This window comes from Solea senegalensis, linkage group LG4 (genome assembly GCF_019176455.1).
Source record: "Solea senegalensis isolate Sse05_10M linkage group LG4, IFAPA_SoseM_1, whole genome shotgun sequence".
In the NCBI taxonomy this organism is placed as follows: Eukaryota; Metazoa; Chordata; class Actinopteri; order Pleuronectiformes; family Soleidae; genus Solea; species Solea senegalensis.
In genome coordinates, this window is record NC_058024.1 from 21477910 (window position 1) to 21707130 (window position 229221).

A 229221-nucleotide genomic window follows, 5' to 3' on the forward strand; every position below is an offset into this window, starting at 1 on the left:
TATTTCTCGGTGTATGGTGCTATTTCTACGGTTTGTTCGACAGTTAGCTCATGTTAAATAGCTGATATTACTCACGTCAACGTCAAAGGTGCACCTTTAACGTGCATTAAATCAACCATAACCACTGTATAAAAGTTGCTTTTATCCATTCCAAAAAGCATCCAAGCTTCTAAAAATAATAATACTGATCCAGGATCAGAAGTCAGGTTACATTAATTACTCAAGGCTGAAACACAAAGGTACAGTACAGACATAAAAAGATGCCACCCCCATCTATATTACGACTATAATCTGACAAAGAAATGGTTTGAATTGACTTGGATGATGCCACTCGAACCTCACAATCTCAAAAATAAATGCTCCAGTTTTGTGGATCAATCAAAAAAAGTGCCATTGTTTTGTCAACTAATATGAAAGCATACTTTACCTTGTACACAAACACTAACTTCAAGTCAAGAGATAAGAGAATGAAAGTTTATTTAAAAGGCACACAACAATTTTGGTGTGTAAAGGTTGAAGACAAAACAGGATATAAAGGGAGATAAGAACACACAAATCCTTCAGACTGCAGTAATTCCATCTCGGCCTTCTGCACTGACCCTGTACAAAAATACAATTTGTTACCATAAGTTAGTTTAAACTATACAGCTGGGAATTAGCTTGACATTGCTTAAATGAAAACAAATCCCATGAGAACACAAAACCAACAATTTGTCACTGTGCAAATTCTTTAGGCTTTGGCTCAACATTTCTGTGATGAGGATAAATTAATTGTGTGTTTTGTTGACAGAAAGACAAAGACATAAATTACTAGTTTGGACATAATAGTCTTATAATAGAAAAAATAAATCAATAAAACCAGGTGGAAAATTTCAATTTATCGGTTTTCCAATGATCCTCCATATCTTATTAAAAATTCATGTGTTGGTGCAGCCACATAAAGGACAGTGTGGGCTATTCCGATGAATTAGTGGTATGTAGTGACACTGTGTGTACTACCAATGATACAGTATGTGTGTTACAATGAAAACAGCATTTGTGTCATCATGTGACAGCCTGTACAGACGAAAAAACAAAAGTCTCTTACATAGATCTACACTTTTTTAGAGACAGCCATTGTATGCAAACATGCGCGCACACACACATATACACACAAACACACGGTGACTAGCAGCAGCAAGTCCTGTGTCAGCAGAAAAAGGGACTGCTCTCTCAGCACTGTTGCAGAGGAGCAACTTTTTTATTATTCACCTCCCTCAAATCTTATAACACGGTGTAAATTAACCATGCCCAGTAAATCTGCAGAAAGACTCGGTGCATTTCAAGTTCAGGCAGGAAAACTTTTCAGATTAAGTCCTTGCTCCTTATCTGAATCTGCAGCCTTGTATGTTTAATATCTCAGATTCTACTGTGACAACAATGTTGGTTTCCGTTTCTGGGGCTGAAACTGTGACTCCAGCTCAACAGCTCAACCTCTCTGTGATGTTGCCATCTTTAGACGTCCTGCTCTCGAGATCCTTTTAGATGTAGACCGATCTCCATCTGATTCTCTAGACACTCCTTGAGCTTGTCCTCGGTCAGTGTCAGCCGCTGCTCCAAGATTGAAATGGTCTGGACGAGAAAAGGAGAGAGAGAGGACGGATGAGAAGTGAAACAAGACAAAGACAAGGGGGAAGGAAGAAGATTGGTGAGAGAGACAGGGCACGTTATTGAGGGCTGTACAGCATCAGCCTGACAGTAATGGCCATATAATGGCTGTGTTTGTGTGAGTGAAAGAGGGCATTACTGTGTGTTGCAGACAAACGTTGTGTGTGCAAGACAATCCGGCTGATTATCGCAGAGAAAGATCTGCTGCCACAAACAGCAGACTCTCTGTGTCTGGCAGGCACTCTCACTAACATAGATGCATAAAAAAAACAAAGAAAACTTACACACACACAAAGAATCATGAAAGACAATTTCTGAAACAGGACATGCATGTGTGGGTAGTGAGATCACAGTGCAACTCTTTAGCAGCCTCTGACAGTGATGGCATTTGCTATCATTTTTGCTTATACATTAAAACACTGAGTCATCTCAGCCTGTTTACCAGAGGAGCCTCCAGGTGTAGTTTTTAATGATGTGACTGTCTGAATGAACAGATTTGTAAGAACAGATCCGTCTTCTCTGGCTTTTATTCATTCATTCAGCTGCCACATTGAGTGAATCACTAAATGAGCCGTTTATAAATGAAAACTGTTTTAAAGCAGTGAAGGATTCAAATTCATACAAACATATTCATGCCTACAGCAACCAGGAGGATTGAACAAACTAAAGAAAATAATTCTAGCTTCCAGTAATAGCCATAAAAAAACTGCTCATTTAAAAATCTTTTAATGGCCCTGGCAAAAACAGACTCCTATGCTTAATGTGCAATGAAAAGCAAATAAAGAGTTTTGAAAACTAGTAGTTGAGAACATGGACATTCTAATTGGAGTAAGGAATTATGAAGTAAAGACTAAAAACAGTTGCTCTCCAGTGTTCTGTTCAAAATTCTAACATTAGGCTGTGCCACATCATACAATAATACAGTATAGATTTACTTAGTTAATTAAGTAAGATTGTGGCTATTAATCATGTCAGAGGAGTGCTGAGTTTTTGTTATTTTTACACCATCCTAACACAGAGAGGAACCAGAAAAGCAGACCGAGTATATGTAACTAAATTGGAGGTACTGTATGTTAAGGAGGAGTTTACAAGCATTGTGTGCCACAAGCAGAACCCGGTTTGCTTCACTGTAATCAACATTTATTTGAAAGGTCTCTTCAGCCCCTGGTTGTCTGGTCCAGTGTGTAAGTAAGTGTGTCGGCCTAAAGCAGAATCACATAAAAGATAGTTCTTTTTAAGTAGTTTTGAAAAAAAATAAAGGGTTTTTGTTCTGAACAGTTTGAGTGGGAGGAAGAGTAAAAGTATATACAGTATATGCTGTTCAACTGATGCTCACCTGAGTGAGAATATCCATTTGACCTATTATGTGCTCCAGAGTGCTGGCTAGACCAGCAGGGACCCCTCCATCAGAGGCCGCAGTCTGTGCTTGGTCATGGGATGGAGGCTGCAGTGTGCTGCGAGTGTGCGTCTGATGGGTGGAGGAGGAGGAGGAACCGAGATTTCTGCGGGTGTGGGCCTGAGTCGTTCTGCTGTGGCTGCCATTGTGATTGGCACTCTGAGCGTGGACAGCGGTTTGATAATCCTGTCCCTTAAAATCTTCCGATGGGTCAGAGGTCTGCAGACAGAGAGAAGACAGAGTGAAGAGCTGTTAAAAAAAAAACCCATCTATCTTGACATATTTTGTGTTTCATGTACAATACAATCATGATATAAGAGCATCTCAATTATAGAGGGTTGTGTCAATAACAGACATCTTATTGTCACACAGTTGTCGGTACTGTTTTGTCTTTGAAAAGTGTAGTGTGTGTAGTGTGCGGAGCAAAACAAGAATTCATTTTCTCTCATGTTATTATGATAACTTTTCTGCGATTTTTGCTGTTTCTGCCAATTTCCGCAGTCTTTGGTGTAACAAGAATGAACGGGTGTCTGTTAATGGGTTTTATATTACTCTTTCCAGTGTTTCGCCTACATTTGTTCAAGAGCACCATGCCCCCGCTGCTACTATATTTAGCACAGCTGCTAAAAATTCTCCAGCAAACACAGGGGAGCAGCTGCCTGCACGTTGAGCCCTGCACTCCACCCTCTCCTGCCAGCAGCAGGTAGGAGCATAGACCAAAATGTGCACCGTAAAAACCAGGAATATGAATGGAAGTGTATGGAAAAATGAGCAGACTTCTCACTTTATTTATTTACGTCGATAAATATTTTCCTGAGGAGTTAATGGTAAATTATGTTCTCTAAAGACTAAAGAAGAAACATGATGGGGGAATAATATTATATTTTTTTCTTATGGTAAATGGGTGTGTGTCATGTCCTCAAGCAGGAACACCCCCCTCTGATGACTTGCTAGAAGAGTGTTTTCTACCTCAGCCAAAGCCACTTGTTTGTTTTCAGATATTTGTCCTCTAATTTTACATGTTCTCTCTTTACATGACTGCATATTTTCTTAATATTCTGTAGAAGTAGGCATTTAAACCTTGTCCCCTTTAAAGTTTCTCAATTCTTTATGTTTGCTAAGGAACACATTCTAACATCTAAAAGAAAATTACATGATTATGTGCATGTACACAGAGACATCTCACTCACTTTGTTACATGCCACCAATGTTGAAGTGGTGAAATTATTGCCTTCATTAAATACTTGTGAAATCACAAAATCACACATCATCTGGGAGAAAATGTGTTCCATATGAAATGCAATTAGATAATGCAGTTTTTAATGTATGCTTTTGTGAGACGGGTAAAAATCAGTGACATAAAAATACAGCAAAAGCATATTTTTATAAAGCCAACAGCACTTCAGTATTTCTATATCGAGCAGGTGAAAGTGCTGTTTTTCCAATTGTACCAACGCTTCAGACAGATCTTCCCAGAGAAAGGGTTCAGAAGGGGTTTACAAGAATATTAATTCTCAAAAAGAGGAGAATACATTTCATACTTTGCAGTAATCATCTCTCTCCGTGCGCTTAAGCTGCCCATTTCATAATCACCTTTTGTGGCAAGTCTGTAATAATGAACGTCAAGTGCAGGAGTGCTAATATAATCCATTTACAATCCCTTTTCACAGCAGTGAAAGAATAAGACAGAGATGGGGAGAGCACAAAAAAAAAACAAAACCCAGAGGGGTCTGCAGATGTCATTGAGTAAACAAGTTCATTTTAAGAAAATGTTAGAAATGAACAGAGCAGATGCAGCTTTAACACGTACTTCAATAAAACATTCTTTCAATGGGTGATTGCTCTTGTTTTTCTTGTTAAATCTGCTTTCTTTCAACTCTAGCACCTCAGCCAAGGCAGATACTGCAAGAGTAATGTTCTTATTAATTTGTATTATTACAAATTATACATTTTGTTCTCACAAACTTGTTAAATGTTGCACAATAATTGTACTAACTACTTTGTTATCATTAAACAGTTATATTTTATCAGATAGAGGAAAAAAGAAAATCTGGGTTCCTACACAGTGGTTGACCTTAAATTCAAGGACTTTTCAGGGACTTCCCTAAAATTCAAGGACCGAATGTGCCAACGCAGCTTTTGGGAGGGAAACTCGTTAGAGCCTCTTCGCTCATGTCGTCCACTTTCATTGATTTGCAGCGCGCTCTGCATCTGGACAAGTGACTGTCCTTGGGATCTTGGACGAGTCAGTCTTTGTAATTTTCTTTGGTGAGCCAGAGATGTTGGAATTTGCATTTCCCTGGCATCACATAATTTGCTCTCTCTTGCTTAACATTAACTCACTCACTATTTTTTCTGCATGTAATCTCAGGTCAACGGAGGAGACATTTACCTTAATATCAACTTAACTTGTTTCTTGAAGCAATTTCAATGACTTATGTCTACTTTGTGTGATTTTCACAAACTTTCAATGATTTCAAGGACCCATGGGAACCCTGTATATGGGCCAAAAGAAATCAGCATCAATTATCGCTGATTTACCATCAGCTGCCTCTGCATCAGCCATAGACAATCCCATATCGGTTGACCTCGACATACATATGTATCTCTATAGTATAAAAAAGTAACGTATGGAAAAAAAACAAAAAAAAAAACACAGCTTCCGCACATTAACATAGCAGTCAGAAAAGGAATCACTGTACTTAAAGGCTCCTTCTGAGAAACCAGAGAATGATGTCTGATCAAATTACTGCCATGAAAATGGCAGAGATGCTGTCACTAAATGGGCTTCCAAGTCTGGATGGTTTGATTTCCATCTGAATATTCTTAACGGGCTTGTTTTTTATCCACATAATGACATCCAAACCTCTTAGTTGTCAAATTAGATTAAAAAAAAACAAAAAAACTCCAGCATGGATTATGGCCAGTAACACATGTACTACAATGACATTTGGAATAATAATGCATGACATTATTTAGAGCAATAAACAAATACACTTTACTGCAATCCATTTTAGAAGGTTGGAGGAAAATGAAAAAGCATGGTTATTAACATTTGCTTCATCAGAGCTTCATCTCAGCAGGCAAGCTAACTCATTAGCGAAGAAGAATCTCACTAAGTTTTTAATAACCGTAATATTGGTTTGTAATCAATCATGTGGCCCAATTAACTAACATTATCATGAAAAGCAGGCTGAAATAACAGCACTTGTAAACGCACCGCCACTCATCATGCTGCCACATGTTTTTTTTTCTGCATCTGCATCATGGTACAGTTCAGAATGGTAGAGCCCTGGGTCAGGATTGTGTTTTGACTGAGAGTAGTACATTTACTTAGTAGACGGGGTGCAGGCTGTGCCCAAAGGCCACGTCAGCGTGACGTCATACCGGTGCAATTACAAACAACAAACAACAACACCACAGAGAACAATGGAGGACATCCAGCAGCTCTTTTTTCCCTGCTTGGTTTGTGGCTATCATGGACATCAAGCTTTGTATGAGAATAGACTGCGGGTGTTTGCCTCCTATAGAGCCCCACTTGGAGCACCACTCTAAAACGGAACATCAAAACAGATTTGCTCTCAGTTCATGGTGTTTGTCTCCATCAGTCTGACCTTAACCTGACATCTGTGCAAAGGTGGATGCAATTTTAAGGGGAGGTGAATTGTGGTGCTGACTGATGTTACCTGACTCCTGGAGGTAGTTTGATGTCGTAGCCCGTCGCCACCTTCACTACAGTCAAAGTTGCTCTTCCACAACATTACCTGTTGGTGAAATTTCAACTGTTATTATAATCTAATACTAATACTAATAAATGGCCAAACAATGTAATGAAATGAAATGAAGGGATGAAATGAAAAATGCAGTCCATTATTAATTCTAGTCTTGCTTCAGGCAAGTCAATCGTTATGGTTTCATCTATTTATCAATGTTTTTGGATCAATTAGAAGAAAATCAGTGATTACCTGTTCATCAGCGCCCCCAGAGGCAAAGTATTCTCCTGTCCTGGAGAAAGCAACACAGTTCACTGAGCCCTGAAATAAGAGAAGGAGAAACCATTTAAAAACACAATAAACCAATCTTAATCCCTAAAAATTCAAGTAATCAGCACGATGATGCTGGTTTGAACAAGAGAGGTTTTGGGCAGTTAGTCAGATAAAACAGGCAACAAGTTTTAGAAATGGTGATGGTGATGGTTTTTTAAAAAAAGTGATTTTAGATCTTTAATGTGAAAGTGCTGCTGTCGATGTGCAGAATTAGGTCCATTGTTTGATTTTTGAAAACAACACAGTACTTTTGAATGACATGAATAACTAAATATTTTCTTACTAGTAAATCTGTTATGAGAGGCAATATACTGTAGCAGCAGCTTAAGTGAAGGTGATAATGTAAAACACACAGAAAGTAAACACTTCATAAGAGGCGATGTGATAGATACCCAGTGAAATCTCTTCAATCAATTGATTGGATGCAGTTCTTTTGTGGTATTAATCAAGTTGTTATTTTTCTGCATAGACCCCGACCGAGATGCAAAGACAAAAGCATTGTGATGTCAGGAGTTAGTCATGCTGTGTGCCTGTGCTTGAAAGTGCACACTCCAGCCTGCAGCACAGACAGAATTCACACTCTCTCTTTTCTCTACTGTAGCGCAGAACAGGGTCAACCGTTACAGCCTGAGCTCTCACACGGCTTTCAAGAAGAGATGAAGGAGAGAGCAAACCAAAGAAAGGAAAAGAATAAGAGAGGGACTGTGCTGTGAACAAAACAGAAGCTGTGTCCTGTGGCTAGCACCCAGGCAGGCTGGTTTGGATGAGGAATAGTTTCCCAGAAGCACCTGAGAGTAGCAGACAGTGTCACTATGGCAACACGACGGCCTGACAGACAGCGTGTTCTGTCTGCACTATGACTAATGACTGCTGCCAGGCTGGCACTTGCCATGGCCAGAGACAGACAGATACACACACACACACACACACACACAGTCTGACAGGGCTATGAACATAACTGGAACATTACAGAAAAGGTCCTGACAAATGAAATAGCGCAAACCTCTTCATAAACTAACTGTTATTAACAAAAACAATTAAATGCTTGTCGTGTTGTTCTTTCTGTCCTCGCTTATTTCTCTATAATATGCCCACCAGCAGATGAACCTGAGATACTGTTTATTAGTCCATGTTGCAGTAAGCTGAAAAGGTGCAGTCTTGGTTGGTGGTGGTGTTTTACGGCAGGTGGCATCCATAATGTTGTATTTCTGCCTTCCCCTGGATAAAATGAATCATCTATTACTTCCTCTCTTTCCTTTAAAATAATGATGAAGAAAGTCACAGTTACAGTTCAAAAATGGGTTTTTAGAAAAGATCAGAGAGGCACAGACGTGTTACATTGCTACCTTTTATCGGTCAATAATTTAGAGTATACTGTATACAGTATGAAAAATTAAATGTTAGAATTTGTATTGTAAATGACTAATGTTTTTTTTTAGTTAATCAATAAGTCAATCAAGAGAAGAATTCTCACACTTGGAAAATATCCAATATATATTACTTCCACAACTGAATGCCTCTTTGTGAAGCATTGTACATTTAACATGTGCTCTTCTTCTTAATGAATGAAGGCCATCTCAAAACAATGTATTCGGTTTCCCCACACCTTTTCCACACTCCTCTTCACAGCACAACACAAGTAACAAGTATTTTTCTTTGAATTAAAATTGTATTTATCCACATTCATGTCTTATTCTACCCTCCCTTTATTTGTAGAGTGCGGTATATTACCACCACCTGCTAATAATGTATTGTATATATAGTATGTGGGTATGTGATGTTTCTATGCGGTCCACAAACAGGCACATTCACTGCATAAACTATAAGAAAGACTCTCAATGTCTGTTTTATTTTGTCATGTTAAAATTTGCATTTTTATCCTTATCCTCCGCCCTACCATTTTAAAGCAGGTGCACACCTTATTGCATCTCATTTACTTAATTTTAAAGCCAAAGTGTACTTAGTTTAGTTTAAGACACATCTGAATCATAGTGAAAAGTTATTTCTCAGACAGAGGAACAGAGAGACAACTGCACCTAGAGTGAATCAACACTATTCTGCCCAGCCAGGAATGGTTCTCATGAGACTTGGTAAACAATACATCTAACAGCAAAAATCTTTTTCAGCCTTGCTGTGTTACCATATACATTGCACAAACACACAGGCCTCCACAAATACACAGTAGAATGTATACAAGCAGGCAAATACATACACATCAACACCGAACAGATGGAGGTGTCTTCCATCTCTAACTATGTGATTCGGGAGACAATTAACACCCTGTGCACCAACAGATTGGCAGAGTCACCACTTGGCCAAAAACAGAAACGGAGACACAGCAAAAGAGATGACAAATTTGGAGGTGTGAAGAAAAAAACTGACACACTGAACAAGATAGAAAGAAGTGCCTTCAAACAAACTGATACAGTCAGAGAGACATCCAGACAATTAGTGGGATGGACCAAAATCTACAAAGGATGTAGCACATGGGTGGAGGTCAGAAAAAAGGGAAAGGGAAAAAAGATGGAGACAAGAATAAGAATAAGTTAGAGGAAAAGGACGGGATGGACAACAGAGAGTAGAATAAAGAGAGGAAGAGGAGGAGTCAGAAACACAGTTTTGCTTCCTTCCAACAACCCGGAGATTAGTCATCATGAGTGGGTTGTCTATTGGCCTGGCAAGTACTAAAATACACCACATACCAAAAAATGCATCATACACACCCAGTAGCACCCATATACACAAAGATGTCAAACACAATCATATCAGACATAAACGTCTACACAAACACACACACTCTGGAACAACAGCACAGACCTCAATGATTGGGTAGACGGCACCATCTGACCTGTAGGTTATCTAAACGGTGAAAGAGTGTGTGTTTGTACCTGGTGTCCGTGCAGTGTATACAGCAGCTTGCCCTCGACAAGGTCCAGTATCTTCATGGTGGAATCACTGGATGCAGTGATGAGGAAATTACCGGCGGCGTGAAACGACAAGCTGTTCACGACACCACTGTGGACTGAAAAACCCACATACAGTTTACAGCATACACAAAGACACACTACCGTGTTTAGCAGTTTTACACATTCAAAATGATAAAGATTATCACTTTGGATTTCTTTCAGTGAATGAATGTCTATCAAATAACAGTCTTGCAAAAGTGGGCAACATGAAATCATTTTGTAAATATCAATATAAACAATCAGAGACATATAATCAACTATTTAAAGATAAAAATCGACCAAAAAGCTGACCAGAACAAAGTATTGGTTCAAGGACACTTCAGTGGACGAGATGTTTGCCATATGGTTTCCTTGATCCCACTGCTGCACATACTGCAGCATTTTTGTACAAAAGTTTGTAGGCTTACATATTAAGTACAGCAGCCAATAGCAAAAACAATCTAACTTTCCCCAGACTTGAGATTATTCTGACAAGCAGGGAGTGATGGGAAAAAAAAGAGAACAATATCAGATATTGGACAGGCAACGTGGTCCTTCTGCTGGCTGCAAGATGCTATGACACAGTACACAGTAACAGGCATAACAGTAAATCTAGTTACAAAAAGATGTCGAAAAGCAGTAGTATACTAAGCTAAAAAAGAATATATATATATATATATTAAAAAACAGCCCCAAAAAACAAAACTAAATGAATTAATAACCCAACAGCAATGTAAGAAGGCTCAAGGACAAGTAATAACAGTATACCATAAAAACTATTCACACATGGCTCCTTAAGAGTTGTAATTAAAGGCTTTTCAAATCAATTTGTAATTATAGAAAAGTCCCATGGGTATCTAATGTCAACCACAACACAATTTAACACTTCAGGCTGGGTAAATGGGTAATTAACAGCAGAGGAAAGCAGCTATCTCCAAGCTCACTCTTCTCAATCCATTAAACTGCAATACGATCACAGAAAACACATTTTATTGTCAGGTGTAAAGGGGGCCAATATGTGATTATCCACCATTACATCCCTCAACCTAAAGAAATCAGACTGTGTAGCAGACTAACAAAAAGGCAATGCTGCTTAATCAGGGTACTTAATCAAATATGCAAGAAAAACAAATCGATCGATTGCCACTTTCAATTTCAAGATTTATAACTTGGTGCTATTTCAATAATTAGTTGTAAACTAATGGGAAGAGATTAAGTCAGTTTTCCACATCAGCCCTTCAAGGGAGATTTAAAAAAGAAGCATGTGGCCAAGACCCACTCCTCATTTGCCGTGGTAATGAGCAACTGTGACCTTGCTATAGCAAACAAAATAATACTTATTTCTAAGGTGTCTTTACCTTGGTAGTGTTGCAGCATCTTATGGGATCTGATGTCCCAAACCTTGACAGAGTTGTCAGTACTGGCAGCAGCAATGCAAGTGCCACTTGGGTGGAAATCCACCTGGTTTGCATAACTTGGAAGGAAAAAAAAAAACAAGATAAACACAGTGAAGTAAGCTTTTATAGCACCGACACTTAGTAGTTGTTCTAAAGTAAAGTCAGCCCTGCAACAAATGCAGCTATCAACAATGATAGTATTGCTCACCACCTCACCAAAAATATTAAACATTACCTGCAACACAAAGTACTATAAACAAAAAAATGACAAACGTGGGATATGGTCTCTCAGTCAGACATGAACATACTTATTGTGCTGGTCTATTCTCAAGGGCTCACCAAGAATGTTCATAGAAGGTATGAATACACTCTCTGCTGTTCTTGTCCCAAAGCTTTATGGTCTTATCGTCACTGGATGACACAATCAAACGATCGTCTGGAGAAAACCTGCAAGAAACAGGTTTACTTGTTAGACACATAAGAAAAATGTGTCATAATCCAAAGCTCATGCTTGTATGTATTTATTTAAAATGACACGTATAGAATCCTCAAATGCAAATGAGACAAATGCAGTGCGTATGCTTCATACTTAGCACAGCGGACCCAGTTGATGTGCTGGTTAAGAGAGAACAGAAACTTTTGCCTGTGGACCGTCCACACTTTAATGGTCTTGTCATCAGAGGCGGTGACCATAGTCTGTCCATCACTGGAGAAGTTTACACTGCGCACGGAACCAGTGTGAGCCCTGAAAACTGTGGACTCTGCCTTCCTGTATATGTACACACACACACACACACACGGTGCAAAACAACAGAAAGTTCAAGACAACATTCTAAAACAGTGAGTGTCCTGCAATGTGTGCCTTCCTTGCTTACTGAAGCAGGAGGTGGGCTGTTTTTAGAAAAAATATCTCTAGCTGCTTCTATAAGCCAGAGTCATTGTTCTTTGTGCAAGCTTTTTTCCAGTGACAGAAACTATTTCAAATTTAAAAAAATTAAATAAAAGAACCTGCTGGGCACCCAGAGACGAACAGTCTTGTCTCTGGAGGCGGAGGCCACCAGGTGGCCAGAAGGAGAAAACTGAACCGAAAGGACGCCATCTTTGTGTCCGTCAAAGCGATATGCTCGCATCTGAGGTTTCACATTCCAGATCATCACACAGGAGTCCATGGCGCCTGTGGCTGGAGGAGGAGGAGACTCGGGTGAGGGAACACACTGGATATAACCCCAAAAAGCACACCATTGTAGAAAATAAAAAGACAACAGTGATACAGGTGCCATAGTCCAAACAAAACACAAAGAAGTGGCTGTTACCAATCTGTTTCATGTTGCAGCTGAAGTCCACACTTGTCACAGTGTCCCGATGACCCTCGAAGTGCCTCTCTAGAGTTGGATCAGACTATATAGACAAAGAAACAGCATATAAAAGCAGGGAAACTTTTTTTTTGATAAAAAAAAAAACAAAAAACATAATCTACAGTGGTCAATACTAAATAAGGCAATTACACATCAGAATATTTGCAAAATCACAATTTTGGGAGATAATTTGTCACCATGCCACTGAGGCAGTTTTGGCATTTCCTCATGCAACTTTTCTATTGAAGAATATGAATCTACAGAAACCTTTAAAAACAAGGGCTTTGAAGTGTGTTGAAGGACAGTACATCTCTTAGTGTTCACAGCCTGCAGGAAAATAATAGAAGAAGATCCCTGTGAGCACACTGCTCACTTCTGTAGTCTCTACTGTTTGGAATCACACGCTCAGCAGCCACGTAGTGGCGCTATTTCACACTCTACTTCCTCTTAAACAAAAACACAGAGAAGACCAAATAAATAGCACAAACTTTAAATTAGCGTTGAAGCAGACTTATTATTCATTTATTAACATGCTGTGATGCCTTATTATTTTGTTGCTGCTCAAACTAGGGACTCCGTATTACTCGGTGCCCTGCATTTAGACTGTCAGGCACAATTTTCTATGCCCCAGAACACGTCAGCAATATAAGTTGAGAGTGTATTACAATTTTCTGGACGAAAAAAACAAAGTCACTGTGGTAAAAGTTGAACCGGATGTGTTTTAAAATGTATTTTAACCTGGCGGTAAGTGCTGCCTGACGGAACAAACTCAGGGTAAACGTCACACAGCAGTTACCAAGGAGACGTTAGTCCCTGCCGTGGTGCTAGTGGGTGCTACTTATCATAGCTAGCCGTTAAAGTCAAAAAGGAGTGCTCTGGTGCCGCACGTTCAAGAATACGCGCACTGATGCAACATGGCTGAGCTACATGTTATCGGCCAGATCGTCGGGGCGAGTGGTTTCCCTCAAAACAGCCTATTTTGCAAGTGGGGAGTTCATACGGGAGGGGCATGGCGTCTCCTGTCCGGGCTGAAGGAGGGTCAGACCCAGGTGGATAGCCCTCAAATCGGAAACATGGCGTACTGGAGTCACCCCATTGATATGCACTACGCGAGCAAAGGGATTCAAGGTTGGCCGAAGCTTCACCTCCAAGTGTGGCACCAGGACTCTTTCGGACGCTGCCAGTTATATGGATACGGCTACTGCCACATCCCTTCAAGCCCCGGGCAACACAGAATAAGCTGTGCGACCTGGAGGCCGCTCGGTTCCTGGCAAGAGCAGTTCGCGCAAATGTTTGTCGGCGGAGGACCGCAGCTCCGCAACCCGGACCTCATATACAGTGGGGCGGATAGATACAGACTGCACACCGAGGCCATGGGGACCGTCGAGCTGGAGCTGGGCGTTATCATGAGACACTTTGACAAATATGGCGTCGAAAGTTAACACTCGATGAACTTAATGTTGTGCAGGCAGTGGACTAGCTTGTTTGTTTTTTAACATGGCGTTGTACTATTTTTTTTAAGATTTATGTTTGTACTGTATTTGTAAATAAAATAAAAATGTCTTAACGAAGTTGGTTCCACGTTCATGTCATTTCTAGTTTAGAGGGGAGAATAATCTCAATAATCTTTCCACATCCTTCATGTCGAGAAAATTGGAAATAATATTTGACCACAAAACAACCAAACTGGGCAGTTCTACCCAGTTGATTAATTATAAAATGAGAAATGTAGTCAGTTTCAATGTAAAATGTATAAGATAGATGGATGTATAAGTGCTAAAATGCAAAGGTATTTCTAACTTATCGGCTGTGGGAATATCATGGCTTTCTTGGTAACACAGAAGACTTGTATTATATCTTTGGATTCTCACCATTGATGAGAACAATTATGACATCTGAAAGAGTTGTGTGGGATATTAACTGGTATTTGCATTTTATAATCAAAGTATTTACTGATAATTTTCCATTCTGGGAACTGGAATTTCTCACTTAAACTATACCAAATTTGCTTACTATACATTATGTCGATTGCAGTGAACACAGAAAAAGAACTCACTTTTTCAGTGTAGAGATTACTGAGGGCCCTACAGTTATGAACCAATGTACAGACTTGTAACTATAGGGCTGCAATTGACAATTATTTTCATAATAAAATACTTCCGTTAATTCATTTCCTAATTGAATACTTGCTATAAAATGTAGATTGATGTTTCCCAAAGCTCATAATTGCAACGTCCTCTATATTTTAGATTTTTTTTACCCCTCTTCAAATAAAAGCACCTACATGCTTTGAAAACTAAAGCACTTTGTGATGAATTCTACCTCGAACCCTCTGGTGTTTATTTGGTGTATGTTTACATGTTGGTATTCTGCTACGACATGGATTGTAAGAATTATTTACACTGTATGTACCCAAATTGGATAACCTGTATACCCTACACTGTTCATACATTGTATTGCTTAAACAAAATTGTGTTATTAAAAGAAAAAGCACTTTAATAAGGCAACAGTTGTGTAGACAGGTCCACGATATACTCAAGCTGTACTGTAGTTTCCTCGAACACTAACTGTGTGGAAAATACACATCAGAAGTTAACTTCAGCTCCCTGGCTGCAGTAACAAGTGCCGGGCAGCTCCACTCACCGCCGCAGAAGTCATTTTTCCTGGTATAGAAGACAAAACACGCCGTAAGAGCGACTTGCTGCTGTTCTAACCGTTACAGACGGTATATAACGGCGCTCCACTTCGTTACCGCGACGAATATAACGCCACTGCCCCGCTTGTTCACCGGTATAAATTAACGTTAGCTTTCAACTAGCTTGTAGCTGCTGACAACAACATTCAGTTTACGCGCCGCGATTGGGCGCTGAGCCGCTGGTTGTTCTTCTTAAAGGGGAAGGTGTACCCGATAACTTATATGTCGGCAAAACGATAACCTTCATCATGATAATAGTGTACATGAATGGCAACAAACAACTGAAAATGTGGATTTTACTAGTAACTAAACACTGAGCCATATAAAAAAAAATGCAATAGTTAGGAATACCGACTCTACATTCCCAACCATTAATAATAGTAATACTAATAATGAAGGAAACAGGCGCACTCGCTACTTTTAGTCGATAAAATTGGTCAAGTAATGGAATCTACCGAAATAATAGACTGAAAGTTTCCCAGCACAAGTAGTGACGCACAGTCACCGCCAGGTGTCAGGGTTGCACTAGTGTAAAATTATCTTATCGTGGCTGAGGCGGTTGCATCAAATGTTTGGGAAAGTTTTAAATGACTTCAGTGACAAATGAGTCAGTAACATGATTTAACACTGACAGTGCCATTCTTACATGTTATTAATACGTCCATGCTTTATTTATTTATTATCCATGCATGAAGTACTGGACTTAACACTTTATTTTAGTAAATGGTCTGCATACTTCTTCATTAGACCATGCTAAACTAAAAGTTTACATTCCAGCAAATTATCGAACAGTATTTAAAGTGGTTAGAGCTTTAGAATCTGCAACTACAACAACCCTAAACAGTAAGCGGACATAGGGCTTATTTTGAGTCAAAGCTCATCCTTGAGACCAGGATTTTATCAGTAAATATAGCAGCACTCACTTTAAAACATTTCACATGTCCATGGACATTTATGTTTAAACCAGTTGAAGGCATAAAAACCAAAGACCTTTTCCTTACAGCAGTAGTCAATATTACATAGTCATTGTATTGGTTACGCTGGTAAATATCAGTGTGCTTAAGTCATTTATGCCTCTTTTATGCTTAAAAAAAAAGATTTCTGGAGGTAAAATTATTTAATGATAACGTATTTTACAGTGTAAAATGATCGATTTAAGCATTCAAGTTTGATGTTTTCATTTATAAGACTGGGCTGTTTATTTAAGGAATGTCAATACAAACCCTTTCCCTAACTAAATCCCTTGAGGGCCTTTTCCGCTCTAAGGAAGACTGTTTTGTCACACAGCAAACAGTTCATACCACAAGTGAGTCATCTTTGTCTCCATATGACATACTTTTGGTTATGATGTACTTATTCTCACATTGTTCTCATTGACCTTTGACACTTCATGAGACTTTTGGTTTTTATTTATTTTATATATTTTAATTTGAATAGAATTTATTGGGTTTTTTATTGTATGGCTGCTAATTCTTATTGTGTTTTATGATTATATTTTATTTTAAGCTGTTTTATCTACTTTTGAACCTTTTATTTATTATGCCTTTTATTTATTCTGTACAGCACTTTGGTCCAATGTGGTTTGTTTAAAGTCCAAGTTGGATTGGATTGGATTGGATTGTTCATCTCTCTTGTTTTAGAATGCATCTGCAGAAACGGGTTTGCAAAAATCTAGAAAATACTTTCAGGATACATGAACAAACGCCATGTAAGTGAATTAACAGAACTTGTTCCAACTTTATGTCACTTCCTAATGTGACAGTTTCTACAATGTGTGAGTCAGATTTTACTTTGTTGTTGATTTTATAAATAAAAACAAATATATCCGTTTGTGGTTTATTGTTAAACACAGTAAGAATAAATAATAACACACACACAACAAACTTCAGTATTAAAATTATGTAATGAATAGGCTTTCACTCACGAGAGCTTGTCACTCATTTCCAGTACATGGTGACTAGGAGAAGGAAGAAGGAAGGACTAACCTAGTAATCACAATTGATTGACTCATATTTAGTGATCATATGTATATATAAACAAAATTCATTAACACACCTAGGTGCCTGCCATAACCCTGAAACTGCTTAATTACGTTTTTCTTCACAGAGAATGAGGCCTTTTTTAATCTTAATATGCAGATAAAGGCTACGATTGACTGTTATTATTTAAAAAATAATGTTTCATTAGTATCCTGTGACTAATGCTCCTGTTTGTCTCGTTTACTTTGTGCTAAAGACAACTGAAAATGCTGCATTCATAACTGATGAATATAATTGTTTGTGCATTCAGAACAGCAGCCATACCTCACTTTGTTAGCGTAAGTTAGCTAACTTAACTAAAAAAAAACAATGAGTCGATGTGTCATGTGAGCGTCGATGGATGGATGGATGGATGACAGCATGTCAGGTATACACACAGGGTTGTTTTGGAAAGCTATGGATGTTGTTCCTTTTCGTTTTTTGTTACCAACAATAGATAATGTACACGTTGGGTAAGAGAATCATTCCGACATCCATCTTCAAAAGGGCAAACCTTCACTCTGTCAGCTCCTTTAGAGCCAGAGTGGGAATTCTGTTGTTCCATTGTTCCACAGCACTAAAGACACACACAGCAGTGCTAGAGGGAAGGCTTATGTTCGGAGACAAAAGCGAAACAAGTCTTGAATCTCACGAATGAGGAAACATGAAGACTCACAGACACACCGTCTCATTCATTATTACATAAACACTTGCACCATTGCAGTGTTTCCTGTAACAATGTGGTTTGCCCAGGTGTTTGTCGAAAACCAAAGAATATAATTCTATTTTAAACAGGTGCATGTTCCCGTCAGACACACACAGTAGTTCACTGTTATGATCGATAGTTTCAAAAAAGTTGCATGACTACATGAGAGCCAGACAAATACAGACGGTGGAAATTAATTAGCCTGGAAAACAGAGGCGGACATGTGCAGGCCTTGTTTCATTGCTGTCTTCCAGGAACAATGTACTCTTATCTTTGTTAAGATTTCTGTGAAGAGTGGTGGACAAAAATGCTAGTAAATTCCTTGATTGCAAGGCCTGATCAACTGGTATTGCTCTGCCCAAATTGACTGTACAAGATATTGCACTCCCCCCATACACACACACACACATAACTATATCCATATAATCAAAGCAGTAAAAAATCAGTCATTATGTGAATGTGTGTGAATGTCATCTCACTTTTAGCCTAGTTGTTCCGTGAGAGCAAAGGTTCACTGCCTTGCTCAGTACCCTTTTACCTGCATAGTGTAGAAACATGTTCAAATACTGAGAATCACTCAGAAGAACAAAGTCACGATGCTGCTGCTGCCGTCATGCCTTCTTCTCACCCAGACAATTTGAAATCAAAGGATAGTTTTCATTACAACACTCCTACTGAAAGGACATTTGTGAGCCTGTTTGCTGACTATGAAATCTCATTTGCCTGAGCTGTAGATGTCGGTTGCGTGACAGATTCGTTTAATGAAACTGATTATTATCAGCAGGCCTGCAGTGGAAGAGGAAGGCCGCTGTGTTTCTTGGCCTGCAGAGAGGAAAAGGTAATCAGTGACTTCAGCCCTAGCCTCTGCCATTGTGGCTGACATCCTTCTGTCAGTCTGTAATGTCACGTACATCTATGTCCACTGTTAATTCAACCTTGCATGTGATCTTTATCTCATTGTGCTCACACAGACTCAAACTGTATTTAATATTTTACCACTTTACTGCTGTATGCAATACAGCAAATGTCTCAATTCTAGGAAAAACACCAAGCCCTGCAACTGGAAATGAACAATGGGAGACTGAGAAGGAAGATCAGTACCTGTGACGGAAGCAGTGGCTTCTGCCAGTTACTTTTACACATCCTTGTTCCTGGTGTGGGCTCAGTCAGAATCAGGTTTTATGAGGTGAAAGTCTGAACAGGAAAAGCAAGTTATGACAACAATAGGATAGAAATATAATAACAAGAACACTACAACGAGTATACGAGAAACAATAAGCCAAATAATATTCATGGTCACTCACACCTGTGACGAGCAAAATAGCAAAATCAGTTTGAAAGACATTTAAAAAAGTACAAGAAATTAAAGGTTTTCTTTTCTTTTCCTTTTTAGTGTTGCCCTGTCTTGCCCCCCAACTGTAACATTGACCTCTCTGTCTGTGGATTTGTTTCTAATCAAGGTCAGCAGCAGAGATGAAAGGCCACAGAGGGGGAGGAATGTCCAGCTGGTGAGCCTGGACACTGGCATGGACACCGGCCTGGACACCGGCCTGGACACCAGCCAGTCTACGCTCTCATCTGTGACCAAGTAACAATGTTGCCAACCTAACCTTTATACTCTGTAACCGTTTTTGTGTAATTGTCATAAAGGTCGGCAACAACCTTGACTTTGCATTAAAGTTTTTTTTGTTGTTGTTTTTTTAAAAAAAATAAAACTCATCAAAGCTTATCGGCCCGTGTAGCTGTGTGTTGCAACCACTAAAGACTGTAAGTAGTTAGATTTTGATTAAAGGGGCATCTGACCTCAGCTGTTTAATGAGTTAATAGTTAGCAGAAACAGCTGAGAAGTATCATAAAAGTATGAGAAATAAAAATAAATAATCTACAAATGAAAACAGGACCCTGATGGGTCAAGTGGTTTTGAATGCGAAGAAAATAAGATACGATAAGTTATGTCAAATGGGCTATACTATCTATATAACAGGTGGTTGGAAGAACACTGACGCCTGGAGAATAATAATGTAATAATAAATATAATAATAATAAATAATAAATAATAAATAATAAATATAACTGATAATAATAATCAACAAACATGCTGCTCAACTGTGCGTGAAACTGTGGGGCAATGTCCACAGAATGGTGTCTTGTCTCCTTTCCTGCCGTTTTGCAAGATTTTTTTTTCACCACAACAGTTGTAATTGGGCAACAGTTAGTGCAATAACCGCTTGTCCTTGATGCTAAATGTCAATACACATACACAGGGGCTCAGGGTTGCCTCTGCCTGTATGATCTAAAAGCTCATGCATCATTGAACAACTACAAAAGAAGAGAACAACAAAAGAACAGGATTGTAGGAAAGACTTTCAGCTGTATGTGAAAGAAGTAACATTCAGTCATTTCCACCAGGGCATGCAATTCATAACTGTGCATGTCAACACGATGAACTTTTGTCCTACGTGATCACAGTGCGTGACGTGTGTGAAACAATGGAACCTCAATAGACTCATTAACTGTACTGGTTCTCACACGCAACTAATGATCAGAATGTAAAGTTGATGCAGATGTGACAGACATTCATCATTTCATGATTTGCATTTCTGTTCTGTATATATACACAGTGAGGCTGACTGGATCGCTTCAGGTGCATCATAGACATTATTAGACATAGACATATATACCCACATTACCCTAACCCACATTTCCACGGACCTTGTCACACAATCTCAGCCCTTGTGTGTCCCTGAGACACCTCTTTGCATGTATTTGCATGCACTTGATGCAGGCGCGTCACATACCACTTATCATCCACCCCAGCTGAGTCGGTCACGTGGTCGCATTCCTGCAGGCCCCAAGGACTATACTTATCTGGACCCTGATGGCTGCACTAAAGCAGATAAAGAACGATGAGGTCAGTGCCAAAGACAAGCAAAACACGAGCCCGGATCAAATTACCAGCTACGAGTTATACGCGATATTAAACAGAGGAGAAAATCAAAAGCTCACCTGCAGCTGGACACAGACTCTGTCTCTCTTCCCTAAATCTTTGAAGGCAAGAATGATCATGTTACATTTCAAAGGAAACTCATTTTGGGAGATGACATTGCAGTCCTAATAGTGGATGTATTATTTTTTCAAGACCCAGCTGCAACGAGATTCAGTCACTAAAAAAAACCCCACTGAGGAATGCTTGATTGTAATCATCTTCACACTGTAACACGCAATGACAGGGATAGAGAGAGTGAGAGAGAGAAGTGTATGAGGGTTGTGAAAACCAGTTATTCTGTCTCTTTTCTTGCTTCAGGTGTAATGAGGAAGTGAAACAACAACAACGAACGAACAAACAAACAAACAGAAAAGGTTTATTTAGCCGAGAAAGATCCTGGATGGACGGATCTCATGGTTTCTCATTGTGCTGTTACCAGGCAGATTAGCTGAGACACTGAATGTTACAAGTGTCAGTCTCTCATTTGACTTCAGCACTGACACCATTCTTCCCTTTTGTCTGCACCCTCACAGTTTGGCATCCAGGCAGGAATTAGTTCACATGGAAATGGTGAATAAGAGTGAGGCACCAAGGTTATAGTAGTTCTGGATTTTTCATTAGTTTTAGTTTTTATTTTATTATTTGACTTTTTGTTTTTGAAACAAGTTAGTTTGAATTAGTTTAAAAAAAGAAAAAAGTTTTTCGTCAGTTTTCGTATAATAACCCAAGGAACTATATGTATTATACTGGTTTTATTCACTAAAAATTGTATTTTTAATCATATATTTGCAAAGTACTCAACCAATAGAGTAATGTTGAGTTCAGACAAGTCTAGTTGATAGGCCATATCTTTGTAATAGAAACACTCTTTACGGTCGCACCTCTCTCATCCAACTGTGCTCAAACGGCCTGTAGTGTTTTCTGTGTGAATGTTATGCAAATGATTTGTGTGCGTTCCAAGACAGGAAACATTATAACAGACACACCGGTGGCCCCTCTGGTCCCAGAGGCCTTACATAAAGTATATGTATGAATTACAATGATATTTTACTGTTATTCTATTCATATTGTATTATTTATTGCACACAATCCCAGGAAATGTTTGCATTTTACTCTCGAATCTTTATTAAGGAGTTTATTTTTGTGTATATCTACGTGTGTGACTGTGTGCACGTGCGTTGGGGCGGGGTGATGGGAGTCAAATAGTTGGGGGGGATATAAAAATAGCAAAAGGAGTCAATTAGCTGGAAGATACCGTTAGTGCCTCTCCACCCTACTCCCCCGCTGCTCTAATTTCACTTTACAACAGTAACATGTGTCAATTTTGCCTTCTTGTGTTTACAGGCTCTTGCATGTAATGTAATCATAAGTTAATGATTAAAAGTTTCTCTGAAACATATCTGCTTTTTGAGGCTTTGCTGAGGGTCCATATGTCTGCAAACTGTTAGTTTATCCATTTATTTGTATTTTTCACGTAAAAAAAAAAATTGGTGATGGGTTTATTAAGGGTACAGACTAACACTGTACTGTAGTAACAAATATTAAAATAAATGTCCTGCTTCCATGTTACTCTATTTTGACATGGAGAAACAGGAGGTAAACAGAGGCAAACTGCCATAAAACACCACGAACAAACATATTTTCCTCTCACAGAAGTAAGAATTCACAGAAAAACTGTTTTAAGAAAAATACTTATCAGCTGATCCAATTCACTGATGCGAAACACATTTTCTTTACCATTAACATCTCATTTGTAAATCTCTTAATACCCTCGATGATTTTAGTAAATAAATAAAAACATACTGTGTATATGTGAAGCTCATTTATAAATTAAAATGCTGCTATGTAACGAGCAGGTGAGACAAACAACCATTTACTAGATTCCCATAAATGTGGTGTTACAGACAGCTCACACACTCACACATATGAGTCAACTCAAAAGCAGAAGTTACTTTATACAAATTCTCAGTGACGATTGTAACTGTTGTGTCTCACTTCCATTTCCATGTTAGTTCTGCGCCTCATGAGGCAACTGTGGGTTCTTACAACATGTTCATGCTTGGGAAACTGACATCGATAATCTCCCAAACACGATGTGAACCCTCAAAATGATTCATCATGAGGTTTAAATTACAGAAACTATGAATCAGTCTGAACAGAACATCGAAACGATTACATCGTCTCGAGGCTCGAGAGCTTTGCACCGTGGTGACCAGCGTGTCCTCTTATTTTGTGGATCTGGGTCATCTGAAGTATCATAGCAGCATTTATGTCATCTCTACCTGAATTCACAGGACAGTGGGTTAGTGGGTCTATCAGGCACAAACAGAGCTAGATTTCACCCCGATCACTGCAGGACGTGCAAATCCTCTATTTTGATTCAATCAATCCGTTGCATGTTGCATCATATTTCAACCATTTGCTAGGATTACACTCTATTAATTCATCTTCACTCATTCATCTTATACAAATAAGTATGTATAAGTAAGAATATTTATCAAAATAATAAGAAACTGGCATGATTCCTCGTGCTTAGGAGCACAAAACTGTTTTTGTGTGTGTCCTGGAAACACAAGTAGGCCAGTGGACCAAACATAATTGGGTGACTAACACCACCACTGCGACACAAAGATTTGTCCCTTCTTACACGTTGAGTCAGTTGTTCAGACCCAGTTTTTTTACCGTTACATAAAAAATATTTCAGGGGTCATCTGCCTCTCAGCATCGTCTGACTTCTAATCTGATTCATCCGCATGGTTGTCATGGCAGCGGTAACCCGGTTGAGAGAATGTAATTTAATTAGCAGTTCAACCGTCTGAATTTAATTTGTTTAATGCACATTGCCTTAGAAATCTATTTCCCATTTTTCAACAAGGCAAACCCCACAGTTGATGTTTTTTTAAAAAAAAACAAAAAACGAGACAATGGTTCTTTATTTCTCAAACTTTAATTGGCATATATAGAGCATCTGATCATAGAATATACTTTAAATAATTTGTGAAGAAGGACTTAGAAAGATAATTAATACATTCTATGACAGTGATAGAGGAATGGGTATTGTGAATATATGTGCCATATCGAGCCAGCAGCTGTGAGCAGTGTTACGCGCAGGCTGAGATTTGATGACTGAGGCCATTGAAGTAAGACTTTTCACGCTCGCTCATCACCTCAAAGTGAAGCGGCTGTTGACAGAATGTACACTCAGCCGTTGAGTGTGACTTCAGATCCAGGCCAACCTCCTTCCATGTGTGCACCAGCCTCTCTGAAGAGGGAAAACAGGAAAGAGGAGGTTGATTCAACGTTAACAAAGCTACAGTCGGTCACAGCAGCCATGATGTAAGCGAAAGTGTTTTAACAACTGGTTGGAGCTGCTTTAATCTACGCGAATCTCACTGAATGCATATTCATATTATCAGATCTTACCAACAAAATATTTCATCATCTCTGGAGTGTGATGAGGCGTTGGAGCGATACGCAGGAGCTCCTCTCCCCTGGCAACAGTGGGATAGTTGATTGCCTGCACGTAAATGTTGTGGCGGCTCATCATGAGGTCACACACCAGTGTGTTTTTCTCTGCATCCGATACCTAAAAAATAAAATAATAATAATAAAAACAAAATACAGTATATACGAGTGTGTGTGTGTGGGTTTTTTGTAAATATTGTAATGTGGTTGTATGTACAGTCCAGATTAAATCAAAATCATTACCCGGATTGGGATGATGTGGCTGGGACAGTGCACCACAGGAAGTCCCGAGTCCATCAGCATCTGTCTGAGCAGCTTGACGTTGCGCTGGTGTTTGCGTCTCAGTGCGCGGCCCTCTTCCCCTTTGAGAACCTGGATGGACTGCCTGGCTCCAGCCAACAGCATTGGGGGCAGAGAGGTGGTGAAGATAAACCCAGCTGCGTAGGAACGCACCATGTCCACCAGGGCAGTCGTACTCGCGATGTAGCCTCCCACGCAGCCAAAGGCCTTTCCTGGAAAAAGACATGACATGAAAGGGGCTGCATGAGTACGAGATGAGGAGCTCTCAGTTAGAAATAATTGTCCCCTCAGCTTGACAGCAACACACAGGGGAGGAGAGGAGAGTAATTCAATATGTGCAACAGGAGCCCACAGTCTCCTAGCAACAGCAGAGCTGCTCCAGCTTCTTTGAGCCCTCTGGCATATATTGTGTCAAATCTTATCCTGAGAAAAACAACAAATCAGAGATCTACCAGTGCTCTAATTACTGAGCGTTGGTTTCTTACATATACACTTTATATAAAGCAAATAAAGGAAATAAAGTCAATAATACAACTAATAAATGGTCTATTTTTGTATAGCAACGTTCTGGTCTTCATGACCACTTAAAGCTGCTTTACACTACAGTTTTACCATTCACTCACTTTCATACAGCACATCTACGTGCAGCACATTCCCTATTATTTCATCTGTCATACCCATTCACACGCTGCTGGCACAGCTGTCAGGAGCAACATTGTTGAGTGTCTTGTCTCTATAAAACTCACTCTACCACAGAGCTCGTGTCACATATATAACACAATAGAGCAGAGAATACATGCTCACCTAGTGTCCCTGAGATGATATCCATCTTGTGCATGACACCATCCCGGTCTCCAATGCCCCCTCCTCTGGCGCCATACAAGCCCACTGCATGAACCTCGTCTACGAAGGTGATGGCACCAAACTCGTGGGCCAAATCGCACATCTCCTCCAGTGGACACACAGCACCTGTGTCATTAAAAGATGACAAGGGAGAAAAGGTTTAGTCAATCAGGACAGGTCAGTTTAGATCAAAATTCTGGGTTTTGTTACATTTTGAATCATCAAATAGGGAGGTATTCATAACATAAGGGATGTATGACCATCACTAACCATCCATGGAATGGACGGTCTCAAAGGCTACTATCTTTGGTTTGTTTGGGTCTCCCTTCTGCAACATCTCCCGGAGATGGGCCGCGTCATTGTGGCGGAAAATAAATTTTTTCGCACCACTGTTTCTGATGCCCTGGATCATGGAGGCATGGTTGCCTGAATCAGAGTAGATCTCACAACCTAAAAGGTTCAGGATACACAGGAATAGAAATGTTAAAAAAAAAAAAGTGCATCATACATTGACTAGTTCACATTTGAATGACCCATGTTATCCAACACATTTCACATGTTAGAACAAATGTTAAGTACCAGGTAGCATCTTGGCGAGGGTGAAGAGGGTGGAGTCATTTGCCACAAAGCAGGAGGTGAAGAGCAGCGCAGCGTCCTTGTTGTGGAGGTCAGCCAGTTCTTGTTCCAGTTCCACGTGAAATTTACTGGTTCCAGAAATGTTCCTGGTGCCTCCTGCTCCTGACCCATGCTTTCGTAAAGTTTCCCTGAGGACAAAAATATAAAAAGTAAATGGCACAAACTTAAAACCACATGAGCGTTTGGGAAAATATAAGACTACTATTCATCGACCTTTTTACATAATTAAACACTAGAGAGTCTTTCGTGCTAAATTGTACCTTAAATAAAAGGGTGTCAGTGCAACACGGGAAACAAGATCTGGGCAGGCTCAAACAAGCTGAACATAACACCTTCACTGGAGCCCATGAGGGTTATTGTGAACTATGGCCAAATAACACTCTTCTAGACCCACACAAACAAAAGTCAGAGTCTCTGGTTGCATTCAATTATCACGTACTGTGTCTCATCTTTGTTGAGTGTTTTTCTCTCTGCATTCCCAGTGGAATGCAGAAATACAGACGAATCAGAGAAGACAAAGACGTAAGAAAGAAAATTGCTTCTTCACATGGTAACACAACTGAATATGAGAGACGGACAAAAGGTACATTTTTTTTCATTCATCAAACACACCAACAACCCCACCAATACTCACATTATAGACTGTGTGACTCGAGGGTGTCGACTCATGCCCAGGTAGTCGTTGCTGCACCACACAGACACCTCCCTCTTTTCAGCCAGAGAGCCAGTGAAGTCTTCCGCCATGGGGAACTCATAGGCCAGACGGTTCACAGTCTTAAAAACGCGGTAAGTGTGGTCACTCTTCTTCTCTTCTATCTTCTTCTCAAAGAATTCATCATACTGGAAGCGGGACACTGTCAGAACAGGAAGACACAGCTTGCTTGATGTGGCTCAATGGACGATGAAGACATTTCTAACATGGTGAAAGTCTCATTTCATTGTATTAAAAAACTAAAAAAAAACTAAAAAAAACATACTGCCAGTTTCACAAAAAAAGGAATTAAAGAATTTCATGTCACATTTACATTTGAATACAATGTCCGAGAAAAATAAAATATAAACATAAATGAAAATAAAACTTACTAGTGCCTGGCAAGTTGTCTTGCAGCAAATGGGAGATCATTTTCGGTCGCTGTTTCAGGAGAGTCTTCATCAGATCAGTTTGCTCCTCTCCACTTCCCTTGGTGGAACTGGCCAAGGAGGACTGCATCAACTGGGCAGAGGACACTTCTGAAAAAAGGAGGGAAAAACACAACAGTATTACATTATGAACTATATAATGACTAAAATTCAAGGATTAATTTGTCACATGTTTATGTTACACAGTGACACACAGTGAAATGTTCCGAGTCAATACCATAGCAATACCAATTTCAAAACAACTCTGACCTTTCTGAACAGTGCGAACTTCTTGAACATCCTCTTGGAACTCCAGTCCGACTTGGCGGACCACAGTGCTGGTCTTCTGACTCATCTCGGCAGACAGGAAAGGGCATTTGGAAGCCCCTGTCTGGCCAGAGGGAGGCACAGGGTGACCAGCAGGCAGGCTGGGCTCCACTTTGGGGCCTACAAGTGGACAAGGTTTATCATCAACAAAGAAAATAGCTATTTTGCCATTTCACATAACATTGCTACATAGTAAATCTTAGATATACAGCTTCAAAAGTTATACATTTCCTCTTCATCACCCTCACCTTCAACAGTTGACATGGTGCCCTCAGTCTTCTGGTGGTTAGAGGAGGATGAACAGAGGGCCCGTGCCATTGATGGGGCCATAGGTTTTGAGGCCAGCTCCATCATGACAGGGCATCGCTGGGCGTAAACCACCAGAGACGCTTTGGTCTGCTGGAGGAAGGCCTGGGGCACACGAGCCAGGAATGGGCAGCGACGCAAAATTACATCCATGATCAGCAGTTTTGAAGATGATTGTCCAGAGATCTAAATGGCAAAGTTAAAACTATATTGAAACATATGCTTAAAACCTATCACATATGTGCACAAGTAACCAACTAAGTGATGGTTAAAATCCAAGAACACAGAAGACAAAATGAAATATCACAGTTCTACCTCTCTACAGCCCAGTGTGGTAACATAGAAGGACTCATTTTTTCAGATCATGGCATATGACAAAGAAAAGTAGTTGACAAAACTTAAGCCTGAGGGAGAATCTACCAGCTGATGCTGAAACACCACAGCTCTACGTCAGTTAGAATAATCGTTTTTACGCTTGTGTTTCATATATCCACCAAGTTTCAATTATTTATTTATTTCACCGTATAAACTTCACAAAGAACAGGCGTGTGGCCGTTGCTCTGTAATTATTATGTAAAAAAATGTGATTGCGTAAAGATGAAAATTACGTATCATAACCAAGATATACCCTCCCCCAAGTTGGAGCCAACTCTACATTCCTAAACCGCGTAATCAGTCATACGTAATACTCCTTCCACGTTTCCGGGAAAAGTTCGACGACCCATGTACATAAAGTATTTACGCTTATATAGACTAAGGCTTGTAACGACCCAAAAACTTTGTTCTGGGGATAATCTTAACTGTCTTTGTGATTCTCTTTGCCTCGGTCTATCAATGTGTCCCCTCACTGCTGTTTACACTGTAAACATCTGCTGAGACATATTCTGGTCTGATCGAACAGAAATGTTACGACACATATAATGAATACAATTATATTGGAAAACACCGCCTTAAAAAGCACGTGGTGTTATTAGAAGCTAACATTGTACAAGGAGCTGGCATTAACGCAATTGAATGTTATTAACAATTTAGTCAGCATCATTATTACTCCGTTTCAAACAACGTGATTTTAATAATACTTGTATCAATAAATCACAAATTATATATATTTAATAATGTATAATTTTGCTTAAGAAAATAATAGAAACCGAGGTCCGATTTGCTACTCGTGACTCTTGTTTCACCTCACCTCGGATTTAACCTTAGCTAGTCTTCTAGCATTAGCCCAGAAGCAGTAACCAGAAGTGAAGGTGGTGCCGAGAAGAAGGCGAACTTACCTCTGAAAAACCCCACAGTTGAAGGCGTAATTCTCTCTATCAGTCGTGTAGTGGACACTGTAATAGCCGCGACGACAATGTGACGTCAAACTGATAACGCGCCTTGCTTTTCGTTGGTGACAGGAGGGCACAGTCGTTATCCTGCACTGAGGACGAACGAAGAGGACTTGGAGTTGCCGGAGCTTATAAAAGCAAGCGCCGAACGGAAGTCTCGCGAGAACATGTTCTAGTACGTCACAGACATGTTCGCACGTCATTCAGGCTTCAATTTCGTTGGTTTTACTTTGCAATTTTAAAAAAGCCACTATAATATGAGCCTTAATGTCAGATATTAGACTGATAAAGACACAATATATTTTTTTTTGCAAAGCGTTAGTCAATACTTTTACTAATGAAATGAAAATGAAAATGCATCACATCACTAAATCCATGGCCAATACGGAAATAAAAACACAACACTCCCTGGAAACTCAAAAAGTAAATTCCACACTGATGTCTTTGTTGACAAACACGAGGTGAAATGAAATGTCAGCTGAGGAAATGAAATAATACTAGTGCACTACAGTGTAAACTTACGACCCCAGGTGTTGAAACAGAGACAGTCCAGCGGAGCTGCCGGAAGTCTGTGTGTAAAATAGTACACACCACAGAGAGTGGAAGCTTCCAGAAATAACTACACGCTATAGAGGCTTATAAACGCATAAATGCACATTGTAATGGGTAAATAAACAGTCCTATTTGTACAATGGTTTGACTCAATGAACGCAGAATAATACACTACATCGATCCTGAATTGTTGTTATTATTAGCTGAATGAGGAAACAAATCTATCTGACTGAACGCAACGTGGATGGAAAGTGACAGCTATGGTGTTTTGCTGCCCTCTGCAGGTCTTTTAAGGCATTGTGTCGGTGAAGGTTCTCAGTCATCCAGGTCATGATCTTCTTCAGTAGTTGGCTGTGGGCGACTGGGTTTGCTTGAGTTGAGTTGAAGACATTCCCCCTCTCATCCAAGAGGCTTCTTCACCTATGAATAACTAGTGGGAAGAACCAGATATTTAACCTCTGAGGCTGATACCTAGAGAGTCGTTAAGTTGAACAAAGCAGATCTTCCACCTTTCCCAGTTTCAGTTTTGTGAGTCTGCTATTGTGGGTGTTGGACTTCACTGTTGTTGTTATTTTGTGTTTGCTTGTTAATACTTTTTGGAAGAGAGCTCAGGACACTATTGTAGGTGGCTGATATGTGTCAACCTCCTCTGTTGAGTAATGGTTTCTCCAGGTTAACATATTGTAGAGTTAGCATGTGAGCATCCTCATCCCCAAAAGGGTCCCCTGTTTTAAGATGTTGATGGACAGCTGAGTTTGGACATTAACATGCATTTATACAGAGGCTGTTTGGTTTCACCAATGTAGAGGTCAGGACACTCCTCACTACATTGTACTGTATAAATCACCAGTCTCTGTGTTAAAAGCAGATATGGCATGTAGCATGCTGGAATTTCTGATATTATCCTCCATATTTAGCTGTAGGCAACTGGACATGCTTGAGTTAGGTTAGAAGACATTTCACCTCTCATCCAAGATGCTTCTTCACTTCTGACTAAACCCCTTAAACCTGTCAATAGAGTTGTTAGACTAAATGCAGGTTGTTCACCCCCTGTGACCCAGGCATGGTTTCTCTAGGTTAATGTAGATGGCTTCTTTCACTTTAAGTAAACAATAAAAATATGTATGTTATGAAATTGTACACCCTTCTGCGAATCGTTGAACTATCATGCACTTACCTTTTGTTACACTTATAAACTCATGACTTATATGTTCATGATTTTAATTTTAGTATTGTCTAGTGTACAATAATCATGTGAGGGGAAAGTACAGAAGTACGTCTGGGAGAGGGGGATAAAAGAAGCACTTCTCTGTAGCATTCAAACTGTGTTGCACTGTAACGGCTCCATCTTGCAAGATTAAAACTTGTCCAAACGTGAGATTCCGTCTCTTGGTCATTGGCAACATGTTTACTTTACTAATGTCTTTTATGCCAGTCCTTTGGAGACGGTCATTACAAAGAATCTGCACATTAGGCACAGAAGCCCACAATATGACAGAAATGTGAGCATTATCATCACCACGATCTGACCTCAGATGCCACATCAATGAGTAGCAGCTCTATATTATGGGTGAAGTTAAAATAATATTGTGGGGCCTCAATTTCAAGGATGTTACATAGACAGAAAAGATCCTCGATATATGGGAAAACATTTGCAAAGTCAAGTAACGTTTGCTTATAAACACAAAAATGGGCACAACTAAATAAAGTGATCTTGTTACATCTCATCATTCATTTTAGAAGGTGACAGAATGTGAGAACCAGCCAAAATGTCCTGTGGTTTATACATTTAATGGTTCTCACAAGTAAAAGAACACACATTGTTTCCTGCTATGTTTGGGGGCCCCAAATCTGCATGTTCAGCTTCATCTGAGGAGAATTAAAATCACCTGTCTTTATCAGAACTAATTTTCTGATATCAAATGTACTTAAGTTTTAGAAGTAAAAGTATTAAAAAAGTGAGGAGTAAGGATTGAGCAATGGTGGCTCAGTGGTAGGGCAAGTCTTCTTTCAACTGGCAGGTCATGGGAGGTTATGAATACATGTCTACACGTGTCCTTGAGCAATAAAACTTAACCCCATGTTGGATATGAAAGATGTGTGAATGGCTGAATGGAAGACTATATGAAGACTATAAAAGCGCTATATAAATACAGACAATTACCAACCGATCTGATTTTATTTGGTAGTAACGAGTAACAAAGACAGTTAGAGGAAATGTAGTGGAGTAAAAGTAAAAGTTGCTAGAAATACAAATAAAGTAAAGTACAGATCTGTGAATTTTGTACAGTAACAAATTATTTGTACTTCGTTTCATTATAACACTGGTCTCATGTGGTTATTAAATCCCTTTTATGCTTAAAATATGAATAAATAAGCTGCAATAATAAACCGTGGCAGGTGTTTTTAACACCAACTATTATTTTTAAAGCTTTAAACTTTAAACTTAAAATTTATTGACGTATATATTATTGCTGTTTCCCCTTCAGTTTAACTTGCTCATGTTACCACTTACCCGAAACCTAATTCTAACCCTAACCCTAAAACCAGGTTCTTAATCCTCAAATAGCCTGTTAAAGTTGTATTTACCAGACAAAATGTCCTCACAAGGTCAACATGTCCTCAGAAAGATAGGTTTGTTTGACAATTGGTCTACACGGCCTCCTAAAGATGTACACACACGCACACACAGTGCACAGACGATCTTTGCGTCAGTGGTTAGGCTCCTCCCCCCAGCCGTCGTTGGAGATTCCCACTTCACTGCCTGAATCCGGGAATCTGTGTTCAGCCATGGCGTCGGGCCTGTGCAGTGTTGTTGTATGGCTGGTATTATGTGCGATTCTGGCTCCGTCGGTGTCCGGTAAGTTTGATTTTAAAACATTAAATAGGGTCTTGCTGGTCGTTTTTCGTTCTCGTTGCGTCGTGAACTGCGTGTGAACAGTCGACACGTATGATACAAGTACAAACCGGTGTCAAAAACCAGGGCGATGTCAGTTTGCCCACCGAGAGCTGGTCGTTTGTTGGTTTACCGTTCGTTATTGTCTTTATATGAGTTTGTCTCAACTAGCATTTGGAAAAAACAGCCGAATTCAGCTGCTCTTTTATGACTTAAAGGCCATTTTTGGTCGCAAGAATCGTTATATTACAAAGAGATGTACCGTCTCGGAAGTCTGTTAGCTGTTGATGATCGATGTTTTGGTAATACTATAAAAATGAAAAAATGTCGTCACTTTAAATAGAATATGTCTTAACATCATTAACAACATTTGTTGTCTTAAAAATCCCACGTTTATTACAGTCTATGCACTCCAACGTAAATTAACTTTTAAAAATACATAATCATTTCTTTTTTTCTGCATTGTTGATTCGACTGTGTGGTCCTTGGATACCTTTATTTGGACACTGACAGGCGCCAATTGTCTGCCTGTTGACCTTTATTTATTTGTACATGAGTCGCTGTGAGAATGTTCCATTCGTGATCCCGTTCACGTGTTACAGAGCATAGTCTGGTTATGACTCACATCCATTGCTGTGAAAACTCCCAATAGGATATACTAATCCGATTAAGACTAATTAAATGACTAATATGATCCGAATAATCCACATTATTTTAACCCAAACCGGATTATTGCTTCTTGTCAGTACATCATCAAAGCTTGTTCAGGTTAAGGTAATAAAAATGTCATTTGTATGGCAGTGGGTATTTAAACCACACTGTCTTCCTCAGCCTAATATCAGAACATTGATGTTCAAACATAGTGTGTATACAAGAGGTGTTACGTTTGTTTAATCTGGCTTCATTGAGACAGGTTGGATACAATGCTGAAGACATCTCTTAGTGAGTGCTACGCAACAGTCTTTAACCTGAACACTGTAATCTTCATGAAGGTAGGATTAGTTTTAGATTTTGTTTGTTGTGTCTACTAAATTGGCCAACAAGTGTAGAGAAGTGAATGTGAACAAAACCTGTAACAACACCACAGGCAGCAGTTGTTGATTCAACACTTCCCTAAAATACTGTTATGTGTTAGTCCATTGTTTTAGACCAGGGGTGATAATGTAAAGATTCTCGGATCTCAGATTCCCTTCAGACCTTTTTTTTAACAGTAAAAGTTACATACAAATGCACTGTGTTGTAATAATTTTATTTTCATTGTCACAATTATCATTTTCATATGGCAATGCAACCAAATCCAAGCCATGCAGGATTGAACAAATGCCTTTCGTTAACATCTGGAGTCCGATGACATAACAAGAGGGGAATACGCGTATTTGTCTGTCTGTCATGTCTGGTATGCAAACCCTGGACGCTGGTTTAAAAGCGCAACTCCTTACCAGCTGATCTAATGGTGACGACATGCGACCAGGCCCATTTTCTGTCCCAGGCCATCCCTGGCATAAATAATACATACAACTAATACATAAAATAGACTTTGAATATGCCTGTTTAAGACTGTACCCACACAGGTAAATTGCCTGCTATAATTTAGCAAAATCCAACATAGTAAAATTGCTTTTTTGTGATTTAAAACCTGAAGTAAAGAAGCAAATTCACAAATTTAAAAAAGGACCCATATTACATCTTTTTTTCAGGACCACGACTTAGAACAACAAAGATAATGGTCTAATCACCAAATTATTGCAATACATTTTTCACTGCAAGTTGAACTTTGTGAAGGCTCTTTTGTGTAAAAGTACAACATTTTTGTCTATTTTTTGCTTGTTTTAACTTTTTTGGATTCTCCTATAGAATCCGCAGAGCTAATATACTTCTAAAGTAAATGTGGGCACATTGAGGCTTGTGTGTGTCTCATTTATTATTCTAGTGTTATTATTCTAATACCATTCATACCTGGTATTAATACCCATCGTGAGTGTTCTGAGCACAAGTGGACAGCTGTAAGTACAGGTGTGAATGTTCTCAAGACGCATTGATGCATTAAGGACACACTTGGGCAATTCAGTTTCCACAGTTTCACCACTCCACACACAAACATTCACTCAAAAAAAAACACATCTAGAGTGCATGAGGAAACACTACATGGCATGTGGGAGAGAAAATACTCCGCACTACATTGAAAACACAATGCGTGGTGCAACAATGTAGAGCTGAAACGGGCTTGTGATAGATACATAAAACTACTACCATCGTCTACTTTCGATGGCAACACCATTTTAAACAGTGTGAACACCAATGCATCTGTGGCAACAGTGAAGGAGCCCCTACCCAGCTGATGTTTCTGAACCACTAATTTTTCACAATGAACACAAAGTATTCTTTCACTTCTCTTATTTTTCTTTTTCTGATGTGAACTATGTACAGTATGATGAACCTCCTTCTTAATACCAGGTTTGGACAGGACCATGGTCTTCAGTGGTCTTACCTCCTCTTTCCCATTCATTTTTCCAATGTTTTCTTTGTCCTTTTTGTGTTACAGCGGATGACTCTGACTGTCTGGCCTACGAAGATGCATTTCAAAAATACAACCGCTACCAGGAGTGCCGAAATGAATTTTGCTGCGGTAGCTGCCGTGAGAGATACTGTTGTCGTTTTACCTCCTTGCGAATCACTGAGGACAGACAACTAAAATGGTGAGCTATTTTCTTCTCTGCTTGATATGTGTGTTCTCCCTGTCCCTCAGAGTTAATGCAGTCATGGAACAGGAAGTAGTGTTTTTCTGTGTGCGACCACCAGTATGGCGTTTATGTGAACCAGGAAGAACAGCAATATTATGACTAACCCAGTCATCGAATGCCAGCTTGTACTTATCTTTTTGCCCATGATGTAGGATTCACTGTACATCACTCAGTCTCAGTAAAGTAATTGCATCATGAGAGTTGTTTTGATTGATCTTGTCTTGTGTTTCTTTTTTTAGTAACACATTGACTGGTTATGTGAATTCATCTTCGGCGATGTCCGTGAGCGTTGCTGTTTCTTCAGTAATTATTTTTCTGTTCATCATCATCACCTGCTGCATCTGCCCCTGCTGCTGCTTATACAAAATGTGCCGCAAACCACAACGTAAGTAACCCTTCAGGAATGTGTGTGATGTTTGCAGTAGCCATTGTTTCAGGGACTCAAAATGAATCTCTACTCATGCGTTCACACATATGGTAGGCTTTGACTTTATTTGGTTTGGCATTGTTCTTAAGTAGTCCCAATGTTTATTAGCCACATATTAAAGACCAAAACCTCTTCTGAGAAAAAAACTTCTGATGAGTAGAGCTGAAACAATTAATCAATGAATTGATTATTAATCGATTACTAAATTTATCGACAACTATTTTGATAATCGATTAATCGGTTTGAAGCTTTTTTCATGATTAAAACAAGATTTCTGATTTTTTAAGCTTCTTAAATATGAATATTTTCTTAATTTCTTTGCTCTGGATAACAAATTAATCATTAAAAGTCAATCATTTTGGTTTCTGGACAAAACAAGACATTTGAGAACATCATCATTTCCAGGTCTGACGAACACAGATCAACATTTTTTATGGTTATTTTATGGACCAAAGGATTCATCGATTAATCGAGAAAATAATCGACAGATTAATCGATTATGAAAATAATCGTTAGTTGCAGCTCTACTGATGAGTCATATTGCTCTTATGTAGAGGCATGTAAGAAGGGTGTTATTTTGTCATTTGACCTGTCAGTGTGTGGACAGTACAGTGCTACTGTTAAAGTAATTACAGGGATAATAAAGATCTTAAAGTGATAGTTCAGCTTTTTAGGAGCAGTGTTAAGTGTGGTATGATGATATACGTACCAGAAGATGACTTGTAGTTGACAGTATCAATCCTTTTAGTATTATTTGTCTGTATTGTTTACCAGTTTTTCAGCTTAATCCTAATTGGTGTATGTCGTAGAGCGCCCTGATCTGACAGTTATCAGAAAATGGAGCGAGGCTATTTCATCAATATGATTTGATAATTTTATTGTAATGTAATGTGCTGATTAGGGTTAGGGTTAATTAGACAAATTGCAATGGCTGCAGTTCTTTTGAATTGTTTTACATTTTATGCCAATAAAAAATTTAATAAGTTATTTCCATTAATATCTTTAGGCGCTTATCCTCCTCCATTAGTGTATCTTGTGTGATAATGTTCTTATTAATCTTGAAAATCTACAACATGGTAAGAATTGAAGTGGAGCTTGACCTAAAAAATTATATCGCAGATTTTACCTTGTTTGCAAAGTTTGGATCTGTATGAGATAGGAGCCGTAGAGGGATAACCTAATTTTGCTTTGCACTTCAAACAACAATGAGAGGATTTTGTTGAAATATATAAATATATCAATTGTTAAGAATTACAATTTAGCACCATCCGTCATTTACTCTTCACTCTGGTGGTGCCTATTGCATTAAATCCAATGCGTACTTTAACTTAAGATGCACAGAAACTGTTGAATCCCCCTTTTGACTTTTTACACACTACAGCAATCAGTCAGCTGTTGATAAAGCACATGAAGTAACTTCAAGCTTTTACCAAACAGGATGTAACTGAGGTTGGTAATAAATGGCATTTCCAGAAATTAGTTTGTAAAACTGAAACGATGTCAAGTTGGCAAGATGTCAACTTACCAAAAATTAGGTGTCAGCTGATCTGAATATATGCTGAAATACTTGGAGCCTTTTCCCCCCTCATTCATTTGAATAGCAAAGGTTTCTAAATACACACCACTTAAAAGGGAACATGACTGAAGCAATAAATCACATGTTCATATTAGTCAGGTCAGGTATTCTTTGTGCAAAAACTTGAGTTACAAATAACTTGCATGACTTGTAGAGGTTACAGTCTATAGCCATTTTGCTGCTGCTTCTGTGGCTTCATGTGCAGGTTTCCTGCACATTTGCAGGTTTCCAGTGCATCAGAGTGCAAGTAAGTTTCGTTTTCAAAGAAGAACCACGAGGGAACTCATTTTGAGGCTTGCTAGCTGCCCCACCCACCACATGACTTGTATTACTGCTGTGTTGCCTCGGTCTTTATAAGAACACAGATTTTGGAGCACACACATGCATACTGATTTAATATTCCCAAAATCCCAGTTGCAAATGTGTTTTTTAATTCACCAGGACTGTCAGTTTCTTCATTTCATTCATTTTGGTATACTGTTTGACAAGGCTGCTGCAGTTAACTGTATTTTACAGAGTTACAGAGTCTTTGTTTTCACCCTAATAATAAAACTTGATATACTGACGATCACACCAATTGTACCATACCATAGAGTGGTGCCTATAGAGAAGACAGTTGTTTATATTTTATTATGCTCATAGACCAAGCAATCTGGAACTGTTCCTTACATTTATTAGAGCATGCCTTGTTTTGCCTTACTGTCGACAGATACGAATACCAAAACCAGTGGTAAATTGACAGTAATTGTCTGTGTGTGAGATTCATGGCCTTATTTCACTACACAGTAAACTGAGTGACATGTTCCTTCAGTTCAATGAACATGAACCTTGTGCTGTATTTTTAGTGAATCCCGTACACATGGTTGTGTTATCATTCACTGTACAAACCACAGCTGAAAATATTTTCCCCAAAAATGTGTTATTTGCTCCTGTTTCTGTACAGTTTTCAACAGTAATCCTCATGCAGTTCATATAAGCTGCACTGACTTTCCCTGATATCCTTATCAGCGTATTCAGTCTGTTCAGTGTCACTGGGTCAAATGCTGCTCCCCCTTCGAAAATGTTATGAACAGCCATGCTGTTGCTCTTCCAGTAAAGAGGGAAGTATGCACACAATCAGGTTATGTGTCAAAAGGCCTTTCAAAATTAAAATGGTCCATTATTGATACAAGTAACAGAAATATGACTGTTTAAAATTATTGAATAGTATAGGTGGTGTCACACCAAGGATTATTGGAACACCTGTTCATTTATTACTTGTACATGGCAAGATAATTTGTAAAAATGACAAATCATCTTAGAACACATGTGTCTCTTGAGACAGAATGTGTTCATTTAACAGTTCTTGCATGTGATTCTCTATCAGTGGCGTGTACAGACATTTGGAAGGGCAGTGGTGAAAATTAAAAGGGCACGCACTGCGCACTGGTGGGGCAGGTGCCTTTTATATATTATTTCCCCACATTCGCACACACCTATAAATGGACATCCTACACAGCACAGAGTCTTATAGGGTGCTGTATAACTTTTCTCCACTAGGAAACAATATTTTTTTAAATGAATGGCAGGCAGTAGTACACTTCCTCATGATTTTACCACTTTACCCCCCTCTGCACGCCACTGTTCTCTGTGCTTAACTGAGATAAGCATAAAAGGCATACAGACATAATTATGAACTGGCCTCTTTAGTTAACATGATCTATAGTCTTGATGACCTGCACACACACAGTCAGTGAACCACGCCATGTCATTTATATGAGCTTTGTGCTATCAGTGACACACAGCTGTGATCCACTGCTCTGTGGGTGGGTGGCGTCTCTTGCTTTGAATTCATTATTCCTGCTGCCATATTCACCTATTCAGTAAAGTGGCTATCATTTACATTTACCCTCTTACCCACCTCTCAGATTGGGTGTCTTCCCGCTCGTGAGAAAAAGCAGCTGGATAGCGTGTGTGTTTGTCATGTCCACTGGACAGAGTTGTTAATGACACACACTTGATTTAAACAGATTTTCAGTGTGTGCCTTGCAGCAACTACACTCTCAGAGAGCATGAATAGGCACTGACACGAGCAAGGATGTGATTTTTCCCTAAATCGCGCTGCAGCATGTAAGGATCACATCTAGGAATGTGAGGGCTCCACCTCTTGTGACTCATTGTTTCCATGACAACCACAGTGGGGGAAAACTAACCACCTAATTTACAGGAAGTGGTCATGATGACGCCCACTAGTCTGATGAGAGAATAGAAGAGACATAGTGGGAGAATGACTGACGCACTCACGCACACTCGTGTTTGCACTTCATTCATAGTGAGGACCCTCGGACATTGTGCATCACAATTAAGTGCCTTACCCTAACCTAAACCTAATACCATTTCTAACTAAATAAAACCAGGTCTTAACCCCTTAAGCGGACTAAGAGGACTAGCCAAAATGTCCTCACTCCGTATGGTTTGTACGATTGTTTTGGTCCTCTCAAAGTACAAATACATGAAGACACACACACGTATACTGTATATCTTTCTATAGTTTTAAGGACACCCTTTGACATAATTGCGTTGCCCAAAACATTGTCTCTGCAGACATTCCACCCACGTGGTTTCCCGCATTGTCCTCGAGTGAAAATGACGCAGCAATGATTTTAGTGACACTAATGTATGGGAGTACAAGCTTGTTGTTTCCACCTCTGTTATCATCATTTCACCAATGTGGAAGAAGTCGGAACTAATTAGGCAACAGAGGCTAACTTCTCTGTGTGAAATCTGAACTTCTCATTGGTTTTAATATTGTCACACTTTGTAACTAACCGTTGTGTTTGTCAATTTCCTGACTGTGTTGAACATACTGGTCAAGTACGTAGAACCCTTGCCCATTAACCCAGTTGGGTATTTAGTGTGGTCCAAAGGATCATGACCTTTTGCCCAAATATTACAACTAATTCACCATTTTAACATCCGTTTCTGTGTATTGTTTTTTTTTTATACAGCTGTGATAGCCACTACCACTCACACAACAGTGGTCACTGCCAGTCCTCAGCATTACCCCCAGCAGCCAACGGGAATGCCTTCGCAGCCTCACTCCTACCAGTCGGCTCAGTATCCACCGTACCAGCCCATACCAGTGCAGCCAGGGTATGCAGCCCAGCCCATGCCTCCAGCACCTTACCAGGGACAATCATATACACCGGGGCCACCTCCAACATATCAGGAAGCCAGTGAGTATGGATTTTTCTGTCAGTCTGTATGGACTGTCATGGCAACCGATCATCAAGTCAAAGGCATGTTACTTGAGTGATAGTTGGTGACAGCTGTAGCTATAAAATAAAATAGTGTCACAATTAATTTCTCAATGCTTGTCGGCTTTTCTGATATTAAAATGATGGAAGAAGAATTATAAACCACTCATTATCTTCATTTCCTGACTTAGATGAACAATCCATTTATTTCTTGGAGTAGCTGCATGCTTGAAAGTGATTTTATTTTTTTAGAAAGCATCATCGCTGAAATGGAAGAATTGGCAGAAATGAAGCTCTTGACGTTTTTAGGGTTAACATTATACAAAGATGATTGTATGACTTTTTTCAAAAACACAGCATGCTATGGAAAAGTAGCTTTTTACGTAAGGACATGATGCATTACAGTGAACACATTGTGCAAATTTAGTGGCTCAAAATAGCTGCAGACAGAAGCGGGGGTGGAATAACTGCTGCTGGTGTATAGTTGGAGCTTGTGGTTACTGTCAATATGGTTTCAACCTTTTCATCTTCATGTTATGTTTTCTTTTTATGCGTAGTTGGTCCAAGCTACCCTCCCAACCCGATGCCTTACAGCCAGGCTGCGTTCTCCCCCAGCCAGCCACCTTACCCTCTACAGCCTCCTGCTCAGCCGGGCGCTAACGCTCCAACACCTACACACATAGACTTCCTTTCCCAGCCTGCATACAACCCGAATTACGTTACACCCTAGACTGGATGATGGACCACGACGCCATGCTCTCTCAGCCACTTGAAACATGCAGTGTTTAGGAACTTGGCAGAACTTTAAATGTGTGATCTGAGTCAAGATAATATCTGTTCCAGAGGGTCTACATTCATGTGTTTCAGTGATTTAAATGTGGTTAGTGACACATTTTAAGTGCTGTTGAAGATTTGCAAGATGAAAATGTTTGTTGGTATTGCATGGACTTACTATATACTAATAGTGAGGTTACTTTTGATTTCATCATAATCACCCTGGTGAATGAAACATAACACACAAATTTGTCTGATTTTCAAAAGTATATGTGAAGTGCATTGTTATTTTTCAACCTGCTGAACAGGCTTCAACATCCCCCCGTCCTTGTCCTTACTCGCACTTGTCACCGGCTAAACCTGCTCGGCCTCTTTCTATCCATGATCTGTGGCAACTGGCTTCAAATTGGTGATGGAGAAGGTTTCGTGTCTGTGGCCGTGATCAGATTTCTGACATAAAGTGCTATGACTTTTTTGATTTTCATGGAGTTACTCGTAATGTAGATGTGTAATGTTTGGTATGTGTTTAATATACATGATACTAACTACATGGAGTCCCAAAATGGGTAGTGTTTCTCACAAGATGGTTTAGGAAGGAGTCAAATCGTTGTCAGTTGCCAATATTCACAGGGTATTGGGTCTTCTTTCTTTAACCGTTCAGGAAAAGGGAACTTGTATCACATCAGTTTAATAGAATAAACCTTTCGCTCAGGGAAGGTTCACTTTACATTTACGTTTTATTTACATATGTTCAAGGGAGACATCTGATTTTTCTTTTTTATTATCATTTTTTTAATTTACTCATCTTACAGCTGTGCACAACAAGCAGCTAAAATGCATCGGCAGTTCTCACTCAGTTAACCAAAGAAAATGCTTTTCTCTTTTATTCAACAACAAATGTATACAGCCTGGTGTGCAATTAATGAAAAATGTTGAAAAACAGTTGTGCCTTCGTAGCTATCAAACAGCAGCGCGCATGTAAAATGTTTTATTTTTTCTATTAATGTTTGTTTGTTTTCGCGATAAAATTGGACACTCTAAATTGACTGTAGGTGTGAGTGTCAGAGTGGTTGGTTTTTTGTCTCTGTATGTGTCCCTGTGATGGACTGGTGACCTGTCCAGAGTGTGACACCACCTTTCGCCCTATGTCAGCTGAGATTGGCACAGCTCTCACAGCGACCCTCATGTGGAGAATAAAGTGGCAGAGGATGGATGGATGTTTGCGATAGTTGTGTTACATGTACTGAAAGCTCTATGTTCATGTTGAGCTGTGTAACCGTCAAACCTTTTATTGTTTTGTAACAACCCACACTTTTGAGTCGACTCATATTTGCTCATACATTTTTGTGTTGGTATTGAAATCATGGCTTTCTCTTGTAATCACCACTGCCTTTATTCAAGAGCCCTGCTGTAACAGTGACTTTTAGTTTTTTCTCCTAAGTTCTCCTAATAGGCCATACTTGCTTTGTCATTTGCATTTTTGTTGTTGTTTTCAAGCAAAGCCATCTCTTCTCCTCTCTGCTCACTGAAATTACTTGAAAATAGTATAGTTTAACTAAAGTGACCTTTTTCTTATCGTCAGAAACCAGATAGCAATTCTGTTTAAAATGCCTGACTTTTGAGATTTCCTTGCTCAGACTTTGGTTGTGTTGACAGAAAATAGTACCTTGTGTATGTATTTTATATATTAGTGTTTCAGAAGGTCGTTCAGTCACATTTATGCTGTGGCCAGGTAATGATGATGATGATGTCCTTATAGGTCTTAGTAATTTACATTTCTTTTTTTTAAGTTGTGAAGAACATGCATGTTACCTACATCAACCAATCAATTTGTCGGTATTTGACTGTAGCCTCACCTCTTGCCTCAAACGTTTTGTGCTTGTGTTCTGCCTGTGATTTCAGCCCCTTTGGCCAGTGATTCTTCAAGGTGGAGTGTTTGTATTTGTGAGTTGTAGCCATTGTCAGTTGATGTTACTTTGAGAAAACATGTATGTCTTTTATTTTGTTGAAACACACACACATGCACCTATCCTGCAGAGTTTAATAAAAAAATAAAATATACAGTATATATATATATATTTACTTTCCCAAGCGTTGGTTACTGATACTGCTGTCTGAAACCCGCGTTCAGACAGCAGTGCCATGAACAGACTTCTATTTTCAGCGCAAACAGACCCAGAACTGAGCTCATTTAAATGCTGAATTAGTCTAAAAGTTCTAGTTCTAGCATTTGTTTGAACATGTGGTTATTACGGTAATTTCACTTGCACTGTTTCAGGAAGCCGGTGAATCATCGTCTTTGTCACCAGAGAAGAAAGAGAGGAAAGAGTTGGAAACACCTGTACATAGTTTACGTTTTTTGGCCCGTTTTTGGACATTGAGACAAAAACTCAAACTATTATTATACTGTTCAAATTTTCAAGCTTTTTTTTCCCAGATAATTAAAGTTATTCTGGAAAAATGGGGAAGAAGCACACACACAGGACATTTTCTGGGCCTTTTGGTTAAAATAAGAAATAAAAAGTCCAGACACATTTTGAGGCTTAGGTGTTAAAGGATTAAGGGAGAATGCATAGCTAAATGGGACATGTTAATAAATTAAACATTGCTGTGTAAAAAGAAACAGCATTGCACTAAAAAGATAAGAAAATGTTGCATTAAAAAAGAATGGTAATGTTCAGTGTGTGGCTGACCAGTACTGTATGTCATCTGCTCTGATTTATTTGTTCCAAATAAACAATTGAAGATACAGTAAGACTACAACTCATACATGCTGTAGGTGTAAGTGCTCAGGGTTCAGAGGAGACTGGGTGGAGCTAGTTCAAAGTATTTAGGTGGAGTTACTTGACTATAATCCACATACAGTGCTGTAAAACTCAGTAGGAAAAGAAAGTGAGACTTAACAATTTATATCTACTTCTGGTGTGAGTTTCTGCTTTATAAATGGTATAATCTAACATACATACATCACATTGAGAATGAATTTTAAGGTTTCAGCAGTTCAATCAAAATGCAGCAACTGCTGTTGCCTTTAAAACAAATGTCTTTCACATGAAGTAAGGAATGTTGTTTGGTGACTTATGGCAGGGGTGGTACTGTCAAACAGACTGAGATGGTTGTATCAGTGAACTAGGAGCCACTTTCTTGTCATACCTCATTATGGCAGTTATGGTTTCAACTGTCTTGTCCAGTCTTGTGTGTATTTTGAGTGTGATCCTTCTCCTGCCTGTAAGGGGTGAGTTCTTTTTGTTGGTATTATTCCGCAGGTTTATACTGAATCTTGTTCCATGATTTGTCAGAAGTCACAAAATGAAACCTAACTAACCCAGTCAAGCTAAAATACATCCGGAAACAATCATGCTAAGACTGAGGTACACCTGTTTATCAATATTATACTGGGATTGCTTAAGTGTTTAATGTGTTTCAGCTGATCACTGTAGTAGCTATTTGGACAAAGACGGCGTTTACCGTGATATTGAAAAGTGTGATAGCTACTGCTGTGGAGACTGCAGCAAGAAATACTGCTGCAGTACAAAGGAAAAGCATCTTACCCAAGAGCAGCAAGAGGCCTGCCATGAAAGGTATGGTCCTGTTTTGATAATGTGATTTAATTCATGGTAAAGATGGTAAAAAACAACAACAATACACTGCTTTCCACAACAGTGTCACCAATTTATCAGCCAATTATCTCTGAGTATTGAGCAGCAACGTCATTATTATTCATTCACTCTTCTAAAATTTCTTTTCAGTGTTTTTTCTCCCAGGTCTGCCAAAGGAATCAATACGATTGGTATAATTGTGGTATCCATCATTTCGACCATTCTTCCCCTCCTCTGTGTCATTATCATCACCTGCTGTCTGTGTCCTTGCTGCTTGATATACCAGAAGTGTCGGAAAAGGCGCAACCAGCAGCAGCAAAGTAAGAGACTGTAATTAAAGCTTAGAGTTTTGTTTCTGACTACACTGTGTAGCTTTAACATGTGCTGAAATAAACTTGCTTTCTTGCTGAGTGAGATGAGAAGGTATGCTACACACATGCTTCCATCCATTCATGTCATATCATTAAAAACCATAATAACAAGAAGCCTGGTTTGATTTTACCCAGTGCATCAGTAGCACCAATACTTGAATCAGGAGAGAGCAGCTTCCGATGCATGCCTCCATCTTCCCTTTAACACATTATACTTTCTTAATTGTGTTATGCATTATGTGTCTGAATAGCTACAAGTCCAGGAACTCTTGTTAGACACATAACTAAAAATAGTGAGTTCTTAAAGGTGTCTGGTTCAAAAATGTTCAGTCTATCCTATTGTATATTGTATGCAGATTATTTCTACCCTATTTCCTAATTGAATCTATATGGTCTTCTACTGCAGTTGTGATCAACACCACCCATGTAAGCAATGTACCTGGTCAGCCAGTGTCTCCCCAGCACCCGTCCTACCCGGACTACCAGCCTGTGCCTGTCGTGCACGGATACGGAGGCCCACCCATGCCCACAGCACCACCACATTTATACATGGATTCGAGTGAGTCCCCTTACCGTCTGATTGCTGTTGAAAAACTAATGTTGTTTTTTTGCTCAGTGTGCATGAGGCCTGTTTTGGACTTTTGTCAACAACACACCCTGTGAAGAGAACAAACCAGATGAGAAATGAATTGCCCAACAGTAGCTTAACACCTCCAGTCTCCATTCATACTCAGTTAATATTTTTCTTGCACTGTGACATACTGTACATCACTATGATGAACTATTATTGTCAAGTCAATTTCACAACATAACAACATTTCGTCCCCCAGCTAATTCACTATTTACTGCAGATAGAGTAATATTTTCTAAAGACTCTTTTATAACCTAGTTTATACATTATTCACAGTATATTGTTATATTTTTTAAAGAAATATAAAATATAAAGATAACTTTAACATTTGCCTTGCTTATCTATCTATCTATCTATCTATCTATCTATCTATCTATCTATCTATCTTGCTAGTAATTGTGTTAGTGAGTTTGTGAGCTACCAAGCTAGAATCTATCAAGCTTGGTAGTTAGCTTGCAAGCTACCAAGCTAGAATCTATGTATCTATCTATGTATCTATCTATCTATCTTGCTAGTAATTGTGCTAGTTAGTTTGTGAGCTACCAAGCTAGAATCTATCTAGCTTGGTAGTTAGCTTGCAAGCTAGAATCTGTCTATCTATCTATCTATCTATCTATCTATCTATCTATCTATCTATCTATCTATCTATCTTGCTAGTAATTGTGCTAGTTAGTTTGTGAGCTACCAAGCTAGCATGCTAGTTAGCTTGCGAGCTACCAAGCTAGAATCTATCTATCTATCTATCTATCTATCTATCTATCTATCTATCTTGTAAAGTTGAAGTAATTTTTATAAATAACTGGGAAAAAGCAACACAATGAATTTTTCAGTGAGGATATTTGTATTTCACACACCCCACCCCTGTTTCTTCTTCTTCTCTCTTTTCCTGATCCAGCTCACCCACCTTCATTCCCACTGCATCCCCTCCAGCCTGCAGGACTATCTTATCCACCTCCACCACCATATTCAGACGATCTTGCACAGCCACCCTACAACCCATCCCATGTCCCAAACCCCTGAACCTTCAAGCTGACCAGATAAAACCACCTCATGATGATTGCGCCGCCATCATCGCAGGAAACAAATCTTCAGAAAGTGTTTGGTGATGTTTTAAAATATAACTTTTAAAGTCAAGCTTTGAACTTTTTGTTAAAAAAAATATTCAGTTTAAGAGGGAAACATATAACTAAAAACATTTCAAGTCTTTAGAGAGATAAAAAAAGGTACAGTATAAACAATTATTTCTGTCATGCCTTACCGTTTATTTTTTATATTAAGTCACTGCATTTATTTAATTAAAAGCCTAATTTTGACACTTTTGCATAAATGCAGACTCAGTTGACCTGCCATTCCTATTGAATAAACTCAAATTGCCACTAGAGGTCGCCTTCGTCCCACTTCTGTGTAGAAAATGGAAACTGAGGCCTTACTTCTTTTTCTTCCAAAGCTCTATAATTGAAATCAGGATTTATGGTTGTAATCTAACCATTTCCTCAAGTGTAGTCTCTGCATAACTTTCACTTTGGTGCTGACTGTGATGGAAACATGCTCTAGCACCTTTAATAGCTGTGTTATGAGATACTTTTTCAAACAGTTTAAACTATGCAGTGATTCTACATCACAACAAACATTTGACGACACTAACAACAGTGTGTGTTGTGTAGCCTGCACAGCCTACATCTCTGGAGAGAGTTAAGTGCAAACCTTTGTTACAAGTAGATAAAGTGTCTCTGGAATTATTAATACATTGTTTTATCATCATCCTGAGCCGATGTTGGGGTTGCAATTATGCTTTAGGAATTGTTGCAGTTATGATAATGTGAGGATGATAAGGTCCTTGGCAATAACAGGTCCTATGGTATTATTTGAAATAACTGCACCATAACAAAGTTTTCTAAAAGTGTTCTAATTAAATGAAAATAAAAAACAACTTTTATTAGTCTTTTTCACAGTTTAACTTTGTTTTTACTTGTAATAGCTGAAACAACGTTCTTTGAAAGTGACTCTGGCAGTGAGCTAACATGCACAATATCAGGATTATTAGATTTTAAATGATACAATCAAGTATTAGCAATATTTTCCTCATTCATTTCACACGTGAAAGTCTTCATTATGTATGAGCCGTATGTTGGTCATCTAACCCAAGTATCTGTGGCAAACTATAATAACCATTCATTTGTGAAGCTGCAATGCCTAAAATATTTTTTTGAAAAAGCAAGACAAAAGTTTGCCATTTATTCATTTTTAAAATAAAATTGCCTTTCTCCATTGACGTGACGAATTACTGCCATACTTTGAAGGAAACGCTGATTAAAACATTTGTATTGCAAATGTGGGTTTTGTTCTCATAGCCCTGAGTCATCCATTAGTAACAACATACCCAGTTTTCTGTATTCTACCTTTCTAAAAACTCAATTTGTTTCCAGCAGTTCATCGAAGCGATGTAGAAACAAAGACGCTTACAAGCCTACTTCATAAATCATCTTACAATCATATCAGTGTTTGTTATATAATCCATAATCTTGTACGCTAGAACCCACCCGCAGTATGTCAGAGCCACTCTGGGATCATGTGCACTCAAATTGCCAGTGTGGGCATGCTTACATTTAATTCCATAATAACCCCAGCCACTCCCACTTACTGCATCCCACACTATCCATTAATCAATACAGTGATAGTGCTGACGATGGCTATTTTAGTCATGGAAGTGACTGGGCTCTAAATGGAAAAAATGACCCTGCCCATACTGTATGTACTGCTCCCTGTTGCCCTGCCTGCCATCGAAAAGAAGCTTTCTCCTTGAAGCTTTCTCCTTGATAGTCTTTACAGCTGCCCGTCACTGTTTTCTGCCTCTCTTGCGCTCCTGCTTTCCGACAATCTTCTCCCTCCCTCTGTCTCTCTCCCTCTGAGTGTGCTTTCTTCTGTCTGAGGGCATTCTTGTTTGGCCTCCTGCCCGAGCTGCCATTAGGATATTTTCAGCATTTTCTCGACATCCCACACCATTCCTCTCGTCTAATTCTCTTCTGCCCTGTGGAAACCTCTGCTGCGTTCACAGTGTATCTCGCATCAGAGATGCCCAGAACATGGACAAGGAACACAGTGGTTTATGGTTTTCAGCTGGAGGAAAAAAAAACCCACAGCTTTCGATCTAGTTTTGAATAATTCTTGTCATGGTTGTGAGTTAGTTGTTTGAGGGAGTTACTGTGTACAAGGGGAAAACACTCTTGTTCTGGCTTTGATGCTCCACAAAGATACAGACTTGACAAACTCTCGTACATGTATGGAAACTTAAACATAGATGAAAACATTATTCATATTTGGACATGTAATAAACATACAAGAGATTTAAAATTCACTGAAAATAATACCAAAGTTGTTTTAATAAAAAACTAACTAAAATCATAGACAGCATTTTGAGCTATTAGCTTCTTCCTTTAAAAAAATAAAATAAAATAAAAAAATACCACACTAAATACAGCAGGGGGCGGAAAATGTATGATACCATAATGTTGGCCCGATCACATGAGAGGAAATCCTCCTCATCCTTTCTGGAATCTGGTGTAGAGAGTTAGGATAGCATGCACGGACACTAATCTTCAATCATTTCTAATCCTCCTTTATTTAAATGCTGACATCTTTAAAGGAAACTTTGCTGCATGCTTGTCTCAGGCTTTGAGGATCAAATGATCAGTAAAGTCATTTGTTTCTGAAAGTAGTAGCCATGCAGTAAACCAACCATCTCACACAATTAAATTAATCTTTGACTTTATTTACCTGAAAATCTCTACCTAATGAACTCATTTGTGTTGTCTCTGTAGATTATGGAAAGGTATATTTTCATATTTTAAGATAGCATGACCTCTGCACACTTGACCTAAATATATAAATCTTGGGGAAATGGGGCAATTTGTATTTATTTTGGCTGCTAAAAATCATTTTAGATCATAGATTGTGATATATATCCTCTCACCGGTTTGATTTAGATCTAATGGGGACTAAATTTGTTTGGCTCATCTTGACAAAAAAAAGAATCAAAGGATCAAAATCAAATCTCTCAAGTTCATTGGTTTTTTTTTAAATTGAAATATTGGATTAGCCAAAAGACTGCAGAGGAAAACATGCTGGTGTTTAAGCTCATTTTCAACAGGGCACAACAGACTCACTTTTTAAAGATCACAATATACATTGTGACAAGAGCACATTGTCCAGTATAGTAACTAATCAGTTGAACACTTAATATAATTTTGATAATTTTGGTAAAGGAATAAATTCCAAGATGTGTTTAGCAAATTTGTTTGTGGACCAAAAAAAGAAGAAAATATTCCTATAACAATGAGGCCTTCACTGGATTATTTATTATTATTGATTTGTCTGCTGATACTCTCAATTATTCAGAGTATCTTTGTTTGGCCAAGAAACCCAAAGATCTTTACTTTACAGTCGAATACTGTCCTCATTCAAACCTCTGACTGGTGTTTTTCTAGACTAATCCTTTCAACTCTTGCAGGTTCTTGACTTTTGCTGGGCTTGTTTTTGTCAGTCACATGTTACTCTGATCTCAAACTCCACCTACAGCAGCTCACTGGTTTATTGTAATCTCAAATTTCATCCTTTTTCACAACTAAAAATCACACTCATTCAATACGGTTGTAACAAAGAGTAACAAATGACAGGACACTAAAAACCTTCCGCTCTAAATAATTCACCTGTTTGTGTTGTGGACGTGCAACTGTTGTGCGTAAGGTTTATTGTATGGAACAGTTGCGGTGTTCCACTGACAGCTGCACACAGATTGACTCAAGAGAAAATAAAATCAGCTGGTAAACGCAGAGCAGCTGCTCGTCATGGAGACAATGCAGAGGAGAGGGCATGACGGAATATAGTGATGATTCACTGGTGTGGGCACCAATAAATCATATCAGATCAGATCGGAATCCAATTTGATACGCCTCATCTCACTCCTGCAATTTTCCTGATTATGTCTGTAGTGAAATTGTCTTTGTCACAGCTCATACACTTCTCCAACTCTTCGGAAGACAGAAAGGTCCTATAATAAAGTTTCCCGGGTCACTGTGCACATTTCTCACGTCTCTTTTGTCTCGAGAGGTTCTTTTCAGATCGCTGCCACCAGAAGTCACACATCAGGCCCTTTCAAGCTCAAAGTCCTGGACTGAAACAGCCAATCGACTGTTTATTATTCAGTAGCTTCTTGACAGTGTGTTCCAGTGGTCCTCTTTCATGCTCCTCAAATCTTTAGACACCTGCAGCAAAGAAGTGGCCACGGAAGCAGGAGCAGACTGGACCGTGTGAACTCAACAGATGAAAAGAAGTCTCCTGTCTTTTCGCCCTCTCTCTCTCTCTCTCTCTCTCTCTCTCTTCAATAGCCTCCAAGTATCTTGACAACCTTGCCTGGTATTTTGGCAGCAGTCCCTTGAGTGTTGATGTCAGCTGAGAGAGGGACGGGAGGGAGGAGGGTGGGGGGACTGAAAGAGAGAGGGGAGGGGTAGGAGGAGTGAGCGGGCTATTCAAGGCACTTGTCCTCTGTCTCCCTCTGAGCATAGAGGAGGGGGAGGCGCACATGCATTGATAGAAACGCACACACACACACTGACACACACATTCTAGTAGCAGCCACATTTTCACAGCCTGCTCTTCAGACTGACAGCAGCAAACGGAGTTGAGAGCCAGCACTGCAGAGCAACCGAGGATTGGAAACAAGGGAGGCATCTACAGGAAAGGGAAGGAGACTTTGACAGGATTTGCCCTTTTTTATTTTTTGCCTCTTTGCTCTCTGGGAGCCATTGAAGGAATCTTCTCTATACTCTTTTAAACTGAACTAAAGGACCTGCACCCAGTTATGGCAGTGGGACATGGGAACATGGCCTCCCTCTTATCTGGCTGGACTACCCTCCTCTGGGTGCTGTTGACCCTTTCAAACCAGGTCTGGGGCTTCAACCTGGATACGACCCACACTCTGCATAAGTTGGGAGACCATGGTACATTTTTTGGTTTCTCTCTAGCACTTCACCAACAGATTACCCCAGAGCCTCAGAGCTGGTGAGTGTCATTGAGTTTGTCCTGTGAGCCATGGGAGATTTTGACCTTTTGGTGCACCTTACATTTTCACTTTAAATGTGTGATGTCTTTTCTGCAGCTTCTCCTTCTCGTGCAATATAAAATGTTCCCTTTGCCTTGACTTTCCATTTCAAAAGATGTGATTTTAACCCGGGGGCTCTTACAGTCAGCATTTCTATGCTGCACCCATCCTCACTACAGCCATAACTCTCAAGTGGATGCAGGAGTTGTAGCATGTTTATGCGAGCCACACAGCTCCGTGTTAATAGACGGTGATTTACTGTAAGTGCCGAGTGGATGAGAGTGAGTTCCATGCTGAATCAGCTAACAGGTAGTGATTTCTGTAAAAGGTAGAAGATTTTAAAGTGATTTTTCCTGCAGCAGCTCAGGTCTGATGCTGAACAGCCTTTGATAGGACAAAGAAAGGAGACACTAAAGTGCCTTATATTGTGTATGGATGTGTGCATGTGTCTTTGCTTGTCCATGTCACTGTGTGCTTTCTGATCTGCTGTTTGCCAATATTTTGCATAACAGTTTTAGTCTAACTGGAACAGACAATCAAAAAATATATCAAAGAAATTACTTAAAAGCAAGAGGCAGTTTTAAGTTACCTCAGTGATTTGCAGTTAAGAGGGAGATAGAGACAAGCAGGGAACTACTCAGTAATAGGCCTACGGTACTATGTGAAAGTCTTGGGCCACCATTAGATTTGTTGTTTTATCAAAAACTATAATGACAATATAGTTTCATTATTTCTCAATCCCTTTATTGGAACAAAATAAACAAACAGCTTCTCCAGGTTAAAGTGTCAAGTATTTAGTGTAATCTTTAACCATTACACTTACAATAGTGTTACCCTGGCTCTCTCAAACAAGGAGTGGAACCTTAATTAGTGTTATTGGTAAAACCTGTGTATGTCTAATTAGTTCATGTCAAATATCTGCTGTGAAAAAGGTCTGTTACACCTGGTTTTTTTCTATAGGATATTACATACAGTATGTTGTATGAGTTCAACTCAGCTTGTTAATATATATATGTATATGCATATATATATATATGTATGTATACATATATATGTATATATATTAGCTTTCAAGTAAAGGCAATATAAACAGTAAAAATATAAAATAGTCAAATATAAATATTTATTGGCACTCAAGTCTATGGTTTACCGTATATTATTACTATATTTAATAAAATACAATTTTATAAAATAAAGAGATTCTTAAAGAGAAACTCCTGTACTCCTGTATTTATAAGTATATATATAAATATATATATAAATAAAATAAATGCTATCCCTGATTTGGAGCTCCATATTTAACAGTCAGTTCCTCAGTTTACCCAGGGCTGCAGTCATCGTGTCGCCTGGTAAGACTGGGGCAGTGACATCAGCGTCCACACAGACCGTCAGTGAGAGTCAGGTCACCACCCTGAAACCTGCTCACTGTCCAGCTGCATTCCTGGAACTTATTTTAAAAACGGACTATGAGCGTCTCTGCTGCAGACAGAGACAGAGGGACTGAGGCATGAAAACAGACAGCTACATCCACTGCATCAGCGGAGATGATTGTGCCAGGAGATGATCAATACACTTCGCTCTTCTGATGTGCTGAAAGTGATGCACCTATACTGGAAGCGAGTGGCATGAATAATCATACTTCCAGTTTGCTGTGATATCATCACCAGCTGCATGCACTTGTTAGCATTCATCTAGCCCAAGTAACTGTCCTTTTAAATACTTTGGCACAATCCACAAGCTGCATGTTTTTCTTAACTTATAAATACCCACTTAATAAGAAATAACTGAGGGTTTATTAACTTGACTGAAGTTATACCAATACTGTCTCTCCTTATAAAGTCGATATGGCAAATTTGTTATTATATGCATTTATTTATACCATTGTAATTCCTTTTGATGCTGATGTCAGGTAAGTTACGTCTCATACACTGCTGAAGGCAAAGTCAGGATCTTTAGCACCTTAATGTCTGACTGTGTTCACCAGCTGGTCTCTAACTTTGTCGACCTTGTGTTTGTTTCTGAGACGACAGCGTGCAATTGATTCATCATGCTAAAATAATTGAGGCAGACTCTAGCCAGTGCAGATAAGTAAAAGTGGAAATGAGTGGAAACGCAGATTCTTCTCTAATTCTTTGTAGAGTCATCACCACGATCAAACCAGCAAACCTTCCACTCTCAGCAGTTCATAAAAAACATATTGATCATTGTTCTGCTAAAACTAGAGAGAGTAATAAATAATGATAAAGTCACCCATGTGGAATGTAAATTTTGCAGGTTCCGTAAACCCCATAATTCCCAGAAACATACACAGATGAAGTTTTATGGCCCCAGCGACTTTATAGCGATTTTATCGGCACTAAGAAATGTAGACATTCATGTGATTACACTTTCAATTAGATGAATGTATTATTCAGGTAGTGACACAACCACCTTTCCTGTTTGAATAATACATTTCCATTAGCAGCATGACAGTGCCCTCTCTGTCTTACTGCAGATCAGGAACGTCCATTATTACTGTATCTCTGCGCGTAACTTTTCTGATGTACTGTCATGAAACACTTTGCCTGAAACCTGCTGTAATAAAATGCTATTGACTCATTTTCTCTTTTGTATGGTGGCGTCTTGGGTTACTGTTGCCTGTGGCCACTCATTGTGTTGTGCCGTCAGATTCAAGGGTGAAAATGATATTAGTGCTTTGATGCGTTGTCCTGTGCTTGCTCAGGATTGTATCATGCAGCCTTTATTGTTGTAGTGCTAATACGTATCAGCTTAGTCATGCTGTCAGCGTTTGGTTTGGTTTGCTGGAGGCTCAGAAAACAAAAATAAACCCAAAAAAATCACTTTGTTGTTATCATAAGAATTTCTTCAAAGACAAAACCTTGACGTGTCAGGGAGCAGATATTCACAGAGATGGCAGGTTTATGTGAGGAATGTTTTTGTTCATCTCAGTGCAGGATTGTGATGCTTCCAAGGCCTGCACTTCCTTTTCAATACAGTGCCAAAGGCCATGGCAGAGGTCACGCATGACACATGACCACATATTGATTGGCGTGTTGTAAGGAGATCTTGGTCAGTGACTTGTCAGGAGGAAGTAAAAGAAAGCATGTCACACATACACAAGGTTATTTAAGAATCCCGAACCTGGCATCCGTGTTATCAGGCTTGTTGTTCTGTAGCAGAGGCCCTGAGCTGATCTTAGGGGGGCTTCTTGTGCCACTGCTGATGCTAGACAGAGGATGAGATGAGAGGGTATTTCAGTCTGAGTTATGTGTAGGTCTGCTATTTGTACTGCTATGAAAAGTGCTTCCATGAATAGTCCGTTGCCTTGTGAAGACAGGAAGACCCCTGACCTTAATCCCTCCACTGCCAGCGTTCTTGAGACCAGCTACTGCGTGTTTTTTCCTGTACTGTAATTTAACTGTGTCCGTAAAATAGTGGCATCTATTCCAGAAAAACAAAATGGACATGGTGTGATCAATATTTGACCTTCTGCAAGAGCATCTTCTTTAATGTCACATCAACAAACATCTGCTCCAACATATAGACTCATGACACTGTGATATAGCAAAAATGATTGTGATAAATGTTACGGTAACTGCCACACGTATATAACACTGGGGCATGCAGTAGATTTCTGCTTCAAAATTGAATGTACAGGATTTCTTTGACAAAGTGCCTTGATAAAGATGAGGGGGCTGTTGTGCTTGCTGCTTTGATGTAGGCCACAAATCATCTGTTATTGTTTATTAGTTTCTTTTTGGCCTTGAAAAACACCTAATGTGGTACTTTGGTATCCTGACCCACTTGCTGACCTCCCTTTGTCTTACTTTTCAATTCACGGAAGCAATTTCCTTTTTAATTTTTCTCTTTTTTTCAGTGTGGCACTGACATTTCGCACAATGCTTTTTTCCCACTCTGGGCTCAGATCCTGTTAGTGTGACCTTGCAGCATGCCACACATCGCTGACAGCATTGTCAGTTTGTGATTTACCATACACCGTCATTAGAGCGACAGTACAATTGGCTGTGTTGCATCACGGGGAATGTGGAAATGTCTCAGGGTCCTACAAGGTTCATGTTTAGCGTGGACCTGGCTTTTTCTGGGTGAGATACTCAATCTCATTGGCAGTGGGGGCCACCAGGTATAGCAGATCTAATCCCAGATATCTAGTCTGGAGTTTGGTTTCAGAGCTTTGTGAAGCTGAACAAATCCTCTCATTGAACCAGCGGCTTGATTTACTAAGCTTCAAAAACAAGTCACCAACAGATGACCTTAAGGTGATTGGAAATGCAGTACTCTTAATGGCACTTCAAGACCTAGTAACATTTTTGATCTGACATTTTTGTCAAATATGCTTAAACTCTCTCTTCCTGGGAGATTGAAGGAAAGACATTTACCCAGCATCCTCCAGTGGCACATTTGTCCAGTTTTATGTTTGATAATCATATACTTAAATTGGACCCAGCATAACTGCACCACGGAGTCTCCACAATGAAGAATTTCACCTAATTTGCATTAAAATGGCAAAATAATAGCTGCTTTTTTAACACTGGCTTAACAGTTGAGAATGTGCCATACCCCCTTCTCCTCCCTGATTCAATTCTTTTCTACTGCTCTCTCTCTCTCTCTCTCTCTCTCTTGTGTGTCCCATAGTAACTCTTGCTAAATCTCTGAGGGGCCATTCATGTGAAAGCCTTGTAAATATATAGGAACTCAAACTGTTGCAGTGTTTATTTATACGAGAGATCAGTGAGAGGAAAGGTTTTATAGCATGGACTTTACAGTCCAGGGTGTATGCATGCACTCACACACACACACACAGAGCTATTCTACTTAGGACACTGCACTGACTTCCATTCATTTTGACAGCCGAAACAAAGCTTTATCCCTAACCTTAACCTTAACCGTGACAGTGAATGCCTAAAATAAGCACAATTCAAATTTGAACCCTACACATAACCAGTTCGGAAATGAGACTGGCCTACATTGGACCAGGTTTTGGTCTCCATGAGGACGACTAGTCTGGACAAGGTCAGTGTTTATGCTAGAAAAAGGGTCCTAGAGAGGTAACAAATACCCGTAGATACACACACACACACACACACACGCACACACACACGATTAATGCGCTTTACTGCCTCCCACTTACTCTCTGTCTATTTAACATTCTCCCATTCCTCCACTGCTCCAGTTTGGATAAAGGCTCAGTGGGAAGCAGCGCTGCCCGGCCGAGAGCTTTTAGGAATATTACTCTGTGTTACCACGTGTTCTCTGGGGACAGACGGACAATCTGCAGAGTCAGGGCGAAATGTGCAACTTAAATATGAAAGGGATGCATTTAAAAAAAATAAAAAAGCACAGTGGCAGCGGAAGACGAGCAGGACCTGATTCTGTGTCCACAGTTCAGAGGTAGTTGACACATAAACACAGTGGCGTCATCTGAGATTATGTATTTGTGATATTTTGTTGCGTGGTCAGAACAAATAATCATTATCTTAGGTGTGAATTACTGGTGTTTGACAAGGATCAGGCTCGCTCTCACTGTTATGCATTACCTTGGTTGACATGACTATGAATATCATATGATCGGTGTGTGGGGGGAGGGGAAGAAGGTCTGATGAGAATGGGAACTGTGGGGATGAATAAATCATGGCAGGCCTCTCCTTTGATTAAATGTGTGTGTGTGTGTGAGTGTGTACGAGTGTGTGTGTGTGTCTGTGTGTGTATTGAAGGCAACTGTGTTGCCTCTGCTAAAGATGTAGTTTAATCAATTAGCTGATAGCAGCTCCAGTGGGAGCTGATTGTGAACTGGGACCAGAAATGAGCCACGGAAAGCTGATGGGAACAGGGAATTGGGACAAATGTAGATACGGTTTGTTTATATTTATTTTAAAAAAGATTGGTTTGATTGTGCACGATGGTCTGAGAGGGTTTATCTGATGCCCTTTGCATTACTAATCTATCTAATCTAACCTTTCTTTTTTCTTTATGGCATTTTGCCTTTATTGGACATGAGATAGCCAGGGGGGCAAGGACCCTTGTTATGGCCTTTGCTCTGTTTGTTTTTGTTTTTTTCTAATTTCAGCATTGTAACTGATCCCACAGCTTTGAGAAAAAACAGGGAAATGACATATAAAAACATGCAGTTTATTTGGGAATATTGTGCAGAACCCTGTTACAGGGAATCTGACTGTCGACCTATTTATGAGGAGCTGTTTTAACATAATTTTTTCAGTTTTGAAGGAGGCAAACTGCAAGGTTCTTCCCTGACCCTCTTTTTGGGGTCCCTGTTCGAAAATGAAATGCCCAAACTAAATCGAATATATATCTGCAATTACAATCTCTATGTGAATTATCTTGGTCTCAAAATAAAGATAGGTGTAAGTGTCACTGTAGATACCACTGTGCCAGAGTCAATGCAGATGGGACCCACAATAAATGAAGGATTTTTCCCTCGCCCAAAGAAATATTGCATTTTAAAATAAATATCAGCTTTAAAAATGTGCATTAGGAGATTTAAAACTCATGGATGTCATGTAACAACATGTGCACATTAGCTGTGCAAAGTCTAATGACGCTGAAGTGAAGCAGAGTGAAATTACAGAGGTTTTAATGAAGCGATGCCTATGCCATTTATGATTACTATGGGTTAATTTTACTTACATGTCACTATTGGTCTAATAAAAACTTGTTCTGAATAAAAAAAATTAAAAAATGTTTAAAAAAAATCTATACATTTGGGGCATTTTTCTCTGGAGCGTCAGAGACAACTCTGAGCCTCAGCCTGTTCAGGGCCATAGCTCCGGCTGTGATTGGCCAATCTGGGTGATTGACAGTTCGTTTTAATCATCAAAGCCAATAGGACCAGGCTGCAGGACGCAAATGCATATGACGTAGTTTGACGGGCATTGGCCCTTGTCCAATCAAAACAAGCTAATGGCCGTCTGGAATGACCCATCAGACCAGGCAGGAAGAGGCCCCAAAGCATGCTGGGAAGTCTAGTTCACCGTTAGAAGCAGCTTTGTTCAAGTGAAAACAGCTTGTTTTGCTCACCGACAAAGGTAAGACAACATTTCTGGTTGTATTTCTTGAAAGTGAGTTGTTGTTTTGCTCTTATTTTGCGGCTGGATCCGTGAGTTTTGGTCGTAGAGTGATAGAAATGGTACTGTTGGAATCTGTGGTGACTCTACTGTCAAGCAGGCATGTTTTGTTTTTTTCAACATGACTAGCTGATTCTCCGGTGCCGCTTTTAAATGTTTACGCTGTTATGGTGTTTTTTCGGCTCGTGTTGGTTAGATTACTTGGCGTTTAATCTGTGTTTGGTGAACATAGGAATGGTTGGAGCTTTTAGAAGAGCTTTTTTGCCCCCGGTACCGGGGCTACTGGGGTCAATATGACTTGAACGCTGGAATACAGCAATTAGTTAATGCCCACTTTATTCTTAATTTGAGTTAGTTAGTTATCTATACTGTTTTTTTTCTGTGGATGTAAATTAAAGTGAAGTCAATTGTACAGTATTATAAATACCAGACTTTAGCGGAATACGATACTAAAAGGTCATAAAGAGCAACTGAAGGTGGAAGATGAGAACCAAGTATCTGCATAGACAAATCAATAGATGGATGAGTAGATAAGAGGGAAATGTGGGAGATGAAAAGGAACTGGGGAGGGACAGTGTCAGGGCTACATCCTCTTCTCACTTTGGACCTGAGGGCCAATCATTGCCCCATCTCTGTCTGGAAATAGCCGTTCCTTTATTGATCAGTTGTGTGGCAGGTGGTGAGCTCAGGGTTGTTAAAGATGTACATGAAGTCAGGATGAAGCTACCATTGTCTTTTACAACACACACAAAAAAATCATTATGACAGTGTGGCCGATGAAGTGGCTTATTTCACTTCTTTTTTTTTCTTTTTTTTTTTTAAATGAATGCCAAAGTGCCCATGTGATGCCCGTTGAACAAATCCTTAAAGCGGGAAGTTGAGTCACATCCGTAGGCAGTGAACCGTAATATCCCAGAGGGGTTCTGTAAGGATTGGCAGCTGTTTCTGTCTCTCCTTTTGCACTTAACTGTGCATTACCAAAACCCCCGGTCTCCACTGTGCAAAGTGGGAGACAGTTGAAATGTTAAAAACATAATGATTCAGAGCTCAGTCACCTCATTCTCAGCTGTCGTTGTCTCATCGGCCACACTGAAAGGAGAAACTGGAGTCAGGTGTGAAGCAGACTGGTTTTTACGAGACTGATCGTCACAGTGGACAGTTGGACAGGCTGCAGTCAGCGTGTTGATCCGAAGTTTACACAGTTGTTGCACAGCCTTTTGTTATCAGGTGTGAATCTGTGCATGTATGAACAAAAACTCGGGTTATTTCTACACTCTTAGCCATATTAAGGTCTGCATGCTTGCACACATTTGCCTTGTCTGTAAGTGTGTGTGTGTGTGTGTGTGTGTGTATGCAGGTCAGAGGTCACTGTCTTGCCTTAGGATAACAACAGAAGGCCTAAAGAGCCTCTGGCCCCCATGCCGATCCCATTGAGCCACTGTCTAACAGCCACACACTGCTCTGCGATGGACAGATGTTAAAGGGTGTGAGCAGAGAGATTTAGAGGCATCGGATAAAATAGTCAGCAAACTAATATTGGAAATGTGGTGGGGTGGAGTGTCTGATGCTGCATTTCATAAACTTCATTATCGTTCAAGTGCCCACGCCTTGAAAATTCCAACAAAGGGCTTGGTTTTGAAATGGTTTCTAGTTTCTGTTGCTCCTTAAAAGCATCTTCAGGCGAAAATATGAAGTATGAAAAAGCTCTTGTCCCTTTCAACATGCTGTTGAGGTGATGTGCATGTATTTATAAATGTGATCACCTGATTATCCTCTGATGTGAGCCTCTAATTCCCCTACTTGTGTGTCTCTCACACATCATTTCCCCCCGCTTTTTTGTCCTTTTTTAGTTCGAGTGCATGTGTCTCGCCTCCGTAAACAAACTGAATTCTCTCGGGATTACTCAATATGTTTTGCAGATGCTTGTGTGTATGGTTAGCCTCAGTTTGATGTCCATGAACTTCTCAGTGAGAATAAGCTGATCTTTTTAGTTGTGTAACCGTTTGCGTAACAACTCATTTTATTCATGCACAAGTAGCATAAATAATATTTAACACGCTGTAAGTGCAAGTGGATGAAAGTGCCACACTGAAAATGACAGGAGTTAATCATTATTTTTATGGTTGCCAGTTTTTCATTAAGATGAAATAGACCACCGCTATTAATTGTTTTTCTGGTCTGCCATTGTGATATGTATGCTGATCTATGGCCAATGATTTAGTAAAAAAATGTAGACCACAATGTAATTTTCTTCAATCTTTTAGATGTAATATTATTTATAAAAAGGTTCACTATGTTTATGCATTGTCTAAACACACTTTGAGACAAATCCCATGTAATAGTGTCAGATGTTTTACATCTGAGGTCAGGAAAGGTTAAGGATAAACACTTTTATTGAAATGTGATTTTTTTTTCATGCATTGTGGTGAAAAATATCACAATTATATGATTATCGTGAATTTCCTTTACAATTTTGAATGGGGGGCGGTGATTATTCATTTATCACGTGAGCAGCTTGAGAATACTGTGAAACTCAATAATATATACTCGTTTGATTTATTTTGAACTTCCCAAACTGGAATCCTGCAGTTTTCAAGTCATGCCAGAGCCTCACGATTTACAATGATCTTATTCAAAAGTGTGTTTCAATTGGATCCTGTTAAATCACATGACCAAACCTTGTATCTATAGTTTGATGGTAATAGTTCATGTTCATAATTCAAAACGCGATCGCAGTCAATGTCGTGTGTCGTTATGCTTAGTCTGATTCGTCTAATCTTTGAGTGAAATGTTCCCCAGTTTGTTATTTTTCTTTTACTTCAGAACCACAGGTAACTGTTTCTTCAACTTTTGCTTCAAAGCAATGAAGTAATAATCTGACATTTATTGCCATCATTATCAATATGAACTGATTTGAATTGAATTCAATCACATTGTGTTCCAGTCTTTTGGACACTTGCTGAGGCTGTATGTGGGGATGTGAGTCATAAGAGTTGGGGGAGGAGTGGAGGAAGATGGCATTGTGTGTTAGTGTGTCTCGGTCTTTGTGTAGGGGTTTGGTCGGGGGGGTGGACAGGATTGTGGAAAGTATATGTAGGGGTCACTGCACAAGTGCCCCTCCATGAAAAAAACACACGGGTGCGAGTGCAGCGTAATGAAGGGGCTGTGTGTTGTGTTTTTGTCTGTGATGATGAGTTGGGAAAACAAGTGTGATTACAAAGGGCAGGGCTGTACACCACTGTGAGGGAAACGCTGTGTGTTTTAAACAATGCTTTTAGAGATTCTTCAGTAACAGCATTCACTCATTCATTCATTCATTCATTACCACTTATACTTTCACGGTCATGGCGACTGGGTGGGGGTGTAGCCAATTGACTGACTAGCCAGCTTTGACTTTACTATCCAGCTGACACCAGTCTATCACAGGGCTTCCATTCACACCTCTTGTTGTGAGGTGATGGCGTTAACCCCTGCACAAACATGCAGCCCCTCAATCACCAAATACATTAGTTGTGGACCATGTCAAATTTAAGCTCTCACAGTACAAATGTAATGAATAGATAAACATCTGATTCTGATGATATATAAAATGATATAACACTATCACTATATTTCTTCTTTTCTTTTACTTACATTTTTTGAAGATATAATGTATATGTGTCCTGTATGCATATAATTCATCCTGCGTACTTTCAATGATATCCAGTGTTTCTCAAACAGGCCCAAAGTCATTCTTGCAAGAATCAGGCAAGTTACAAGTCAAGACATAAGATTTCCCAGATATTCCACATTTAAATATGCTAAAAAGACAGCCATATTGAATTGCTAGAATTTCAAATAAAAATAAACCCCCACAGAGCCTAAAATGTAAATATTGGAAATGCATTTCAAATATTAATCCAAAAAAAAACACATTTAGTGCAACTGTCCTTTGTGGGATTTGAAATGTCAAAATTTAATTTCACGTGGTCGTGTGGTGTCACTTGGTTGCCAGGTTTGCATGCAAGCAGACTCACAATGTTTTCCGTGTTTCAAAAGCAAATTGTAACGCTAACCCCACAATATTTGAGAAAATGTAAATATTCCATAAGTAAAGTAATGTTGTGTCATTTTACTCAAGTCTAAGTCAAGTCAAGACTTTTACGAATGTTAGTCAAGCAAGTCTCAAGTCCTCAAATTTGCAACTTAAGTTAGACTCGAGTCCCCCACCTGTGGTCTCATGTTTACTTTCTCTAGTTTAAAACTACTACACTATATGTGTCACTACATCTATTTATGAATAACACAAATACTCAAAGAGATGTTTGTTGATGGGCCTCACTGCTGTGATCAATCTGAATCAAGTTTGCATTTGTTCAACAGTTTAATTTGAGATAGAATACCTGCAACACTGCTGACATCCCTGTCAGCCTCAGTTGTACTTGAAGTTCAGAGCTAACCAGCAGATATTAGCATTCCAACATGCTAAAGTAAATGGACTAAGACGGTGATGTTAGAATTCATCTCAAAGCATCGTGGTGCCATGAGACGGGCTGCAGACCCTCAGTGTGATCAGTTAGTCAGATATGTCTGACACAGACTGGTTCCAGGTGCATTATCTAATCTGCACCTAATCTCTGTGAGCAACCTGGTTATGTAAAACACACACGCACACTCACAGGTTTGCACAGATACTCTTGTTAGGACTCTGCACTGACACCCTAAACCAGGGTTGTCAAACATACGGCCCTGGGGCCAGAACTGGCCCGCCAGAGGGTCCAATCCGGCCCACAGGATGAAATTGTTAACATTTCACACTAATCTAAACGTAATTTCAAATGCTCCAGATACCCGTGACTAAATGTTTGTGCCTTTATAGATCCAGTGTGCTGTGTAAATTGTAAATTTAGGCATGATATTGTTGAAATTGCACTTATATTTCTCAAGAAATGTCATGTTTTGTAAAATTATCCTTCATTAAATGTAAAACAAAGGAGAAAAAACAAAGGAGTTCTTGTTGTTCATAGGTTATTATTCTATTATTTTGCTATTTTTATTGGTCCGGCCCCCTTGAGATCAATAACCAGTTAACCTTAAAGTAGACACACCACACACAGATTCTGGTTTCCATGACTTCAGAGGACATTACATTGACTTAAATAAATTTTCTGGAGACTTACTTTATCCCCTAACCCTAACCTCATCCTAACAATAAAACATATCTTCACCTTAAAAATGTAACAATATTCAATGCTTTTTATCCCGGTAAGAAAGACAAGTCCCCATCATGTAACTGTGTAAACAGATTTAGGTCCCCACAACATGAGTAATACCTGGAACACACACACACACTGTGGTGTCTGGGCTCATGTGGGCATTTCTCTAGACACTGTCACACTCAACACCCCGTTATCTCCTCCGGGCTCAGTGTGCAGCAGTAAAAACATACCCTGTGCCCACACACACCTCTCACTCCTGGTCGAGCTGCGGGTTCACTGTAAGATGAGCTCGGTAGTGGAATTCATGATCACATTATCTGACGCATACTGTGAACAATGAAGGGAGCTGGGAAGTCGGTAAAGGGCGAGTAGGTGACAGCATTGCTCATTCATGACATGTTATCTGTGTCCAATCGGGGACATGTGTTCCTGTCTGTATCTCTGCATTGTCCAACTTTTACTGTATTTACTCCACACAAAAAACGTACAAAGGCCTGGGCTGTGAATGTTTATTTGTGGCCAGTAACATCATGGTTATTCTGTTTTATTCACGCAAATATGATATGTCATGAGCATATTTTTTAATTTAAGCTATAATCATTTACTTTTAAGGATGAACTGATTTGAACACCTGGCAACAATATCAGGACATCACTAAACATTGCCTTGGACTTTCCGTATACCCATGTGTTTTTGTTTGATACAACTAAAAACAAACGTTTACATACACATGTAGTGTGAGCAATAATTCATCATGTGCAGCCCCCCCAAAAAGCATTAATTAATAACAACACAGAAAGAACATTAGAACAGCTCACCTGTTTGACCCTGTACTGTCTCACACCTGATATGCTCTAATATGCACTGATTATAATACCTAGACCTGTCCTCATCTACTATAACATAAATGTGGCACTCAGAGGAATACACCTATTAACCTCTTGAGCAGACACATCCAGTTTTTCATGAAGTTATTATCTCTTAGAGGTTGATATCTCATTTAGCTCATATTAGGCTTGGAAGTCATCCAACTCTCTCCTCCAAATACTGGTGGTCTAGTCTAAGATCTTCACAGACCTCCCACCCTCACAGCCTGACACCTGCCTGTATGTGCACATTAGAGAGGGGTGGGAGGGGGTATTACTGGGCCTTCTAAACATAAACTAGAGCCTGCTGAAATGATAAGCTGTAAGAGCGGGTAGATCTTATCAGTTTCTAGTGATATGCTCTGACCAGATCACAGTTGTTTAACCTGTTTTCACTGGATTAACACTATATATCACTTGTAGAGCACCAGTGATGTAAAGTTATGTGTATGTCGTTGCTTTGATTCACTGTTTTCAGTTCCCAAACATTCAGTTAAGAGAGATAATTACAGATGCTCGCATGACTGCACCTTAGAAAATGTATTTTCAATAGGAAAGAATAAAAAACAAAGTCAGTATATTCTGTATGGCAGTCTGTGTTTTATCATCAGTGGTAGTGTGTGTGTGTGTGTGTGTGTGTCATATATGGCCTGAACGCAAAATTAGTACAATAGTGTATCATGTTTATTTCTCCACTTTCACATCACTTGTTGTGCTTTATATCACGTGAGCAACTTGAGAACACTGTCTCACTCACCAATATACAATATACAGTGTTTTGATGTTTTTTGAATTGCCCAAAGTAGAAGCCGGCATCGCTCCAGTCAGGCCAGAGCCTCATGATTTCTTATGACTTTATTCAATTACTTTTTTTTTCACTTTATGTTCCCAAAATATCTGGCTGTGATGCAAAAACACAAACAAACATTGCTATTTGCTAAAAAAGCAACACAGCAGCACATTTGATCCACTCACATACCAAGAACAGAATGAAGCCATTATTGTCAAATAAAGCGCTGTATATAACCCAGGAGGTGCTGTACACATGACTCTTACAGTGTGTTGTGACAGCACTCAGATGTCCCCTCTGTTTATACTGCATGTGCGGTCTCTGCAGTACTATCAGCTTGCACCACTGCATTTATCGGCACAAATACTTCCCAGCTACACAGAGTTCTAATTTAAGTGTGGACACAACAAGGCGCGTATGATGGGAGGGAGCTTTGTAGCTACTTTGTAGACACACAGCTGAGCCAAGTATTTATTTTAATCATTGTTATGTCATTGTTATAATTAAATCTAAGCAGTTTGAAACGTTTAAACTGCTCTTGTTGCACCATATTTGATCTTTGTTGTGTTGGATTTAATCCTTGTTAATCCTCTTTTTTAAAATTGCTTTATTTTTATTAAATGTATGATTTTCTGTTCAGCTCCGTCTTTTCCCCTCATCTCGCTTTCATCCGTGCAGCATATCGCGCCTGACAGTGTTTGGTGGAATGTGGCTCAACGTTCCGTTTTTAAATAGCATCTGAGTCTGAATGAGCAGCTCCTAATAAGGCAGAGAGGGCAGTGACACTGGCCCCAGAATATCAGCAACCACCTCACTGAGCGTAAAACTGCTCCTTCTCTTGATAGCTATATAAGATATAAAAGCCTCATGATTCACAGAGCTGTGTTCAGTCAATTTCAAGTCATGACAGCTCTTTAGGCGGTGCCAACAAGATTTCACTTTGCTTGAGCTGCAGATGTGTATAAGTCAGAGGCTTCTGTTACCTGAGGCTAACATGGTTTTATATGGTTTTATATGGAGCAAGAACACCACTCACTTTTCAGAATTAATATTGCGTCCATTGTGTATTTATTGTTTATGATTGACTTTTACACTTAACTTTGGTCCCTAATGCTACATATAGGCTACCCTACATTACGTGTGAAAATCTTCTTCATGAGTAGAATACACACTGACACCATTTGAGTACAGATGCGATCATTTGCTGCACCTGTATATTAAACAGACCTCCATTATACAGCAAATAGAGCTCTCAAGCATCAACTTTCTTTTATGGTGCCCAGTATTTAATAGTAATTCTGACATAGGAGATGTCCCTCCTGGAACATCAGCCGTGACATCATGTCATTTAATGTCCCTGGTCTTCCTTCAGGATCCTGGTGGGGGCGCCACAGGCAGCTGGACTAGGCTCCTTGCGTGGCAGTCGACCAGGAGCCCTGTTCAGGTGTCCAATCACACCAGAGGAGTACGACTGTGAGAGGGTGGATATAGATGGAGATGGTGAGTTTGTAGTCGTAGAAGTGAATTTATAAATCACCAAAAAGCTTATTAAAATTCAGTTGTGATGTGCATTTTAACTGAAAAGTACAAATACAAATGAAAAGTTTGATTCTGACTTTTTTATTTGTATACATATATACATATGTACATATATTTATATATATATATATATGTGTATATATATATATATATGTATATATATATATATATATATATTTATGTGTGTATATATATATATATATATATATATATATATATATATATATACACATACATATATATGTATATATTTAAATACACCCCTTGCCTTTAACTAGTCATATGCATTTCATAAAGTGAAAGTGTCTCATGACTTGAACTCCAGAACTCCATAATATAACAGAATGCTGTTTGCCTACTGTGGCCGTGTTCCTAATTGGTTTACAATACGGAAACCACCACTTCCTCCTGTGTTTCCTTTCAGTGAGCCTGGACAGAGAGAGCAAAGACAACCAGTGGTTGGGAGTTACTGTCAAAAGTCAGGGGATTGGAGGGAAGGTGGTGGTGAGTAACGAGCACATCATGTAAATTCATCAGCACAGGAAACCACACTTGGTCGAGAACGATGCTTTGTTGTTCTGCTGCTGATCCTGTCAGTCGTGGACAGACGCTCTCAGTTTTGCTTATTCTGGGTGGGTTTATTGGTAGAATTTGAATATTCTATCCATACACCTGACCTTGAAACAAACGTCTTGTGTCATAACTGTGAAAAAAAAAACAACTAAATAAATATGATGATAATGCAGTTATCGCTTCCTCACTAGACTTGTGCTCACCTGTATGAGCTCAGGCAACGTGTAAGTCAACCTTCAGAGACCCGGGACCCCATTGGACGCTGCTACGTCCTGAGTGAGGACCTGACAGAGAGAGATGACCTGGATGGAGGGGAGTGGAAGTTCTGCGAGGGTCGGCCACAGGGACACGAGCAGTTTGGTTTCTGCCAGCAGGGCCTGTCTGTCAGTTTCACCCCAGACAACAACTTCATTCTGTTTGGGGCTCCTGGGACATACAACTGGAAAGGTATGGTACTGTATTGGATCATAGAAACTAAGCTTGTTTAACTCAACATGTTTTATTTCTAATTATCAATTTTGGGGGCAGCTGATTACCAGTAAGCTTAGGTCATCATGAAGACTGAAAACAAGAGGAAACTGTCAATCTGGCTTTCTCCAACTTTGACAAAATTTGTCTTGGCAGCATCCCAGAAGTTTCCTATTCTACAAATACCCTTTTTTATCATTTTAAATTGGGAATTTCACCATGCACATCATGCAGCACTTTCTTCCTCTTTTGTAAACCAAACAAGTTACTGTTCATGGTTAAAAAAAAGGGTCAATATGTGCATTTTATTAAGCATTGAACTATTCCTATTAAAGCAGGTATAGTATGCTCAAAACACCACTATTATACTCGTTATATATTATACTATAAATGACAATAATTTATGAGCCAATCTAGTGCAGAGCTGCAGCATCTAGTTCATTGAAGAATGTACTGAGATTTATCTGGTTCAGTAATAAGTTACTGAATTGATTTATATTGTCATAGTCGTCGCTTGCCACACAAGATTAATGTCACATTTAACTGTGTAATTGTTTCTGACATGTGTAGAACTCATATTGTACTACTGTCTGATGAAATAGGATTCTGCTTTCTGTCTGTGGGATACGATCAGACATGATTGATGGTTCGGATGTGAAATGAAACAAGAAATCAGTTTAAAATATAATTTTGCTGTTACACCCACATTGTTTCGAAGAGCACAGTTATTGACTGTAGTGGCAGAGAATTATTGTACCATGTATTTTGTTATTACACAAGTCAAAGAGTCCAATTCCAGTGGCTCAGCGTGTTTGACGCTCTAATGGTGCGTTTCCACTAGCGCGACTCGTCTTGCCTTGGCACAGCACGGCGCGGTAATTTTGCTTTTCCATTAGCGATCTTTTTTTTTTTAGTACCTGCTCTGGCGAGGTTCCAAGCGAGCTGAGCTGACACTATGAGTGAAAAATGTGAGTTCATCTCCAACATTTAGCAAGGAAATGTCTCAAATCTCATCATTTAACAGGAGTCTGGTGTATTTAGCAAGCGAGCCGCATCACTACCCCTGCAGCTGTATTCACTGACTGTGTCAGACGGAGTCTGTGCTCCGGTCATGCAGAAAGTACTGAACAGTACTGAACAGATCTTTGAATTAACTGATTCTAATGATTCAGTACATAGAAAACAACTGCTTTACAAGTGACACTAGTGTCACGTGTGAAATGAAGTCACTGCAGTTTCATGCAGCCGTGCTGTGATGACTCCTCCCACGTTGAGGAGGTACCATATTGTAATTGTAAACCAAGCAAACCGTAGAGTAGAGTCGAGCTGAGGCGAGGTGAGGCGGTACTAAGTAGTGGAAAAACGCCATTAGTGATGCATTAAGCAAACTTTAGTCCTACATCATCTGCCAGTATTGTGTTGTTTTGCTTTGCTGTGCCCTCACCTGTTTCCATTCCAGGTGAGATGCGGGTCCAGCTCCTAAACCAGACTCTGCTTGACCTCGGTTTCTATGACGATGGACCATACGAGGTGGCAGATCAGAAACAACTTAATGCTCAGCTCATCCCTCTGCCTTACCACAGTTACCTGGGTAGGATTTGCCCTCCCTGCTCACTGCTGCCTATGCACAGGAGAGAAAGTGAGGGCTGCAGGAGGGTTTGAATCCAGGGCTTTTTTAGACTGTACCTTGACATGAGTCACATAACCACAAGGGCTAACAGCAGCAGCAGCAGCAACTGGCTCTGACCAGCTGAGAGAAAACTTGTTTATAATGTCCCTTTCATTCTCCGCACAGTATTTCTGGCCGAGTTGACTCAACTCCACTTCCACCCATTCTCTTCTTTCCCATGTGACTATGTGGGTGGACAAGTCACATGTGTCCAAGCTTTTTATGGGCTGGCTTACATTCTAATGATCTAATGATGCCAACACACGACAATGATGTTATCCTTATCCCTGTTATAGAAACGAGGCACAGGAAAACATGTGAGAACTCTTTAAGTGGGTAATGTTCAATGTTGGGATACAGTCTAAACCTTGGATGTCACCTCTCCTCTGGGTACACAGTGGCTCTGCAGGAAAGAAAAAAAAAAAGAAGCCACGGTACCACAAAGACAAAACACCAATCAATCACAGCTTGTCTCACCTGCACCTCCCTTTTCCCCTTTTTCTCTCTCTCTCTTTTTTTTTTCTTCTCCTCACCATTTCACCACCCCATCACTCCCCTCCCTGCACTCCTCCCTCTGTATCTCCTTCTCTTTCTATTCCTGTCTCGGGCCATAGGGCTCTTGTTCATGGCTAACCCTGTTGAAGATGCACTGCTGTACAAAACTCTGGAGCCCTCCAGCCGGCCCACGCCGTTTGAGGATGTAGCTCATAATAGCTACTTAGGTTTGTAGGAGTGAGGTGTTGCTGTTTTGGACCGGACTGGGCTTGTAGTGGGAGTAGTCCTCTGTCTCCGTCTTAGTGTCTCAGTCCTCTTTTGCTAATTCCGCCTCGTGTCTCCGTTTGTAGAATTTGACTATGTGCAACATAGTTTCACCTTCACTGTTGTAAAGAGACAGCATTCCAAATCTGAAATATACGATATTTTAAATGTATTTGCTGTTTTAACGTTTGGATGTTTGGAAAGAAGGCTGTCTCTTTGAGTAACAGCAGGGTGCTTGTCTGTTCTGTCTGTAGATCTCTATCGTCTGTCGCGTCAGTCTGCATGTGTGTGTGTGTGTCGGTACAAAGCTTTTGAGGTGGTGGTGGTTTTCTTGTGGCTTGTCTGCATTTTAGTGTTAGAGGGAGTTTAATTAACTAACCCGCTAACGTGTGATAAAGCAGTTGAGTCTAAACTGTCCGTCGTTGTGTGCTAACATTAGCGGAGAATGTTAAAATACAAATGCACCGTCATTAGGGATGGGAATCAGTATCGGTCTGTATCGGTCGGATACTGGTCGAAATCACTGGATGGGATATCGGACGGATAAAAGTGTGAAATCCGATACAATCCAAATGTAAATATGTAATTCCAAATCGTCAAAAGCATTTTAGCTAAGTCATGTTTGGAACGTTTATTTCTTTTATTTTGGCAGAACAATATTTGTTGTCAACAGCTTCATAGTTCATAAATCGTCTATAAAATGACTGTATCGGAATAATAACAGTATCAGTAGATACTCGAGGTTGCGATATATCGCTATATGCTATATTGTTCCATCCCTAATCATCAACCAGGAGTTGCAATATTACAGTTCATTCTGCAGTTGAAGAAATGTTTAAGTGGATAAATGAGGATGTTGAAATGTGTGGGACGCACAAAACCCAGTAGTCTTCATCCTCTGTGACACCATGAATGGTTAAACAACAAAGAAAAAGCACAATTATCAATCCCACTGCTGTCATGATTTCTCAGTCTGGACCAAAGAGGTGGATTATTGTGTTTTATTCTTTTCCGCCTTTTATTTGCAAAGAATCTCTTTAGTGTTAGTATTAGTGTCCGTATATATGCAGTGACTCATCGTCTCTTTAAAAGACATTTCTTATTTTTTCATGATCATGTCATTCCCTTTCACTAAGTGAGTGGATCTGCAGTAAATCTCTTTATTCACATACCTCCACGCCTGTTTACCCTCCCACTCACCATATTGAGCCTGTCTTCTTGGCAGCACTAATTCCCTCATGACCTTCTAGCCTTCATTTACAACTCACATGCTTCCATTGATCCTAACAAGCCACACCTACGCATGTTTACTAAATGGACAGAGACATACTCCAAAATGATGTCACACAATACAGAATTCCAGCTGTTTCCCTAAACATGTTTACATACTGTCATTAAACTAAATGAATCCCTCTGATGGTTGTTTTATGTGACATTGAAGTGGTGAGACCTATTGTGATGGTTTCCAGGTTTTCATTTTCTAAAAAAAAAGTCTGGACCCATACTATCTGAAGCAAAAAAAAATCCATTCTTTACATTTTGAGCAAGAAAATCATTTTCAATAATGTGCCAACCAAATATTACTAAATGAAATTGTAGGCCGATGAAATTAAATCAGATTATTTAAATGACCACTGTCTGCACCACCTTTTCTAGGCAGTTCACTCATTTATTTTTTGCAGCGTTTACTTTGCAGTAAGTCTGAGTGTTAAAAACCACCCCATGTGAAAAAAGTAGCGCCTTGGCTCTATCCGCTGGGTTCTTACAGGAGCTGAGATGCAGACTGTTGCATTCCACACCTGCAACCCTGGAGCTGCTCTCTGTTTGTCTCCATTTTGTCTCCCACTGCATGTTTACTCAGGACTAACAAATGTCCAGTGAGGTTATCCTCACTGTTCACACCATCTGCATGTTTTCTTTTTTAACCCAATGAAGCAAATGCATGTGGTTGCTTCTGTTGGAGTGAAATGTTTCATATGATGTGTTATTTTTCACAGCCTGATAAGAAACTTTTTTTACAAGCAAACACACACACACACACACATCCCCCTTTTCACTCATTAGCTCTAACTGATTTACATGCAAAGCATCATTAAGTTATTCACACACACGCATACGCATACCGATGTACACTTCCACAGCGCACACTCACAAAATGGGGGGTGACTCTTTAGGCCATAAATCTGATTAACATCCAGCCTTTATGTTTACATACTTCCTTCACCAGAGCTCACTGATACAAAACAGTCAGATCATGAATCTCATGAGACATTATGTGAAGACCAATACATCTCCCTCTGCCCTTTTGCTCGTGGACACACAACCATTCACTTACCTCTGACAGGCGTCCCCTAGCAACACACAGGACATTTATACCTATCATGAGTTTGGCGTAAAATCAATAGACACTTAAGCCGCACATTTCATTAGTAAGAAGATGAGCAGAGCATTCTGCACTCAGACATTAGCCTCAGAGGCCCTTGGTCAATATAAACTCCCAATCCTTTTTCCTTCCAGGGTTTTCTGTGGACTCTGCCTTAGGGATAATGGCTCTCGGAGAGCTGACCTTTGTGGCGGGTGCACCCCGGGCCAATCATACAGGGGCAGTGGTGCTTCTGAAGAAGGACAATGTCTACCGGCTGGTGCCTCAGCACATTTTCTGGGGGGAGGAGCTGGCGTCTTCATTTGGCTACTCTGTAACTACAACGGATCTAAACAGGGACGGGTGAGGACATGCTAATTTATTTTTGCAACTGGAAATGAACGTTATGTCACCTGCGACCAGGCACCTTTGGATGATACCAGCTGTCGATCGCACTGGTGTCCACCAATATGTGCATGTTCTTCTAAATGGGAACACAGTTTGCAATAATAACATCATGTGCTGTTAAAGAAGACCGATGTTATAAATCCCCCTGGTGGCCATTCAATATATTCTTATTTCCTGATCAGCTGCATCTGGCAAACAGGCAAAGAATAAACCTTTATTTATATGTGACTGATGGTTGATTCTCAGGACTGGCAAAAAAATAAATAAACATTCTCCCACTGCCAAAGTAAAGCAGGTAAACTTTGCAAATATAAGCATTTTTCAGTGGGAAAAGGATGTACTTAACTATTAACTATAACTATATATATTTATTTTGTTCAGTGTCTCCTCGGATATAATAAACAGATCATTTGACATCTGAAGAGCTCTGATCTCTTAACTCTCTGTTTCTCTTTCTGTCTTCAGCTGGACGGACATTATTGTTGGAGCTCCTAACTTTTTCGACCGTAAGGCAGAGATCGGTGGAGCTGTTTATGTTTACTTGAACCCTTTTGGTCACTGGGAAGATCACGCCCGCCCAATTCGCCTCAATGGGACGTACGACTCCATGTTTGGGATGACGGTCAGTAGTATTGGCGATCTGGACCAAGATGGATACGGAGGTGAGAATAAGCCCCATCAAAACCACAGAGGGTTTAAGTAATTCTTCAAACCCCGAGGACAGAATTTGTCAAAGAAATTCTGTAAATTATTGTTGCATACATGTGTTGTAACTGAGAGGAAATGAATTATTTACATCAAGAATTCAAATTTGTGTGAATCAATCCTGTACGTGCACAGATATTGCTGTTGGTGCACCATTTGATGGAGATGGCAAAGTTTTCATCTACAGAGGATCAGGTTCTGGAATTGAGACTAAACCTGCTCAGGTGATTGTATTTGTTGTAACAAATGAGCAGACATTAGGAGGAAAAGATTAATAAGAGCAATTGCAGATAAAGGACTGGATTAAGGGGATTAATTAATCCCGTTTTTTTCATCCTATCAGGTATTGGACGGTCGTGACTTTGATGTCAGACGCTTTGGATACTCCATCTCAGGCGGTCTGGATGTTGACAATAACCACTATCCAGACATAGCAGTAGGCTCTCTTAACGATTCCGTGGTTCTCTTCAGGTGAGAACTATGAGATTGTCAAGGGCCCAACTTTAGGCCTGTGGCTCAAAAGATCAAAAGAGCAAGTTTTATCTTAAAACTTTCATGTTCATAATCAGTTTAATCATGATTTGTTGTGTTTTGTTTGCCCCCAAAAGGTCTCGTCCTGTCATTCACGTGAACAGAGAAGTATCAATTGATCCATATCACATTGATCTGGAGCAGCACAACTGCAAGGGCAGACAGGGAGTGTGGTAAGAACTGACGTCCAAGCTAATAGCCCCCAATTTAAATGTGATACAATGTTACACCATCATCAGTGTGTCCAATTTAAGTGAATAAAGTGACCATGCAGGTGTCATGTTTATGTCACTGCAAAGATACAAATGGCTGCTGTAATGCTTCTGAAATCTCATCTATATCACATTTAAAAACACAATCTAGGAAACAATCTTCTGAAGAGTTTTCTGCTGAGACTGTATTTGTAATTTCCTTTCATTCTCCCTATCTGACTCTTTCAAGTGTGGAGGTCAAGGCCTGCTTCATCTTCACAGCTCACCCACAACACTACTCCCCACACATTAGTAAGTATTCTCCATTCTATCCTGGGACGCACAGTAACAGGAGACCTTTCTATTTACAGTGGAGCGTTACTATGTCTGTGGGATAACATTAGACTTTATTATGATTAAGTCACAGCTGTGTAATGCAGTATTCCCCCGAGATGAGGGGTTTAATAATATGCTCCGCCCCTGGTGGGCTCTTGAAGTGCTGACATTTGTGTACTCTTCTTCTCTCTTGATGCATCGCTTCCATTTTGCTCCCTTTCAGCCCTGGTGGTGCACTTTGAAGCCGACACAGAGCGCAGGAAGTTGGGCCTCCCGCACAGAGTTAATTTCCTGGGCCGCAGTTCACTAGAACCCGAGTATACTCAGACAGAAGAAGTGGAGCTTCATCGGCAGCTTCACCCCGCGTGCACCACTGCCGTCTTCCAGCTCCATGTCAGTAACTACTATTTAACTATTTAACTACTATTTAACTTCTTGATTCTAGGAATTCTGGGATTTTATCGATGATTAATCCTCATCTCTGTCCGTGCAGGAGAACATCAGGGACAAACTGCGTCCCATTTCATTGGCAGTAACCCATACTATCAAGTCTGTGCCACCACGCAGACACTCAGGTGCCAAACGTCTGGAGAAGCTGGCGCCTGTGCTGAATGTTTCACCTTCTAATACGCTGCACTCTGAGGTCTGTGACACAAAGGAAGCAGAAGTATTTCATTGACGGGACTAATTAGTTACCTGGTCCATTCTACCGTCTCTGCATTATTTAATTTAACTTTTATTAAAGTAAAAAGGTCTGGCCATGACAGCTGGAAACAACAAAAAACAACAGTTGGACGGGAGAGAAAAGAACCAGTCGCAATTTTGTATTTTCCTTTCAACTTAGAAAGGAGTAGAAAGACATTATGTGAAGCTTTCCATTGCTGTAAATCATGCTCTTCAAAGGACATAATCATGGATGTATTGTTTCAAATAGAAAGGTTGGTTGAACTCAACATTACTGCACATAAAACCCTCTTCATTTAGTAACCGAGGTGATTTTACGCCAGTGATCACACATTAACAGGATACATCAATGATTGGGTTCAAATAACTTAATAACATTAAGTTAAAAGAAAGGCAACTACTGTCATTATGTAAATCATCAGTGTTTTGTCAAGTGATTCACTCCGACCACTTCTGCGCGTGTAACTTATTAGTGTTTTTACATGACTGTTTACCCCCCCTGAAGGTGAACTTCCTGCGTCAAGGATGTGGCGTAGACAAAATCTGCCAGAGCAACCTGCAGCTGAGCTACCAATTTGGAACACGACCCCTGACCTCTGATCTCTTCACTCCTTTGCCAAAGTTAGTATCGACTGACCTCATTTCATGTTTCCCGGCGGATTTAATGGCGTAAACTGTTGCCTGAGAAACTGTAATAATTATTATTACAGTATTACATTATCATAATAATGTGTGTTGACACATCTTTTCATTTCTGCAGAGATGAGGACGACGTGCAGGTGTTTTCCCTGTCAGACCAGCGACTGGTGGTACTGGAGATTACTGTCACCAACATGCCCTCTGACCCTCTTCTCCCCGACGAGGACGGGGATGACGCTCACGCTGCTCAGTTGAATATTACCCTTCCAAACACGCTGTCATATGCTGGTTCCAGGGTCCCAGCGCAGGTATGGCTTACACCACAGAAACAGCAAGGTTTCAATAACAGAGCCCTGCTTAATTTATACGACTTCATAATGAGATTGTACTCACTAAAAAGCAACAATACTCTGTGATCTGTCACGACTGACTGTAGATGAGATGTCAAGCGAACCAGAATGGCTCCCAAGTTGAATGTGACCTCGGAAACCCCGTCAAGCGAAATACTAAGGTATGGTAGAAAAAGAAATCTGAATATTCATCTTACTTTTTACGATTGTTAGGACAGGAACTATAGAAAGTATTATTTTGTGACAAAGTATTAAATACTTGCTCGTGTAAATAAAGCTTGTAGATGTAGATTAGAGTAGAAATGTCTGTAAAGGTTATCTGTAGTGTAAATATATAACTGGAGAGTTTACTGCAGAAAATGTTAAATGTTAAAAGCAAACAAATGCCAACAAATGTGATTATTGTCCTCTGTTTCTCTTACATCATACTGATTCATTGACAAAATAAAAAGTAGCTTTATATGAATAAGATTTTGGCTGTATACATTAAACCCACTCAGACAAGATAATGTTATGGAAACAATAAATCAATACAATACAGGTTGACCAATTAAGTAATTGTTTTTGCTTGTAATTATAATATTAAATGCATAATTTAACAGGTGTGTGTTTGTCTTTTAGCTGAAATTCTCTATTAACTTGAGCACATCAAACATCACCATTGAGACCACAGAGTTGACGGCAGATCTCTTATTGACAACGTACGTCCTGTTTTATTTCATTTTTTGCATCATTTACCTGTAGATGTTTGAATTGGTCAGTCAAAATAAATATACTTCATTTGTTTGTCCACTTTCTCAGTATCAGTGAGCAGCCTGACCTGGTGCCGGTCACTGCGTTTGCTAAGGTTGTGATAGAGCTCCCTCTGTCTGTCAGTGGGTGAGTAACACTACAGTGATGCTAGAAATAACAGTTTTTAAAGATGACATTTTTGACATAATGGTCTAGGTTCCAGTTAAATTGATGACTACCGGATAAACAGCCATGTAAAGGTGCATGTGTGTGTATGCAGCTGACTGACACACTGAGGTGATGTGTTACTGTAGGCTCGCTCGGCCACACCAGCTGTTCTTCAGTGGGACAGTGAAGGGAGAGAGTGCCATGACTAGTCTGGAGGACATAGGCAGCCCTGTGGATTTTGAGTTTGTGGTGAGGAAAAGTAGTTTGTTTTTCATCTTAGAAGAAACAAGATTTTTAAAAAAAACAGAAAAGAGTCCCAGTTTCTCAAATAATCTGTCTTTCAGGTGGCTAATCCAGGACAAGCCCTGCAGACACTCGGCTCCGCCTTTCTGAACATCATGTGGCCTTACGAGCTGGCCAATGAGAAATGGCTCCTGTATCCCGCAAGCCTGAGGTTTGAGGGTCACCCTGACACACACTGCACTCCCACAGAGGCCTTGAATCCTTTAAAGCTACAGAGCTCATCGCAGTCTGGCGGGGTAAGTTCCATATAGAGGGAGGTTGTTTCTCACTCATTAAGGGTGTTATTTTGCCACACACATGACTCCGCATAGTTTTTAATGTATTTAAATTACACACAGTCTGCAAACATTTATGAAAGCGCTGTCCGTAAAAGTTTTTGGTCAAGTTAAATCAGTGACAATGTCAGATTATCCTCCCACAGAACACAACTCAAAGGTTGTGGGTTTGATTCCTGGCTCTGCTCATTATATAAATTCAGACAAACTGACTTCAACTATTTTTGGCTGTTTTTTTTCAACTATTTTTTTCCTCTTGCACAGAAAATAACTTCCTCTCTAGAGTTAATAATAATTAAATTTCCTCTTCCCCTGTGAATATTTGCTAATTTTATGTACTGGCAAAATGGCTCCTGGGTTTAGGGGACAGTGAATGATATTTTGCCTGTGCAATCTATCAGATAAAAAAGTAAAATATCTGTTGTTCAACCCTCCCAGTACTCTCCCAGTACTGCATGCTCATTGTACATTATACTGGATTTTGTCTCGAGCACTAGCATCTCACCAATGTGTGTGATGTTTGGGTATAAAAACATGTGCACTAACATGGTTGATAATTACCAAGATCATCATCATCATCATCCCCTCTCTGCCTTCATCAGATTGTGAGAACAAGGCGCTCACACTCAGAAGACGAAGGTCAAGTGATGACAAAAGGCAGCGTGGGACGAACCACTCCAGCTGTGGCAGCGTCAGAGAGACGCAAGTCGCTCAAACTGGTAAGAAAGAAACTATGGAAAACTCAGTTATTGATTTCCCACTAAAACATTCAGGTAAATGGATAATTCTACAATGCAGATGCACAAAATAAACGTGTGGATGTTTGATTCCAGTTCCTTTTAAAACTCTCCCCAGAGTGCTCAGAGTGCTCAGTTGTCCCTTTTTTTTCTTGCAGGATTGTCTCTTGGGATCAGCACGTTGTGTCCTCTTCCAGTGTCCCCTGCACAGCTTCTCTGGTCAGGCTGTCCTCAAGGTTCATGCCAGACTGTGGAACAGCAGTTTCATAGAGGTAAAAAAACATAGAAATCCTGTCATGCACATGCTTTATAGAGATAACTGAATGACGTCCATTTACAGAATTAAAAGTAACAAGTGGTTTTTAGGTGGTTTTAGGTATAATTTCAAGATATAGAACATATAGTACAACCAACATAAGCATCCAATAAAATGGCTTTTAGTGCAGTACATTTCGTCTTTACTGTACTCCTCTGCACTTTATTATAAATGTGTTTGGAAACTGCATGTGCTAGGGGTTTCACTGGTTTCCTCCCACAGTCAAAAAACATGCAGATTTGGGGATTATTATTATTATTGACCCGGGGTGTGAGTGTGAGTGTGGATGATTGTTCATCTCCATGTGAACCTGTGATGGACTGGCGACCTGCCCAGGGCTCCAATCCCACATTTCACCCTATGTCAGCTGGGATTGGCACCAGGAGGATAAAGCAGAAGAAGATGAATGGATAGATGAATGTGATTGAAGACATTATTGTTAATTGTAATAATTACATGACAATCTTTAATCATAATGTGAATAAATGGTCTGAGAATTACACGCCTTACATGAAAGACATGAATTGAATGCTCTTATTTACAGCCCCATAAATACATCTGTCTTTTCAGAGGCAGCTCTTAGCAATCAGATCTCAAAGAGTCGCTGCTCTTACTGGCAAATGCAGACATTTGAAAGAGAGTAAACACAATAAATCCAGCAGAGATCTGGATATAGAGAGATAGCCTCAGGTCATCTGTCATAATATGAATTTGTCTGTGCACATCTGATAACAGAAGCTCACGACAGAGTCCTGTGATCCCAAAATGTTAACATTTCAATAACTTGCAGATAAAACTCAACAGTCAACCATTTTTCCTTCATCCTACTACAGCTTTACTCCTGCATTGCAGAACAAGAAAGCAGAACTCAGCACAGTTAGGTTTTCACAGTGTTTATACTCTCTCTCTGTCGCTCAGGAGTTCCCTGCTGTTAGTGCTCTGGAGCTGCTGGTCAGAGCCAACATCACTGTCAAGTCCAGCATCAAGCACTTGGTCCTCAAGGATGCTGCTGCACAGGTAGCCAACACAGCTCAGCTCATACGAAGCATAAATACCTCATTGCGTCTTTTGTTCATACATATTTGGACACATCTGTAATAGCTCCTCTCTCCATCAGAGTGTGATTTTGGCTCCCTTCCCTCTGCAGGTTCCTGTCATGATCTACCCTGAACCTGGTTTGGCTGACCAGTACCGGATCCCGTGGTGGATCATCCTCATAGCCGTATTGGCAGGCATCCTGCTGCTGACTCTGCTCATCTGCATACTGTGGAAGGTAACACACTCAGGATGACTCTTGACTCTTGAGTTTTTTTAATAGCACATAGACTACTTGTGATCAAAACCAGTGTGGAACACTGAAGTAAACACTTGAGACCTTGTAGGCTGTCCTCACTTGTAGTCCTTGTGACTCTTATCTCTTTCCTTGACATATTTCTCTCAGCTTTTCTCTGTTCTGTTCTTGTTCTGTAATCATTTTATTCCTTCCAGCTCACTCTCATGTATCCTCTTTTGTACTTCTCGTGTTTGTCCTCTGTCTGTCCCGTCCCCTTTATTTTGTCTTCTCTCGATCCCATTTGGGAACCGTCTCTGTCTAAATCCTCCCTTTATTCCATTTCTCATTGTTTTCCCCTCTGTTCTACCCTCCCCTATGTTTTGATCTGTTGCCCCAGTGTGGGTTCTTCAAACGCAGTGAGCGGCGCCCACACTATGAGACGGAGTACTACCGTGCCCATTTGGGGGTCCAACCCTCGGAGGCGGAGAAGCAGGCATCAGAACTATAATAGAAATGATTATTTTACTCTGGCCTGTTCTCCCCTCCTCTCCCTCAAAGCGGTAAACATGCTCACCCACAATCACTGTGTTCCTTGACCCTTGCTGGTGTGGTTGGTGGTGTTCGTTACAGCATGGCGTGTTGGCATTTACGGACGAACCACCGCAAAAACATGCACATGTATAACAAGTTATACCAGTAATAACTTTGAGGGTGTGTGTTTTTCTAAATGTACTCCATTAATTATTGTTGCTGCATTTTTCCGACCAGATTCACCTCCTAATATAACCTAAACTAGAGCATTTCATCAGTTACAATCTTCAGTAATGCTTTACTGGAATGATGAAACTATTAAAACTAAAATAATGAGATTCTTAAAAAAAAAATTGATTTTGGTCATTAATGGGCAAAGGTAAATGAAGGTAAATGAAGAACTGAAGAACTTTGTTTGCACAAGCACACTTTACATCACCACATTTACGCTGCGGTTTGTGCTGTCTGAAAAATTCCAGCACTTTCTGAAAGCTGAGAATTTGTAAGTCAAAGCCAACATGTGGTTGTTACAATAATGTCACTCGTGCTGTTGCAGGCAGCCGGTGAATCAGCATCTTTGTCACCAGAGAGGAGAGAGTTGGAAAAACAGGTTAAGGGGATATTAAATGTAAATGCACAAGCCTATGCAGTGATTATAATTTAGTTTGCAAAATCTAACGAAGAAATCTATGTTGAGACACAAATGCAAGCGGCTCCTTTCATTAGATGCTCTTCTTTTTGTTTATTGATTTAAAGACGTTACAGAGCTAATTTAGAGCTAATGCAAAAACACAATTACAATCAAGACCATTTTGCAGTGTGAGGAAGCAAAGTACTCCTGTTCAGCCTAATTCTTTGCCGTGCGAACACTGTTTTGCCATTTAACCGTGTGTTGAGCCTCCACTGCTGATATTACTGTTGTAATTGTCTGAACTTCTTTAGTCATCCAATAAGGACTGCCTTTTGGTGTTCAGTGTCTTTATACTACCATTAGACGTTATATATTAATACATACAAATATTCCTAACAGCACTTGTGTGCAGTTAAAGGCACTGAAGACTAGTGCTGTATTTGAAATGCATGAGGATATGCTTTTTTGTTTTTAATTCAAACTTCACTCTGACTGCACAAACTCGCCATGAGAATATGTTTTACTGCGATGATTCAGAATGGAGCAAATGTGATTAGTTGCCGCTCTCACGAGGCATGATATTGGAACCCGACCATCTTATCTAGTGAAATGAGGGCAAACAAACGCATACGGTTTGCCAATGCATCCCTACAGCTGCTATCAGTTCATTTTTCTTCCTTTCTTCCTCCTCTTCTCTTTCTCTTTCTTTCTCTCGCCTTCTTCCTGTGCCAACAGTGTGGCTTCTTCCAGCGGGCCCACTACAAAGACAAACTGCCTCAGTACCACGCCGTGAAGATTCCCCGCGAGGACAGGCCACAGTTCCAGACTGAGAAGTCCGGAGTTGTCCATAAAAAGGAATGGGCCACACACTGGAGCGATGGGACCTCGTAACTCTCCTTCAAGCACTGACTGACTGAATTTATTAAAATCAACATGTGTGGCACTCATTTTGTCTTTGCATTGGAACTGATGGACTAAAAAAAAAAAGGTGCACATTGACTGAGATCATGAAAATCTTGTGCACACTGTACTGCATCAGTACATACATACATACACTGGTGGCCTGTTACACTGGATCTGTGTCCTTCCATACTGCAGCCCCACTGGTGGATAGTCTCTTTATACTGTGCATCTTTATCAGTGCTTCACAGCAAATACCATGTCACCACTCAAGTGGTTTAAAGTATTTCACAACCTGCACAGGGAGCACTGATGCTCATAGTCTGGCACAACAAAGGAGAACCGAGAAATCACAACTCAAAGACATGCATGAATGCACAGAACCTACAGTACAATATTAGATGCGTTCATACACACTGGACATTGATGATGAAGAAGCCACTGCCCACTACATTTTTGCCTTAACTACTGTATATTGATATCATGTTATTGGGAATTTCTTTTAGTTTTAGCACGGCAAGAATACAACGAGAATATTGTGTCAGAATGTTGCAGAGCACTGAATGTGTATTTTTTTGGGGCTTGCAGATGAAAAAGACTTAATTAGTTAACCTGATGGTTTAATGTATTTCCTTGTTCCAGGAAAATAAAAGCGACTAAATGAGGAGCCTCTTCGGATTAGATATTGTGCATTTTTTTTTGGTAATATGTCAATCAGACGTACTGTACATCGGTCGTCAATTGTCTAAGCAAACTTGATTCAACAAGGAAATCATAATCGAGCGTATAATAGCAATGGCTGTAGCACTGTTTTTGCATGCAAACCAAATGTGTCAGACGAGTGAAGCAATATTAAACATGTGCTCAGTTTAAACATTGATTTTCTAATGGGTATCCCAGCTAATAAAGGCACTAATTTCCCCCCAATGTTTACAATTATGCTCAAATTACACTACTGTGTATGACTGAATTTACCTCGCAAGGTCCTCAAGTGAAGCAATTATTTTTTTTTGTGTCATCAGGTAACATTTTGACATTTGTACAAATGCTTTTTAGTTGAAGTGTATTAAACCTGCTTGAAGCAGTGATTCTGACTGATGAGCCAGGGTGAGATTGTACTGTCGTTTCAGCACTGACATTTCCAATTCCACACAAGTGCCTTATGGTAAAAGTGGTAGATTGGAAGGTACTGGTTATAAAAAGGCTACTGCAAATTAGATCAAGCTGCCCTGACACTTACACGATGTAACGAGAGCAGAGCGGAATTCGTCAGAAGGAGGAACACTTTCTTAGGATTTCATCTGGGTTGATAATGAAGCTGTAAAGCATGAAGAGTTGGCTTGTTGTTGTTGTTTTTTTTAGGTATTGCTGGACAATCTTTGCTGCATGAATCTCCTGTTGCTGTTCTGACGTCCCCCCGTTATGTTCCTTGATTTTTTTTCTTCATTGTCACGGCTCAGTGTTTTATTTATTTTTTTTTGTTTGACTGCACTGTTTTAACATTGTAGATACAGTAAAAAAAGAAATGAAATAAAAAGCTGCAGTTCATGCAGGAAACACTAGATGGCAGTAAACCTCTGAAACCTTGCCTGCTTTGCTCTTTTTAAACAAAAGAACTATAGGTGTTGTTTTTATTTCAAAAATGAAACTTTTTTACACACACACTGCATTGACTCCATTTATTTGGACGGACTAAACTAAGCGCTATCCCTAAACCTTATCCATAACCATTTAAGGCTTATTTACCAGGCAAACGCCACACTATATTTGACTTGACTTGGACTTACTTAATAAAAACATGTAGTCTTACTTTCATCCATCTAAAACAGTCACTGTTTTGTTTTGTTAAAGGAGCAGTTTTGAGAAATCTGCTTGTTTTCCTACAACCGAATAAAGAAGAATCAGATCACTTAGCTTAAAAAAGGAAGTCACATTTAAGACCACAGAGTTACTATATGCACTTAAAGTAATGCCAAATTTGTTGATATTATTTAAAACATCTGATTAACCGTTACTGCTCACGTGGCAAGGATCTCTGCCACAGGTGCGCCCATGGTAATTTAATACACAACTCCTTATATGGACATCCTGTGTGTGTGTGTGTGTGTGTTTATATAGGTCACATATTCAGGCTTTAAAACACGTGTTTGTTTGTCACCTTCTTATGTGTTGCTGAGTCAATGTTATGATTCATTTCGTATCACATGTTTAGTAGAGATATAAAGTAGCAGTAATTGTGCAGAAGTCACAAAATAGACAGTTTATTTTTTCTTTGAGTCTCTGATTTTAAACATTTTGAGTACTTTTTGCTCAGGTGTGTTTATATAGTTGGTGAAAATTAAAATGTATTTTCATCGGATTGCCTATAGTTTTGTACTAAAAAAAAGGATATAAGACTGTATATACTGTATTTTAAAACATAGTAATGGGAAAAAGCAGCCAAAATGCTCTGTGTTCTAAGGGTTAAACATATTTTGAATAATAGAACACATAATAGTATTACTTTTAATTTTTAATGACAGCGTGAGTAGAGGATATTTTTCTCTTATTTTACATCAATAAAAAACAGGTTTTCCTGGGATCTGGTTGCTGTCTTTTAAATGGGACGTGTGAGTGAGTGTGTGCGTTTAAGTGGCTTGTCACCCATTAAGCTCTTTGATGAGGCAAATCTGTCGTCTCACCCACTTGATGACTAATTATTACACACACACACACACACGGTGAAACACAAAGTGGACACATATGTCCCTAATAAAGCCGGTGACACACTGACAAATCATGTCTTAAATGTCCTTTGAAATGAACACAATGAAGGACGTTGACATTTAACAAAGTGGGGGGATTTGAAGTGTAACTGCTCTTTCAGCACATTCAAAAAAAAGGAAAATCACTGATACTTTGGGCAAAGTCATTATAAGGGACACAATACACATCGTGAACACACAACTTAACATGGTTGTAAGAGGATATTATGGATGTGTCCTGTGGTTTAGAAACAAGAAAATTAGCACCAGAACAAAATTATGAAAAGAAATTAACCAGTAAATGTGTTCAATAACAATTATAAGTTGTGTTTTCTTTGTATTGTTTTCCTTCTAAAGACTTTGAAGGTACATTAATTGATTGTTATAATATCAATCAATGTTTTGCCTCATGTCGACACATGATTCAGTGGGTAATGGGCATTTACTCTGTATATATAAAGACCAAAGGGACTGCTGCATCAGAGTCCATTTGCAGGGATTTATCTGTTTAATAACTGGGGGAGGTGTGCAGGACTACCCTGAGGGCCACATAATAACATACTCTGTCATCACTAATGCCCTGATCCCACTAAATGGACCAGGTAAAGTCTCATATTAGGGACACTTTGTCCCCTGTTTCCCTTTAGCATATTTCTTTAGCTCTCCTGGGGGTTTCCAGATTGTGACCATAAGGTGTACACTACCGTTCAAAAGTTTGGGGTCACCCAAACAATTTTGTGTTTTCCATGAAAAGTCACACTTATTCACCACCATACGTTGTGAAATGAATAGAAAATAGAGTCAAGACATTGACAAGGTTAGAAATAATGATTTGTATTTGAAATACGATTTTTTTTACATCAAACTTTGCTTTCGTCAAAGAATCCTCCATTTGCAGCAATTACAGCATTGCAGACCTTTGGCATTCTAGCTGTTAATTTGTTGAGGTAATCTGGAGAAATTGCACCCCACGCTTCCAGAAGCAGCTCCCACAAGTTGGATTGGTTGGATGGGCACTTCTTGCGTACCATACGGTCAAGCTGCTCCCACAACAGCTCAATGGGGTTCAGATCTGGTGACTGCGCTGGCCACTCCATTACAGATAGAATACCAGCTGCCTGCTTCTGCTCTAAATAGTTCTTGCACAATTTGGAGGTGTGTTTAGGGTCATTGTCCTGTTGTCGGATGAAATTGGCTCCAATCAAGCGCTGTCCACTGGGTATGGCATGGCGTTGCAAAATGGAGTGATAGCCTTCCTTATTCAGAATCCCTTTTACACTGTACAAATCTCCCACCTTACCAGCACCAAAGCAACCCCAGACCATCACATTACCTCCACCATGCTTAACAGATGGCGTCAGGCATTCTTCCAGCATCTTTTCATTTGTTCTGCGTCTCACAAACGTTCTTCTTTGTGATCCAAACACCTCAAACTTGGATTCATCCGTCCACAACACTTTTTTCCAGTCTTCCTCTGTCCAATGTCTGTGTTCTTTTGCCCATCTTAATCTTTTTCTTTTATTGGCCAGTCTCAGATATGGCTTTTTCTTTGTCACTCTGCCCTGAAGCCCAGTATCCCGCAGCCGCCTCTTCACTGTAGATGTTGACACTGGTGTTTTGCGGGTACTATTTAATGAAGATGCCAGTTGGGGACCTGTGAGGCGTCTGTTTCTCAAACTAGAGACTCTAATGTACTTATTCTTCTTGCTCAGTTGTGCAACGCGGCCTACCACTTCTTTTTCTACTCTGGTTAGAGCCTGTTTGTGCTGTCCTCTGAAGGGAGTAGTACACAGCGTTGTAGGAAATCTTCAATTTCTTAGCAATTTCTCGCATGGAATAGCCTTCATTTCTAAGAACAAGAATAGACTGTCGAGTTTCAGATGAAAGTTCTCTTTTTCTGGCCATTTTGAGCGTTTAATTGACCCCACAAATGTGATGCTCCAGAAACTCAATCTGCTCAAAGGAAGGTCAGTTTTGTAGCTTCTGTAACCTAAACTGTTTTCAGATGTCTGAACATGATTGCACAAGGGTTTTCTAATCATCAATTAGCCTTCTGAGCCAATAAGCAAACACATTGTACCATTAGAACACTGGAGTGTTAGTTGCTGGAAATGGGCCTCTATACACCTATGTAGATATTGCACCAAAAACCAGACATTTGCAGCTAGAATAGTCATTTACCACATTAGCAATGTATAGAGTGTATTTCTTTAAAGTTAAGACTACTTTAAAGTTATCTTCATTGAAAAGTACAGTGCTTTTCCTTCAAAAATAAGGACATTTCAATGTGACCCCAAACTTTTGAACGGTAGTGTATATAAGCACCAGCGAGGACGTTACCACCAGTGAAGTTAGACCAGGACACGAGGACACTCCACCCAGTCCAGGACAAGTCCAGTCTTCATTTTTCCGGGAGCTTTTTTAAGTAATTTTCTTCCTTTTTTTCCCTCTTTGGCTTCTGTCACCTGACCTCCTCTTCTCAAACTGACACCATGGACACATCTGCAGTGGTGACTCTCCTGGCTGTGCTTATAGCGATGGCTGACATCAGTCAAGCTCTTCACATCCAAGGGGGTCCGGACAAAAACAACATGCTGCCAGACAGCTTTGAGGAGAACATGGCTGACCGCCTGCTCGGGCTGGTGAGACATCATCTAACCAATCAGAAAACTAGAATCTTAATGTAGAAGCCTGTTTATTTCCTGCAGCTCACTGGTTTATGAAATATGCCAATTATTGATTGATTGAGTTCTACTATCTCAGGCAAGTTGAATGAAAGTTTCTCTGCAGAACTCGAAGTCATGCCAACATTCTCTGATAAGTCTGTCCATGTGACATGGTAAATAAATGGCAATTTAGCTCTTTTATCAAGTGAGAGGAGTGCAATCATACAACCCTGGTAGATTTTAGTTAAGATAAGTGATCCTCCTCATGGCAAGTCGTACATACGGCAGTATAGGAGGAAGACATTATGATACTGACAGATCTGAGTTTCTTTTGCATAAAGAGAAAAGTGGATTTATATATTTGTATGAGCTTTAAATACATTCCATTGCCTCTGCACACTCACATCAGTGTGTGTGTGTGTGTGTGTGTGTGTGTGTGTGTGTGTGTGTGCTGCAGGAGAGTGAAAACACAGATAACATTGATGATCGTCTGCTGACCTCAGTGCTGCGAACTCTGCTGCTCGGATCTCAGAGAGAAACCAGGAACTCCGTCCTCCATCAGCCACAGAGGTCAGTGACATGGCATGAGTCTGTATTGATTTGAAAAAATAAATAACAATTATAATAATAATAATAACACAATTCAGATATTCAGGTATTCAGATATGACAATGTCATTTGAAGGGCTGCAAAATAAATATAAACTTAATAATGCACAAGTATCTTCAACTCAGAAGTGTTCGGGAAACCTCTACAAACGCAAGTTGAGGAAAAAATAATTATATCAAACTACTCTAACGTATTAATATCTCACTGTTCATTCAATTCATTGATTTAGTGTCTGACACTATGGCGGAAGACTGGAAGACAGTGTGTGTCAAAGTCAATAAACAAACAATAAAGGCACGTTTTTGATTACTACAATAATACAAATGGCTAATGTGAACCTATGTAACACCAGAGATATTGAAAATGTTCCAGATATTTATGTCACATGTAATGATTTTTAAATCACTTCCATTGGATCTGAAAATGTTTCTACTTAGGCTTGCTTCCAGAAAAACATACATTTAGTCGGCCCACAGGTCTGTGTGAGTGAAAAACAACAACTTTGTGTTCGGTGTTACATTAGTATCGCCAAAAGGACTTCAGTATTTTAAGTATTAGAATATAATATTTAGTATTCCTGCATAACAACATGATTTAAATTACTTTTGACTCTTTTATGTAGCACCCCAACCTCACCCCTAATTATGTCCAACGTCTGTTGCTCACGTTCATCGTCTTTGCAGGTTTGGCCGTGGATTCAAGGGACAGCTGGCGGTGGAGGAGCAAGTACAGCCCCGTAACTGGGAGGCAGCCCCGGGTCAGATCTGGAGTATGGCCGTGCCCCAGAGATTTGGCAAGAAATAATCCAGCGGGGCAGATTTACACATCGCCGTTCTGGTACAAGGCCAAGCAGAGGACAAAATGGGAAGAGACTAAAATTGAATGAGATTAGGAGGAGAGAATTGAATGAATCAGCATTATACTGAAAATTCTTCTTTTCAACATCTCCCCGACCCCTTAGGCCTGACACCTGATGCTTCCTTAAAGGTTTTTTTTCCCCTAATTTCTCACTCATCAAAGCATGTTGACTGTTGCCTATTAAAGTTTTCTGAGCAGACCTTATTAGTCCCGACTTGAATGTTACTGAGAACCACACGTTTTTGCTGTAAATGATTGCCTTATGTTCCTTTTTTATATCGTTTTGTTCTCTGCGCAAATAAAAGAGCTTTTTAATTTGGAGAACGCTTAACTTGCGCGTAAGTGTGTGTTCCTTCTGAATATGGTACAAAGATCCAGATCACTCACTTACGAGATGTGAAATGTGAACGCATCACAATATGTGCCGGAAACATGTCACAGTACAGAACATGTATATGATCTACACCCAGTGATCATCCTCTTAGTCTTCAGTTGCTGTTTATTTTCCTCACAACTCAACTCAGTGTTGGGTTAGTGTTATTGTGAAATGAAATGTACAAGAATTGTAAATAATATCATTATAAGAAACTGCATTATAGTTGAAAAACTAATCATAAGGCAATTCTACACCAAATCAGCGTTATGTAAATTATATAGGACAAGCACAAATAATATATGTAAGGCACATAGTGTCTCTGAAAGAGCATCTTAATTCAACTCGGTGAAAAGGGATTTATCCTGCCAGCATTAGTTTAATTCAAAGTGAAGCCCAGTTGTTTCTTTCACACCAGCAGTGGTTGTTGTGTGTGTGTGTGTGTGGTGAAATTATAGGCCACCTGGGGAAGCAGCATGCAATAAGCTCCAGTGCTAATTAAAACACAGAAACACGCAATTACGCTGTGCTTTCACCGTTTCCGCAGCCAATTTCTGGGAAGGACAGCATGTCGATCCCTGTCAGGAGGAGTCTTTTATTAGCCTGACCTCCCACTCCTCTTTATGGACCCAGAATACAAAATGAAGAATAACCAGGGTTGATTGGAGACTACAGAGAGACCTTTTTTTAGTCACTAAAAAAGCAATGATGTGTCCAAGGCTTTGGTTTTTAACCTGGTTCAATCATGCTGTATTGTTACAGGATATTTTCTATTGCAATAGTTTTTTTTCTTTTACAGTCATCTTGAACATTCACAGATCAAAGACAAGGCCTACTCTTGTATAATTAAATATTCTGACATTTTAAAAAGCACTAAAAAGGAACCACACTGTGGCAACATTCAAATTGAATTACAATTATTTACAATAATTGTTTATATATGTCAAACTGGATTACAGGCTGGTGACTCAGATGCAATTAATCTATCTGTACAAGCATTTACACTTGACTATTAACATTTGAGTATCAAGTAATCCCCTGTTGTGGGATATTAAATACTGGTCAAAAGTCAGATTAGATTTTAGATCCCAACTTCAATAAAACAGTGACACCCAACAAGCAGCATGCTATCACAAGAAAGAGGAGAGGGAAAAAACACAGCGGGAGAGCTCACATTGTTGTATTCTGTGATCTGTAAAGCTCATTTAAAAAAAATTTCTCATTTGAATTGCATGAGTCTGCAGGAGGGTGACGGGGGGCAGCAATTACAGAGAGAGACAGTCACACAGAGTCTAACACAAGCTCAGTCTTTTTTATTGTCACCTTTCGTGTCTTGCTGACCTTGTTCACCATCTTCAAGGTCAGCCACGTTGAAGACAACTCAGCTGTTCGCCACCACCGCAACCCTGAATCAGCAGAATTTGTCACGTAACATTTAATGTTATCAAGCAAAAGCAGCGTCAAGGGTAAATGACCGGGGTGTGCTCTCCTGCATGGCTAACAAGAACAGAGTCGAAATGTTGTTCAAACATGATTAACACATACATCGACTGTTGATGGTATATTAAGAGAAAATTCAACCACCTCTTTCCTCACTCTACCAGCTGGAGGTTATGTCAGAGAATATGAAGCTAGGGTAATGCAATATGGCAGATGTCTGACACCCAAACTCACACACACACACACACACACACACACACACACACACACTTCTCTGCATAAATGGAGAAAAGCTCTCAGGACAGAAGCTTTTTATTATCACGCTCACTCGGCCGTTATATGAGAAAAAAAATGTTGTGTGTAGCAAAAATAATGACTGGGTCAAAAAGAGGGAAAACAGGATTGTGATGATGATTTCTTCACAAGGAGGCTGTGGAAAAGGAAAGGTCCTGTGTTATTCACTTGAGTGCCTTGTGATAAAATAAAATATTGCCTGTATACAGCTGAGTGGAAGTCTTTCAGAGCCCAAGCAGGGACTATTAAATGAGGAGTTATAGGCAAAGTAAAACCTTCTTCTCAGTTTACTATACATTTTGTAAATTTAAGCCCGTGACTTAAACTCTTAAACTATAAAAGTGCACGTGGTCACATCGTCATGGTGGAGGTCTGCATATGTGATGTGAAGCACTTGTATGAGATGAATATCTGTGAGATAATAGCAATAATAACAGTTTGTGAGATTAAATATGAGTAGTATTTGATGTTGATACATCATTTTATGAAATAATAACAGCAATAATTATAATAACATTGCTCCAAATGTTCCTGCAAGGGAAAAAAAAAAAGAAAAAGTCCTGCCAATATGGAATAAAATGACTGCCATATGCTTCATTGCTGGTGTCATGTATCAAGGGCCCAGCAGATGTAGGACGCAGGGACACTTAGGCGGGACATGATCGATAAATGAGGACAGGTTTGGTCAGATATGAACAAAGCTCAAATTAACACTTAAGCGTTGTCTTTGGGCAGAGATTTTTCTTTTATGACTTCATGACTCATACTGCAGCGATGTGGGTGATTGTGCTACAATGTTGTAAAATCCATGTCAACTTATTATTTAGTGAAGATTCATTAAATATTGGTTCACATTCATACAGCATTCATGTAAATATAACTAGAACATGAAGGAGGGAGTCACTGTGTATGTGTCTGACACACACGGTCATACAGAATCATACAGCTCAGCATGATTCTGATGGAGACTTTTTTGAAATAGTTTATATTTATTCATGTGTAGGATGGAGGTTTTAAAAATACTTTCTTCTCTCGCAGAAGACAGATGATGTATCTCCCCTTTTCATCCAAGAGAGAGAGAGCGAGTGTGAGGGAGAGAGAGAGTATGTCTTTGTAATCGTCATTCTCCCCACTGTGTAGGCACACTGCTGCAGAACAAGCCCTGATCTCAGACATCCAATGATGACGGAAAGAAATGTGAAGAGAGGGAGGGACTTGCTGTGGAAGGGAGTCGGCAGCAGCGAATGACAGCAAAGGAGAGGAGTTCCCAGTCCAGAATGCCCTTGCCTCTGTGCTGTGAGCCAGGAGAGACAGCGAGGAAAGGGAGGGAAGCCACAACAGAGACACCAGCAGGTGCTGAGCATAGAAAAGATAAAGTGGAATAGACAAAAACAAGGGGACCATTAAGAAAGACAATCAAGGAGGAAGTGTGTCAAAAGCAGGGAACAGTCTAACAAAAACTTAAACAATCTGCTTAATTCTCTTTTTTCCCTAAGCTGGATCAACTCATTTCCATTTCAGCAACCTTCACTAGGCTGTTTCCTCTTCTCTTGTACGGATTCTCCTTTAGCGGATCAGCCCTTTCTCCTTCTCAGCTGAGCACATTGTCCTCCACTCTAACTCACAGTGCCACCATGGAAACTGGGAGCCCCAGGAAGATCCAGTTCACTGTCCCCTTACTGGACACCCACCTGGATCCAGAGGCAGCTGAGCAGGTAAGGAGGAGAGGGGGAGAGGAGAAGGACAAGGCGACGTGAGTGATAAGGGAATCCTAAGTTTTGTTGATGCTTTAGTGGCATTATTGGACATTTAGTGACATTTAAAAAGTGATAAAGTTCAGTGAAGATTGAAGAGGATATCACAGTGTATAGTTCAAGAGCCAGCAAAACAGTGTGCTGTACAAACTGCTGTATAAGCTGCTGCTTCAGAGAAACCACATTATCAACGTCTCATCTCTCTCACGCACCTGATTAGCAGGCTGTGTCCTCCGAATGCGGCACTAAACTGAACGTGATTCATTTAAGATTGATTGTTCCACCTGCAGTCGTAGAGTTGCAGCGTGTGCCCTCAGCAGTGTTGAAAAGGGATGTCATATGGATGCATCTCCAGGGGCTTGGATGTTGTTTTGGCAACAACGTGCAGCACAGCAGTGAGAGATGCTGATGAAACTTGGCGTGGTATCACGAGATAGAAAACCTCTTTTGATGATCATTTTATTCACTTCAGCCGCAATTGCTGTATGTCATGAGGCCAGTTGCCCTGGCTCAGTTTACAACAAACAGTCATAGAGGATGTTTGGAAAAGATGCTCACAGTAATTTGATCACTTACTGTATAGGCTCCTGAAAATTCAACATCACTTTGTGATATAAGAGACGTTTGTGACAGAATAGGTGCCTGTGGAGAGTGTAATGTCCCACTTCTTTTTTATTTTCATAAATATATGAACAAGGCAGGTCATTCATAATGAATGAGGCTCAGTGTAAGCTGACTACACCTCTGTGTCTGCCTGCCCCCCTCCCCTCTCTGCCGTTCACTGCTCTCCCCTCTGAGACCGTGACACTATAGGAAAGGAAGATGCCGGCTGGACAGTTTTGTGCATGTGCACGGTGTGCGTGTGAATGAGTTTTCAACTGTGTTTTCCAGGAATGGCGTGAGACTGAGTTGTAACATCTGACTCAAAAGACTCAGATAAATGAAAAGCAGGTGAACATTGTTGGTGTGTAGATGCATTTGAGTGACAGCTGAGTGTCCGTGACATGATATTAAGAATTAGCACCAGTGATATGCAGCCAAATAAATAAGTGTTACAAAACCTGAAAAATGATAACATCCTCAGTTTGTTTTTATTCACAGACTCAAAGATATTCCATTTACTTAGATATAGAGAAGCAATTCAGAACAACAAAAACACCTACATGGTTTCCTTGCCAACAAAAATGCATGTTGTTTTGATGAAGAATAATTAAAACCATTCTAATCCACGAGACACAATTAATGATCAGCACACTGAGATTTAAAGGATGCATGTAGGTCATAACTGTTGCTTTTAATAACCCTCTTATCATGCTTATTGTTTACGTTATGTAAAGTGCTAGTGCCTCACAATAATAGTGTAAAACTTCTCCCCCTCCCCCTCGTGTCTGAGTCTTCTGGCTTCCTCTCTCCAGATAACTGAAGTGATGACTTCAAGTGTCAGCAGCAGAGGTTGTTTAGCTCTGTCTATTGGCACAGAGATAGGCAACCTCTCCAGAGTACACCCTGCCGCTCACTCAGTGTCAGCTGGGATCTGCTCCAGCTCTCCCTGTGACCCTCAACAGATAAGCAGTGGAGATAATGGACGGAATGACCTTGCCCAAGCAGGGCATGGTCCTTTTGGACATTTTTTGACAGACAGAGGATCAGATAAGATATCACACTCATGGTTGCTCATGATGAATTGTGTGATGCTTCTGTTGTATCTCTGGTAAAGTAGTTATTCAAAGTATTAAACTTGCTGCTTCCAACCTAAGTATCCCCAAATCAGACATGACTGACCTAATCAGAATAATAGCTGCCAGCAAAGGGGGCATATGAGGTTGATTTTGTTACCATCCAGGCCTGAAACTCATTAGTTTGTGCTGGTATGGAGCTAATTGAATTGGTGCATACTAAACCAAGTGATATTAGAAAAACTGTGTATGAATCGGTGCCTGCGGTCCGTTTGTGAAAATGAATGTACTGTGCATTTATAATTGTGTGTATGTGTGTGTGTATTTGTGTCTTACAGTGTGTCCGTGCATCTCTAGAGAGCTGTTTGCCTTGATCTGTTTGGAAGGTTGAGATGTAATTGTCTGTCTCCTTGTTTTTTATCTGCGTGCCGTCTATTGTCTATGTCATTTATTTAAGACAGGATCTTAAACATCTCCACCTTGTTGTAACCGACTCCTCTTCACCAGCAGACAGATCTCATTCAAGCTGGATACACTAGAAAATTCAATTGACTTCTTCTGCAGAGAGCTCAAGAGAGTTCTTTCCACTCAGGCTCAACAAGCATGACTAAAGTTTGGCTAATTGCCATCATTACCCTTTATGAGCATTTCCAATTTATTCTGAAACCACTGTGAGTATAGCCACAGAGCCTTCATGGCTTGTTGGCTCTTCAGTGTGTGGTACTGTGTGTGTCAAAACTGTCTGTGAGAGACAGACGGTTCAGCAAAGACACAAACCAAACACACAGATGAGGCGCCACATCAACAGCAATTACTTATCTTAAATTTGGTAATAAAGGAAATAGGAAATCTATAGTTGTTGATCAAGACAAAAAGAAACCTCTGTGTGTGTGTGTGTTTGTGTGTGTGTTTGGCAGCACACTAATGAATGTTACAGGAGGAGACTTCACCCATGGTTCAGTTATTCCTGCACTCTGACAGCTCCCAGCATGGTGAATCAACCTTTGTGGAGAACTGCACGTCAGTCACAACAGACTCCCAGTAGTCAGACCCCGACAACAACTGCACACATTCATCCTCTTATCTACAGAGACAGACTGTGCCACCACTATCACAACCTCATTTTAGAGCTCACTTTGTACCAAAGAGCATAAACTGACGGGAACTGATAGACACCAGGACCTGGTCACGTCAAAGTGTGACGTAAAACACGACGTCAGTTCAACATAAATCCTGATGAAAAGAGAGAAAATAATATCCAATATGATCACTCCATAAAATAGAAATTTGTCATTTCTTAATTACATTTTTTTGGATGAAATAAACAAAATAATCTCGTGTTTTGATGAGTCAGGTTCTGCAGATGTTCACATCAAAAATAGACCAGTTTCTTTTTCTTTTTTTAAGCAGACCTGACGACACCAAGAATACAGTATATTATAGCCAATGAAGTGCCTTACATGGATTATACATCACATTGCAAAAGCTGAGCCAGGTTGAAGCTAAAAACATCTCTGCTTCTTGTTTTTTTCCTCCCCATTGAGCACTTTAAATGGGTCCACAGTGTGGTCACATTAAAACTAACGAGATGGGAGTATTTCACCGTGTCATTAGTGTATCCGTCTGATGCAGCCTCAGAGGTGCTGGTGCTCATGATTATTGGCGGTTGTAAAGTAAACAAACGTTTTGATTTCCCCAAATTTGGAAAAATGGTCAGACAGGAGCCTCTGTGGACTCTGTTGTTTGCAGATGATAATATAATCAGTAGTTAGATCAGGGGACAAGTAGAAGAGAGCCTGTATAGATGGAGAGAAGAGGGATGATGGTTAGTATAGCACCAAGGCAAAATACTCATGTGTGAATGACAGTGAGACAGGTGGTACTTTGAAGATGCAAGAAGTAGAGGAAAATGGATGAGTTTAAATACCTGCGCTCAAAGCAATGGACAGTGCACATGAGAGGTGAAGAATAGCGTGCAGTCAGGGTGGAGTGGGTGGCGAGATGAGTGTCGGGGATGATGTGTGACAGAAGGATAACAACAAAAGTGAAAGGGAAGGTCAAAAAGACAAAGTAGTGAGAGCAGCTATGACTTATATGACTTATAGACAGAGGCACTGTCTAAAAGGGTGGAGGCGGAGCTGAAGATGCTGAGATCTTCATTGGGAGTAACCTGGATGGACAGGAGAGCTCAGGTTAAACAGTTTGGAAATAAAGTAAGCGAGACAAGGTTGAGATGTTTTAGTCACATACAGAGAGTGAATATCTTGAACGAAGGGTGTTGAGATGGCGCTGGTGGGCAGGAGGAAAAGAGGAAGAGAAGGATCATGGATGTTGTGAAGAAGGACAGTTGGTCTCACAGAAGAGGACACAATAGGGCATGATGGAGGCAGATAATCTGTAGTGACTCCTAAAGGGAGAAGCTCAAAGAAGAAGAAGGCCAGAGGGGCCTGGAAACACTGATGGATCATGACAGTAAGATGACTGGGTGATGGTGTTTTACAATGTTGTACATGTAGAGCAATCAAGTGCATTCTCCTCCTCTCACTTACAGGCTTTCTGTGTCCAACACTGAACAACACAGTGTCACCATGTGAAGCTATACTGCCATAACCCTGCATGTTGTCTGCACTAATTAATCCATTATCACCACACTGAGGCTGCAGTCTGATTATTGCACAAATTGTTTTTAACACTGGATAATTTTCTCACACTAAGGCTTTAATTGGAGTAATTAATGACTATTAGTCTAATGCTAAGGCTGAGATCCGTCCTTACAGGCAATTGTAGTTTCAATCAAGCTGCTCAACTGATTAGAATGAAACCCTCTGTAACTCACCTGGAGGAAAAGGGCGAGATGTCTGGAAACATAAAGCCTTTATACGAATTCTGTCTAGATGTCTAGACGTTGGCTTTTATCTTACTACAAATTAAGAATTGAATTACTCTTAAATAATTAGTTATAAGTGCACACAAGATTATTTAAAACCTTTTGCAATGACATGCAAATATTTATAACCTTTTCCACAATTTTACAACCCAATGTTTGGATGTAACAGCTATGATAAAAAGCTGTTTCCTGCAAGTGAGCTGTGTGATGTGGAAGCTATTGAAAAACACTTTTGACTTTGGTTAAAAGAAATACAATCCAAATACTTGGTGTTTAAACAATAACAACAACAATATTTCAGTTTACAGTTCCTGAACAATGTTGGTCTTTTGGTCGTGTTTTTTTCTTCAATGGAGGCAGAGATCGTTTAGTTTACCATCTGCTGCAATAACAGGCCTGAGCAGATCATTTAAAAGCTGTAATTACTACAAACATTATGTTTAATGCAACAGTTATATCCTATTGTGAACTGCTACAGAGCAAATTACAGCTTGTGTTTTGCATCCAACATCGCTGCTCTCCATCTGCAGCTGTTTGAAATGTTTTTGGTTTTTTTCTGTTGAACTGATGGAAGACACGGGAAATGAAGAAACTGTCATTATATGAAGTGCTGATTTTAGCCTGAACAACAGCAAGATCATATTTCAAGATACAGGATAAGAAAATCTCACACTGTCATGATCAGTGCTTGTACCCGATTCAAGCAAATCCTTGGCGGAAACGTTTGCATTTAATAGAAGAAGGTTTTGAGAAGCGCCGGCCCTTTTCCTGATGAACGGTGCTGACGGTGCAAACACCATGTTCTGCTGAAGGTCACAGTGCAAGTGATTACAAATCTACCACTTTATTTCTCAGAGAGCAATGAGAGGTGAAGTCTGTACATCTCACAGTTTCCCCTTAAATAGATTTAGAACTTCTCTTAGTGATGAAATGAGCTAAGCACACTGATCAGAATAAAATGATTGACTTTCCAGGTCAACCAGCATATAGTATCTCATCCAGCAGACTGTGTATTCGAGACAGCGGGGACGTTGGAGACGGGACAGTTGGGACAGCAAGAATATGACAAAAAGCCGTACCTACCAGACCGTGTGAAGTTGTAATTGCAATTGATTGGGACTAGATAAGAGATCAGTGTCAGTGCAAGTGCATGGAAGAAAAAGTGCACCAGTGGTGGCAGGACAGCAGCGTACATTGATCGGCCACATCAATGACAAAAGGTAACTGGTTTTCATGTTGTGGCAGAGCAGTGAATGTGCACCCTGCTTCAAGAGGTGTCCATTCTTAATGATGTCTCCTGTCATGTCATGTAGAATTAATCAGAACGTTTGTTAATTCTCCATGGATTCATGGCTTGACTAATTCAAAAAGAGACTGATGTGGCTGATATCGAGGTGTATATTGGTAATTAATAGCAGAAAGATGAAAAGCACTGAGAAGGTCACATTGTAAAGAACCATAAAAGTAACTTTGATGTATTAGTTACCAAAATCCTGTTAAATATTACTTCAGAGAGAGTGTGTGCATTTTGACAGCTTTGACACGTCATGGTTTTCCCATTAGGATTAATCCTCTGAATTTCTACTAGCAAAACTGATGCAAATGATTTCAATCTGTGATGAAACCATGATCCGTGACGATGGAATCATTTGTTACTGAACACATGCTGTGTCTTTAAATAGGCTCTCTGTTTAAATGAGTATACAATATTATATCTGGGGTTTATGCAACTATTTTTTTTGCTATTTTTCGCTCTTACACCATCTGTGTCTACTGGGAAATGTTTCCATCTCTTGGTTTGACCCATTTTTTTTTTCCACGCCTCCACACAACAAGAATATCAGGCATATTTTGCACACCCGGTCCATTCGAATGCTGTTTATGTTCCTTGGACTGTGGGTGGAATAGCAGAGACGGTGGTTGGAAGGTTGAAGCTGTCCACTGGTATTTGTGTGAGCGTAGGATCAGGGAGCCGGCTGAGGAGAATAACAATGAGTCTGGGTGTAATCAGTCGTACACATCTGTTGAACTTTAATTTGGACTACCGGGATGGATTTTCTGGAATAACAACAAACTCTCTTTATCCCCAGATTTGTAGCATAAAAAGAAGTAGAGATAATTTACATGTATAATTTTGTATACAAGCTTTACTCCTAAACATTTGCACAAGCTAAATTTGATAAAATAAAATAGAAGCATAATTTTTTTAGTTGTGTTTATGCCTCTTTGGTGTCCTTGGTAAGGTTAGGGAAAGTTCCAGTTGTTCTGTGATACAGAATACATGTCACCGTGACTTTTTTTAAGCTTAATTATTTTTTTCCCTCATAACCAGGATGTCTTTGTGTTTATATTTGGCAGAACTGTCCAGTGACAGCAGCAAAAAAATACCTCAAGTAGAGAACTATCTCCTCCCCCCGTGTTACTCTGATATTACAGAGGATGTTACTCTCTCAACACTGTGAATGGATGCTGAAAGGAAAGACAGCAAACGGCAAGCCACGCTGAATCTGTCCACATGCATCACAGGATGTGAGATCAGCAGTTTTCTTGAAAATAAGGACAAAGCAGAATCTCTGTCTGCCTGTTAAAGAAAATATTTGTTTAAATATGAACGAGATTTACTGTATTACTACTGCGTTATTTCTGAAACAGCATCTGTATTTCGTATCATTAGTGCAAAATCCACTATCCAATATTTATTTAGCCTGAAATCTTTTCAAATTCACTCGTTTTAGATTTTCACCTTGAACATAATTGCAACAGTTACAACATTCACACTTTATTTGCTTTTATATATGCTCCCATATTATTTTATTTTACAGAGGAATTATTATTTTAAATGTAAGAATTCCCTTTCATGTTGACAATTACTCTAATTGAATGCATATATCATAGCAGAGCAGTAAAATGCAAAAATAATCACCTGACCCTGGAAAAATGAACATGCTAATGTAAATTGATATGCTATGAAACAACTTTGAATGAACAACACTTGCCTATTGTAAAAAAAAAAGAACAACCAACCAATATCAATAAACATACAGACATTATGCTTTGGTTATAGTATTCAATTGTATAATTTGACAGAGATACAGAGGGAAGTAGGTAGTTTGTAGAAAGTTTGTAGAAAAAGTGATTAAAAAAAAGATAATATAGAGCTGTTTTGTTTTTAGTTCAGAGAATATAACCATTTATTTTAATTTCTATGGATTTCCACTACAATATGACTCACAACAAAATGAATGGCGCTTGATGCAGTATTACGTTTTGTCAGTAGGGGGAGTCAGAGGAAAGTCAGGTCTGAAGTTTACGTCAAAAAACAGATTACCTCGCGCAACATGTCCGCGACACGTGACAGTCATAACAACTGCGGCCGGTTTGCGGTTAAGAGCAAAACCTTTTTTGTCAGCGACAGGTTTCAACACAAGCTTTTGAGCAGCTTAGTGAAATCTTTTCATGTATTTTCTTATTCATCATGAGCCAAGAAGCAGGTAAGTGGTGGACGGCCGCCATGCTCTGCTATCACTGCTCAGTTAGCTTCAAACATCAGAATTCTCAGAGGACGAATGTTAAGACCAGGTCTCAACACAGCACAGGCTGAGGGAATTAGAGCCAGAAAACTGCAATAAAACAGTTCAAACCTACTCTACATAACTTACTGTAGAGCTAAATTACGTAATATAATATTCTCAGGTCCAAAGGCTTCACAATATTTCTGTCATTTATACTCAAGGGATAAAAACTCTAAAACTGTTCTACTTTTTCAGATCAGAAGACGAAGACCCACTCCTGCTACTTTAGTGGTTTCCAGTGATCAGTCTTCACCAGGTAAGGCACCAAACAAACTCACATGCAGCATTTTTATATTACAAAATGTCCTTTTAACTAACAACACTCATTAAGTTTGTTGCTGAGTTGTGGGAAATGTGACATTGTTTAGATACTCAAGTATTCTGACAGGAAACATAAAATTAAATGAATCCAACTTAAGGTGCCCTGTTTTAGTAAGACATTTGAGTTTTACAATTCTGGAAGGCTGCCACAGGGGCAATTGTTTCACTTTTTCACTGTGGCAATAAACAATATTTACATTACAAATTAACAACGTCAGAAATCAGATGACGCTGCATTTCGACTGCAAGGAGGTAATATTCTTTTGAAACGCAGACCGTGAACAGGCAGCTGATGAAGCATGGATCCTGGAGTCAGGTGTATTTCTGCAAACTCTCCACTTACTGTCTTCACTGTATAAGCTGTGAATCTCTCCAGTGGTTGGAAATGTAAACACAATGAGTTAACAGTTAAACCTGGGTGTCATGTCAGGATACTGAAGACAATTCATAATTAATGAAGGTATCCATGTTAATGCTGTGCTAGCTGTGGAAAACATTACTGTATTTCTGTGTTTGAGTGTGCAAACACTGAAGAATTAAGAGAAAAAAGGAGAAACATTTCTTCCATTGGGGATACCAGCAGAGATTGTCACTGACTAAATAACAACATTCCTTTGAGTAAAACTTCAAAACTCTCTCTAATTGGATATGATTTAAATAATTATAATACTGATTTAGACCAATGCTTCTGAGATCCAAGATGGGAAAAAGTAGATGTAGGGATTAACACAGACCCGGCATCAATCAGCCACAGAGACAGACCGACTGAGACAGGCGAGAATGAGAATGTGCCAAATGGAGGGGGATGGGGAGACATTTTTTATGATGAGGAGGAAGAGGAGCTGTGCTGGTGCAGAGATCGTGTGCTCTCATCAAATGGAGCATTGCATTATTTAATGCTCAGTAGATTGCTTTGCCTTGTGCACTGTGTACCCCCAAAAGCACATCAAAGGGAGAGCCACAGATTTACAGACAGCTGGGATAGAGTGCTAAATAATGAGAGCACACAAGTGTTCACAGTTTGTCTGAAGAGGAGGAGGAGGAGGAAGAGGCTGACCCTTGTCTTTCCATTGCTGTAGTAACAACTTGAGAGCGATGAAACAAAGATAGAATATTAAATTTGAGTTCCTAGCAGAAAAAACACTTTATTAAACCCCTGTGTTTGTGGGTGTGTGGTAGGGCTGAACAATGAATCTAAATTTTCTCAAAATTGCAATATGACCCACTGCAATTTTCAAATCGCAGGAGGCGCAACATTTCTGAAAGCCAAAATGTGTGTCAAATTACCTTTTTAACATATTATAATACGCAATATTGCTCTGGTCTGTACACATTATGTTCTACAGACCGTCAAAAAGAAAGGAAACATCTTTGTTTTTCCCAGATCTACACAAATACCACACAGTAATGATTTAAAATAAATATGTTATTCAAATGAACATGATGTAGAAATGACCATGCAAATCATATCGCAATGGTAATTTCAGTCAAAGTAATTGGATTTTTATTCAAAGTCTTTCAGCCCTATTGTGCGGGTGTGTGTACTGATGAGCTGCAGTGCATATAAACACTATGATATTTATTTATCTTGGATGTAATAAACAAAAAAGTCTGATGCACACAACATATTAATAGAACAAAGCCCAATTTTGTAAACAACTCTTCAAACACACTGTAGAGTAACCCCCAGTACATGAGAGTGCACAATTTGCATTTCTTTCCTGTTGCTGAAACGATAATATTAGCAATTTAAAAGAATTAGTTATTAGTTTGTTTGAGGGAAACTACATTTTTCCAATACAAGGAAAAAAAGAGCACAATGTCTTTTCCATCCCAGTTTTCTTACCTTTTGCTTAGCAACAGTAAACAACTGCAAAAACAACACATAAAATAAACCTTTGACGTGCACGACTACGCAGACCTCCGCGTTTTCTTTTCCCTTCAAGGTTTTCTTTATTTTGCTCGTTTTTCTTCATCAAATGCAGTGCAGCGACTGACAACCTAAATAAGAGGCAGAAAACCCTCTCGCTAAGCTCGTGCTGTTACTCATAGACTCATCACTGTTGAAATCTTTGTGTTTGTTCCTTTTTTTCCTCTCACTAAGGGCTTGTTACACAGACAAAAACAATCTCAATCTCAGCCACACAAAAAAAATCCCTCATGTGATGTTGCTTGACCCAAATAACATTTCAGCCATGTATATTACTACCCCCACGAAATTGTTCAAATGCAGCCACAGCTGCTCTGTTATGTGCACTATTTTAGGCATGAATACTTTAAAAACAGAACACACCTGATGAAAGTGAAGCTACCATTAGATCCCATCTGTGTTGCTAAACTATTGTCTTATCAGGGAGAGTGAATTTCCAAAAATCTGCTTTTTTTCTGACCACATTATCTTTGACCTTTTAACATTGCTGCAAGTGTAAAAATGGAGCCACTCAAGATGAAGTGATTTGAAACACAAGGGTGGCTATTATACATAATTGTACTTTTATATCTGGCTTCGTGTCAATATACAGTACACATTTGGCAACAGCCTCACATGCAAATACCCTAAAATTGTCTTGTTGGTTTTCCATAGGAAGAATCTTTTATAACTGTAGGAATTATGATGGGAAAAAGGGGTCAGATGTCAGGAGTCATACAGCAAGGTTCAAACTGAATGTTAATGTGTTTTCCCCCTTTTTCCCCACAATTAAATCTTTACAAAATGTATGTAAACCACATAGTTTTTGTACCATGACCTAACCTATAGCATTCTAACAATAGCATTTTCACAATGTACATCTGACTTGGAGAGTGGTACAGCAGTTACAAAACAACAAAAAAGTGGTGTTGTATTTAATGTCGTAAGCAGTGTACAGTAAATTGTCCTCATATTTATAAACATTACATATGATACCAAAATTTGCACCTGTGGGGTGAAACTCCAATTTCAGACTAAAATTATTCACTATAGCTGTTTATAAATTTCAACTTTTATCCAGTACCTTGAAGGACAGCCCTCGACAGTCCCATTTCCTGGGATTGATTTGTTACAAAATCCATATTGGCAGTATTAACCTTCTTGCAGTGCTGGAAGTCGCTAAAAATAAGACTCAAACGCTGTAAACATGTGCTGCTGCAGCGTACAGATTAACGCGGCCCTTGAAAGTGAATGTTCTTGTATGACACAGCTGGGCTTTTGTTAGAGGAGTAAAAGTGATGAGTAAAGAAGCGAGCACATCACTGGCATTCTGAACGCCCTGGTGGATAACTTTCAAGTAGGATTAATATATGCACATCCTCGCACGCATACACGCACAGACTCTCCAAGTGCCTTGGGAAGCATAGGTTGCCAAGCAACAAGGTGGTGTCCTAGAAAAAAAAAAAGTTCCAAGGCTAAAAAACACAGTGCTGCATGTGACATCAACACATTCACTATTGATCACAGTTAATGGCTCAAGTGATTTTTATTGTGTTTAAGGGCTTTCCTGTGGTGACCACAGAGTTTCACATACTAATTTTTTGTATTGTGTATTAATATGAAAAGCAAACGGAGAGACATTTACCGTACATTTCGTACAAATTAACGATGCAAAGGCTCCGAGTACTTTCTCCACCACTGCTACATCATGTGCGCACACAGCTGTAAGCACATGATGTAGCAGCAAAATGTTACTCAAGTATTAATGAAGGTTTTAGCAGCACTTGTGCACTGTTATGCTTGTATCAAATGACCATCTGGCTGGAGGTCACCTTATATCCACCGTGCTCTGCACCGTCTGGACACAGCAGCTCAGTCTCCAGCGACAAGACTCAACATTCCAAAGAGAGACACTGTGTTCAAAGCGGCACAATACGTGAGCCACAAAGGACACGGTGCACTATCTTTAATCAGTGTGTGTGCTTTAGATATCTTCTTATCATAGATCTACAGTATATTCTTAACTATGTGCATATTTTCTGTCTTGCAGAAATAGATGAAGATCGTCTCCCAAACCAGCTGTACAAGGTAAATTAATATGTGCTATGTATTGCAGAGAGTTTTATTGAAAAAGTTCATAGAAACAAAATGATTAAAGTTCTGTATGTGGTTTTAAAATGAGCTCCTTCTTTGCTAAATAAGCAACGCTGGTGTTTCACAGGCTGCCTTGTTGAACTCCCCTCGACAACGACGAAAAGGCCAAAAGGGAACGCCCACAATGAAAGGTAGTTTTCCTTTATTTATTTGTTGACTTCTCTTTGACAAAGAACTTGCAGAAAGAATGGATGAATGAATATACCCCAGACATCATAAATCCTTGTTCTCTTGTTCACAGGAATCATGCTTGACCTCTAAAAACTCCCAGAGTGTATAATGAAATCTTGTAAATGTAAAAAAGTAGAATACATAAAGTTTTAGCTGTCAATTCAGAACAAGCAAGAAAATATTACATTTGGTTGATTTACTTGAGCTTTATTCTTAGATTTTAGAAGTGAACGGTGATAAATATACACACAGGATTGCAGATTTATTCAAAAACAGAATATACAATGTCTTTTCTATGCTTTAATAGGACATCCTTGGCTTTCTTTGGCTCTTGCGATCAAGTTTTTGTATAAGATTATGACAAAAGTTTGTTCTATTTTGGGTGTTAGTCTTGGAGTGAGCCAGGGCTGCACTTGTCACGGTGAAGACTCATTATCTCACTTTCCAACCACAGTCTCCATTTTCTAAAAGCTAAAAGCAGAACCGTGTGAAGAAAAGAAAAGTAAAGAAACTCTTCACTTTAAGTCTGAGAAATGTCTCCGCACCTGACATTTCTATAGGATTTTCTTGCTCGCAGCATCAATCCTAATCCTAATTTAAGTGTCAACTTCCACTTTGTATGAGTGCAAATGATTTTGTGACATTTATTTAACAGGAGGCTATTTTTTTACCACAAAGACCCACAGCTAAACTGTCATCAAATTCACAGAGTCCTTATTTAGACAAAATGGAGGTGTCAATTAATGTGCTTTAGTTTAAAAGGTAATAACATAGCCTAGTATAACCTAAAATAAAATGATGAATACGTCTTTTTTTTGTTTGTTTTTTATAACCCTCCACCATTGGTTCTCTTCACCTCACACCACTGAATTCTTTTGCTCATCCTCCTACTCCCTAATGAGTGCATGTTCTTCACCTTTCACTTTAACCAACTTTCTTCTACTTTGTCCTTTCATCTTCTCTGCTTCTCTTTCTCCTCCTCCTCCTCTTCCATCTCCACCTCCCTCCTCACAGAGCTGCAATTCCTGGTAGAGCATCACCTTTATAGACAGCAGCAGGGAGCTGGGGATGAATGCTCCTCAGAGAGCTGCCTTTCAGATCGGCCCAGCCCAGAGTCTGTTCCCACTGGAGAGGAGCTTCCGCACGACAATGAAGCCACCGTGGAGGCCTTTGAGAAACTGCGTTGCCAACTGGAGGGTATGTTTGGAGTTTGGATTTAATTTTTATAATTAGCTACACAAACCTCTTTCATACTGTACCTCTGCATTTGGCATGCCGGGAAGCAAGTACTTAGACAATCCTTTACTTATTATAAAGCCTGTCTGCCTAAAATACAACTTGTAACACTCATTGTTGCCAGCTATGCAGTTAGCTCATTTGTAGCACCGGTGTATCCAGCCTGAGGGTTGTATTTCACCCCTGCAGAGGAAACTCAGCCTCATATTATAAATGATAGTATTAAAAATATGATGAAAATTAGGCCAAAACTGTGGGAAGTTGCCATGACACTCATTTGTTTTGTTTTGTTATTCATTTTATAATTTGTTCTATTTGGGCCCTTAAAACTGATCTCAGGCTGGAACCACTGGCCTACTCTGTAACTGATGATCATTAAAAGCTTAATCTCTTAACTCTGACATGGGGCGGTGTAAGTAAACAACAGAGTAGAGATACAAAGTACTCTGCTCAAAACAAAAATAAGTAGGTCAAACTGACTCTTCACGGTACCTGAGTGAATACACTGCATTGCAGGCACCGTATCACTGTGTACAGTAGGTACAGTCTAAGAGGGAATAACCATAGTCTGCCAAAACATGTCTGAGTCAAGTAAATGGTGTGTGTGTGTGTGTGTGTGTGTGTGTGTGCGCGTGTGCGCCCGTGCATGAGAGAGAGGATAAAGGACGCACAAAAGGAGGAGACTTGAAAAATGGATGGCGTGATACATTGAGAAATAGAGAGCAGATGGAAGGATGAGGAGAACAAGGGAACGCAGAAGCCTCTCAGGGAAGATTGAGGATTGAGGCCAAATTAAGCTAATTAACATGAAAGGGTGCAGAACTGAATTGAGAGAAGAAGACAGAAGATATTTAAGTGAAGCTGAGGTAGGGATTCATAATAATGAGCTCCAAATCTGAGCCGGCTGAATGCAGAGAGAATCTGGCTGGATACATGAATTCAGCAGAGTGAGTGACCTGACACCTGCACACATGACTCCATTCCTGCAATCGCACACAGAAGAGAGAGAGAGAGAGAGACTGCCAGTCTGCCTGTCTCTCTCATGATCAGCACATTTCATTTATTTTTGTGTATGAACGTACTGAAATTTCACTTCACAGAAGTGTCAGTATCATGTGACGCTTGATGAAAAACCTCAGCATATTTGCAGAACGGTCCCTTTAATGTAAACACTTAATATTGTTTAAGTGCCTTGGCAGATGCAGTGCACTGTCTGTGCCAGATAAAGTACTTACCATTTAATAACAGAAAGCAGAGGTCAGCTTTTTATCTCATGCCAAACAACTAGCTCTAAAAGCGCGTGAATGGATAATGGATGGCCACAAATTGCAGCCCATACAGTTCACACATTTGGTCATAGTCCAGGACTAATGCGTCATGACTGGACAGGACTCGCATTCTATAGCATTAGCACCAGACAGCAGAAATGCAGTTCTTGTAAATCTATTTCCTTGTCATTTTACCATCAGGGACACAGATTCTTTGTTTTTCTTTGCGGTGCCAAACCTTAAAGAAATGTTAGAAGATGTGTGTTGGGATTGCTCATGTGAGCTGCAAGTCCTCAGACAAGAAGAAGCACAGGAAAACAAATCAATGACCATTAACACCGGTCCAGTATAGTGTGGCATCAGCCCTTTGAAGTAAATGCAACTGATATTGTCACATGGCAATGATTGGCATTACCTTTAAACAGGAGAACAGACCATCTGTTCTTAACTATAAATATGGAAAGCAGAGCATTTTATCAGCAGTGCTTTATCATTAGGAAAGTATTTATATAATCTCTTTCTGATTCTCATATTTGTCTCCCATGCAGAGTTTTCCAGAGAGAGTCTATTAGAGGCTGCGGGTGGACTTGAGTGTCCCCTCTCCAAGGAGGCCGAGGATCATTGCAGTGCTGCCAGTGTAGCAGATCCCTCGTCGCAACAAAACAACACACAAGCAGGTACATGAGTTCAGAAGAGCCACGAATACAGTAGCAGCAGGTGGGAATGATTTCCCCTTCAAAATCTCTACCATCTCCTTCATGGCCTTTCCCTCAGAAGTCATCATCATTCCTCCGTCAGGACAGTGTTTTATTTATATTATGTTAAACTGTTCAAAAAGCTGGGCTTTGGTTTTTTGTAATCATGGTTCGTCAACAAACGCGCTTTGATCCACACACAGAGCTCTGCCATGGTTGAAATGCCCTGGGAGGCAGCTGTACACAAAACTGGAAAAGGTTTGGCAGGTAGGGGGTGAGGAGCAGAACAGACCGAGCATGAAACTAACTCTATGTTCAAGTTGTGTGAAAAGTGGTGTTGTTTCACCAAAAACCACCACCAGCTGTCATCCTGGAAGTTTGTGGCAGAAAAATGATTTAGGCCAATTCATAACTTGCCATCTGTAAAGCACAAGACTGCTGAGCTCCTATATGGACGTGTGGCATCCAGCCATGTTGGTGACGCAATACACAGACCCAAATTAACATGTTTACACGGACTGTACTTATTCATGGTCCATGTAATGTACATCATTATCCATGGGACATTACAATGACACACAACACATACACATCTGTCTGCAGGAACAAGGACAGTTTGGAGAGGTCAAAGAGTGTAAATCATATTTGACTGAATGACATGGTTTTGATTAGGAACTGTATTTGTATTCATGACATTACATTACATGCCATTTAGCAGACAATTTTATCCAAAGTGACTTTGGATATTCAAGGCCTTTATGTTGATTTCAGTGTAAATATAATCCCTTTTTGTTGACACCGGCTTGTCTTGTATGTTCACTGACACCTGGCCCATGCAAGTCACATTTATAAGGTTGCAATGGGTAACAGTGAGATTTGTGTTAAGTGTAAAACATTAAGCAGATTGGACTTAGTAAGCTTGTTGTTAGTTTCAAGTCAAATATTACTTGGAGCTGCTGGTCTGCGCCATCCCCAAAGCTTGTGGTTTCCTGTCTGCAATTGGTGCGGCACCCAGCTCGGATCACCAATCTGGTGACTCAACCCACTGAGGAGACGTTAGGTGGGAAATCAGACACAGAGTTTTAGTCACAAAAACTGATTGTGTATGACAACATTGTAGATTGTTTTACGTCAAGAAACAATGTGGAGGGCTGCTGTTCCCACGTGTATGTTGGTTTTACTTCAAGCTGTAGAGGGACAGTTTAGTTTTTCACTATTAGCTCTTTCTATTGATAAGTTCTCTTTTGTTTACATTTTGCTTTTTGGTTTGATTTTGCCATAATGTCTGTTGTAAGTAACATTTTAAATTTAAATGTTACAAATGTTTCCTGCACTTCTTATGTTGCTTCTCTTTCCCCTCGCAAGCTGGGTTGGAAACCTAGGACATTGATTCAGAAATTGAACATATAACACTGTATGTTTACGTACCAAGGTACATATTATCTGAACATGAACAAAGACCTTCGTAGTGTAGCAGCACAAATAAATCAAAAGGTTGTCCCATACTTCCATTCATGCTGTCAAAAAGATAAATGTATACAATTAACAATTTCTATGAGTAAAACGCAGAGCAACACAGTCCTGGCGAAACGAGATATTAACCACGTTCATTTGGTGCTGGACTGAGAGAGCCGTCTTCGTGTCGGCCTCTTTTTATTCTCTTATTGTCTCTCAGACTTTTTTGTCTCTTTCTATATTTTGCAGGAAGAAAAGCTGCAGCATCCAGCGTGTGCCAGTCAGCCGAGGAAAAGACAAAGAACTGCAGCCTGGAGACAGAGAAATAAAGTTATCCTTTGTACAACTCAAGCGGCTCAGTCTGCTCAGCCATCCCAACAAAATGACAGAAGATTGTGTCTGCACATCTACTTTTTAGAAACATCAGGGCATATAGTGTATGCTCCTCCACAGCCAGATCTTAGTTACCACTGCAAGAACATCAGCAAAGGTTTCTACGCTTAATTTTGTGTCTAAAAAACAAACAAACCCATCCTGCTTAAAGAGAATACTATTTAACTATGTTTGTTTTGTTTTGCACCCCCTGCACTCAACATAAACTAAAACTAGCACCAGAATTGGAGTTAATATGGAGTTATATTCCTGTCTCAGTCACACAGTCATCGTCATAACTCACAGTGTCTTTGTTCAAAGGCAGCACGTCCGTTTAGAAATTCTCATCATGAAATAATGTGCCATGACGACTGCAATTTTGAACCCATGTCTAAACAATATAATGAATTTGTACCTCATTAATAACTTGGACTTAAACTGCAGTTTTTATGAATGTCAGCATTTAGGTTTAGTCTCAGTTGTAAGTTAGTAGAAAGTATATTTGTGTGGACTGACTGCACAAGTGAATGATTACACCAATGGACAACTAAATATTATTTGCATGTTTTTTCCTGGTCTAACACATAATTGTTAGCGCTGCATTTAATAGATTTTTTTCTTGAGTTGATTAACATAAAATATTTTAACATATTCAAATATTTTCCAATGAGAAATTCTCCTTCGGTTTCTGTTTCTGCAGTTTGAGGATGTGGCGATGTTGTGCTGCATTCTGGGAACATTTTTACAGACAAAATGTTCAACTGGATAAATTAAAAAAAAAATCATTAAATTCATAGATGCTTCTCCTTTGAGATGAAAATGCAGAAACCAAAAGAAAAACATTTATTATTTTACGTTTTTGTTTCCATAGTGATGGCCACATTCTTTGAAGTTTTCCTAATTTGCATATAGAGCATTGTTTCCAAACATCCAGTAAAAGGGCTTCATTTTAACTGCATTTGAGTAAAGCCACCTTTGCTTACCTAACACAGATCATTTTCCCTGCCCTTTTTCTCTTGAAACAAACATTCACTGGTTAAATGTGCACTGTAGTTTGCAAATTAGCTGCTCAACTGGAACACATTCAATGTCATGTAAGTATGTCTGGTTTATCTCTGCTTGTGCTACCAGAGCATCTGTCAATCACTCACAGATAGACACAGATAGCCTGAGGGAGATATTTCTCCTCCTCTTTATGGTAACTAAATGTGATTTCAACTACTTAGAAATGACGGGTGATACCTCAATGAACCGTTATAATATCAAGGCTAGTTTCTGACAACCATTTTTTTAATTATTTTTTTTACCAGCCAATACATGTGGTTGCACATCTCTAGTTGACACACAGGGTATACAGTACAGTGTGTCCATTTACATGTTTTTCATTAGTGAGTACAGTGCACCCTCATGTTTGACACTGAATTCAGTTGGGAATCTAAATCATATTGCATCATACTGAATGCACAGTGATGTTAATCTCAGCCCAAGGTCCAACACAAATTGTAATTACTGTTAATCCCTCTTAATTCTAGTTTTGTATGTGATTAAAAAAAACAACAAAAAAAAAGCATTTCAGAGTCATTATTACACCACCACTTTAAATGTTTGTAATTCCGTGTGGTGTCACCGATTTGGCATTAAATTGTGTGACAATCATCCCACAACTGTCACATTATTTTGTTTGTGTCTGAGCTGAAACAGAAAATGAAAGCCACTTTAGTATTGTTGTGCAAAACCTTTTCTTTTTCTCTTTTGCAGTGTGTTTAAGCAACACATAATGTTTGTTCAGTTTTTGAATTGTTATAGTGAATCTAACATAAATCCGTTTTATTTCTCATTCAATTTTACTTGAATTGAGTGACGATTAATGTAATCTAAATTTGTTTGATACAATAAAAGTGGTTTAAATTGGTGATCAGATGTTGTTCTTTCTAAACCACCAGCACTTATGTAAGATATGAAGTAGACCCAAAGCAAAGTAAACCATGGAACTGCTTTCCTATGTCTAAAAAAATTAAATCAAACTCAACTAACAGCGTGTGACATCATTGCACCACTGGTCATGTGTTTAGTTGAGTTTTGAATTCTATCCTAAAAATAGTAACGTAGACAATGAATAATTCAACATATTCAGAGCCAAGAGCATAAAGACACATACATTTTTCATAACAAGCTGATCTTCACAAATATCTTTGCGAACACTGCAGCAATTTTAGCTACATGTGATATTTCCATTTTTGAGGTACAATCCATGATGGAATTATATTTGGTGTGATATTGTATTACAATCATCTGAGAGGGTTAGGGCATACAATGGGATCTCTTGAGAAGAGTTAGAAGCTAAGTTGATGTTTCGATTCCTTTCCACATCAAGCTAATCTTGTACTTTTTAATTTGACTCAAGAGGTTGAGCATCTTTAAAGAAAGAAAAAAAAAGATGTAGGACACCATGTGCATCGTTTTTTTTGTTGTTGCTGAAATAGTGAAACCACTTGAGACAAAACAAATGAATGAAATCAGAATTGTCATGCCTGTTTTGTATTCATGTGACTGCTTGTGTTGAGTTACAGCAGCGAGTACTGCATAATTGCTTTCCTCGGGTCAGTTTCATTCGTCCTCCCTGTCCTAAAATGAAGGTGTTATTGTGAACTGTATAAGTGACACCTGTGGAAAATTAGAAATTGGGTTTGAATCTGAGGCCACAGGGCAGTCCCAGAGTCAGATGTCTGACTTTTTCCACTACAACCCCTCCTGCTGGTAGAGCACGGAACTGAACTTTTTAAACTTGAATTGACTTTTTCTTTTAGTAGAAAAAGTCACATGTATAGAAAATGTAGAGTCAATACTCAACTAAACGTAAATGAACACAGGTATACTCTGTGGTCATTTACTCCCCTAATAAGAAAGTCTAAATGTTGTTCTAAGCTTTTCTGCAAACATCAAGCGTGTATTATATCAGGACAGACAACACACTGGGCTCATGGTGCATCCCTGCTTCTTTAAAATCCAGAGAATACAGAACCTGTGGGCTGATGTTTGTAAACACAGCAGAGGCAAAGGTTGCCCCTCTCTTGATATCTGGTATGGCTTTTCATAGCCTCCATATAAACAGACAAGGGTTCACACTGCGTGGTATTTTGCATTATTAGAACCTACAGTTATTATGAGATTTTTTAGTGTGCACAACACATACACATACAGAAATGCTGATACTTTAGCCTCAAGCTACTTAGTCGCTTTTCATTCTCGTCCTCTCTGAGCGCACCAGCAAACGAACACCGATCCCAGATTCCCCCTGGTTTCGTGAGCGTTTTTTGTTCACCTGGCGTTTAGCCCCACTGACACTTGCATTTCTTAGTTTGTCCAAACTTTGTCGCCCAGAAACGTCCAGCGCAAAACAAAGAGAAAACAGTAACGTCCAGCAGAGGGCAGTGTATCACTAGATTAAAAACACCACCACAGGGATTAACTGAATTTTGATAAGTATAATTGATAAGATTGTGTTTAGCTGAGAAATCCACTGCAACAACAATTCTTTATTACTTCTATGTACATGTCTCTGCAGTTACAGTGTGGTATGAAACACCCGAGGCCTTATCTCACTTAATTGATTTGGATTGATTCATGTAGGGCCCCCTCTTCAAGGCCCCCCTAATGCTTTTGAACCTCCCTGGTTTGACATTCTTGCAAAAAGTGCTGTGCTTGTATGCAGAACAAGAGTCCAATACCTGTTTTAATAAGACAAGAAAAGATGCTTGAGTTGAATTCTTTTAATGTTTAAGAAGCCCCGCCTCTTACATAATCCATGCCAAACAGCAGACATAGCAAATAACATATTTTTCAATATTTATTGCATGGTTAAATGATGTGTGTGTGTGTGTGTAGTTCAAACTATACACATATACAAAACATACAATAGGTGTTTGTTTTTTGGTGGCAAATTAAATGAATGACATGGACTATACCGTAACATGGCCAGCATGTCGACTTTTGCATTTAAGTTATCGTAGTACGCTACAGTTGATAAGACATCAGGACATTTCTATGACTATACTGCATCTTACCTTGGGAAGATGATCTTAAACGTTTCAAACCCGTGGTTTGTTGCTATATATAGTATAGTAGAGTAAGGCATTACAAACCTCAGTTAACCTTGATAGATAATCGGTCGGCTACACATGTATATATCACAGAGGTTATGAGCGGAGGTGAGGTCTTGCCTACTGGTTGGAATCTGTGGTGGGGGAATTTTCTGACTGCTCTTCTTGACTGGTCCTTCGTTCTCTCGTCAGGCTTGGGTCTGAAAATCCTGGAGGGTTGAGGATATTGGGAGATACAGGAACATTTGTAAGGGAAAAAGAAAAAGAAAATCTCATCTTCATCTGTCTCTTTATGAGATTACTCTGAATTTAATAAAACAAATCATTCCCTAACATTTAATTAAATAATGTCACCCACCATTGGAGCCACTTTCCTTCCATTGGAGCTTGTTGTCTTCGGTGTGTCGTGTCCACGTGGAACGGAAGCTCACCAGCTCTGCTGTGATGTGGGCGAGACTCCACTGCAGACCTCTGGAACTTTCCTTCCAAAGATTACTATTGAGAAATAACAGAGTGCTCTCATACCAGACCTTTTTAGTTTCACACCTTATTCTAAATTTATTTATTTTCTTACTCATGCCGACACAAGGAGGTTCTGATCTGATCTAAAGGCAAAAGTAAAGTGTGTGGTTCTCATCCCTATAAATAAAAAAGATATCATAGGATTTACAAATTAAAATTTGTAAACCAATTTGCTTCATCGTCTTAGAGCCAATCCATTTCCTCCACAGCAGATAATGGTTCACTTCTCCATTTTCCAACATTCACATTACATCCATTTTAATTGATGTTACGCCCAAAACACTCATAATTCAGAACAATAATGCAACCCCTTTGCACCATGCTGAAAATACAAACATTTCAGTTTTAGGTTGATTTAATGATTATTATTTATTTTCAAACTTTTATTTGTGACTCTTTATTTATGCTTTAAGATGAATTTAAGATTTGGCATTTATAGAATCTGGTCATGTCAACTTGTAATTATTTTGTGTCGACACATACACTTTAACATTCTGTACATTAAGAGAAGCATTAAGAACATGGGGTTATAAAAATTGTCAATAATACATGTTCCTTAAGTTCCAGATCAGAGGATCACAGTAATTTCCTTTCCTAGTATAATGCTCCCTGATTAAGCCTTGCTCACCCTCCAGCCACCTCATGTATAAAAGTCTAGCTCCACCACTGCTGCTATGGCTATTGCTTCATATTTAATGAACATTAATGCTGTGTCATAGGCTCCAGTTTTCTGTACGCATTAATTCGGTGTCATAGCTAAACTTTGTATTTTTTATTCCAAAAGGTATATTATTGTGACTGTGGTACATGTTTTGTCTGTGTGAATACCTGTGTCTGTTACAGGGGTCTGGTGGACCAGGATTCTCCTCCACCAAAGGAATAACAATCTTTTCAGCCATGTCCGTCAGCAGAGAAAATGTAGGATATACAATGAAATCTATAAAACCTGCAGGAATAAATGCTGGCACATTAGCATGTGAAAACAAATCTATTATAATATTGTGAAGTGTGAATAACTTTGTAGCAGAAAAGAAATGCAAATGAGTTCAACAATGGTAGTAAATTTCATTATTGTAATACTGAACCTTGAATAAAATCTGTACTCAGTTCACACAAGGTAAAAAAAAAAAAACATCACTGGCAAGAATAAAGGTTTTGGGAAGTGTTTGTCAGACTCACCAATCTGGGACTCAGCTACCAGGGTGCTTTTTCGATCACACAGAGGAGAGAAGGGTAGGTTGAGCTCCGCCTCTCTATCACCCTCACAAAGACAGACAGAGAGAGAAAATATCTCAAAGGGCATCCCACTCATTACCTGAAAATAACTTTCTAAAGGTTAGCTGATTCCGAACCTTACAAGCAAACAAAATCATCTAAGAAACACAAAAAACAAAGGAAGCATTTCAGAGAGAGGTTTGTAACATCTTATTTTTAACGATAGCAGAGCTCAACACCTACTCAGGTTCTTGGAATATTTTAGATTCCACAGACTTTTAAGGTAGCTGCAATAGTGAAAGTTACAAAATGCTCTTTACGTGACCTCAAAATAGACTTCCTGCGAAATCTTGGTACTGCATTTGACAGCATATCATTTAATGAAAAAGACAGGAAATTGTATTACATGAACTACTCTGTTTGTTTAAGCCCTCAGCCTATTTTGTAGGTCACCGCTCGAAAATTGCACACTCATAAGGAAATGAGTATACATCTGCAACCACAAGGTGTACTTGAATACTTTGGGTGTCAGAGTAAAGGGAACACTTGTTAAGATGCGTAAATATCACTACATGTGCGACTGGTGAAGAGCAAATGAAGATGTCACGCCACAAAAAAGAAAAAGAATTCAAGCTCGCCTAAAGAAAACCCAGGATGAGTATGTTTGGAATGATGCAGCTGCAGCTCTAAACTTCTATCAAACCATAGCACAATATGTGACCATTATCTCTGCAAAACAACATTTTAGTTTTAGTTTGTTTTAGTACAGAAAGTACAGACAAGGTCTCATTTGGCATTTTCTCATGTATTAAATGACTTATTTAATGTTGGTGTCACTATTAGTGTTTAATGAAAGAATTCATGGCTTTGTTTCAAAGTTTCAACTATATATTTCCTGTTCCAAAAACAAACACAAGATGGCAGGACTGAGCTGTATCCCAGTACCAAGCCTGTTGTAATTGTAATGCTTCCCCAGGGTCCTAATGTCCGTTTGAGACGCCGGGAATCATTTGAGTGTAACACAGGAAGTCCGTCTGACTAGACAGAGTGTGGTTTTCGCTGTAGATATCAACTTTTTGACGGAGAAACATCAAAGGTAAGAGCAGTTTTACAACAATCGTTCGGCGAAGCGTTTTCTGTTGTCTTTATGCTTTGGTTTTTATCTCTCTTTCTCTCTTTGGTGTGGAGTGCTTTGACGTATATCCTCAGAATCAGTGGAGTCTCTGCTTTCATTTGAGTTGTAGCCTATGGTGTGTGTTCTGGATAAAGTGTTGTCAGGTTAGATCCAGATTATGTGGCGAGTGGGTTGACACAGTGGTGCTGTATGAAGTTTGATATGTAGTTATTCATTTAGTTGTTATTTGAGCTGTGTTTGTCAAATTTAAAATAGTTTATACAGTCTTGTTGTTAATATATATTTTGCTGTTTAATTTTATGTGCACCATCACTATATTATTTTGTGTGTAATGCAGTGTTCCACAATATTTTTTACCCCGAGACTCTCTGAGTCCCCCAGTTGGGGGATCATTGGGGTTTTCTTCCATATATACAAAATAAACCATGGAGGTCAGCAGTTTTCTGTACTGGGACCATTACCTTTAGCCTCATGCTATATATTTAGATGACACCAAAGTGTATTTATCACCAAAGCTAGATAAATGAATCAGGTTCTTTACCTGTTATTGTACTTGACTTTAAGTTCTCCAGACAAACACTGTCATTATTTCTCTACACAGTCAGTCTCCTGATGAATCTATCACAGTTCTTACCTGCCTGAAAAACTCCTCCATCAGGGCTTTAGTCCAGCGTGAATGCAGTGCCCAGGGCTTGGATGGATGGCTTATGTCAGCCGTGTGGAGTAACAGAGAAAGGGCTTTAGGTTTATCAATCCTGCTGGAGAAAGCATAATTCAATCATTTAAGTCAAATGTGTGTCATGCACAGTGTGAATAATAGCACGGTCACGTTGGCATTACCGCTCTTGTTGTTGTAGGCAGGATTTCATGGCTTTGACTTGGAGTAAGTGGGAGGACATGTCTGTGGACAAAACCATCTCTATAACCAGTGATCGTAGCTCCCTACACACACACACACACACACACACACACACACAAAGATATAGAGTTTAGTACTTGATGAGAAAAACGTAGTGGAGGTGTAATTTTATTACATTTCAGAGCCCTTCAATAAATACAATATTCTAATACTGTATCAATCATACTTTATATCAAGTATCAACCTTCATGAATGTGCAAACTCTATATACAGTATGAATATTTTGACAGTATACACTGTAGTCCATTGCAGACATTATAGTCGAAGATTTACAGTGTAGAATATGGTCTTATTTCGTTATTGTAATCCATAACTTTCAACTCTACTGGTTCTAAAGGGCTGGCTGTGAGTCACCAGGAGGTCGGGGGGGTCGATTCCTAGCTCCACTACTCCACCTGCCAATGTGTCCCTTGGCAAATTGCTTCTGATATGAATGGGTCATATAGATGTGTGATAGAAAAAGTGCTGTATAAAGATGAATTGTATGAATGAGGGTGTAAATGGGAGAATAGAAAAACTACTAGTGTGGTCTTAAAGACTTGAAAGACCCTAAAGAAATACAGACTATATATTTTAGAGGTTAACATATGTACATTCTATTGTATATCACAACATTGTTGACTTATGAAATGTATTTTTCAGTCCTGTATACTACAAGTACTGTATACTGTAGTTTACATTTAAAAAAAAATATATATATATATATTTTACTGAAAGAACTGTAGTTTTAGCAAGTCATAGTAATGTATGGCGTATGTGGGACTGACTACTTACTGTAAGTAACAGCTGGCTTTTATGGCTGATAAAACTTAGGGTAAACTTTGTAACCAAAAACCTATTTTGAGTGGGTACAATTGAAGTTTCAGTTCATTTTCATTGATTAGAAATCTTGTCATCTTACATCCATTCTTCTCGCGACAAATTCATGAAGATGTTCATTTGCTCATTCTGCAGAAGCCGAAATGCAGCACTTAGGTGATGGCTTTCCTGTACTGATCGGTCGTTGTATGTCAAGGCAAACTCTGACCTGAAAAACAAAGTCAAAAACAAGACACTGAGAGAGCAAGAGAGGGTAGGGACTGAGACAGATATGAATAGATGGGTTATCAATCATACATCCCTTGTCCAGTCATTTACATAATCTGAAATAATGAAATCATTACAATAGAAAATAATGCTTTGAAACTGAATAATACATTGTTGTGCTTGTGTTCTCCCCAAATAACCCCACAAGATAGTTTGTTTTCGGGACATGTGTTTGTTTGGAATGATTCACTTGTCTGGAAACTATTTATTTGCACGTTTAATTTAGCCGCGTGCAGTGACTGTGATCTATGCCAGCCAGCCAATTATAATTAATGACAAAATGACAAAGTGAACATTTAGACACAGGCTCCTCTCATCCTGCAATTAACAACAAATGACATGGTTATTTTGACACTCTATTATAGGAAACTTACAGTGCCCAAACACACAAGGAAGGTTTTATGTTACAGGCGTTTTAGCTTTTGAGACATGCTTTTTGTGGACTAACACAGAACCTTAAAAAGTCATTGAGCAGAGTCATGCAATGCCCACAGCCTTGAGTTGAGTTTCTGAGCTTTGTGGATCCAGAGGCTGCACGACACAAAGCTGTTTGCAGTGTCAAATGTTGGTGAATGGTGAAACTGTAGGAGGATAGTGAGAAATGTCTTCTGCTACAGGAGATGTTTTCAATATTTATTTTTCCATTATGAGGATTTGTAACTAACATAAAGTCAGTATTTTTCATGCCTGTAGTCGGTGAGTGTTTGTCAGTGTGTAGGTGGAGAATGACTTTTAGATAGATGCTGTTTGGATAACTGTAACCAAGACATGTTGTCTTTGAATGAGTAGGCATCTTTGTGCTTTAGTCCCAAAGTAAAGCATAATGATGATGATGGGTGCCATGAGACTGCGTTCTTCAGTCCTCTTATGTGGAAAATCAACATCTAAAAATACTGTGTTTGCATTAGCATCTCTCTCTCTCTCTCTCTCTCTCCCTCTCTCCAGTTTTGCTTTTCTAATATTTTACAACAGGATGTTGCATCAGTATAAATAGCTGGTGCTCACACAGAATACAGCCTCAGAAAAGGAGCTTACTTTGTGTGGATGTGAAAGTTGTTTGTAGTTCCTGTGTGTTCGTAGTCATGGATGGCTGCGGCAAATAGTGAAGCCATCACCTCGAGCTCTGTCAGCCAGTGCTTTTAGACAGAGAGATGAAACAAAGTATCAGAAATATGCTGTCGGCATAGCAGGCTATATATAATATACTTCAACAGGATCATGTCAACTGTGACCAAATACAACATGAACGAGCCACACTGTTCCACTACACAGATGTTTCCTCCAATGCATGGAAATAGTACTCAGTTGTTGAGTTAGGTTTGGTAGCAAATGCCAGTGTTTTATGGCTTTTTAAAATGCTTCGCTTTAAGATGAATTTATTGTGGAGAGATCCAGTACCACAAGTCCTGTGCGCAGCAGCAGGCAGTGCATTGTTTGCGTCACATCAGCAGCATGGATGTGACTGTGGTAAGGGTTGTTGTGTGTGCAATATCCTCTCTCGAGTGCAGACAAGAACTCTGTCAGGCAACCGATGGGTATCTGCAACATGTACAGCATTACATTTAAAAGTCCAGCATTCAGTGGGGCAACACCACATATTGATGAGACCCAATATATCTACTCATTATAACACAACAACAGGGTCCATTTTAATGGGCAGTGAGAAAAGTAATATTATTTTAACCACAAACTAACAGTACAGAAAGTGTGCCATGATGTGCATTTTAAATCTCAAACTGAAAGACCTTAAAACGGCTGTTGAGCTCATATCTGGTGACTAGCTCAAAGAAAATAGTCTGTAGTGCGTGATCAGAGCTGGTCACGTTCAGAGCGAACACATCAAAGTTCCAGCGGTCAACATCCTGAGGGAAAAAAAAAGGGAAAGTGGTGGCGTTAATAACGCATACTTGTGCCGCGTATACTGGCTCTTTTGTGATGTCCGATTTATTTCATGAACACACGATTCACTGTGAGATTTATGATTAGTTGGGGCTTACCCTGAGGCAGTTTACGACCGCCACAGGTTGGTCGGGCATGGCTGCAGTGTAGGCCCTCTTGAACATCCTGGAATAATGCAATGTTTATGTTGAGTTCAGCTAAAGTTCACATGTTGACACTGTGCAGTGAACTCGACTCAGGGGCTGTTTATAAAATTTATCCAAAGTCCCTGTCCCCTTTTGGAAGGATGTTTTCAAGAGAGAAGGAGGATAATGTTTCACAGTGCGTTAGAGCCGTCTGTATTTTGTCTGTAACATCACTGTATGAACCTAAATTAGAGTTATAGCACTTGAGTCATTTACAATGGAAGTTCTATGGTACATGATAATCGTTTCCTGGTATTATTACATGTATGCGTCGTAAAGGAAACACAGAGCTGTGCTACAGAAGCTGCATCGTTACTGTAAACATTCTGACACAATTACACAGGATTTGTTTAATGTTTGTGCCAAAAATCACTTGGCTATAATAGCATCAACCCTTTTTTATGATCCCAAAATACATTACAATGAGCAAGTGTGTTGATATACCTCTCCACAAATATCCCCGCCTGCACTGCATGGACGATGCTGCGGAATTTGGGCTTTTCATCTGTGCGTCGCGCAGGCCGCCGCACCCTCTGGGTGAAGGTGGACGCCAGCCAGTCGGTGACCTCTGAAGGCACGCCGTCGGACTGCAGCTGCTGAAGATCGTCTTCAGATTCCAGGCACTGCCTGTGAGCGCAACCAGGCACACATAGACACAAATACTGATTGCTGTGGTATGAGAAAGAAAAATCTGTAAAATAATAAAATAAAAGCAATATAGGCAGAAATGTATTGTGTAGCCTGGACTTCTGCACATTTCTGTCACTGGCTAAGATACTGTAGAGTCCAACAATGAAGTGTAATCTCTTTTTCCATTATTTTTAACCATAAAGCATGCAGGTTTAAATAGACTGTGAAATAGAGACATTTTCCCTTTTTTTTGCCCTCTTGCTCTTTCTGTTTGTCTAGAAAGGTATCCTCCAAGGGGTCATGGGGAGCTGTCATACCCTGGACTTTTTTGTTTTATTTACATTAAGTTTTTAATGTTTTTGAGAGAATTACACTTGGACAGAATTCCAGCTTTTATCGTGTATGTAAGAATTGACAGCAACCATGTTTAGACATTTGTAGGATAATGTCCTCAACCTGAAGTCAGAGTCCTGATAAAAGTATAAGCTAGTGCAGGGGTCACCAACCTTTTTGAGACCGAGAGCTACCTGAAGGTTAGAGAATAATATGGAGGGCTACCATATTAACATTTTATGCAGTTTACCATTTAAATGATAAATATTATGCATTCAATTGCATACACATTAATTCCAGTGCTTACTCCTAATGATTATCACAGTTTTTATAAACAATATCAAGGACATTTTACTCAGTGATCATATGGATACATACAAGTGAGGTGAAGTGAAATGAGCCCGCGGGCACCTCGTTGGCTGCTCGCGGGCTACCAGGTGCCCGCGGGCACCACGTTGGTGACCACTGAGCTAGTGGATAGCTTTGACCCATACCTGTTTCCCAGTTTAAGCCTCATTTTCAACATAATTTCCCCACAATATTGTATGCTGCTGTCAAGCTGCTGCAATTTCCATCAACGCACTTGCCTGAACATAATTGCTGGTCTCTCGTCTGCAGTCCCGCTCAAACCAATTAAATTCTGGTGCTGGAGGGTAGACTGGTTCTTCTGTTATCACTAGCATACTGTGCTGCTATCGTGTCACATTGTGTTTCCCTATTAATACATCTGATGCTTTTTAGTCAGAATTTGACCTTTTTTTTTTTAGTGTTGAGTTTGTTCCAGGCCACAGGAGAAACCCACATTCAGTTACCGGTGGTCAGCCTGACCGTGTGGTACTCAGACAACTAGAGAAATCACTCAGATCACGCTGGTCCACTCAGTTACCCACTGTGTAAAAATAAATCATGACCCAGATCAGTCATAACCTACATCCTTCCAAATATATGGTGGAGACAGAGAGGCTACAAGAAAGAGGTGTGAAACTTAATCTAGAAATAAAAATACAAAAAATAAATAAAAAACCTTGTTCCATCAAGGTAAACTGCCTCCAGTAATGATGCTGTGAAATCCAGATTCTTTTTGATGTCTTCAAAGTCGACGTCTTTCTCCTCCAGCTGCTTCAGAATGCCCCTCAACCTGAACAGAAGCAAAATCATTAACGTGGAAGTGATCAAATCAAACATACCCCTGAAACATGCCCAACGTTATAAAAGCAATAGGACATTTTTTTGTGGAAATGGTTAAAAGCTACACCTGCCGTAAACCTTTACCCACAGTGGGTGCAGTCATAGAAGAAAAGTCTATTTGAACAAAATGGCAGCCTTCTAAACAAGAGCCTCTGAAAACTGTCAGGAGAAAGTGCAAAGGTCTGAGAAGTGACATCAGGTTGAAAAACTCCTCATGAAAAAGTTCATTTGGAAACAATTTAAATGCCAAGTTGTTTTCAGTTGCCAGTGGCAAAAAAGGCATCATTAGTGCCAAGTTTTCCATGAAAAAAAAAAAAAAAAATTCCCATGGTCAGGGGCTTATGTAACCCATATTTTGTCAAAGTTGGCTCAGTGAAGAATTATATTTTTGCATTTTTGGGACACATTCTGCTCTCGTCTGAAAATGTTTTTCTTGCTCGTGGTTCAGAGACTTTCATCAAAGAGAAATAGTCAGCAAAGTAAATGCTTAGACCACATGTCACCGACAGTGTAACCCACCTGCAGTGTGTTTATGCAACCTCATCTCAGCGATAAATCCAAAAGCTTTCATACACTGATGCAGTGTCACGTGAACGTTCTCTGGAATCTTCCTACTTTGATAAGATTTTATTTTCTCCCTGGCTGTTTGAACAAAAGGTTTATTTGATATGATAACACATTTGTGCCACAGATAATTCCCCTAAAACATTTTGGGCTCTCTGTATGATACCATGAACAATTGTGTTCCAACTGTGCCAGGCTACGCTGTGGAGCCGACTCCTAGGGAGGAGACGCTCACAGCTTTTCAAGTGTTTATCACGCTGGCAAGAGCTTTCAAAAGCTGTTGAGTCATAAAAATAGCATGCGTCTGAATACCACTGCTCACTTTCAATCTCAAGTAATCTTTTGTGATAACGCAGTATTTTTTTGTTTCGACTGTTTGCAGTTGGGGGCCACATGGCGGCATAGTGGCTAGCACTTTTGCCCTGCAGCAAAAAGACCCAGGTTCACAACCCGGTCTGACTGAGGGCCTTTCTCATGTACACTTGACAGGTTCTCTTGTTACCTCCCACAGTCCAAAAACATGCAGAGGTTAATTGGACACTAAACTGACCATAGATGTGAATGTGAGTGAATGGTTGTTAGTGTCTGCGTGTTTGCACTGCTATAGATGGGTGACCTGTCCAGGGTGTACCCCACCTTTTGCCCCATGTCAGCTGGAATTGGCTCCCGCTCCCTGCGACCCTCATGTGGAGGATAACGCGCTAGACAATGAGTGAGTGAATGTTTGCAGTGGAAGAGCGTCTGACAGGACGTTTACAGGAAATTTCACGTCAAGTGCACTTGAGGAACTTTGTTTACAGAGACAAAGGACACATTTCCCTTTTGCTTGGACATTGTTTAATCTCCACACTGCGTAGTGTCATCCTGGAGGGAATCTAAGTGCATATCAGAAAGTGCTATAAAAATCTACACTTTTTGCCAGCACAATTCTCTATATAATGTATCTCAGAACAAGAAGAAAGCGGAAAAGTTAAATCCATACCAGATTAGCAAGTGAAAGGTGTTGTGGATTATCTCGTGTGCATAGCGAACTCTAAAGAAATGTGTCAGTTTATGTTCTAAATACTAACCCAAAACCACCAAGGGTTTAAAGCTATGAACCCCGCACACACTAATAAAGCAATGTGTTTCTCAAAACAAAACCACATGACCCATTACATCTGCAGCACTTTTCCCTCCCACTGCAGAAGCATGAGCGAGATGTGCAACCACTGAGAGCAACAAGTGTTTGTGCACATGCTGATAGTCAGAGAAAGTCTTGAATGTAAGAATTAACTTCTTTTTTTCAGCATATGGAGGATGTGTGCACTCATGAAATGCATTTAAAAGCCACCGCATTATTACCACATCAGTGTTCACTGCATGGTGTGGTTTTTACACATTATTTTCTTTGATACAAAACAAGAACAGAATATGATACAGACTTTGACCAAAGCAAACGGTACCTAGCTGTGTTCATTTCAAAGGTTTAGCATGTTGGCTTGAGACCAGTAAGCCTGTGAGAAGCCAGACGTGTAGAAAAACGGATTCTTACGATATAACCTGTACTCATTTTAAACCCTGCCTTACCTAGAGATGGGGATCTGCAGTCGTTTTTTACGGATTCGCACAAGTTCAGCCATTCCACACTCAAGTTGTCCCCAAATAGACCCCAGAGTTAAAAAAAAAAAAGAAAGAGGAAAAAAAAGCTATAAGATGAAAAAAGAAGAGAGAAAAATTGTTGCAGAGAAATAGTAAGCAGAAAAGTTCTCCAAACCACCAACACAAACTTTGTTCGTCCTGAGACAGACTTCTGTTTCAACAGCTCTCCCACCCACTTCTGGGGGACCCACTACAGTTCACTCTGATTGGTTAGGCAGGCCTAAACTGTGTGTGTGTGTGTGAGAGAGAGAGTGAGAGAGAGAGAGAAAGAGAGAGAGTGTGTGTGTGTGCGCTTGAGAGAGAGTGTGTCTTTGTCAGTGACTGTTTGTGTATATGCATGCACCCGTTGTGTGAAGTGAGTTACTTGACCTGACTCACTGATGAAGTGTTGACTGCGAGGCTTTCAAGCAGTGTGTACTCAAATCCCAAATGAGAATTTTCCACCACAGCCGCAAATCAGGGAACTACACAGAGTGTCTTTGAGTGAAACCCACCAGAGTCACCCGAACCAAAATACATAAACAAAGCCTGTCCTCAAAACCCACAACAGGCCAATAGATTTACTTCTGTTTTTGGTACTGCTGCGCACTTAAGATGCATTCAATGAAATTATATTTCTCTTCATTACGATAACATGCTGCTTTTTTTATATCCCTATGTGAGGAGACAAAAGTCATCGAGCAAAAACTAATTTGTCAAGACATAATTCAGACAAACCTTCAGTGACACACCCGGCTGTGGCGGCTTCAGTAGACAGCACAGAGACTCCGATCATATACTTCAGGTCCGTAATTTACATTAAGAACAGAGCCAAACTGGCATGGCTCATAAATATCTCACAAGTGTTTAGGTAGCACTTAAGAGACTCAAATGAAGTCACTCTTCTGTCCAATGAGGCATCATAAAAGGAGAGCAAGTCATCTAAACAAGTTCCTAAATCCATTAATGTTTTTTGTTTTTTTCGTGGAGTACTGTGAGAGCACGACCATGGCTTGGGAAAACCCCTGCCTGCTGTCCATCTCCCTGCGTGTCCTGCTTTGACTGCTGGGTCACGCTAACTCTCAGACTCCCATGCTCTTTGACATGGCATGGCATATTGCAAAAGTGAAGTGAAGTAACATTACGACATATGGTTCTCCATCCCATGTGTCACTTTAGGTTGCCTGTCTCCCACCAAAAGCAATGTATTGCGCTAAAGATAGAGAATCAACACTCACATCGTCATGTCAAATGAAAAGTATAAGGGTAATTCATGCAGTGTTGCTTATATCCAGCTAAAACCCTTTTGTTGGGTTGCCAGCCTTTCGTATAATAATGTCTTTTTCTTTCCCTCTTCCCTCCATTATCCTCTCAGTCTCCCTCTGAAGATGATGAACATACTAATTCGGATCTTTTTCTGTCCACTGAGTGACCCGAGCCAATTATTCTCGCCGGCCCAACACTTCAGAGAGAGAGAAATCTGGCTTTGTGGCACCATAAATCACACTGGGATGGTACGTGACTCTGCATGGGAATGGGATATTTAAAGGGCCGGGGATGCTGGGAGGCACATCGAGTGGTCCTTTTGATTTTTACAACAGTGAAATTAGGTTTTGTATAACCAAAATTAAATCCTAACGAGTGACAACTACCACAGTTTCTTTTTCAATTACTAACCCACTAAAGCATTGGTAAACACAGGGGCTACCTTTTCAAAACCCTTCACACAGTCTGTGCAACAGTTCATCTCACCTGCAAAACACACACGTCTCAAAATAAGCTTCCAAAAAGTTTCTCTTTGTTTCTATAGAGTCCAATGTGGCTGAAGCAGAAATGCATCATTCTGTTTTGACGTCAAATTTAAGTGTGCTAGCGTTTGAAAAATGTGCTGCAAAAGTATAATGATTTGAAGTTTTTTAACAATGTGACTTGAAAAAATTGTAATATACTTAAAGATGAAAATTCTGCTTACATACAGATGCCTAAGTAAAGGGGAAACTACAATTAAGTAATTGTAACCTAATGTTACTGCTATCACTAACACTGACACAAATCATCACTGCACCACCCACAGCACATTTACTGAGTAACCTTCTGTATCTGTACAGCCTGTAAACACACAACACTATCCCATCAGCAGAATGACAAAAATAATCATATTTAACATTTTTGCATAGAAATAAAAAAGAATTAAACAGATGCTGACCTTTCCAGTGTGGTTGTCCATGTCGCAAGACAGAGATGTCTATCAGCTGCTTTGTGTAGCTCACGTGTCGGTGTCATGACCTCTGGCTCGGAGTGCTGCTGCAGACCATGTGTGTGTGTGTTTGAAAGTGTTGGAGAGAGTTGAGAGACTCACTGAGCTTGTGCTTCTTTGTTGCTAGAAATCCATCAATATGTGATTTGTCTGCTGTTTGAATGTGTATGTCTTCTATAGTTTATGTTAATCTACACTGTTCTGTTTAGACTCAGTGATACATGTTGTCCCTCCCTCTGTATATGTATAGACGGCTACATTTGCAGTGTGTGTGTGTGTGTGTGTGTGTGTGGTGTTATCTCCTGTGTTCCACTAGTCAGCAGGAAGTACTCTGCGTCACCAGGACAATCACGGGAGAGTCTTTATATCAGGACCAGAGTTTCCACCATTAACTCTCCTCAGGGTCTCAGGACATGATCCTCTGTGGAGCTGCAAATACAGGCCATCTGCATGCAAGGCCTTAACATGCAAACAAATAGTGTACATTTATAATCCTTCCTGTTTTCCACACCCCTAATATAAGACCTAAAATATGCTTTACTTTCCTCTTTGAATAATAAGGTAGGAATAAAAACAATCCCAAAGAGTAATACAACTTTTTCTTTAATACCCCTGCATCATGTCACAGCCCATTACTGCTCCACAAGTACCAACTCATAAAACAGTTCAAAAGTGAGTTACATTTTATTTTATAGTCAACTTGGCATACACGACATACTAGACTCACAAGTGCCCACAAGAGCAACAACTTAAGATTTATATCCGCTTACAGCGACATCGTTTGTTACCAGACGTCACACAAGTGTTGATGTTCTGCTCATAAATGCTAAAAATGGAAAATGGGTGAAACGGGAGGCAACTAAGGCCAGTAGGCTGAATTTTTTTTTTTACAAATAAAATCTGGATAACATTTTAGAGTTAACCATCATTGTTGTTTTTGCTAAGTTTCACTCAAATGCCACATAATGCAATTTTCAAGTCTTTCTACAAACACACACCACATGTACACACTCACTCATGCTGGTTTATTCTCTGCTCATGATTTTGCATCGAGAGTGGGACTTGCTGTTTTAGGATCTGCCATTTGTTTATTCGTTATTGCTTGTCTATGTATTCAAGTTAAGTGTTGCTGTAATGGGGATTGACCTCTTATACACACAAACACACAATATGTACAAAAAGCAGATGCGAGCAATGATATTTTAACCAGTCTCCTGCCAAGAGTGGAGGGGACAGGGCAGAGGAAAAGGAAAAGGGAAAAAGCAGGAACAACACTGGTTACAAAATAAAAAATAAATAATAGGAAACACTCAAGGGCAATCTAATTTTAGCAATAAGTGTTTTAGATTCTGTAAAACTGGAGTACACCGTTTAAATTGTACACGAAACATGAAGCAGACAAGAGGGTAGCAAGGGTGGAGAACATACTGGAAATAGATGAATTTGGGCCAAAAAGAAAATAAACAGCTTATAATTAGCATATTTATTAGTGGAAGGATTGTGAAAACATAACATTACACATCAACTATTAGAATAATCTCTTTTAAAATCTGAATAAATGTGGTTGTAATAGAAAATAATTTGTGTCATTATGTTGCTGGTACATAAAATGTGAAAGGGATGTTAAAGAATATATGATGATATGATGTTTGATCAGTTGTTACAAATCAGCACTGTAATACTTACTTGATAATAAGACAGACTTTAACCTGGCGTGAAGATGTTGAAATATAGCAATTAGATGAATGCATACTTGAATTCATAAAGGCTAAATTAAAATATGTTTCAACTCTTAGCCCAGAGTGACGATGAAGGACCTGTACACCTCTCTGTAGGCATTTCGGAGCAGAACGTATGGGAAGCAGCTCTCCAACATGTCCTGGCTCAGGAATGGAGACGAGTCCACGATCTAAAAGAGTAAATATCAAATGTCTCGATCCAGAATTTAACCATTAAACACAATCAGGTTTCAGCTTAACATGTTCGTTTTTTAATAATGCTCAGATAGGAGTAAACAGAGTATTTTTTCTAACTATTTTACAAGACTTATTATTATAATTATAATTATAATTATAATCATAAGATATAAGGTTATGTATATTATTGTACTGGCAATCCTACCATGTGGAGGAGCAGGTAGATGGATTCTCGGTTTTTGACCTCCACTCTGTCTATATTTTGTCCCAGCTGAAGCAGAGTTGATGAGGCCATCTGTGGAAGTACACGGAGCTTTAAAAAAAGACTTTTAAAGACTTTTAAACAGCTAAAGGTGCTTTGTGTTGTAATGGGGTGAAACAATCCATCACTCATTTCATCTTTATATTTAGTTCGCCCACTTTCATTCAGTGCTCATTTTCGTTTCTTGTCTTTGCCTTTATTGCTAATTTTAGACCGGTCTTTAGAGGGACCAGGTCCATGAGTGTTTTATTTGAGTCTCAAACATCCTTTATTTAAGTAATGTCAAGAGGTCAAAACACAAAAACAATTAGAGAGTCTAAAATGTCATAAAAATACAAATATGCGTATGTATATATATGTATAAATACACATTATATATACACACATATATATATATATATACATATATGTGTGTGTGTATATATATACATGTATATATATGTATATATATATATATATATACATATGTATATATATATATATACATATATGTATATATATATATATATATGTATATATATATACATATATTTATATATAGGGAACACAGAAATAAACAAGCTTTGCCACTCACCAAGAGAAACTCTTTGAGGTGCTGCTCTATGTTCTTGCTCTGAACAGTGAACATGGCAGCAGTCAGGTGGTTGATAGCTGCAGCTAAACAGTGAATGTTGTTGTTGTGGCCTGAAAAGTTTAAGTACAACATTAACTACTGTGAGAGAGAGAGAGAGAGAAAGGAATAGCATGTCCTGTAACTTTAGTCTCAGGGAGGATGTTTTATAGTCGGCCGATTAGAGAAATGAACTTAATGATGTGAAACACTTAAGAGGAAGCATTCTGTGCACATTTCCTCAGGCTCGCAGGGTAAATATATTTCCGTGTCAGTGGAAAATAGAGACAAAGAAAGTAATCTGGGGCTCCACCCTCGGCTTTGATAGAAATCTTGGTTAATTTCTATCCTTAATGTTGCAGCCCAGGCTCAGAGCCATGCAGTTAGTCAGCAAGGCCACATGCCAAGAGTAACTGTGTCAATGCACGTCAGACGAAGTTATCTGTAAACAAAAGTCTCTCAACAGAAACGTGTTTCATATTAACCAGCATACTTAATTTACTTGGTACCACGTCAGTCAGACTGGAAAGAATGATGCACAGAGATGCTAATGGACCTTTTTATCCACTATCAGCAGTTGGTAATGGCTGCAAGGAGATGTGATTAGTAGTTGGTTGAGGCCTGTCTGGAGGCCAATTACTGTCAAGCAGGTTGTTGCAGATGGAAATGAGTGAATGAACATGCACCTCCATGCTCTCGGCTGTAGGACGAGTTGTTGTCCAGGGACAGGGTGGGCAGGGACACGGCGATGTAGACGAGCAGTAAACAGGACAGCTTGTACTCTTCATCGATGGACGTGTTGTCTGCAGGTTTGTCAGGACAGATGTCTCGTTACATTACAAAATGTCAGAATGCTCTCACTTCCTGTTCCTGTTATCTATTGGAGCACTACAGAAATGATACAAACACTTTGATGTTACCTGTCTTCATGTTGCTAATGGCTGCAACAAGGGCAGGATCAATGGCACATTTCAGCCCCGCAGCAGATGCCAGCTCAAAAACACTCAGTGTCACCTGTGTTCATAAAAGCACTTTAGAAAAGCAGCAGATTAAGATCACTTTCTCTAAGAATTTTTAAACTCTTTTACATTTAGATATTTCATTCTTCTGTCCTCATAGAAATGCTATGATATTTAAACATTTGTATTTAAACCAAAGGAAATTACCAATTACATATTGCAAAAAAGCTACCACCACTACTACTACTACTAAAGTTTTGAATATGGTTTAATAATAATTTTACTGATTTGATTCTTTATACAGTAAAATAAAGTGAATAAAATAAAAATATTAAAGTGAAGTATAAGAACAAGTATACAACAAATAATAATTTTCATCCTGAAATTTAGGTTACAAGAGTTAAGAACATGCACACAATACACAATTAAATAAAAAGAGTAGCACTGAGGATTATTGCACACAGATCAATTTAGTGGAGGTGGAGGCACAGCATGTGTGTGTGTGTGTGTGTGTGTGCGTGTATACAGAGAGAGAAACCGTGTATTGAGTGTCTTTGTCTTGACACAGGTTTTGATCTTGCCCTATTTCTGGTTGCATGGATGGTTAGCCTGTCTGGGCGAAAGGTTTCCACTGATGTGGTTAAGAGTGCAGCGCTGCAGCAGCTATCACAGTCTCTCACGGAGACAAGAGGGGGCTGCTGACGTCTTTGGGGTTATGCTGGCCCAGACTGAGGCACGGTTGTCATTCCTCACTCAGAGGCCAGATGTAAGTAAAAGGGAGTGAGTGTTCAAGAGGCACAGGCACGTAGATTTCTCCAGAGAGAGATAAGGAATATGATTCGGTTGGTTTAGAATAATACAATAAATGGTTCTTTGTGAGCTACTGTTATTTATTTATTTATTTAATTAATTAAATAAATGATGTTTAGCCTAAAACTGTGAAACACTGTAGTGTGTGTTTTTAACCCATGACAGCAGATCAGTTAACTCCCCAAAGTCTCACATGTAAATATACATCTGGATGAATTTCACTCCAATTTTAGGATTTAAATCTAAATTCTTAAATTCTCCCACAGTATGTTGACCCTCTCATAATAAACAGTGTGATGGAACTTGCTCATTGCATATTATTCCTGTGTGGGAGCTAAACGTATGGATGCCTTTTCTTTCCTTTTTTTAATCTTATAGCTCTCTGAAGCTGTGTTTTTTTTACCTTGGTGTCGTTCTCAGGGGAAATGAAATCTCTCAGGCACTTGATGGGTCCCATCAGAAATGGGCAATGCTTACGTAGGACCTAGATTATAAGAATATATGACACAATATCAGTGACATCATCATTTGGTCGAGTTGAAATGTCTTCCAACCGTATACTGTTTAGGTTAACAGAACAATGACATTAATTCACCTACAGTGTTCTTTTTTTTAAATATGCAAATAAATGATAAGTTTCTTTATAAATAAAATAGAAATCATATAGTGTAAATCTTTCAATCTTATACACAAAAGACTTTAAACAGGTTAGTGGATACTGCTGTAATTGTAAGAGAATAAATGGATGAAGATCTGATAAATAGGAGTCAGTTCTGTCAGGATTGTATTCTGGGAAACTAGGTTTTAAGATGGAAGCAAAATGTGTAAAATGTAATACATTCTGAAGTATTCTTATACTTATACTATATGAGTAGATTATAAACTTAAGCTTGCTTTAGTGACAACAGTTGATCATTCACAAGTCGTAACTTGCATATGAAAACCAAATCTCCATCATGAGATTAAAGCACCAAAAAATTTTTTTACATTATCATAAAAAAAAGTTGTTACACATTACGTGTTTCAGACAGTTCTGAGCCATTGATTTGAAGGACAGGATCACACCGATGATGGTCATCCTCTTCAGCACATTTTCTCCACCTAGAGTCCAGCACACCAGTATTATTAAGGGTTTTACATGATACAGGGTTTGAGGAAAGTCATTGGAAGTAGAACCTGTCATTTTTGAATTTCGGCCATACTTGTTTGCCTTGCACCTGGACATGCTATGCAATTGCAGACGCTAGCTCCTTTGTCACTAACATGTTGTTCTGACAACATCTTAAGAGTAACACCTTCACCAAATTTCAAGCATTTATCTATGGAACTGTTACTTCAGGCTGCGATTCATTCATCTGCAGCATAACAAATAAAGGCCAAATATTTGTTTATCAGTGTAGAAATGATGTGATTCATCTCTGCACCACCTCTGTTCCTGTCTACCACTTTCTTTTCTCTCATTGTCCGCCCCCCTCTTCACACCCTCTCCTCTTCATCACGCCACTTCTCACCTGTCAGTCTCTTTTTAAGATTGGACATTTCCTCTGGCTTATCAAAGCTGCTTCTCATCTGTACCAGGACGTCCATGTTCTCAATCACCATTTTCTGACAAGACAAGAGAGAAATGACAAAGCCTCCCTCGGTTGAGAATTGTAATGGAGAGGGGAGAATGCTTTAACAGAGTCTTCAACATAATCATAGGTGTCAAGGTGGCGAACAGGTTTAAGTGTCAATGGCACATCTCTTAAAACTGGAGTGGAACCCGATTTAACCTGCATTTGTCCCCTATTATATGTCAAAAATATCTGCATACATTGTACCAGGTTTATGCAGGACATGCATTACGTACACATGTTGCATGAGTTCATCTCATTGACAGTTTGCTCGTATACTGTATAAGACAAACTTTCAGTCACATCATTTCAATCCAAATAAAGAAATGTGCACAATACTGTACACATTTGTAATACATTGGTCTTGCTGACGTTTACTGTTTTATACTGTAAAAATGGATTCCATTAAATATAAGTGAATAAAAGTACTATAACCTAACTCAGATACCGCAGGCCAGGCTCCATTAAAATTCTTGGATCTCTGAAATGATTCATTGCATACTGTACCTTCATCTCCCTGATTTGAGAGGTGATGTGCCACATCAGGTTCTCACTGAGAAACTTCAGACCGTATGGACCAATCAGTTCCGCCAGGGCCTGTAGCTCTGTTCAGAGAGTTGTATGAATAATTTAAGGATGACAAATGGAGGGACACAAGGAATCAAAAGAGTTTAAAATTGATGTTGTCAGGAACAGGACAAGGATGAGCTGTAGATATAATGTTTGTTTGTTTTTACTGAGACATTTTTATGTGCTCCTACTACAAACCTTAAATCCACTCGTCACAATAAAAATTAATGAATTAATGAAACCACTGCAGCCATTAGACCTTTCACTCTTGATGTCCCTGCCTGAATATGAATGGATAAGGACGTGTGGTTAAAAAAGGAGGTGGTTAACGGAGGGGGGAGTGAGTCACTGTGCGGCATTCAGAGACCTCACTGAGGAGTAAATATAGACAACGATGATGCCAGTGAGGGTCTAGTGAAGAGCACTGGTGTCCGAGGTACCATGTCTGTGCAATGACCATGAATGCATCTCCCAGAGTGTGTATAAAGTCCATGTTTGTGGTTGTGTGTGCATTAGTCAATGTATGTTGTGCAGTGAAAACAGAATCAATGCAATCACAAATAAAGTCCTCTGCTTCAGAGGTGAAACAAAAGGCTCTGGGGAGAAGAAACAAGTGAAACAGGGACAGAGCAGGGAGAGATGATGAGCAGAACCCAAGTTTACATTTGCCAGGCGGTGTCAAGATAAACTGCATGACAAACGGTGTGAAAGGAAACACCACACACCTTGACATATAACAAGCTCTTCTTCCTTTTAAGCAGTAACTCTCCGCATGTGGTGTCACAACAGTGAACCAAATCAGTGAGCTGTGTCTTCTGAGGAGACTGAGGCGTCATCTCTCCGATCTGTGGGTTCGTAGTCATTAAAACTCAGACTACAGGGGAATTTTATGAACCTCAAGTCAAGTGTGAAAACATGGGTCTGCAAAAGGGGAAGTGTACACACACACACACACACACACACACATTCTCATGCAGCATTCTCACTGAAGACACTCACAAACTTAATGCATTCCCTAGCCCCTTACCATAACCATTACAATTAAATGTATAATCTTAACTATTAACTTATTTAACTTAAACCTAACCTAATATCAATTCTAACGCTAACATTTAAACCAGGTCTTTATTCCCAAAGCCTTTTAAAGTTGTGAGGACCAGACAAAATGTTCTCACTTTCCCAAAACATCCTCACTCTCTATAGTTTGTAAGTTTACAAGTTACATAATAATACAAGAACACACTAACCACTTTATTTGGTCCAACTGCTCGTTAACACAAATATCTAATCAGCCAATCGCACAACCAGCATGTAGACATGGTCAGGACAAATTACTGAATTTCAAACCGACTCCGAGCGCAGCATGTAACTGAAATTGAAATACTCGCGCACAACCATCCAAATGAAAAACATCCACTGAGCAGCAGTTCAGTCATTCATTGTCTACTCCTTTATCCTCGCTGGAGCCAATCCCAGCTGACACAGGGAAACGCCCTGGATAGTTCGCCAGTCCATTGCAGGGCCGACACACAGAGACAAACAACCATTCACTCTCATATTCACACCTATGGTCCAGAGTGTCCAATTAAGCTCAGGATGTTTTTGGACCGTTGGAGGAAACTGGAGCACCCAGAGAAAACCCACATGCACACAGGACAACATGCAAACTTCATACAGAAAGGCAATCTGTCTTTTGCTGTTAACCACTGTGCTAACCACTTTTCCCCCCACTGCAAATGGTTGAAATAAAAACTACCGTGTTATCACGAAAGACTGCTTGAGGTTGCGAGATGAGAATGGCCAAACTGGTTCGAAGTGACAGAGAGGCAACAATAATTTAAAAAAAAACAACTCATTACAACCAGGATATACACTTTGATATTGTGTGTGTAATCAGATATGATAAGTGTCATATGACCATATCAACATACAGTATACTGCAGATTAAAGCACTGTGGATGTGGGTCTGACCTGATATATCGGAGAACTCTTCTGCTTTGAAACCTGGGTCATTCTCAGAGGTCTGATTGAGGAAGCAGTGCATCAAAGGACAGTGGACAATGAGGGAGCTGCTGGCTTGACGCAAGAGACTCTCCAAGTACCTGAGGTGCAGGAAAAAGGAAGAGAAAAATGTCCTCAGTCAACCCAAATGTGTTTGGATTAAAGACAAGTGAGAAGTGATGGGACTAAATTTTAGTCCCATAAAATTAGCACGCTACATTTTGTGTCACTTGTTGCCACGTGTGATTCTTGTGGGGTGGATCAGTGGTTACGACCGGTACCCTGTATGCGAAAAACATCATGGTCGCAATGGTCGCAAGTTCAACTCCACCCCTGGCTGATTGTAATCAATTCCATTGTAAGTCACTTTGGATAAAAGTGTCTGCTAAATAACTTGTAATTTAATGTAATTCTTCTTGTGCATTTTTATGTATGATAGGAAGTGTATAAGTGTAGGTGAGACGCTACCTACGTTTGTATTTGTACAGTTTATAAATCAATGTATTTATATATCACACGCACCAGTTTGTGTACAGGGTTGTGACGGTCTGTGCTCCACGAGCGTCCATTGGCTGTGTCTGCTGCAGCAGGACATTCTTCACCAGCCGGGTGATGTCCACATTGAGGTAGCTGGAGAAACTGTGCAGGGTGGTTGTATAGGCTCTTATTCCTGCCAGGAGGTCTGACGGACGGGCTATCTCCTGGGTGGTCTGGTTGTAATTGGCCATTCTCACGATGATACTGGAGAAACATGCACAACCAATGTCATCGAGTATCGGTCTGGAGGGGATTTAGTGTTGGACAGATGGAAACAGGTTAAACTAGCCATGGCGACATGGCCTCACTCATAAGCACATTCACTGCTTCAGGGCATCAATGTGAGTTTTTTGTATGTGCATGTGTGTGTGTGTCCTCTCCCTGAGTAGGCTGTAACTAGACTGTTTACAATTTTGGCTATGGAAAGGCCAATCACTGCTAACTTGCTGCTACTCAAGGATGCTAATTTTAGGGTGACAGGGGAGATAGTCATCAGCTAAGACAGCGAGACTAAGCAGAGCATCTACTGTACACAAAAACGCTGGGTTACCCTGGTACCAAGCTCTAATCTAAATAACTGTTAGCACTGAATAGATCCAGACAAGGGGGGTGACAGGACTGATCTTTTCTCTGATTTATAAGTGGGTGCAACACCATAAACTGTGGAATCCATTTGTAAAGCAGGATTAATAATAGTGATGAATGACACACTTCAAGAGACACGGACCAAAGTGCTCTGTTACCAAGCAGAAACGTGTGCTGATCTTTGACAGAATGATAATTTGGAGGAGTAAAAAACAGTGGATTTGCCTTTTTTCAATATGCTCATTCATATAGTACTTCTATAGCTCCTCCTCAGTGTTATGATTAGGTGACTGGACAGTGTGTCAGCTAGCAGCATTAAAATAATACCATGTTATATAATATAACTAGAGCTGGTGACCCAATAAGGAAAAAAAAAGACTTTTTATACACTGTCATGACTCATGATAAATGAAATTATCCCTCTATCCCCACTTAGCATACTCGGAGAGGCGTGACTCCAGATGAGAAAGGAGGAATTCTGTCGGGACGACGATGTGATCGAAGACGATAAAGTCATTGAAGAGACTGTAGGAGGAGCAGAGCTCTGTCAGCATCAGATGCATCTTGTCAACACTGGAGGAGAGAGAGAGAAAGGAAGAGACAAAGAGGTGAGGATGTAAGTGCTTCGGACAAATATTTTGACAATGCCCTGTGTGCTCTTTAACATATAAGGTAAACATCTTAGAAAATTGTAAAAAACTCAACTGGGCCACAAGAAAGGAAAACTAAGACATAATTACCACTCAGATTTAATTAAGGATCTTTCTAACTGCAGCTATAATCAGTTCAGCATAAAATGTGCAGCCAGTAAAACCTTTAATATAAATGATGGTGTATAGTTATTTATTATTTAAAGCTTGATTTAGGACCAGTCAACACTAATTCAACTTGATAGGCACGACATATGTGAACATACTTGTTCTAGAGATTAGAGCATTTTCACCCACGATAACCTTAGGTAACAATTTGTCATTTGGGGAAGGAAATGCAATATTGGATTATTTCTGTTTCCAATATGAACTGCATTTTCCAAATCCTAAAATTCACAGAACCAGACTGTGGCACAGCTTTTATTTAACTTCTGATATGTTTCCAGAAATTCGGAATGTATTCATTACAAGTTGAGTCCTATTGTGATAAGAGGAGGAAGACATTGTGACATGAGGGGGGAAAAGAAAAAAGCTGACTTGGTGGCAATGGTCCGATCTTTCCTCAGGCTTTCAGCACCAGGTTTCTCTTTCTGGACCTCTCCTTTTTTTGGCATTGGTTTCTTTTGCTTTCTATAGCGTGCGGCACTGATGGACTCAGCACAATGTTTGGGCAGCAACTATGGAGTTAACACGTGGGAAGAGACAGATACAGAGAGGAAGAGAAACATATGGGCAGACGAGACAAGAAAGGGAAGAAGATATCAGGCAAATACTGGAAAAAAAAACATGCTCCATTAGACAATTTTGTTAATGAAGTTAATCAAGTGCAATCACTTCAATCATTTCATCTGTCGACAAAAGACCCACATAATTTGTAAACCTGAATATCTCCCACCCACTGCATACTGGTAGTCAGGAGGATATGGAGTTCATTCTTTTTTCTTTTTTTTTTCTACCGCTTTATCCTCCACTTGAGGGTTGCGTGGCCACTAGAGCCAATTCCAGCTGACAAAGGACAGGACACACCCTAGACAGGTCGCAAGTCCATGGCAGGGCCACACACACACACACACACAGACTGTATACTGTCAATTTAGAATGTCCAATTAACCTCTGCATGTTTTTGGACTGTGGGAGGAAAAACCCCAAAAAAGGCCCTCAGTCGGACCAGGTCGCTGAGGGGCTTTTTTGGCTGTGCCCCAGGATATAGAGTGTGGCAGAATAGATCTCCTCTGGATCATTTTTGAAAAATCTCTCACCTTCTCATTGAGATTGTACTGCTCAGCACACAGCTCCAACACCACATTGCTGGTCTGCTGGGCTATCTGCTCCAGGAAGGTCACACAGAGTTGCAGACTCTTCTTCTCCATTGCCTGTGTCTAGACAAAAAGCAATGGTTTGATAACAAATCCCAATTTCATTCTGACAGCTTAAGCTGGCAGCAATTACGAGCAAGTAATAGCAAATTTAACTGAGAACAATGAAGACAATGCTGTGTTTAAGCATGAAGCAAAAAAAGAAACAAACATTTTTTTCCGGAATGTAGACTCCATTGTGTGCTCTAGGTGTTGTGATGGTAAGAAGGTTTTTAACAAAGAGTCAAACTTCAGTGTAGACTTCAGTTTTCACTGATGCTCAGCTAATACAGCAGATGACAGAACACTGACCTCTTCTGGGCAGAGAGCGTTTCCACATTGGCTGAAGTGGGAACAGACAGAAGGGAAGGACATGAGGTAGCGTTTCATCTCCTCACTGCTTTGGTTAAACATCTTCTCAAAGACACGTGGGTAAAAACTGTAAAACAAAAAAAATAAAAGGAAAAATGTCAGCGAGAGAAGGGAAGGGAAGAGAAGAGAAGAGAAGAGAAGAGAAGAGAAGAGAGACTAACCAGAATATGGACAACTCAGATGTCTCCAGCAACAGTTCTTCCACACTGTCCACTATCTTGGTGTGAAACTGGATCATGTTCACCACCTTTGCTAAGTCAGGGTATTCCATTAAGGAAAGAGGAGCCTTGTTCACGCTTGTGTAAGCCTACGTGAAGAGAGGTTAGAGTTCATATTGGTCTCTTTTGAATGAGAAAACAAAATGTCAGAAACTGTTGTGACATTTGAGGCAAAACAACAAACATGTCTACCTGCAGTCTGAACCAGTCCAGTCTAAGTGCTCCAAAATCGAACTCCTCTTTGTTGTCCACTGCAGAGGGAAATGCAATCATCATCATCATCATTACAACTCATCTATTTATTTATTTGTTTGTTTTTAGTGTCAGTGAAGCCTATCAGCGTGCCATGATTACCTTGTTTGATTGAGAGAGCAGACAACGTTGAAACAAATGAAGTCATCAGGACTGATTCCTCCTCTGGGCACACGCACATGTTCTGTTATGGAGAGAAAAGTTTCATCCTGTTATGGAGTCATAACTCTCGTGCTGATGTTATTTCTCTTTGGTAATGTAGCATCTCTTTGCTCTTGCTATCTGTCAGTACCTGCATGGTGTCATTGAGAGCCAAGGCATCAAACTGTGCCAGGTACTGAACGTAGTAGCGCTGTATTACGTGATTATACTTTCTCAAGAGACCCCTCAACTTCTCCATGTAGAACAGCAACTCTGCCATCTGACTGGGAAAGAAAATGGGAAAACAACAATTTAACTCCACAGATGTGTATATATATTGCATTGTAAAATCTCTTCTGTGCACTTTAGGATAACTGCACTTTCTAAGACCTAGTGCACAAAGCTGCTACACCATTGTTTTTTTTTCTATTATCTTTAAATTAGGCTTGATTATAAGACATAAAATCAAAGATTATGTGTCATTATCTCATCTCATGGTGTACTTCCTCTGCACCGACAACCTACTTGTCAATGTAGTCTTCAGGCGTCTTGATCTTCGGCATGTTTTCAGAGTGTCTGACGAGCCACAGAACCTCGTCACGGGAAAACGACAGAGCCATGAAGACAAACAGGGCCTTGGAGATTTAATTGGTACGCAGATCCAAAAAGAAGAGGATAAACTTTATTAGAGCCAAACAGCTAAGATTGGTAAGAGGCATGATTACTTTCATTGAGTCATCGCCCACTCCTGGCCAGATATTCCCCAGAGCCCAAGATGTGTGTAGGTTGGAAAGTGGACCCTAGACTTTTTCACAAGTTTAGGGGGGTGGTTTATTGCTCATTACACCACTTCTACCTTTGGTCCCAGGAGTCCAGGTTCATCCTCCAGAACGTTTATTAATTCTTTGATTGCTCCTCTCAGAAAGTGCCTCCTCTCTCTGTGCACAGCTCCACTGGTAACAGCACAGAAAGTGGACATGGACACTTCATTCTCACAGTTCATTTCACAGACACAAACACATTATTAAGTATTTATGAGTAAAAACATTTCTTTCATGCCACACTCACCAGTTGAGTATAACATGCTCACGGCATTCTTTGATGTCTGCGATTCGCTTGCTATATCTGAAGAAAAATGAAACAGAAACAATCTTCAAAGTTAAAGCTGTTACAGATGCATTGCTCCAGGCATGCGGTACGGACCATTTTCACACATGTATCATGTTTTTCTTGGCATTTCCAAATGATGCATTATGGAATCAATCATCTTCTTCCAAGAAGAAGAAAATAAAGAAATACAGTATGACAGATATAACCAAAGAAAGCTCAACAGTTCAGATTCCTTCAGCAATGCAGTGATATGAAATGGTCCTTTGTGTAAGGCTCACTTTAAAATCCATTACCCTTTGCTAAGTGTCTGAGATATGGGGTGTAAAAAAGACTATTATCTCCCTGTTCAAAATTCAATAAATCATCTTGGTCTATTTTTAGCTCTCAACAATGTAGAGTCATAATGGACAGTGCAGCGGTGCAGCGTCCATCCATACCCTTTGATGCTGTCAAAGAGGTCCTCTGAGACTTTGTGAATGTTGAGCACTTCATCTCTGATGAGGGTGAGGTTGAGGCCACTCCTCAGAGCCATCTTCCACAGCCCTTGGGAGGCCTCGTTGGTATTCAGGCTGCTGTGGCACAATAGGAATCCAACTACAAGTAGGGCAGTCAGCAACAAGAATTGTTTTTACTGATGTCACTTATTATATCACCAATTTTAAGACTCATTTCTTAAACTGTATATACATGAATCACTGTTGCTGACAAATAAGATTTTGGCATGTTATTGAAAATTCACATTATCTCATTTCAGATGTCACCACTTCCTGTCCTTGATTGCCTGCACTTGCCCCAGTGTTTTCCACCTGTGACTAATTGTCTCAGCTATATATATCTTCCCTAGTGTTCTCTGCCACCTCGTCCTTTGAGTCATCATTACTTGTGAGATTTCCTAGTAGGATTTTCCTGTAGTTAGCTACTCTCTGCTCATTGACTATGATGTTTGCTTACTGTTTTACCTCTGCCGTTGTTTGCTTTATTAAACCTTGACAACTTTACAAACTTTAGCTGGTATCGCACAGTGTCATTGTCACTGTGTGAGAAATACCACTATGGTAAAAGTCCACAGGTACTAAAATTGAAATACTTTTGGACAATAGTAAGTGCAATGATTGAAGACTTTATGAGCAATACTTACTAATGATCCATCTCTCCATCACCTCCATAGACAGGTATTCACATGCCATCTGTAGTGAACAACACACTTATTAACAGCCAAGACAGACACGGTTACAACAGACGGAATACCTGTTATGCTATCCTTGTTCCATTTTCAAATGAAAATCAATACCTTTTCAAGATTCTCCCACAATGTGCTAAAAATGCTAAATGCGTTGCTATATTAGTTTTCTCCCTTAAGACTCGGAATGATTAAGTATGTTTCTCCTTTAAAATATATTATCTCTTTCCATGAGAAAAATGTTTGCCCAAAGGTAGTTTTCTTGTCCAATCCCTCTTATTTATGGAATCTACAGGGATTATAACATGACGTCATAGGAACCATGATGGCTGGGTAGAAATATAGATCAGGTACTAAATGGGTTAAGAGATAATAAAACAGTCTCTACATGATCGCTCTGCAACTCCATATAAATTGGATTGGAGGAAAAATGGCACACAGTTAACATGAAGTGGACTGCACCAGAGAAATATAAATATGAAAATGTTTTAGACGCAGACCCCGAAACCCATGTTCTCTTTCTTTTCTGCATCTAGAGTTAAATGCAGGAAAAGGAGTGGCAGGTGTGAAGACTCACAGTATCACAACAGGCTGGGTCCAACATGGCAGCTGGGGCACTCAGCAGGCTGAGGAGCTGGGCACTCCGCCACTGCTCCGCTGGCAGGTTCCTGCGCGGGTAAACCATTCTCAAAGACAGCAACGCTGCTGTCACAGACTGTGCAGGAGAGAGAAAAGACAACAGTATTTTAGGAAGCTGGAGAAAGAGATGGCCACGCTCCTAATTGCAAAAATCCAGCTAGAAGAGACAAAACAACCTGGAAACTCAAAAGGTAGGGTTTGATTGTTTGTGTAGGTATGTTTTATTATCCACAACATGATGGATGAAATGTCTATCGTTTAGTTAACAGAATGATAAATCATTTGTAATATAATGCTGTAGTCCCTTGCAGTTTTATTTCCACTTACTGTACATTTGCTGAAGTATTGGTCAGGACTTTTTAGTGTAATGTGCTTCAGATTCTACAAACACTTTCATTAACAAATGACGCCTTCACACAGCTTTGCCCTCAGCCGGGTGAACGGCGTGTGGAGTGGCTCAGTGGTTAAGACCGGTGTGTGCGAAAGACATCATGGTCGTAATGGTCGCAAGTTCGACTCCACCCCTGGCTGATTGTACTCAAGTCCATTGTATGTCGCTTTGGATAAAAGTGTCTGCTCAATGACATGTAATGTAATGGAACGTTGAATGTAAGCCAGGTCTTATCGCTCACCATCAGTGCCCAACCTTTTAGTCAAGTTCCAAAATCTTGTGGAAAAGCTTCCCTGAAGAGAGGAGGCTCTTATAACAGCAGATTAACATACAGTAATTATGATAATGAGGGCTTACACCCTCAGGTGTAGTACACATGAAAGTAATTACCCAGAAAATTCACTTCAAGATTTTTAACAACCAGCCAGCAGTGTTTAGTTACCTCTAAACACACAATGACACAGTAAACTCACCCTTGTGTGAGGCCCAAACTCCTCAGTGAGCTTCTTCCAGGGATTCTCATACTCCAGAAACATCTGGCCGAGTCGTGGATAGGAAGGGTCGCTGTAAGGTTGTATTTTAAAAGTCATTTAATTCAGCCAGCTTTTTATCTGACTGAGGAGCTGAGATGGCTCCTTCTCAGGGGGCAAGTCAAATATCACATTAAAATGCATGTGTATTTACTGTCACATATCAGGATATGCACAGCACTTTCAGAAAAAGCATAGTGGTGGACTGTTGATGTGCATGTATGGTGCCAATTAAGATCGTGCTTAACCCTTAGTGCTCACACGGCATGTTTCTGGGCCGCAGGTGCACCCATGGTAAATTGCCATGGGAATAATACACAACTCCTTATATGGGCGTCCTGGGGGTGTGTGTTTATAGGTCACATATTCAGGCTTTAAAATACGTTTTTCACTTGTGTTTATATAATTGGTGGAAATATATTTTTTTTTTATCAGATTGCCTAGGTTGTGCTGAAAATAAGCATAAATAACACTATATTGCACATTCTTATAGCCTCTACTGTATGTTTAAACACAGTAATGGGAAAAAAGCAACTAGAAGAGTTAAATGTCCGCATCATAGGAAAATACCTATCTGTGATTGTGAACTTGTAATGACAATGTAAGTGTTTGTCACAGGTAGAACTCAAACAATTCTACTTCTTCATTGGCTCCATGTTATCAACACATTAGAAGTTAATGGAGAACATCTCCGAGCATCCTATGTAAGATTATTGTCACTATTCCCAGAGCAGTTACACGTTTTCTTACCTGCACCCATTCGTCATCTCATGGGCACAGTTGTACATTCCCACCAGAGTCTTCTTGTCATCAATGCGAGAGAGAATAATGATAACGGCAGTGTAGGTGATGATCAGATCCAGGTACTTCTTGGTGAAATCAAAGTTGATTGCCTGAAATCAGAATGTCTGTGTCGTCAGTGGGTCTGAAATTGAAAAAAACAAAACAAAAAAAACTATTCCCTTAATGTAGGCACCAAAGAGCTTGATGGAGACTTAAAACAAATACATTATCAAATTTTATCAGTGCAAAAGTGTTGTCTAATTTTAATGGCAAAATTAGATTTTTGGAAAAACATACAGATAGTAATAATTTTTTTATAAAGATATATTAGGGATGCTTCAAAAACACTGTCCGATGCCCATAGTCTGATATCGTATTTACCCCTTTAAAGCAACTAAACTGTACAAAACTGATTTATTCTTATCCATCTTTCACAGAGACATAACCAGCCAAATTCCTAAGAAAAGCTTCCTCCACTGGATTCCATTGTAAGTGAAACTATACTATACTTTTAATACCAACACAAACATTTGAATGATCTGTTTTACATTATAATCACTTTAATTTAGTCAGCTTGAAATAGTATATATTATAATAATATTTTTTTTCTATCAAGGATGTATGTAAGGAGTGTGAAAGGCAAGTTTGAAATGTACAGTCAAATCACTTTTATTTATATAACCCAACATCACAAAAGGGCTTTTACAGTCTATGCAGTCTATGACACCCTCTATCCTTAGACCCTCGCATCAAGTAAGGCAAAATATTCTAGAGAGGGAAAAATAGGAGAAACCTCAGGAAGAGCCACAGAGGAGGGATCCCTTGTCCAGAATAGACAGACATGCAGCATTCAGTGCAATATTCAGTGAGAGGGATCATTGATCTGCTCTTAATGTGGTGTTACAGGTCTTATGCAAGACACATGCTCTTTAACTTCATCGGAATACATGAGAGGCATAAAATGTTCCCAGTTAAGATGCAGATCAGATCACAAAAGTCAGAGCTCACCAAAATAAACAGTAGGATAATATACAGTACAAGGCAAGAGGTGCCTGTCTATTTGTTACACTAAAAGTAAAGTTTACAGATTAACAGGGGGAGGCTGTGGTACTGAAGAGAGGAAAAACAAACGGACCACTTATAATTACTATACTTACAATATTAAAGAAACACTGGCAGGCATCTATGGTGTTCAGCAACTCATAAACATGGTCCTGAATGAAGAACAGAGAGGAATTAAGTAAAAATCACATGCACAACAACAACAAAGCTGCTATCCAATCATTTGAATTCTCCTCATGCAATTTCCTCATCACACTATCATTTTCATAGAGTCTTCTATAGCCTAATCTGTGCATTCCTATATAAATGAATGGTTATTTCCACTCGCACAAATAGCAATGATGCCTTGACCTAGCTGCAAACTCCATCACAAAAATATATACATGTGGAGGGAGGTGTTACTGATACGACACGACGGATATTTGGAGTTAATTATGTTATTTTCCCATGTCAGAATAAATCACTCTATATGCAAATGTATTCTGGAGTAAGAAATGTGTAAAAGGATGAATAGATTAGTGTTTTGATGAAGACTGATGCATTTGTCACCGTTTTATTTATTGTCGACTGTTTTCACCACTGTGTTAATGTAGTTGGTGTAGTAATGTAGTAGAGTTTGCTCTTTCGGTTGTGTACAACAACAAAAAAAGTAAGCATGAGAAATCAGTAAGAAAAAGAGTGAATTACCCTGAACTCAATAACATCCAGAAAAGAATCATAGTAGCTTGATGTGGCTGACAGCACTTCAGATTTCTGTCGCTGGATGCCGGTCAGATTTTGCTGTAATAAACAATGAAAAGAGATCATCAGCAGTAACAAAAATCAACCTTCAAATGAATGTTTTCTATTTCATTTATACTGTGTTACTGTAAATGTGCCTATAGGTCACACCATTCTGTCTTTGGTATATTATAATCTTTAAATGAAGAAGATGTGGTTACATTCTGAACAAAATAATTCTAATAAGTCTTAAGCTTAAATGTCAAATGACATAATTCTTTATTATAATAATGTATTTACTGAGGGTGAAGCTAATATGTTGCTTTGAGATGCTAAATGAATGCTTTAACTATAGGTATAGAAAACATAAAAAAAACCCATATGACCTTATTTACAGTAAGATAATCTGATTAGTTTGCACAAGGACTGATTTATACTCACAATATTCCCTCTAAAGTCAATGTTGGGAAATTTCTTGTTGATGTACTTCATGGCAGACTCCATGTTTTTGTCAGTGAGGATTGCCGGCCGCTGCTTTGGGTCCCCACAGGTCTGTGGCAGAGGTTAATGACGACAGATTAGAAATGTTCTGACACTTAACACGCCCTGTGGCTCTCCACCGTCATCATCACCCTTTTTATTATTATTTTGAGTGGCAAGTGCTTGACCAAGCACATCAGCAAAAATCTGCAGATTGGCTGTAATGAGAAATAATGTTCTCACCAGCTCACTCAACAACTACCGTCAAGGTGACCTTGAGCAGGACAGAGAAACAACACACTGCTCCTGTGGGGCTGTTAATAAGCTGACAGGAGAACAGTTCCATCAGCTCACAAAAATATACAACAAAATACAAAAAAAAGCATAATCACATCAACAACAAAGGTTTTTAAATGGCTAAAAATACAACCATTTCTCCACTTCTCATGCAGAACTAATACATGCTCATATAGGGTTAAAGGAAGAGGAGTGTTTCTTTATGCATGTGTACAGTAAACACAGCATGTTCTATGTTCTTGCTTCCTGCTTGTCACATTTGCAGAAGTGTGTCATGTCATTATGGACTAACCTAACTAACAATCCATCTGTATGTGCAGCCACTTCACAGCAGTCCCCGCGAAACACGGAGCTGTTAATAAATCTGAATGCTACATTATTGAACCCCATGATTCTTCCATAATATTTATCTGGTGTGTGTGACTTTCACAGTTTGAGGTTTTGTCTGACGTGAGTGACAGCGCAAGCTCACTTCCTGTGTGCACTTCCTCCTTGCTTGAGTTGCAGTTGGAATAATTTGTTGTCTCCATTAAACAGGCGCACACACAAAAACTTTGTATTATCTCATCGAGTTATCTTACACCTTGGCATGTTTACCAGAGAGTTCTGTGCCTTTTAAGAAAATGACTGGGAAGTTTGTGTCCTCACAGGACTCCGTATTCATGTCTTTCAGAACATCATTCGAAATAAGACTCAGTTTAACTTTATTTGTAATACATGACAGTTTACCAGTGTATACCGTATGTTTACTCTTATGTGTTTTATACACTGGCAGTAAAAAAAGGCACAGCATATGAGACATAAACAAGTTCCTTATTTCTTTGCTACACACCATTTGAAAATCTTCCTCTTCGCTCTCACCTTTTTTATGTAGTTCATACGTATCAATACCCCGTTTCCTCTCTCATTGAGGATGGTGAGTTTTTCAGCCAGTTTCTGTTGGTAGGCCATTGCTCCAGACACACTGCAAATCTCTCTTCTCTCTCTCGAGCCTTGGCCTCCTTGTCCCGTCTAGCGGTTGAACCCCTGGAGACAAAGTGCACCCAGAGCCTCACCCTGTCACTATAGGTCACATGGGGCCCAAGGGTGTGGGTGGAGCAACAAGCCGAGTTGTGGCTAAATGTCAAAATTACAATTACATACAGTGACTGAATGTTGTTATAAAGTTACATTTAATAAAACAAATAATATAATGTGTAAATTATATGAGGGTGACATTATAATAAATGTGTTTTAAAATTTGGCAGAAGTCTGTGTGGTAAAGTCATTTAGTCTATTTTTCTATTTTTTCAGTAACGTCATATCACACTTTAAAATAAAAATATATTATTGATGACCTTTTTTTGTTTTTACATCCATGAATTACAGTGGATGTACAGTTTGAGCCACTTCCTCTTGGTGTCAAAATAAACACCAATGATAATACAGTGTTCAGGCCAGAGATGGAAAAAGAAAACACTGTTGCACATTGTTTAACCACAAGATGGCACTAATGTACCACTGAAGCTCTCTCTATCTGTTTAAGTAAAGGGGGGTCAATTACACAACAAGTATCAGCTGGTTTAACCACACTTTTCAAACTTTTTTGGGGCATTGACTGAAAAGGTTTTTTAAGTCTTCGGTCCAATTTGTGCAACAACATACTTGGAGAAGCTATATCATCTTGACACACACAAGCTTGGTGTTTATTTTGGTGAGATGCATTCAAGTACTATTGTGTAGGATAATTACTGCTCAACAGAGATCACAAGTGGCATTGTGTGGTATAATCAAATGAGAAATGCAAATGCGTTTTTACTTTTCTCCTATTGTCTTGAGACACTTTTTTTACACTGTCATTTGGCAACCTGGATGGAAAGTTAAGGACTGTTTACTTCTTGTTTATTGTCAACGGTTTAGCAAAACCCATGTACTGTATGTGTTCATTTAACAAGCCTTTATAGCTTATGAGGTCATCTTTTTAAATGAAAATAAGATTGTGATTTTCTTCTTGTTAGCAATTAGCAGTGAACTCTAGTGACACGGTCCACAGTTTCAAGAAGATTCATTTGTTTGCATAATGACTACATACTGTTTTCCAATATACAGTATATTTTTTTTACTTGTACATGTACACATATTTTAATTCTATCTCTGCTACTTTCACTTAAAATATTGTATATATATATATATATATACATATATGTGTATATATGTATATATATATATATATATATATATATATATATACATATATATGTGACTGAAAATAGTGTTTATAGTATTTACTGTGATGTGAGTGAATGGATATGAGTTTCTAGTTGGAAAGCAGCGTTTGACGGTCTCATTACTCCAAAATCAATTATGTGGTTGTAATTGCTGAGTGAGACTAAAGACTTTGTCATGTAAACTAGAATGGTCCTCAGTTATTCAGCATCCCAGTGTCATTTGCAGTTGACTCCAGTAACTCCTCTTGGAATTTAGTAACAAGTTCAGTAAAGTGTAAATTGGAGAGTGTGGAGGAGAGAGTTATTTTCTCTCATGAGAGTCAATAAAGTCAGTCACTGCAAGTGCAGCACTGAGTAAAAATGTTGATTAAAGTGGACTCAAACAAATAATCTGTTTATTATTTCCCCACTGGTGGAAGCTCACAGAGCAGTGGACATGTTAACAAGGCTGTCTGGGAAAGCAGACAGGAGGATGTGAATAGGAAGAGGAGGAGGAGCAGAGGATGAGGTGGACAGGCGCACAAAGTTAATCAACCTCTTTCAGTCTTTAAACAATATAAAAGAGAGAGAGAGAGAGAGAGAGAGAGAGATACACAAAGCTGCTTTCCTTTTGTACTTTGAATTCTACAAACCAGGTTATTGCTCCAGATGTACAAACTGAAGAAGCAGCAGAAAATATGAGTAAAAATGGAGCTGTGAAATGAAGTGAGGACTAATGCTACTGTGGGACTACATGTGTGATCACTGGGATGCTGGTTGTTACATTTTGGTTATATTTTAGAGAGTAATCATCCATTTCTGAACATTAAAGGACAGGAATTATTTTAAGAAGAAAAAGAAGATAAGGTAAAAATAACAGTTGGTAGAGTTGGTGGAGTCCAAAACAGAGGTAATAGGAGGTGAACTACTAAATGCTGATTCAACATTGTCATTGGACAGTGCTGGTAGGAGCCATCATATGAGTCGTGCAATATGACACATACCACACATTGTGATGGTTTACTTAGGTCATTGACATACAAACAACTATTTCAACTATCTCTTTCTCAGCCTTGAGCCTTTTAACAAATCAAAGATTTCTCTTTCAAGAAAACTGTAGTAATAGTAGTAAAGTTGGCCCCTGGCTACAGCATCCTGTGTGTAATTGCACATCTAACTGGTTAAATGTAGAGTTAAAAGAGAAGACATTCTTCCTTGACATGTTGGGACATGGTACAGAGATGGAGAGGAAGGACACTTAGCATAAAATGAAAAGTGCTGACTTGTTTCTCCAGCATTCTGGCTTGATTTTACCTTATTTTTGGTACTAATGTAGTACAAAAAAAGAACAAAAAAAACAATACAACCCACTACAAAGGTGGCACTTCTCAACCAGTTCAGTCGTCTGCCATTGTCAGAAAGTGTTTTACCTCATTAACAGTGGGGGAAAAAAGGCTCAAATTGTTTTGTACCTTGAAGTAATTGGCCAGGTTTCCAAAAATAACCAACCGACACTGCTAACAAAGTAAAAAGCCTTATTGGGGCTGGCAGATACCACATATTTCTTCTTGGCAGTTTGTTTGTTTGTTGACAGTAATTATCATAATTATGAGTTATTAGTGTTTAGCCAAATGGTTTCAGATCACAAATGCAAAAGTGATATAAAGTATCACAATACATCACTATATACATACTTTATATTATATATCTATATATGTATATATATATATATGTGTGTATATATATATATATATAGGAAATACTAAAAAGTAACAGTAAACTGCCAGTGCTTGCATGTTAGCTTATTACGTGTCCGTCCAATATCAAGAGCATAAAGAAAGTAGCAGAAAGTAGAAATACAGCATTCATAGAATGTTTTGATTGTAACAAATCTTTATATACACAGAATAATGCCAGTCTCATCCTTACCATACAATATGTATGATACAAACATGATACAAACATATCACACAACAATCAACACTTAATATTACAAACGTCATGAGGAAATGACCTGCTCAGTGTAAGGAAAAGTTGTTAGAGATGCTACTGAATGTCCATGTATAGAGCAAAAGGATGACAAATCAGACCTTTCAATAAGTAACACAACTAATAATTGTTGCAGGAGCTGTGAAATGTGTGGTGTTGGCTACTCGTGCTGCTGTTTTACAGATGGTGAAGCTATCAACCCCAGCAAGACTTTTCATAATAAAGCAAAACTGTCACCTGATATCTGCAGATCAACTGAGCCTCAAGTATTTAAAGCGCGCATAATTAAGACAAACACACAGACACGAGTTCTGTAAGCACTTAACTTGCTTCCCGGTGTTGTGAAACTATTTTCGAAAGTAGTTTAATACCTGAATTTAAAAAAAAAGGCAAGCAAATGAAGAGCATAAATCTCTGCACAGCTCTAGGTGAAGATTTTTCTCATGGTTGCTTTTCCATTTCCCCTCATGGCTGTGCTTTGCTCTGGCATATGTGAGCCTGTCAGGGCTCATTTAGCCAGGGCGTGTTCCTTCACTGCACACTGCACTTTTCATAGACAAATTGGCCAGTTACTCCCACTCTGAACAAGCCCAATCTTCATATATATATGTATATTTACATTCTACTTTATATTAGATTAGAGACAACACTGCTATACTTACTTAAAAAAAATAATTCATATATTTCATTAAGTTCACTTTTGGAATGTGTACTCAAATTGAAATGCCCATGGCTTTGCGTTCATTCGTTGTGCCTTTTGTTTATTATATTGACAAAGTGGCAGAAATGTGTCAAGCGTTCAGTGAAAAGAACGTGATTTACTCTCAGACTGTCTGGCCCCAAATTGGAAACAGATCGGTTGTGTTGCCAGCCACTCAGCTGGTAGCACGGATTAAATAACAGGTGGTTTCATTTTCCCTTTTTACTTTCACTAGTGCACTGACCACGACTGTGACTCAATTATGAGTTGAGGCACTTGGACACTGTGTATGTGTCCGTGTAAAAGAGGGTAACAGAGTTTGTGGGTTGTGGTTTCCCCAGCAAAAGTCGTCTTCTTCTCAGTATTATCATCCTCACTGGCTCCACCAGAGGGTCGCGGGGGGTGCTGTGCCAATCTCAGCTGACATGGGGCGATAGGCGGGGTCACACCATGGACAGTTCGCCAGTCCATCACAGGGCCACATGCCCCAATGTAGAATTAATTATACTGTATGATCATAAAAGCATTGCTAAAATAACACTCTAATGGTGACCTGAGATTTTTGCACAATATTGTATTATATTTAATGTCATCTCTTTCTGTTTGTTCCTTTGTTGTCCTTTAAAATGATTAGGAACTCTGCATCATCTGATACATGACCCTCTGTAAATAACCTGCAGCTATTGCTGGAGGAGGAGTTGATGAGATCGAAAAGAGAGAGTTTGAAGGAAAGGGGAGGGTTGGAGAAGAGAAAAGTGGAATGTATAGAGGGAGGAGTAAAAACAATCTAGGAGAGAAGGAGAAGGCAAAAGTGAGAAAGAGGAGGTGAGCAAGAAATTCCTTCACTGATGAGGGGTTTCCTTCCTGACAAAAGGCTTCAAACATGGGATGTAGTTAGTGAAGGATGGCGTTACAGCTACTTGTGAATGAATGTGTCTTCTTTTTTATTTTTTTTTTATCTTTTTGAGACACTGGACATCAAAATAAAGCAAACTGTTCCATTTGATCTGCATCACTTTCTCACCTTCCCTCCTTCTTGCCAGACCGCTCTCGTCGTGAGAGAAGAGTTAACGTACGCCAAAAGGAAATAGCTCTAGCAGTCGTGCATCCAGATCTGCTTCGAGCTGCCACAGTGAGGCTCACTTCATGCAAACGGAAAAGAAACCTGACTGTCCAAAAACTTAGAGAATGTTTCTGCATTCTTCTTCACTGATGTGTGTGTGAGTGTAATACAGTACGTGTTGGCATGATTTTTTTTATCTTCTTTGTCAGACCACCCTGCTGTCAGTTTTGACCTGATATGACTTAAAGGTGAAAGCATTACTTGCTACTATCTGCTAAGTAGTGTGCAGTTGTTCTAAATATTAAGATTGATTCGTCTATATCACACACTATATATTTAAAAATAAATGTTTCCATGAGGAGAACTTCCCTAGAGACTAAAAGATATAGACAGATTTTGATTTTTATCTTTACCTGCCAGGGGGTCAGGTCTCCCAAACCTCCAAAAAACATAAAATTATTATTAATATATATATACTATTATTAGGATAATGTATTGGCTACTACGTGCCCGTATTGGAATTATAAATAAAGAAGAAAGTAAAAGTCTGAAAAAAACGGGATTCTCTGTAAAGACAGTGGCAGTGCTAACAGGAAATCTCCGTCAGCACCTGTAGGGGGCACACTCTTCCCGACAGCTGCAACGGTTTGCAGTGTGGCACAGTATTGGTATATGTAGTTGAGGCCCACTGTCTGCTGTGTATGAGGCCATTGTATCAGTGAAGTAAAGATAACATCTCTCAGTAGAGATCACCTCCACATACACAGAATGTCCAGTGTTCACATCCAACTGACTATGAATGAGACATGAGCCGCTGGTTGAACACCCGCAGAAAAGTCTCTCTCCTCTTCATCTGTTTTTGATCTCCTCCCTCTTGTGACGGGTGTTTTATTTGCCCTAATCTCACCAATCTCAAGAAGCATCCCAGAACAGATTGATTGAATTTAGAAGTTGATGCATTGCTTTTTAACTATACTCATATTTGTTCTTGTGATGTGACATTCACTGTAACTTCACTCTGCTGAGTGTCAGCAGGGCAGTGAGTGAGCTCCATGTGAAATGTACTTGTCATCACACACAAGTATAACAGCTGATGAGGCTGCTGCAGGAGGGAAGTGATGAGCGACGGGTGATTTGTGCCTGTCAGACTGAGAGATCTATGCATCGCTGCCTTCTCAGGCCTCTGTGTTAACACGCGCGGTAACGTGGGTTAAATAAGTAGTTTTAGCTCAATAAGTACAATTAGCTCTCAAAGCAAGAAACACAATTTAGTGAGAAGCATAAAAATGCAATGAGTAAAGTCTATTTACAAGCTTAAGATGCTACAGTGCTCCAAGTAAAAGTAACTAAGGAAGACAAATATCAACAATGATAAATACTCTGAGACAAATTTAGTATCATATGGTGCAAGGGAAGAAAAAGATTATAAAAGCAAATCTAATTTTTAATGTGCACTGTTCAGGCTGAGAAAACACATTAACAGAGATCATCTGTGCAAGCAGTATTTATTTATAACCTGTGGAACAACAATTTTTATTTTCCTTCTTGTCTTTCAGAAGGAATATTAACCAAACTTTGTCCCTTTTCCAGGATTTCAAAAATATCCCAGTACTTCTCCCTCTTTGTTCTTCCCCCATCACCATCTCCCTCTGGATTACCTCAAATTACCACATTCCTCTCTCCCTAACCTGCTCTTTACACCGTAATAGAGAAGGATACTTGAAGATGTGAGGCACATAAGTGACAGAGAAATCTCCAGGGCAGACAGGTACAGCACTCATCATTCTGGAGGAGGATGAGGAAGTCACATCTGACGTCAGTGAGTTAAGGGTTTGGATCAAACAACAATAATGTAAATAACGTAGTTATGTAAATGATTTTTTGAAAAAAGTCACAAAAAAGATTATCAGACCAGTGTAAAGAAAAATGTCCAGAAAATACATAAAAAGAAGATTTCAGGGTCTTTTAACAAACCCACATCTTTGCAAACACTTTTTAGATGGAGAAATATCTGAGTTTAGTACGAAAACATGTCGAGAGAACTCAGTTTGGGGTTCACCCAACATGTAATAGATTTTACTAATGTGGTTACATTCTGATTGTTGTTTGTACACCTCTCTGTCCCCAGTCAGTCTTTACCCTTATCTATCGAAAAATGTTATGATTTGCAATCATTACAGAAAGAAAGTGTATTGAAGAATAGATCATTCTTTACTAATTCCTTTGTTTGGTGGAACAAACAGAGCAAGAATGCACACTGAAGGAAAGAGATGGATTAAAGTCATCTCACATCGATGAATTCCTTTTGGAGGCATGTTATTTCACAGTGTGATTGCACTGTGTGGTGCAGTTTCATAATAGAGAGAAAGGGTTTAAATAATTATCTCATCATCTTAATAACCCCAGGATACACACCCTGACAACATTTCTGGGATATATTGACTTAATTAGTTTGTCTTTGTTGAGCACTTTGATCTCGTTCATAATACACACACACTATGTAATGAAAACATCAACGGCTATGGCCTTCAAGTTTCTCCATCACCGTAGGCAGTGCCCCTGTACAAAGACGGAGGAAACAGGATGTCCCAACTCAGAATCAGAGAAATAACGTTTCCTCAAAACACAATGCACAGCAATTAGACACCCAGAGGCCACTCAAATATGCTTCACCCTTTTGATCATCCTTTAATCAGCATCTTTATATCTTTACAAATGGAAAAGCAGCAGAGGAGGAAACTTATTGTAACGTGACAGGAAGTGAGAAGGGAGGAGTGAACGTGTCGGAAACAAAAACTGGTCTTTGACATTTGAGTCAAACAGACTGGTCCTCTGAAAGACGTCATCGGTGAAACACAAAGTAAGACAGAAAACGTGACAATCAAAATAAAAAGTTGCAAAGTTTAGAATCCTAAAAAGGTGACCTTCCTGTTATCCCTAGTCCAATCAGAGCAGAGTCTGTTTGAGTCTCTCCAGCTCTGAAAGACTATCGCCTGCCTCTGAGTCTGCTCCTGGGTCCAGATTACACACTTACCATATTGTAGGTGACCTCAAATAAAGGATTTGAGATCAAAGAAACACCAACTTTAAAGGTGGATGAAGTAAATCAGACCCTTCAGCCTCATGAGGACGACCATGTGATCCCTCTAACTATAGAAGAAAAAGATTGTGCCTTTCATTTGGTCCTGGTTGGACACTGTGTGGTGCAGATGTTTGGATCCTTTTGCCCTGTGGTGATCTGAATGTGGCCTGCAGTGAGCTGAGCTTAGTCCACAGTGGCCGGGATCTCTCCCTGTCTCATGTCTTTGTACATTTGCTCCTTGCTCGGCTGTCAGAGTCAAAGGGGAACAGTTTTTGATTACTGGGAGGGGAACATGAATGGAAGCTTTGTTGGTCGGTCTACTTGTTGATTTTGTCAGGTCCTTGAGTGGCCCAGCAAAAAAACAACAACCACGGCATACCCCCAGAATCTCATCTTACAATTGTTTTCTTTATTTAGTAATCCACTTTTTTTTTAAAAAATGCAAATAGAAACCTCATTCTCTAAACTCACCTATCTTTTTTTAAATGTATTATTATTCTCTCTTTTTTATCACAGGATGTAGGAAATTCAGGGTGAAGCTGATGGAGCTTTGATCCAGAAGGGACCATCTGTGAGCACGAGTAAGACCTGAGAACCAGAGCTCAACAAAGGATGCTCAGTCCCCTCAGGCCTCTCCTCGCCCCTTTTTTGATGAAGAAAAGGTAAGCGTCTCTGTTTCCACCTTCCATGTCAACTTCAGCACATTCTTTGCAAAAGAAAACCGACATGAATTCACACAACTCAACTATATAGTAACCTCTATTTCCATGGTGAAGAGTCTCATTGATTTTAAATAAAGTGCAGGGGTCGAATGTTTCATCTGAAGAAGAATGTAACTAACTGCAATGTGTGGTTTCTAATATTTGGACAACAGAGACAGTATACCTACAGTATGGAACAAACGAAATCAGGATTAAAACTGAAGCCATTCACTGTTTGGTTTATAATAATAAAAGAACACTGTCACCGTTAGATGAACTTATTCAAACTGTCTGAGAAGATGGCAAAGCCATTCCTGTCATACCTACGGACAAAAACCTAGAAACCATAAAACAAATCATTCAGCGCCATCCGTGACTTTGTAGCCACACCAGTGGCCAGAGAGGTCACTGAGGCTGACCCCTGTTTGTGGGTGGGTTGGTTGTATCCAGGGAAATTGGTTGGAGAAACACTGCAGATGTGGAGAGAGAGAGAGAGAGAGAGGTTAGAGGGAGACAAACAGAGCTGAGGGTCAGTTTGTTTGGGATTCTTGAGAGGAGATAGCAATTCACAAAGCCTTTCTAATGGGAACCAGCTGACTGCTAATAAAGCTATAGCCAGGCCAGGGCTATTTGCTTTTGTTGTGGACCTTGCGAGACGGCCTTCTGTTTATTGTGCTTTATTCTCCCAAGCCCCTTAAAAGAAGGCGAGAGAAACTTATACTGGGCCGAGTTTACTCTGAGTCCACTGGATTTTATCGGGCTACTCTATGAGTGAGAAATCTGTTGACACCATAAAGAGAAAGCAGAAAAAATACTGCTGACTCTTTATTTTCCTTAGATCTCCTTGTTTGATCAGGTGGATTTGAGGCCTCTAAAAGCTTGATGACTTGACACAAAAGGAAGCAAAGAATTCAAAGCATTGTTTCCATGTCATTTCTATCCATCCATTCAACAAACCATCCCTAACTTTGCTGCTGTTCATAAATGTAGAGTTTCATTCATTTAATATTATTGTTATTATATACACTGTATATACTATATATGTTGGTACTGAAGACAATCCTGCATGGAACAACACTGGAACACAAACAGTCTGTCGACTTCATCCTCAGAGGAACTTGAATGTTGAGAAAACTGCAATAAAAACAAACACTGTGAAATACTGACATGACTCCTATACATGATACATGAATGACTTTTTGATTCAAAATGATGTGAAATGTCTGGTTTCCCAGGTAAGAATGTCTCTTCACTGCTCATCAAAGACCAACACAGACATTAGGATCTGTTTGTGCAGAGACGGACGACAGAGCATTTATTTCCTGTCTTAAACTACTGTTTAAGAAAGGAGAGTGTTTTGTTTTGTCTAAGCTTCTGCTGCACTGTAAAGCATGTCAGCCTTCTTCTCAGAAGATGCTTGATTAATTCTTGGACCTGATCCAAGATGATGTTGGTGTTGAACTGAAATGGGTAATGGTTTTCTCTGAAGAAAATCACACGGCACGCACCCACTCAAACAGACACGCTTACTTTAATTGCTCAATCTCTCTGGGTACAAAAGTGCAACATTATAATATGAACGAAAGAGAAAATGCTTTCAGATCATACATTGTAGACAACACTCAACTAAATGTGCATGAGCTGATAAAACCTGTTTTTACAAAAGATTGTTATTAGAACATATAAAGTATATAGGTGTTGAGACTGTGAGCTCTGAACTAATGTTTTTAAAGTTAATTTCTTTCCCTCAAATGAGAAATGAATAAATAAAATTAATAAAATTAGCTTATCGTCTCACAGAAAGCTGTTTTATCAAAAACGTGGACATCATTAGATTTAACAAATTCATTAGACTTTATGTATACTAAATAAATGTGTATAGTTCTGCAGCAGCTGCCCACAAAAACTAGGCTAGGCATGCACATATCTGAAGGCAAACTATAGGAGCATGTCTTTCATTAAAACATGAAGGAAGGTCACAAAATGGCTAGATCACTGCAAAGTACTTTCATACAAAAAACTGCATACATGATGTCAAAAGAAAAGGACCACTTCCTGTGCTGGACAGGCATTGAAAGTCGCTTTCAATATAACCTAAAGATGGGTCCAAGACATTAGCCACCAAAGTGACAATAGTTTCCATAACTTTCTTACTCAGTGCTTCAAAGAACACCCAATCTGGTGTGATTTGGCAGGTTGATGGTTTGAATATGGGGAACCATCAAAACAAGAGTTGGAATTTATCTTAGTTACAGTGGTCTGTGTCAACCACTATCAACTGCATAGCGTCCTCATTTCCTTTGAGAGACCTCTAAAGTCACTCAGTGTTGAAAAATAAAAACATATATATGCTGCAGTTGTTATAAAGGCCGCCCCCGTGTGAATTGACCCTCACTGCTGTACCTGAGCTTTAACCATCCTTCCTCTGACACACCTGGAAAGTTTATGCAGTGACTGCCTCCTCTTTCCTTTCACTGTAATGCATTCAAGGAAAATAGTAGGCTATTCAGATAGCTCTGTAAATCGGTAATTCATCTAATCCTCGTGCGCCAGACTCTTGGATAAATCCGGACTGTTTGTGCTGCCCAGTATTGACACAAGCATGTTCTCTGCAGCTTAAAAGGGTTTCAGTGTCTGTATGAGGTGACTTCTCTCAAGCTTGGTTCCACCTCCAAGGGATACCACAAGCAGAACGTATATAGAGAGTGCTCTGTGGAGGGTGGCCAGAAAATGTGCATAATGCTCTTTTCATAATGATGGATGTATATGAAACATAAGCAAATCCCATTTGGCTAAGCATGAGTACAAAGAGAGACACGAGACAAGTTAAGAAGTCACTTAAATCACAAACTGGGTTTACTTAGAATATTGATGCTGACACAGTGAAAAAATGGGGGTAATATCCAGAATCCCATCTGTGGTTAAAGTTTCTCCTCAGCTCTGCATTCAGCAGTTGTCAGGTAATGCGTGTTCATGACTTTTGAAGGCATAGCTCTGACAAGCAGGGAAGGGGACTTGCATCTTAAGGGGACAGGCAGAGATAATGTTAACATAAAAATAGTCATCTTAAAATAGCCTTAAATAACAATACAGTATGACTCTAACTTATTGCTAAGAACAGTTTTTCTAAAAAGTAAAAGATTATATATATATAATATATAAAATTATATATATATATATAATCTAAAGATTATATACTGTATATAATCTTTTAATCTTTTACCCTACCCCTATAATAAGATTATATATATATATATATATATATAATCTTTTACCCTACCCCTAACCCACCAACTGTGGAGTGGTGAATTTTGCCACCATAGCAACAGTAAAAGTAACTGAGGATTGTTTTAGCGAAATGTAATTATTTAAAGCGTAATTAAGTTTTATTCTTAATCTTGTAATTTTCTGCAGCAGTTTTCCATAAATGGTTGATACATTTGCAGGGTGTAATGCTCTTGCTAATGGAAAAAAAAAATTTCCAAAAATATTATGCAAGAGAAAACAATATTGCTACCACATCCATGGATGGTTTATTTCCCTGGCTGGAAGTAAGGCTCTTGTCAAACATTTGCTTTACTAAATCCATCTGTTTGGTAATACAAACAGAGCATCAAGTACATTCGAGCCATTCGAGTGCAGTGTCAGAAAATAGTCAAGTTTACCTGTGGAAATGTCATAAAGTGAGGGACTTTTTAAAATGCTGGCTTGCTCAAAAGCTGCCAGAGATGGAATTTGCAAGCAGATCAAGGTTCTTGAGTTGGGGGTAGAATCATCACCACTGACTTCACCAGCTTCTCTACTCTCCTGAACCTAAACACTAACAGGATATGTATGTCAACCCTCCACCCATACAAAAATAACCAGAATGAAACAAAATATGATTCTGCAGAACCGTCACGTCTGAAGGAAAATGATCACCCAGACTGGTTCAGTTTGGCATAGTCAACATTACACCTGAAATGCAGAAGCAGAAACAGCCAGATAGTGAGTCAGGGAAAATGGCAGAGAAGCCAGGATTCACAGTCCCTTCATTCTCTGGTACTAAGTCAACCGAGAAAGAAAAAAAATGAAATGGATTTGTAAGGTTGTGGAGAGCAGACATGCCAAACCTGGAAATAATTATGTTCTCAAATGTCTTGTTTTGTCCACAAACCAAAAGTATTCACTTTTAATGATTTCTTTGTTATATGGAGTAAAGAAAGCAGAAAATATTCACATTTAAGATGCTGAAAAACCTTTTAATTTATGGATTATCAAATTGAATAATTGTTGCAGCCCTATATGCATTTCTATGTAGTATATCTGTGATGACAGCTGCTTATCTATCTGATATCATATACCTGTTCTTTTGTGAGTGTCTGCAAAAGGCCATATCGGGCTCATCACAGGTGAACAGAGAAGCCATTCATCCCACTTCTGAAGTTAGTTGGTGGACCACTGCCAGTCACAAGACAAAGCAGGCGGATCTACCAACCCAGGAGACAGTCGACGCTAGAGCTGAGGAAGGTATTGTACTTGCACAGTGAAGTGCAACATGGACACTTTACCCTGGAATGGTACAGTACTGTTAATCGTAAACATTACCTCTGTTGGTTAAAGTGAAAAGAAGGAAGTAAAAAGCAGTAGATCTCCTTTGTGTCTGTAATAGGTTTAATTCTTTTCCCCCCCCTCAAATAAGCCAATTAAAACCCCAAAATAAAGCTTTAACCACAGTTTTGGACATGTTTGAGTTGTTTGGCAAGAGAGAGTTTCATTCATTTTGTTTAATGGTGCACTCTAAATCAGCTTATAGGATTGGTGCTCTTTTGCTGACAGGGTTGATGAGCATTTCTTCCACAAGGGGGCCTTTCAATTGGAGAGGTTTACACTTACTGTACTGTATATTGAATATTGGCCCCTTTTACCTGGTTGATCTCACACACACCTTTCAAGACCAGGTCCACAGCTTCTCCTCAGCTCTCTCTCTCTCTCTCTCTCCCCCTCTCCCTCACACAAACACAAAATAGAGTCATTCCACATTTTAAACCAAAATGCACCACTTTGTTTAACTATTTCCAGCCCTCCAACACTCCCCTCTCTGTTTATTCATATTTATGGACACATAGGAATAACTCCGAGCACAAGTCAAATATGTCACAGTGAGTTTGCTTTTCTTTTTAACTCTTAACGGTACCTCATCCAGAACACTGTTCTTTTGTCCGACCATGCAGGTGGCCCTCTCCTTTGGCCCAGTGACCTGTTTCCTGCCTAAGCTCCCGCAATCATGGACTAAAGTATTCTCCCCTCGGCTGGATTATGCTCACAGGGATCTATTATCGTGGCTTTTTCTGGTGGCAGCAACCTTTAACAGCAATATGAAGAAATTATGTATGGAGAAAAAAAGAGTGTGAAAACACTGCCAAAGGAATGAAAGTGGAGCAGAAAGAGAGGGGGAGATATTGTATGTTATTAAAACTATGTTGGAGAGCTATTGGATCTATCTATCTATCTATCTATCTATCTATCTATCTATCTATCTATCTATCTATCTATCTATCTATCTATCCATCTGTCTGTCTGTCTGTCTGTCTGTCTGTCTATCTATCCATCTACCTGTCTGTCTGTCTGTCTATCTATCCATCTACCTGTCTGTCTGTCTGTCTATCTATCCATCTACCTGTCTGTCTGTCTGTCTAGTATCATAAATAGAATGCCCCCGAGGCTCCCTCTATTGGAAAATCTCTGGGCAAACACTACTGACTCTTTTCCTATTTGCTTGTAGTTCTTTGGGTAAGATAATAAACCTGTCATAATTGCCTCTGTATCATCTGCACTAAGCATTTTAATACATATTGCAGATTATATATACTCATCTATTGATGAATAGCTGTCTGGTAAGGCATCTTCTCTGTACAGCCACATAGTATACTTGGTGTTACAGAACATGTCATTTATTTTTGACCAAACTGTTGTTGACAGACCAACATAACTTAAAGATCCAAAACATGGTTTAAGTCATTAACTCTTTTGAATTACTTAAATAATAAATCTCTACATAATAGATGGTTTAAAGTATAGCACCATGGTTGTGGTTATCTCTTTCACATATGTAGACAAGAAAAATGTTCATGGCAATATTTAAAAAAAAAAAAAGATAAACACCACAGCCTGAAATTAAATCCACTCATACTTGTTCCAGCGTGTGATTTGCCCTTCCCAAATGACTATGCATTTGATCATTAAACGAAACCATCAGTCCATGCATGTGTTACTTGCAAAAGAAGATCTGTGCAGCTTTTAGTGTCATCCAGCAGTCTATGTCTGGTGAACATATGTTGAAGTTTCAGCAGGGTGAATCTCTAATCTCAAGCGTTGTCAAATGTCATCTGGACTATAAATTCAAACATAGACAACACAAGGAGAAGAATGTATGTAGCCAAATAACAGTAAACCAAAGTGGGTGTCACTATCAGGCCCACATAGACTGTTATTTACTGCAATGAGAGATTGGTCAGTGATTATCACATCGGCCATTGTGACCTCTAAAACATGGAATTCATTGCTTCTGTTTCTCGTAAGTCTTCTTTCAACAAACCCGATTTTCCCTTCATTTTTTTACAGACAGTTATTTAAACTTATTTAGACTCCATATAGTGGATGAGCTGCATACTGAAAGTGGTTCCTGATCTGTGGCATTAGAAACACTGCAGCAGGTCAGTCAGTTGCAGAGTCCCAGTCTCCTTTTACACCCCTGGATCCTGCTCAGTGTGGGGTAGTCTGCAAACAAGTCTGCCATCACCTCTCTCTCTTATGTGCTTCCCTTCCACTGCCATTACTAACCTGTCCTTATTTCACCTTTTTCATAATCCTTACCTTATCCTTTAGGCTCCCAGTATGTTCCTTAATCACTGTGGTTTTCTAGCTTAATCGCCGATACTCACTGCTGAAGTCGTCCATCTCGCACATCTTGTTTGTGTTGCTCTGTCTCTCTGCTTCACACACTAATCACTTAATCACATTTGCCTCTAGCCCTCGATTTCTTTTATAACCATCTAGTTTAAACCCATGGTGTTAGCGCTTCCATGTGCCCTTTATGTTTCACAGTTGGAGCCATTCCCTCAGTGTTGTCCATGTCTTTCTACTTCCCATTTCTAACTTAAAGGTCCAGTGTGTAAGACAAAGACAGTGTGTAAATACACCCGAGGACGGATTGTTATCTGATCTGTCTAACCACTTTTGGAGGTGTTCGGAAACATACTGTGATCACATTTAACAGAAGTGTAAATGCAACAAGTCTTCAATGCATCTTCAGGTTCTTCCCGAAGCCAAGAGAAAATATATTGAATAGCCACTGTTCTATAGCTGGCTGCAAAAAGAACAGTTTGATTTAAGTCTATGTAAAAAAGAACAGAACTGCAATTATGTAGGCTTCAAAGCAGGAGCACAGATTCTTATGGGTGATGTCTGCCTATGAATCCTCCTAAACGTTGTACACCGGACCTTTAAATTTGTACTCCCACTCCCAACCTGATATATCCCATATTCCCAAATTTGCTTTTCTTCACTTCCACCTCAACCCCCTCGTGTCCTTCACCCTCCCTTTCTTATCCGTTCAGGATCACATACCACACTTTCCACCACCTTCTGTCCCCCTCTATCCTGTTTCTCTTTACTTTAGGCCTCAGGCTTCATGTCTAGCCATGTTTAACGTTAACTGTTTTTAAAGCAATGCTTTATAAAACAAGCTGGAATAAAGACATTGATTTGAACGAGAGGTGCAGCATGTTCAAACTCATGATACTTTCATATACCTCTTACGAAATACTTGTTCGACTGAGGCACTGCAGACTTCTTCATATATTATACCCTACTCTAAATTGCCCCCAGCCACAGGAGGGGATCCAATTTACTCTAGGGCTGGTCCCAAGCCTTGGTTGAGTGAGGAAGGGCAAAAAAAAAAAAACTCTCCCAAATCAAATCAAATATGAGAATCACTATGTTTTCATTCTTGTCTTGATACGATGCAGTTATTTTTTTTACATGACAACACCAGGTTGTCTCTCATTTTCAAATAATACATCTATATATCCATTAAATTTGAAAAATTGTGAAGTCAAAATGTTCTCCTTGATTGTCATCTCTAACTCTCACTTCTTCTTCTTCCTCTCTCCCTCCCCTCCTCCGTCTCTCCTCCAAACCCCCTCTTCCCTTCTTTCCTCCAAAGTCCTGCCATCTTTCAGCATTCCTCAGGTTAGCCACACAGAGCTCCATTGTGTCAACGGGTTAGGGAGGGAGCACATGCACAGTCCAACCTCTCAACATGTGCTGCTGCTGGACGCACCTTAGGAGACCACAAACTACTGTATACACAAACACACACACACACATACACACACCTTGCCTCCTTCTGCCTCCATTTCCTGCCTTGTTCCATCACTTTTCTCCATCTCTCCTGCTTTTCATTCCACTCTTGCACCATTTTTTTTTTTTTACACTCACACTTCCACCTTTTCTTGGAGGCCGGCCACCATCAACAGCCTTCACCCTCTCTCTCCTTGACCAAAGTTTATAAACAAACAGCCGTGCTGAAAAAAGGCTATTGATTGGATTTTGAGGTTTTACAGCAAGTGAGCATACAGACCCCCACGAGATTTGAGGGGCTGTGTTCTCCTTTTTAAAATGTCTGAGGTGTCAATGTGTAGACTTTCACTGTGTCCTGCCACTCAATCTGGGTTGGTACTTTTTTATGCAGCACAGCAAAAATAGCAATTAAATCTTAAGAGTTTGTAAGACTTGGTGGTCTAAAAGTCAGTGATTTGACATTTCTTGCCTCTTAACATTTTTTTGACCATTAGGTTTATTTATAAAGGTAATAATAAGTGAATACATTAGCTAACTAAACTAACTTATTAAAATACATCCCAGTGTTGCCTATGATCGGATCTCCCATCCCTGCCGTTTATTCAAATACACAGTGACATCATAGCTATTTGCGCAAACAAATTCTCTACTGTCTATGTTTAAAGTAGTCTGAGTGATTGTACAGATGTGGTCACTGTCAGTGTATTTGTGTGTGTGTCTGTATTTGTTACCTCTTCTAGCATAAACCCTTAACTTGTCATGACAAATAGTCCTCATGGAGTCCAAAACCTGTAAAATCCAATAGCTGCCCTGACATTACAAACATTAGTTAACTTTACTCATTGTCCCTCAATATGTACTTATGACTTGTATTTATGAAGTAACAGTTACTTGCATGGTGAAAAACGGAAAATACTTAGTGTTTAAAGTGAGGTTTTGTTTATTTAGAGTTAAGCTCACTTGCAATAATAAGTTTTTACACAGTCTCAATCCCACTGCGCATTAGAAGAAGTGCGCATGGGCAGCAACACAATTCATTCAGTCTCTCCCGCTCAGTAACGCACAAGTCCAGCTGCACACAGGCCGGGGGCACTGAGGCCAGCCTGCTAACTCGAGTCGCTGTCGTTTTATTCTGTTGAAGAATAATAAGGTGAGTTGTCGAGCAAGTTTGTCTCTGAATGTATTTTAATTACTGCTACGACTGTTAGCGTTCGTCGCTAGCTAGCTAACGTTAGCGTTTGTAGCTAGCTAGCTAGTTAGCGTTGTGCACTCCCCCTTGAACTCCCACTTCTATCCACTGCCATTGCTTGCGCTGAGCTAAGCTGCGATGTCAAGAGCTGAAAGCCAGCTACTGTACGAACAGACACAAACAAAGTTATTGATCATGTTGTCTCACTATGAAAATGATAGAGAAAGGTAGGGCTGGCCGATATGGCCTAAAATCCGATTTTCGATTTAAATCGAACTATTAAAGACAAAATAATTATTCATATGAGGTACTATGTGTAAATGAATGACCTTTTACACACATACAGTGTTTCAGTGTCAGTTAATTAAATTTAAAGTTTTCCTTGCCATGTTGATATTGTCAGATAACAAATGGGGGAGGGGAGGGGACAGGAGCTACCCAGGTGAAATGAAAAATCTTTTTTCATTTTTTTGACATCGTCCAAACAAATTTATTCGAATTTCGATTTAAAATCGATGAATCGCCCAGCCCTAGAGAAATGGTTAACTCCCAAATTGCCGGAGTATTCCTTTAATGCACAAGGCTGGAAGGCGGTGGCAGGACAGATGAAATGGTGACATTTTCTAATTGGCAATTTACAATATTTCTCTGTTGTAATGTTTTTTTTGGTTTCATCACAGGATTGTGACACTGATGAGACCTGGGCAGAAATATCCATTGGGGTGCTGACTGTTGTCCGTGAAGATGTGCAACTCACTCCAAATCAGCCCCACCTTCACCCAGTGTCTACTGCCATCATTGTTGAGTGAGGTATTGTAATGGATAATCTCTAGAACCTACCCGAGGCACTTTGCCTCTTGTTTGGACTGTCATATGCATTACATCATGTTGTATGATCAATATCATAGAATTAACTCCCTGATATTACAGTATTAAAGTGTTTTGATTAAAAGGCAATCTTTGAAAAAATAAAAAAACAATTGATATAATTGAACTTTAAACTGTGTGATGACCTTGATTTATTCTGTTTAATTGTTATTCAGGTTATTTTAGGAGATTGGAACCTGTTTTTCATTCCTGTATAGATATTTGAGGCACTTAGATTGCTGAAGTAACTTGTTTTTTTAAGTGCAATCGGTTTGCATGGTTTTAGCAAGTATGTCAGATTGCTATTCAAGTAAATATAACTTAAAAATGCTAAGTTAGTCCAACTTAGATAAGTGTGTTATGTGGACTAAACACAAGTTAATTTCACATGCAATGATTTAGTAGATTAAAATAGTAATTCTGAGTAGTCTTTACTAAGTCAAAAGCACATCTAAAATAAGTTATCAAATACACACTGCTTGATTGTTTTAGTTGCTTAAACTCATTTATAAGTGTACTCTATGAAGAAAACGCTAGTTAGTACAACTTAAAATACCTAGTTTTCTCTTGTTTTTGTTAGTGCAACTGGTTTGCATGCTTTTCTTAAGTAATGATAACGAAATGGATTTTACAGTATGAGGCAGAACCTTATTTGTAAAGAAACTGATCAAGTTTAGTGTCTTTAGATAAATGACTGCACAAACCTGTGTGTGTGTTTGAGTGAGAGAGAGTGACAGATAAGGAAAGAGAATCAAAGCTCTCCTCCTGCTGACAAATGTTTAAATCATTAGAAAAATAGAAATCAGCAATCAATGTTTATTGTGTTAGGGTGGCTGCAAATAGACTAATGTATGTAATGATTAGAGTGGAGAAAACCACCATTGATTAGACGACATCAGCTGAGGAGGTGGAGGATAGCTTGTGTTCATGCAGCTCAGGAATGTGGAGAAATGATTCCTCAAACCACCTTCCAATGTGGTTTCTGTAATTAGATCAGAGGACACATTGGGACTGTTCAGACCTGCACTGAGGATAGATGTTTATACCAGGTATGAATGGGCTCAGAACCACCCAACACCTACACCCCTGCTAAGGAGAAATGCAGTAAATACAAAATATGAATAAGAAAGTTAAATTGCATCTAGACATGCAAAATGAAGAGACATTTGTGTTACATACAAGGACAAATCTGTAAACCTTTGTGGTACAACAACTGACCTGTTTCATCAGCAGACTTCAATGGGATCCATGTGAGAGATCATGATATGTGACTCAAAAACATAGACTCTTGGGTCTATGGCACCACCAACCTGAACAATGATGTTGTTTTTTTTGAAAAAAGGCTTTAGAGTCAGGCCTGGGTGCTATTTCAGTCTCCAGTACAAAAAGGGTTAGAATATACAATGAAACCCCACTCACATGGACACTTTGCACACTTGGTATGAGTCTGAAAGTTCAGCATTCCTCAGAGGCTTAGATGCTGGCTGAAAAGAATCAGCAGCGACACAGAGGGATCTCCTCACGAGATAGAGCCATGTGGCCTGCTTTCAACCAGATTGCATTGGCCAGAGCATTCAGCATGACCTGAGGACTAGCCGCACAGAGTAGAGCTTTAATATGCTGGTCTAATTTATTTATTTTTTACTTTTGAACTAGTGTGTGTTGTAACAATAGGTTGTGCTGTAATTTCCTTCTCTTTTACTTCTTTTCAATTTAAGCTGATAACAATGCATCGTGACGTGCATGAACTACAGGAAAACAGTTAATTCATATACATTACAAAATGGAGTATGGAGTATTTCATCACACTGGGTGTTTCCCAAGCTAGACAGCACAAATAAAAGAGGCTCAGTTGCATTAATAATATTGCAAAGCATTATTCAGCTGATAGTGAACATGGCCCACTTCATCATATGCAAACTTTTGGGGAGGTTTTGGGAACTTATGTGCAGGTGCTAGAGCCCAGCACCCATCACCTGAGTTTGACAACATGATGTCAGCTTGTAGAAGAAAAGTCGAACGGTGGGACTCACTCATACACCAAATCCCCAGCTTGTCCAAAAGGGCACTGAGCCGAGGGAAAAATCCAAGCTCTCATTCAGGTGTGAGGAATGCACGTGTTTGGGAAAGGTCTACTGTCTTGTAAGTGTGAGTCTCTGTGCCAGTGCTTTCCTGTATGACTAAGCATGTCTGTGTGTAAGAGGGAGGGGGGAGAGAGAGAGGGAAGAAGAAGAGGAAGATGATGACGGGGTCAGGCTGCACCATTGTGATAGTGTTGTCTTTTATTGATTCAGATGTGATGCGACTAGAGAGAACTGCAACAGGCCACAGGATTTCCACCACACATTTGACTGCATGTATCCATCCTTCCTTCCTCTGTCTCCTTACATTAACACGTTGTGTGGCAGAACTGTACATTTTTCTTGCATTCCCCTGCTATAGAACCAATAAGATGTACATTTTAAGATGCATATAATCTAATCCCTTGAATAAACAAAATTAATAATAATTACCTCCTCAGGTGTACCTGTGTGTGCATGGGTTTTCACCATTTTCCTCCCACAGTCCAACAACAATTATGTAAAATATGTATATATGTCAATTTACAGCAGATATCCACAATAAACAAAATTATTATTCAGTATTTCAGTGCACTTATTTTGACCAGTGAACGTTTAAAATGTGATTTCATTTGGCATTTGTTAAAGATCAAGGCTTATTTGATCTTGGAGGAACATTTGACACCTTTTTTTTTATACACATTAATCCCATTTTCTGTCTTTTCTTTTCAGACCTGCAGGGGCACAGCAGCAGCTGTGTTGTTGAATGCTTTTTGCCACAGTTTTTTTCTTTTCTGTCTGCCTCAGAGTGTTTCCAGATGGAAGCCAAGATGAGCTGAGGTAGGAGATCCTTCACAGATTTTCAAGGGGCAGTGGCACCCCAGACCTGGGGGCTGCGACGCTCTCCTGCCTTTATGTGGGTGTCTAGAAAATGAGCGAGATGAAAGATAAAGAGAAAGAATTCTCAAGAAAAAGGAAGAAATAAACAGAACACACATAGAGAGTGTAAATAGTCTTTGGGGAATAAACTAGGGTTTGTTTTTTACTGATCACAAAACACTTTCAGCCAATCCGCTGAGTCCACCACTCCTCTGCTTTTCATTAGCACTCAAGGTAACCTTTTTTCTGTGTCTCTGACACAGCTTCAGGCACAGGGAATCAGCTCACACAAACACACAGTGCCTAATGTGTCTTTGCTTTCCACTGAACTGTCTTTTGAATAGGAGTCTGTTTCATTTGGGCAACCTTCCCATCATATTCAATGCTTCTTTAGTCATAACTCTCAAAAGAGTTTACCTATTTTCCACAACACCTTTGACAGGTAAAAACAACAACGACAGGCTTCCTCTCCTCATGCGCGTCATAACTCTCCACCCATATTCATTTTTCTCTCCCTCGCTTTACATCTGGATATATGATGATTTCAGGATTTATGGTTTTTGGCCAGGAGCTGCAGCTGTGCAGTGATATGTGGAACATTCCTTTTATAGCAGCAGCAGCAGCAGCAGCAGCAGCCACTACTATTTGTACTGAGATTATGCAACTATTGTAAAAACTACAGAAATGTAGTCAACCGGGTGACATTTCCTCACTGGATCTTTCATGGCTGAAAGTTGTAGCCAAAGAATTTACCATGCAGAAAGACGTGAGACTGATATTAATATATATTCCAAAATGTCAACAAGAAGACAAATACTTCAGAGGTCTTTTCTTTACTCAAGATATTTTGAATCAATTTTCTTGACAAATTGTTTATGTTTATATTAAATGTGCACATATAATTGCACCACGGACCCGAAAAGTGTCTCCATACCTGTCCCACCTAAAAAGACATATACGCCCCCTTACACACAACATCAAAGAGAAAAGAAACACAGTCTTTGGCTTAATGGCATGTTTTTGGTCAAATGTCTGTTATCTGAGGCACTGGGCTGCTTTAACCCCGCTATTACTCCCTTACTAAAAAGGAGACTTTGTGATTGGTGGATTAGCCAACCTACTGTAGGCTCAGCTGCATGACCCTATTATCAAAATATACAAGAATAAATATCACATTCGAAGGCTGGTGTACAGGAGGATGTAGAGCGTTTTAGATGCAAGCAGACGGAGAGGAAGTGTCTGGATCTGTTTGCATGATTGCATAGTGTATGTTCCCTGCAATTTGACAACAATTCATTTTAAAGTGTGGCCTTTTTAGCTATATCAAATGTAGGTTTGGGAAGTTAAATCAGGTAAATGTGTTTCCTTTGATAATGATGTGCAGTTTTATTGTCAGAGAAGTAGCGTGGTCTCACTTCACCGCCAGAAACATACATCTATACATATGTTATATTCTCATTGAGCTCACAGGACACTGGAGCCAGTCCCAGTTAGCAAAACACACCATGGACAGGTCACTTGTTCTTCACAGTGTCTAGACAACTCTTCACGCTCGCAGTTAAACCCACAGCAAACCAAATCCTAGACTGCATGTCTTTGGACGGTGGGAGAACATGCAAAAAAACAATTATTCTTAACAAAAGATTATTCTAAACGGGAGAGGATTTGTTGGGCATGGACACTACTGTCCTGGGCCTCTGAGTGACTGTGTTAAATGTTATCGCTTACAACCTATTACCTATTACAACTTGTTACTGTTAGTCTACTGATGCAGCTGTTGCTCTGAAAAGGAGGAAGGTAACCAGGCTAAGTTTTTCTGGGGGTTCTTGAGGGCAAGAATGTGAAAGGAAGAAAAGGAATACAGCCATACTGCTGAGTTCAGCACAATGCTGCAGCTGCTGTCCTCTCCATATCAACTTGGACACTGACCTCCACACAATAGAACTTATGTTGCTTAGTTTGACTTTGGTGCTTTCCATCTCCAGTCTCATTGACTAAAGCTAAATGATATTGTTTTCATCACATTTAGGGCTGATTTCTTCTCTTGATTATTTTCTCGATTAGTCAAGTGACCTTTGGTCCATAAAATTTCAGAAACTGTTTCTTAAACCTGGAAAGGATTCAGTTTTAATTTAAATGATTAATTTACTAATCACATCAATGGACGCTTCTTCACAGAAGCGATGAATGCAACATTTATTTTGATCGTAGTTTGTGTCCATCATCCAAACATATATACAACCATAGCATAACTCAGTAATTAACAGTAAAATGAGCTTGTTTTGTAAGTAATGATTTCTCAGTATGGTACAGTACGGTCCACTGCTGCCTGCCACCCAGTGTTACCAAAAGAGAGAAATGTTTGAATAGGCTTAATCACTTCCATTTAATCTCCTTAATCTAATGAACTTCCTTCTTGTTACATTATACTCCCTTCATCTATGTCGCCTACGAGCCACTGGTTCACACAATGAACAACACAAACTGCTTCTACGCAACTAAAATATTTCATTTTCAAATTTCACCACCTAGTCTACAGGACCACTCAGCTCCCATAAATAGGCCCATTCATGTGTCTAACCTACATAGAGATGCTGCAGGAAATGAACTCCATACGTGCACGCCACAAAGATCCCACATTACAGTACCCCCTCCCTTACAAATATGGCCTCCGCTGTTTTGACTGTGTCATAGCCGTCAATTATCAGATGTATATCAAGCATGACATTTTTTTCTGTGCGCTAAACTGTTTCTCATTAGACTGTCACAGTGGCATGATGAATGACATGATCTTTTTGTTGTTTATTTTTGATTTAATATCATATAGAACTTCCAAATCTTGCTAAAGATGGTGGTCTTTCTTATGCGCGAACAGCACTCATGAATGCATTTTATTTTTTGTACAGTAAAACTAACATTACACTTGCATTCTTTGGACAGCACCAGAGGGAATCTAACATCTGACTCAAAGAACCTTTTGTGAGATGACATGGTAACAATATTTAATTGGCTGATGTTTTTGGACTAAGATATCTGTTACCCCAAGAAAATAAAAAACATCAGTGAGGACATTAAATGCACTGCCAGCATCTCTTCATATATGAATTAGTGAATTACTTCCAGACGGATCTGCATAGATTACAACGAAGCAGTTTGTCACCCTCCTCCTCTTCACTGTCTCTTTTGATTGTTTGCTTGGTCTGTTATGATGAGAACTGCACATTTTAGCACAGCTGTCATGGATTAGCCTCTGAGTATATACAGTCTGAAGTTCTTGATTGCAAGAACCCGCTCTGTAAAAATCCACAGGTTCCTCATTTATGTTTCATTCATTCTTAAAAGCTGTACACTTTCTCTTGACCTCTAAATGAGTTAGTAAAAATAAACACTTAAGCAATGCTATCAACATAGGTCATTCATATTAATGTGGTTATCATTTTGAACATCATGTGCTTTTTTGAAATTTGAACCCTACTGTAAAAACACACATCTCAGAGATCATTGTTAGTCCACTTTAATTACAAATAAACACTGCTAAAATAATGTATTATCATGAGGGAAAAATAGTAATGCTCAAAAAGTCTGCACTAGGAGTCTGTCCACATAAAACAGATGCTTTTGCCATTTTTGTGATGTTTATCTAACATGTGCATCACATCATAACTTACTCTCCAAGTGCGTTTTATTTGCACTTTGGCATTATTGAAGATTTGAATGTGCCTAATATGAGCGCATATATACATGTGTGTCAGTTTTAAGCCTGCTACTCTACCTCAGCTCTCTCTGCTTTGTACACTTTGACTTCTTGGTTGAGCCATTTATTTCACTCACTGTGTTCACCTTGTTCTCTACCCAAGCCAATTAAAAGTAGTAGCTTAGATAAGCTTTAATCTCATTTAACTGCATTTAAAGTTTAGATTTCACAGTGATGACAAAGGATGAGCACAACTAAAAAGGACGCTCGCTGAAGGTAGTTCACAGTTCAGCTGCATGGCATCTTTTCAGGTGGAAATTTTAACAGGCCATAGAGCACAGATGTGAGATCCTGGCACGTTTGTGAGACCACGGGTCTTCACGGACACTTTAACTGTCAAGTCATTTTTCAGCAAGTTACTTTAATACTATTCACAGCAGTCTTCAAAGAGCATCCCACAAATGATGTTGAAACAAAGATACCACAGGTGATCTTATTTAATCTAACGGTTTCAAGTAAATAAAGTGACACATTTGCATTAATATACTGTAAAAGGATTATGCAGTTGGGCATGGCATGAGTGTAGCAATAGGAAACAATGTTCCGAGAACTTGAAGAAAATGACAAATATTGCAGATTCTTTGTTGTGAAGTGGGACGAGTGGGAAACTCTACAGACCTACACAAAAGAAAAAACACCTTCCCAAATCCAAAAGCTGGGCTGGTTTAGAGGTGGAAACATTGATCACACTGATAGACAAACCAGAAACTTTCTCAGAGAAGGGGACAGCACTAAGAAACTGAAAATATAAGTGAAATTGAAGAGAAATACACTCAGTAAAAAAATGTCAGAGTCTCGTGTTTCTGTTACTGTTAAGTGTGTTTTCTCTCATACTAAGTATTGTTAAAAGCCCTCAACCAATGTAACCTTATGTCGCACATAAGCAACACAAAGTGAATTTGAGAATTGATTAATACTATTCCAGCAATCACACTGAAATATCTACAAACAAAATACTTTCTTTTAAAAAATATGTGAAGTAGTTCAGTAATGTGTACGTCAGCATTCACAAATGCTCCTGAATTTTCCACTCCCCCCCCATCATCACAGCTCCCCTCCCTCTCCCTCACTGTGACACAGTGGAGGAGACTTTAAAAACACATGCCCAGACAACTGAAACCATGCTCCTTTAAAGATTTGGACTATTTCAGAGTGTTCCCCACCCCTGACTCCTTAAAGAGATTTCCACAGATGCTGCCACATTCTACTGCTTCCCTCTATTCCCCCTCTTATTTTCTGTCTTTCTAACCCATCTGCCTTATTGATATGGTTAGTTTCTGAAATTCGTTTCTTCTTTCCAAAACAATTTTTGCCTCAGTGTTGCATTAGTTTTCTCTTTCTGAATCCTATAGCATAACTAAAGGAAAGGTGACAGTTCTTATTGTGAGCTTAATTCCCTGCTCATTTTTTACTTGGAGCTCACACTTTGGTGCCAACTGCAGCTAATTCAAATAGTGAGGGCTTTGTGTGAGACGGTCATTGACTTATGCAAACATAATTGGGCTGTGTTATTGACTGATGTGCTCCGAACCAGACAGAGGGGTGTCTCTACAGTCTGAATCATCAGACACACATAGGTGGCCCCTCAAAACACACTAATAGATGACTGACCCAAATACACACGCACACAACAACATCGCAAATTATACTTCCCCTCCTGTGTTCAGTGTCACTCAGACTGAACACTGTAATGATAGGCCCACATCACATCTGAAAATGCTGTTTGCTTTCCTTTTTCTGGTGTATTTTGATAAGTGAATAGACATATGGAGATAGACAAATGTCCCAATTTCCCGCCAGTGCTCTGCTGCAATAGTAGTGAATTTGCTCCAAAAAAACAAGATTATTTGGTCACACAACACAATAGCCCTAGGTTTTTACCCTCTTGCTTTTACTTTAGTGGATACAGTTTATTATCCAAGCTGGAAACATGTCCGTCTGCTTGTTCCCAGCATCTTTTTCATGCTCCAAACTAATTTTTGAATTTTGTTTACAAAATAACCCCAGTCATATTATTCTTACTGTCAGCAAATATGAGGTTTAAAAGTGTATAGATCATTAATTCAAGTGATAACCTAATGTCATTTAGATCCCTGTGCTCCACTAGTTGTCCAAAACCTACATGCAGCAGGGAGCCATACCGATCCCATGGGTAAGAAGAACCTTTGTTTTCTTAATTTGATTCCAAGTTACATGCACCGTGTAAAAACTCACCAGCTGACCACTGTATTCAGTTAAGGTTAAAGGTGTCAAGCTCCGCCTTCATCTCCGCCTGCTCTTGGGTCCAGCAACAAAAGGGAGACTTTGGTAATAATCATTTTTGATAATCACTTTCTATAAAAATAACATCGATGACAATGAGAGATTGATCACCTCTCACAATTCTACATAATTATAGTCCTCAATTTCCAAATTCTACTGTTATGGTTCCTTGTCATCGCTTGCATAGCCTAATCTTTAGCCACAGCAGGCAGCTGCTTTTCAATTTAAATGCTGTTGATTTGTCATTGTACTCATAACTTGTGTCCACTGCCACCAAGTGGCCAGAATAATCAGTTATTGTTGAAATTGATGGTGAGTAGAGTGTAGGCAGTCGATTTGACCCCATTTGGCCCCATAGTGGAACCAGACTTGCTGAAGTAGCTTAACGCTGTCATGACTTCAGTCTGTCAGCATCGTCTTTCACGTCCAACCCAACTGATGATGTCATGACTTTTGTTATTTCAGTGGCGATCTCACATGGCTACAGCTAAAGCTGTCCCAGTTGTGTGCACACCTCTCTCGCTCTCTCTGTCCCTCTCTCTCTTCCTGATCCTTCTCCTTCCCACTCTCAGGTTCCCACCATCTCCTCCTCTTTCAGCTGTCTCCTCCCTCACTCCTGCATTCCATCTTTCCCACCCACCTCACCTCTCTTCACTCTCTCCCTCCTTTCATATTTCTCTGCAGTTCTCGTCTGCCTCTCTCCCTCCCTCCCTCTATCAGTCTCTCTTTCTCTTTTCCCATACACCCTGATTATCTTTCCAGACACTCTTCATTCCTAAACAGCTACAGACCTATATTCAGACTCTTGCCATAATTTCCTGCCTCTTCAAAGCACAGGTTTTCATTGTGAGCCGAGAATGAGGCGAAGCAGACTTAACTTCCTGCAGCTGTAAATTGTCACCACAAAAACCATCTTGCAGATAAATATTTTAATGCAACAATGCATCTATCTAAATACCCTATACTAAATACATGAAAGGGTAGCAAATACAGGATTCATTTTTCTGTGGGTGTCAAGTGCCAGTGTTTATTTTCCTTTTTTTTTCCCTGCAAAACTATAGTGCGTAACTTTTGAATATATATATATATATATGAATGTCTGTTATACATTCAAACCACTGTCAAATGTGTCCGCACAATGTTGATTAAGCCTATAAGCTCCATATGACTTTTCTCAGTATAGCAGTGTTTAGCGTTCCATGCAGAGAGTGAGATGCAGGCAACAGCAACATTGCGCTGGTAAAATGAGGAGACACCTGCAAACAGGTCGGGGTATGACTGAAAACACAAAGAAGAGCCCATGTAAACTTTCTACTGCTCAAAAAAACCTGCTCATAAATGCTTCTTACCACCACTCGCCACCTGTGCTGCCAGTTTAGACACACAAACACTCACTCAGTCAGGTCTGATAGTTTTGCCTGACAGAGCTCATGTTCAGGTGAAAGGCAGCTTTATACCTTTGTATTCATCACTCAGTAGCACTGAAGAAGTAATCAAACTGCAGTCAGAGCACACGGCAGTCCGTGTCTTTTCCAGGCATGATTGAGGTTTTCACTTGTGAAACAGACCGTTGTCTTGTCTGGACTCACAGACGGTGGTCTTAAAGACTTAAAATGTGTGTGTGTGCACAGACACTGAATCAGGAAGTATCAGAAGTTCTTACAGACACAGGGTGTCATTTCCTTGGGAGTCATCATCAAAGAAGTCTCTTCAAAGACATCTGGGGCAGCTTGGTAGAGAGAGCATCCACTCGATCAGAGCACTACCTCATGAGACTGTGAAGTAACATACGCAATCTTTGCCTAGCAGCACTATAACACTCACAACTGCTGAAAGATGTACCAGTCCACAAAACACTGCCCCGAATGCAGCTACTACCAGCAATAAGAAAATAAGAAGCTCCAGCTGTTTTTAGGTCTCTAGCCTATGAATAGATAATTGATAGTTTAGTGATCCAGAGTCTTTGATCCCTGGGTTGCACAGGGTTTATGGGCGAGCCATGGGATCACAAAAGGAAAACGATAATCATTCGCTGTGGGAATTTTGCTATTCATAGTCAGACATCATTTATTTTTTCATGTAAGATTGCTCAGTAAGGCTTAAATGGAAAATACTGTACAACTCCTGAAAACATGCATTACATGGTTTATAAGTAGATAAATTTGAAAGGCCATAATTAAATATGACTCAGCACTATTTAGTCTTTTTTTGCTTTTGCACAAAATACATGAATTTCACTGTGCTGTGTGCATTATGTTGAAACTTGCTGGAGTCTTTATGCTTTAAGTTTTTAGTAATTTCATCTTTTAAATCAGGTTTATTAAAAGAAGAAAAAAAACATGCCACAGAGAGATCAGAGATCAGTTATACATCTAATTATCCAACCTGCAGGCAAACCTGGAGAGAGAGAGAGAATAACACTAATGCTGCATGATCACAGTGCACCACCTGCTCCTGTTTCCAATGGAGTGTGAGGGGGTCAAAGATCAAAGCTCACAGGTCACAACCTGCAGAGGGGTGACCACTCTGCATAAATGGTGCAACCAACCTGCCCCTACCTATTTATATATAGTCAGAGTTGAAGCTACAGAGTACATGGTGGTGTGAGCACGCATGTAAGTGCTGTGATTTATAACCTGAGCTACATGTGACCGGTTTAAACCAGGGACAAGAGTGTCATTCCACCACAAACTGAAAGAGAACATCAAGGCTGCATTGTTTGGCTGCGTAACCCATCCTGAATATTCTCACATTAAAAGTTGTGGTGCAGACATTGCAGTTTAAACTGTGATGGTGGCTGTTAGACTTTTAGACAGGGGGATTTATGGAGAATCCGGTACATTTTACAAATTTAGACAACCACATTGAAATTAAGGGTGGGCAATCTGGGCAAAACACAATATGTCAGTTCATATCCTTTAATTGCCTGACATAACTTATTATTTTGTTGCTTATAGATTGTATCAATTAACACAATGTCTAAGGAAACAATTCTTATTTTCTTTTAACTTTTGCATTCAAGAAACAATTCAAAGACTGAGCTACAGTGTAAACTCAAATAATAAAACTATTTCATATAACAGGGACTGGTGTCTCTGTGGCAGGGAGGACGCAAGCGAGAGGTCATGTGATCATGTAGGCCCACTCATGGTCACATGACACTGAATTCTGCTGCAGAGAGTTTCACTGCTTGTATTACTGGTTTTTGCGAGGTCATTTAAATAGTGGATGATCAATTTGCAGATCTTTAACACAACAATCGTGATATTATCTTAGACAATATATCTACAAACTATATTGAATATGATATAAAAGGTGTATTTTGTAAATTTTAAGTTTATTGACAAATGTATCTTACATTCAAACCATTTTGGAATAGTTCACAGCAGTTTTGCACATTACACTTGGATTCTGCGGCTAAAAATAAACCCGGATATTCAGAGTTCACAGTTTTATTTTAAACACAATCAAGATTTGGGCTTCCCACAAGTGTCATTGTGCAATTTTGAAAATTGTGTGCTCTTCCAACAGCTGCCTGACTGTGCCTGCATGTTCAATCACAGCCGGTGCTCACTCATTCACCACACAGCTCCAATTAAGTTTCCTGGATGCAGTCTGGACAAGTAATGCTACGTTAAAAGACATATATTCAACACATAACTTGGTATGTATCGTATCAGAAGACACAACTGCTTTTTTCTCCTCTCTCTCCCTGGTTCTGTGTGTACATGTATGTGTAAGACTGAGAAAACTAGATTATAAACTGTCTTAGGGACCACAGATTGTTTGGTAATTACTCAGAAATGAACAGGGGGTGATAGAGGCTCCCCGCTGGAGCTCTAAAACTCATTTGAGGGCAAGAGAGGCAAAATTATGCAACATTTCACATAACACAGCAACATTTAATCAATCACTGGCCACTTTATTAATGCAAATATTTAATCCATTAATGTGGCAGGTATTCAAAGCATTTAGGCATTTTGAGATAGTTAGGATGACCTGCTGAGCATAAACCATGCATCAGAATTGCAAAAAACAGGATTGAATTGACTTAAAAATGGCATGGTTGTTAGTGCCAAATGGGTTAGTCTAAGTATTTAGGGCACTGTTGATCTACTGGGATATTCACGCACAATCACCGGCTGAGCAGCAGGTCAGATGAAAATGGTCAGACTAGTTCAAGGTGATAGGAAGGTAACATATCTGCTCATTAGAATGCAGAGGACCATCACTTACTCTGAAGCAGATAAGCTACAACAGCAGAAGACCTCACCTGCCACTTTATGAGGTAAGTTGTACCAAATAAAAATATTAAAATGCAGAGTATCATGAATTCTTCTGTCTGTAGCGTCAAATACAAATATTTGTCACATAAGACTGAATGATTATATAGAAGCTGATTAAGAGCATTTGAAATCTGTCTCCAAACCTGTTTTCTCCCATTAGACCACACGGTCATTTAAACAGTAACTGTTCATAAAAGGACTTTGTTTTGTTTGTTTAACATTACAGTAAAGCAGGAATAAGATGTATAACAGTGAGGTTCACTTTTCAGACCCCTTAAATCCCTTTGACTCCACATAATTACTTATTATGTGAGTTTACTAACTTATAGTTATATATAACTTATAGTTATACATAATTAGATGTATTACCTGATTACAATGTTTCTGCTGTAACCACGTTTAATCTCCTGCCTCATTGTATCTAAATACACTGATGACATTGATCTGTGTGTTACCTCTTGGTCTCCTTGCAAATATTACTATGTAATTCATTAAAGACAGATTTTTGCATGAAGTTAGACTCTTACCTGTTTATATGTTAGACTCTAACATAACAGTCTAACAGTTGGACCAAGCCCGCATTCATTTGGCGTAACGAACCTGTCCTGACATCGCTATGCTTTCTAACAAGGCCGGAGAGGGAGGGCACCAAAGTTAAGGGGAGAGTCTTAAGTGTTTTTTGGGTTCAGTAGAAGCACGTGGAGAAAGGAGTGGTCTGGGACTGCAATAATGGAACCCGGGAGACAGAATGGGAGGGAAACGGGGCTCAGATTTCAGCCTGACAGGGGGTAAGGGGCCGGGCTGATATTTGGGAATATACGAAGATTCATTGAAGGCAACGGGGACATAAAACTACAGCGTCTGACCCGAGGCGGTCGGTGCTGAGTTTCTGCTGCAGGTTCAGGTCCTGCCGCTGGATTCCCCCGTCGTTTTTTTTTTTATTTTTGGGAAGGGTGACTGTCGACGGTTGGGCTTTTGTAACTAGGGAATAACACACTAAGTACTGAGAGATTCCTCCGCTATCTTTGCACCCTTCTTTCTCCTCCAGGGGCCCTGCATGTCTAATATTTAGACATGTTCAGCTTTATGGATTCCCGGACTGTACTGCTGCTTCTAGCAACCCAAGTCTGTCTATTAACCGTTGTGAGATGTCAAGAGGAAGATGACCGTAAGTGACAGCTTTGCTTTTGCTTATAAATGGAGTAAATACGTTGCCATTAGGTGAAATGTGGAGAGTACATGTTTTCCAAGTCAAATGCTGCTGAAATGTGTTATTTGAGTTTCGCGTCATGTTGCTTGAAGTGGTTGTACTTTTATCCACTCGCAACTTTTACGCACATTGTTTGGTCACTGAGTCGCAGGTAAAGTTGGCTGTTTGACTCATGAGCGTTGACGACCGTCTGTCCATTACTAAATAATGCTAATAGCGGACTGTATTTATGAGATGAAACCAACCTCAGCGCAATGGATATCGTGGCAATGGACGTGCGTAAAGTTGATGGAACGGTTGAGAGGATGTGGGGCGCGCACAGCACTTGACTTGTTTTCTTGGCTGCGTAAAATCGATTCCTGTGTTCACGACGGTATTTATTTAGCCCTTTTCAAGTTAAGATAATAAATTATTATTTGGAGAGTGAAACTCACAAGATTTGATTCTATTAAATGGAGCTCAATACCTCCCCCTTCTTTCCCAAGTAAAGTTGCCGCACACCTGTAGATGCTTTCAGGCAGCTGACAAGGCTTTCTTTTAACTGAATATTCAGTCAAGGTAGAACAGGAGGGGGGCGGGGTACGATGGTGATGGGTAAAAAGTGAAAGGTGGTTAGGCTTAAGGGCCTTTGGTGAAAGTGTTCACATTCCATTGTTGTCAGAGGGCATCCAGGCAAATCCTGGCTTGTTGGGGTAAAAAGGTGGACTAATGACCAAATTTCACTAAGAACTCTCATTAAGAATCAAATAACCCTTCATACCATCTGACCCACTCTTTATCTTTTAATATAATTGGTATTAGATATATTCATCATCAGTACTGATTTTAGAATGGGAGAAAGGGTGAAGGTATGCCAGCAGATCTGTGGCCAGGAATAATGTTCAATATGATTTCAAGGTTTCCATCTGCTCAAAAGATTACCAATAAGCTGTGACAGTCAGCCTATAGAGACAGAGCCAGGGTTGCAAGGGAGAGGTGAGTGGAAAGAATTAGATGGGGACTGTGCTATTGTAATGCTGAGAAGTTTAGTTTCCTTAGTATTAAATAAAGCATATATCCTGTTTTTAAAATGTACTAAGACATGTATTTCATTTGCTTGAAAAAGGGGGAAGTCTCAGGTTATCCTTCAGAGTTGTAGGGCTCAATAAAGGTCCTTTCCTTTGCATTTTTCTGGGAGACATTTTAAGTGGTAAAGAGGTGTCAGTGTGACCTCAGCACAGCAGGCTCAGTGCCCCAGAGACACTCAGATGGGACAGCTCAATTCTTCACCTCTCAATGTTGGTGAGGAGGACATAAAACTAACACAACACTGGTTAAACTTATACAAATGCAGAAAAGTTGAAAAATACCTCAAAAAAGAGTTTATTCCACTGTGCCTGAAGTACACCTGGGTTCACTCTCATTGTTCATTTTACTCCCCTGGAAATCAGTACGTCTGCCAACACATGGGAAAGAGACTTAAATTATCTCCAGTGATGAAAAGCCAGCTTTCTATTAGCCTGCCAGTAAATAGAGGAGCCCTTGTCCCCAGAATATCCCCATATCAGAAGAATCTTTCACTGGCGAGTCAGTGAGAGGACAGGTGCAGGCCTGTGACGTTGCATTCAGACCTGTAAAATTAAATGTCAAAACCACAAAATAGCGCCTGAAAGCTGACCATTTTCTTTTTTCAGTGTGTTTGAACTGGCATCTGACACAAGCTATGACTTCCAGATGGGGTTTAAAATGCGCTCCATGTTTATACAAGGCAATAGTTTGTGAATTGCCCACTCTGTCCCGTTCCAGAAAGACCTCATTCATTGCTGCTGAGGTCCACTAGGTTACCTAGACTTAAGGTAAACATAGCTACTGTACTTGGTCGTTCTCCTCTCACACTCTAGGCTCCTAGTTTGTTCCCTGAGGCCTGACTTTCAGTACATCAGACACTTTCACCTCCTCTGTGCAGGTTTAATAACTCCAATCAGAGCAATTGTTTGGAAGTGTTTGGTCTTCTGTTGACTTATTGAGTGATTTACACTTTCACCTCCTCTGTGCGTGTGTAATGACTCAAATCAGAGCAATTGTTTGAAAGTGTTTGGTCTTCTGTTGACTTATTGAGTGATTTGCCAGACTGGGAAGCTAACTAAAGTATGGCTAATGGCCCATGCCTGTTGTTAAATTGAAAAGTACCTGTATTGAAACATTCCCCCACCAACATCACACATTGCTCTTTGCCCTTATTCATCAAACTGTGGCGTGAAAAAAAACCCCACCCCATGCATTTCTCATTTATTACTGAATGTAAAGTCTGTCTCCTCTGCACTAAATTAGGGTGTCCCCTGCAATGTAAACTTGCCCTATATTTATCTTGTTGAGGAATTCAACCACATGGTCTCCACCTCCTGTGAAGTTATTGGAAGTTTCTTGCAAGTCCTGTTCGTCTTCATTATTCATCTTTGATGTCACACTGCCACCCTGTGGCTACTAAAAGGTTGCACGTGTTAGTTTAATAGTAGGACTTAGTCCTGGTCATTAATGATGGGGACATCTTATTTTTGTTCTTGGATTAAGGTTACTTTTGTAGCAGGGCATTAAGAAGATTATTTTATTTAATAGATAAATATCATGGACTGTACAGTTATTCTGAATTTAGTAACACTAGTCCGTAACTGCCATTTCATTTACACCTGCCACTTAAATATGAAATTAAGTTGTTTCTGCAATCAGTTTGCAGTCGCATCTATGCTTAATAACAGGTTTTTGTGTTGTTATTATTATTGTATTCTTTTTATTGCATTGCCATGTTTTCACCTGAGCAATGTCTTTGTTTTGTGTCCCATCTCTAACATTTATAACCTACAGCAAAAACTATTCATATTATTTCTATTCATTTGTTTGTGAGTCACACATTGCTCATGTATAATGCTGTTTTTTGTTGTTGTTTTTTGCCTGGGACTCATTTGTGTCCATTACTATGATTCCACACAGAGGAGGATGCCTTTAGCTGTTTACAAGATGGACAGCAATATAATGACAAGGACGTATGGAAACCAGAGCCTTGTCGTATCTGTGTGTGTGACACTGGAACCGTACTGTGTGATGAAATTGTCTGCGAGGAGCTAAAAGACTGCTCCAAACCTGAAATCCCATTCGGAGAGTGTTGCCCCGTCTGCGCAGCTGACCCATCTACGCCAATTGGTTGTAATTTATTTATCTTACACCTCCCATAAATAAATTACTGTGCAAAATCATTTTGTTTGTTTTGGGGAGAAAATAACTTTGTATGAATCAAAGGTTGGTCCCTTTAATGTGATGCAGCGCAGGCTTCTGCTGCATGCCACCCTTTGATTTCATTCCTGTTTCCTGTTCCCAAAGCAAACAAATGATTAGAAATAAACAGTGACACATCTGATCATACTTCAGTGAAATGCCACCCTTACTGTCATTGCTTTTCTGAAGCTGGCTCACCTTGACCCCCATCTTGTTTGGATACTCTGTCCTTCCCTGAGTATCGTGAGAACATGTGGGAGTCATTAAGGAAATACCTCAGTCAAGCAGACATGGTCTCACAGTTCTACTTGATATCCTCTCTGTGGATTTCTCCAGATCTGATGGCAAGAAAAAGCAGCAACACTCTTCTGAGAATCAAGGCTTTTTCAAGAAATTATTTTGCCACATTTAAAAAATCCTGCCATGGCTTTTTGATAAACAAGGACCTCTTTGAGCAGCTTTGAAAGTGATGGCAAATGTGGTTGAGCAGCATCGGAAGTGTCACTGTTTGTAATGCGTGCTTGTTGGTCTAAATGCTTTATTAATTGCTTATTTTCTGTTCTTTGCAAAGTTAAATGCTTAAAAGAACATCTGAAATGTAATTTGATGTTATTTACCACTTAAAATTGGGCTGGACTGAAATGTATTCAGGCCTCAGATTCGCAGACACAATAATTTCAGTTCCAATTCAGGATCTTTTTTAATTCATTTTACAGACAGTTCTGGATTATAATCAGTATTATTATTTTTAACTTCTTGAATTTGGCTAGCACCACACCACCAAGACCTATAAAACGTGTGCAAACTTGCATACTCTTAATTGCTTTCTAATACTGCTTATTAGGACGCTTTGAAATAGGGCTGGATGATACGACCAAAAAAGGTCTTCACAATACAGTCTTGTTGATTGTGGAAGAAACTAGTTTATATACAGAAAGCAACTTGTTAAGAACAAGCATTTCACACATCTAAGGTAACACATTGTATTACACGTGTTACACCTCAAAGAGTGTTTGTACAATGCATACACACATATATATATATATCTATCTATACATATATATATATAGATATATATAGATATATATATCTATTCAATCTTTGCTGTATTATATTGCAATGTATATTGACAGTGAAGTATTGTCCCGCCCCCAATTTGCAAGATGAAAACCAAAGATCCAGCTCTGGCCTAAAAAACATCTCATTTTAATACCAAAATGAAATTATTTAATTTGCATAGACTATTCCAGTACTCATGCCTCCTGCTGTTCTCCTTCTGCTTTAGCTCCTCTTTGAGCATTTTAGATGGCGATTCAGCAGAAAACACTTAATCAATAAAGATGGGCTTTTCTTGGGTTCTACACGTGTTTGACCTTGTTGCTCTTCAGAGTAGTTTCATTTAGGACAGAACAAGTGGTTGTCAGACTGTTGTCAGAATTCTTGTGGTTTGTTTCTGTGTCACCCAGTCACTAATTTTGATCTGTTCTCCTCTCTAACCTTCCTGGTCACATAACAGGAGTACCTGGAGCTAAGGTGAGACAATGGATATTATGATGTTTTGTTTGTGTGTTTGAGATAATGATGCTATATTTGTGTGTCTGTGACCCGAAGCGCCTCTGCAATTAAATCCGTATCAGTTTTAGACTCATATCAGTGCTAAGAACCCTGTAGTTTCTAAATTTCTATTACAGTTTGATGTTAAAAAAAGCATTGACAGGAGGATCATAGTTATTTTCTTCCATGTTTAAGAGTTTATTGTCTCCACAGTCTCCAAATCATGAGTGAGAAAATGACAAATGACACAAACCATGTTATTTTGACAACTGTTTATGCTAATAGCTGTTTGTTTTTTTTGCTTGCTTTGCTTCATCTTTTCAATACTAGGGTCAGAAAGGCGAACCCGGGGACATTACTGATGTAAGTTGACACCGGATTACTCCTTGTACTGCAAATACAACTAAACATAGTTTTTACTTGAAAATGAATGCTCATTACACTGGGAGATCTTTCTCAATCTTTTACAAAAAACTTGCAACCCTCACTAGTAGTGAAGAAAATGCATGTGTTTTACTGACATTTAACTGCACAATTAAGTGAAGTAATATGAGTTAGTGAATAAGTATTTTTGCAAAAATGTATTTGTAGTATGAGAGTACAAATAACAGAACATATTTTTAGTCTTTAGTTATTTTTACCAATGCACAGCATGCAGTAGAAAGTATTTCTAAAATGTGCCACATTAGTCACACATTCTCCCTGACTGTGACTGTGTGGATGTGTGTAAATCAGGCACAGAAATAGGAAATCTAAATTAGTTTTATGAAATAACTGAAGATATTTTATGACACCAGTGTATGGAAGAAAGAGGAAGTAAAAGAGAATCTGTTTGCCCACTCATCAGGAAGTCGGCCAAGCACAGTTTCCATCATGGATGTATAATAAAAACAGTTCCACTAAAAGCAGGAGAAAGACACTCTCATGCTGCTGCACCAGCTGGAAATGCTTTACCCATCAGAGGGAATGCAGGTCCATGGCAGGATGCATTGTTTATTGTATGTTCTTTTTGTAACGCTTTGCCCAAAGTGATAAGCAATTAACAAGTCTGCTCTGATGGGAGAGCGAGATAATGTTTCTGCATGGAAGGCTTAACTTCAAACACAGCTGGTAAATAGGAGTGTTAGTAATAGTAGTCACTTTGTACTCTAACACATGCCTTTATACACTCAATTAACATGACTTTCAGTGACTTTTCTAGGTTTTTAGGTTTCAGTTTACTTTACTTTTCACATATTAATACAAATATCTCAATCTTTTTTCCCCTCTGTGCAGGTTGTAGGACCAAGAGGACCACCTGGCCCGATGGTATGCACCGATTACTCTATTTGTACATTTTTCTGTAGAACGCTTTTAGGGCCTGTACTATCTTGTGTTCACGCTGCAGAAAAAAGACTGCATTCAGAGCAATGGAAGTTATATCAAATTCAACAGTTATTTTGTAGCTGTTTATTCTGCTCACGTGTACCAAAGTTACTAATTACTTTACTGTCTCCTGTTTACCCAGGGCCCATCAGGAGAGCAAGGAGCTCGCGGGTCAAGAGGAGAGAAGGGAGAGAAGGTGAGTTTAAGTTTTTTTTTTATTTATTTAAATGCTTGTCTTATTTTCACAGTGAGCCTTACGTGAGGCACGTGACACACGCTCTGCTTCCTCATGAAGTACAGTACGCCCCATTGAATCTGATAGCTTTAGGTCTTTGGGGAGGCTGGTGGGGGTGGGGGAACGAGGTACCTGCTATCGTTCATACGTCTGCAGAATGGCTGCCTTTCACTGAGCGGCTCAGTCTCACCGGCCACGTGCCATTTCCATTAGCCTGTGTGGTCTGGGTTGTTTGACAGATGTGGGACTGTCGGAGACTCACTGTGCAAACCTCTGCTGCTCTCTGAGACATCACAGTCAGCCAGTGTGGTTAAATTAGTTTTACTGCTTTTGCCAGGCTTTGATCATCGCAATAATTCATGAACTCTTGGACTGATATTGGCTGTCTGCGAGCAATTTTTATCATGTAGTCATTTATGTAGATTAGGCACAAGTTAGATATAGTTTTGGCTATGACAGGTAGTATTTTAGGTGTTCAACACATTCTTTGGTCATGATCCCCTTGCAGCATAATTTGTCACTACATGTACAGAGGTATGCCAGGTAGTCTGCTTTGGGCTGATAGATCATCAGCTTTTGCAACAGCCCCTAAAGGGAGACATATGCAATTTGTTTTGAAAAAGTTTATCCTACTTATGAATTTAATTTATCTTTAAAAGGTTCAATACGGATTAATTTATAAAAACAGCGGCACTGATGGATCAGCGTTTGCCGGTCAGGTCTCATCAAGCCCTCTCATGTATACAGCTAGTCAGTGCAGTCTGGAGATGGTTCAGCTAAACGTCTGTCAACAGAGGATTTCTGAAAAATGTTGTCCATCAGTCAATCGACTGCCAACAACCGTGTAACGATTTATACGGAGTACTTCTTTTTTGAAATATTGAGACATCGGCCTAAAAACAAATCAATTCTGAATTATAGGAGTTTTATAGGGGGAAATATATGACACTAATATGGAAAGTGGATGTTATTTGCTGAGGTGCTTTTATATAAATACAAAATTATGATCAGTTTTAGTGAATGATGTGTGTTTTGCACCTTTGTTTGATTTCAAATTCCCTCAGTTCTCAAAGTGGACATTGAGAAGAAAAATAATTTGTCAATGAATTTTTATCTTTGACACAAAGTTACACTGACATATATTGAAATATGTGACAACATTTGTTGACATACATAACATTTTTTAAACTTTTTGCAAACTATCCAGTGATTATTAAATAATGGTGAAGCTCAACCAATTATTTTTTGAGATACTTGCAAATAGGTAAAAAAAATATATATTTTACAGGTCTTTATCTTTATTCTCCTTATATTTTCTTAGCTTTCTATTTTGTAAAAATATATTTCAGGGAGGCCCTGGTCCCCGTGGCAGAGATGGTGAGCCTGGTACCCCTGGAAACCCTGGACCCCCTGGACCTCCAGGACCAAATGGACCCCCTGGACTTGGTGGAGTACGTATGACATTTTTGGGGTGCAGTCACTGCAGATGCAGGAACTGACAGGCTGCTGAACGGCCAAGTGTGGATTCATTGTGAATGGGTGGAATGAGCAAATTGAGAAAATTGTAAAATGGAGTAGGGAAGATGGAGGGAGGCACTAAGACAACAACGAGTGGATGCAGAGACGGAGAATAGATGGAATGCCTCTGATGCTTTGCAAGAGAGAAGAAGGGAGGCGGTGGATTGAGGGGAGGGAAGCTGGTAGCTGGGCAGAGGGTATTATGATAGTCTTGAGTGGAAGAGAAGGGAATTTTCAGGTTGGGGGTGGGGGCAAGGAGACAAGGAGAGTCTTTGTGAATGAGAGGGTGAGATGAAAACTGTACACAAGTCCCCCGTCTCTCCTCTGTCTGCATCAGAACTTACATATAAAGCTCTGCTGATGATAATCTATAAAAAAAGCTCATCCAAACACAGTACCAAGACACAACATCCTTTAAACAGTGACAAACACATAAGAAAAATACTGTACTTTTACATTATGTACCCTGAAACAGCCACTCCTTAGTTTTATATGAAGGAAGTATTGTTGTTGTCCTCATGACTGAGGGATAAAGCAGTTAAACGAATGACTAAGTTTGATTTCACCAAGATTTAAGAAATGTAAAGTTAAAAACCCTCCATATATTAAACAATAAATTATGTTGCACTTTTCAGAACTTTGCTGCTCAGATGAATTCTGGATTTGACGAGAAGTCCGGCGGTGCACAGATGGGAGTGATGCAAGGACCAATGGTGAGCGAGTGATGATGATGACACCTGCTGCCCCACCTATGTCCCATTTCATTTCATTTACAGTCAATTATGAATCTGTTCCGATGCCACAGTTTGGGGAGCCAAGCGAAGTGTTTAGACCTGATTTGAAACCTCTGCTCTGCTTAAGAGTTGGAGTAAAAATGCAAAACATCAGCTCCAGCTCCAGGGACTCTGCACTTCAGCCTTTATGGAAGAGCTAAAAAGTGCTTCATTAAATCCACCAGAGAAGGACTGCATTGTTCGCAAATATGTGAACTGCAAGATGGACACGTCATCACCGCTGTCCTCCATCAGGAGAGAAGATGCCAATGTATAGGATTTACAATCATCAAGCCTGGGAGGAAATCTACAAAGACGAGTCCAAGCAGAATGTAGCCTCACTTGTATTTTTCACCTTCTTTGAAAATCATTTGGGAAGAAATAAAATGAAAACTTTCCCAAGACGCAAAAGCAACACAGGAAAATAAACACCTCACATGGAGTACAGGGGTATAATTTTATAAATTGAGGAAGCAACCATTGATGGTCGTTACACTCAAAGCCCATGAAAAACCACTGCTGCCATCAGTTCGCTGGCATAGCAGTGTGCCTGGGATGGAGTAAGGAGCACACACTGGATGCTATTTTGGTGTAGAGAGCCACAGAGCAGCTTGGCAGTGTCTCAGCTCAGAGGAGAATTGAGACACCAGGAGGGAGGCGGTGGTGGTGTTGGCTGGAGCCGATCAGATCCCCACAGCCAGCAGCAGTATGTGTGTGTGTGTGTCTTTACTCCTACTGACTGTCCCTTCACATGTCTGTGAGCAGCACCACAGCACTGGGCCCCCTTTGAAGTCAGCCTACGCTTAATTTGGCATTTTGCGAGCCTGCAGTGGGAGAGAGAGAGAGAGAGCAGTGAAAGAACAGACTGGACTGATGTTTAAATCTTAAATTGAGTGTATGTAACCCACTCATGTATAAACACACACACATGCACATACTGCATGCCAAACCATATCCATACACCCACTTACCAAACCCTCAAACAATGCTTTTACTGAAATGTGCACACACAAACACACAAGTCTCTAAAAAAACACATCCCCTCTAAAGTCCCGGAGATACAGAGCCCCATTGATAAGTGTATACCGACTGTGGTGAAGGCTTCCCACACCCACTGAAAGGTGACATTCATTCCCTTCTGAGGACCACTGTGCCTTGCTGTGACATTTTCTTTGGCTGCTATCCCTGATGTATTTAAGTGGAACCACGATGCTGAAATGAGGCTTTATAGAGGAAAACCTCCTGTTTTGATTTAAGATGAAAGCTGCCACGAGTAATCTGAATCAAGGCACGTTGGACGTGTTCATTTCTACCTCGACTCCTGTTGAGCACTGGTGCATGAAGTTGCAGTAGAAATGAGTTTGCCATGTGACTCCAGCCAGACGCTCTTGCAGTGGAGATTAAAGCTCACACAGTCATTGTTTCGCTGCCTGAAATCTCTCCTCGTCTTCAAACCAAGACAGTTCACCATTAACTTGATTTTCGTTCTGTGTCAGAGTGTTTGAAGTCATGGAGAGTTCAAGCACTTCCCTCAAGTGTACAGCACCACTGCCAATGACCTTTGAGCCACACACAACATGTGGGAAAAAAGAGCTTGACAGAGAAACGGTGAATGCAACTCAGGAATGCCAAAGGATTTATGGATTTGACACATGCAGCTGATGAGCGTTGTGTAGCTTTAGGGCAATGCGGGTAAAATGTATTTTTATAGCTTCTGACAGTGTTCAAGTGGACAACAGTGCCAGCTTTTCTCTTCAACAGGATTAAATAATTAAAAATAATCACGCCCTAGTCCTCTTTATGCTGAGTTTGAGTGACGGTTATAGGATGTGATCATATGTCAATCATCTCATTTTTGTGTCTCTTGTCTTTTTTGTTCCCCTCAGGGCCCTATGGGACCCAGAGGACCACCTGGCCCATCTGGATCACCTGTAAGTACCTGCTGTACTCCCCAAACAGCACATAGGCCAGGGCACACCTGCAGACAAGATTCTGCATGACAGGATACTGAGCCCTAAATCTTATAATTGTAATGTGCTTGACTGTAAAACGCAGTGTTTACTTTTCTTGAGTGTATTCAGTAGTATTTATCTATGGATTAATATCACTAATGGTCCGTAAATGATCAGCAGAGAGCATTACCACATTCTAGCAGAGCACACAGGCTGCAGGGCTTTTCCCTTCAAGCCTGCCACAAGTCAGACAAACTGTAGAACACCTGACACTTAACCTTCCACAGTCTACTGAGATTAACTGGCCAAACACAACTAACCTCCCCCCCCCCCGCCCCTGCCTTCTTCTCTTCCTGCCCACAGCTGAGCTCTAACCACAGCCATCTCTCAGAGTGAAGCTATTAGGTTGTAGGCAATGCCAGCTGACTTGCCTCAACTTGATGGTTTAATCACCCTATAAGCCCACATATGGAGAGAAGAGTTTTCTTCTTGGACCCCATGACAGCAGAGTGCTTAACATTTAAAGGGAATAAGTGCCGCTTTAAATCACTGCAGTTTGAGTGTATAGTACATACTTCCTTTGGCAAGGGGGACACCTGCTAAAGGTTTAAAAGTTAAACTTAACAACCTAAAAGTATTAGTTGATCAACTGATTTGTCAATTTAATGAAAAAGGGAAACTATAAATAACTAGCAATTGAGTTCTTCAGTTGTGTTTTTTTCTAAGGAAAAATAGAACGGAAAATCCTTCACATTCTTCAGTTTCAGGTTCTTCAGCGTGAGGAACTGTAAATCATTTACATTTGGACTTTGGACATTTTGGACTCTATTTTGATTTATTTATTTATTTTCAGATTAACCAATTTATGGATTGAAAACAATAATCCCTACACAAGATTACTGACATCAAACACAACAAAAGTGTGTTTAGTGTTCAAACAAAATGTTTAATTTTAATTAACTGATTAATTGTTATATTAATTGATATTGACTGTTTTGCTGATTTGGGTCAAATATTCACATTTGAGAAGCCACAAACAGATCATTTATGTTTCCCTGTTTATTCATATCATATTCTACTATTAATATAAAACTTTTTTTTCTCTACATCTCAGGGCCCTCAAGGTTTCCAGGGCAACCCAGGAGAGGCCGGAGAGCCTGGACAATCTGTAAGTGTCGCACAGGAAACTATTCCCTCTAATTTCTCTTGGTTTCTTTTTAATTCATGTTTCTCTAAAGAATATCACAGATTGTGATGGTGTGTTTCTGAAAACAAAGACAATTAAATGAATAAAATCTAAAATAAAAAAACAAAACCATTAGGTAGGCACCGTTAAACTAAAAAAACAGTCTCTTCAACCTCATCATCTTCAGATTTATGTGGAAATGTCAGTCACAGCTACTGCATTGTCGCTTTACCACCTTTTTAATCTTTCACCGTCAACCACAAACTACGACAACCTGTGGACAAGCCTGCTGCTGACGTTTCAACACTCATCAGTTTGTCTCCATGGTGCTCATGTTCCAAACACACATTATGTGAAGCCTGACATCTAATGGTGATAAAAGATGTACTGACTGTTGTCTTTACACATTTCCTTTCTTCTTCCATCTTCTCAATGATAGCCTCTAATGTTTATCTTGTGTATTCCTCCTCAGATAATTATGTAACACTGAATAACTTCACTCACAGATACTGCAGGGCACTTCCCGTTTGTTCATTATTTTGTCTTTTTTGTAATTCCTTCTCTTCATTAATTAATGTCTGTCTGTCTCCTCGCTGCACCAGCTTTACCCTTTCTTGCTCTTCCTGTAGATTTACAAACTCAGACTATTCTCATTTCCTCTCTGTTCTCCCAGCAGGTAGAGAACAGGGTCTCCCCACTGCTGTGTTAATCTGCTCCTATGGGGTTCAGATAAGCGTGTTTTTTGAAGACACGCCAGCACATCATTAAGTTTGATTAAAATCAAGCTTCCTACCAGAAAAATAACCTGTCAGTCGTAGATGAGGCAAAGTGTTTGTGAAGTCCAGAGGAAACTTTTTGCCCCCATTTTTTTTTACCTAAGGAAGAACATTACAAACACAATATTCTTACACACAACTCATGTGTTGTTGCAGGTCATCGTGTTAAATGTGAGCACCTCAAAGTTTCACTTGCTTACTAAAGATACACCGATGCAGAGAAAAGAGAAAGAGGTCAAAGATAATGATACACATTTAGTGTAAGACTGAGAATAACTGAAGTATTTGTTTAATCTTCACAATCTCTGACTTCTATACAGTCATTGAGAATTGCACTATTGTCATAATTATTAAGGATGTAAATGTGCTTGTGTATGAAAAAACATACTAACTGAAAAAAAAAAAATTAATAACTGAAGTCAAATATGTTTCAGATCAACATGATAATGGTAGTTTTTAATGCAGTAGCACACTGTAAACGATTTAACACACACTCGCGCAGGTTTATGAAGATAGATAATACGGTGATTGATGTTTTAAAGACATGCAAATTGACATTATCGAGTATTGAAATTACTTTGCAAAAACCATTGAAAAACTGAGCAGGATTTTAGTGTCACATGACCACTAGTGGGCCTACTTGATCACATGTCTCACAGAATTTTGAAAGAAAATAAGAACTGTTTTCCTTAAACATTTTGTCCATTGATAAAATATTCAAGCAACAATTAATAAGATAATACAATTTAAATAACTTTTTTAAAGGATATTGACTTAACACCATTGTTGTTGAAATCCTCCTATCGCCCACCTCTTATTGTTCACTTATTTACTTGTGTACTGTTAAGAAGAGCATACATAAGATACTGTATTAATTATGATGCAAAGCTCAAAATGTTGCCCTCACCTTGGGTTGTTTTCTCTTTTCTAATATTAGGGCCCCATGGGTCCCCGTGGCCCCGCTGGACCCCCTGGAAAACCTGGAGATGATGTAAGTGTGACATCATAAAACAGTTAATGTTTATTTAAAAGTCTTGAACCCCAACACATCTACTTGTTGAATTTTTTCCTCAATATTTGCAATTGTGGGTGAACATCTAAAAAGATGTTCATTGAACCACTGTGTCACGTCATAATTGTTGAAAAATAGTTTGTTAATTATTATTAGGTTCCCATTCATGGCTTTATGACACACTATATTTACATAAAAATACAGAAAGACTTAGTTATTTGTTTAAAGCGTAATGTTATAAATTCTAATTCTAAGTCCACTGACTTGGTTAGCTTTGTTTGTGACCATTTGTAATGAATATTATGTTCAGCCTCTTGCTATTGTTATACTTTACATGAGAATAGACATAATTCAATATACAGTATGTAGCCTTTAGTGTAGTCATACCATCTTCAAAGTGTAATGTCTGCGTTTAACCACATGGTGACAGCAGACATGCTATTTCTCGGTGCAGCCACTAGGGGCAGTCACCCTCACAACAATGACATAAAGTAAAAAAAAATCTGTATTTTACATTTTAAAAAGCTCCTGCACCTGCATGGATTTCACAAAATCACACACCATACGTTTTACACATCTTTTTCCTCTGTTGTTCTTTTTTTAGGGTGAAGCAGGAAAATCTGGCAAATCAGGTGACCGTGGACCTGCTGGACCTCAGGTGAGACAGTTTTATCCTGTTACCTTTGACAGCCCGCTGCAAGAAATGGCATTCATACCATTTCACAGGCTCTTTGTCAGTACATCAGTGGGAGAGATGACATAATGTTAAAGTGAACTTTGCTGCTCTAACGCTGATATTGTTACACAGCGTATTCTACCGGCATGTTTGTGTCACTTCGCATTAGATTGATAGCACCAAAACCACTCTTGTCATGGCTAATAGCTGTGATTGAGAGCTACATAGATTGAGTTTGTGGAGGTTTTGATTAGATGATTAGATTACCATAATGGTAATTACTTTGAGTTTAGATGGAGTCATTTATCATTTCAAGCCAAGAATCCGAGCAGTCAGTCAATAACATCAACATCAGTCTGAGCCTAAATTGGACATTTGAAAGAACGGTCACAAATGTTTACTTTCACACGACTGGAAGCTTGAAAGGAGTTGTTTCCTGCTCACTGTTTTATTAATCTCCTGCATCATCTCACCTCCTGTGCCACAGGGAGCCCGTGGATTCCCAGGAACTCCTGGCCTACCCGGCATCAAGGGACACAGAGTGGGTGTTTTTCCTTTGTTGTTTTGTTTGTGGTGTGTGTCGTTATCATTGGTCTCCTAAAGTCTCTTTGTGTCTCTTTTAGGGTTATTCAGGTCTTGATGGAGCTAAGGGAGAGACTGGAGCTGTTGGTTCAAAGGTAGGATATTTTTTGTCCTCGGTTTGAGTTCAGTTTTCCGGTTCATGAACAGCATCTGTGTGTCTGTCTGCATTAGTACCAGCCCAAATAATCAAGACACAGCCGAGCATCAGAAGGCAAAATCTCAGATAATACATTTTAAAACTAGTAGCTGATTTAACCATGCGTCTGTCAGAAATGTTAGTCTTGTTTTAAGTTTGCTTGCTTTGTCCTACTAACAGCTAAATGTTTTAATTTTAATTCATCCTCTGATCTCATATCCTCTATTCAGGGTGAGTCTGGCTCTTCTGGAGAGAGTGGCGCCCCTGGACCAATGGTATGTGTTTCTGGACATCATAAAAACTAAACATCAAGACTGACAGACTGTTTTCCTATCTTGATGATAACAGTAATGCCATTGTGAAGCTTAATTTTACTTTTGCTTGCTTTCATAGGGACCACGTGGTTTGCCTGGTGAGAGAGGTCGTCCTGGACCCAGTGGAGCCGCTGTGAGTCTCATTCCCTTTTATTTAAATCTTATTGAATTCAAAAGGAACATTATAACAGATAGTTGAGACTCTTCCCTCGTGTTCTTTTTTTAAAGTAGTACTCAAATGTTAATGAGCATATTATGAGAGTGCATTTGAGAGTTTGTTTTCCTTTAAGGTAAACAATGGCACTTACGTGGTAATAATTGTACTGTAATCTGTGTAAAAAAAATCTGTCTCTTGTACTGTTTTAATGATTTAAATGACATGTAAAAATATTTATTTCAGTTTACTTGAACTTGAAAATCTTTGTTCACCTGATACATTGCTTTATGTCCAGGGAGCTCGTGGAAATGATGGCATGTCTGGCCCTGCTGGTCCCCCTGTGAGTCTCATTTCATTTATTTTCATACTTTTTCATACTTTGGTTTGAATTTGATTTCCATTAAAGTAATGAGCACCTGGAATCCCCAGGTGCTCCCTTGCTTCTGCACACACACACACACACCTGCACTTTGCAGAAAAAACTCTACATACTATATCTACATCAAGGAGTCTATAATAAAGAGTTGAGTTGACTTTCTTTTCCTCTCTGTAGGGCCCTATTGGTCCTTCAGGAGCTCCTGGTTTCCCTGGCTCTCCTGGCTCAAAGGTACGTTGTCACTGTTTCTGCTTTCTTTTGAACATAAATGTAAGTCATTTGGGTGTGTGTTTGTGACTACTATGCTTAATGCTATGATTACCATTCCTACATAGAATAAGACTTTCTTGAATCAAATTCAGGTCTCTAGCTCAGAAAATGGCAGCACACAGCTCACGGAGGATTTGTAGGGACAAGTTGAAATGCTTTAGTGAAATCAGAGAAGACTGTGCTGCACTGAAAAGTGCTTTAAGCCGCCATCTGTGTGGAAAATTTGGAAAGGAGGGGAAAAGGAGAAAGGGAGCTCAAAAGAGTTATTCTTCCTCACTCGCTGTCTCTTTCTTCTTTTCTCTGTGCTTTGCATCTGATTTATTCCCCGTGCACAGAGAGACTCAGATCTCATCTCATCTATAATTTATAGTTTGTTTTTGTAAATGCGTTTTTCATGACTCCACGATTCTGGGAAGTGTCCCATGGTGAGAAACGGGAGAAATGTCATTGCTTTAATCAGCAGTATGTTCATTTTATGGGACTCATGTGAAAGGCTTTGCACAGAATAGGACCCCAATGTTAACACAATAAAAAAACCTAGCATTTTTACCCAGCTTACTTCTTGTTTTGCATTTTTCTGCAACCTCCAAGTTACCACCTCTAAAATACTGAGGATTCTTTCCACAACTTATTGAAAAACTGGCGGTATTCCTCCTTTTGTCCCAGTTTCACCTCACTTTCCGACACTTGCAAATTATGGACTAAATACTAAAAAATGGTATTATGTCATACTGTTGAGACGGTGGAGTGTATAAAGCTGCAGCAATAGCAAAGGAATTCCCACCGAGAGGCTGCACACCCCCAATAAATACGTTTTTAAAGGCATCATTTTATTTATAACCAACTTCCAGATTGATTCCCATTCCCATATCATAAGAAGGACTATGGGGAAAACCTTCAAAGTGGCAAAGATGTTGTCATGTATTAACTGCTTAGATTTGGGTGGCCAATGGTTAATGTGCATAGTGGCTGGAATAACAATGATCAAATTCCACACACAAACAAAATGTAGAAACTTTATCTGAGGCAGCTCCCCGGATTAAACAAGGACCTTTCTGCATGATGTTCTCGCCGTGTGCATGTGTGTTTTCTCTGGGTTCTCTGTTTGCCTTCCACAGTCCAATAAAAAGCATGCAGAGGTTAATTGGACACTCTAAATTGACCATAGGTGTGAGTGTGAATGGTTGTTCCTCTCTGTGTGTTGGCCCCCGCGATGGACAGGCGATCTGTCCTCACCTTTTGCTCTATGTCAGCTGTGATTGGCTCCAGCTGCCCCGCAACCTTCATGTGGAGGATAAAGCCGCAGACAATGAGTGAATGAATACTCAAAAGGCGGATTATTTTACAATTGTATGTTTGGCTTACTGCTCCACCTTCATCAAAGAGTTAAACACTAACTGGAAAGACCATTTATGGAAAACATTTACCTAAATGAAGCATATCCTGCACCAACATATAATAGTGAAAACCTGGTCTAAGGTTAGAATGCACGAACATTCTGCGTCCTTCAGATCTCTGCTGCGAGGTTACAAAACTGCAGCTGTGGTTCTGTCTTGTCTTCTCTTCTATTACTGCTGTTTCAGCTGAAAAGTGTCTCACATAGTAGTGCTGACACTATGTATCGTCTTATTTGTATCCGGCCACACATCATGTGAGACTGTGTTCTCCTGCCTTCACCATCAACTTCTGGTGCTTGTTCTTAACTTCAAATTAACCCTGGCACATTTGTTTCAAGTTTCTTTTTTTATTCTCCATCCTGTTTCTTCTGTTTTTCACTTGCACCTGCTGTAACATGCTGTAGAACCAGCCCGACCAACCGAGAGGGTGCACACGCAGATCCGTCTCCTCAGCTGAGAATCAGTCACTCCTGCATTTGCCATTTAAACAGCAATGTGCCTCAGACACACCTGTTTTTTTAATGCAATGACAAGCAACATTTAGATTGGCACAATTGCTTTTGTGCCCAAAACACACATATGAATCATTTAGATCCTAAAGAACACCCCTTCGCGCCTTGTGCCTGAATTTGTGCTGAGAATATAAGCAGTGTAACAAGCAAAATTGGAGTTAACTTTTTTGTTTAGCTTGTTTTCTGTTTGATTTGTCTGCTATTTGTCAACAATTATTATAAACTCGAGATGTTTGTCTATATATTGATCAACTGTCATCTTCTTAACTTTTGCTGACCAGGGAGAAGCTGGCCCCACTGGTGCTCGTGGACCTGAGGGTGCTCAAGGACCTCGTGGAGAATCAGGCACCCCTGGATCACCAGGACCTTCTGGCGCTTCTGTAAGTGCTGATATAGACGTGCATTTAAATGTAGCACCGTTAGCATATGAACTATTGTAAAGCATCATAACTAATTGATGCTGGTTGAAAGCACAGAGCTCAGCAGGTGGCACACACAGCTCTGGCAGCTTTGACTGTGTCAGCGCCTGATACATTTACTCTTCCAAAAAACTAAACCATCGATTTAAGTGTGAGAGAATTAAAGTCAGTGCTGCTGGTTTTCAGTAGAGTGAGAGCAAGAAATGTCAGGTTGCAGTGCACTCTACTTTCCTTTATTTTTGGTACATCTAATTACTTGATGTTATCATTCTTTTTTTATTTATTTACACTTGATAACATGAGTCTGTCCCAGAATAATAACCAAGGACCAGTTTTTGTAGTTAATTAAATTGCTTTGTCTCTTTTTTCTTTACAGGGCAACCCTGGTACTGATGGTATCCCTGGAGCTAAAGGATCAGCTGTAAGTATTCAGATTACTTTCTACTTACTGTTCATATTCCCATTTAGCAGTTGTACAACAGTAGATAAAACTTAAGTGATCTGTCAGCTAACTCTGTCTCTTTGTCATTCTCTGTAGGGTGGTTCTGGTATCGCTGGGGCTCCTGGTTTCCCAGGACCCCGAGGACCTCCTGGGCCTCAGGGAGCAACTGGACCTCTTGGACCTAAAGGAACATCTGTATGTACTGACTGAATCCTTCAAGAGCAAATGAACTAAATAGAACAATAAAATCACACTGCCCTCTGTTCTCCTCTCTCTCTTCTCTGTCTCACTCTTACTGTTCAGGGAGACGCAGGTATTGCAGGATTCAAGGGAGAGGCTGGACCCAAAGGAGAAATTGTGAGGTTTTTTTTAATGTTTTAATTATCCCTGATAGTCCATATGTTGCACAGACTTCAGATACACTGATACAGTATGCAAACATTGTATTTATTAAATAAGAAACATGAATATTATTCTCCACCAAGATCAAAAACATTTTGGACACAATCTATTGTTTCTTCTCATTTGTATTTAACTGCATTAACATAGTCTGTTATGGATGTGTCGTAGGGACCAAGTGGTCTTCAGGGAGCACATGGCCCACAAGGAGAAGAGGGTAAGAGAGGACCTAGAGGTGAGCCCGGTACTGCTGGACCACTTGGACCTCCTGGAGAGAGAGTGAGTACACCTCTGCTGTTTTGCATGATAAATCTCTTAATATGTGATTATTATGCCACAATATTATTACATGAACGTTTTCTAGTTGATGAGCCAGCAGTTTTTGTGTGAAACTGTTGTTGTGATCATCAGACTGATTCTGGTTCAATCTGTTTTTCATAGGGATCTCCCGGTAACCGTGGTTTCCCCGGTCAAGATGGTTTGGCTGGTCCCAAGGTGAGCATCAACTGTTCTGTAAAAGAAAATGAACAGAGATGGGTTTATGTAATCACATGTGTACATTTGTAAAACTGACTATCCATATATTCCTTCTGCTGCAAATTGGATTTGGAAAATAGTTTAACAAAATCTGAATTCAGTATTCTCCCCGTATTTGTTTTCTTCACTAAGAAAATTCTCAAGTCTATCCCTAGACGATGTTAAATACAGTTGCAGGTACTGTTTACAGTTTTGAAAAGGTGTAGTAGATGAGGCACATACAGTAGTTAGTGAAGTGCCACCTCATGGCTTACATTCATCTCAGTTCTGTGCCCAGAATGATGAGTTAAAGAAGACTTTTTTTTCTTTGAATTATCTGAAATTCACTGAGACCGTAGTAGCAATACATGTAACTCCACTATGATGCCTCAAGATGGCAGCAGAGCTCATGAACCCATCATGCACCAGTCTGACAAAAAATGACAAAAATGTCATCTCCTCAACTCCAGAAGGTCAATGAAAGTTATAACAAGTCAAACTCATTTCCTCTGGGGTATGAATTCCATCCTCATGATCTTTCTTTCCCACAGGGAGCCCCAGGTGAGCGTGGACCCTCTGGTGCTAGTGGCGCCAAGGGTGCTGGTGGTGACCCTGGTCGTCCCGGAGAGCCTGGTCTGCCTGGTGCCAGGGTGAGTTTGTCTTTTATGCAGAGAATATACAAAAATGATTGGTCAGCCGTCCAGTGCTGTTTATGTTTATGTATCTCGCAAAAAAGTAAAAACCTTTACTTGCACACAAGAGAAAGGGCGTCAGTTACATACGGTAACACCAGACTTTTAGCTTTCCTGTGCATGTGCAAGGGATAAACCCAATAGCAACAGCTCTTAGACAGTGAAGCCTAAAGAGTAAGTAGGTGTAAGTACGAGATTTATCTCAACTCTTGAATGGAATTCAAACAGACGTTCTAGTGATTTCCCTAAATGTAGGAGACCCACAGACAAACTTGAAATCAAGTTGTCTAAACTGAATATGTAAATCCTAAATCCATCAGCATTTTACCTGCTTATTACATAATTTTCCTTGTGTCTCCATCACCCATAATGTAGCTCAGCCATCAACACTTTGATCAGATATCCAGGTGTCTTATATAAGCAGCCAGCCATAGCTTTGAGCATCTAACCTCAAACAGAGATAAGGAGTGAGCTACAGAGTTCTGCTGAGGTCACTTCAGTCTAAATCAATAGGATGGCTTTTCAGCTCCCTAGGCACATAGTTTGATGTGTAAAACAGGGAGGAGTGCCTTTTAAGTTAAAATCTCTTAACATCTCTGACAAATCCTGTTTAGAGCCACAATTGACCCAATTCTCAGGAAGCACATTTACACAACAGTGTAAAATAAGTGGAGTTTTTCATCATACTGCAGTATCTCCAATATTGCACGTTACTAAAATTTCAAACTCGATACCAATACCAAGGAAAGTACTCGACACTCTATACAGTTTTGTGTGCCATTGGGACTGGAATAATATAAGGCATATTTTCTTTTTTTTCATATAAAGTTTAGCACAAGACAATAAACACTATGTTTTAGTTGTCTGATGTAGTGTTGTGCTACCACAACTTAGTAGCTTTTTTTTATATATATATATACATATAGGCTCATTGCATTCTCCTTTCCCTGGTCATTTGGAGGCTAAGAAATCACTGTTGGTATTGACACTGCCACAAATGAGTATTTTAGTTTTGGTGATTTTTTTTGACAGTCATAAACTCTAAGAGACATTTTTTTCAATGTGCTTCTTCCTGGGGAAATTCTGTTTCACAATTGTGATGCCAAAGGTAGTTCATGTTCATGTGCAGTCTCTGCAGAGGAAGCATACAGAATGAAAGGTACCTGTTATGAAACAGGTGCTTTTACTACTTTATACGGCTGGGTGATGAACTGATGATTTTGCTCAGCAGCCCAATCAGAGGTGTAGAGAGGTGTAAATTAAATTTCCTGGGCTGCCACATGTTTCCATCTTTCTTCAGCACTTGTCTTCACAGATATGTCTGGTGACTCATGTCGATCTGATTGTGTTTCTGTGTGTTTCTCTTCTCCACCACCAGGGTCTGACTGGACGACCTGGTGACGCTGGTCCTCAGGGCAAAGGTGGACCTTCTGTAAGTGCACATTTTCATGCTGTAACAGTAATATTGCAGTTGTGTCTTCGATAAATCAATAGAAATAATCACACAGCATGTATACACATAGACAGTGCATGAAGTGGGAAAAAAAACAAGTGCCAGTACTCCCCTCATACATATGAGACATGCACGGCTGTACTAAACACTAAAATTATGAAAATCTTTAATAAATAAAAGATACCAATTGATGTTAGTGATGTTCACAACATGTATTTATTTAAGTCTTTGTTAAAATAACTAAAAACTTGACTTGTGTTTCACACTTTTCCAGCTTATACAGTATATGTAAATGATCCTTAACATTTCCTACAATTATTTAAACTTCATCTCACTGAAAAATGTTAAACACCTATTGTTCTTCCTCCTTTTTTTTTTGGCTTCTCCCTTTAGCGATCACCACAGCACATCACCTGTCTGTCTATCTGATAGAAAAAGAATATTTAGCCACGAGACAAACACTAGACTCTCGTAAGAATGGACATCACATAGTGCACCGTGAGAAATGACCATAATAATGAATTGGATACATAACCTAAACGGAGAACACCTTACTAAAAAAAGCATCAAGTGAGAAGTGCGATACACAAATAAACATGCTGTTACTCAAAATAGTAAAATTACAAAGTTCTGGTACTGTTTATAGAGTATCGTGGGGCCATGTGTTCAATATTACATGTGGAACAACCAGGGAGAGAGTTGTAATCTTGTAAAATGCGCTCTCAGTCTCATCACTTAATGACTCTTAAGTGGTTTCATCAAATTGAACTGCAGGAGATCAATCCACAAGCCTCTTCCACGCTAGTATTTGTCTATCAAATAAACTCATCTGCCCCAGTTTTTACAGCAACACACTCCAACACGCTACAGATTGTTTCAGCGTTCACTCTGAATTCAAGAGTCATTTTTCTCAGCTTTGCTTCTGATAGCTCCTCAGGCTACTGTTTTTCATGATAACACCTTGAGAGTGCACACTTGAATTTGGAGCACAGTCCATTTATTTAAATGAGTGCAAAGTTTTGTAAAAGAAAGTTTTCATCAAACTCTTCGCTGAAACACCCATGAAGTAAATTATGCTTTATGGCTTTATAGATTCTCACACGTCCAAGTCATAGCTCCCAAAATATCATTGAATATAGAAGCAAAGAAGTCAGTGGCTACTGATTCAATTATATTTAGAGTTTGTTTTGTCTTATGTTGTCATTATATCGTACAGGGCATCCCACATTCATATGTGACATTCAAATTACAACATTACATACTTCAGTGTTTTCATGTGAGCTTTATGAACAATGAACTTATGACACATAAGACATTCTTTTCTGCTCGACTGCTCGAGGGACTGGGATGTGGACAGAATGATTGCGATAGAGGGATTATTTGATTTGTTAATTCTTTGCCTCCTGGCTCTCCAAGTTTACCAACTGGGATTTTTATTTATTTACTAACTTTCTCCCTTTAGCAATGGAAGAAATAGACATTTCCTTTTGGTCGTATTTGCCATTTGCAAACATGCAGTATAACTTTAACTTTAAATTTTCCTTGACTTTACTTGACCAGGGAGGTGCTGGTGAGGATGGACGTCCAGGACCCCCCGGGCCACAGGGAACCCGTGGACAGCCTGGTGTCATGGGATTCCCTGGACCAAAGGGAGCAACTGTGAGTATTTTGTGAACTCTATTAAAACTTGACAGAGCTTCAGATTCCTAAAAGGAAAAGAAAATGATTTTGTTTTAATGCATTTGATGTGGGGGTAGTGGATTTTCTAAATTGGGAGCATGCACTGTATAGTATTCATATATATATATTTATACATATGCATATATATATATCTATCTCCACCTGGAGTGTTGCTGAACAATTTAATGCTGATTGAGGACCAAGCTAATCTGCTGTGGCCTATTGACTAACCTATGTGCTCTGTGTCTGTTGTGATTAGGGTGAGCACGGCAAGGCTGGAGAAAAAGGACTTCTTGGAGCTCCTGGTCTGAGAGTGAGTTGATTCACGCTCTCTGCTATTTAATGTCTATGTAATAAATGGCATCACCTTGGTTTTGAGTGTCTATCTATTCAACACCTCACCTCTCCTCCTCCTCCTCCTCCTCCCTGCTCCCTCTCTTCTTTCTTCTTTCCAGGGTCTGCCTGGAAAAGATGGAGAAACTGGCTCTGCTGGCCCCCCCGGCCCTGCTGTACGTATCGCAGATCTCCCCTATTCGACTCTAAGCTGCTTAAAAACTGATATAATCTCAAGCTGCACTTAAAAGCAACCTTCGGTATCCTCATTTCTCATACTGTCTCGATGATAGACCGCACTGTCTGGGAAAATAAGACACTGTCCTGGAAATGTCTAGACACTGTAGAATGGCATCACTGTCTTATAGAAATTGGACTTGTTTGTCAAACGTTAATTTTGTTTAACCTGAGAATTATTATGATTATTCCAATAATTCAAATGCATGTTTAGCATTTCTTTCTCTACCATTTAAATGTTCAACTGTAATTATGGATCATCTATGCAGGGTCCTGCTGGAGAAAGAGGAGAGCAAGGACAGCCTGGACCCTCCGGCTTCCAGGTGAGTAGGTTTGCTCCAATCTGTGGCCTGTTACAGTTTATGTATTAATGTTACATTATAAGTGAAGTACAGTAGTAAAGTATTTATCAGAATCAGAATCAGAATCAGAAGAGCTTTATTGCCAAGTACGATTTGCACATACAAGGAATTTGTTCTGGTGTCATTGGCGCATAACAAGCATACAAAATTTTTATTATAATCTCTATGTCACTGTGTTTGGGTCGTTTTTTTTAATGTATTGTTTGTTTCCTGTACACAGGGTCTGCCTGGACCCCCTGGCCCCCCTGGTGAGGGAGGCAAGCCTGGAGACCAGGTAGGTGAAATATAGGCTGTTAGGTCGCACAATCCCACTAGGAAAATCATCTATTTATGTGTCAAAATCCTGACAGGATCTTGAAAGAATTAACTTGACTCTGTATCCCAGTGAATGGGAAAAATAAGTCAGTAAGAGGTTGTTAGACAAGTCTGAAGTCTCTTAAGTATATTTTGTTGCATCCTGTCAATATCTTTCTCTCAATACTCATTTTGAGTTGGTTTCTCTCTGCTGTTAATTAGTCAAGCAATCACGATTACAGCTTAATCTCTCAGTAATACTTGAAGTAGTTCCAATATGAGAGTTAAACAGTAATGGTTTGATTTTATACTGATCCCATACTGATCTTTATATTTGCTGCTTCAGGGTGTGCCTGGAGAAGGTGGAGCTGCTGGTGCTACTGGACCTAGAGTAAGTCGACAGCCTTGAGTTGATTTTACTCCACTTTTGTCATCTGTTCGCCAACTGTCACTGTGTCACTTTTCAGGGAGAGCGCGGTTTCCCCGGAGAGAGAGGAGCTGCCGGACCTCAGGGTCTGCAGGGACCCAGAGGTCTGCCTGGAACTCCTGGAACTGACGGAACCAAGGTGAGTCCAGCAGGCAGATTTAATTAAACATTATTACCCGAGGTGTCACACCACTGGCAGATATGATTCTGTGTTTCTTATCCACAGGCTCATAATATATTCTTCTTATCCCATGTTACAGCAGAAATACAAAAATAACAGGTTTTTGGCAAGATGAGCTGCGTACATTCACTGTTTACTGTTTACACCCCTACATTCTGACATGTCTCATCCTGCTGTCGGTTTAGTTCATAGGTAACTGTATAATTGAAATCTATATGGCACTTGGTATAGGAAATAGCAGCTCTGCATATTTGTCATATTATATAAGCATATTGATTGTTGGGCACTCCAGTGGTCTAGCACAGCGGGATTATAATTATGGTTTAGCACCACATGAGGGGGTCACAAGATGAATTTATAGAGACAAGATAAATGATGATGATGGCAGGAGACAACATAACTATAATTTTGTTCCTGTTTTTCAGTTGCTCCATCTATTAAGGCTTTAGGGCTTAATGAATTATTCAAATTCAGTACACTGTCTGTCCATATACAAAGATGGATTGCGTATATTGTAGGCTATATAAACACCATGTATGCACACGCTGCAGCAAACTATATTTCAACTGTAATGAAGATCTCACTTATATTATACTATATTTGAATACTGTATTTTTATTTATGATGAGTAAAATGTGGGTAGGAGTAGAGAGATGAGAGTTGTCTGACTGACCACAAAGATCCTAAAACATCACAGGGGGCAATTCGAGTTTCATAGTTACTATGAAGCCATAACCACTTACTCCCACAAAATAATAATATAATATATATCAGAATGTATGTAACTTAAAATAGCCACAGATGCATGTACAAATAATAAAAAAACTTTATTTCAATTTAATTGAATTAAATGTGAATAATTGTACAATTGGTTGAACAAACATCACTTAAAGAGAATTAAGGCTCCTACATTTATCTTAGAAATAATATCTTCTATTTAATCTTGAGCAAGCTCTACTTAATCGCACCATTGCTTGTTTATCAGCCATCAACAAACTCCAGCCACAGTAGTCATTTGTCACAACTGCACTGTGAGCAGAGGAGGAGCTCAGAGAGGCTGCAATCCCCTTTTTTCATTTTTTATCGGCTCTGACTTAATCCCAATTTGTGGGGTTTCTTCACCTTAAGGTCAGGCAGGAGTGGTGGATAGAGAGGATGAGGATTATAGAGCTGACATGAGAAACTGATGGAGCAGGAACGAAAGACAGTTTGTGGAGGAGGAAGCAGGCGTCTGAGAGAGTGGCACAAGACACGTCGTACATTAACCTCCCTTGAGCCAGAATACAGTTTGAATTTATTCACACAGCCAACGTGGTGGCTTTGCCCTGTGGTCACATTTTAATGACTGGAGATAAGCAGCGGAATTGGTGTTTGTGCGTCTGATCTCCAGTCTGAGTCAGCAGCTGAGAGCACTGCTGATAAGCCACGCAACCTTGCTTCCACTTTCTTTGCTTTGACATGTTTTTTCATGATAAACTCCTCGTTCAACTTAAAATATAGAATTAAAAGTGGCCCCATTAGAAAAAGGAACTTATGTAATTGTTGTTTTGTCATTTCCAAGCCTGATTGACTGGTTAGTCGAGGATGATTGACTGAAAGTTTTAGTCCAGAAAGTGGACAACCTGTGCCAGGTGACAAAGATTTAAGACCTGTCCACACACTGTTAGTCCTGTCGCTCTACAACTTTAAGTTCAACCCCTGATAACCAGCCTTGTCTTAATGATTCTGACTCATATGTAAATAAAATCCAAGGTATAGCAAAAGTAAAACTGATATACGATAGCAATAGTTTCTCAGAAAACATTCTGTTTTTGCATAAAGCCATAGCTGCACCAGTAAGAATATAACACCACACCTCACACCTGTGGCATGTGTTTTAACACAGCTGCTGAATATACAGTAACCTCAAGTACCCTTTCTGTCTGTGCCTCAACTCATCGCTGCTCATTCCTATGCATTTATTTAATAGGGTTCCATTGGACCTGCTGGTGGTGCTGGAGCTCAGGGGCCCCCTGGCCTGCAGGGTATGCCTGGAGAAAGAGGAGGTGCTGGCATTCCTGGACCTAAGGGAGACAGAGTAAGCCAGACTGGAACAATATCTTAATGACAGATCACCATACTGTAGTACATTTGTAGGATTGTTTAGTTTTATGCCAAAACTGCCAGGTCACACAGTCACTGACTTGTTTTTTCTCAACCTTTGTAGGGTGACATTGGAGAGAAAGGACCTGAGGGTGCTTCCGGCAAGGATGGTGGCAGAGTGAGTTTTTGTTTTCCAAATTTTCAGTGTTGATAATAACCAGTGTTCCCTGACAAAAAAACGAAAATAATTTGTTCTCACAAATTGGTTTATTCACTTCCGGAGGCTGAATTCAAAATACATTTAAATTCTCATTCTGAGTCACACTGGTTTATACTGCCGTCCTGTTTTCTGTCACAGGGTCTCACTGGTCCCATTGGTCCTCCTGGTCCTTCTGGGCCCAACGGTGAAAAGGTAAGTTATGTGTCATAAAGACTGATTAAAACATGTATAATAACAAAATATTGGCCAACATATGGCACATATAATCAACTACATATATAAATGTGCAATTGGCATTGATTTTTAATGTCAATAAAGGAAATAAAGTGAGGCTTAATTTAGGCTTGATATAGTACAGTAAAACCACAAGAAGAAAGTATAATGAAAAAAAATCACAATTGAATTGTTTTGTTTTTTCTTTTTGCATTGCACATTCCTATCACTGAGTGTATCTGATCACTGTTTTTTACTGCATGGTGTGTGTGTGATGCTCATGATGTTTTGCTTCCTTCCAGGGTGAATCTGGACCTTCTGGTCCTTCTGGAGCTCCTGGAACCCGTGGTGCTCCTGTAAGTGTCACACAATCAGAACCAGTTCTCTCAAAAATGTTAAAAACATTAAAAGTTGTATATTTGGTAGCGCCTTTGGAACTCTTGCTAAAAACTTCAGAAGTGACTTTCAAAGATTACAGATGATAGTGTTACAATGAGTTCATCTGTGTCAGAGTTGTAGCTCATATGGTCTTCATTTCTATCACGGTCTCACTGCCCCGATCTCTTCCTTCTTGTTTCAGGGTGACAGGGGTGAGACTGGACCACCTGGGCCTGCTGGATTTGCTGGACCCCCTGTAAGTGACAAAATCCACACATAATAAACAGTTCTTGCTTTACTCCAGGGCCAAATAATTAAACATCAAGGAAGTTATGGTCTGTAAATAGTTTGTATTATATGGCAACTTTGTAGTCTTGATGGCCACTTAAAGAGCTGTTTGTTGTGCTTACGTTCTTGTAGTAATTATTGCATTATTGCACCGTAGACGTATAACAGACAACCTCAACACCTTTATAATAATCTAATAAGTCAATGTGAACATGTGCTAAATAAATGTTTAAATATGAATTAAATGTTAAATTAAAGGTTTCAAAATCGTATCTCTCATTTTGTCTGACTAATGAGCTTAAATGGATGTGCTTATTGAAAAAGAGTTACGGGGCTGTTTGATGACAGTAATCGACCTGACTCAACTTTTGTATTCATAACAAATTTGGATCGGTCGCTTGGTTGCACTGTGACTCATTAATTAATTTATGCTGAGATGAGTTACACTATACAAGGTGTCTGGATATTTTTGGATTCACAGACTGTAACATCACATCTTTTCTCCACACAGACCTGAAGCTGTGTTATAAATTAGCACCACTCTTGATTTTTTGAACAAGCAGCTATATCACAATACACACATTAGTTGTTGGAATCATAGACTGTTATTTTTTCTTTTCTTTACAGGGATCTGACGGTCAACCTGGAATTAAGGGAGAACAGGGAGAGTCTGGACAGAAGGGAGATGCTGGTGCTCCTGGACCTCAAGGACCATCTGGTGCCCCAGGACCTGCAGTGGGTGTCACTCTAGATTTTTACAATAAACGTATATAGCATAAAACAAAATGTCAGTCATTAATGTACAGTATGTTTTCTATGACAGGGTCCTACAGGCGTTTTTGGACCTAAAGGTGCTCGTGGTGCTCAGGGACCTTCTGTAAGTGACTTAATGGAAACATGCACATGTTAAAGAAGATGTTATTTTGGTGTCTTTGTCTTTTGTGTTAAATATTTCTGACTGTGCTTCTGTCAGGGTGCCACTGGATTCCCTGGAGCTGCTGGCCGTGTGGGTCCCCCTGGTCCCAATGTAAGTTAAGTCCTCTTATACTGCAGCTAAATCCATTCAGTTGAACGTCGGATGGTAACAACACACAGTATTTGACAGAAATGTTGTAATCTTCTATAATATTTCAAATATCTAATATATAAAGTCTGGAACTTATAAAACCACAGGAGGAGAACTGAAAAAAAAAAATGTGCATGTTTTAAGATCCAGGAAAAATGTTTCTGAATTCCATTTTGAGTGCTGATGGACTTTAAATTTGCATTTGAAAAGCACTGTCTTGCTGTTTCTGCACCTTCAGACTCCAGACAAATTTATCTGACACAGTAGGAAGACTTTACAGACTTGCTAGGAGGAAGTGTAACATATTGTGAGAAATTAGTCTGACTGCTAATTAGATATAAGTGTTATTGAAAGATATTTAAAGATCTACAAGCACTCTGGGGCTTGATGTGTATGAATGCATTTCCGACTTCAATCCAAACAGAATCCTTTCACCTGCAAAGTTCAGGTTTAAAACACATTACTGGTGGTTCAGAAATAACATCCAGTATGTATGTTTCCCACTGAGTTGACAAGATATGTCTGCATGTAATTTGTTATCCTCTTTACACTTCTCAGGGTAATCCTGGACCTCCTGGTCCTGCCGGCTCTCCTGGTAAAGATGGACCCAAGGGTGTGAGGGGAGATGGTGGACCTCCAGGCAGACAGGGTGATGCTGGACTCCGTGGTCCTGCTGGGGCCCCTGGAGAGAAGGGAGATGCTGGAGAGGATGGTCCTCCTGTGAGTTGGTCTTTTGTTAAATTTTTCCGTAGCTCCTTCTACACAATTTTGTCAGTAGTGGGCAGCAGCTGAGGACATTCACATTCAGTGCACACTTTTATCAATACACAGAGCTGTCAGTGTCCATCACTGATAATAATAGCAGACCAAGACCTATGACAGCATGGGGCAGTGCAAGCTCAGTGACAGATTAATGAAAGAACTCCAGGCTTTTACCTCATGCTATTAGCACTACACACACACACACACACACACACACAAACACCTGTCATAAACGCATGTTAAGTCCTTTCAAGATAATGACACATCACAGATGATTACATACTTAAACATGCTGATATCAACCCAGGAGGTTGATCCCTGCTATAAAACTGCACAGGATTCACCTAAAAATTTGTAATTACTCACATAAATATTCTGATGCGCACACATGTCCCATGTTTTCCTTTATAAATCACAATCAAATCATAATTCAGTGCGACGTTTGTGAGTTTCATGTGATATAAATAGTCAGGTTTTTTTTTTTTGGACAATTTAAAGTCCTATAAAAAGCAGCCCCAGTTCATATTCAATGATCCAGCGTGATTGGAATGTCTTGACAGATTTAGAGAGAAGAGGGACGAACAGGGATTTCACACAATGTAAAATCAAGGTACTTGTTGGTGTAGTGGATGTGCTCAAACATATGGTGGACACAGTGTCAGCATCTCTAATGCCAAAAAAGGCGTGAGAGTGGCAGAATGTTTTGATGCTGTGAATGCAGCTGCCTCAGAAGAGCAATGGTGCTCTCCACAACAGCGCCATATTAGAGTTCCTCTCCTCTGCACTCTGTGGGTTAGGGGAAAAGAAGTGCTATCACTATTTATTTCACGAGTTCATGTAAAAAAGAGGAGAAAAGCTAATTTAATAAAACTCAATTAAATTTTTATTTTATTAGTTTATAATGTCACGGCATAAATGAAGACCTGAATACATTTACCACTTGTTAATTATGTTGTCTTTTTTTTGTTTCATGTCCTCAGGGTCTCTCAGGTCCTTCAGGTCCTCAGGGTTTGGGTGGTCAGCGCGGTATTGTCGGTCTACCTGGACAGCGTGGTGAGAGAGGTTTCCCTGGTCTGCCCGGACCTTCTGTAAGTAACATAATGTTCAACCACTTACATATAATTCAGGGCTGTAGCTTACAGGGTGTTTTCATTATCAGTTAATTGGTTTTTCACTTATGATCCTTAAAAACAAATCTAATTAAAACAAAGAAAATGCTGATCTTTATAATGGCAGAGCTGAAAATATTAATAGTGCCCGTGAATCAATTATTGTATCAATAATCAACACTTTTCCTCTCTGGTTTGCTTGTTTTCTCAGGATATGTCACACATACTCAAATAATTTCCTTTTTCTGAAACTTACACTGATTGCTCAAGGAAATAATCACTTAGATTCATTAGTATGAAGAATTACAGAACTGCACAGTTTATCACAGTTCAGACCCTGAAACTATATTAATATCAATGAATATTAATCGGTAATTAAACAGTAGTTTCAGCTCCAGTGCGCTGGTTTAATCAAATTAGTATTGCACTGTTTTTAGAATGAGTATAAATAGGATAGTAACTGCAGGGTTGGACCCATACGATGTGATATTCATAATCTGCCTCAAAAGAAACATAATGTTTTTGTTCTGTAGCACCAGTGAATGTGGAAAAACCTTCAGGCAGATTCTGATTCCACTATATAATAATGTGTGACATGATGAGCCACATCCACTCCTTACAGCATCTCAGTAGACGTGTCCTTACCATCAATTATTCACCGAAACACATGAACGTGATGGCAGGAAAACAGTGGTGATACTACATTCACCCAGAGCTGCTTGAGGCAAAGAAGATGCTTTTGATAAATGATGTGGTAGATTGAAGAATGGTTGTGGAAGTGTCAGTGATGCACCCAGAGTAGATTGCCATTTGAAGGCAGCTTGTATTCAGAGTTGGTTGGGTTTCTACTTGGGGTCATTTTGTTTCCTTAAATTTGTTTGTGGGTAAATTTGCCTATAAGGCTGTCTGTTTTCACCTCCTCTAAGAGATCAACATGAACCCTTCCTCCAAATGACTAGATGAGTGAATCAATCACATGACTGTGGATTTTTTTTTTATACTGGGAAAATGTGGTGGCTCTTCTGGAAATAGCTCAAGCACCCAAGGAGATTAAGTAATATTATTATTATTATTATCATCATTATTATACATTGTCATCATCATTGAGGCGTATTTGTATTTAATTTAAACGTGAAATAAAATACATGCAGCAAAATGACAAAATAAACAACATTTCTTTAAATAGATATAATAATAACCATTCGGTTGCACATGGTGGCAAAGATGTTTGAATTGAAATAGCATGCATTTGTTGTCTGTAGTAGCTTTGGAGTCAGGAACCAGGATCTGGGAACTATAGTCCAAATCCCAATTATATTAAGTTGCAAATCTTAAATCTACAGTTAAAGCAGCTCTCGTGAAGGTTTAAGTGTTTTGAAAAGTGACAATCAAACACTTTCGCTGATTAATTAACTGCTCACTGTTTCTGGCTGGTTGAACTCAGCATCAACGTGGATGTCTTTTATTTTTAATTCTGCTGCTAAAGATGTAGTAGATCGGCTGAAGGATGGAATGCTACCACAAATAATAATGATATAAAATCCTCAGCTCCATTTTCACCTTCATTTAATATCTAATTTTTAAACGTTACCAGCCAAAAACATCAGCATGTGTTGTTGTTTTTGTTTGAGGTTTTTAGGTGACTCATATAATGAGTTGTATTTCAATTTAATTCATGCACCATTGTTTATTGTTATTCATTAAGTTCAGTGTAGTAATGAGTCTCCTCCTCCTCCTCCTCTCAGGGTGAGCCTGGAAAGCAGGGAGCTTCTGGTGGCTCTGGAGACCGTGGACCCCCTGGACCTGTTGGACCACCTGGACTTACCGGACCGGCAGGAGAGCCCGGTAGAGAGGTCAGAGCATGTCCAATAGCTAGCATGTTACATAACATGTTAGTCTGTGCCTTTTAACTGTTTATATCTGATGATCCCATAATGAGCAGAGATCAGCAAACCATTGAAATGCACTGCTGTTCACGTCGTGCCTTTATTTGCATTTTGTATCATTATAATTATAATGTGTGTTGTTGGAGCAGGGCTCATTATGCAGCTAGTCAGTATTCAGTTGGACACCTGGCTCAGCAGAGGTGGAAGCTATTAACACTTGATTTTCTTCCTGTCAGGGCAACGCTGGATCTGATGGCCCTCCTGGTAGAGATGGTTCTGCTGGTATCAAGGTGGGAATTACACAACAACACTACATGAAATGCTTTTATTGCAAATGCTGAAAGTTTGATTATGTCCGTGACATGAAACGAGTGAAATAATGAGACCACAGACACCAGCACCTTAGATTCAAACTATGTAAACCTGCTGTTTTACATCAGAAGTTACTGTTAATATTACTTTACAGAATATATTGATTTTGATTTTGAACAAAAGTTCTGTCTTGAACCTTTGTTGTTTCTTTTTTTTATGCTGTTTTTGTCTCTAAGTGCATTTGGACCTTTCTGGATTGTTTACCGTCTGGGTTCTGCTGTGCCTTGACATATTATATTTAGATTACAGGGTGTAGTAGATCCTTATTATAATAGCTTTTGATGTGCTGCAGGGTGATCGTGGTAACACTGGTCCTGCTGGTGCTCCTGGTGCTCCAGGTGGTACTGGTGCTCCTGGTCCTGTTGGTCCCACTGGCAAACAGGGAGACAGAGGAGAGTCTGTGAGTAGTGCCTCCACCACAGATAAAAAAATGTCTAAAATAAATGCTGACAATCTGTCTCTCACCCTAACCCATAGCTAATCTTCTTACTTCCTACTAAATAAATCTGTAACTTTTTGTTTTTTGTCAGGGCGCACAAGGACCTGCTGGATCTTCAGGACCTGCTGGGGCCAGAGGAATGCCTGTATGTATAGATCAGTTTCTGGCCACAAAGCCTGATTGTGATTGTGCAAGCTTTTGGTTTGTAGTTCTACAGAAAACACTTAAATGGGCAAACGGTGTGAATCAGAGTGTTGTCCACTTGTTCTCAGGGACCCCAAGGACCCCGTGGTGACAAGGGTGAGGGTGGAGAGTCAGGTGAGAGAGGACAGAAGGGACACAGAGGCTTCACTGGTCTGCAAGGTCTGCCTGGACCTCCGGTAAGCATCTGAACAGAACAAAAAAAAAATGATGTGCTTTAATTGTATTCCGATGAGTTGAAGTAATCATTTTTTTCTGTCTTAACGTCCCACTAATTTTCTCTCATCTAGGGTCAATCTGGAGACCAGGGAGCAACTGGACCTTCTGGACCTTCTGGACAGAGAGTGAGTATAGCGGCAATAAAACATTGGAATATCACTTTAAATACCAAGAAAAAAAATGAAATACATTTATTCACTTGCAGTGGCTTTAGATGGATTGTTGCCTGCACAGTCACATGAAGACATAGGCACAGAAAACATTGATACCCCACCTGCTAACCCCAGGGTTGGAATAGAGCTTCTCTATCTAAGGGCTAATGGCAGCAGTATAGATTGGGAGGGGGATGGCAGTCATTGGCTATTCTTCATCTGAGGCATATAATGGTTCTAATATTTCATTATTAGAGGATAGTCGTAGGGGAGTGAATTATTTTAGAGGCTGTGTGTGTGGTCCTGATTACTTTAAGAACTTCTCTCCACTTGTACTTGTAGGGACCTGCTGGACCTACTGGACCTGGTGGAAAGGATGGTGCAAATGGTATGCCAGGACCCATTGGACCCCCCGGACCTCGTGGTCGCAGTGGAGAGTCTGGTCCCGCTGTATGTAGTCAACATTTCTTTCCTTTCATAACGCCACTTACTTTTGATACTTTTTCTTGTTAAAGTCACTTGAATGACTACATTGTACACACAAACTCAAACATTCAGGATTGGAAATGATCCATAGTCAGTACACAGACCATCTGTTTTTAAAATAAAATAATCAGTGATACAGATGGCAACAGTAAATTGATGGGCATGTAGTGAAATAAAGTTCAAAATGTGGAATTTAAATATGGAAATTAAAAACATTGTGTTTTGCTTCTAGGCACAAATGTTTTGTAAATGTTGGTTCACTCATAAATCAACACTAGGATGACTCAGTCACGACTGCAAATAAAGAAATCAAGTATCAATTGTGTAAAACTTGCTAAGATTCAACATCTGGGTAATAATATTATAACAGTAATAAACATTATTTGTATAGTATCTTTCATACAACGATTGCAGCTCAAAGTGCTTCGTAATAAAAGGAAAATAACATTTAAAAAGCAAATACAACAATAAAACACAAAAATAAAATTTAAAAAGCAAATACAGCAATTAAACACAACACAGGGTGGTATGAAAAGGAAAAGTTTAAAGTCAAAAAGTAACCTGTTTTAACTTTGAGATAAAACAAAAGATGCAAATAAAACAGTAAAATACAAGACAGGGTGGAACAAAATAGGAAAAGGCTCGAGTCAAGAGGTTACAAGAGGTTTAAAATGAACACAAAAAAAAATAAAACACAACACGGGGTGGAATAAAAAATGTCTTTATTCCACCCTGCTTAGATGTCTGCTTAGTTAATTTAGAGTTAAGGGATAATCCATGAAGTTCAATAAACGTATAAACAGTTAATGCAGTGAGTGTAATCATAGTGATGGACACAAATAGAAATTAAATACATATAAAACAGTTAAAGAAGATTACAACAAGAGCTCTTGTTGGCAACACATCACCTTGTTTCTGATGCTTGCATCATTCAAACTTGTCAACTCATCGGCGAGGAAACTGGAATGAGAGAGGAGACAACAGATTGCAGAACAGGTGGCAGCATTTCCTGCTCCATTTATGGGAGATGGATCAAGTCTGATTGAGGATTTTGTTTGTGAACAGAAAATGGAAACACAGGTGGAGAGATTACTAGACAAAAATAACTGTCTGAATCGTATGTAAGTGCCAAATACCAATATGATCATCTCTAATCTTTCATCGTGTTCCCTATTCTTTTTTTCCCTCAGGGTCCTCCTGGAAACCCTGGACCCCCCGGTCCTCCTGGTCCTGCTGGCCCTGGCATCGACATGTCTGCCTTCGCTGGCCTGGGTCAGACTGAGAAGTCCCCAGATCCTGCCAGGTACATGAGAGCCGACCAGGCTTCTGGAAACCTCCGTCAGCACGATGCCGAGGTCGACGCAACGCTCAAATCTCTCAACAACCAGATTGAGAACATCCGCAGCCCCGAGGGATCTAAGAAGAACCCTGCTCGCACCTGCAGAGACCTGAAGCTCTGCCACCCTGACTGGAAGAGTGGTGAGTAACGCCGGGAGAAATTGGTCAAATTGGGGTGAGATGATAATATAGAGAGAGTTTATGTGGCATGGTTGGTTGTTTTTATATCATAATCAACCCTTTGAGCAGGTAAAGATTAGTTATAATGTGAGGGGAAAATCTCTGATGGGTTTTTTTTGTTGTTGTTGTTGTTGCCCCGTAGGAGAATACTGGATTGATCCCAACCAGGGCTGCACTGTTGATGCAATCAAGGTCTTCTGCAACATGGAGACAGGTGAATCTTGCGTCCGGTCCAAGCCTGCCAACATCCCTCGTAAGAACTGGTGGTCCAGCAAGAGCAAAGACCGCAAACACGTCTGGTTCGGAGAAACAATGAATGGAGGATTCCATGTAAGTTCCGCTCTCTGTGTGTGACTCACTATACCTTAACCAGTGTGGGCTTGGATTTGATTAAATAAAAAAATCTGGTTAAAAACTATAAAAATTTCTGTCAAAGCCCAAATCGACTCATAAGATTGTGTTATTACCACAAAAATAGAGATAAAATGTAACAACCAAATTTCCAGGGACATTATTAACCACCGTTCTTCACTTTTGTCTCTTGCAGTTCAGCTATGGTGATGACAGCCTGGCACCCAACACTGCTGCCATTCAGATGACCTTCCTGAGACTGCTGTCCACCGAGGCTTCTCAGAACCTCACCTACCACTGTAAGAACAGTGTGGCCTACATGGACAGTGCAATGGGCAACCTGAAGAAGGCCGTGCTGCTGCAGGGCTCCAACGATGTGGAGATCAGAGCTGAGGGCAACAGCCGCTTCACTTACAGCGTGATGGAGGACGGCTGCACGGTGAGGCTGCGATAACCTTTGTCTTAGTCACTGATGTTACGCACTGTCTGTTTTTACTCAGGCTCAATAATCTTGTTCTCATACTCATTATGTGATTTTTTTGCCCTCTGTGCAGAGACACACGGGCCAGTGGGGAAAGACGATAATAGAATACAGATCACAGAAGACCTCTCGTCTACCCATTGTGGACATTGCCCCTATGGATATTGGTGGATCAGACCAGGAGTTTGGAGTCGATGTCGGTCCGGTCTGCTTCTTATAAAGAACGAGATATCGAAAAGAAGAGAGTGGGAGAAAAAAAAGTGGAAATTTGGGGAAAAAAAACAACTAAAAAATGAAAGATAAGCTCGCTTCAGATAAAGGTGAGAAAGAGAGAAAAAGAAAAATCGAGACACTTTTTTTTAAACAGGACTTTTTTAAGAAAAAAAAAGTGCTTTTTCCAAGTCGAACGCCGTAGGATATCTGCACTGAATGGCACTAGCAACTGTCATCTGTGAGTCATCCAGCATTGCCTCCAGTCAACTCACCCTGCCCCATGGACACCTGGTGTTCCCCCAAAAGCCCTACTCCACCCTGGGTGAACAGCAACCCCCCCCTCCCCCCTTACATAACCTATCCCCACATCCTTGAACAAGAAGGAGGAAGTATGAGGAAAGTATGGGAACATACCAGGGAACTAGAGAGAGAAAAGTGTCTTGGAGTTATTTATTTATTGTTTAGGTTTGGGTCCCAGGTGCAGTTTGATGCTAAGTGAAAAGACACCACACTTACACATAATAATGAAAGGAAACTAATCCACGACTTCCTCGTACTTCCTCCTCTCTTGTAACCCACCCCCATCTCTACTGTACCATATCCACTACATTAAAAAATCTCTTTTAAAACCAAAAATCTAGCTTTGTAGAAAGTGCAGATGTTTCTATTTCTACCACCACAGTGTGTATCAAAACTTTACTGTGTATTATAATAAAAGGCGATGGTGCTATTGTTGTAAAACAGTCTGTATTTTTTAAACAACCAGAAACTCATTTCCACTAGTGACTATCTATCTATATATATATATATATATATATATATATATATATATATATATACATATATATCTATATATATATATATATATACAGTTTCTAAGAGAGAGCCTTTGACCCCTGGAATATTGGATTTCAGGGTGAGGAGTATTCCCCGCATTGCCCTCCTGCTTCAACCCTTGCATATAAACATATCCCTAATGAATTTTACAATGTAGGCTTTGTCCAATTTGGAACACATTTAATGAAAAGTTTTCTTTAGTTTACTCAATATTTGTTTGAATATTTTAAAGCTACCTCACATTAAAAGAAAAACATGTAATAGCATTTTTCCCCTTGAATCCTTTGTTTACAAATCCTATATTTTATGGAAAGTGACCAATATTTAGAGAATTTTGGTCATGAAGGCTCAGTCTGCTCCCCCTCCCTGCCACACATTTGCTGTGATTTTGAACCCTGTCTATCTCTACTTCCTCCCATCAGTCCCCTCGCACACGGCGCACCCTCTGCCTCAGCACACACATACACACACACAGGTTTAAGGTGTGTCTGGCTCCAGTTACATACAGCTAGCGCAGAGGGTTCATTTGTGTGAGGATGTGTATATTTTTATTATTAATAATAATAATTACATTATTATTAATAATAGCTTTCTTATATTATTATTATGGTCATGACTTGTTTTTGTTACGTTTTAATTAATGTAAATTGGAAATAAAAGACAAAACCAAGTGACAGGCTGAAGTTGCTTTTTTTATTTATATCCTGTTCATGTTCTCCCCCCCAGGGAAACCCCTTCAAAAATAAGTCACACCTAAACATTTCACTGTGCCCGCCTTCAGCTTGGTGTTTGGTGGTGATGACATTCAAACATAATTTCCTGGGGGGGGAAACAGTGCAGATATCAAGACAAAGCAGTGGAGAGTCGGACGAATGAATGTGGGGCCACTTTGATTTTGTTTGATGGCGACAGAAAACATTTAAACAGAACACTTTAAAGACAGAAGTGGAGAACATTCATATTATGGGTTTTTTTCATATGTGAAATCATTTTTTTTCAGCTCAATCTGTGAACTGATGTCTTCCTGACCCAAAAATGTCTTCCCTTTCTCCAACTTACATCAGCAATAAAAAGTAGGAGCATTTTTATTTTGATTTGTTTATTTCATTACTTATTTCATAATGGTTTCCAATTTATGTCTTTATCCTTGTTTGAATAATTATTGGCATAGAAAAAGGAGAGGGAAAACTGATCACAAAAACAGAAATACATCACCAATAAAAGAAATATCCTACAGAAGAACCTACACACAGACGTCATGGTTGTTGTGGTTCTTGACTTTCTTTTAAGCGTTGTATTAGGGGAGGTTTTCACATTAGATGAATGATTTCACGTGAGATTACATTAACAGTCCTTTTACAAGAGTCTAAAACAGCAGAACACACATCTCATCTTTTAAGCCTGTGGTAAAACAGCAGAGATGTTTTACATTCATCAAGCTTGTTCTAGACACTCTACGCCTAATTTACAGAATCTTCATCCGTAAACAAAACAACAAGTCTTCCTCTGTAGGTTACAAAACACTGAGAACATTGAACACGACACAGGACAAAGAAACTCATTGATCTACAGCATAGCTAGGCTTGCTCTGACAAAGCCAATCATCTGACAAAATGGGGAACAGCTATATGTCACTACATCCATTAAGACACATGAGTGAAAGTCTACAGATGAGCAACATGCTCACAATGACTATCATACTATTAATTAGCAGCTAACATGTTTACAATGAGCATTAACCACCTTGAATTAGCCACGTGGAGACAAAGAAAAGCTGAGGGTGATACGAATAATGTTATTATATGTGCAGTGATGTTTAGTCTTAATCCAAACTATGGGACAAATTAGAAGTTTTTCCTAATACAACTGACTCACCATGCTGCTAAAATGGCTTCTCATTCCAGTTGCTACAAACTTATTTCAGTGAAAAACAAGAAATGTGGAGAAGATTCATAAAAAACATCTTTTGACCTCTGAGATTGAGGATGAAACCCACACGGAAATAACATCCATAGACCTTTTATCATTCCTGAACAATGACAAACACTTACACATTGACAGGATAAAATGCTCTGCTGGGAGTGCCACAGTAAATATGATTATATGATGAACTCAAGCAAAAAAAAAAAAAGAGGCTGTTAATCCCGTCAGGTTTTGTTCCATTTACTCTAAGCTGGATATGCAGAGAGAGTGTCGACGATACACACCCCGTTTTGTCTATTGCGAGCATTAAATGCAGCAACTGGGAAAGGAAATCCATTTATTATCTGTGCAAATTAATAAATAGGTTATGCAGCCTAAATGGAAAATATGCAATGTGGGAACATTTTGTGCACAGCAATCAGTGCAGGGAGGAAGCAGGACTCAGGAGATTAATTAAAGCTAAACTAGCTTCTCTCAGGATAGATGGCCCTGCTAATCTAATTCATGTCAACGTTTCCATTTCTGGTTGAAATTTCTCTGTACTGATCAGCTGTATGTACACGATGCTAAGCTGCTCAGATATTTTAGAGATAATTCCTGTAGCTCTGAGACAATATTGTTCGTCTCCAGCTCTAATGGCTCCCTGAGAGTAGATTGAGATTGGTAGTTCCCGACTGGCATGGAAACAGATTGCTTTGTGTCTGTGTATTTGATTTGAGAAAGACCTAAATAGCATCTGAACAAAATCAGTTTTCATAGTAACAAAAAAAAAAAAGAAAGTTAAGGAAAGACCCAAATACACACATCAAAAATATTGAAACAATTAGACAAGGACACACACTGGACAATGCACAATCTCCTTTTGAACCCGATGAACGTACTCTACCTGATTAGTGCCTTTCAAGTGTTCAATGAGGGTCAGTTGGTCAAAGACCCCCAATTAGAGCTTAATGTAAGATAAAAGGCTGCAGCATCATTGTGGGAGAAGAAAAGGACGGGAAAACAAGACCGCAAGGAAGATGGATGGTTCAAAATATTTCTTCATTTTCATCCTTTCCTGTCTTTTGTCTCAGTGCAGATGGTAAAATGAGTTCACTAATACTCACCAACTCTATTTTCATTAGACAGGAAAATCAATATTAAACATAGGTTGATCTTTTGTAAGAAATATAAAGACATTTTGCAAAAAGGGAACTCGGCTGTAAAAGGTTAATTTCCTCCTCTGTACCGGCATCCTCCACAGTTGGATTATTTTAATCACACAGCATTTTGAACTTTGTCAGTCTGTCTGGTATCTGATTGTTTTATTCAAATGAAATTCAGAAACCAGTGCTTAGAGTGTCTGTCTCGGTGGGGGTCTTGCGTGGGCTGGGTAAACTCTTCAAGTACTCCAAATGCCTGCGCGCCTCGGCTTGGTTCTGCCTCACATAGTACACTACATACACAATGACCATAAAGAACCACACAAACATTGTCACCAGCATGGCCACGTCAGTGGTTTTCCTCTGCAGACTGCAGAAATTCACTCCAGAATCCAACAGTTTGACCAACGCTTGACCTGCATGCTCTCCCTGGGACCCAGGGTCCTCCCACCTGCTCCCCTCTCCCACACCCCGCACAGAGCTCTCACAAACGATCCCGTTTACTGTTTCGGGCTCCAGGTTCAGAGTCTCCATCAGCTCCTGGAGGGCGCAGTCACAGTGCCAGGGGTTGTGGTACAGGCGTGTCTTTGCTCGTGTGGAGCCAAACTCCTCCCTGTTGGCCTTCCTCAGCAGGTTATGTGAGAGGTCCAGCAGGCGCAACTCCGGGCCCAGGTGCCGCAGAGCCCCCGAGGCGAGTGAGTCGATGCGGTTGTTGGACAGGTACAGGTCCTGTAAGTGTACCAGCTCACTGAAGGCACTCTCCGGGATGTTCCGGATGTAGTTGCGTTCCAGGTGGAGGGAGATGGTTCCCGGTGGGATCCCCTCTGGTATTTCCCGCAGCCCGGCGTCTGAACACTCCACGGTGCCAGTGTCCCAGGTACAGTGGCAGCTGTCTGGACACTGAGGGGACACTTGACCGCACAGAACGGAGAACAAGAGCGCGACAGTGCACAGCCTTGACCAAAGATCTGCTCCTTTATCCCTCCGTCTTCCCCCGGTGACGCTGGTACATCTTTCCTCACACCAGCCTGTGCCCATCGTGTCACCATAGCCCCCTAACACTCACACCAGGTCCCAATCAGTGTCACACCAGGGGAATCTGATAGATGGAGAGAAATGGGGTCAGTCTGGATGAGATGAGTCTTTGTATGTGTCTGTTCACACAAACAGTGTACACAATGCACAGAATTAGGCAAACGCTAGCAGAGGAGACTATGGTGTTGAAGAGTAGACAAAGGGTCAGTAAACAGTCAGACCTTTGGATGTCATAGTTTAGTATGTCGTCCAAAATGTGACAAAAAATGTCATAGAAGCAAAAAAAAAATGAGCAGAGAGGAAAGACTGCTTTTAGTCACATTGGACTGTAACTAATCTAGATATGTTGGCGATGTCTGTACATAACTTTTAACAGAATTTGGACCCTTAAAAGGAGCAACAGTGTGTGTGTGTGTGTGTGTGCGCTTTATTGCACTTGTGAATCATCGTCTATAAGCACCAATAATGACTGCACTGTATAAGTGATCTAATAAGGTTGAAAATACTTTTCCTATTTCTGCGGTAAAAGGTCATAAATCACAATGCAGGCTTGTCTGCTCGCCAATAGCACTGTGAAGAAAAGCATCACATTGCACTTATCATTAAATGTTCTTCTCTTTCATCCCGGTATTTATTTTCCCATGATGCCATAACTCCTAATCATATCCCAATGATGTAGGGACGGAGCTTAGAAAGGGGTCGGATCGATAGCCCAAGTATTGCCTGCTGCACTATTAACGGCAAGAACATCAATCCTGCCTGAGTCACACACACACACTGTCAATAAGTGACTGGGAGAAAAGCAATATGCCAGCAGTAGTTTGGGTGTGAGGATCTTCTCACTACTCCTGCAGTTAGGATGCATGAGTACAGAAGAAAAAAATAATCTTAGACTCGGAGAATATGTTACATGTGTTTTAAGCAGTTTATGAATGGGTGTATGGTAGAAAGATCAGTTACTAGATTATAACAGCATGATAAAAAGAAAATCTGTAAAATCAACTGATGGTGATTCCCATCAAATGTTGGTAATCTACTGATCTTATACAATTATCCTGACTTGTAATCCAATACACAAATAATCCAATGTGATGTTTTGATGACCTTTTTCTTTTGCTGTGATGAGTAGATTCAAATGATGCTGCTGTTCCAGGACAAGAAAACCTTAACATACACATGTTGAACTGGATTAAAAACACATCCTCTTTAATGTCGTCTGGTTTCCTCTTGACTTCTTTATAGAATTAAAACTGTCATGTTTCGATCGGTCTTCCTCTTACACTGCCTCAGAAACAACAGTCCCCTAGATTAGGTTTTTCTGTGTGAAGGTGACTGAGTGACAGCCCTGTGGTACAGAAAGTGTCTAAGTTATTAAATAAGACGTGATGAGTAGAACACTCCAGCTGTCTATTATTAACATGTGTAATCTATGCAGTCCCCCAATTATGAGAAAAATAATTAGCTGAATAATAACAATGGAAACTAGAAAATTCCGCAGCGAAACTTTGAGCTTGCCTGCTGTTCATGCTGCTGATGTCGTCGGGTGCAGGACTTGTGCTGGTCAAGGAGTAAGATTTGGGCGGATTGAACCTTTAAAACTTGAAGTATTTAGACAAAGTGGTATTATGGTGGAATCACCCTTTAAAAGAGTCTGATTCTTAAGCTGTGAGGATCCAAACTGGACTGGGTTGTGATCATTTCGTCAATCGTCTTCCATCCATGTGTATGTGGAAATTATTTGCAGGTTTTTGCAATTTTGACGCCATGGTTGCTCGAAACACTTAGAAAAGTCATAGCCCACCATTCTCGATCGAAATGCATGTTTTGATTTAGGATGTGTGGGGGTTTTCTCAAAACTGTCAAACTATGAGATTTTTGTACATATTCAGTCAAGTCACAAAAATGTCATAGTTTAGTATGTCGTCCAAAATTTGACAAAAATGTCATAGTTTAGTATGTCGTCCAAAAAGTCACCAAAAAGTCATTGTTTAGTATAACGTCCAAAAAGTCACAAAAATGTCAGTTTAGTATGTCGTCCAAAATTTGACAAAAATGTCATTGTTTAGTATGTCGTCCAAATTTTGGCAAAAATGTCATAGTTAAGTATGTTAAAATGGACAAAATAATAAAAGCCAGTTAAGTATTAGTAATAGTCCAAAAAATGGAACAAAATGTCATAGTTTAGTATGTAGATCAAAAA

General features: G+C 39.5%; 12 protein-coding genes and 1 long non-coding RNA gene across 22 annotated transcripts; 8 read left to right on the forward strand and 5 right to left on the reverse strand.

The window, feature by feature from the left end:
• Positions 1-460: 460 nt before the first annotated feature.
• Positions 461-21393, reverse strand: poc1a (POC1 centriolar protein A). Of its 4 annotated transcripts, none has more exons than XM_044024889.1 (13): positions 21212-21393; positions 21004-21092; positions 19307-19399; positions 12745-12829; positions 12440-12611; positions 12021-12200; positions 11771-11878; positions 11393-11508; positions 9978-10111; positions 7009-7077; positions 6730-6807; positions 2984-3262; positions 461-1611 (listed from the first exon to the last, which is right to left on the reverse strand). In XM_044024889.1, the coding sequence occupies exons 3-13, from the start codon at positions 19346-19348 to the stop codon at positions 1495-1497; spliced, it is 1380 nt and encodes a 459-aa protein (XP_043880824.1). In that variant the 5' UTR covers positions 19349-19399; positions 21004-21092; positions 21212-21393; the 3' UTR covers positions 461-1494. The 4 variants fall into 4 exon arrangements, with proteins under 4 accessions (XP_043880824.1, XP_043880825.1, XP_043880827.1 ...); XM_044024890.1 differs by having other exon boundaries at positions 20918-21092; XM_044024892.1 differs by lacking the exon at positions 21004-21092.
• Positions 13580-14336, forward strand: b9d2 (B9 domain containing 2). The gene has a single exon (XM_044024894.1). It carries the CDS (start codon positions 13701-13703, stop codon positions 14226-14228), a length of 528 nt encoding a protein of 175 aa, XP_043880829.1. The 5' UTR covers positions 13580-13700; the 3' UTR covers positions 14229-14336.
• A 2726-nt stretch (positions 21394-24119) lies between the features above and the next one.
• Positions 24120-29637, reverse strand: alas1 (aminolevulinate, delta-, synthase 1). Its single transcript, XM_044024880.1, has 11 exons — positions 29465-29637; positions 28130-28373; positions 27825-28001; positions 27519-27665; positions 27070-27289; positions 26379-26563; positions 26070-26249; positions 25761-25925; positions 24900-25168; positions 24615-24777; positions 24120-24453 (listed from the first exon to the last, which is right to left on the reverse strand). The coding sequence occupies exons 2-11, from the start codon at positions 28338-28340 to the stop codon at positions 24293-24295; spliced, it is 1878 nt and encodes a 625-aa protein (XP_043880815.1). The 5' UTR covers positions 28341-28373; positions 29465-29637; the 3' UTR covers positions 24120-24292.
• Positions 29638-32801: 3164 nt separating this feature from the next.
• On the forward strand, positions 32802-43043 carry LOC122768645 (protein shisa-5-like). Its single transcript, XM_044024800.1, has 5 exons — positions 32802-32930; positions 35509-35662; positions 35947-36092; positions 40698-40925; positions 41504-43043. Exons 1-5 carry the CDS (start codon positions 32861-32863, stop codon positions 41674-41676), a joined length of 771 nt encoding a protein of 256 aa, XP_043880735.1. The 5' UTR covers positions 32802-32860; the 3' UTR covers positions 41677-43043.
• A 1184-nt stretch (positions 43044-44227) lies between these two features.
• LOC122767786 (protein shisa-4-like) lies at positions 44228-47700 on the forward strand. Its single transcript, XM_044023258.1, has 5 exons — positions 44228-44955; positions 45148-45301; positions 45470-45639; positions 46097-46249; positions 47217-47700. Exons 1-5 carry the CDS (start codon positions 44880-44882, stop codon positions 47339-47341), a joined length of 678 nt encoding a protein of 225 aa, XP_043879193.1. The 5' UTR covers positions 44228-44879; the 3' UTR covers positions 47342-47700.
• Positions 47701-51899: 4199 nt separating this feature from the next.
• Positions 51900-84550, forward strand: itga7 (integrin, alpha 7). Of its 3 annotated transcripts, XR_006360288.1 has the most exons (26): positions 51900-52378; positions 67745-67872; positions 68336-68415; positions 68676-68931; positions 70412-70543; positions 73898-74105; positions 74616-74812; positions 74991-75079; positions 75199-75326; positions 75464-75559; positions 75828-75889; positions 76137-76306; positions 76407-76556; positions 77103-77218; positions 77358-77544; positions 77673-77747; positions 78208-78287; positions 78388-78465; positions 78633-78735; positions 78831-79025; positions 79667-79783; positions 79960-80073; positions 81036-81134; positions 81265-81390; positions 81788-81950; positions 83288-84550. XR_006360288.1 is itself a non-coding variant. In XM_044024084.1 (25 exons), exons 1-25 carry the CDS (start codon positions 52179-52181, stop codon positions 83441-83443), a joined length of 3342 nt encoding a protein of 1113 aa, XP_043880019.1. In that variant the 5' UTR covers positions 51902-52178; the 3' UTR covers positions 83444-84550. The 3 variants fall into 3 exon arrangements, 2 of the variants coding, with proteins under 2 accessions (XP_043880019.1, XP_043880020.1); XM_044024084.1 differs by lacking the exon at positions 81788-81950 and having other exon boundaries at positions 51902-52378; XM_044024085.1 differs by lacking the exons at positions 70412-70543; positions 81788-81950 and adding an exon at positions 71236-71343 and having other exon boundaries at positions 51902-52378.
• Positions 84551-88559: 4009 nt separating this feature from the next.
• npffl (neuropeptide FF-amide peptide precursor like) lies at positions 88560-90660 on the forward strand. Its single transcript, XM_044024712.1, has 3 exons — positions 88560-88838; positions 89320-89432; positions 90155-90660. The coding sequence occupies exons 1-3, from the start codon at positions 88689-88691 to the stop codon at positions 90273-90275; spliced, it is 384 nt and encodes a 127-aa protein (XP_043880647.1). The 5' UTR covers positions 88560-88688; the 3' UTR covers positions 90276-90660.
• A 3042-nt stretch (positions 90661-93702) lies between these two features.
• Positions 93703-113819, forward strand: LOC122768616 (protein phosphatase 1 regulatory subunit 1A-like). The gene is made up of 7 exons (XM_044024720.1): positions 93703-94151; positions 102521-102581; positions 106606-106643; positions 106777-106840; positions 107895-108077; positions 109933-110061; positions 111784-113819. The coding sequence occupies exons 1-7, from the start codon at positions 94071-94073 to the stop codon at positions 111861-111863; spliced, it is 636 nt and encodes a 211-aa protein (XP_043880655.1). The 5' UTR covers positions 93703-94070; the 3' UTR covers positions 111864-113819.
• A 1842-nt stretch (positions 113820-115661) lies between these two features.
• On the reverse strand, positions 115662-129837 carry LOC122768743 (calcium/calmodulin-dependent 3',5'-cyclic nucleotide phosphodiesterase 1B-like). Of its 4 annotated transcripts, none has more exons than XM_044024944.1 (14): positions 129509-129837; positions 124955-125068; positions 123412-123594; positions 122881-122947; positions 122629-122745; positions 122282-122422; positions 121919-122019; positions 120699-120824; positions 119719-119820; positions 119513-119633; positions 117708-117789; positions 117357-117474; positions 116365-116501; positions 115662-116215 (listed from the first exon to the last, which is right to left on the reverse strand). In XM_044024944.1, the coding sequence occupies exons 1-14, from the start codon at positions 129583-129585 to the stop codon at positions 116127-116129; spliced, it is 1575 nt and encodes a 524-aa protein (XP_043880879.1). In that variant the 5' UTR covers positions 129586-129837; the 3' UTR covers positions 115662-116126. The 4 variants fall into 4 exon arrangements, with proteins under 4 accessions (XP_043880879.1, XP_043880878.1, XP_043880880.1 ...); XM_044024943.1 differs by having other exon boundaries at positions 119513-119636; XM_044024945.1 differs by lacking the exon at positions 129509-129837 and adding an exon at positions 127252-127503 and having other exon boundaries at positions 119513-119636.
• Positions 129838-131027: 1190 nt separating this feature from the next.
• Positions 131028-150656, reverse strand: nckap1l (NCK associated protein 1 like). Of its 2 annotated transcripts, none has more exons than XM_044024543.1 (31): positions 150464-150656; positions 149267-149377; positions 148793-148885; positions 148201-148257; positions 147011-147153; positions 146204-146294; positions 145278-145415; positions 144659-144707; positions 143958-144114; positions 143479-143535; positions 143267-143363; positions 142936-143045; positions 142562-142694; positions 142372-142453; positions 142210-142268; positions 141961-142106; positions 141740-141866; positions 141332-141445; positions 140610-140749; positions 139864-139995; positions 138823-139041; positions 138271-138401; positions 136237-136334; positions 135628-135721; positions 135135-135217; positions 134520-134600; positions 133268-133361; positions 133034-133150; positions 132312-132421; positions 131681-131770; positions 131028-131468 (listed from the first exon to the last, which is right to left on the reverse strand). In XM_044024543.1, exons 1-31 carry the CDS (start codon positions 150551-150553, stop codon positions 131352-131354), a joined length of 3360 nt encoding a protein of 1119 aa, XP_043880478.1. In that variant the 5' UTR covers positions 150554-150656; the 3' UTR covers positions 131028-131351. The 2 variants fall into 2 exon arrangements, with proteins under 2 accessions (XP_043880478.1, XP_043880477.1); XM_044024542.1 differs by having other exon boundaries at positions 141332-141451.
• A 21892-nt stretch (positions 150657-172548) lies between these two features.
• On the forward strand, positions 172549-182418 carry LOC122767995. The gene is made up of 4 exons (XR_006360262.1): positions 172549-172622; positions 178505-178567; positions 178650-178722; positions 182209-182418. It is a non-coding gene; the product is annotated as an uncharacterized LOC122767995 (long non-coding RNA).
• Positions 182419-183793: 1375 nt separating this feature from the next.
• col2a1b (collagen, type II, alpha 1b) lies at positions 183794-222825 on the forward strand. Its single transcript, XM_044023589.1, has 54 exons — positions 183794-184131; positions 187141-187350; positions 188939-188955; positions 189307-189339; positions 190252-190284; positions 190484-190537; positions 191926-192027; positions 192730-192807; positions 194754-194798; positions 195934-195987; positions 197719-197772; positions 198398-198451; positions 198957-199010; positions 199093-199146; positions 199418-199462; positions 199581-199634; positions 199954-199998; positions 200212-200265; positions 202495-202593; positions 203009-203053; positions 203171-203269; positions 203378-203431; positions 203645-203752; positions 203915-203968; positions 204541-204639; positions 206060-206113; positions 207695-207793; positions 208074-208127; positions 208270-208323; positions 208654-208707; positions 208967-209020; positions 209387-209431; positions 209508-209606; positions 211618-211725; positions 211855-211908; positions 212089-212142; positions 212466-212519; positions 212744-212797; positions 213457-213564; positions 213653-213706; positions 213803-213856; positions 214454-214615; positions 215638-215745; positions 217512-217619; positions 217889-217942; positions 218317-218424; positions 218555-218608; positions 218736-218843; positions 218955-219008; positions 219378-219485; positions 220712-221000; positions 221182-221369; positions 221587-221829; positions 221945-222825. Exons 1-54 carry the CDS (start codon positions 184038-184040, stop codon positions 222089-222091), a joined length of 4476 nt encoding a protein of 1491 aa, XP_043879524.1. The 5' UTR covers positions 183794-184037; the 3' UTR covers positions 222092-222825.
• Positions 222826-223595: 770 nt separating this feature from the next.
• Positions 223596-227088, reverse strand: LOC122767993 (leucine-rich repeat-containing protein 3-like). Its single transcript, XM_044023590.1, has one exon. The coding sequence runs from the start codon at positions 227022-227024 to the stop codon at positions 226164-226166; it is 861 nt and encodes a 286-aa protein (XP_043879525.1). The 5' UTR covers positions 227025-227088; the 3' UTR covers positions 223596-226163.
• Between the last annotated feature and the right edge of the window lie 2133 nt (positions 227089-229221).

What these genes read in the sequence shown, in the direction of transcription:
- b9d2 (XM_044024894.1), top strand. Translation starts at nt 13,701, where the DNA reads ATGGCTGAGCTACATGTTATCGGCCAGATCGTCGGGGCGAGTGGTTTC.
- poc1a (XM_044024892.1), bottom strand. Translation starts at nt 19,348, where the DNA reads ATGTGTAAAAGTAACTGGCAGAAGCCACTGCTTCCGTCACAG. An exon ending in AGCCACTGCTTCCGTCACAG is followed by an intron (nt 12,830 to 19,306) that starts GTACTGATCTTC and finishes TTGTCTATATAG; the next exon opens with TCTGATCCAACTCTAGAGAG. An exon ending in CTGGGGGCGCTGATGAACAG is followed by an intron (nt 6,808 to 7,008) that starts GTAATCACTGAT and finishes TTTCACCAACAG; the next exon opens with GTAATGTTGTGGAAGAGCAA.
- alas1 (XM_044024880.1), bottom strand. Translation starts at nt 28,340, where the DNA reads ATGGATGTAATTTTGCGTCGCTGCCCATTCCTGGCTCGTGTGCCCCAG. An exon ending in CCTCGCCAAGATGCTACCTG is followed by an intron (nt 26,250 to 26,378) that starts GTACTTAACATT and finishes TGAACCTTTTAG; the next exon opens with GTTGTGAGATCTACTCTGAT. An exon ending in GACCGTCCATTCCATGGATG is followed by an intron (nt 25,926 to 26,069) that starts GTTAGTGATGGT and finishes TTAATGACACAG; the next exon opens with GTGCTGTGTGTCCACTGGAG.
- LOC122768645 (XM_044024800.1), top strand. Translation starts at nt 32,861, where the DNA reads ATGGCGTCGGGCCTGTGCAGTGTTGTTGTATGGCTGGTATTATGTGCG. An exon ending in AATGTGCCGCAAACCACAAC is followed by an intron (nt 36,093 to 40,697) that starts GTAAGTAACCCT and finishes TTTTTTATACAG; the next exon opens with CTGTGATAGCCACTACCACT. An exon ending in TCCAACATATCAGGAAGCCA is followed by an intron (nt 40,926 to 41,503) that starts GTGAGTATGGAT and finishes TTTTATGCGTAG; the next exon opens with TTGGTCCAAGCTACCCTCCC.
- LOC122767786 (XM_044023258.1), top strand. Translation starts at nt 44,880, where the DNA reads ATGGCAGTTATGGTTTCAACTGTCTTGTCCAGTCTTGTGTGTATTTTG. An exon ending in CCTTCTCCTGCCTGTAAGGG is followed by an intron (nt 44,956 to 45,147) that starts GTGAGTTCTTTT and finishes AATGTGTTTCAG; the next exon opens with CTGATCACTGTAGTAGCTAT. An exon ending in ACATTTATACATGGATTCGA is followed by an intron (nt 46,250 to 47,216) that starts GTGAGTCCCCTT and finishes TTCCTGATCCAG; the next exon opens with CTCACCCACCTTCATTCCCA.
- itga7 (XM_044024084.1), top strand. Translation starts at nt 52,179, where the DNA reads ATGGCAGTGGGACATGGGAACATGGCCTCCCTCTTATCTGGCTGGACT. An exon ending in GCCTTACCACAGTTACCTGG is followed by an intron (nt 70,544 to 73,897) that starts GTAGGATTTGCC and finishes TTTTCCTTCCAG; the next exon opens with GGTTTTCTGTGGACTCTGCC. An exon ending in GCTCATCGCAGTCTGGCGGG is followed by an intron (nt 79,026 to 79,666) that starts GTAAGTTCCATA and finishes TGCCTTCATCAG; the next exon opens with ATTGTGAGAACAAGGCGCTC.
- npffl (XM_044024712.1), top strand. Translation starts at nt 88,689, where the DNA reads ATGGACACATCTGCAGTGGTGACTCTCCTGGCTGTGCTTATAGCGATG. An exon ending in CTGACCGCCTGCTCGGGCTG is followed by an intron (nt 88,839 to 89,319) that starts GTGAGACATCAT and finishes TGTGTGCTGCAG; the next exon opens with GAGAGTGAAAACACAGATAA. An exon ending in GTCCTCCATCAGCCACAGAG is followed by an intron (nt 89,433 to 90,154) that starts GTCAGTGACATG and finishes TCGTCTTTGCAG; the next exon opens with GTTTGGCCGTGGATTCAAGG.
- LOC122768616 (XM_044024720.1), top strand. Translation starts at nt 94,071, where the DNA reads ATGGAAACTGGGAGCCCCAGGAAGATCCAGTTCACTGTCCCCTTACTG. An exon ending in TCCCAAACCAGCTGTACAAG is followed by an intron (nt 106,644 to 106,776) that starts GTAAATTAATAT and finishes GGTGTTTCACAG; the next exon opens with GCTGCCTTGTTGAACTCCCC. An exon ending in ACTGCGTTGCCAACTGGAGG is followed by an intron (nt 108,078 to 109,932) that starts GTATGTTTGGAG and finishes TCTCCCATGCAG; the next exon opens with AGTTTTCCAGAGAGAGTCTA.
- LOC122768743 (XM_044024943.1), bottom strand. Translation starts at nt 129,585, where the DNA reads ATGACACCGACACGTGAGCTACACAAAGCAGCTGATAGACATCTCTGT. An exon ending in TGGACAACCACACTGGAAAG is followed by an intron (nt 125,069 to 129,508) that starts GTCAGCATCTGT and finishes GCTTCTGTTCAG; the next exon opens with GTTGAGGGGCATTCTGAAGC. An exon ending in TGCTGCGCACAGGACTTGTG is followed by an intron (nt 122,020 to 122,281) that starts GTACTGGATCTC and finishes TCTGTCTAAAAG; the next exon opens with CACTGGCTGACAGAGCTCGA.
- nckap1l (XM_044024542.1), bottom strand. Translation starts at nt 150,553, where the DNA reads ATGGCCTACCAACAGAAACTGGCTGAAAAACTCACCATCCTCAATGAG. An exon ending in CTGGAGTCACGCCTCTCCGA is followed by an intron (nt 139,042 to 139,863) that starts GTATGCTAAGTG and finishes ATGTTTCTCCAG; the next exon opens with TATCATCGTGAGAATGGCCA. An exon ending in TCTTAAAAAGAGACTGACAG is followed by an intron (nt 135,218 to 135,627) that starts GTGAGAAGTGGC and finishes GCTGGACTCTAG; the next exon opens with GTGGAGAAAATGTGCTGAAG.
- col2a1b (XM_044023589.1), top strand. Translation starts at nt 184,038, where the DNA reads ATGTTCAGCTTTATGGATTCCCGGACTGTACTGCTGCTTCTAGCAACC. An exon ending in GAGGCAAGCCTGGAGACCAG is followed by an intron (nt 209,021 to 209,386) that starts GTAGGTGAAATA and finishes TTGCTGCTTCAG; the next exon opens with GGTGTGCCTGGAGAAGGTGG. An exon ending in CTGGGCCCAACGGTGAAAAG is followed by an intron (nt 212,143 to 212,465) that starts GTAAGTTATGTG and finishes GCTTCCTTCCAG; the next exon opens with GGTGAATCTGGACCTTCTGG.
- LOC122767993 (XM_044023590.1), bottom strand. Translation starts at nt 227,024, where the DNA reads ATGGGCACAGGCTGGTGTGAGGAAAGATGTACCAGCGTCACCGGGGGA.